The sequence below is a fragment of the Dasypus novemcinctus genome, chromosome 22 (assembly GCF_030445035.2).
Source record: "Dasypus novemcinctus isolate mDasNov1 chromosome 22, mDasNov1.1.hap2, whole genome shotgun sequence".
NCBI lineage: Eukaryota > Metazoa > Chordata > Mammalia > Cingulata > Dasypodidae > Dasypus > Dasypus novemcinctus.
The window spans coordinates 29285022-29573379 of record NC_080694.1 but is presented as its reverse complement, the minus strand read 5'-3'; the positions used below and the strand labels follow the sequence as shown (position 1 = coordinate 29573379).

General features: G+C 40.1%; 1 long non-coding RNA gene across 1 annotated transcript; it reads left to right on the top strand.

Moving 5' to 3' along the window:
- Positions 1–140189: 140189 nt before the first annotated feature.
- On the top strand, positions 140190–144503 carry LOC139437379 (uncharacterized). Its single transcript, XR_011647136.1, has 2 exons — positions 140190–140458; positions 143942–144503. It is a non-coding gene; the product is annotated as an uncharacterized lncRNA (long non-coding RNA).
- The last annotated feature ends 143855 nt before the right edge of the window (positions 144504–288358 follow it).

Genomic DNA, 288358 nt, shown 5'->3' with positions numbered 1-288358 from the left:
CTCCCACCCTGCAGGCCCCTGAACCAACCTCCTGGTGATGTCTTTTTTTTGTGAGTGATTTAAGGCTGCTACAGATTGGCAGCCAGCCTTGGGGGTGGGGCTCTAGCCGGAAGCACTATTATTCATGTCAGAAATAAAAAATTTCCCCATCTCACACAAAACTCCCATCTGTCTCCCCAAATCAGTATGCGAAGGCCTCCTGCAGCTCCACCCACCCCAGCAGGGAACGTCCCACACACAGCCCCCACCACTGTGTAAGAGAAACTCAATTTTATCTTATACATGAATTTTCTCTATTGCCTTCCCACCAAATCAATGTCCAGACACCTCCTGCCCTGCAAAATCCTGAAACTACCTGGTCCCGAAGAATTTCCAATGCTGCCCAGTTGCTTCTATGCAGGAGAGACACTCAGGTGCACTCACTCAACCACCATCTTGCCCCGTCCCTCTCCCCCTGCCTTTGAATTCAGCCCCCTGCCCTCCAGCAAGTGTGAGGGAGGAACAATTCTTATCCAACAGTGACCCCTAGTGGTGGTAGTTTTGCCTCTGACTTTCCACCACAGAGCCGCTTTCTTTTTCCTATAGCTTCTTCTGCCTCTTTTCTTCCCATCAGACATACATGAGAGAAATGTCCAGGACACAAGAGCAGAGGTTCTCATCTCACAAAATGATTTTAAGAGCCAAAGATGGGTTCCACATATTAGTAAAAGGGGTAAACTTTCAAGAAGAGAGAACGAAAATAAACTTTTATGCACCTAAGCACAAGGCTCAAAATACATGAGGCAAACACTGGGAAAATTAAGTGGAGAAAATAGATGCTTATACAAGTATAGTGGGGGGATTTAATACAAAATTATTATGACTAGACAGAACATCTTAACAGAGAATCAATAAAGAAACAAAGAGTCTGAATAATACACTAGAGGATCTCAACCTAATTAACATATACAGAACAATACACCTAAATACAGTGGGATATACTTTCTTCTCAAGTGCACATGGACCATTACCCAATATACACCGCATACTAAGCCACAGAATAATACTCAAAGAATTAAAAAAGATTGAAATTATACAAAGTAATTTCTCTGATTATAATGGTATGAAGCTTGAAATTAGCAGCGGCCAGAAAACTAGGTCAGACACAAATATATGGAAATTAAACAACACACTCTACAACAAACACTGGGTCAAGGAGGAAATTACAAAAGAAATCAGGAAATACCTTGAAATGAATGAAAAGGACAACAATACATATCAAAACTTATTGGATTCAGCCAAAGCTGTATTGAGAGGGAAATTTATAGACATAAATATATAAATGAAAAAAAAAAAAAAGAAGAGCAAAAATCAAAGACCTAACTACACACCTGTAGGAATTAGATAAAGAAAAACAAACTAACCCCAAATGAAGTAGAAAGAACTAAATAAAGATTAGAGTAGAATTAAATGAAATAGAAAATAAGAAATCACTAGAAAAAATTAAGAAAACTAAAACCTGGCTCTTTGAGAAGATCATTAAAATTGAAAAACTCTTAGCTATACCAACAAAGAAAAAAGGAGATCAGATGTAAATACACAAAATAATAAATGAAGAAGGGGATATCACCATTAACCCCATAGAAATAGAGTAACAGAAGAGGATACTTTGAGAAATTATATGCCAACAAGAAGGATAATTTAAAGGAAATGAAATATTTCTTAGAAACACACAAGCATCTTACAATTGACAAAAGAATTTGATGAACTCAACAGACCAATCACAAGTAAATATGGAATCAGAACCTCCCAAATAAGAAGAGTGCAGGATCAGACAGCTTCACAGGTGAATTCTACCAAACATTCCACAGAGAACTAACACCAATCCTGCTTAAACTCTTCCCAAAAAAAACAGAAGTAGAAGGACCATTGCCTAGCTCATTCTATGTTGCCAACATTACCCTAAAAACAAAGCCAAACAAAGACACCACAAGAAAGGAAAAATACAGACTAATTTCTGCAATGTCCTTAGATGCTAAAATCCTCAAAAAAATACTTGCTAATCATATTCAAAAACACATCAAATTAATTATATACCATAACCAAGTGAGATTCATCCCAGGTATATAAGGATTATCCAACAAAAGAAAATCAATCAATGTAATACACCACATAAACAGATTGAAATAAAAAATCACATGATCATATCTACAGATGCAGAAAAGCATTCACCAAAATACATCACCCTTTTCCTGATAAAAATCCTGCAAATGAGATAGTAATAGGAGGAAAATTTTTGAACTAGAGTATATATGAAAAAGCCACAGCTAACAACATGTACAATGGTGAAATCCTAAAACCTTTCCCACTAAGATTAAGAACAAGACAAGCATCTCCACTGCCACTGCTTCTATTTAACATTGTGTTAGAAGTACTTATTCAAGCACTTAGGCAAGAAAAAGATATAAAATGCATCCAAATTGAAAGGAAGAAGTCAAAATTTCACTATTTGCAGATATTATGATCCAATGTATGAAAGGCCCTGAGAAATCTACAACAAAACTTGTAGAACTTATAAATTATTTCAGTAGTGTCACAGGTTATAATATTAATGCACTAAAGACAGTAGCATTTCTGTACACTAGTAATGAGCAATCTGTGAAGGAAATCATGACAAAAATCCAATGTACAAGATCAAATAAAAGAATCCAATACCTAGGAATAAACTTATTGAAAATGTAAAGGATTTCTACACAGAAAACTACACAGCCCTGTTAAAGTAAATCAAAGAAGACTTTTTTAAAAAATGAAGAATATTCCATTTTCATGGATGGGAAGACCAAACTTCATTAAGATATCCATCCTACTGAAAATGATCTACATATTTAAAACAATCTCAATAGAAATCAACACATTCTTTTTATTGAATTGGAAAAACTAAATATGAAATTTAAATGCAAGGGCAAGTGTCCCCAAATAGCAAAAGATATATTGAAAAAGAAAAATGAAATTGGAGGAATCACACTTTTTGACTTTAAAGCATTCTATAAAGCTACAGTGGTCAAAAATTCATGGTATTGACACAAGGATAAACATACCAACAAATTGAGCCAAATTGAGAGTTCTGATATAGAATCAGATATTCAAAAAGGCCACCAAACACATTCAACTGGGAGAGAATGGCATCTCCAACAAATTGTGCTTGGAAAACTGGAATCCATATCCAAAAGAATTTGAAAGAAACACCATCCCACACCATATACAAAAATCAACTCAGGATTGATCAACGATCTAAATGTAAGAGCAAACAGCATAAAGACCTTGAAAGATAATCTAGTGGAGCATTTACAGGACCTTGTAATAGGGAATATTTTTTTCATCTTTTTATTGTTTTTAATGTTACATTAAAAAAAATGAGGCCTCCATATACCCCCCACCCCCCTCACCCCACTCCTCCCACATCAACAACTTCTTTCATCATTGTGGGATATTCATTGCATTTGGTGAATATAATTTGGAGCACTGCTTCACCACATGGATAGTGGTTTACATTGTAGTTTACACTCTCCCCCAGTCCACCTAGTGAGCCATGGCAGGACATACATTGCACAGTGTCTTTCCTTGCAGTACCACCGAGGACAACTCCAAGTCCTGAAAATGCCCCCACATCATATCCTTCTTCCCTCTCCCTAACCTCAGCAGGTACTGTGGCCACTTTCTCCACATCAATGCTACAAAATCTTCCATTACTAATCACAATAGTTCCATAGTTGAATATATCAGTAAGTTTACTCTAATCCATACACTAATCCTCCAGCCTGTGGACCCTGGGATGTTTATGTCCACTCCACCTCTATATTGCAGGAGCTTAGGTTCCACATGGATGAAGGATGCAATTTTCCTGCTTGCAGGTGTAGGCACTCTTGGCTCTGTGGTGTGGTGGTTGACCTTCTTCAACTCTCTGTTAGGTGGCCAGGGTAAGTCCAATAAACCAGACAGTATAAGTTGCAAATCTGCTGAGGCTTAGGGCCTGACTATCACTTGGACAGTCCAGAGATTCAGGTCTCCTGAATATACACCAACCCCAGCGCTAACCACAGGTCCAGTAAAAGTGACAGAAGAGGCATGTGTAGAAAGGTCATATGTGAATCCAACTCCATCACACTCAGGAACACAAACTCCAGAGTAGGGCCCACTGACATGGCACTGAACTCCAGAGCCATCTGCCATGACCATAGAACCTGTGGGTCTCTATAGCCCTCAGGAGAACCAGTACCTGAGGTTGTATCTACTTTGGCTGTCTCTGGGACCTTGCTGAGGTGTGTGTAAGCACAACCTCTCTGATGACCTCCTGACTCTCTTTTAGAGACTCATAGCCATATAAACAAATTTGTTCTTTTCATTTCCTTTTATTCAAGATCATAAAGCAGTTTTTAACGCCTAATATTACATGTAGGCTGAGGTACTCTGCTCTTCTGAGTTGACCCTTTTATTCAAAGTCTTTTTCTAGTTACATCACCAGCTGGTGATTGGTAGTAATTCCTCAGCACCAGGGAGGTTCATCCCTGGGAGTTGTGTCCCATGATGGGGGGAAGTTAATGCATTTACATTCTGAGTTTGGCTTGAACTTCACATCCAAATCCCAAGCAGTGAAAGAAAAAAATAGATAAATGGGAAGTCCTCAATATTAAAACTTTTACACCTCAAAGGTGTGATGGAAGAAAATATTTGGTAATTATATATCTGATAGGAGCCTAACATACAGCATATATAAAGAAAACATATCTAAAAACAAAAGACAAACAACCCTTTTAAAAATGGGGAAAAGAGAAAGACAAAGTAGATACAACTCCAGGTATTGGTGCTCCTGAGAGGTATGGAGACACACAGATTCTACGGTCATGGCAGATGGCTCTGGAGTGGGCCTTACTATGGAAATTGTGCTCCTGAGTGTGATGGAATTGGACTCAGATGTGACCTTTCTACACATGCCTCTTTTGTCACTTTTATTGAACTTGTAGTTTGTCACTGGGGTTGGTGTATCCTAAGAAGACTTGAAGCTATGGACTGGCCATGTGGCAGCTGGGCTCTAAGCCTCAGCAGATTTGAACTCCTATTCTCTGGTTTGCTGAACTTGCACAGGCCAGCTAACAGGAAAGTGAAAATGGCTAACCACCACACCAGGGAACTGAGATTGCCTACAACTTTAAGTAAGAGAATCATATCCACCAACCATGTTGGATATAAGTCCCCTCTCAATATAGAGGTGGAATGGACATCACCAACCCAGGGTCTACAGGATGGAGGAATAAATTATGGAATAGTGTGAACTTATTAGTATTCTTCTGTAAAATTATTTTGAATGTAAGGGAAGCAGCTGTAACATTGATCTGGAGAAAGTGGCTATGGTAGTTGCTGAGGGAAGGGAGAAGGAAGAGTTGAGATGTGGGACATTTTTGCTACTTGGAGTGGTCCTAAATGATATTGCAGGGACAGATGCTGGACATTATATATCCTGCCATAACCCACTGAATGTACTGGGGAGAGTGTAAACTACAATATAAATAACAATCCATGCAGTCTGGCAATGCTCCAAAATGTAGTCACCAAATGCAAATAATATGCCACAATGATAAACAAGGTTTATGATGTGGGAGGAGTGGGAGGGTGGTGTGTCGGAAATGGAAGAACCTTTTACATTTTTTTAATACAACTTTATTTTGTGATCTATGTATCTTTAAGAAACATACAATTTAATAAGTAAAAAGAAAGAATACGGAACTAGCTCATGGAATAACATGGATGAACCTTGAGGTCCTTATGTTGAGTGAAGCAAGTCAGACATTGAAGGACAAATATTACATGACTTTTGATACAAATTAAGCAAATCAAGCAGACTCAGAGAGCTATTGTCTGTAAGAGATATTTAGAGGAAATACAAAGGGAGAAGTTTGTGAGCCAATGCCCATATGGACCAAATCTATGATAAGGTGAAAGTGTGTCATTGGGTAGTGAAGGACTATGACAAAACATTGGTGATACTATTGGGTTAGGCATTGCTGGTTTGACAGGGGTGGGGTAGTGAGGGTACGTTGGACGGCTCATCGAACTGGGGGAGGGTTGGGCAATGGACCATGTGAACACTAGGAATTGTCAGGTATGTGGTTGAATGTAAAAAGTTGAGAACACTCCTATGGCAATATGACAAGGGAGGGTTACTGGTTTATGGTGTTGGATGGGGAGCATTCAGGACAGGGTGCACCTGGGGCAGACTTCTAGGGAGAGTGTGCGTGATCATTTTGTCATAATGTTTTGTGTCGGTGTGTGGAAACCCACATAATGAGTGGGAAGCTGTTGAACTCCCATCCTGGGGAGAACCTATATCTTCTCAAACAATGGGACAGGAGTCATTTGAGGGCATAGGTGATTCCTAAGAGGGGAGGACAAACCAGAATGTCAGGACTTCAGTGTTGCAAGTAACTATGAATCTTATCCAAGTAGTGAAGCCAGATGATCAATATTGACCCCAAGGGGAGGCAGAGGTAGCACATAGAGTATATGAAAGAGGGTTATTTATTGGGCAATGGAAGTGTTCTACATGATCTTACAATGATGGACACTGGTCATGTTAAATGTCATCAAAATTTATAAATGACCACACCATGGAGCCTAGAGTGTCTACAACTGAAAGCAGGAGGAGTGCATCCAGTCTCCATCTGGAATTTAAGCCCCCACTTGACATAGATGTGCAATGGACACAACCAATCCAATGTCCACAGAGAAAATGTGGAATGGGTGTGGGAAGGGTAGCCATGGTGGCTGCTGGGTTTGGGGAATGGGAGGAAGAGATGAGATGTGGAGGCGTTTTCGGGACGAGGAGATGTCCTGGGTGGTGCTTCATGGACAATTACGGGACATTGTAGATCCCCCCAGGGCCCACTGGATGGAACGTGGGAGAGTGTGGGCTATGATGTAGACCACTGCCTAGGGGTGCATTGATACTCAGAGATGTACTTGCCAGGTGCAATGGATGATTCACGATGATGGGAGAGAGTGTTGCTGTGGGGGGAGTGGGGGGTGGGGGTGGTGGGGTTGAATGGGACTTCATATTTTTTGAATGTAATTTTTAAAAATAAATAATCTATTAAATAATTTATAAATTAATGTGCTGTAAAATGTAAACCATAATATAAACCATTGACCGTGGTTAGTAGCTATGATTTACTGCTTGTATAACAGTTGAAACAAATGTACCATCCACATGTAAAACGGTATTAACATGGGAAGGGGAAAAGGGGGGAGGGTGTTGGGTATATCGGGTCCCCTATATGCTGTGTGTGACTTTTCTGTGACCTAAAACTTCTTTGAAAACAAAATTTTATACTTTAGTTTAATGGAATAAACAAAATGGAGTAAATGGAAGGAAATGTCAGTATACACACAGTACAATATATATTAAACTGATGAAAGAAAAAAGTTTTTAAAAAAATAATAGTTTTCATTATTTTGTAATATCCCAAATTTTAAATTTTATTTTAATTTTTTTTGTATTTTATTTTTAATATTTAACCTATCATTATTATTTGATTTTCCTAATAATTGTATTTGGCTATTTTATTGGCTTCATTTTTGAAGAAGCTTTAGATCACAGAAGAGTTACAATGGAGAAGGGGAGAATCATTAGTGTGGAGTGTCAGTAATGAGGGATACATGGGAGGAATTTCTCCTGGAAATACACGTAAGGTATATAAATGTTTTCACATATTCATGTGGCATTGCCACAGTGAGTGGAGAGACACACAATAACTGAGAGAATATTGAATTCTAATCCTGGAGAGCTCTGCTACATTCTCTAATGGAACAGCAGCAATCCCCCAAGTACAGGGGCAATGACTAGTGAAGAAAAATGGCCCATTGATGGAACCTTGATATTGATGACTATGCTTATGAGCCTTTGCTCTTGAAATTGAAACTTAGCCTTGTGTTTAGGGTGCCTAAAATTACCTTCTGAGATCCTCCTTGTTGCTCAAATGTAGCCTCTTTCTAAGACAAATTCAGCATACAAATGCATTGTCTTCCCCCCAGAGTAGGACATGACTCCTAGGGATGAGCCTTCTGTACACTGAGGGATTACCATCACCAATCAAATAGCAGGGTAACTGGAAAAAGATGTAAAAGAAAAGGGGGGGAATGTAAAAACAAATGAGTTCAGAAGGCTGAGAGACTTCAAAGTGAATTGGGAGGTCATTTCAGAGGTAGCACTTATGCACATCTCAGCAGGATCTCATAGACTGCCAAAATAGATACTACCCCAAATAGTGAGTCTCCTGAGAGCTCTGGAGACACCTAGGTCCTATGGTCATGATAGATAGGTCAGGAATTTGGTGCCTTCCCAGTGGGCCTACCTTGGGGTTTGTGCTCCCCATTGTGACAGAGTTGGGACTCAGTTATGACTTCCCTACACATAGCTCATCTGTCCCTTCTATTTGAACTTGTACTTGGTGATGGTGTTAGTAGGTGTACACCCAAGAAACTTAAGTCTTTGGACTGCCCATGTGCCAGCTGTGCCCTGAGCCTCAGTGGAGTTGCAACACCTACTCTCCAGTTCATTGGACCCACCCAGGGCAATTAACAAAGAGGTGAGGATGGGCAACCACTATACCAAGGAAATAAGAAAGCCTACAACTGCCAGCAAGAGCATCCCATCCATATATGGGATCAAACTCCCCTCTCAATTAGAGGTGGATTGGGCATCACCATCCCAGAATCCTTAAGAATGGGAAAGAACTATGGACTAGAGTGGACTTACTGGTATTCTTCTATAGCCTTATTGTCTATACTTATTGTTACTTATTGTAATTCTAGCAATGGAAGAAATTAAAACATTGGTGTGGAGGCAGTGACCGCTGGAGGATCTGAGGGCAAGGAAAGGGAAAAACAGTTGTAACATGGGGGCATTTTGGGGACTTGGAGTTGTTCTGAATGGCTTTGCAATGACAGATAAAGGCCATTATATGTCTTCCCATAACCTACAAAATTATGTGGGAGAGAGTGTCAACTACAATGTAAACTATAATCAATGCTCAGTAGCAATATCCTGAAATGTGTTTATCAATTGCAATGAATGTATGTCCCTAATGAAAGATGTTGTTTATGTGGGAGAATGTGGGAGCTACGAGGAGCAGGGCATATGGAAATTCCTACACTTTTTATGTAACATTTATGTAATCTAAGTACCTATAAAATAATTTTTAAAAAATATTTTTAAAAAAAGAAACCAGTCTAATAGGATAAGACAAAACAGCAGAGATATTAGAATGATCACTGTTTGCCCAGGCCTTAGGCAGAGGGAGGTACATTGAGTAGGTGAAGCTCAGAAATTTTCAGAACAGTGAAATTATTCTCTATTATACTGGGATTGCAGGCATATGACATTATGCATTTTTCAAAACCCATTGAACTTGACAACATCCAAGTTCAAAAATAATCTAACTGTATTGTAAATGCATCAAATGCCCTATCTGAGGGGTATGGGAGGAAAAGATGCTGGATTAGTAATATTGGATATGAACAGTGTCTGTAATATGAAATCAATGGGCACTGTACACAGGTATTCTACTCTATTTGATATTGTGTCCCATCAGGGTATGGGTTAACAAATTTTACTTTTATATATGTACACTGGAATTAAGCAATGAAGTAAATGAATGGAATATGGGAAATATGCTTCCCAACATGGTGTGGAAGGATTCAGATAAGCAAGGGGAGGATGTTAGATTGTTCTGTTAATGATTTAGAGACAGACACATCAGTGTGAATTCGTGTGGAGGTAAATATAGTTACACAGGGTTGCTTGTAGAAATATTTGCAGATATGTATATATACATAGGATTGTGTACACACATGTGTGTTTTTGTATATCCATGGAGATGTCCCAGTAGCAAGGCACATATATCGTCCAGACTTTAGATATTAAAAGCATTTTTGCAATAAGAATTTTTTTGGAGAAATAGCTGCCTGCAGGACTAGGTCAAGAAATATACAAAAAGAGTCTGGAGTATCTCTTAGTACCAAAAAGTTAGTATGTGTTAAAATAAAACTGGTAATGTTGGGGATAATTTCAAATAGACACAAGACATAGCCAAAAGGGTTCCAAAGGTCAAAACTGGAATAAACTGAAAAACAAAATAAAGTAGTACTGTATCACAACCCAAAGTAAGAAATAAATGTCATGAGGCAATCCTAATATAAATAATTGATTTTTAAAAGATACATATTTATTGTGAAGATGAATTCCATAATATATGGAGATATTTTTCTCTCAAGGCAGTGGCACAAACATCACACTCCTGAATGTGGGCTTCATGTATTAATTTCATTCCAAAAGCCATATATGGAAATGCAGAGAATTGATGAGTATTGGGGAAGCTAGGGAAGCTCCAAACACTGTTGATCAAGGTCAACATCAAGAGTGATAAGTCATGTTGATAGGATGCACCCTAGATATGATGCAATGAAAATAACACATTATCCTGGTATCTTCCTCCAAAATCCCATTAACCCTGTCTAAACATGAGAAGAATATCAGGCAAATTCAGAGTGAGGGGCACTTTACAAAATACCCAAACTACACTCCTCAAAAGTATACAAGTCATAAAACATGAGGAGAAAATCTGAGACGTTGTCACTACCTGAATGGCTTAAGAATTTTTGAAAATAAATATAATTTGCTATTCTGGCTTGGAGGTGTTAAGATATTGGAAAAGTATGTGAGAAGTTCTTGAAAATCCTCTCTACTATCCTTGCACCTTTTCTGTAAATCTAACACAGTTTTAAAATATTAATTTTATTAATAAATAAATTATTAGTGAATTGCAAAATTCTAGAAACTTTGAACTCCAAGGTTCAATCCATGACAATTACATTTACATACCTTGGATAAGAATATAGCATTGCTGCCTCACATTATTCTTCCATTAAATCAGAATAGTGAAAAACAATTTCATGGAATAATTGAATTAAATGAAATAATGAATACAAAATGCCTGACATTGTGCTTAGGATAAAAATGAATATTTTTCTTTGTAGTCCAAGCCCACACAGATTCACTTCCCACTACAATTGTGCATTTTCCATCCCTCATCCTCTCTGTAGGGTTTTGGCAACAGCGGTCGTCATGTTGACTGAGAGTAAGCTTTCATCATGGCAAGTAATTTCACGACCATCACCTTCTATAAACCTGACCTGACTCTCAATAATTTAAAACATAAATATCCATCTTCTGCACAAAACACCAGGCTCTCTATACTATGGCTACTGCAAAACTGGTAAGGCTGCTTATCCCCTTTTCACATCCTACCTCTTGATTGTTCATCAGATAGCAAGAACTAATTTTAAAACCTCACCACACCATATGGTTACCTTGATTGGATTGTTTCCCTGTTGTTTCTTCTTGGTGTGCTTCTACACCTTTCTCCTCTTAAAGTTACCCCAATCTCTACTTTCATTGTCAGTGCAGTCATCTCCCTTGTGAAGCCTTCACTTGTCTCCACATAATGAGCATAAATTTTAGATCCACTTCACCAGGATGTCAGTGCCATCTCAGGGTATTTCATGTAGTCACTACTATTTTTGCTTGCACATAATCTCTATAAGATGTGGAAGAATATTTTACTTATCTCTTTATTCACAAAATATTATTTAGTAACTTCCATGATGTGTTTGATGACTAAATGGTTGTTGAATGACTAAAATTAAAAATGAATGAGGGATGTGCAGAAAGGTCACATCTGAGTAAAATTCCATCATACTCAGGAATACAAACTCCAAAGTAGGGTCCACTGACATGGCACTGAACTCCAGAGCCAGCTGCCATGACCATAGAACCCGTGGGTCTCTGCAGCCTTCAGGAGAACTAGTACCCGGGCTTCTATCTACTTTGGCTGTCTCTGGGACACTGCTGAGGCATGCATAAGCACGACCCTTCTGATGACCCCCTGACTCTTTTTTGGAAACTCATAGCCATATAAACTCATTTCTCCTTTCCATTTCCCCCTTTTATTCAAGGTCAAAAAACAGTTTTTAACAACTGTTATTACGTTATTATGTGATGGTTGAGATATTCTGCTGGTCTGACTTGACCCTTTTATTCAAAGTCTTCTTCTAGTTACATCATCAGCTGGTGCTTGGTAGTAATCCCTCAGCACCAGAGAAGCTCATCCCTGGGAGTCATGTCCCATGCTGGGGGAAAGTAATGCATTTTCATGCTGAGTTTGGCTTAGAGAGTGGCCACATTTGACCAACATGGAGGATCTCAGGAGGTAACTCTTAGGCAAACTGCAGCTCTAGGCCTAGTTCATATTTTAGGCACACAGGCTCATAAGCATAGTCATCAGTATAAAGGGCTCATTGTTGGACCATCCTTATTAGTCTTTGTCATTGCATTTGGGGATTGATGCTGTTCCATTGGGGAATGTGATAGAGCTCCCTAGTTTAGGAACTCAACATTCCCTTATTTGAAGTTTTTAGTTGTAACCACTATGAAAATATCCAAACATTTTTATGTACCCTATATACATGCCTGGAGAACTCCCTCCCAACCATGTGGCTCCCATCAATAACATCCCACACAGTGTTCCTCCCCTGCCAGAGTTGAACCTCTCTGTTCACACTGAGACTATTTTAATATTTACTCTTTGAAATCTAAATGTGATTTTGAAAATAATTGATTCTTCCTTCCAATGTACAATATATAGTCAAAATAACCTGCTGGATGTTGATTAAATTTAGAATATTAAAATTTTGTTCAACACTCACAAAAAAAAAACTTCTTAAAAAATGAAGCCTAATATATTGTCAAGTTCCACAAATAATAAAGTGGAAGATAGTGATGGATTTAAAGGTTAGATATAGAATACATAGTAATTTAGAAAAACTAAATAAAGTAAAAATAAATTGGGGTATCAAAAATGAAAATGCTTCATTTTTGATGTTTTGTCTTTCATTAATGCAATAGGTGTTGCCCCGTATGTACAGTGGCAAGGCAATTTCATTTCTTCCTCAGTGTCTACATACTTTCTTTTTTTCTAATTATTTGTTTTGTCTTCACAAAATGTTTAGATCACAGTAATTCACATATATAATACAGGGTATTCCCACATATCCAATATCAAACATTTTGTCCCTTCCCTAGCAATGATATTTTCACATGTTCATATTGTGTTTGCTGCACTTGATGTACAGATATTGAAACATAGATTGCAACCAAGTTTCCATTTTGTCTTACATTATGATCTATATTTTAGACTATACAATTTTCTAAATTTTTAGGTATCTTATGTTTTACATTATAGTTTACATTTTAACCTATATACTTTTATACAATTTTGGTGTAATTTAACATGTCCTATATCCATCATTGCATGATCTTGTGGAACACTTCCATTACCCTACAGTTACCCTGATTCCATCTATTCAACACCCCTCTCCCCCTCCCCATAGCACCCACAGTGACAATCAGTCTTCATTACTTGAAGGACCATATTCAGAGATACTTGCAACAGTGTTGATGGCTTGACATACTCGACTGTCCTAACCCATTGAGAGCCACCAGTATTCTTGAGAGACACATTTCCCTGTTTGAGAACATCAGTCCTCAGGATGTGGGTATAACTTCACACTAATTGTATGGATCTACACCAAGTGATATAACCCACTATGACAAAATGAGCATTCACACACTACCTGGAAGCCTGACCTGTGTAAGATGTCCTCCCTTAAGCATCTTAAACATGTAAACTCATTTATAAATTCTAGAAGCTTTGTTGTAGATTTCTCAGGGTTTTCTATGTATAGGGTCATATCATCTGCAAATAGTGGAATTTTGACTTCTTCTTTTCAAATTTGAATGCCTTTTATGTCTGGTTCTTGCTTCAATGCTAAGGCAAGTACTTCTAACACAATATTAAATAGAAGGGGTAATAATGGGCATCGTTGTCTTGTTCCTGATCTTAGAGGGAAAGATTTTCAGATTTCAAAATTGTAAATGATGTTAACTGGGGGTTTTCCATATATATCTTTTATCATGTTCAGATAGTTTCCATCTACTCCAATCTTTTGCAGAGTTTTTATTAAGAAATAGTGCTGTATTTTGTCAAATGCTTTTTCTGCATCTGCAGATATGATCCTGGGATTTTTTTCCTTCAATCTGTTTATGTGGTGTTTACATTAGTGTATTTTCTTATGTTGAACCATCCTTGCATACAAGGAATGAATTCCTCCTGGTCATGGTGTATAATTCATTTAATGTGCTGCTGAATATGATTAGTAAGTATTTTGTTGAGGATTTCCACATCTATGTTCATTAGAGAGATTGGTCTGTAATTTTCCTTTCCTGTGGCGTCTTTGTTCAGCTTTGATATTAGGGCAATATTGGCATAATAGTATAAGTTAAGCAATGTTCTTCTGTTTCAATTTTTTGGAAGAGTTTCAGCAAGATTGGCATTAGTTCTTTATGGAAAGTTTGGTAAAATTCACCTCTTAAGCCATCTGGCCCAGAACTCTTATTAGTTGGGAGGCTTTTAATGACTGATTTTATATCTTACTTGTGGTTGATTTATTGAGATTGTCAGTTTCCTCTTTCATTAATATAGGTTGCTTATGTGTTTCCAGGAATTTGTCCATTTTCTCTGAATTTTCATTTTTGTTGGAATATAGTTTTCCAAAGTATCTTCTTATGATAGTCTTTTTTTCTGTGGGGTCAGTGGTGATATCCCCTTTCTCATTTCTTATTTTCTGTATTTGCATCTTTTTTTTTCTTGTTAGTCTAGCTAAGGGTTTGTCAATTTTATAGATCTTGTCAAAAAACTGGCTCTTGGTTTTGTTCATTTTTTCAAGTGCTTTCTTATTTTTTCATTTAGTTCTGCTCTGATCTTTGTTATTTCTTTCCTTTTCCTTTGCGTTTAGTTTGTCATTGTTTTTTTTTTTTACTAAATCCTCCAACTGTGAAGTTAGTTTTTCCATTTTAGCTCTTCTTTTATCACGTGTGAATTTATGGCTATAAATTGCCCTCTCAGTACCACTTTTGCTGCATCCCATAAGTTTTGATATGTGCATTATCATTTTTATTTGTTTCAAGGTAGTCATTGATTTCTTTTGAGAGTTCCTCCTTGACCCACTGTTTTTCTAAGAGTGTGTTATTTAACTTTCATATCTTGTTGCCAAATCCAGGTCTCTGAACTTTGCAGATTTCCAGCTTCATTCCACTGTAGTCAGAGAAATTATTTTGTATGATTTCAAACTTTCTGAATTCACTGAGACTTTCTCAGCAACCTATCCTGTTGTCTATCTTGGAGAATGATCCATGTGCACTTGAGAAGAATGTTTATCCTGCTTTATTTGGATGTAATGTTCTGTATATGTCTATTAGGTCCAGTTCCTCTAATATATTGTTCAAAGTCTTCTTTATTGATTTTCTTTTGAGATGTTCTGTCCAAAGGTGATAGTGGTGTATTAAAGTCACCCACTATAACTGTAGAGGCATCAATTCCTTCCCTTAGATTCTCCAGTGTTTGTCTTACATATTTGTAGGCACCCTTGTTAGGAGTGAAATGTTTTTTGTTTGGTTTTGTTTTTGTTGTTAAAGATGTATTTATTTATTTCTCTCCCCTCCCCCCCACACTAGTTGTCTGTTCTCTGTCTTTTTGCTGCATCTTCTTTGTCTGCTTCTGTTGTCAGTGGCATTGGAATCTGTGTTTCTTTTTGTTGCATCATCTTGCTGTGTCAGCTCTCTGTGTGTGCAGTGCCATTCCTGAGTAGGCCGCACTTTCTTTCACACTGAGCAGCTCTCCTTACAGGGTGCACTCCTTACGCTTGGGGCTCCCCTACACGGGGACACCCCTGCATGGCACAACAATCTGTGTGCGCATCAGCACTGTGCATGGGCCAGCTCCACATGGGTCAAGGAGGCCCCAAGCAGGTCCAGGGTTTGAACCGTGGACCTCCCATGTGGTAGACAGATGCCCTAATCACTGAGTCAAGTCTGCTTCCCAGGAGCATAAATGTTTATACCTGTTCTTTCCTTTTTGAATGATTATCCCTTTCACTAATATGTAGTGTCCATATTTGTCTCTCACAATTATTTTGCATTTAAAGTCTATTTTGTCTGATATTAACATAGTTACTCCTGCCCATTTTTGGTTATTATTTGCCTGTAAGATGTTTTCCAGCTATTCATTTTCAACCTCCTTGAATCCCTAGGTCTAAGATGTTTTTCATGTAGACAACATATAGATGGATCATACTTTCTTATCCAATCTTCCAATCTGAGTCCCTTGACAGGTGAGTTTAATCCATTGACATTTAGTGTTATCACTTTCAAGGAATTATTTATATTAGCCATATTTTCTTTGGATTTGTGTTTGTTATATTTTGTTTGGTTTTTTACTTTTTTTTGTCTTTTTATTGTTCTTACACTCTCCTCCAACTCTGTCTCTCCTGTTTTTTATCTTTCCCCCTATAGAACTTCCTTTAGTATTTCTTGAAGGGCAGTATTCTTGTTGGTATAATCTATTAATTTCTGTTTGTCTGTGAATATTTGAACTCTCTATCATATTGAATGTCAGTTTAGGTGGACAGAGTATTCTATTTTTGAAATTATTTCTTTTAGTACTTTGACTATATCATACCACTGCCTTCTTGCCTCCTTGGTTTGAGATGAGAAATCAGCACTTAGTTTTATGAAGCCTCCTTTGTATGTGATGTTTCTCTTTTCTCCTGCTGCTTTTAGTATTTTCTCTTTGTCTTGAGCATTGGATAATTTGACAAGTATATGTCTTTGGGTAGGCCTGTTGGGATTTATGCTATTTAGGGTGCATTGTGCTTCCTGGATGTGGACATTCATCTCCATCAATAGGTTTGGGAGGTTTTCACCCATTATTTCCTCCAACACCCCTTCTGTTCCCTTTCCCTTCTCTTCTTATTCTGGGATGCCTATAATGCATATGTTTTCACATTATGCTTTGTCATTCAGGTCCCAAAGTCCCTGTTGAATTTTTTCTCTCTTTTTATCTATCAATTCTACTGTCTGTTTGATTTAGGATGTACTATCTTCCATAGTGGAAGACAGTACATCACTAGTTCTTTCCTCTCCCTCTTCAAATCTGCTGTTATTTGCTGAGAGTGTATTTTTGATTTCTTGGATTGTGCTGTTACTCCCCATCATATCCATTGTCTTTTTTTTGCATGATTGCAATTTCTTCTGTATGCTCTCTAAGTGTTTTCTTCATAGTCTTATCTCTTCCTTCACCTCATTAAATTGGCCCCTATTAAATGTTTTGAGAGCTTTAATTACTTGTTTGATGTTCTGCTCTTCTTCCTACTTTTTAGTTTGTTCATTGGATTGGGTCATGTTTTCCTGATTATTGGTTTGGTTTGTAGTTTTTTGTTGCTGTCTGGTCATCATTTTATCTTGGTGGGTTGATTAGCTTCTTTGTCTAGTGTCAGGGTTTAATTAGTTGCTGCTTTTCATGTGTGTTAAGTCTTCTCTTTGCCATTTTGTTCTTCTTATTCTATTTCTGTCCTGTTGGCTAAGTTCACTTGAAGGAAAATATTAGGGTAAGTGAAAGCAAAAAGAGTAAGAAAAGAAAAAAGTATAATAGTAGTATTGTTAGTAAATATTAGCAGAAGAACCATGTGAGATCTAGAAGAATGGGTATTAGACTCATGTAAGCTGTGTAGAGTTATAACAGTAAGAAAAATGGAGTATCTATAATGAGACAGTAACCTGAATATGGTGAGGAATATAGTATTAATTAAAAGACCAGTGTGGTCAGGAAAGTGGGAAGAGAAAGGAAAGGACAATAATATAGAGAGTGAATAAAAGACAGAAAACAGTACAAAGGTATTAGAAATAAAAATTGGGGGCTAAATTAAGAGCAGTGGAATGTAAGAGAAACACTAAATGATGGAGGATAGAAAGATTTAGAGGAAAGGGGTAAGTATTGGTAGCCAAAATCAGTACACACAGAAAAGAGGAAATAGAGGATGAGGAAACACAGCAAATGTGAATCACTCCCTGCCACACCTAATATAAAAAATATAAAAAAGAAGAGAAAGGGAAAAAAGGGGGAAAAGTAGGGGTGGAAATTCAAGCAAGAAAAGGGGGATGAAGAAGAAGAGGAGGAGGAGGAGAAGGAGGAGGGGGAGGAGGAAAGGGCTGTGGGGTTATAAAGAGGAAGGAAAAACAAAAAAATAAGCCAATAAAAAAGACCAACATTTCAAGCAAGGAATCCTCTTTGCATTTAAATAAAATGCTTAGGAGTCTGACCTTCCCCCTTTCTCCCTTTTTCCCTTCTCTCTCTCCCAGGGCAGCAGGAAAGCTGTGTGAGGTGTCCAGTAGGAGAATCAAGTGGGTCCTTGGTGAACCAAATCACCAGAGAAAACAATGTCTCTTAATTGCCAAAGAGAGCGTGCCCACACATCACCAGGAACACCAAATATGCTAATGGAAGTTTTCAAAACACATCTTACAGTCCATCTCCCTTAGTTGTACTACAGGAGGGCTAGTTGAATTTTTTTTTAAAGATTTATTTATTTATTTCTCTCCCCTTCCCCCCCCCTCCCCCAGTTTTCTGTGTCTATTTGCTGTGTCTTCTTTGTTCGCTTCTGTTGTTGTCAGGGGCACGGGAATCTGTGTTTCTTTTTGTTGCATCATCTTGTTGTGTCAGCTCTCCGTGTGTGCGGCATCAATCCTGGGCAGACTGCACTTTCTTTCATGCTGGGTGGCTCTCCTTACAGGGCGCACTCCTTGCACATGGGGCTCCCCTATGTGGGGGACCCTCCTGCTTAGCAGGGTACTCTTTGCGTGCATCAGCACTGCGCATGGGCCAGCTCCACACAGGTCAAGGAGGCCCGGGGGTTTGAACCGTAGACCTCCTATGTGGTAGGCAGACACTATAACAACTGGGCCAAGTCTGCTGCCTAGTTGATTTTCTGACTCCACCTTCTCCCAGACCAAGTTTCCGATCCCAGCACTTTTAGGTAAATTGTGCTTTCTCGGCAGATTTGCCTTTCCTTTCTTCCCCAGTTTTCCCCAAGCCAGCTGGAATGCTCCTCAGCTCAAAAAAAAAAAAAGAGGGGGGTGTCAGGACCTGAAAATTGAACCCCCATCTCATTTGGCCCCTCTGCACCTCCCACCAAAACCCTCCAACTCACAGAGTCACTCCAAAATGAACGGCTAGTGTATTCCCTTACCGCAGGGAGCACTGGATTTGGCAGAGCGCTGGATTTGGGAGTGGGAAGTCTGGGATATTGTCCGCTTGGGGCCTGTGGGTTTGTGGAAAGTGGGCTGCGGTGGCTTAGGGGTCATGGACCTGGGGACCATTCTTCTGGGGAACACAGGGCTTGGGAATGTTGCCACACTACTAACAGTTCAGGGAATGCCCTAGGGGGAAGAGTCCCATCTCTCCACAACTTCTGACCTCAGTGTTAGAAACCCACAATTCTACCCTTAGCAAGCACGACTTCTGTTCCAGTCTCTCCAAATCAATGTCCAAACACTTCCTGCCTTGCAAGTCCCCGAAACAGCCCACTGCAGCAAGATTCCAACTGTACTCAGCCGGCCTTTTGCAGGACCAATTATGAAGTGCATTCACTCAGGTGCCATGTTGCCCCACCCATCAGCTATCATCTTTTAATATCTCCATTTGTTCATCCCAGCTTGTCCTTAAAGGGAAAGTACGTCTGCCTCATTATCTAAAAAAGATGAAGAAATGCACTTGCTAGCTGTTCTTTAATCCTCCCCTGCTTAGCCATGTATATCACTTTGGCTGCTTATATCCTCCCGACAGTGAACTCAGACACGTGGTCTTGCTGGATTTTGGCAGGATTAGTTCTCGAACCTAATGCCAGGTTGCCTAAGTTTGTTTTTGCCTTACGTTTTCCCTCTGGGTGGGTTACAAAAGGAAGCATTTCTACCAACTACAAGGCACAAGGTAGAAAGTACAGTTAAGAGAATGCAGCACATATGCAGAGTATGTTGGAAAACCCAGTAACGCCCAAGCTCACTGACTCCAGGAACTCAGACTGGGTGAAAGCAGCCTCAATTGAGTCTCTACAGACCCTTCACACACCTTCGATCCTGTGCAAGACACCTGGTCATTCTGAGAAAGGTGTGAAGATAAGTCAGCCTGGTTGTTGTCCACAGCCACCCTGCTAAGGCCAGCAAGGCAATCCTTAGTATTGTCTTAAAGTTCTTAAGAACTCCAGGGGTGCCATGCTAAAAGAACTTGTCTCACAGCTGCTGGAAAATCTGGAAAATCCAAGACACTTTACAGGATGGGGAGGACAGAAAACCTCCCAGTATGGGCTCAGGGCTCCTGCTCACACACCACCACTGGCCAGAACAAGCCCACCACAACTGAGCTTCCTCCCACTGCGGCCTTCAAGCTTGTCCACTTCTGGCATGGTCACAGGGTGCCCTGGTCCACTGTGCCTGTCCAATTCTGGCATGGTCACAGGGTGCCCTGGTCCACTGTGGCCTTCACCTCTGTGGAAAGCATCACCTCCAGTATGGCTCCTACACTCCTAGGTTAACAAGAAGCCCAAACCATGGCCAGTGATAAAGTTTTCAGTGTTTGGTACTGTGAAAACTGGATAGCTCTTTGGGTTAAAAATAAACTTGTATTTTCCCACTTCATTGCAGACAAAAGAAAATTCTGGATGGATTTCAAAAGGTAAGTGAAAAAACAGCTCTAAGGGCCTTTTAATCATCAAAGCAATGGGGAGAAATCAAAAAGAAAATATCAAACACTTTGACTATATGCCTTAGTCAACAAAAGGGGTACTGATGCAAAGTACCAGAAATCTGTTGGCATTGACAAAGGGGGTTTATTTTGGGTAGAAGCTTACAGTCACAAGGCCATAAAGTGTAAGTTATTTCCCTCACCAAAGTCTGTTGCCACATGTTGGAGCAAGATGGCTGCTGGTCTCTGTGAGGATTCAGCCTTCTTCTTCAGACTCCATGGTCCCAGCTTCTTCTGGTCTCAGCTGTAGGCTGGCATAAGGCTTGTCTCTCTGTCTGGGGCTTGTTTCTTTATGGGCTTGGTGGCTCTGGTGTTGCCACAAGGTCAACAGTAGACCATCAGGTTCTCTCTCTTTCCAGGCCTCTGCCATGTCTATAGAGCCATCTCTGTTCCTCTGTGTTCTTCTCCTGTGTGTATACTTCCCTGGGATCCAGCATCAAAACTCCAACTACTTCCTTTGCCATGTCTTTTTCTTAGTGAGTCCCTGCCCACCAAGGGGGTGAAGACTCAATGCCCTACTGACATGGGCCATTTCAAACCCTGATCATAATTTAACAAAGTAAAAGTGAAACCTCTGAAGTTAATACAATCTATTATGCCCATAGGAAGAGACCAGTTTACAAACATAATCCAATATCTATGTTTGGAATTCATAAACAGTATCAAATGGCTATACTATATAAAAATTAAAGATATTTGAATTAAATCAAATAAAATCCAACATTTTAAGAAATGTAATACATCGTGGAGAGATCACATTATCTTTAACATACATAACGTGGGATGTTGATTGGCCGAGAGTCACCTCTTGTTGGCAGTGTTATGTCCTCTTGAAGGAAACTTTGTAGGTAAACCCCCAGATCAGAAGGCCCTTCGGGAACCCAAGGAAGCCCAAGCACCCCACCCACTCTTCTGGGATGATACAAGGTCAATTCTCTAAAGGAGGAACTTGGTCTCCTGTCAGGGAGAGTTCTGGAATCCAGACCCTCCCCTCTGAGGTTCAGAGTTACTGCCCAGCCCACTTGAGGCCATCTGGAAAGAAAAAAAGATAACATGGTCCCCATCACTCACATCACCTCCATATGCCTAGTTAATTAAGGACTTAGAAGGAAGCTGGGCTCCTGGTCATTCTGTGGCTTAAGTCCTTCCTGGCCAGCCCACCAGTGGAACACATGTGTGTCTGGAGAAGAGCCACAGGGTCCAACACATAGACCAGGCCTCCAGACACGTGGTGGAGAGGTGGGAGGCACCTTCCTCTCTCACACCTGAAAGCCTGGTGCCAAAGGGGACAGGGCAGCAGGGCAGCCAACAGGGGGCAGCGCTAACTGCAGGGGAACAAGGAAACAGAAGATCCTCCTGGAAAAGGCTGGGCTTGTTCTTCCTCTGACCCTTCTGAGCTGAGTTAACCCCTAGGGTTCTTATTCTGAGAGAAAGATCCTAAAGGGGAAGGATGGACTCAAGAACAGAACATGCAATTCCCCTACACTGAATGTAAGAGCTAATGGCACTTTATTTTGTTCCCTAAGCTGGAGAAAACCAGCATAATAGAGTATGATATGCAACATTATTGAAAAATGCCCATTTCTTTTCCTAATGAGTTCTAAAACTCTCTTTAAAGTAAGAATGATGAGTAAGCAGCAATGCCTGTCCCCCAAGTCCTGGATTAGTTACCAGGAGCCTATCATAGTTCAGAATAACTTCCCTTAGCAATGCTGGTGGATGCTATCACAATCTTAGACAGCTCTTCTTTGTGGGGATTTCGCATATTCAGAACTTTTGCAGAACAAAATGAAATTTTCTATCACAGAAAAATAAAGAAAAAAATATTCATCACCAGCCAGCCTCAGTTAGTAACATGACTATCCATTTCCAAAAACTAATCAAACTGAAAAATCTGCTTTTCCTTGATTCGTTTCACCAATTTTTCTTCTTTCCTCTTTTTTTCTTTCACTACTTTATGGATTGAAGCAGAATGTCATTAACAAAACCGACCCAGATTTACATCCTACCACAAAACGGAGCTTCTGGGTTTATTGGTATTTCATTATTACCATTTCTCAAGGGATTTCTTGTTTCACACTGGATGTTGCTTTTAAAACACAAAGCAAAAAGAACCCCACTTACTTTTCTCTCTTGATGTCCATTTGGCCGTTTGTGTTTTGAGTATTATTGAAATTCAGTGTTTCCTGATACTTGTTTGGCCTTTGCTGTCTATCATCAGTTTTCCCTCAGAAAATAGCTGAGGTGTGAACAAAGTGCAGGGTGACACAGAAGGAGGGTTGCTGAGGTTGTTGGTGCTGGGGGTAGGAAACAGACATGACAGTGGAGGAGACCTTGCTACTGCAGGTAGATAGAGCTGCTGGCTGAAAGGGCACTTGGTAGGAGAAGCAAGGGCTTTCCAACAGTGGGAAGTGGAGCCAGAGACACAACCTCAGAGCGTTGTTCAGGATCAGCTGAGTGGTAGATGGCACCAATAGCCAATTCTCCTCCACTCCTGGTCACCCACAGGAGTAACCATCCCTGCTCCTCTGCTAGGTGCTTGCATGTGACCAAGAAGCCATGTGTGACTCTTCAGGCAGAAGCATGTAAGTACCTATGGCCAGGAGCTCCAAAGACTTCACACTGAAAGGACAACAGCCTGACTGGTGAACCACCCTCCACCTGGGTTCCTGAGACTGGACTGAGCAGAGCCTCCCTGCCACACACACACACACACACACACACACACACACACACACACACACACACACCTTGGCATGGGAAGTCTATCTTTACTTTTAGCCGCTGTCTCAGTTTGCCAGGGCTAGTCTGACAATGCCCCAGAGCTGCTTATTTAAGCCCCCAGGTTGACGGTTCTATCATGTGCCTCTCTGACAGTGATCAGATCAGGAAGGAAAGGCTTGGCGCTGTGGACCCAGTCCTTAGCAAAAGGGCACTGACCATCACTAGCCAAAGCCAATTAGTCTATGTGGTGCAGCAGTGCTCCAAAATGTATTCACCAAATACAATGAATGTGCCACACTAATGAAAGAGGTTGTTGATGTGGGAGGAGTGGGGTGAGGCGGTTGGGGGTATATGGGAACCTCTTATATTATTTGAATGTAACATTTTTTGTGATCTATGTATCTTCAAAAAATACAACTAAAAAATTGATAGGGGTGGGTGGTGGGGAGTGGGGTATATGGGAATCTCTTATGTTTTTTAATGTAACATTTTGTGTGATCTATTAACTTTGAAAAAAGATAATTAAAAAATAAAAAAATAAAAACAAAACAGTAATTAGAGCTCCACCGACCCAGGGCTTACTGTGAGCCACTGTATGCGCACTAAGCACATTCATTCTCTTAAGTGGTCCATGAGGTCAGTTCTGTTTGATCTGTCCTAGAATGGCAAAGTGAGACAGAGAGGCTGTGACTTGTGATGGCTCCACAGCTAGTCACCATAGAGCTGATACTTCCACCCAGGACTCCTCAGCCTGGGCTGCTAACCAACACACTGACTACTGTTAACTATGCTCCAAGGAAATTGATTTAGGAAGAATTTGATCAGCTTTAGTACAGAGTTTGATCAGCTGTAGTACAGAATTCGCCCTCTTTATGACCAATGATCCCAAGGTCAGAGAAACTGCTCCTGGAGCCCTGGAGCTGATCAGACACCAGTGCCCATAATCCCAATACCATGGTGTGAACATTGGTTCAAATAGACTTTGAAATGCCTTTTGCTGTTCTTGTTGCTTTTAAGGCTCTTTTCTTTAGATTTTAATTAATATTTATTTCAGTTGCATAATTTCCTTTTGGCATGCACAAAGCCCCAGGACTTGAATTTGCCTGTAACCTCAGCTAACCAAAACTGCCCTGAAATGCTTTAAACACATAAAATCCCATTTGAATGCATGCGTTCTAAAGACAGTTACCAGACATTGTATGTCCTCCCATGACCCACTGGGTGGACTGTGGGAGAGTGTGGGCTATAATGTGGACCATTGACCATGAGGTGCAGCGGTGCTCAGAGATGTATTCACCAAATGCAATGAATGTCTCATGATGATGGAGGAGATTGTTGCTATGGGGGGAGGAGAGGGGTGAGGGGAGTGGGGGGTATATGGGGACCTCATATTTTTTGTATGTAATATTAAAAAAATAAAGACAAAAAAATAAATAAATAAAGACATTTCCCATTTTCCAGGAGGCAATAAGGCATTCGAGCAGCAGTCAGCGACTTTCTTTCTGGAGGGCCAGGGGGGAACTCTTCTGGCCCTGTGGGCTCTGTCGTTATCACTCAACCCCAACATCTTGCACAGGAACGTTAGAGAAATGAATGGGTGTGGGTGTGTTCTAATAAAACTTTATCAAAACAGGCAGGCAGCCAGATTTGGCCTGCAGGCCTTAGTTTGCCGACCCTATCATATAGAAAAGTGTGCTTATGGTTCATTCCTGATGTCCCACCAAGAGATAGAGCCCTGGTCACTTCTTACCTAGGGGCCCCTCTCTGGCCCTTGTTCAGTTAGCCCTGGAAGGTGGGGCCATTTATCAGACCGCCAAATTCTGGAAGGAGACACTGAGTCTTCAGGCTCACTCTGCCCTTCTCCCTCTTGGGCCTGGCCCGCAGGGGGCAGGGGCTCTGCTCTGTATTTCTACCACATTTAAGCTTCAGAATCCACAAGCCCCACTGTGCAGTATTCAGCGGTACCTTCCATCAGTGACATCCCATCGAGGAGCAGTCTACAGTCCACCTTATGGAAAGGGACTCCTCAAAGGTACAAACAAAACGGTGTAGTGTGAACTGTCTGTTATTCTGAAAATCCAGAAGAAATTTATATTCTCTAGATAAAGAAGATTTGAACAACTTCCTACACCAAGAGTCTTGGCTTTTTGACTATTATCTCATGATGGCCATCAACTCACTGGCAGTATCATAGGTACCGTAGACTCAAAATGTAAACCCCACTTTGTAGTGAAACTATTTACAGTTGTTCAAAAGCTATTGCTCACAGGAAGAAAACAGATGAGGTGTGTGTTTACAGAAGGTCAGGAACCCTTCCGTTCCACCCCCCTCCTGTTTTAATGGCCAGCAGAGACAGGTACCTTGTCAGACAGCCCCAGAAGTCCCCTTCCTCCATCCAGTTCTTCCACACGCTAGAAGCCAGGCAGATGGGTACCTCAGATTCAAGAGACATCCAGGGGGGCAGGCTGAGGGCCATGGTTGCTTCAACCGGAAACTATGCTTCTGTGTGTGAAGTGAAGCTCATGAGACTCAAGGGGCCTCCCATCAGTACTCGAGCGAGAGTTGACCTGAACTGGGGACTCACCTGGGCACCACTGATTGTGGGTGGCTAGAAGAAGAGGAAGGAGGCATTTTGTGGGATTATTTTATACACCATTAACTTCCTTTCCAATGGAATCTGTGTTCCACGTTATGGGTTGAGCTGTGTACCTCAAAAAGATACCTTGAAGTCCTAATCCTGGGTACCTGGGAACACGAACTTTTTGCAAAAGCGTTATTGCAAGCAGAATCATTTAAAATAAATGAGGCTGACTGCAGTGGGTGGACCCTTAGTCCAGGATGGCTGGTGTCTTTAGAGGGGGGGTGGACACAGACAAAAGTGGGGGGCGGGAGCACCATGGGAAATAGACAGAGCAGGCCATAGGGTGACTGAGGAGGCACTGAAAACCCAAGGCTTGCTGGCCAAGGGACAGGCGCCCCAGCGGTCAGGACTGACACACCAGCACGGCCCACGCACTTGCGGCTTCAGCCTGCTGGGCTGAGAGAGCCGTTTCTGGTGTTTTTAGCCACCCAGTTCATGGCACTTGTGACAGCAGCCTGTGAAAAGTGAGGTGTCCCTCTTCTGGCAGTCCCATCCCTCCAGGAGGCCTGAGGGATAGCCCAGGTGCCCAGCTGTCTGCCAGGCTGAGGGTCCCCAATCAAGGCTTTTATCTAATCAGATGCCCTGAGGAACACCCTGGGGTCGGACAGAAACAATGTTGAAAAAAAAGGAATGGGTGACCTGGACAACTCTGAACACCCTTCTCTTCCTTCCTTCTGCCCTCTCTTGGGGGCTTCGGCTGCTTAGACCCCCGAGGTCTTCCCACCACTCACACCTTCCCAGAGGGGCCAGGCCAGACGGTGCAGACCTATTCCTGGTTCTCCTTGTGGGTGGGAAGGCGGCCCGAGGGTTCCAGTGGCCCAGGACCGTCCATCAGCCTGGTTGCTTATACACGGCCGCAGGAACCACCACACATACTGCTCAGGGGGCCGCATCCTGCACACTGGACAGCCTCGGGGCTCCCTTTCTAGACTGTCCGCGCACCCCCGGATTGCTGCAAGGCCCCTCCAGCCCGGGGGAGGGGTGCCTCTGTGTCTCGCAGTACTAAAAGCTCTGCTCTTTCGGGTCCAGGCGCCCATCTCACCGACCCTGCCGAGCAGCCCCTGCCCCTTCCACCCCCGGGCGCCCCATCGAGTCTTCCTCCCTGGTGAGCACTCCCTCCTTGCTCGCCCCCCACTTGACCTTCCCGGTAGCCCTTTCCCACTATGATGTCCTGCTCCCACCCCCACAGAAGCATCCCCCACCCAGCCGGGGTCCCGCCCCCACGCCCTTGCTTGGCCCCCAGATCCCTTCCACGCGGTGCCGCTGGGTGTCCAGTCACCGCTCCGGGTGGCACAGCCCTGCCCCAGCCCCTCCCTGGCAGGGGAACCCTGGCCCCAGCACCGTCTCACCCCCACCGCGCGGTGCCGCCCCTCCCGCCTCACCCGGGTCTGGCGGGAGAAGTAGCTGCGCTCCTTGGGGTCCAGGCGCCGCGGCGGGACATAGCTGAAGGCGGACTGCGCGGAGATGGGCGGCGGCCCTGGCGTGCCCAGCAGCGTGGCGGCGGTGATCTCCTCCTCATCCGCCAGGCCGCCCGCTTCCAGGTTCTCCGCCCAGGCCATGTCGGTCGCATCCGGCCGGGGGCCCCGCCCGAGTCCGCCTCCCTGGCTGCTAGGCGCCCGCGTTCAGCAGTTGCCAGGGAACAGCGGCCTCGCGTCACAAAGCTGGGCGGCGGGCGCAGGGCTGGGGCGCAGGGCCAGGGGCGCAAGGTGGAGGGCGCATCTGGGCTGGAGATGGGACCGTGCCCTCCCGTCTCCTTGCGGGTCCCTGGAGGGCCCACTTGGGACACATGGAGCCGCATCTGCTGGACTGGGGGCCTCCGCCGGCTTGCCCTTGCCCTTGCCCTTGCGCTCCCGGAGGGTTCCAAGCGGGCTGTCCGGAAGAAGAGCAGGCCATGGCAGCGCGGCATCTGAAACCCTCCAGGAGCCGCGGAACAGTAGTGGAAGACTCAGGTGGAATTCACTGCCATGGTATATTAACTCAGTGTGTCCGCAGCAGCATCGTGTCAACGTGCAACGAGTCGGTTTTCAGCGCCTCGGTCACCACGAGCGGGCACCGCTCACGGTACTGGCAGGTGCTGTTGTGCAGCGGCACAAATCGAATCCATTCAAGTGGTATCTGGCAAAACTGAGCTGTTCCGCAGCGCTCTGCTGTTTCTTGAGTCAAATGCTGGTTCAAGAGGTGTGTTCCTTCTGTCGAAAATTCGCTTAACTCTCAAGCCTGGGATGTGTGTGTATTAGTAAAAAGGAAAAGGAGAACTAAACAGGCCTTGGGAATACTTTAACCAGGGCAGCTCTAGGAAGACTGGCTTGAAACATAAATGATAATGAGGGGCAAGACTTGTGGAATCTGGGGAACAGTGGGTCATTCCAGGCAGAGGGAAGAGCATCTGTGGTGGCCCTGAGGCCGAGCCCATTGATGTGCGGGTGGCAGAAAGGGAGGACAAGGGCGGTGCAGCTTTCAGAAGGGGAAGGCAGTAGGGAGTGCAGGTGGATAGGCAGGCAGGGGAGGGGGCGGTCTCAGGCCCGGACCAACGAGCACCCCTCTCAGGAGGCTTCTTGCCTGTATGTCCTTGATTCAGGCAGAGGTTTCAGAGATTTTTCAGTACCATGTCCTTGATGCTAATTAACAAAAGCAATAACCACACACTTACAGTGGCACCCCTAGAAGTAGAGCACCCTAGAAATATGGCACCCCTAGAAGTACAGCACACCTAGCAGTAGGGAACCCTAGAATTATGGCACCCCTAGAAGTATGACCCAGCAAGCCAGTCTGTGCTCCTCCTACACCACCTTACACATGGACACAACCATTCTAAGGTCCACAGGATGGAGGAATAGAGTATGGATTGGAGTGGACTTACTGAAATTTCTATTCATGAACTATTGTGATTAGTAATTGAAGAAAATGTGGCATTGGTGTGGAGAAAGTGGCCATGTTGGCTGCTGGGGGTGGGAGTGGGAGGAAGAAATGTAAATGTGGGGGCATTTTCGGGATTTGGAGTTGTCCTGGGTGTTGCTGCAGGGACAGTTACTGGATATTGTATGTCCTCCCATGGTGCACTGGGTGGACTGTGGGAGAGTGTGGGCTATGGTGTGGACGATTGACCATGAGGTGCAGCGGTACTCAGAGTTGTATTCACCAAATGCAATGAATGTCTCATGATGATGGAAGAGATTGTTGTTATGGGGGTTGGAGTGGGGTGAGGGGGGTGGGGGGTATAGGGTGTAACAGGGAGGGACAAGAGAGCTCACAGAAGGCAGAAGTGACACTGGGCTTGGTCTGGGTAGCAAAGAGGGACTGTGGAAGGGTTTCCGAGGCATAGTATGATCCAGAATAGTGCTCAGGCCCAAAGCCATGAAATGCTCTAAGAACTGTAAGTGAGACCACTTAACAGGTTTCCCAGAGATGTGAGAATCCTTTTGGCCTGGCCCCCAGGTGAGCGGGAATTCACTTGGGTATATGAACACATCCGAATCGATTGCAGCTCTCTCCTGGTCAATCTTTCATTTGCTTCTATTTGTCTCATTCCTTCTCTGCAAAGAAGCATAAAATTTAAAAGATAACTTAGAGCTCTAGAACTCATAGAGTTTCACTAACCTATGCTAAAGATAAAAAAAAAAACCTTAAAAAGTAAAGATAAAGAGATCTAAAAAGTTACATGTGATGGTTAATCACCATCCAGTTGGTGCCGAGTCATTGGATGATGCAAGCCCTGGCCTGCCAGTGTGAGGGCATTCTGTAGGTGGCTTTAGACCATTAGGCAGTTGCAGCTATGGCTGATGACATCCACAAACAAGGGCGACTGCCTCCAGCAAGGAGGGGAGTCCCATCACCCCAGCACCTGGAGGTCTTAAAGCAACACCAAGGCCCTCAGCAGTGGCAAATCCTTTCTCTCCTTCTCCAGCTTCTCCCAAGGAAGTCATCCCCTGTACGGTCTCCAATGCATGGCCTGCCCTAGGAAATCTGAACTTGCCTATCCCCAGGGTCACTGAGCCAATTCTACTAACAAATCCCTCCCTATTTACGTATGGACCCATATCCTGTTGGCTGTTTCTTCAGAGAATCCTAATACTGGTAGAAATGCAGACGTTACTAGCTAATATGTCCTGTGATTACTTTGTGGTGGGCCTTTTTCTAAATGTTTTTATGTGTATTAACTCATTTCATCCTTATTTTCTGATTAGCCATTTGGAAATGAGGCCCAAGGTCATACAATTTGCAAGAGAGGTTGAAATCAACCCCACGTGCCTGACTCCTGAAAACAGATTCTCAGTCCTCTGCTGTATTGCTGCTCAGACCAGGTTCAAGTCTCATCTTCACCCGTGGTTCTGTATCCAAGGCAGGCATTGACCATCTGTGAGATTTGGAGAGGAAACACTGCCTAAGTCCAAGGCCCCTGGAAATCATACAAGCCTGTGTTCAAGTGCTTAGCATAGAGCTCAGCACAGAGCGGTGAAAAGTAAATGGAAGCTCCTTTCCCTGTCCAAGACCCCGGAACTAGCCAGAGGTAGAAACCCAGTCTCCAAACTGTGCGGCCCTTTCCACATCTGCCTGCCTTGTCTCACTCTCCCCTCAAGCTTTAACCTGACTGTAATTGGAGAGTGAAGCATCTGTACTTCACTAAATACAATGTAATTCACACATGATTTACATTTTAGATTTTCCCCCAATGAAACCTGCCCCCGTACAACCCTACCTAAATTTACTTTACTTCATTGTATATTTAAAAAGAGAATACTCCTGAATATATATATACTTAAAGATTTTATTTTAATTTACCCCTCTCCCCGGTTGTTTGCACTTGCTGTCTGCTCATCTTCTTTTTAGGAGGCACTGGGAACCGAACCTGGGGCCTCCAATGTGGGAGGGAGGCACCTAATTACTCAAACCACCTCTGCTCCATTTCATATGTCTCATTGTGTTTCTTCACTGTGTCTCTTACTGCATCATCTTGTTGCATCAGCTAACTGAGTCATCTTGTTGCATCAGCTCACCAAGTCAGCTAGTCCTGTCAGCTTGCTATTTGGCTCATCATGTTTACGAGGCACTGGGAACTGAACCTGGGATCTACCACAGTGTGGGTATGAGTCCAGCTGCTTAAGACACATCCACTTCCCTATATTTTATTAAAGGATTATTTCTGTATAATTCTACAATTATAAATGTTATAGTAATCCAAAGTGCTGTCATCTGTTTTCCCATTGCTCCTCCTCACCATACATTATATCTGCTAACAAAGTACATCAGGAAATGGGAAAAAACACATTTCTTATATTTATAGGAGGAGGAAATGAAGGTCTCTAAAAAGCATACTCTTTTCATTTAGCAGATAACTGTTACAAGATGGCAGATTTAAAAATAGTCATTCATTGTATTCATTTATTCTACTTGATCGATTCTGTTTGACATATAAAATCAAGTATCTATGATACTAATATTAAATTGAACTTTAATTTTAAATCAATCACTGACACTTGGTATTCACAGTATAGGGAAAATAAAGGCTCCTTCCATGTCTCTGTAAGATCTAGACAGATCCTTTTCAGATCACCAAATAGTCCATAATTCTGCAAAATGGCTAATTCACAAATAAGGCTCTTTTTATGCTGAGACCCATAAAAACACAACTTCTTTCATGATCTGAGTTCTGAAGTCACTATTCCTTCTTGTCAGCACTGAACCCCGGGGTTTTGAGAAATCAATTTTCTTGATAAAGATTTGACAAATTCAAGCCTTGATTTTAGCATCTCAGCCTCATGAAAATGGATCTGTTATGGGAAGAATAAAAAAAAAAAAGGAACTGTCTAGTATAATCCTTCACAATTGAAATTACCGTGTTGAACTTGTTTGTCTCTAACAACCTGCCCACAAATACTTGCACACACATAAGAATGGAAGCTCCTCGAGGGCAAAGTCACAGCTATCTTACTTGTGTACTCCCAGAGCCCAGAACAATGCTTAGTACATAATAAGAGCTCAATAAATATTAGTTGCTTAAATAAGAGGGATATTTAAAGGATCAAAGATGATTCCTGTCCTCGAAGACACAATCAATACTAGAAGTATGCAACAAGCCAATGCAGAGTGTGTTAAAAAAATCAACATTCCAGCCCTCAGAGGAGGTCAGGGTTTTAGGTTGTGGGGAAAGAAGGGACCTGAGTGGGGTGTTGCTGAATGGACAGAATTTAGTCATGAGGAGATGCAGTCTGGAGGGACAGGGGGCACCTGGTCAAAGGAGCAAGGGGAGAGAGAATGGAGTGGGTTAGGTGGGAGGGAAGAGACCACCAGCTTGAAGAGAGGTAACAAGGTGCAGCCTCAGGGGATCCCAAAAGTCAGAGCAGAGGAGGTTCTATTGTATCCTGTGAGTAGGAAAGAAACAAGGTTTCTGATCACAGGCTGGCATGCTGAGGGTTTTCAGAAGATTAGTCTGGGGTGTGCAAGATGAACTGGACAAGAGTAAGCCAGAGAGGAAACCAGGGAATAGACTAGCACCAATACCTTAGAGAACTTGGGAAATTCATCTACATTCTAGTCACTCATCATCATAATGCCTTATTAAGTAACTTACAAAGGAAACAATAAGGTCTTAGACATTAGGTAGTGATGAAGATACTGGTTTTAGTGAGTCATCCTGTCCATTCTTACACTTACATCAGAGGGAAATTAAAACACATATTCCAATAATTTAATAACTCTAAAAGCAGAGTTGAGCATATCTTATGAAGAATATAGGCATATTCTGCTTTTGGAAAACTGAAGATCAGAAAATTCTGTATTTCAAGGGAAGCAGACTTGGCCCAGTGGTTAGTGCATCTGTCTACCACATGGGAAGTCCACGGTTCAAACCCCGGGCCTCCTTGACCCGTGTGGAGCTGGCCCATGCACAGTGCTGATGCACGCAAGGAGTGCTGTGCCATGCAGGGGTGTTCCCCGCATAGGGGAGCCCCACACGCAAGGAGTGCGCCCCATAAGGAGAGCAACCCAGCATAAAAGAAAGTGCAGCCTGCCCAGGAATGGTGCTGCACACACGGAGAGCTGACACAACAGGATGATGCAACCAAAAGAGACACAGATTCCCATGCCACTGACAACAACAGAAGCAGACAAAGAAGATTCAGCAAATAGACACAGAGAACAGACAACCGGGGTGGGGGTTGGGAGGGGAGAGAAATAAATAAAATAGATAAATCTTTAAAAAAAAAAGAAAAATCTGTATTTCAAAACATAAACCAAAGATTTATAAAAAATATCAAATAAACTGAAAAGCCTAATTAACAAAGTGGGTACTTCAATTAGAGATATAAGATTCTCAGCCCACTGTCCTAGCAGACTACTTAGGACCCTGGAAAAAGCAAGTATGAATGAGGGATTACTTTGGGGGGTGGAGGGAATGGACCCATACCTGGACAACTTGATAACCAAGTAAATGGAGTTGCCGTTGTTTAATAGCCTCTTTTCCTAGTAAATTTTTGCTGTTAAAACAAACTCTTTTGGGGCCATTAATGCATAGTGCTACTCTGAAGAAAAAATCAAAGAGAAATAAACTTAGTTTTTATAACAATCCAAAACATTATTTTTTTGGCCAAAATTTACTCAAAATGTGGCTTTTCCTAATGGCCAATACTCTCACATCAATCATGAATGTGTTACTCTTTAGTCTACTCAAAAAGTACTTGGCTTAATTGATGCTGTTTATAAAATATTACAAGGAATTTCCAGAAAACATATCCTGAAATGTAGTTTTAATTTCTGGAATCATCTATTTTTCTCACCTTTTTAAGAAAATGATCCTTTCCTATTCACCTCAACAGGCCTTTTAATATAAAAACTAGAACAATTTCTTTATCTTTTGTGTACATCTTCATCAACTGTAAAAGGTAATACAAATCCTTCTTTATCTAATTTAATTTCAATATCTAGTGAGAGAAGGAAAAAATTCTTCATGTGATACCCTCACAAACACTATCTTCCTTTCCTTCTTTGTTCTGTTTTGATTTCTTCCAAACTGTATTTACCAATAGGACAGAAGGCTGCAAAGTAATGACCACAACCAAATGAGGATGTTCACTCACTCAGCTTCAAGAACAAGCCTGTCAGCCTGAAATTAAGGAGGCTTCCTGGGCTAAAGCAAGGAGTAGGTCCTCAAATTAACAGGGGAAGAGTAGGAACCACACACTTTCTCCTTCTCCTTACAAATGGTGGCACACTTTCAATTCAGACAGTGAAGAAAATGTTCTAAGTTCAGCAAAATTAGACAACTAAGCAGCTCAACACATCCCTCTCTTCCATGTCTCCTGACAGCTAATGCAGCCCATGACCGTGGCACCCCACAACTGCAACATGTGACCAAGGGGAGTGGCTGGAGTTCCCTTCCCAGCCCTCTGGTATATGCCATTCCTTCTGTAGAAAGGGCCATGAGAGCAGGAGAGGTGAAACATGTGACCATTTGAAGCCTATCAGAGATGGTTCTCTTTGAGATGATTTTTAATTGATGAAAGGAAGGAGTTTGACTCAAAGTCAGCATAGTTCAGCAGCTATTTCTGGGAGGATTTGTGTGCTTATATCTGTGATAATGTGGTAGCCACCAGCTATGGGAGGCTTTGGAGCACTTGAAATGTGATATATGATTAGGGAAATGAAGTATAAACTTTACTTATGTTTAATGTAAATTTAAGTAGCCTTCTGCACTAGTGGCTACTATACTGGACAGTGCAGGCCTAGACTATAAGAGCAGCTAAAAAGACATGAGCACTTACTGTGTTATTCCCTCATTTATTCCTTCTTACCATAAGTGTTTGAGGTCAATATTCTTCTTACTCACATTTTACAGATGAGGAAGCAAACAGAAAAAGGTTAAAAAGGGTAAGTACACTGTGCAAAGACATTCTGCTACTCTGTGGCAAGCTGGATTCAAATACAGTCTATATACTATATTCTACCATCTACACTCTAGAGCCTCATGTGGGGCAGGGAAGATTCCATTTTGCATTCTGTGGCTACTAAGCTCCACCTGTCTCCCAAAGAGATAACAACCACTAAGGTTCTGTAAATAAATCCCCTGTTACTTACCTACTGTATACCAATAGGTTATTAACATTTTGGAAGCAAAGTAGGATCTTGCTCCTAAAAGGTTGATCAATTCAATTACCAGAGATTTATGAAAGTGAAAATTCACAGGGGTCTCCAGGGAATGGTATGGAGTAAAAAATGATTTCATTTGATATTTAGGAAGGAGTTTGGGATCCTAAAAGTCATATATTCAAACATGAGAGAAAAATAAGATACAAAACCAGAGAATAAAGTGAAGGTAGTGAGTTACCTATGTATAAAAGTTTGATACAAAATTCCTTTAATGAATGATATTTTTCTAGGACTTAGGACTGATATCTTTCTTCACACAGCAATGAAAAATATTCTTGTTATAGTTAAAGTCTAATAGCTCAACATATTCTTAAAATGTGTTTTAAAAGTAGTCACTGAAAAAAGAACAATAAACATCATGACAATGCTGTCAAATTCAAGAAACATCTCTGAAACTCTCAGAATTGCTTTAAGGAGGACACTCAGTTAAAATTTTTAATCCAAGAAGAAATGATAAAACTGACATCTCAATTCAATAAATAAAGGATTGCAATGGAACAACTAGTGCTGGAAAATTAGTTATCTGTCTAGTAAAGAAGAGTTAAACTCCTACCAAACATCAGACTATGAGCATATCTCCTTTTACTGAGTTTTGCTTTATTGCACTTTGCAGATATTCTGTTTGTTTGTTTTTTTAAATAAACTGAGGGTTTGTGGCAATCCTGGGCCAAGCAAGTCTATCAGTTCCAATTTTCCAACAATGTGTGCTTTCTTCATCTCTGTCACATTTTAATTGAGGTATATACATTTAAAAATAAAAATAATGCTTTTGCATATTTAAAAGGCTATAGTACATGTGCACTGGGAAACCAAAACATGCATGTAACTCACTTTATTATGGTGGCCTGAAACTTGACCAGCCAAATGTCTGAGGTATACCTATATAATAAATCACAGGTGGATTAAAGATCCAATGGGGAAAAATTAGTAAATATTTGCACTAACACATATTTGGTGAAATAATCTTATGCATGATGGAAAAGTCAGGAACCATTAAAAGACAGGTAGATTTGGTCACACAAAACTTAAAAACACAAAGCAATAGAAAGATGAATAAGGGAGCAGGAAGGCAATACCTAGGAAATACAAATGGTGAATAAACATTTGAAAAAATGCTCAACTTCATTACTGCTCACTCAAATGCAATTTAAATACATGACCAGACACCCTTTTCCACTGAACTGAGTGGCAAAAGCTAACAGGACTAAAAAAACACAGCCACCTTCACTCACTGCTGGGGAGGTGTGACATCTACCAGTCAGAGTCACTACTGACATTACACCAGTGGTCCCACTCTTAACATTCTAGTCTGCAGCTTAAAGGAACATGGGCTGCAGTAGAATGACACACAAGGGTGTTTACTACAGCACTGCTGATAGAGACCAAAGTTGGAAAGAACCTGAAAGATCATAAGCTGGGAAACTGTTGAGTAAGTCCCATAAAATACTGCACCACTTTGAGGAAGAACGTATTTGTTCCACACACATTGGCCTTGAGGAAGGTCTATGTATACTGTACATAATGGTAAATTATATGATATACTGGACATAAAGAGAAAAGAAAATTGGTTTATATATTTGTGTATGTTGGGCATAGAAAGCACAGTTACAAATTTGTTATTTCAGGGAAGGGAGGTGTTTGGGGTTAACTAATTTTAGTGTATGTATGCCTTGGCATTGTTAAAAATGTTATAAAAGAAAAGAGTAATGACTTTCCACTTCTTTACCTTTTACCAGAATATGATCCTGAGTCAAGTTTGAAGGACAAAGCAGAAGGTGATGAAGTATGTTGGGACTATTTCCAATCACACAAAAAAGATGTGCTGTGAAGTTGATGAGAGTGAATCTTTATAGCACAGATACCACCTAAAATAAAGTCTACCAGAGAAGAGTGAAATTTCTGACTTGGTTAAATAATACACTCAGAAATAATTAGGATTTGTAGAGTTCAGAGATTCAGACTTTTTAATCAAATGGCTATTGTGCGTCCTAAGCCCTTTAAAACCCTTGAAATGAATCAAGGAATATTAAGATTTGTATGCCTTCAACACTTGAAACCATTTAGAAATCTAACACAGCAGGAATTGGTCCTATAGGACAAGACAGAAATGGGGTCAATTTATCAAAGAAAAGGCCAGCTGTTGCACCTAGCTCCAAGTAAATGAAAGTTTTCCCTTTTAATAAAGTTATGGAGACAGGTCAAAAGAGAAAAGACTTAGTTTTCAGAAGGGGCACAAGAAACCTGTTTGCCCTCCTTGAAATAATGCCATACACCCTTTGTTTTTACCTTATAGAAAGGATATTCTATGACTGAGAATAAGTAAAGTTGTGTCAGTTGTGCTAGACTCAGTCTGTCCAGATATGATTCTTCACCTGAAATGAAAACATCCCAATCAGTTATGCTTGAATTTTGGTACATGTAATGAAAAAAATCATGAACATACAGCACTAATTCATTCATTCCAGAAGTGTGATGTATTTTTAAGTGACACTAGAAAGTGAAGTTGTTAGAATTATGCTCTCATGCTTGTTTAACCAATGACATCTCATTTTGACTTCTATGAACCCAAGCTCCTACCTTCTGCCCCTTTGCATGATCCAGGCAGCTACAGCAGCAGACCCCTGCTAATGGGAGCATGTCAATGATCCCCTACAGGAGCATGAATGGCCCATTGAGGTGCTGATCTCGTCCACCTATGGGAAGCACATCCACCAGCCCATCAAGCCACTGAACCACCACCATGGCTGTGCCAACCATGTGAGGGCTGACTTCTACAGGAAGAATGACATCCCCAGCATCAATTCTCCTGGCTTTGGGCACTTTTCTCCAGTCTGAGGCTCACCCCAGGCTCCAAAGGCCCAGGGTCTCCTTTTACAGGGGTTGGGGAACCTAGGGCCTTATATCCTGGTTCTGCTGAAATCTAGAAACTGCAGAGATGCCCCCATCTGGCCTTATGGTGGGGACAATGAAAGACAAGCAGCTTCCGTAAGGGCCCTTGGTCAAGAGCCTGGGAGACACCTTTAGGATATAGGCACAACCAGCAGGTGGACTTTTACATGAGACTATTTCAGATTAAGTGATGCTGGTGACTCATTGACTGCAGGCACCTTCACAACATTAAAAATATCCCCCCACCTTAAGTGACTGGGATTTTTGTTCATGGATTCTCTGCATTTGTATTTGGGGAAGGGTGTGCAGTTATTTTCCTAATAGGCACAGAAGCCACTACTACCTGATATTATCTCTAGTGTACCTAAAACAATGCTTGCATTTTACTTTCTTCAAGAGGAAATATCAGGAAAGTTACATTTTAGCACAATTGAACTCTAGATATACTGCAATGCACTTTCTCCCCAATGATCTGAACTGCAAAAAATGGAATTTTGTTCACTCGAGGACAAAATCCCTAGGAGGATGGATGGCCCTGGTGTCCAGCATTTTCTGTTGTCACCCTGTAAGTGAGAAGCAGCTGAGGTCATGAGGAAAGCATGGGGCTTGGCATTCACCAGGGTTGGGTAAAATTCTGGCTCCTCCTTTTTCTAGCTCTGAGGTCTAGTGTAAGTCATGTCATCTCTTTGAGCCTACATTCCCCCATCTTTACAGTGGGGGATGCTAACCTCGTCTGTCTGAGTCTGTCTGGTTGACTGTGACACATACCATAGGCAGCAGGAATTCAGTGTCTCAGGGTTTGGAGGCTAGACATCAAATCAAGGGATTAGCAGCCACATGGTCGTGCAGGGGGGCATCCTACTGGTGGCTCAACCTCTGCTCATCACATGGCCATCTGAATCCTGTGGTCTCCACTTCTGCACAGGGGTCCATCTGCCTAGATCCTCTCCTTGTGAGGTCTCCAGTCCGGTAGGATGAAGGCCCTCCTGGCTCAATTTGGTTTTATCTTAAAAGGATCTTAGAGATTCTTCCAAATAGCTCCCACCCACAGCACCAGGGACCAGGATTTGAATGTGTCTTGGGGAATATGAGTCAGCCCCCATCACTAAGTCTGTGAGGGGCTTGGTGTGCTCCCGGAGTTGGTCATGAAACAGGTGGCCCTGTGGTACACCACCCTGCTCAACAATCGTGGTGATGATCACCAACTTTGGGTGGTTTTTAAGGCAGTCACTTTTTTTTTTTTTTTTATTAATTTTTTTATTTTTTATTGACTTTGTAATAATATTACATTAAAAATATATATGTGAGGTCCCATTCAACCCCACCCCCCCACCCCCCCTCTCCCCCCCCCCAACAACACTCGTTCCCATCATCATGACACATCCATTGGATTTGGTAAGTACATCTTTGGGCACCTCTGCACCTCATATACATTGGTTCACATCATGGCCCATACTCTCCTCTATTCCATCATGTAGGCCCTGTGAGGATTTACAATGTCCGGTGATTACCTCTGAAGCACCATCCAGGGCAGCTCCATGTCTAAGGCAGTCACTTTTAACCTCATTTGGAAATGTTTACTTTGGATAGAATATGAAAAATTGTTTGAGTGTTAAGATACTATCTATATTTTTAATGAAGTGATCCCTTGGAAAAGATAATCCCTCATCTTTTGTGATTAAATTCTCCAGTTTAGTAGTTGAAAGGTAGGTGATTCAGTTGATTTCAACCCTGATTCCTCAATCATTGGTTTTATTGTTTTGAAGACCAGGTCATTCTCAAAGGACACATGACATTGAATTACTGGTAATTTCAAGGCTGAGTGACTTCTAAATATGTCTTTATTAATTTGAAGCCAGCTTTTTTCACAATATTTGCCTTTTATTTTTTTCAAACAATTAATATTTTATTCAGAATGCCTTTGGGTCCATGATATCATATTAGTAATGCCATAAAAGAAAATATATAAAGTTTGGGTTATAGACATTTTTATAAATAACTCTTTCTTCAGTCTAGATTACCAAGAAAAACAATGCATCTGTGGGAGATGCCTTCATCTGAAAGTGACAGCAATAAATTAATTTCAAACTTAAGTTATTTTCATTTAGTTTAAATTAGACCTTTAACATTTTAGAGCTTACTTTTAATAAGCAGGGTTTGAAATGGGCAAGATTACAAAAGCTCTCATGTTTGTTAGACAGGTAGGGAAATTAAATGTATTTCTGTAGATGAGACATTTTCAACTTAAATGTGTTAAGTATGCCGATTAGCGCCATATCAAGCAGAAACATATTCTTAGATTAAAATAATTTGTTTTACTTAATCAGATATCCACCATTAGTCAAAAATGAATTTTCTATTGTTAGACATATCTAGAGCAAGGGGAAGTGGAGTGGTTGCTGGCTTTAAGAATTGCACATTGAGTTTGGAAAAAGAATAATATAGAGGATTCAAGACAAAGCCTAGTCATTTCTAAACAGATGCTTTGAAATACTGGAATTTTAAAGGGTGTGGACTTAAAGTGTTTTTGTGTTTTCTAAAGATTTTATTATTTATTTATTTATTCATTTATTTATTTAATTTATCTCTATATTTCTCACCCTCTCATTGTTTGTACTCACTGCCTGCTCTCTATGTCTAGTGTTTTTTTTGTTTTTGTTTTTTTTTAGGAGGCATCTGGAACAGAACCCAGGATCTCTCATATGGGTGGGAGGTGTTCATCCACTTGAGATACATCTGCTCCCTGCTTGTAGCATCTTTTGTAGTGTTTCCTCATTGTGTTGTCTCATTGTGTCATTTTGTTGTGTCAACTTGCTGCACCAACACTTTGCATCAGCTCTCTGTCTTGTTAGTTTTCTTTAAGAGACACTGGGAACTGAAGCCAGGACTTCCCAAGTGGTGCCCAACTGCTTGAGCCAATTCTGCTTCCCCTAAAGTGCTTTTAATGAAAGAATACTTCCTACAACGCTTAAGCGTTTAGAAGAACTTTGAGTATGGGCATTTTTACTCACCTATGGATGTCACTGTTCATTGGCTTGACAGAAGTGAACTCCAAGGCTTCTGATTTGCATTTTTAGTTCATAGAGTTCTTCAGTTGCCTGAAGCTTTGCATAGGTTTTACTCTGTCTTGGAATTCAGGGAAGAGGCAATTTTCCATTCCATTCTTGCCTCAGCCATTGGACAACTGTGAAAAATTGGAGATGTCCCTTATCGTCTCTGCAATTCAGTTTTGTTTTTGTAAAATACAGGGGCTGGTCTAGTGCCTGGACTCTCAGCCACAGGGTCTCAAGATTGACCTTGAATCAGAGTCTCCTGGACAACTGTTAACTAAAACAGCCTGCCCTATCCCTGGAGTTTCTGATTCAGCAGGTCTGGATCTGGGTCTGAGAACTTGCCTTTCTAACAAATTCCCAGGTGATGCTGTGGCTGCTGGTAGGTGGGTTGGGGGAACCCCAATCAGCCAGGCCCTTGTATGCATAGAGTTTCATCAGGTAGACTCTGATCATAATGCTGATTGCTTTTAAGGCCTATTGGTTAGAAAGACTGCTGATAAAGCCTCAGGAAAGAAAAATCTTCCCTTTGTGTTCTTTTTGCCATAAACCCCAAATTGAGATAATCTCATGGGGGTAGAGGGGAGGGACCATATTTGAGAGGATTTAGCAATCACTAGCTGTGGACATTTCCATGGGCTAGCAAAGGGGACGGCTGTGCTACCTCAGGAAGGTCTCTATGACATGGGCTATGGGTGGGAGGCTCTTTGTCTCTTCAGAGATAACTTAAACTGTCTGACTTGTGGGTGTGAAATGGTAAGAGGCTGCAGTCCTGCCCTTGGTGACAATGGCAACATCTCCAGTCCCAGGAAACAGTTTAACAATGCAAGGTCTATAAACTTTAAGTATTAAGGGGAAATGTAAACCAAATATGCTAAAAGCTTATCTAGAATGTATGAAGTCCATGCTAAAACCTAACCTAGGATGTGGAAGATATAATGCTAATTCAAGCCTATTGAGAACTGAAACAAAGGGACCATTTAATGTTTCCTCCATATAAAAGGGATTCAAAAATCTTGTTCAGGGCTCAGGATTGAAACAGAAAGCTCCTGAGTCCGACCACCATCAATAAACCATTTTTCCTTCTCAAAATCATTCCTGAGTCCTGGCCTCTCTATACACAAATAATTGAACCTCTCTCAAATTCTACAACAATATCATACTATTTTCTGTCTTTTAACCATTTATTTCACCCTTTGTAATAATCTTCATTTCAACACTATTCTCCAAGACTCTCTTTTTTTCCCTTTCAGGATGCAGTAGTCCCTTTTGTATCTCTTGTAAGTCTTTTGGTAACATTCTATTAGTGTTCGTTTTTTTTTCCTGTGAAAACTTTGGACTCACCCTCATTTTTGAAGTTCAGTTTTACCAGATACAAAATTCTTGGCTGATGGATTTTTCTTTTTAAGCACATTGAGTACTTCATACCACTTTCTTCTCTTCTTCATGGTTTCAGATGTGAGGTCAGCACTTAATCTTACTGAGGTTCTATTGCATGTGATGCTTTTCTTTTGCTGCTTTCAGAATTCCTTTTATCTCTTATGTTTGTCATTCTGAATAGCAGGTGTCTCAGAGTAGGTCTATTTGGATTTACTCTACTTCTGGTGCATTGTCCTTCTTGGATTTTGATATTTATATCTTTCATAAGGGTTGGGAAGTTTCCATTTGCTATTCCCTCAAATATTCTTTCTACCCCTTTTCCATTCTCTTCTTCTGGGAAACCAATAGTGTAAATTTGTGTACTTTGCATTGTTTTTTGATTTCTTGAACACTTGTTTCACTTTTTCCACTGTCTTCTCTTTTACTCTCCTGTCTTTTCCAGTTCAGGTGTTCTGTTTTTGAAATCACTAATTCTGTCATTGAACATTGAAAATCTGCATTTATTGCCTCTAATGTATTTTTAAATTCATTGAACTATATCACTCATACATAAACATACATAAACAGTAAGTGTATAAGAGTTGTAAACTTACAAAACATATATAACATCAAACAAACATATATAATATCTCACCCTACCACCAATAACTTATATTATTTTTAAAACTTTTTAACTAATAGAGAGTATTGTCAAAATATTACTACTAAACAATTTTCCCCTAACCAATCCAATTATTATCTTTACATCATTCATATATGAGCATACATAAACAATTAAGTGTATAGTATAAGTTGTGAACTTACCAAGCAAACCTGCATAACATCATACAGGGGTCCCATACATCAACCCTCCACCAACACCTTGCACTGTCATGAGACATTTGTTACAAATTATGAAAGAATATTGTCAAAATCTTACTATTAATCATAGTCCTTATGTTACATTTGTTGTGTTTTCCCCCAACCCACCACATTATTTTTTAAATATTTTCTATGACAGAAGTTGTAACCTTATAAAAAATCATGCATATGTGCAGAATTCCCAAACAACACCCTCCATCAACACACCACAATGTGGTGTGTGTCATTTGCTATAGATGAAATAATAACAACTGATTGTTACCATGTCCATAGTGTACATTTGGTTCACTTTTTCTGTACTGCCTCAGTACCAACACAGTACATCTTTCACACAGATGCAAGAATATTATATTATTACTACTAACCACAGTCCATCAGTCACTGCAGCTGTGTTTTCCCATCCTTCTCCATGTTCCCAACACCCAGCAGTAGTGATCTACATTTGTTTTACCTAAGAAAGGACACTCTTGCATCTGTATCATCAATCACAATTCTCACCCACCTCTTAGTTTACTATGCTACTCAGTTCCTAGATTATTTCCTAGCATTCTGTCAATTGGCATTTTCAGAACTAGACTACCATTTTCAGCCACATCTCCATTTATAAACTAGCTGTTACTCACTGTGTGTTACCATCCACTCTATATATTTCCATACCTTTACAGTAAAGCTAATTAAAAATTCTACATACATTAAACATCAGTAGTCCACTCAGTCCTTCTCTTATCTCTTCTAAGAATCCACCACCCACCACCAGGTATTGAAGATATTTTCCTAAAATGTCTTCTATAAGTTTTATGGTGCTTGCTTTTATTTTCAGTTTGTGATATATTTTGAGTTAATTTTTGGATAAGGTGTGAGATAGGAGTCCTCTATCCTATTGTCGGCTATGGATGTCCAGTATTTCCAGTGCCATTTGTTGAGTGGATTGTTCTGTTCAAGCTGTGTGACTTTGACAGGCTAGTAAAAAATCACTTGAACATATATATGAGTCTGTTTCTGAACCATAAATTTGATTCCATTGGTCTATTGTGTCTGTCTTTAGGCTACAACCATGCTATTTTTACCACTATATGTAGGTATTATGATTTAAAGTCTGGAGATGAGGGCTTGCTTTTCCTTTTTATGATGTTTCTGGCTATTCAGGACTCCTTACCATCCCAAATAAATTTAATGATTGTGTTTTCAATTTTTTCTTTAATGCTGGTGGAATTTTTATTAGGATTGCATTAAGTCTATATATCAACTTGAGTAGAATTGACATCTTGATGATATTTAGTCTTCCAATCCATGAGCATGGAATGTTCTCCCAGTTATTTAGGCCATTTTTTAATTGTTTTAACACTGAGTTGCAGTTTTCTGAATACAAGTGCTTTGCAACATTGGTTAGGTTTATTCCTGACTATTGAGTTTTATCTGTTATATTGTATTTTTACCACTCTTTTGACAGTATTAGTTACTTTTATTGATATAATCTTCATTTCTATACTTTCTTCCAAGCCCCTCTCTCCTCTCTTTTCTTTTCAGGCTCTAGCACACCCTTTAGTATTTCCGAAAAATCTGGTCTCTTGCTTAGAAATTCTCTCAGTTTCTGTTCATCTGTGAATATTCTAATCTCACCCTCATTTTTGAATGACAGACTTGCTGGATATAAGATTCTTGGCAGGAAGTTTTTCTCTTGTAGTATCTTAAATATATCGGACCACTGTCTTCTTGCCTCCATGATTTCTGGTGAGAAATCAGCATATACTCTTATTGGATATCCCTTATATGTTATGTATTTCTTTTCTCTTGTTGCTCTCAGAATTCTCTGTCTTAGGCCCTTGACATTTTGATGAATATGTGTCTCGCAGTTGGTCTATTTGGATATTTTTTGGATGGAAGTACATTGTGCTTCTTGGACAGGGATCTGTCCTTCAATAAGGTTGGGGAATTATCTACCATTTTTTCTTCAAATATTTCTTCTGCCCCTTTTCCCTTCATTTCTCCTTCTGGGACACCCATGACTTTTATGTTTGCATGCTTTTCCTGTCATTTCTTTCCCCAAGACCTTGTTCAATTTTTTTCCATTCTTTTCTTCATCTGTTCTTTTATATGTTCACTTTCAGAGGCCATTTCTTCAAGTTCACCAATCCTTTCTTCTGCCTCCTCAAATCTGCTCTTATATGATTCCAATGTTTTTAAAATTTCATTGATTGCACCTTTCATTCCCGTAAGATCTGCTATTTTTCTATGTATGTTTTCAAATTCTTCTTCGTGCTCATCCAGTGTCTTCTTTTTTTATTTTTTATTTTTTGTCTTTATTTTTATATTTTAATATTACATTAAAAAATATGAGGTCCCCATATACCCCCCACTCCCTCCCTCCCCCTCCCCCCATAGCAACAACCTCCTCCATCATCATGAGACATTCATTGCATTTGTTGAACACATCTCTGAGCACCACTGCACCTCATGGTCAATGGTCCACATTATAGCCCACACTCTCACATGTTCAATCCAGTGGGCCATGGGAAGACATACAATGTCCAGTAACTGTCCCTGCAGCATCACCCAGGACAACTCCAAGTCCCAAAAACACCTCCAGTGTCTTAATATCCTTAATCTCTTTGGCCATCTCATTGAATTTATTAAGAAGATCTCTTTGAACATCTATAATTAGTTGTCTCAACTCCTTTATGTCATCTGTAGGCTTATCTTTTTCCTTTAACTGGGCCATAGCTTCCTATTTCTTGGTGTGGATTGTACTATTTTTGTTGGTGTCTTGGCATCTGGCTTACTAGAGAATTTATTCTGGGTGCAGTTTTTCTCTTTAGTTTAGGGCTTCCTATCATTTCTCCCTTGCTGGTTGAGCAGTAGGAGCCAAGCATGTAGTTGGTGCTGTAAGCTATGGAGGCTCAAGCTGCCCTCATTGTGCCAGGGGCCAATGAAGCTTCTTCCAACTTTCTCCTTTGCCAGGGGTAGGGACAGAGTCACAGCTATGTAAAATAACCCAAGTGCAGGCCTAGACTGTAGTTGCCCAGAGAGACTGATGAAGCTTCATAACTTTTTCTCCCCTGCCTGGGACAGGGATGGAGCTGCAGGTGTGGGCAGCAATCTATGCAGTGCAGGTCAAAGATGACTACAGTTGCCCTGGTAGACTTCTGATTTTTCAGTCTTTTACAGCCAAAGTTACCTGCAGTTACCTGTATAGGCTGGTGCAGGCCTCCTCAGGCTTCTCCCTGCCAGAGGCAGGGCTGAAAGCCTAGGTGGGCTGCAGGCTGATCTGCATGAAAGAAACTGGTTCCTGCCAACACTGAGAATTTCAGTCAGCCTGGCTTCCCCTCAGGCTGTAGGTGAAGTCAGAATGATGGCTACTGGCCTCTTTTTGACTTGGGCTGGTTCACACCCCAGCTGTTCCCAGGGTTATATCTTAGCCAGCTGAGTCTACCAATCAGCAGCGCAAATTGGCAGCCAACTGTCTCCTCCTTCCCCATTTCTGGGAAATGGAGCTTCCAATTCCAGCCACAGAATAGCCTCTGGGGTGGCTCCTGCAGCCAGAGTAGGATAGTCACCAGCCTCCATTGCTTGGCTGGTAATTTCCGAGAGAGGCTGATGCAGGTCTCTGCAGCTTCCTCCCTGCTGAATAAGGCACTGGGGCCTAGGCTTGAGCTGTAATACGATCTGGGTGGGAAGAAGCCGGTCCCCACCAGCACTGGGATCCTCAGTCTACCCCGCTTCCCCTCATGCCAGGCGCAGAGTTAAGTTGGTGGCTCCCCACCTCTTTCTGACTTGGACAGTCTCAAACTTTAGCTGTTCTCAGGATTATATCATAGCACACTGAATTTACTCATCAGTAGCTGAAATTCGTGCCCAACTGACTCTTCCTCCCCCATTTTGGGGAAGTGGAGCTTTCAGTTCCAGCCATGGAACAGCTCCCAAGGTGGCTTGTGCCTTCAGTGGATGATAAGCACTGACCTCCGTGGCATGGAGTACTCTACTTATGAGTCTTCTCTGAAGATTCATCTTCAGATGAATCGTCTACTCCTTCAAGGACATTGCAGGATGCTCTTCTGGCTTCCTGGAGCACCCAAAGAGGTGCTTCAGCTAGCTCCAGAGAGCTCTTTGTGTTTACTAACTGCCCCGTAGCAGGAGCTGATTCTAAGAGCTCCTTACTCTGCCGCCATCTTGCTGGTTCCTCTAATATATATTTTATATATATATATATAAATATTTTAAAGATACATAGATTACACAAAATGTTACATAAAAAATATGGGAGGTTCCCATATGGCCCACCCCCACATCCCCCACTTTTCCGTCATCAACAACTTCTTTCATTAGTGTGGTGCATTCATTGTATTTGCTGAATACATTTTGGAACACTGCTACACAGCATGAATTATAGTTTATGGTGTGGATTACACTACCCCAGTCCACCTAGTGGGTTATGTCCCTGCAATATCATGCAGGATAACTCCATGTCCCCAAAAAGCCCCATATCACACCTCTTACTCCCTCCCCCTGCCCTCAGTAGCTTCCATGCCCACAATCTCCACATCAGTGACATAATTTTCTTCCATTGCTAGAGTCACAGTAGTTCTATAGTAGAATACCAGCAAGCCCACTAAAATCTGTAATATATTCCTCCATCCTGTGTAACTTGGGATGGAGATGTACACTCCACCTCTAGAATCAAGTGGGGACTTAGATTCCACATGACTGATGGATGCAATTCTCCTGCTTGCAGTTGTAGACATTCTTGGTTGCCTGGTGTGGTGGTTGACCATTATACTTCCCCATCAGCTGATCTGGGTAAGTCCAAGGAAACACAGAGTAGGTGTTCCAACTCTGTCGAGGTTCAGGGCCCAGATGACACATGGACCATCCAGAGATTCCAGTCTTCTGAGCATACACAAACTGCAGCATCAGTCACAGGTTCAGTAACAATGACAGAAGAGGCATGCGTAGAGAGGTCACATCTGAGTCCAACTCCATCACAGTCAGGAGCACAAATTCCAAAGTAAGGCCCACTGCAAGGCAATGAATTCCACAGTCATCTGTCATGACTATAGGACCTGTGTGTCTCTGTAGCCCTCAGGAGCACCAGTATCTGGGGTTGTATCTACTTTGGCTGTCTTTCAGATCCTACTGAGATGTGCATTAGTGCGACCCCTCTGCTGACATTCCAACTCATTTTGAAACCTCTTAGCCATATATATTAATTTGTCTTTACCACTTCCCCCTTTGATTTAAGGTCTTTTTCTAGTTGCATCACCAGCAGGTGATTGGTAGCAATCCATCAGCACTAGGTAGGCTTATCCCCGTGTGTCATGTCCCACGCTGGGGAGAAGGCAGTGCATTTACGTGCTGAGTTTGACTTAGAGAGTGGCCACATTTGAGCAACATGGAGGCTCTGAGGAGGTAACTCTTAGGCACCCTGCAGCTCATGGCCTAGTTTAAATATCAAGCACAGAAGCTCATAAGCATAGTCATCAGTACAAAGGGCCCATCATTGGGCCATTCTTCTTCATGGGTCTTTTCCCTTGCACCTGGGGGATTATGCTCTTCCACTGGGGGATGCAACAGAGCTCCCCAGGATGGGAACTCAGCACTCCCTCAGTTGTCATGTGTAACTCTATTCACTATGACAATATCCAATGAACATCTGAACATATCTATATATCCTATAGGCATACCGTGGAGAACTCCCTCCCACCCATATATTCCCTTTCAATGACACCCCTCACCAGTACTCTTCCCCTGTCATAGTGGATCCTCTCTGTAATCCAAAACTTCTTCACAAATTAAGTCTAATATATTGCCAAATCCAATTAGAAGGATAATGAAACAGTATTGGCATGCTTATAGATTAGACATAGATTTTATAATAATTTAGAAAAACTAAAATAAGGAAATAAATTGGGGTATTAAAAAATGAAAAATATCATAAAACTTTGTTCCTGATGTTCTGTGTTTCATCATTGTAATAGGTGTTGCCCTGCAAGTACAGTGGCAAGGCAATCTCTTCCATTCCTTCTGCAGTATCTACATCATTTTAAAAAAATTTAATTTTAACTTCTAAAGTTTTAGATCACAATAAAATCACATATACAATTAGGGGACCCCCATATACCCAATATCAAACCCTTTTCCCCCTTCCTCAGCAATGATCTTTTTACATGTGCATGTTGCATTTCCTACAGCTGATGTACAGGTTTTAAAATATAACTATTAACCATGATTCCGTTATGGCTAACATTATGGCTTATATTTTAGACTGTATACTTTTTGGTTACTGTATAGTTTACATTATGTTTTACATTTTTGACTATTCACTTTTATATATTTTTGGTGAAATTTAACAGGGCTTACATCCATTTTTGTAAGATTTTGTGGAACACTTCCATTGCCCTCCAGTAAACCCCACTTCCATCTATTCTATTCCTCTCTCCCACTCCCCTCAGGGCCCACAGCGACAACCAAGCTTCACTGCTTGGAGAACAAGATTCATAGATACTTACAACAATGCTGAGGGCTTGACACTCTAGTCTATCCTCCCCCTTTGGGAACCACCCATGCTCTTGAGAGACACCTTCTCCTCTGTTTGAGAACATCAGGCCTCCCCAGGATGGGCGTACAATACCTTCCCACTCATTGTAAGTATCTCCACCCACTAATAAAACACAATATGACAAGATGAACCCTCACACAATCCCTAGATGTCTGTCCCAGGTACATCCTGTGCCAAATGTTCCCCATCAAACACCTTAAACAAGTATCCTTTCCTTAATATATTTTCTAAAGAGTTTTCTCAACATGTAGTTTTAATCACATACCTGACAATCTCCCATGTTCTCCCCCTCCCCCAACCCTTGTCCTCAACTACATGGGCCAGCTGACCCACCCTCCCAATCCTAACCCCCCAAGCCTTCAAAACCCCACCCAATAGTATACCTATGCCCTCATCTTATCCCTTCACTCCACAAAAACTTACCTACATTTTATCATAGATTTCTCTCATGTAGACATCAGCTCACACACACACACACACACACACACACACACACATTTCCTATAAGCATATCGTCCAGTCTCTAGCTCTCTGAAACAGTCTGATTTGCTTAATTCATGTCAGAGAAGATATGTAGTATTTGTCCTTCAATGTTTGGGTTACTTACTCAACGTAAGGTCCTCAAGGTTCATCCATGTTATCCCATGTGTTAGTACTGTATTCTTTCTTACAGATGAGTAGTATTCTGTTGTATGTATATACTACATTTTGTTTATCCATTCATCTTTTGATGGGCATTTGGGTTGATTCCAACTTTTGGCAAAAGTGAATAATGCTGCTATGAACATCGGCGTGCATGTATCAGTTTATGTCCTGGTTTTCAGTTCTTCTGGGGATATACCCAGCAGTAAAATTGCTGGTCATATGGCAAATCTATAGCTAGTTTTTGAGGAACTGCCAAACTGTCATCCAGAAAGGCTGGATTCTTCTACATTTCCAACAACGGTGGATAAGGGTTCCCATTCATCTGCATCCTCTCCAACACTTGCACTTCTCTATTTCTTTAATAGCCTCAAGTCTAATTGGTAAGATGGTATCTCATTGTAGCTTTGCTATGTATTTCCCTAATAGGTAGTGATGTTGAGCATCTTTTCATGTGTCTTTTATCCATTTGTATTACTTCTTTGGAGAAACATCTGCTCAAATCTCTTGCCCACATTTTGAATGGGTTGTTTGTCTTTTTATTTTTGAGAAATAGGATTTTTATATATGTTGGATATTAGGATCCTATCAGATATATGGTTACTAAATATTTTCTTCCATTGGGTAAGCTGTCTTTTTACTTTCTTGATAATCTCCTTTGAGGTGAAAAATGCTTTAATTTTGAGGAGGTCCCATTTATCTATTTTTTCTTTTGCTTTTGTGTTTTGGGTGTGAAGTTCATGTAGCAATTTCCTATTACAAGTTCCTGTAGATGCTTCCCTACATTGTCTTCCAAGGTCTTTATGGTCTTGGCTCTTATATTTAGATCTCTCATTTATTTGAGTTGATTTTTGTATAAGGCATGAGTTGGTAATCCTCTCGTTCCTTTGCATATGGATATCCAGTTCTCCAAGGACCATTTGTTTAAGAGGCCATTCTTCCCAGTTTAGTGGGCTTTGTACTTTCTTGAATATCAGATGACTGTATATATGAGGATGTGTGTCTGAACTCTCAATTCAGTTTCATTGGTCAGTGTGTCTATCCTTCTGCCAATACGATGTTGTTTTGACCACTGTAGCTTTATTGTATGATTTAACATCAGGTAATATGGTTCCTCACATTTCATTTTTCGTTTTCAAATGTCTTTGACTGTTTGGGGCCACTTTCCCCTCTAAATAAATTTCATAGTTAGACATTCCAGTTCATTAAAAAGTGCTGTGTTGATTTTTATTGGGTTTGCATTAACTGTGTAGATGAGTTTGGATAGGATAGTCATCTTAATGATGTTTATTCTTCCTATTCATGAACAGGGAGTATTCTTCCATTTATTTAAGTGTTCTTTGATTTCCTTTAACAATGTTGTGTAGTTTTCTCTAATGTAAGTCCTTTACATGTTTAAATTTATTCCTAGGTATTTGATTTTTTAATTGGTATTGCAAGTGGTATTTTTTTCTTGATTTCCTCCTCAGATTGTTTAATATTGGTGTGGAGAAATCCTACTGATTTTTACACATTTGATATTATACCCTGTGACTTTACTGAACACATTTATAAGTTCTAGAAGCTTTGTTTTAGATTTCTCATGGCTTTCTATGTAGAGAATCATGTCATCTGCAAAGAGTGAAATTTTACCTCTTCCTTTCCAATTTGGATACCTTTTATATCTGTTTCTTGCCTCATGCCCGACAAGGTACTTCTAACACAATTTTAAATGGGAGAGGTGATAATTGGTATTCTTGTCTTGTTCCTAATCTTAGAGGGAAAGATTTTACAATTTCAGCATGTATATGATGTTAGATGTGTGTTTTTCATATATATCCTTTATCCTGTTCAGAAAGTTTCCTTCTATTCTTATCTTTTGCAGTATTTTTATTGGGAAAGGGTGGGTATTTTGTCAAATGCTTTTTTCTACATCTATAGACATGATCATGTGATTTTTATTTGACCTGATTATATGGTGTATTACTCTGATTAATTTTCTTACGTTTAGATTTCATTGCATACTAGGGATGAAATCCACTTTGTCATGGTGGATAATTCATTTGATGTGTTGCTGAATACAATTATCAAGTATTTTGTTAAGGATTTTAGTGTATAGGTTCATTTGAGAGTTTGGTCTGTTAATTTCCTTTCTTGTGGTGTCTTTGTTTGCCTTTGGTATTATGGTAATGTTGACATCCTAGAATGAGTTACACAATGTTTCTTTTATTTCAAATTTTGTAAGAGTTTAAGCAGAATTGGAGGTAGTTCCTTCCAGATGTTTGGTGGAAGTCACCTGCGAGGCTGTCTGACCCAGGGCTCTCCATATTTGGGTTGATTTAATGACAGGTTTTTTCTCTTTACTTGTGATTGGTTTGTTGAGATCATCAGTTTCTTCCTTTGTGAATGTCAACTGCTTATGTGTTCTTGTTGGTATATAGTTTTTCAAAATATTCTCCTATGAATCTTTTTATTTCTGTAGGTTCAGTGGTAATATCCCCTTTCTCATTTCTTATTTTGTCTATTCACATCTTTGGTCTTTTTTCTGTGTTAAAAAAAAAAAACACAGGAAAAAGCTAAGGGTTTGTCCATTTTTATTGTTTTTTTCAAAGAACTCACTCTTTGTTTTGTTTATTTTTTCTAGTGCTTTCTTATTTTCTTTTTCATTTAGTTCTGCTCTGATCTTTGTTATTTCTTTCTTTCTTCTTCCTTTGGGGTTATTTATTCTTTCAACAATTCCTCTAAGTGTGCAGTTCTTTGTTTGATTTTAGCTATTTTTTCTCTTACAATATATGAATTTATGGTTAAGAATTTCCCTCTCAGTACAGCTTTTGCTGCATCCCATAAGTTTTAATATGTTGTGTTATCATTTTCACTTATTTCAAAGTAGTTGCTGATTTCTTTTGAGATTTCCTCCTGGGCCCACTGTTTGTCTAAGAGTGTGTTGCTTGACTTCCATATCCTTGTGCCTAATCTGGTTCTCCAGCCCTTGCAGACTTTCAGTTTCACCCCACTGTGGTCAGAGAAATTATTTTGTATGATTCCAATCTTTCTGAATTCATTGAGACTTTCTCTGTGGCCTAGCCTGTGGTCTATCTGGGAGAATGATCCATATGCACTTGAGAAGAATGTATTTATGCTGTATTTTGTTGTAGTGCTCTGCATATGTCTATTAGGTTCAGATCCTCTAATAAATGATTCAAATCTTTGTTTCTTTATTGATTCTCTGTCAAGATGTTCTGTCTAGTGATGATAATGGTATATTAAAGTCTCCCACAATGATTGTGGAGTCATCTATTCTTCCATTTAGTTTATCCAGTGTTTGCCTCATGTATTTTGAGGCACTCTGATTAGGTGCATAAATATTTATGATTGTTCTTTCTTGATAGATTACCACTTTTACTAATATGTAGTGCCCATTTTTGTCTCTCACAATAGTTTTGTTTTTAAAGTCTGTTTTGTCTGATATTAGTATAGTTACTTTTGCCTTTTTTGGTTATTAGTTGCCTGTAATATTCTTTTTCAGCTATTCACTTTCAACCTTCTTGAATCCCTGGGTCTATGGTGAATTTCATATAGACAGTATATAGATGGGTCATATTTCCTTATCCATTCTGCCAATCTGTGTCTCTTGACAGGTGAGTTTAATCCATTAACATTCAGTGTTATTACTCACAAGAAATTACTTACATTAGCCATATTTTCTTTGAAGTTGTGTGTGTCATATGTTGTTTTTATTTCTTTTTTGTCTTTTATGTTCGTCTTAAACTGTCCTCCAACTCCGACTTCAGTTTTTTTCTTTCAAGCTACAGAATTCCCCTTCGTATTTCTTGAAGAGCACATTCATTATTGGCATACTCTGTTAGTTTCTGTTTATCTGTGAATATTTTGAGCTCTCCATCAATTTTGAATGCCAGTTCTACTCAATAGAGTATTCTTGGCTGGAAACTTTTTTCTTTTAGTATCTTGACTATGTCATACTACTGTCTTCTTGCATCCATGGTTTCAGATGAGAAATCAGCACTTAATCTTAGTGAGGCTCCCTTGTGTTCGATGGTTCTCTTTTCTCTTGCTGCTTTCAATATTTTCTCTTTGTCTTGAGCATCAGATAATTTCGCAGATATGTTTTGTATTAGGTCTTTGGGATTTATACTGTTTGGGTTGTGCTGTGATTCCTGGGCATGTACCATCCATCTCCCTCAGTAAGTTTGGGAATTTTTCAGCCATTATTTCCTCCAAAAAACCTTCTGTCCCCTTTCCCTTATCTTCTCCTTCTGGGATATTTGTGCATTTTGTGTTGTCATTCAGATCCCTAAGTCTCTATTGGATTTCTTCTAAATTCTTATCTAATAATTCTACTCTTTCTTTGATTTCAGATTTAATGTTTTCCACCTCAATGATTCTTTCCTCTGCCTATTCAATTCTGGTGTTATTTGCTTAGAGTGTTTTTATTTATTTATTTATTTTTTATTTCTTGGATTGTGCCATTCATTACCAACAATTCTGTTATGTTTTTCCATATGTTTACAATTTCTTTAGTAGGCTCTGCAAGTGTTTTCTTAATATCCTTAATCTCTTCTTTCACTTCATTATAATGAGCCATGATATTAGTTTGGACATCTTTGTTTAGTTGTTCAAAGTTCTGCTTCTCTTTCTGGTTTTAAGTTTTTTTCATTGGTGTGAGCCATGTCTTCCTGATTATTGGTATGTTTTGTAATTTTTTGTGGCTCTCTGCTCATCATTTTATCTTGATGGGTTTCTTCAGTTGGTTATGTCCTCCATGTAGTCTCAGGTTTTATTTAGTTGCTGTTTTTGTGGGTGTATTAAGTTTTCTATTTTACACTTTGTTCTTCTTATTCTATTTCCTTGTTGTTGTCTAAGTTCCCTTGAATGAAAAAGTTTACATCCAGGGGAAGCAAAAGAAGTTAAAAAAAAGATTTAATAGTAATATTGATAGTAAATGTTAGCAGAAGAATCATATAAGACCTAAGAGATTGAATATTAAACTAATGTAACTGTGTAGAAATACAGGAATAAAAAAATGGTGCACCTACAAGGAAATGGGAAACTGAATATCAAAAAGAATATAGTGTGAATTAACAGGTCAGTGTGATGAAGAGAGAGGGAAACAGAAAAGAAAGGATAAAAATAGAAAGGTAATAAAGGATAGAAAACAGAACGGTTAGAATTAAAAAGTCAGGAAAATTGGAGACTAAACAAAGGTAATTGGAATGTAAGGACAACAACAGAAGGTGGAAGTTAGAAAGATGCAGGAGGGAAATGAGACAGCATTGATTGCCAAAATAAGTACACACAGAAATGAGAAAATCAAGAAAGTGGAATCACACCAATCAAGAAACAAGCTGGCAGCATCGAAATGACTCTCAGTCTCTTTGAAAGAGAGCACCCACACCTTGCTGGGAACCCTAAATATGCTCTTGGAAGCTTATTAAGCACTTCCTACTGTCCCCCTCCCTTAGAGGAGTTGCACAGGACTAGTTAATTGCCTGGTTCCACCTTCTCCCAGACCAATTTTCCCTATCCCAGGGAGGCTAGGTAAATCAGACGGCCTCAGCAGATTTACCTCTCCCATCTTCCTGGTTTCTCCAGAGGCCAGCTGGTATGCTTCTGAAAGCTAAAAAAAGGGGGGTCCAGACCATAGAACCCACACTCAGGGGATCCCTCTCCACCTTTCACCAGAACCCTCCCACTCTCAGAATTTGTCTCTTTTAGATGACTGACTGGCAAGGGTCAGGGAATGCTTTGGCTCCTGCCCTGAGGGAGGGGCTCAGCTGTCCAATAGCTCCTGCCTGAAGCATCAGAAACTCATGGTTTGACCTTGCACAATCACGCTTTTTGTTATGCTCTCTGCAGATGGATGCCCTTAAGCCTCCTGCTTTTTGGGTTTCCAAAACAGCTCAGTCAGGAAGGATTTTGCTGAACTCAGTTGTTTTACTTAGGAGAGATGATGTAGGTGTACTTAATCTGTCACCATCTTGCCTCTCTCCATTTTTTTTTCTTGATTGAATTTTTTATACAAAGTCTTTGTTAATTTCAGAAGAAAAGAAGTTAATATAGGAAGGAAGAGAAGTTGGGAAGAGTGCTGGTGAAGGAAGGGATGGGTCTGTGTGAAAGGACCTTTGTGCAGGAATGCCAAACCCAGCAGTTAGACAGGGTGAAGGACATGTCACTGCTATTTGATAGGATTTGTTATCTTGTTGGTGAATGAATTGCAGTTGCTTAAAGAATTTTATCATATCACAGTTTACATAATGATTTCAAGTACTTTTCACAAGTGAATCAATTTTCTCAGTTTATTCAACTATTTTAAAAGCAGAAACCTGGGAATGATATCTACCCTTTCCCCCCACATACCAACTAACTCTGTAGGGCACAGCTTTCTACTGGGATTCCCTCATTTTTGTCTGGAGCCAGAACCCTCAGCCCAGAAGAGAAGTGGCTCTTCTCATTCAAGACCCCCAGCACTTGCCCTCTGAATTTGAGTCATTTTCTGGTTGCATAGCAAACAGGAAATCTGCTTCTCCTCCCTTGGGTCTGACCAAGGCCACCAGACATTGAGCAGTGGGGCCAGGGCTGATGAGACCACAGTAAGCAGTAGCCATGTTTAAGGGTAAAGAACACATGTTGAGGTCTGGACCTCAGAAATTCAGGGTCACCCCATTCCTCTCTGCACCCCACCTTGGTCTGCAGGCAACATCTTCAGACGATCACACATAGCTTCAGAGAGAGTGAACCCACCCCATTCCCCACAGACAAAACACCAAAGGTCAGCCTGAATAGGGGTCCTGAATGTGAAAGAGAGCCCAGTGCTGACCCTGGTTCTTCCTTGCCTCTTCACGTTTATGGGTCTTGGTCTGTCCCTTTCCTTCACATGGCCTCAGTGTCCCCATCCCTAAATGAGTGCCTAGGACTCATATGTCAGTTGTAGAATTGGAATAGAGCCTGAGGGAGCTTTTGTTGTTTCACTATCTTTTACCTTATTTATCCATGAGTAAGCCAGCATAAGCAAACTATGTCTAGAATTAAATTCATGATCATCTTTGGGAATGGTTATTATGAAAAGGAAACTAATATTTTAATCACAGATATTTTTTTGTTTAAAAATTATTTCAAAGCTGTTTTGACTCTTGACCCCTAACTGAAATCCTAAAATGACTGGGCATAAATAAGACATTAACAGAGTAAGGGATTTATTGTTCTTTTATTATTCTCCCAATTACTATGAACAATTAAAAGAATCAGGGAGTTATTGTTAAGTAAAAACAATTCAGGAGAGTGACTGTGGCTCATGTATTGAGTGCCTGTCTCTGACATGGGAGATCCTGGGTTTGGTTCCTGGTGCCTTCTGAAAAACACAACAAAAAAGAAACACCAAGGAAACAAATGAAAAAAAAAACCTCAGGGGATAAGTGATGATTTCGCACTTAAAATGTCCCAGGTTCAATCTCTGGCCCTGGGACCTCAAAAAAACTCACCACATCACAAAAATTCAAAGCCCCTTACTGGGCAGATCCAGTCACAGAAATTCTTGTATTGTTTTATTTTTCCATAAATAATATAACACCAGTTTGTTATTTCATTTATATACCAAACTCTCCTAACTGGCTCTCTTGTTCATAGAAATCCTTTAAATAATATACATTCCAAGAACTAAAAGCATCTGTAAGTAGTTAAGATTTCTACTTTGAAATCATCATCAGGACTAACAGGGATGCCTAGGCCCGCCATGACCCTGGACCACCACGTGGCATTAATCTGCATCTTCTGCCCACAGGATCAGAGCTGTGAAAGGGGGGCTGTGTATCTGTGGGTCTCGGGCCCAGGAGGAACAGGACTCAGAGAAGGTGACCACTCAGGGATGGCTCTTGGGGAAAGACAGAGAATGAGCAGGATTCTGCTGACCAAAAACAGCATTTGTCCTGAGCTTATGGAGGAATGGGAGGGTTAGGGACTATATAAAAGGGACAGGGAGGGGGAAAGGAGTTGTCTTAAATTGTCATGTTTCCATGCAAAAAAAAAATCATGTACAATTGTGTTAAAGCACCTGTAAACAGAGTGATAGAGAGGGTATATTGTGTAATTTTAAGTTAATATGCACAGACAAATATAAATAGGTAAAAATTAATATTGGTGTGAATGTGTCTGTAGGTAAATATAGCCACAGTTAGTTTGGCCTCACTGGCCCCAGGGCCTATAGTCAGTCTTATTTAGGCAACTGCCTGAGTAGGAAACAGGGTTGTGGTCTGTAGACCAGGACAGAAAGTGGTCATAAGAGACCCAGGTGGGACTTTGCCTTGATTTAGGAGTCCCCATGGGAGTTTACTTTAAGAAAGTCAGTTGACATTAAAAAAAGGATCAGGAAGCCATTATAAATGGCATTACTTGGCCTAGAATTGTCTCTTAATAAAGAAACATCTATCTACTGTTATGGATTAGTGATATTAACCAGACTCAGACTTTGAATAAAGTTCCAATTGAGAGCTTCATTAGCTGTGCAGTGACTGTCTCATCCTATGTGGAGGAGACAGCAGCCCTGAGTTAAGGGAAGAGGTGTTTTTATAGCCTTTGAGGATGGGGGGGGAGAGTTACTAGCAAGCAAGCAGGCACAGAAGCAGAACACTGTGGTTAGCTGAAGATAGTGTATCTATTTTTTTTCTTTTTTAAAAGCCCTTTCTTGTGATCAGTCCCATGTTATTTTTTGGCCCTTTTCTTGGGGACAGCCCTAAGTTATTTACTGACACTCTCCTTGGAGACAGCCTAAGTTATTTATTTATCTGAAGGCACATGCAATTCCCATTTCCTAATGTAGTTCTATTCCTATTTTCCCAATATGGCCTTACCCTTACACTACCAAGAAATGAAAGACCTTCCAAATGGTGTGTTTAACTTTATGATGATTGTCATCCTGTGCAGCAGCCCTTGGGGATGCATCCCTAGGAGGAGGCTTCCCTAGGAATCCCTCCACATTGAAAGCCCTCAGCACAGGGTCAGGGACAAATCATTTGTGGGAGGGGCTTAGCAGTGTTGGGAATGCTGATGAGTCATTTCAGATATAGTAGCTTTAAAACTCTCATGACTGGCTTGCCTAGCTGTCACTTTTGCAGAAAATCCTCTTGAGAAAATACCTGTGAAGAAATAAATTTATTTTGAGATCTTTGAGGCACAGCTAAACTCAAATAATTACACTTGCAATTGTCTTAAAATTAGCCCAATAAACATTTTTTAGCCATTTAGCATTAACTGGCTTTGCATACCCAAGGAAACTAGCTCAACATAGGCTCTCAATTTGTAGGTAAGCAGGGATGTTTATATGGTCCCAAGCTGCCTTGGCACTCCTTGCCCTGCTTGCCCTTCAGCGAACTCCTTCCCACCTGTGGCCTTTGGAAGCTTTTCTGTAGGGGTCCATCCTACAAAACAGTCAACACCATGTCCCATGAATAGATTGTCACTGCCATCTGGTGGTTATGTCTTCTGGGTCAACGACAAAATCCTCCATTTAAATTCCCCACAGTTGCACATCCTGTTAATGTGCTTCCTGTGTTCCCTGAGCATGTGAATTGTAGAATTTCCTTTCCGACCCAAAAAGGGGCTTAACCAGGTGTTCCACTGCTTTTTCTTTAGCTGCCCCAAGGGTAGAGAGGGAAGCTGTGGAAGGGGAGCAGATACCTGGATCCTGGCCCCAGATTTGGACAGGAGTATGTCCCAAGTGGGAAACATGTCATGGGGAGACAAGAAGGAGGAACAGGTGCCAGAGAGCATCCTCCCTTCACCCAGACTCTTCTCTCCATATTTTATCCCAGCTCCAGCTGTCACACCCAGGCTACGATTGTAGCACCGGGGACATCTTGATCACACATATGTGATGTTACACTGGGGCACCACTTCACATCACCCTCCTCCCCCCAGGTGCTTGGCTCCCTCCATGGAGTCCCCACACTCTCAGAGCCCTCCCTCTCTTATGCCCATCAACTCTCTGCTGTGTCCTTTTAGGAAATGTCCACAGAGATCTAGAAAGTTCATCTGGGTAGAAGCTAAATGTCTGCCTCCATGCCAGTGATTCTCTAAGAGGGCTAGGAAAAGTGAGGAATGGGATTTGCCCCAGACTGGGGGTTTCCCAGAGGCCCTCTAATTTTCAACCTGCGACCTGGGTGGGGGGGGGGGAGTAGTTGAAAGAAGCCTGTGGCTGTATCCCATACTCCATTTACACTGATGCTTCTAGCTTTCAGAATGTCTGCATTTGAAAGAAGTGATTGAAATCTGCTATGGGTTTGGGAGCAAACGTAAGGGATTGTATCTTTTTTTTCTATCTGGTTGCACCATCCTCTTTTTGGTGCTTCATTTTGCATGTGGGGTCAGGGGCTGCACGTCACTGCACAGGTCTGGGATGCCTTTATTTTTTAACAGGAGGTTCCAGGAATTGAACCTGAGTCCTACATATGGTAAATGGGAGCTCAATTGCTTGAGCCACAGCTGCTTCCTTAGAGGTGCATCTTAAACGATCAACCAAGCCTGAAGCCATCTATAGGAAATTATTCTCAGATAACTAAAAGAACTTCATTAATGCCACATTTGGCAACCTGCACTAAATTCCTGTGACAGGTGACATCCTTCCATCTAAGCTCAGAAGCTTCCTGTGGAATAACAGTGTGAGGACTGGTCTCTAAAGGTAAGTTAATTCTGAAGCTGAAATTCAACAAGTGTTTTAGGCAAAGTCCCCATAGTGGTGACCCATTTGGGGATGAGACCTTTATCCTGGGATTGCCCTTCATATATCTCTGCTTTGGGATCTGGTTTTGGCTGTGAAAATCCTGGGGAGGCCTGTGGAAGGAGGTTGGTAGGGGAAGACCATAGGATGGCCAGCCAGTGGCCACTATATGGAGCTGATGCCACCCTTGACCTGAGAACACAGAGACTGCTGATCCCCAGATCTTGGGGAAGGGCAAATGGGAACCATCTGTGATCTTATGTATGCAATTGTCAGGGATTCTGTTTATTCCAGGCAAGGTGTTAAGACATTAATAACAATACTACGGGAAGTAATACCAATAGAAGTGACTACTAGTCACTGCTCTCGGATAAGAATTGTTTCAATATTCACAGTTCCTCAAGGGGCAGGGGACTGGGCTTTTTATACAGGAGGAGGCAGGGACACTTCTGTAAAGGGGTGTGTGGACCCATGTAGAGTGGGTGCCTGGGTTTGATCTGTGACTGATGTGTGACCCTCCCTCCTGCTGATAGCTCACTGGCCCAAGACTTGCTGGCAGTAGGAGCCTTGGTTGATTCAGGCTGCCTGGTAACATGGGCAGAGGCATTTCCTCACAAAAAATGTTCCATGACTGTGTCAAAGGGGCCTCCCCAAGGCTGGAGATATACTCAGGGTATCTTCTATCACAAGGCTCAAAGAAAAGTTCTGTCCATAGCATCATCTCCATCTTTCTTTGTAAAAACGTGGCCTTATGAATTGTTGGTGGGAATCTGCCTTGTCTATCAGCCAGCTCTGCAGAGAACTGTCTCTCTCCTTTTGTATGTAAATAGAGGAGGGCCTCAGAGTCTTTAGTGTTAGGAGTCAATTACCTCTGTCTCTTTTCTTTCTGGGATGAGAGGGGCCACTCACACCCCCAGTTACACTTACCAGGCTGCCCTTTCTCCTCATTCCTCTATTTTTCACCCTGTTCATGATCATTTTTATTGTTATTTTTTTGAGTTCTTGTGACCAAGAAAACAGCTGCTTAAAGATTTGTGTACAAGATTGTATGTGGAAATATTTTCCATTCTCTTGAGTAAATATTTACAAGTGGGACTAAAGGAATATTTGTTAAGTGTATGATTTACTTTAGAAGAAACTGATATTATATTCCAAAGTGGCAGTTTTGTTTTGTTTGGTATTCATATGAGTAAAACATATGAGTTCCTGTTGTTCTGCATTCATGCCACTATTTGATATTCTCATTTTTTTCAAACTAGTGGTAGTGTTGTCCAACGAGGTTCTAATTTGCATTTCCCTCATGGCTAATATGTAGAACTTTTTTTCATATATTTTTTCGTACCTATGTATTTTTTTAAAAGGTACTATTAGGATCACTTAGCTATTTCTAAAATTAGAATGTTTGTATTCTTATGGTTGAGGTTTTTTCTAATGGTCAGAGAAGAAGCTTCCTTCCTTCATTTTTCTCCCCATTGAAAGTAACTGTGACATTCAGAACATAGCCTGCTGCAAACACACAATGAGACATTTAATCATGAGCTGTACTAGGTTAGACATGCTTATGATTAACCAGGAAAATAGATTCATGTGTTATGTTTCATTTTTAATTCTCCATCAATGATAGAAACAGGAGAATATATATGGTTGAGTTTTGAGTATTCTTTGTATATATCTCTAAGGAAGAAATACAAATGGCCAAAAAGCACATGAAAAGATCCACAGTTCTGTGGTAACCGCTCTGGTCAAGGGCAGTCTGGGGCACCTCCCTGAAAAAAAACCCTCTTCCGAGTCCCGAGCTTATACTGACTTGCTTAGGCTAAGAGGCGCCTTGTGTTTCCACAATGGACACAGCTGGGGATGGTTGAAACAAAAGGCTGAGTGAGTATTGTGCAGTGTCAACACACAGAGGAAACATGGGAAGCACAGAAAGTAGGACCCCATTAAGTTATATGCAGAAAAACTTTCCCTGAGTTTTCCACGAAGATGTGGCATAAAGTTCTAACCAGGAAATGTTAGAATGCTTTGTGAACTACAATGGCTGGCTTTTGGCATGGGCTGGCCCCAGGAGGGCACCTTTGACCCCGGATCATCTGTAAAGTCCATGAAATCTTAACGAGAAAACCAGAGTGCCCTGGCCAGTTCCCCTACATTGATGCCTGGCAGGACACTGCAAGTCAAAGTCCGCCCTAGTTAAGGGTGAGTAAGGAAGCCAGGATTTGCCTGATACAAAAGCCCACAGGTGCTGTCTCAGGAACCAGGCCAAACAGGTGCCTTGCAAAGGGTCCAGAGAAAGTAAGCCCCAAATCTAGTGACAACCCACCCATTCTAGAGGGGCCACCAACTTATGAGATTGTTCCTACAGTGCCAGTGCCGAGGAGTGGGGATGAGCCAATTTTCCCAAGCAATGCAACCTCCCTGCCCCGACTGCCATCTCCACTGCCGTCCTCCCTGAGCAGTATGACCTCGCTACCCTGACAGCTGGCTCCACTGCCATCCTTCCTGAACAGAGTGACCTCACTGCCCCCACACCCACCGTCCTCCCTGAGCAGCGCTACCTCGCAGCCGTTCCTGCAGCCGATTCCGCAGCCATTCCCACAGCCATTCCCACAGCTGATTCTGCAGCTGCTTTCTCCAAGCAACACAGCCCAGCTGTTCCTACAGCCACTCCCACAGTCCTTTCCACAGCCGGTTCAGTTCCACGGCCACTTTCTCCAAGAAACAGGAGCCAGCTGCTCCTGCAGCTGTTTCCACAGCCGGTTTCCCAGCTGCTTTCTCCAAGCAACACAGCACAGCTGCTGCAGCAGCCGCTCCCACAGCAGGTTCTGCTGGCAATTTCTCCAAGCAACATGGCCCAGCCACTCCTGCAGCCACTCCCACAGCCGCTTTCTCCAAAAAGTGCAGCATCTGCACCTCTGCAATGGCTGTCTCCACCAATCTTGACCACTGGCAGCATAGTGCTGGCCATCACTCAGGAGGAGTCCCTGAAAGATAGCAACTCAGACCACGAGGAGCCCCAGGGACAGGTGGAGCAGGGAGAAGGGCCACCCTGCAGCTACCTCTCTCTGAAGCCTGGGTTTCAATTTATTATGATGCTCATGACCATATACAAGGAGGACACTTCACTACTACTGATCTCTTTATCTGGAAAAGTCACACCCCACATACCTGGAGAAGCCTCAGGTCATGATGGACCTCTTCCAGTCTATCATTCAAACCTGCAAACCCACCTGGGCTGACTGACTGTAAGCAGCTCCTTATGACCTTACTCAACTTCAAGGAGAGAATATGAGTCACAAAAGGAGCTTTCACCTGGCTTAAAGAGCACCCATCTGGTGGAAGCCTGGACAGGGATCAATATGCCCACACTCAGTTCCCAGACAATGGCATCCCAATGACATGACCAGGCCCAACTGTTTAGAAACTTTCCATAGGGCCTTAGTTGAAGGTTTCAGAGCTGGGAGACAAAAGGTAGTAAACATGGCAAAGACCACCCAAGTCCTACAGACTCTCGAGGGAAGTTGGCTCAATTCTGACAGGATTGACTCCTGACATTTATTTCAAACTTTGGGGTGTGATACGATACTACTTTTGTTGTTGATTTTCAATTTCTTCTACTTTTTAGCCATGGTAGCTCTTTACAGTGCATCCTATTGCTCTTTACTATAACCCTATCATTGACGGGTTTATTTTACATCTATTTACTTTTTGGTACTACAAAATATTCCAGATCCTTCTTGCATATTTCTTTCCTAGAAAGAGCAATTTCTCTAAGAAGGCATTTATTGGAGAATGGTTTTAAAACCTAAAGTCTGGGCATTATCTCTGCTCATTGTTACTGCAGCCTTGAGGGCCTCTCTGCAGAGAGTGTAAGGAAATATATGAGTATATACTAAGATGTGTACATGCACATATCTAGAACAACAAGAAACCTCCCCTTTAAGAAATTCTAAAGAGAATTCTGCAGGAAGAAAGGAAAAAACAGGACAGGCAGAGTTCGAGGGGAGTGTAAGAGCAACAAAAAAGACAAAAAGACAAGGGAAAAAAAAGCACACAAAATATGACAAACACAACTCCAATCAAAATATGGCTAACACAAATAATTCCTTGAAAGTGATAACACTGAATGTCAACGAACTTAACTCACCTATCAAAAGATTCAGACTGGGACATTGGATAAGGAAATATGACCCATCTATATGCTGTCTACAAGAGACACATCTTAGACCCAGAGACTCATGGAGGTTGAAAGTGAATGGTTGGAAAATAATCTTACAAGCAAACAATAATCAAAAAATTGCAGGAGTAGCTATATTAATATTAGACAAAATAGACTTTAAATGCAAACAATGTTGAGAGACATAGAAGGATACTACATTTTAGTAAGAGGGAAAATCTGTCAAGAAGATCAAACAATCATAAATATTTATGCTCCTAACAAGGGGGCCTCTAAATACGTGAGGCAAATGCTGGAAAAACTAAGTGAAAGAATAGATGCATCTACAATTATAGTGGGGGATTTTAATACACCACTATCAACTCTGGACAGAACATCTCAAAAGAGAATCACTAAAGAAACAAAACATTTGAACAGTATATTAGAGGAGCTGGATCTAATAGACATATATAGATCATTACACCCAAACACAGCAGGATATACATTTTTCTCAAGTGCACATGGATCATTCTCCAGGATAGACCATATGCTAGGCCACAAAGAAAGGCTTAATGAATTCAGAAAGATCGAAATCATACAAAATAATATCTCTGACCACAGTGGAGTGAAGCTGGAAATTTGCAAGGGTCAGAGGCCCAGATTTCAGACCATGATTTGGAAATTAAACAGCACACTCTTAGAAAAACAGTGGGTCAAAGAGGAAATCTCAAAAGAAATCAAAGACTACCTTGAAACAAATGATAATGATAACACAACATACAAAAATTTATGGGATGCAGCAAAAGCAGTACTGAGAGGGAAATTGATAGCCATAAATTCATATATCAAAAAGAAGAAAGAGCAAAAATTTAAGAACTAACTGCACATTTGGAGGAATTAGAAAAACAACAACAAAATCTAATAGGAAGAAGAAGGAAGGAAATTACCAAGATAAGAGCAGAACTAAACAAAATAAAAAATAAGAAAGTACTTGAAAAGATCAACAAGACCAAGAGCTGTTTTTTTGAGAAGATCAATAAAATTGACAAACCTTTAGCGAGACTAAAAGTAAAAAAAGAAAAAAGATGCAAATACACAAAATAATAAATGAGAAAGGCGATATTACCACTGACCCCACAGAAATAGACTATCATAAGAGGATACTTTGGAAAAACTATATTCCAACAAAAATGAGAATTCAGAGGAAATGGACAAATTCCTAGAAACACATAAGCAGCCCATATTGACAAAAGAAGAAATTGATGATCTCAACAAACCAATCACTAGTAAAGAGATAGAATCAGTCATTAAAAACCTCCCAACTAAGAAGAGCCCAGGGCAAGACGGCTTCACAGGTGAATTCTACAAAACATTCCAGAAAGAACAAACACCAATCCTGCTGAAACTATTCCAAAAAATTGAAACAGAAGGAACATTGCTGAACTCCTTCTATGATGCCAACATTACCCTAGTACCAAAGCCAAACAAATACACCACAAGAAAAGAAAATGACAGACCAATTTCTCTAATGAACCTAGACGCAAAAATACTTAACAAAATACTTGCTCATTGTATTCAACAACACATTAAACGAATTATACACCATGACCAAGTGAGATTCATTCCAGGTATGCAAGGATGGTTCAACATAAGAAAATCAATCAATGTAATACACCATATAAATAGATTGAAGGAAAAAAATCACATGATTATAACTATAGATGCAGAAAAACCATTTGACAAAATACAGCACACTTTCTTGATAAAAATCCTCCAAAAGATCGGAATACAAGGAAATTTTTTGAACATGATAAAGAGTATATATGAAAAACCCACAGCCAACATCGTTTACAATGGAGAAATCCTAAATTCCTTCTCTCTAAAGTCAGGAACAAGACAAGGATGCCCATTGTCTCCCCTTCTATTTAACAGTGTCTTAGAAGTACTTGCTGAAACACTGAGGCAAGAACCAGATATAAAAGGTATTCAAATTGGAAAGGAAGAAGTCAAAATTTCATTATTTGAAGATGACATGATCCTATACATAGAAAACCCTGAGAGATCTACAACAAAGCTTCCAGGACTCATAAATGAGATTAGTAAAATCACAGGTTATAAGTTCAATGTGCAAAAATCAGTAGCATTTTTGTACACCAATAATGAGCAAGATCAGGAGGAAATCAGGAAACAAATACCATTTACAATAGTAAGTAAAAAAATAAAATATTTAGGAATAAATTTAACTAAAGATGTAAAAAGCTTATACACTGAGAACTATACAAGACTGTTCAAGGAAATCAAAGAAGACCTAAATAAATGGAAGAATATTCCCTGTTCATGGATAGGAAGACTAAATATTACAAAGATGTCTATTCTACCAAAACTGATCTACACATTCAATGCAATCCCAATAAAAACCAACACAGCCTTCTTTAAGGAACTAGAAAAACTAACTATGAAATTTATTTAGAAAGGAAAGAGGCCCAAATAGCCAAGGACATATTGAAAATGAAAAACAAAATTGGAGGAATCACACTCCCTGACTTCAAAACATACTACAAAGCAACAGTAGTGAAAACAGCATGGTATTGGCATAAGGAGAGACACACAGACCAATGGAATCGAATTGAAAGTTATGATATAGAACCTCATATATATAGCCATATAATATGTGATAAAGCCACCAAACCCTCTCAACTGGGAGAGAATGGCCTATTCAACAAATGGTGTCTGGAAAACTGGATCTCCAGATGTAGAATGATGAAAGAGGATTACCATCTCACACCTTATACAAAGATCAACTCAAGATGGGTCAAAGACCTAAATATAAGAGACAAGACCATAAAGACCTTGGAAAGCAGTGTAGGGAAACATCTACAGGACCTTGTGATAGAAAATGGCTTCATGAATATCACACCAAAAGTACGAGCAGCAAAAGAACTAATAGATAAATGAGACTTCCTCAAAATTAAAGCCTTCTGCACCTCAAAGGAGTTTGTCAAGAAAGTAAAAAGGGAATCCACACAATGGGAGAAAATATTTGGTAACCACATATCTGATAAGAGACTTATAACTTACATATATAAAGAACTCATATATCTTGAAAATAAAAAGATAAACAACCTGTTAAGAAATGGGAAAAAGATTTAAACAGAACTTTTCCATAGAAGAAATACAAATGGCTAAAAAGCACATGAAAAAATGCTCCAAATCTCTAGCTATCAGGGAAATGCAAATCAAAATTACAATGAGATACCATCTTATTCCCATAAGTTTGGCAGCTATGAAAAAAACAGAAGACTACAAATGCTGGAGAGGATGTGAAGAATGGGGAACACTCATCCACTGCTGGTGGGAATGCAGAAGGATCCAGCCATTCTGGATGACAGTTTGGTGGTTTCTCAAAAAACTAACCATAGATTTGCCATATGACCCTGCAAAACCACTCCTGGGTATATACCCAGCAGAACTGAAAACAAGGACACAAACCAATATATGCACACCAATGTTCATAGCAGTATTGTTCACTATCGCCAAAAGTTGGAATCAACCCAAATGCCCATCAACAGACGAGTGGATCAATAAAATGTGGTATATACATACAATGGAATACGACGCAGCTGTAAGAACAAATACACTACAAACACACGTGATAACATGGATGAATCTTGAGAATCTTATGTTGAGTGAAGCAACCCAGGCATTGAAGGACAAATACTACATGACCTCAATGATATGAAATAAGCAAGCTGCCTCAAAGAGCTAGAGACTGGAAGATAGGCTTGCAGGAAATCAGGGGGTGGAGGAAGGATGTGAGCCGACGTCTGCAGGTGTGAAATCTATGATGAGCTGATGGTAAGTATGAGCACAAAGAAGAGATAAAATGGGGGCAAGGGGTTGCCTTTGGGTGGGGCTTTGCAGATTTGACGGGGGCTAGGGATGGGTGGATGGGTAATATTGCCCAAAAATTGGGAAGACGGAGGGGCAACATATGAACATAGGAGAGAGTCAGGTGTTGGTTAAGAGTAAAATACTGAGAAAATCGTATCAAAATATAATCAGGAGTGTTACCTGTTTAGGATGCTCAGAGGGGATGGTCTGATGCGGGATGGATTCCTGGGGAATGTCTGAATGCTCATTTTGCCAGGGTGGGTTGCACCATTGGGTAGAGACCCAAGTAGTGAGAGTGGTGGTGGACCCACATCCTGGGGAGGACTAAGGCCATCAAATAGAGGGAACTGTATCTCTTGAGAGAAAGGGTGGCTCCCAGGGCATTAGGGCAGCTGAGCAAGTCAGGCCCTGAACACTGTTGCAAGGATCTCTGTACGTGGCTCTTGGGAAATGGAGATTGACTGTCACTTTGGGCCACAAGGGGAAGGGAAAATGGATGTTGAATGGATAGAACCAAGGTAAATGTAGGGATAAGAGAGGAGTTTCGCGAGAGTAGACAAGGATGGATATAAAACATGTAATATTACACCATAAACATATAGGGGATGACAGACTAATAATGTAAACCATAATGTAAAACATAGGATAACTAAAAATTTAGAAACCTGTGTATCCTAAAGTATGGACCACGATGTAAGCACAGATGTCACCTTGTTTGAAAGCTATTGTCTCAGAGTCTGTACATCAGTTTCAGTAAATATGATATGAATAAGTTATTAGAATATCACTGTGGAAGGGAAAAGGTTTTATGGTGGATGTGTGGGAGTACTGTATATAATGTATGTATGAATTACTGTGATCTAGGGCTCTTGTGAATAGAAGCTCAATAGTTAGGAGAAAAGAAAAGAAAAAGAGAGGACATAGACACTGAGGAAAAGACGGAAGTACTTGCCTTGCCTATTTGCATACAGGGCAACACTTATTGCAGTGACGGAAGGTAAAACATCCAAAACAAAGCTTTTGCATTTTTAAATTTTTTGATACCCCAATTTATTTTTACCTTAATTTTTCCAAGTTAATACGTATTCTATATCTAACCTTTAAACTCATCACTATATTCCATTTTACTATTAATGGAACCTGGCAATATATTGGGTTTCACTTTTCATGATGTTTTGGATCACAGAGAGGTTCATCAATGGCAGGGGAGGAATACTGGTGTGGGATGTTATTGACAGGGGACACATGGTTGGCAGGATGTTCTACAGGGCATATATCCAGGGTACATAAAAATGTTTGGATATTTTCATAGTGGATACAATTAAAAACAACTGAGGGAGTGCTGAGTTCCTAGCCAGGGGAGCTCTACCACAGCCCCTAAAGGAACAGTAACAATCCCCCAAGTGCAATAGCAAAGACCAAAAAATAAGTAAGGTCCAACAATGAGCCCTTGATACTAATGATTATGCTTGTGAGCCTGTGCACCTGAAATAAGAATAAGGCCTAGAGCTGCAGGGTGCCTAAGAGTTACCTCCTGAGAGCCTTCGTGTTGCTCAAATGTGGCCAGTCTTGAAGCCAAACTCAGCATGTAAATGTGTTGCCTCCCCCTCAGATTGGGACATGACTCCCAGGAATGAGCCTCCCTGGCATGGAGGGATTACTACCAAGTACCAGCTGATGATGTAACTAGAAAATGACCTTGAATAAAAGGTCAACTCGCACCAGCAAAATATCTCAATCTACATAGAATACCAGGAGTTAAAAATGCTGTGTGACCTGAATCAAAGGGGGAAATGGAAAGGACAAATTAGTCTATATGGCTGTGAGTCTCCAAAAAGATCCAGGAGATTATCAAAGGGGTTGCCCTTATGCATTCCTCAGCAGAGTTCCAGTAACAGATAAAGTAGATACAACCCCGGGTATTGGTTCTTTGGAGGGCTACAGAGATCCACAGGTCCTATGGTCATGGCACTTGGAGTTCAGTGCCATGTCAGTTGGCCCTACTTTGGAGTTTGTGTTTCTGTGTGATGGAGCTGGACTCAGATGTGATCTTTGTTCACAAGCCTCTCCTGTTGATATAGATGTGGAGTGGACACAACCATTCCAAGGTCCACAGGATGGACGAATAGAGTATGGATTAGAGTGGACTTACTGATATTCTATTCATGAAATATTGTGATTAGTAATCGAAGAAAATGTGGCATTGGTGTAGAGGAAGCGGCCATGGTGGCTGCTGGGGGTAGGGAATGGGAGGAAGAGATGAGATGTGGGGGCATTTTCAGGACTTGAGGTTGTCCTGGATGGTGCTGCATGGACAGTTACCAGACATTGTATGTCCCCCCATGGCCCAGTGGGTGGAATATGGGAGAGTGTGAGCTATGATGTGAACCATTGACTATGAGGTGCAGTGGTGCTCAGAGATGTATTCACCAAATGCAATGAATGTATCATGATGATGGAGGAGGTTGTTGTTATGGGGGGGAAGTGGGGTGAGGGGGTTGGGGGGTGTATGGGGACCTCATATTTTTTTAATGTAATATTAAAAAATAAAGACAAAAAAATAAATGATATTCACCTATTCCTAGAAAAATAAAAGGTGCCAAAAAACAGGCCCCCAAAATTAAAAATCTGAAAAGATTCATATCTTCTTCAGTGATTGAATCTATAGATGAAAACATTCTCATAAATTTTCATATTGACCAATGGCCTTATTGGGGAATTCCATTAAACTTTCAAGGAAAAAATAATACTTATTTACTCAAACTTTTCCAAGGAATAGGAAAAAAATGGGAAAATATCTCCATTTATGATTATGGCTTAACATTTTTATCAAAATCTTATAAGGCCATTAAAATAGGAAATTTACAGGTTTCTAGCTTTTTTAAACATAAGCTCACATATCATAAAAAAATAATCTGCAGTCTAATTCCAGCAATATTTTATAAAGAGGATTTATCATGGCAAAGCAAGGTAATTCAGTATATGTACCCCCTGAAAAGTAGAAACTGTCATCTCAGTGAATGAAGGAAAATACTTAATAAAATTCAACACCCACCAGTGATTTTAGAACAAACAACAAAAGCATATCTTATCAAATAAAAATTGAGAAGAACCATCTTCATCCTTTAAAAGATACTTCCTGAAAACTAACACAAATTTCACATCATATTGAAGTATTTCATGCCTGGGAGATCAATAACAAAACAAAACTTTTCAATATTAACACATCTAACAATGCACTGGAGATCCTTCCCAAAGCAATATTGGCAAGAAAAAGATTGGAAGGAATATTTATTTGAAAGGATAAAGTAAAATTGACATAATTTGGAAAGGAGTTTATTGCATAAGTTGAAGATCTGGAAGATTTTATAAACTCAGTTTAGTGGTCTGAATACAAGGGTAATATAAAAGCTTCTTATATATGCAACTCATAGGGCTTTATAAAATGAAACTTCCAAACATGACATTTAAAATATCTTGAAAGTATTAAATGCCTAAAAATAATATTTAGGAAAGTTTGGAAAGACTTCTGTATAATAAAGGTATCAAGAAAAATTTAAAGAAAACTAAATAAACAGAGGGATGAAACATGTTCATAATTGAAAGGACTCAATATTGTAAAGATATCATTATTCTCCAAATTGATTGACTGAGTCAATGCAATTGTTATCACAATCACAACTTTATGGGGCAATTACAACTCATTAAATCATTCCTATGAGATCATTTTCAAAAAGCTTTGCTAAGACAAACTTTAAAACAAAGAGTGAAATGGGAATGTATATTCTACCTGTTCCTTTTTTTAAGTCACTATAATGTTGTTTCATCATAAGGATAAAAAGGAAATAAAATGAACCAAATGACATATCTAGAAACAAATTGGTCACATGCAGATTCATCAATATCAGGAAAATTGTAATTCTAAATGTAAAAATAAAAACCTTAAAGAAACAAAAAGGAGAAGAATGTTTTCATTTTCAAAGGAGAAAATTTGTTTAATAAGACATGTATCAACATATATCATCAACCTTAAAGGAAAAGTTTAATGAACGTTAATTACATTAATACTGATATTTTCTGTTTGGCAATGAATGGTCAAGCCACAAGTGGAATAAATTATTTAACATAGATCTAGTCAATAGTGAATTACATCAAAATTATACAGGGACCATCTACAGAAACAAGCAGAAAATCCACTAGAAAAAGTATGATGTGTGGACAAGAAAAGAATGGAAGCTCAACAGTAAATAAATTACACTGTTATCAAATTGATGGACTGAATGTTTAAAAGAAAGCCAGAGGTCTAAGAGAAAGTTTAGGGAAGGAACAACAAGCACATTAAAGCACAGGGTTATTTAAAATCATCACAAGCTGGACAAATTTGGCTGAAATTGTCCAATGTTATTCTTTTGGGTCAAGTGAATAAGTGAGAAATACTGAACATGGGCTGATGACACTTTGCATTTCTCACCAGATGTAGAACACTGTGTGAAGTGTCCAGATCATCAGAATGCAAACAATGAGAGAACTCATTCCCTCCAAAAGACCCATTGGGGTTGACTCTGGTCTGCACAGCTCTTTGCTTCTCTTTCCTCACTACTGTTATTCTTGGGGTCTTTGTGAAGCACCAAGACACTCCCACCATCAAGGCCAATAAATGGATCCTCAGCTACATCCCGCTCATCTCCCTTACCCTGTGTTTCCTATGCTCCTTGCTCTTCATCATTTATCCCAACACAGCCATCTGCATCCTCTGACAAATCATATTTAGAATTGTTTTTGCAGTGGCTGTGCCCACTGTTTTGGCCAAAACAATCACTGTGGTTCTGGAATTCAAGGTCCCTGCTCTAGGGAGAAGGATGAGGCAGTGTTTGGAATCAGGGCCACCTAACTTTGCTATTTCCATTTGCTCCCTAATCCAGATGATACTCTCTGGAATCTGGTTCAGAACCTCTCCCCCATTCATTGATAAAGATGCACACACTGAGCCTGGTTATATTACCATTGAGTGTCTTAAGGGCTCAGCTACTGCCTTCTACTGTGTCCTGGGATACCTGGGCTGCTTGGCCCTCTGGAGCTTCAATGTAGCTTTCATGGCCAGGAACCTGCTTGACACCTTGCTGGTGTTCTGCAGGGTTTGGGTCAGTTTCCTCTCTGTCTACCACAGCACCAAGGGGAAGGTCATGGCAGCCATTGAAATCTTCTCCAGCTTGGCTTCCAGTGCTGGATTACTAGGCTACATCTTTGCTCCTAGGTGCTATATTATTTTATTAAGACCAGATAGGAACACTCACCATGGATTATGGTATAGAACATATTCTGTGGACAATAAGACTTCTTAAGTTGTAACTGAATATTGTCCTGCAATAAATAGAATGCCTGAAGAAAATCAACACCATGCTTGCATTTACCTTCACCAATTAAGAAGTGAATCACATTTTTTCTCTAATAATGTCAGGAGAATGACAGTCACATCATCCAACTTTTCAACATTAAATTACATTTTTTTGTCCTTTTTCATTACATTAAATCTAATATTGAATACTTATATTCTAGTTAGTTTTGTATGTTTGGAATACATTTGAATAGACTTCCACTTTGGTTTTCAGTTTTTTGTTTATAAAATTCCTTTTTTCCTAATTATCCTGGAATGCATGATAAAGGTTTCCCTCCTTTCTTCTGTCTGTGGTTATTTTAAAGATCCAAAAACATTTTGGGAATATTCCTTATTTTTCCTCATATTTGAATTGCTATATATTGAGGATAATAAATACCTACATATAAGTTCTGTTTCTGGACACACTCTGTAGCAGTTTGATATTGATTATGAATTCCAAAAATAGATGTTAGATTCTGTTTGTGAACTGGTCAGCTCCTCTGGGCATATTAGATTAAATTGATTCAGAGGTTTCACTTTTACTTGATTGAATAATAAGCAAAGCTTTGATCGGGCCACATCTGTAGCACACTGGGTGTCCATAACTTTGGTTTCTGAGATTCCAGCTTTTGGACTCAGAAACCAATAATTCCCCAACATCAGAATAGTTTGCAGTGCAAACAGTGCACAGATGAATACCCTGTTGCCCCTAGCCCTAGAGGTGCTCGCAGTCAAGACATGGAGACCAAGCTGATACGTAAACTTTAACTGACTTCTGTACCAAGACACACAGCATTTTTCCATTACTAGAGGCTGCAGAAACAATGGCAGGCACAGTCAAGTAGTTTATTGAGGAAATAGCATGGACCAGGTGTGAAAACCATGTGGTGTATGAATGGTGGAATGGACCATTGTATAGCTCTTGCCCAGTCATTTTAGGTATCATATTAAAACAATTTTTGTACCCCTCTTTCACCTGAATGCATTAAAAATGAATATACTTGCTTACTGGAAGTACTAAAGTGAAAGATGGGATCAGATTTTTAACCACTCTACTTCTGAATCACGTTTAACCTGGTATAATTTATAGTCACTAGTACTGAATTACTGGACCTGAATTTACCCTGACATTGAAATGACATTATGAAATGACATTTTACTCTTTAAGCCTTCAGAGGAAATGTTTCCTGTGCACAACACCTTGTGCACACTAGACATAAATATGTTAATTGAATAAATTTTGTGAATGTATAAAAGTCTGATACTATATGTGCATTTCATTTGTGTGTGTATGTTCATTCATTCAACATGTCTGCATTAATACACCTTAAGTATTTATTCCATGAACATACAAAATTGAATACCATAGAGCCAGAAACTGTCCTCATTAGTCTAACTGAAAAGTTCAATTGTTGGCATTGGCCTTTGAAGGACGATTCAGGATGCAATGAGAAAATAGAATGGGATGCCCTAATCTGGATATGGCAATAAGAAAAACCCTTCCATGGTAAGGAAATTAGAGAAGATACCTTGAGGAGGAGTAGGAATTGAGACTAGGCAGGGAAAGGGGACATAGATGTAGAAAATGATATTACAAGCATGGGGACAAGCTGAGCATAGACCCCAAGTTTGACAGGTGCATTGAAGAAGACAGAGGCTCTGGAATCCAATGAGGAGGGAGAAGTGAGAATAGATAGGCATGAGTCAGACTGTATGGTTTTTGTAGTTCATTTTAGGGGGAGTATGAACAATATTATGCTACTTTTCTGCTAAAAAAACTAGACAATGTAGATAAAATAGAAAACTTCCTAAGAATGTACAAACAACCTACACTGATGCTCAAAGAAATAGAAGACTCAACAAACCAATCACAAGTAAAGAGATTGAAACAGTCATTTAACAGTTCCCCAAAATGAAAAGCCCTTGACCAGACAGTTTCACAGGTGAGTACTACCAAGCATTCAAAGAAGATTTAATACCAATGTGACTCAAGTTCTTCCAAAAAATCGAACAGGAAGGAATGCTACAAAACTCATTCTATGAAACCAATATCACCCTAACACTAAAGCCAAATAAAGCTATTACAAAAAAATAAAGTTATAGGCCCATTTCTCTAATGAATATAGATGCAAAAATCCTCAATAAAATACTTGTTAATCAAACTGAACAACACATTAAAAGAATTATCCTTCTTTATCAAGTGGATTATATACAAGGCATGTAAGGCTGGTTCAACACAAGAAAATCAATCAGCGTAATACACCACATTAATAAGTCAAAGAAGAAAAATCACATGATCTTATCAATTGACACAGAAAAGGCATCTGACAAAATACAGTATCCTTTCTTGAGAAAAATACGCAAAGAAATAGGAATTGAAGGAAACTTCTCAACATGATAAAAGCCATATAAGAAAAACCCACAGCTAACATTGTATTCAATGGTGAAAGACTGAAAACTTTCGGATTGACATCAGGGAAAGGACAAGGATGCTCACTAACCACATTGTTCTTCAATGTAGTGGTAGAGTTTCTAGCTAAAGCAATTAGACAAGAAAAAGAAATTAAAGGCATGCAAATTGGAAAAGAAGAATTAAAATTTTCACTATTCGCAGATGATGATTATATATCTAGAAAGTCCTGAAAAATCTACAACAAAGCTGCTAGAGCTAATAAATTATTTCAGTAGAGTGTAAGTATTCAAGATCAATAAGAAAAATCAGTAGTGTTTCTTTACATGAAAAATGCACAATCTGAGGAGGAAGTCAAGAAAAACACTCCATGTACAATAGCAACAAAAAGAATCAAATATTTAGGAATAAACTTAACCTAGGATGCAAAACACTTGTATTCAGAAAACTATAATGCATTGCAAAAAGGAATTTAAAACACCTAAATAATTGGAATAACATTTCTTGCTCATGGATTGGAAGACTAAATATCATTAAGAAGTCAATTCTACCCAAATTGATATACAGATTCAATGCAATACAAATAAAAATTCCACCAGTATTTTTTTTAGCAAATGGAAAACACAATTATCAAGTCTATATGGAAGTGTAAGAGTCCCCAAAAGGCCAAAAACATTTTCAAAAGGAAAAGTGAAGTTGGAGGACTCTCACTTACAGACTTTAAATCATATAATTAGCTACAGTGGTAAAAACAACATGGTATTGTCATAAACATAGACACATAGACCAATGGAACCAAATTGATGGTTCATAAACAGACACTCACATCTATGGCCAAGTGATTTTTGACAATCCTGTCAAGCCCTCCCAGTTGGGGAAGAAAAGCTTATTCAAAAAATTTTGTTGGGAGAACTGGATATCCATAGCCAAAAGAAAGAAAGAAGACCCCTATCTCACATAGTATACAAAAATAAACTCAAAGTCGACCAAAGACCTGAATATAAGAGGAAGTACAATAAAGCCTCTAGAGGAATATGTAGGAAAACATCTTCAAGACCTGGTGGTAGGTGAAGGATTCATAAACCTTACACCAAAAGCACGAGCAAAAAAAGAAAACATGGATAAATGGGATCTCCTCAAACTTAAACATTTGTATGATTCAAAGGGCTTCATCAAGAAGGTGAAAAGGCATCAAGACAATGGGAGAAAATATTTGGAAACCAATTATCTGATAAGGGTTTGATTTCCATGCTATATAAAGAGATCATACAACACAACAATAAAAAAGCAAGCAATAAATTTAAAAATGGACCAAAGATTTAAATAGACATTTCTCCAAAGAGGAAATACAAATGGCCAAAAAGCACAGGAATAAATGTTTCATATCACTAGCTATTAGGGAAATGCAAATTTAAACAACAATAAGATATCATTTAACACCACATAGAACGGCCATTATTAAAAAAAATAAACAGACAACAATATGTGCTGGAGAGGATGTGGAGAAACAGGAACACTCCTTCACTGTTGGTGGGAGTGTAAAATGGTGCAGCCTTCATGGAATACAGTTTGGAGGTTCCTGAGGAAGCTAAATATAGAACTGTCACATGATCCAGCAATTCCTCTACAAGGAATATATCCAGATGAACTAAAAACTAGGCCATAAACAGACATCTGCACACCAACGTTCATAACGAAGTTGTTCACAATTGCCAAAGATGGAAACAACTCAAGTGTCCCTTCATGATTGAATGTATAAACAAATGTGGTCTATACAAAGGAATATTATGCTGCAGTAAGAAGAAATGAAATTGGGACATATGTGATAACATGGATGAGTCTTGAAGACATTATACTAAGTGAAGTAAGCCAGACACAAAAGGACAAATATTGCATGGTCTCATTAATATAAACTAAATACAAATAATAAACACATGGAATTGTATATGTTATTAGGAGATAAGAGGATTTTTGAGAATAAAGATGCTTAATGTATGTAGAAGTTTTTTTCTTTATTTTCTTTTAAATGTTACATTAAAAAAATAACAGGCCCCTTTATACCTCCCACCACCCTCACCCCACTCCTCCCACAACAACAACCTCTTGCATCATCATGGCACATTCACTGCACCTGGTGAATACATTTTGGAGCACTGCAATCCCGCATGTACAGTGGTCTACATAGTAATCTACACTCTTCTCCAGTCCACCCAGTGGGTCATGGCAGGAAACACAATGTCCGGCAGCTGTCCTGCATCATCACCCAGGACAACTCCAAATCCTGAAAATGCACCCACATCATATCTTTTCTTCCTTCTCCCTAACATCAGCAGCTACCGTGACCACTTTCTTCACATCACTACTACAATTTCTTCCCTTCCTAATCACAATAGTTCTCCAGCAGAACACCAGTAAGTCAACTCTAATCTATATCCTACTCCTCCATCCTGTAGACCCTGGGATGGTTCTGTCCAGTCCACCTCTACATCAAGAAGGGACTAACATTCCACATGGATGATGGATGCACTTCTCCTGCTTGCAGTTGTAGGCACTCTTGGCTCCCTGGTGTGGTGGTTGACCTTCTTCACCTCCCTGTTAGCTGGCCAGGATAAAAGCAATAAACCAGAGGGTAGGAGTTGCAAGCCTGCTGAGGCTCAGGGCCTGGCTGTCACATGGACAGTCCAGAGATTCAGGCCTCCTGAGTATACCCGAAACCCAAAGCCAACTACAGGTCTGGTAAAAGTAACAGAAGAGGCATGTGTAGAAAGATCACATCTGAGTCTAACTCCATCTCACTCAGGAATGCAAACTCAAAGCAGGGCCAACTGACATGGCACTGAACTGCAGAGCCATCTGCCATGAACATAGGGTCTCTGCAGCCCTCAGGAGAACCAGTACCTGGGTTTCTATCTACTTTGGCTGTCTCTGGGACCCTGCTGAGATGTGCATAAACGTTACTCCATTGATGACCTCCCAACTGTTTTTGGAGAATCATAGCCAGACAAACTCATTTGTCCTTTCCATTTCCCCCTTTTGTCCAAGAAAAAAAGCAGTTTTAAACACTTGATATTACATGTAGGCTGAGATATTCTGCTGGTCTGAGTTGGCCCTTTTATTCAAGGTCTTTTTCTAATTACATCATCAAATGGTGCTTGGTAGTAATGCCTTGGCACCAGGGAGGTTCATCCCCAGAAGTCATGTTCCATGCTGGGGGGAAGGTAATGCATTTACATGCTAAGTTTGGCTTAGTGACCACATTTGAGCAACATGGAGGTCCTCAGGAGGTAACTCTTCAGCACCTTGCAGCTCTACGCCTAGTTCATATTTCAGGCACACAAGCTCATAATCGTAGCCATCAGTATCAAGGGCTCATTGCTGGGCCGCCCATCTTTATTGGTTTTTGACATTGCACTTGGGGTATTGTTGCTGTTCATTTGGGAATGTGATAGAGCTCCCCTGGATTGGAACTCAGCACTCCCTCAGTTGTCATTTTTAACTGAAACCACTATGAAAATACCCAAACATTTTCATGTACCCTGTGTACACACCGTGGAGAACTCCCTCCCAATCACGTGCCCCCTTTCAATAACACACCACACCAGTATTCCTCCCCTGCATAGTTGAACCCTTCTGTACTCCAAAACTTCTTTAGAAAGGAAGCCTAATATATTGCCAGATTCCATAAATAGCAAATGGTGTATAATGATGGGTTTAAAGGTTAGATACAGAATATATACTAATTTAGAAAAATTTAAAAAAGGAAAAATAAATTGGAGTATCAAAAAATGAAAAACTGAAAGTTTTGTTTTAACATTTTGCCTTTCATCACTGCTGTAGGTGTTGCCCTGCATATACCGTGGCAAGGCAATTTCTTCCATTTCTTCCTCAGTGTCTACATAGTTTCATTTTTTTTCTTCTTCCAACTATTAAGTTTATCTTCACATAAGTTTTAGATCACAATAATTCACATATACAATATATGGTACTCCCACATATCCAACATCAAACCCTTTGTCCGTTCACAAACATTGATCTTTCTACATGTTCATATTCTATTTGCTGCAGTTCATGTACAGATATTAAAACAGTAGCTTTCAAACATGATTCCATTTGAGTTTCCATTATGGTTTATATTTTAGACTATACGATTTTCTAAATTTTTAGTTATCTTATGTTTTACATTATCATTTATATTTTAGCCTATAGACTTTAATACATTTTTGGTGTAATTTAACATGTCCTATATCCATCATTGCATGATCTTATGGAATACTTCCATTGACCCACAGTTACACTGATTCCATCTATTCAACACCTTTTTCCCCATCCTCTCAGGGCCCACTGTGACATTCAATCTTCATTACATGAAGGACCAAATTCAGAGATACTTGCAACAATGTTGAGAAGTTGACGTACTCGACTGCCCTAACCCACTGGGAGCCACCAATTCTCTCAAGAGGTAAAATTCCCTCTATTTGAGAACATCAGTTCTCCCCAGGATGTGGGTATACTTTCACCCTCATTGTATGGGTCTCCACCCAATAGTATAACCCATTATGACACTCTCCCTAGAAGCTTTCCATGTGTCAGAACCCCCCCCTTAAGCATCTTAAAACAGGTAACCTTCCATACTATATTTTCTAGAGTTTTCCTAATTTATAATTTCAACCACATCCCTGACAGTTTCCTATGTTCAAATGTTCTGCCCACCGTCCCCCCCAAAAATTGGGCCATCTGATCCATCCTTTCATCTCCAGCCCCCCTCATGCTCACAAAGCCCTGCCTCAAGGTATCCTTATGCCCCCATTTTATCCCTCCTCTGTACAAATACTTATATTCAGCTTATCAAAGCTTTCACCCATGCAGGTGTCAGCTTGCACCCTTTCTCTACTCCCCAACTTCCTTTAAGCATAACATCCAGTCACTCTGAAGCTGTTTCTATCTCTCTGAAACAGCTTGGTTTACTTATTTCTTATCAGAGATTTCATGTAGTGTTTGTCCTTCAATGCCTGCGTTACTTCATTGAATATAAAGTTCTCAAGATTCATCCATGTTATCAAATGTGTTTGTAGTGTATTTGTTCTTATAGCTGAGTAGTATTCCATTGTATGTATACACATTTTATTTATCCATTCATCTCTTGATGGCATTTGGATTGATTCCAACTTTTGCCAACAGTGGATAGAGCTGCTATGAACATTGGTGTGTGTATATCAGCTTGTGTCCTTGTTTTCAGATCTTCTGGGTATATACCCAGGAGTGGAATTGCTGGTTCATATGGTAAATCTGTACCTAGTTTTTTGAGAAACTACCAAACTGTCCTCCAGAATGGCTGGGTCCTTCTGCATTCCAACCAGCAGTGGATGAGAGTTCTCATTCCTCCACATTCTCTCCAGCACCTGTAGATCTCTGATTTTTTGATAGCTGCCAGAATATGGGAGTAATATGGTATCTCATTGTGTTTTGACTTGCATTTCCCTAGTAGCTAGTGATTTTGAGCATTTTTTCATGTGCCTTTTAGCTATTTGTAAAACTTCTTTTGAGAAGCATCTGTTCAAATCTTTTTCCCATTTTTTAAATGGGTTGCTTGTCTTTTTATTTCAAGATATAAGAATTCTTTATAAATGCAGGATATTTCTCCCATAAGATATATGGTTACCAAATATTTTCTCCCAATGTGTAGACTCTCTTTTCACTTTCTTGACAAAATCCTTTGAGGTGCAGAAGGCTTTAATTTTGAGGAAGCCCATTTATCTATTTGTTCTTTGGCTGCTCATGCTTTGGGTGTGAAGTTCATGAAGCCGTTTCCTATTACAAGGTCCTGTAGATGCATGCTTCCCTACATAGCTTTCCAAAGTCTTTATGGTCTTGGCTCTTATATTTAGGTCTTTCATCCATCTTGAGTTGATTTTTGTAAAAGGTGTGAATTGGTAATCCTCCTTCATTCTTTTAAATATGGATATCCAGTTCTCCAGGCACCATTTTTTGAAGAGGCCATTCTCTCACAGTTGAGAGGTTTGGTGGCCTTGTTGAATACCATAAGGCTGTTTATTTGAGGATCTATATCAGAACTCTCATTTCAAGTCCATTGGTCAGTATGTCTATCCTTCTGTCAATACGATGCCATTTTCACAACTCTAGATTTGTAGTACGTTTTGGAGTCAGGTAGTGTGATTCCTCCAATTTCACTTTTCTTTTTCAATATGTCTTTGGCTATTTGGGACCACTTTCGTTTCCAAATAAATATCATAGTAAGTTTATCTAGTTCATTAAAGAATGCTGCGTGGATTTTTATTGGGATTGCATTGAATCCATAGATCAGTTTTGGTAGGATAGACATTTTAATGATATTTAGTCTTCTTATCCATGGGCAGGGAATATTCTTCCGTTTATTTAGGTCTTCTTTGATTTCCTTGAGCAGTGTTTGTAGTTTTCTGTGTATAAGTCCTTTACATCTTTATTTAAATTTATTCCTAGGTATTTTATTTTTTTATTTACTATTGGAAATGGTATTTGATTTCTGATTTCATCCTCAGATTGATCATTATTGGTATACAGAAATGGTATTGATTATTGCATATTGATTTTGTAACCTGTGACTTTACTGAACTCATTTATGAGTTCTAGAAGATTTCTTGTAGACTTCCCAGGGTTTTCTATGAATAGGATCATATCATCTGCAAATAGTGAACTTTTCACTTCTTCCTTTCCAATTTGGATGGCTCTTATGTCTGGTTCTTCCCTCAGCGCTTGAGCAAGTAGTTCTAAGACAAATAGAAGGGCTGATAGTGGGCACCCTTCTTTTTTTCTTGATCTTAGAGAGAAAGATTTTAGATTTTCAACATTGTAAATGATGTTAGCTGTGGGTTTTTCATATATGCTCTTTATCATGTTGAGAAAATTTCCCTCTATTCTGATCTTTTGCATTGTTTTTATTAGGAAAGTGTGCTGTATTTTGTCAAATGCTTTTTCTGCATCTATAGATATGATCATGTGATTCTTTTTCCTTCAGTCTGTTTATATGGTGTATTACATTAATTGATTTTCCTATGTTGACCCATCCTTGCATACCTGGAATGAATCTCACTTGGGCATGGTGTATAATTTATTTAGTGTATTGTTGAATATGATTAGCAAGTATTTCTTTGAGGATTTTCATGTCTAAGTTCATTAGTGGGATTGGTCTGTAATTTTCCCTTCTTGTGGTGTCTTTGGCTTTGGTATTAGAGTAATGTTGGCATCATAGAATGAGTTAGGCAATGTTCCTTGTATTTTTATTTTTTGGAAGAGTTTAAGCATGATTGGTGTTAGTTTTTTCTGGAATGCTTGGTAGAATTCACCTGTGAAGCTGTCTGGCCCAGGGCTCTTCTTAGTTGAGAGGTTTTAATGACTGATTCTATCTCTTTACTTGTGATTGGTTTGTTGAGATCATCAGTTTCTTCTTTCATTAATGTAAGCTGCTTATGTGTTTCTAGGAATTTGTCCATTTCCTCTAAATTGTCCTTTTTCTTGGAATATAGTTTTTCAAAGTATCCTTTTATAATAGTCTTTATTTCTGTGGGGTCAATGTTGATATCTCCTTTCTCATTTCTTATTTTGCATATTTGCATCATCTTCCTTCTTTTTTTCTTTGTTAGTCTAGGTAACGGTTTGTCAATTTTATTGATCTCAAAAAACCAGCTCTTGGTTTTGCTCATTTTTTCAAGTGCTTTCTTTTTTTCTATTTCATTTAGTTCTGTGCTGATCTTTGTTATTTCTTTCTTTCTTCTTCCTTTGTATTTAGTTTGTTGTTTTTTTCACTAATTCCTCCAATTGTACAATTAGTTATTCAATTTTAGCTCTTTCTTCTTTTTTGATGTATGAATTTATGGCTATAAATTTCCCTATCGGTATTGCTTTTGCTGCATCCCATAAGTTTGGATATGTTGTGTTATAATTTTCATTAGTTTTAAGGTAGTTATTAATTTCTTTTGTCATTTCCTCCTTGACCCACTGTTTTTCTAAGAGTGCTGTTTAACTTCCAAATCTTGGTGCCAAATCTTGGTCTCTGTCCCTTGAAGATTTCCAGCTTCATTCTACTGTGGTCAGAGAAATTATTTTGTATGATTTCAGTCTTTCTGAATTCATTGAGACTTTTTCTGTGGCCTAGCATGTAATTGTACAAGTATATGTCTTGGGTAAGCCTGTTGGAATTTATGCTGTTTGGAGTGCATTGTGCTTCCTGGACATGTACATCCATCTCCCTCAGTAGATTTGGGAAGTTTTCAGCCATTATTTCCTCCAACACCCCTTCTGTCCCTTTTCCCTTCTCTTCTCCTTCTGGGATGCCTGTAATGTATATGTTTGTGTGTTTTCCATTGTCATTCAGATCCCTAAATCCATGCTGGAATTTTTCTTTCTTTTTATCGATCACTTCTACTATCTGTTTGATTTCAGATATACTGTCTTCCACACCACTAATTCTTTTCTGTGCCTCTTTGAGTCTGCTGTTATTTGCTGAGAGTGTATTTTTGATTTCTAGAATTGTGCTTTTCATCACCATCACATCTTTTATCTTTTTGTGTATGATTGCAATTTCTTCTGTATTCTCTCTAAGCGTTTTCTTCATATTCTTAATCTCTTCCTCCACCTCATCAAATTTGTCCCTAATATATGTTTTGAGAGCTTTAATTACTTGTTTGCTGTTCTTTTACTCTTCCTGATTTTAGTTTGTTCATTGGATTGGAGCATGTTTTCCTGATCATTATTTTGGTTTGTAATTTTTTGTTGCTGTCTTGTCATCATTTTATATTGATGGTTTTAATCAGTTGCTTATCTTCTTTGTCTAGTTTGGTGTTTAATTAGTTGTTTTTGCATGTGTGTTAATTCTTCTCTTTGTCACTTTGTTCTTCTTATTCTATTTCTTTGTTGTTGGCTAAGTTCACTTGAAGGAAAATATTAAGGTCAGGGAAAGCCAAAAGAGTAAGAGAAGAAAATGAACAATAGTAGCATTGATAATAAATATTAAGAGGAACCATGTGTGATCTAGGAGAATGGATATTTGACTCATGTAAGGTATGTATACTTATAACAGTATGAAAAGTAGTGTATGTATAATGAGACAGTAAACTAAATATGTGGAGGAATATAGTGTGAATTAAAAGGTCAGTGTGTTCAGGAGAGAGGGAAAGAGTAAAAAAAGGACAGTAATATACAGAGTAAATATAAGACAGAAAACAGAGCAAAGGTATTAGAAATAAATTCAGAAAAATAGGAGGGCAAACAAAGAGATGTGTAATGTAAGAGAAACAATAAATGATGGAGGATAGAAAGATGTAGAGGAAACGGGATCGTGTTGGTGACCAAAATCAATATACACACAAAAGTGGAATGGAGAATGAGGAAATACAGCAAATGTGAAGCACTCCCTGCAGCACCTAATATTTTAAAAAATTTAAAAAAGGAGATGAAAGAAAGAAAAGGAAAAAAGGGACAAAAAGGAGGGGGTAAGTAAGCAAGAAAAAGAAAAAGAGAAAAAAGAAAAAGAAAGAGAAAAAGGACCTTGAGGGATTAAGAGAAAGAAAACAAGAAGACAACCCAATAAAATGCCAGACAAAGTTTCAAGCAAGGTATCTCTTTGCAGTCAAATAAAATGCTTAGGGATTTGACATTCTCCCCTTTTCCCCTCCTTACTTCCCTGTCACCCAGGGCAGCAGGAAAGCTGCCTGAGAGGTCCAGTAGGAGATTCGAGTGGGTCCTTTTTGAACCAGCTCTGCACAGAAAACAGTGACTTTTGTTTTCCAGAGAGAGCACCCACAGCTCACCAGGACCCCCAAGTATGCTATTGGAAGCTTGGAAAGCACCTCCTACAGTCCCTCTCTTTTAGGTGTGCTATGAGAGGGCTAGTTGATTTTCCAACTCCACCTTCTCCCAGACCAAGTTTCATATCACAGGGTATTTAGGTGAATTGGGTTTTGTCAGCAGATTCACTACTCCTTTCTTCCCAGGCTCTCCCCAAGCCAGCTGGTATGCTCCTCGAAGCACAGATACACAGAAAAAGGAGGGAGGGAGAACCAGAAAATTGAACCTTCACTCGCTTGGCCCCTTTGCTGCACCTTCTACCGAATCCCTCCCACTCATGGAGTCAGTCCAAAACTGGAGGGCTTGGGCAATCCCGGACCTCCAGAAGTGCTGGACTTGGGAAACGGAAGCCCAGGACACTGCAGACTCAGAGTATGTAGGTGTGTGGAATGCAGGCTATGGAGCTTAGCGGACACAGACCTGGGGACCACGTATCTGGGGATCATGGTGCCCAGGGACACCACCACACAACTGACAGTTCTCAGGGAACATTGTGGCCACCAGCCATAAGTGGAAGGTTCCCGCCTCCCCACAGCTTTCAACCTCTGTGCTAGTAACCTGCAATTCTACCTTTAGCAAGCACTACTTCTGTCACTGTCTCTAAAAAACAGACGTCCATACACAACCTGCCTTGCAAGGTCCTGAAACAGCCTGCTCCGGCAAGACTCCATCACCACTTTGCTGCTTCTTTGCAGTTGCACTCACTCAGACACCACCTTGCCCTGCCTCCTCCTGTAGAAGTTTTAATTAACTGGACTTAAAAGTGTAGTGATTGATAGAGTTGATAATAACACATTATAGTGAGTAGTAACTGGATTATAAATGGGATTGTGGCTGAAAAAGTTAGTCTGGGGAAGTAAATATCAATAGAAAGAAAGCTAAAGAATAACTGAGAGGGAAGCAGACTTGGCCCAGTGGATAGGGCATCCATCTACCACATAGGAGGTCCGCAGTTCAAACCCCAGGCCTCCTTGACCCATGTGGAGCTGGCCCATGTGCAGAGCTGATGCACACAAGGAGTGCCCTGCCACACAGGGGTGTCCCCGCATAAGGGAGCTCCATGCGCAAGGAGTGAGCCCCATAAGGAGAGCCGTCCAGTGCAAAAGAAATTTCAGCCTCCCCAGGAATGGCAGGCAGCACACAGCAAGATGACGCAACAAAAAGAAACACAGATTCCTGCGCCACTAACAACAACAGAAGCGGACAAAGAAGAGCACACAGGAGATAGACACAGAGGACAGACAACTGGGGCAGGGTGGGGGGGAGAAATAAATAAATAAATCTTTAAAAAAAATAAAAGAATACCTGAAGGACTGAAATACACAGTAAACCCAGAGGCAGTTGAGAATTGTGGTTAAGTGTGCAAATACAAGCAAGTTCTTCTGTGAACTAGAGCAGATGTATATCACTATTGTATATACATGGAAAACCACAATTAGTGTGACCTATAGACTGTGGTTAACAGCAATAGTATAATATTCTTGCATAAATGTCAAGCTGTACTGTGTTGATAAAGGAGGTGTATGGAAAAAGTGTGCTAAATGTATGCTATGGGCAGAGGACTTGGCCCAGTGGTTAGGGCATCCATCTACCACATGGGAGTTCCGCAATTCAAACCCTGGGCCTCGTTGACCCATGTGCAGCTGGCCCATGTGCAGTCCTGAGGCACACAAGGAGTGCCCTGCCATGCAGGGGTGTCTCCTACGTAGGGGAGCCCCATGCACAAGGACAGCACCCCAGAAGGAGAGCTGCCCAGCGTGAAAGAAAGTGCAGCCTGCCCAGGAATAGTGCCACACACACAGAGAGCTGACACAATAAGATGACACAACAAAAAGAAACACAGATTCCTGTGCTGCTGACAATAACAGAAGCAGACAAAGAAGACACAGCAAATAGACACAGAGAACAGACAACTGGGGTCGGGCTGGGGAAGGGTAGAGAAATAAATAAATAAATAAATCTTGAAAAAAAAAGAAAGATATAGGTTGGCATGACTCTAAAAAAAAAGGATGCTAATGGACCATGATTGGTAGTAATAGTCTGGTCATATTGTCTCATAATCTGTAACAAATGTTCAACAAGGGTGTGGAATTGTATGGGAAATTTACACATCTGTATGATTGTTTTGCAAGTTCACAATATTTGTAATAAAAATATATTTAAAAAATAATATGGGTTGGGGAAAAAATACACCAAATGTAAGATAGGAACTATAGTTGGTAGTAATATTGTGATGATGTTCATGCACAGTTTGTAACAAATGTTTCACAATGCAAAGTGTTGGTGAAAGGGTGATGTATGAGACACCTGTGTGATGTTATGTATGTATATTTTGTAAGATCACAATCTTTAGTGTGCATGTTAATGTATGAATGATATACTTCCATAAAATATAAAAAGTTTTTTAAGAATAGAGTGTTCAGAGATGATGAAGAAAGAGTTGGCCTTGCTGATTCTGAAACTTCAAGATTCAGAGAGCCACTTACGCACACATTGTTGTGACTGGCAATGGAAGAAATTGAGCATTGATGTGGAGTAAGTGGCCACAGTAGTTGCTGAGGGCAGGGAGAGGGAAGAAAAGAGGTGATGTGGGGACAATTTTGGGACTTGGAGTTGTCCTAAATGATATTGCAAGGACAGATGCTGGACATTATATATCCTGCCATAACCTACTGAATGGACTGGGGGAGAGTGTAAACTAAAATGTAAACTATAATCCACGTGGTGCAGCATCGCTCCAAAATGTATTCACCAAATGCAACAAATGAACCACAATGATGAATGAGGTTGTTGATGTGGGAAGAGTGGGGTAGGGGGTTTATGGGAACCTCTTATTTTTTTAATGTAATTTGTGATCTATGTATCAATACAATTAAAAATGATGCAATTGGGGGTGGGGAGTGGGGTGTAAAGGAACTTCTTATATTTTTTCAGTGTAACATTTTGGAAAAAAATCTACTCATTCCCTATAAATGTGTATTATTTTCATAATTAATTATCTTTAAAGACATTTTCAACGATATGTTTTAAACTTTAAAAAAAGAAGTAATATTGGATATGAATGGACTCTGTAAAATAAAGCCAAAAGAAACTATGAAAGTACAGTTCTATAATTAACAATGTACCAACCCACCATGTATGGATTAACAATTCTAATACTTCTATGCATTTGCACTGGAATCAAGTTTCATAGAGAGTTGACAGATGAGGGAATATTTTTCACACTGTGAAATAGGTGATTATAGATAAGCAAGGGAGGAGACTAGAATGTTCTATATGTTAATAGTTTAGATTTATTAACTCATGTATCAGTAAATATAGAGTGTTGTATGTAGGCATATTTATAAACATGTATATACACACATATGTTTCCTCACACTCACTTCAGAGAGGCCTTAGAAGGCACAGTACCATGGAACTCAGAACATGGAATTTATCACCATTATCCAATAAGTGTCTTCTTGGAGAAATTGTTGACTCTAGGAGAGAAACTTGCAAGAAATGACTGGCACAATTTATAGTACCATAGAGTAAATATGTGCTAAAATAAAACTCTCAATGATGGGGTTATACTACAGATAAAGAGTACAGCTGACATTTTACCCCCATGGCCAAAACTGAAACAAATTAAACAAGAAAAGTAATATTGTATCACTACTAAAAGTATCATATAAATTTCATGAGTTCATCCTGATATTAATAAATAATTGATTAAAAAATAAGAAGAGACAAATATCTCTTGCAGGAAAAAAATCAATAATTTATGTAGATATTACTTTTTCAAGGCCATGGAGAAAAATCCCACTCTTGAAGTATGGGTTTCACTTAGTGACTTCTTCCCAAAGGTGATATAAGGAAGGTTAGAGATATGAGGAACTTTATGCTGGGGAACCACAAAACACTGCTGAAAGAAGTCAATATCAACAATGATAAGTCATGTTGATAGGATGCACCCTGGTTATGATGGTATGAAAATGATACTTTATTTCTGGTGCATTCTTCCAAAAACCCATAAGCTCAGTCTAATCATGAGAAGAACATCAGAAAATTCAAACTGAGGGAAACTTTACAATATATCTTACCTACACTCCTCGAAAGTATCCAGGTTATCAAAACCAAGAAGAGTCTGAGAAGCTGCCACAATCACAAAGTGACTAAGAAGTTATGACAAATAAATAAAAGGCGTTATTTTGGATGGCAGATGGTACAAACAGGGGAAAGGGGGTAAGAGGTTCTTGGAAACTATCTATAACATCCTTACAGGATTTCTGCAACTCTAAAACTGTTCTAAATATTAAGTTTATTAAGAAGTAAAATTTTTAGTGAAATGCAAATTCCTGGGATCATAAAACTCCAAGATTCAATACCGACACAATTATATGCATTGGAAAATTACTCCGATTTCACAGAGTAATTGGAATAACTAAATAAAATGATAAACATGAAATGACCGACATTATGCCAAGCATTAATAGTGAAAACTTTATGATTCAACCCCACATATGCTAACTCATCACACCTCCTTCCATGCATCCACTCTTCTATTTTCATCCCTCATCATCTTTCCAAAGTTTTACAACAGATAGAGTCATATTAACCCAGAGAAATCTTTCTACTTGGCAAGGGTTTTCATGAACATCACTCTCTCTAAACCATAGACAGACTCCAATAACCTCAAACATAAAGATCCAATTTGTGGACAGAATACAAGGCTCTCATTTACAAGGCTCATTTTCAACTTTTCATGAATGCCCATCATTGTTCATCAGATATTCAGAATTATTTCTAAAACTGCACCACATCCTATGGTTATACTGAACTCACATTTGTGTCCCTCTTATCTCTTTTTGTTGTGCTTCTACCTCCACATCCTCATGGAATTATTACAATTCCTCCTTCAAGGCTCAGTTCAATCATGAGGTCCCATATGATGCCTTCATTAACTCGCACAACACAGGATGAGTCCAAAGTTCTAGACCCTCTTCACTATGAATTCAGAGCCAGCTCAGGATATTGCGTGTACTAATTTCTATGTCTCTTAAATTGTTTAGATATAATCTTTTATAAAAGAAACAATGTGTCGCTCAATTCTTCATTCCCAAATTCATATTTAGTTCTTCATATTGTTTGATGACTAAATGTCATGTGTTGAACCGGATTCTTCCCAAAATTTTAGAAAAAGAAAAAGCAGTGAAAGAAAAATCTCTATCTATGAAATTATGTTCCACTGTGTGTCTTCTCCAGTGTATCTTCATGAGTGAGTGTTCATTTATATAGGACACCAAGGGGGCAGGGACTCAACCATGAGTACCGCCAGTGATATGATCAAATCAAAGCTCTAATCTTGATTTAATTAAGTAAATGTAAAAAAAATGAATTTAAATCAATCAAAGGGTATCATATACAGAGGAACAGACCAGTTTACAAACATAATTGAAATCTCTTCTTGGAATTCATAAATAGTATCAACCTGCCACAGAGACCTTTAGGGATTTCATTCCCATGAAACTCATGAATGAATTATTCTTTTGTCTCTCTTCTTGATAAGATACATACTTCTCTGGAGGGAAGAAAAAACCACAAAGCAAACTCGTGCCAGTTTTGAACCTCAGAAGACAGATAAGGAGAATCATGTCCATCTCTTATCCCACTGAACACCTTCCTTCCCTGTAGGAAGTCACCTTTCTGTAGATGTGAACTCTAATATTACAAGGTTTCCCAAAATGGTTTCTCTATCACTGATAGTAAAAAAGATTCTGGGTACACTAAAATATCTTGTCTCCAATCTGTCTCCTTTGGAGTCATGGGACTTCCCTCTCTCAACAAGATTTCCTTTTCTCTCACTTCTTCTCCATTCTCCCCAAAACTTAGCAATATATGTGCAAATCACTCAATCATTTATTTCTTAATCATTTGACAAATATTTATTCAACAATACTGTATGGTAAATAGTAAGGTATATTCTGGGAATGAATAGAAGAGTGAGATATTTTGCTTCTGCTCAAACAGCTCACAGACTTTAGAAGGCATGAGATAAGCAAATAAGTAAATGCAACATAATAAGATGGTACTGGAATCCTCCTGGAGTATATTTCCATATATCAGGATCAGCTTTTCCATTTCTGCTAAAAAGGCTCTTAGGACTTAGATGGGAATTACATCGAAGCTGTAGATAACTTTGGGTAGTACTGACATCTTAACAATATTAATTCTCCCTATTCATGAACACAGAATACCTTGCCATTTACTTAGTTCTTTTATTATTTCATTCAACTCTTTTTTTGAAGTTTTCATTGTGCATCCTTTTTAGTTAAAGTTATTCCTATGCATTTTCTTCTTTTAGATGGTATGGTGAGTGGATTTTTTTATTGTCCATTTAAGAATGTTCTTTCTGTTGTATAATATAAAACTTTTTTTTTCATGTAAACCTGATAGGTTTCATTTGGTTGAATTCATTTATGATCTCTAGGGTTTTCTTGGGGCAGCTTGTCATGATATAGATAAGGATCACCACATTTCTTAAAACAGATGATTTTACTTTTTCTTTCTAAATTGGGTAGACTTTATTTAGTTTAATGACCTAATTTCTTAACTTCCAGTACAATACTGAATAGCAATAGTGAAAGCAGTCATCCTTGTTTTGTTCCAGATCTCAAACAGATAACTTCCACTCTTTCAGGATTGAGGATAAGATTACATGTGTTTTCTTATATATTTTGTTTATTCTGTTTAGGGAGTTATTTATATTCTTATTTTTCTAAGTATTTTTATCATGAAAAGGTGTTGGAATTTATCATTCACATTTTCTGCATCAATTTAGATTTTCATGTGATTTCCTTTTCATTAGGTTAATGGGTATATTACATTGATTTTCTTAAGTTGAACATTCATTTTGAATCCCATTTTGTCTTAGTGGGTAATTCTTGTAATATTCTCTTGGATTTGACATGCTAGTATTTGTTAAGTGCTTTGCATCTATATTTATGAGAGAAATTGCTCCTTGCTTTACTTTCTTTGATATGCTTTATGTAGTTTTGGCATCAAAATAACTTTAGTCTCATAGAATGAGTTTGGAAGCTATATGTATCTTGACTTCAAGTTGGAAGGTTATGAAAAATATTGTCATTAATTCTTTGAATATTTCATAGATTTCATTTTGGAAGATGTCTGATCCTAGACTTCTAGTTTTGAGAAGTTTTTGATAACTAATTGAATTTCTTTACTCATTATGTTTTTGTTGAGATCTATTTCTTTTCAGTCAATTTAGATAAATTGCATGTTTTTAGGAATTGGTCCATTTCTTCTATTTTCTAGATTTTGGTAGACAATTATTCATAGATTTAATTCATAATCCCTTTAATGTCAGCAATATTTAGCAACATTCCTGATTACATTTTTTATTTTGGTAATTTACATCCTCTTTCTTGTTTCTTTTTCAATCTAAATAAACCTTTTCTATTTTATTGATCTTTTCCAAGAAACAATTTCATTGGTTCACACAATTTTTTTTTCTATACTCTAGTTCATTTCTCTTCATTGAAATCTATATTGTTTTTCTCCTTCTTCTAGATTTAGGTACAGTTTGCCCTTCTTTTTCTATTTCCCACAAATCTGTAGTTAGGCTTTTTAAAAAAAATTTTCTCTCCCCTTCCACCCTGCCCCCACCCCCAGTTGTCTGTTCTCTGTGTCTATTTGCAGCATGTTCTTTGTCCGCTTCTGTTGTTGTCAGCAGCATGGGAATCTGTGTTTCTTTTTTGTTGTGTCATCTTGCTGCGTGAGCTCTCCGTGTGTGCGGTGCCATTCCTGGGCGGGGTGAACTTTCTTTCACACTGGGTGGTTCTCTTTATGGGGTGCACTACTTGCGCATGGGGCTCCCCTATGCAGGGACACCCCTGCGTGGAATGGTACTCCTTGCATGCAATAGCACTGTGCGTGGCCAACTGGACACAGGTCAAGGAGGCCCTGATTTGAACCGCAGACCTCCCATGGGGACCTCCCATGTGGTAGACAGATGCCCTATCCACTGGGCCAAGTCTGCTTCCCTGTAGATAGGTTTTTGATGTGTTATTTTTTAAAATATGAGGATTCACACCTACAAATTTCCTTGAATATTTCAAATTCATCCCAAATCTGGACTAACAGAATGAATTAGTTTAGCCACAAAATATATAATAAAATGGACTGTGATGTGTAGTGGATTTCATTTGCCAGCTGCAGTTTTGAGAGACTGTCCACATTAAGGAATTTGAGATTCCATATTACTAAATATGTTCTATATGAAAATGAATTAGAAAATTATCCTAAGTGGGAACTCTGGTAAGAGATTCCTGTATAAAAGATGGATCCTTAGAATTATAGTTGCATTGTAAAGGTTAACAAAGTATAAATACATTAATCAAGTATGTGTATGAAGAGACACACTTCTCCTGACCATGGTGCTACAAGTGCCAAAGCTCTCTGAATGAGGATCCATCATGCAGTCTGAAATCACAGAAGCTTTGTGACCTTAAAGGCTCAAGGTGCACAACTTAACATTAAATTGTTTTAGCTTGCTAATTTCCAAATAATGTAAAACGTGAATCCTCTCTTTTCCACTGAGACCTCCAAGAATTCACACAAATATGTCCTCAAATTAAACAGCAGAATTTTAAAACTCAGTATATCAATGGATAAATTCTTACATTGCTAGAATCACAATAAGTCCATAGTAAGATACCAGTAAGTCTACTTTAGTCCAAATTTCATTCCCCAAACCAGAGGATTCTGGGATGGTGATGTCTACTCCACATCTAATAGAGAGGGGCTGTGATCCTTTAGAGCTGATGGATGGGACTATGTTGCTTGTAGTTTTAGGCTTTCTCTGTTACTTGGTATGTAGTTGTCCATCATCACCCCCTTGCCTGTTGTCGTGGGGGAAAGCAATGAACTGGAGAGTAAGTGTTGCAAATCTATTGAGGTTCAGGGCCCAGCTGGCACATGGGCAGCCCCCAAACTTAAGTCACTTGTACATAAATCTACAAACTCTAGTACTAATTACAAGTACAAATGAAAGGACAGAAAAGCCACATGTAGGTCATCTGAAGGTAGTGGTCACTGGAGGTTCTGAGGGTAGGAAACAGTAAAAAGTGTTATAAAACAGGGGCATTTTTTGGAATTGGGAATTGTCCTAAAAGACATTGCAATAACAGATGCAAACCATTATATATCTTGCCATAACCTATGTAATTATGTCGAAGAGAGAGTAAACTACAATGTAAACATTTGTCCATGCTTAGTGGCAATGCTCCACAGTTTGTTCATCAATTGCAATGAATGTACCTCACTAATGAAAGATGTTGTTCATGTGGGAAAATGTGGGAAGTGTGGGGAGTGGGGCATATTAGAATCCCCTATCTTTTTCATATGATATTTGTGTAATCTAAGTATCTTTTCAAAAATTAAAAATATATATACAGACCCTAAGAAAGCAAGTTATCATGACTAAAAGACAGAAAAAAAGACAGACAATAGGAATAGAAGCTTTTAAGTTTTTCAGATTTTGAAAATATTCAGAGAATATGAAACAACACTTTTTAGTGAATTTTAGAAGATTAAAAAGAATATTGCAATTATATTAAATGGTATATTTCAATAATTAAATAAATAGAACCTCTGAAGCTAAAATGTACAATGATGAAAATGTAAAATTTCCAAGTAGGAATGGGAGAAATTTATCTACCATGGGAATTAAAGACCCACTAATCCTGAAACAGAAATGGAATATAAACCAAATTTATATCTGTGGACCTACTACACTTGACATTTTATCCATGTCCCTCCATTTACTGCCAGTAAAACATTCCCTTTCATATTTTCTTTGCACAGTGAAACAGACCTACAGGTTGATTACAGTGATTTATTGTTCCACTGATGTTTTCCTTCTTGGATAATAAATAAATACAAAATATTTTCATTCAGGAAATGAAAAATATATATATATATATATATATATAACCACACTTAGGTTGATGTATCTCAGAGCTATTAATATGCAGGTGCTTCCAATTCTTCTGAGAGGGATGATCTGGAAATGAGGAGAAATGGGAAGTGTGACATTGGAGAAAGACATTAGAATGTGAAATCCAGGACTTTCTCATTCAATACTGTTACTCGAGAATTTGCTTCTCTTGCAAACTCAGTTCTTGGCAGTGGAGGGAGGAGTAATTGCTCCTATGTTTGAAATATACTCACTTAGGCATGGGCTACCTTATTACAATGCATTATAATAGGTAAGCGTTCTGTTACAGTTTTCTACTTTCTCTTGGTTTAAATGATGTTCCTTGGACCTGGGTGTGTTTATTCTCACTTCCCCACTCTGGACAGTAAATCTTCAATTGGCAGTATTCATCTTTTCTAAATTTCTCATGTTAGGGTCCCAAAGTATTTATTCTACTCATAAAACACTCAATTAAACAGAACACAGATCACTCAAAATGTATCTTGCCCTCCTTCTATGTAACATATATTTCATGGTTTTCAGACAGCAAATAAATCCCCCACTTATCCAGGAAAAAAAACAGTTTTTCCCTCTGTAACTTGGTGTTTATCTCTCACTGAAATTATGGAAGTGTCTTTCGATGAAATCTATATTTTAGGAACTCTCTGCAAGGTTTCCCTTTTTAAAAAAACCTAACTGTACTTAAGTTTCACTGATAAAAGACAATATGATGCTTTTTTCCCCTTATAGCCATTTATAGACTCTTAAGGAATAAACTTTGTTTTACATGAGAACAAATTTTACCCTCAGTATAGAGTGAATCATTGTTTTCACATATTTTAGGATCCTGGAGAAGAATAAAATTCTACTGACAAAACCAGGAATACTTTTTTATTTTAAAGGAAAAGAGAAGATGCAGGAATGGGGAAATAAGAAAAGATCTTTGTAATAACATAAGTTCGAGGAGAATATAATAGAGTTGAAAAGGTCTCCATCACTCACATATGATATTTGCTTAATAAAAATGTTACCTTATGAATCAGTGTACCATCTAAATATTTAGAAAGGAAACAGGAAGTTTCTTAGGGGATTTTGAAAGATACCAATCACCCTCTCTTCATAAATACAATCAAAGTGTAAGTAAGTTTGGCATCCACAACTGAGTCTTCTTAGGGTGTGACTTCAGTAGGGTAGGTGATTCTTAGCAGGCTTTTCTCCTACTTTCTGGCTTTTGTTCCTGTCCTCCAGATGGGGAAACTGCAGGTGGTGGTGCCTATTTAATCAATACTGAAGACATGAGCCTCCTTCTCCCTGACTGCAGAAAGGGGGCATATTTGTGTGGTCAATAATTCCAGTGGAGTCTTCTTGATTATACAGTGTTCCTGATTATAACAGAAGTATCACCTTTCTTAGCTGGACTGTTTTTCACTCTTTTCCATACTTCCAAATATTGAAAGACATAACTCTAGTTTCTTCAGTAACATGAGTGTTCATGACTACCACGTTTTTTCTCAAGATTCTTTTTCAAAATTTTCTTAATGTTTTTAATTTGAAAGAAGCTTTAGATTACATAAATGTTACATTAAAAATACAGGAGATTCCCATATGCTCTAGCCCCTCAAGATCCCACACTTTACCACATTAACAACTTGTTTCATTAGAGTTGTACATTTGTTAACATTGAAGGACACATATTGAAGCATTGCTAACCATGGACTACACTGTAGATTATAGTTTACCCTCAGTCTCAGACAATTTTATAGGCTGTGACAAAATGTATAATGGCCTTGTTTCCATCATTGGAAGGTCATGTAGGAGAATTCTTATGTCTCCAAAATGTCTCCATATTACTCCTTATTCTTCCCTTCCCTCCCCTCAGAACCTCTGGTGGCCAATGCCTTTATTTCAATGATAAAATTCTTTAATTACTATAATAACACATCTATAATAGAACAATAATATCTAGTTATTATAATTACAATGGACTAAAGTAAAAATTCTTAAAAGCTTTTATTTGGAAAGAGATTTCTGCTCAAAAATAAGCCTTTTATGTAAACTATTTTGTACCAGAACTGATTACAAAATAGCAGTCTTGCAGGGTAGCAATTGGGAACTGATACATCAAATTGTTGGGAGTGAGAAGACCACTGACAATATTTCCATGTGGTAAATGTACATAATTGCTCTTGTATAGCTTGGAAAAAATGATTCACAATATATTGTTTGCAGTAACATTTAAAGAAAGCACGTAGGAAAGGTATTGACAAACTGGTTTATGTGAAAAATGATTTTACTGAGAATCCTAATTCAAGTTAATGTGGAATAAGGTGGGGCTCTTACTTGCACTGGAGAGAATTCCAGAAAAAAGTGACAAGCTGAGGATTTTTAATTTTCAGATTAAGGTGTAATCAAAACATAGACATTTTATAAAACTGCATGAATGAAATATCTTTTCCTGAAAATTTCAGTTCTGATAAGTATATGACTCACATCAGAGACTGAACCTGTGTGTCAATAAATTACAAGTGAAAATGAATTCACAGCTTTGCCAAAGAATTTGAAGTGAATACAAATATGTAAGCAATTATTAACATCTTCAAATATGACCATTAGCTCAGAGAAATCATTACCTCCAAAATGCCACTCTGGTTTGCCATTTGTAGTGATGGCAAGGAAATCAGTTGATGAACGAAGCATTAACCTTAGTCTACCCAGAAGAAAACAGCAAGCTTACATAAAAGTCTGAAATTATGTCTTAATATCTGGGTTTAATATAAGAATAAGATATAGTAGGAAAGGCAGAAAAACACATATTTGCTTTTTATGACCCATAAATGAGGACTATTATTGTAGGGAGTGCTGAAAGAAATTTCCAGAAAATATCCTTCAATATGGAAATATTTTTTAAAAGGGCAAACTTACATCGCTGGAAGAATGATAGAAATTATTGAAACCATCATTGTTTGAAGAATCAGGGTTTGTGTTGTTGATTACAACCTCGCTTGAATTATGATTTTGAAGGTGCAGGAGAAAGTCACATATTGGAGATGGAATGTGGATTACTATAAAGCAGTCAGATGACATCTCCAGTTCAGGATGTGACCTCTTTCAGGAACTAATGAACAAGCCCTGGTAGGTGGTACAGAGCCTTTGCTAGGAGAGCTTATTTTTCACTAACACCATAAAACACAAGCAGTTTCTTTCATCTGGGAGTGACTGCAATACACTTTCATCCCTCCAGCACCTGCTATAATTTTATATATACAGAATAAACTGAATGAAATATTTTACTGCTGAAAATCCAGGCAGCAGTTTCTATCTTCAATCCTGAATCCAGGAATACAATGAGGGAACACATGATGTAAAATAATACAAAAGAAATAGGAATCCGTGATATACCAAAATGAAACAAATGTAAGTTGTTATTAGGCAAATGCAAGATTATCTCTCTATACACTTACAAAGTACCTAGATTAAGATCTCCTCTAATCCATATTTTATTCCTCCACCTTGTGTACCCTGGGATGGTGATGTCCACTCCACCTCTAAATTGAAAGTTGGCTTAGATCCCACATGGCTGATGGGTGGAATTCTCCTGCTTGCACTTGTAGACTCTCTCGGTTCCCTGGTATGGTGGTTGACCATCCTCACCTCCCTGTTAGCTGACACTGGCAAATCCAATGAATTTGAGAGCAGGTGTTGCAACTCTCCTGAAGCTCATTCAAGTCTCCTGACCATACAACAACCCCAGCACCAACAAAAGGTTGAGTAAAAGTGACAGAGAGGCACATGTAGAAAGATCACATCTGAGTCCAACTCCATCACACTTCAGGGTACAAATTCCAAAGTAGTATCTTCTGGCAAGGCACCGAACTCCAGAATCATCTGCCATGACCATAGGAATGAGGTGTCTCTGTAGTCCTCAGGAGAACCACTACCTGGGGTAGTACCTACTTAGGCTGTCTCTGAGATCCTGCTGAAAGATGCATAAGTCCAACTCATCTGAAGATCTGACTCATTTTGAAGTCTCTTAGCCATATGAACTAATTTGTCTTTCCCATTTCCCCTTTTTATTCAAGTTATTTTTCTAATTGTATCACCAGCTGGTGCTTGGTAGTAATTTCTCAGCATGAGGGATTCTCAACCCAGGGGATATGTCCCATGCTGGAGGGAAGGTAATGTTGAGTTGACTTAGGGAGTGGCCACATTTGAGCAACATGGAGGCTCTCAGGAGGTTACTCTTAGGCACCTTGCATCTCTAGACCTAGTTGAAATTTCAAGCACACAGGCTCATAAGCATTGTCATCAGTATCAAGGGCCCATCATTGGACCATCCTTCTTCACTGGTCTTTGTTCTTGCACTTGGGGGATAGTTGCTCCTCAACTGGGGAGTGCAACATAGTTTCCCAGAATAGGAACTCAGCACTTCCTCAGTTGTCATGTCAAACTCTACCTAATATGACAATTAATATCCAAAATATATTTATATACCCTGCATGAATGCCCTGGAGAACTGCCCCCTGCCCATGCATCCCCCATCAATGACATCCCACACCAGTGCTCCTGCCCTGCAATTGTTGAAACACTCTGTGATCCAAAACTTCTTCAAAACTATATGCTAATATATTTCTAAACTCAATTAACAGGAAAATGAAATATTAGTGATAGGTTTAAAGATAAAAAATAGAATATATTTATTCTATATTTAAGAAAAACTGAAAGTAAAAAATAAATCAGGGTATTAAAATGCAAAATATCATAAAATATATTTTACATTTTGCCTTCATCACTGTAATAGGTGTTGCTGTGTATGTACAGTAGAAAAGCGCTCTCTCCCATTCTTTTCTCAGGGTCTTCATCCTTTGTTTAAAAAAAATTATAATGTCTTCAAAAAAGTTTTAGATCACAATAAAGTCACATATACAATATAAGGGAATCTGATATGCCAATATCAAACACTTTTCTCTCTTCCCCCTGCAATTATCTTTTTAATGTGCGTATATTTGCTATAGCTGATGAACAGATATTGAAACATAGATACAAACCATGGTTTCACTATGGTTTACATTATGGTTTATATTTTAGATTGTACAATTTTATAAAAATTTGGTTGTACTATGGTTTACATTTAATTTTTTGGTGAAATTTAACAAGGCCTATATCCATCACTGCATAATCTTGTGGAACACTTCCACTGCCCCCAGTTGTCCCATCTTCCATCTATTCTATTCCTCTCTCCCCCATCCCTTGGGGCCCACAGTGACAACCAAGCTTCACTGCCTGAAAGACACGATTCACAGATACTTGCAACAGTGCTGAGGATTTGACACACTAGTCTGTCTGGAGACAGTGGCTGTGGGAGTTGCTGAGTGCTGGGAGAGGGAAGATGTGTGATATGGAGGCATTTTTAGGACTTGAAGTTGTCCTGAATGATATAGTACGGATAGATGAAGGACATTACATATCATGCCATAAGCCATTGAATGGACTGTGGGGAGTTGCAAACTACAATGCAAATGATAATCCACACAACCAGAAGTTGTTGGTGTGAGAGGAGTGGGGGTGGGGTGGGGAGTGGTATATATGGGAACCTCATATTTTTAATGTTACGTTTTGCGTTATCTATGTATCTTCAAAAAAGACAACAAAATATTTCATTTTTAAAAAAAGAATCTTCTAGTGTTTGATCTCTGTTAATCATGAGCACTTTTGTAAACTTGAGACAAAGTATCCTTTTATAGACAGAATGTTTCCCAGCTTTTTAAAGGCCTGCTTTATGTCCTTGTTTCTAAGAATGTAAATAAAGGGGTTCAACATGGGAGTAATCACTGTGTACATCACTGGGGCTATTGCATTTGCCTTTGAGTTTTTGGTAGCAGCAGAGCTAAGATACACTCCAATACCTACCATAAAACAAGGTCACTAGTGAGAGGTGAGATCCACAATTATAAAATGCTTTATATTTACCACGAGCTGTTGAGATTCTCAAAATTGAGGATATAATTTTATAGTAAGAGAAAAAGATCCCAGTGAGTGGTATAACCCCCAGAAGTCCACCTGCAAAATACATCACAAGGTCATTGAGGAAGGTGTCAGAACAAGCATGTCTGACTACCAGATTAAGTTCACAGAAAAAGTGTGGCATTTCCATCTCTGTACAAAAAGACAATTGTAAAACCATTAAGTTATGCAAAAGAGAGTCCAAAACACTCAATAAACAGGATACAAGCAGTAGGAGGCCACAGAGCCAGGGGTTCATGATGACTGTGTAGTGCAGGGGGTGACAGATGGCCACGAAGCGGCCATAGGCCATTGCAGTCAAGAAGGAGTTATCTAATTGTCCAAAAAGCATGAAAAAATACATCTGGGTGAGACGGTTTTCAAAAGTTATGATTTTGTTGCCTGTCTGAATGTTCAGCAGCATCTTTGGTTTCGTGGTGGAGGTGAAACAGATATCAGTAAAAGACAGGTTGGAGAGGAAGAAGTACATGGGTGTGTGGAGATGGGAGTCCAAGATGATCGCCAGGATGATGAGCAGGCTGCCAATGAATGTAACCAGGTACATGGACAGGAACATTCCAAAGAGGAGGGACTGCACCTCTGTATTTTCTGAGAGCCCCAGGAGGATGAATTCTAAAGCATATGTTTGGTTTTCTGTTTCCATGTGGATGATGAATTTCCTGAGGAGATATTCAATACAATGCAATTTAGCCTCAAGCCATAATCAGAAAAATATAATAAATGGTACTGTTTGTATTGTAATTACATTAAGTTAATATTTTTATGGATTTTATAGAGATCTAGTACCCTTTTCTGAAAATAGGGAAAACATATGTTCCTGCTTCTCCTTGATAGTTGTGATGGCTAGAAACCCTTGGTCATAATAGAATACACTTTGCCAAGGCAATAATTTCCATGATAAATTCTCTCAGACTTTATTTTAAGCAACAAACATTATGACCATGTTTTTGTACCCTGTAACAAAATAGAAAAGAAGAACAAAGTAGTAGGAACCATGTTATTTGGTTGTAACAGTTATTATAAAAACACAATAATTTAAAAAATCTTTTTGGTGAAATGGACAAATGACCCCACACAAATGTGTTCCACTGATGTTTCACAGAGGACAAGGGTAATTCAGTGTAGAAAGTATGATCTTTTCAAGAAGTGGTGTTGGAACAAAAGTGAAGCAGGCTAGTAAGATAGGGAATAGATGGATCTAGAACCTGACAGAGTCCACATGGACATCAAAACCCCCTAATGATGGCTGCTGGAGGAATCTCCCCCTGGGATTTGCTAACCAGAACAAAGCCTCCTTCCTGAGAATATGGAAAAGCCTGGATCTTCCCTAGGAACTTTATCACTGGGTCCTCACTAAGGAATTGATGGGCAGGGTAATCAATCCAAAGAGCAAACAGCTGAAACCCCCTCCCCTGCCATTAGCAAAGGGATGGATAACTAGCAGTTTAAAAGCAAACCATGAGGTTTGAGCTTGCTCTTGCCTAGCTTTTTGCCTATTGACCCGTCTTGCCTTCTGCATGTCACTTTCATCATTTTTCCTCTGCCATGTGGCCATGCAAGTTACCCTCGGGACTTATAATCTATAATGGGGAATTGTAGCTTGTAAATTAGCCCTCTTCATCCCTTTTCAGCCCCTTCCTCACTACCTGCTGGGGCATGCTCTGTTATTTTCTCCCATTTCTCTTCCCTTCCTACCTGAATTAATTACTGGCCAAACTCACCTGGCGTGTTCTTGAAATTCACTTCTGCAGCATAGCCAAGAACTTAGTTAGAATATGGTAACAATAGGATGCACTCATGCCAAATAAAAAAGGAACTTAGGCACTGATTGAATTCATTTCACAAAAATTAAATCAAAATGAATCATACCATTTTAAAGTAAAATGCATTGTGAAAGTGCTAGACTAAAATGTGAAGAAAATCTAAGGGCCCATAGGTTGGAAAAGAGGTTTTAGATATAGTAATGGAAGCATGATTCATGAGAGATTAAAATTTATAAGTCAGTTTTTATTCAAATGTAAAATATCTACTCTGTGAAAGACATTGATAAGGGGTTGTAAAAAAACATGCAGATTTGGAAAAATACTTACAAAACACATCTGATAAAATATTTGTATACAAATGTAGAAATTAATATTAACACCACAAAATAAGAAAGCATAAGCTGAATTTAAAAATCTGCAAAAGATATAAACAGAATCCTTACTTAGGAAGAAATTCAAAATACAAATACAAAATACAATATATAAAAAGAAATTCAACTTCACTGGCACCTAGGTATTATGACCAAATGCCAACTAGCAATGTCTCTGAAAAAGACCTTGGCCAAAAAGGGGAAATATTCAGTGCAGATGAAATTTTATGATTAAGAGATTTTAAAGTGAGTTTGGTGGTCATTCCAGAGGTTATGCTTATGCTCATCTCAGCAGACTCTCACTATATGTTACAGTAAACAGTGCCTCAAACAGTAGGGATCCTGATGGTTCTAGAGATATCTAGACACTGTAAATAGTGCAGGGAATCTCAGGAATTTGGCACCCTGTCAGTAGACCTTACTTTGGAATTTATGCTCCCCAGTGTAAAAGAGTTAGCCTCATTTGTAGATTCCCAACATGTGGCTCTTCTCTAAATGTTATTTACATAAAGCCATGTGTTGGCACTATCCTTGTTAAATACATGAGCCAGAGCATTATGTTTTTGGTCTGTTCATGTGCCAGTTGAACCCTTAATCTAAGCAGAGTTTCAACACTTACTCTCCAGTTCATTGGACCTATGTAGAACAACTAATAAGGAGATGGTAATGGACAACACCTATCCCAAGGAGCAAAGAATGGCTGCACCTCTAAGCAAGCTAGTTCCACCCATATATCCCAAGGGATCTAAGCCCCCTCTCAATTAGAAACAGTGGGCATCACCATCACAAAATCCTGAAGATTGGGGAATGAACAATGGACTAAAGTAGACATTATTTTTATATTATAGACTTACTATTCTAGCAATGGAAGAATGTTTATCATTGATATAAAGGCCATGGCCACCAGAGATTCTGAGAGGAGGGAGCAGGCAGAATAGGTGTAATATCAGGGCATTTTCAGGACATTGGGATTGTTCTGCATGACATTGCAATGACGGATACAGGCATTATATGTTTTATCATTACCTAAAATTGTGCAGGACAGGCTCTTAACTATAATATAAACTATAATTCATGGTTAGCAGCATTGTTTCTATATGCATTCATCAATTGTAGCAAATGTACTATACTAATAAAGTTGTTGTTACTATGGGAAAGAGTGGGAGGGTGAAGGGGTGGGGCATATGGGTCCCCTCTATATTTTATGTAACATTTATGTAATCTAAACCTGTTTTAAAATTTTAAAAATTTAAATAAATAAATGAATAATTAAACTCATTAAAACTCTTTTAAAAATTAAACATCATCTGTCAATAGGGACTTGGAAGACTATGAACACAATAATATATGACCACATGTTTATTAGAAGAGATAAAAACCTAAAAACTGAGAATACCAATTGCTGTTGAGTATATGGAGCAATACATCTCTTATTCACTGCTAGTGAGAACACAAAATGGTTCATCCAGAAGACAGTTTCTTTTAAAACTAAACATTGTCTTACCATACAATCCAGCAGTTTTGCTTTTAGGTATATATATATACACCATATCATATATATATATATATGATATGAAAATTAGAGTCCACACAAAAGTCCACACATGAACGTTTACAGCAGCTATATTTTTAAACTCCAAATCTGAAAGCAAACAAAATGTTGGTCAACCACCACACCAGGGAACAGAGAGAGTCCACAATTGCAAGCATAATTCCATCCATCAAACATGTGGGATCTAAGGCCCCTCTTGATTTAGAGGTGGAGTGGTCATCACCATCCCAAGATCCTCAAGATAGAGGAATAAAATAAGAATTAGAGTGGGCTTAGTGGTATCTACTATAGACTTATTGTGACTCTAGCAATGGAAGAAATTGTGTCACTGTCATGGAGACAGGGACCACTGGAGTTGTTGAGTGCAGGGAGAGGGAAGAAGAGGGTGTGATATGGTGGCTTTTTTGGGGACTTGGAGTTGTCCTGAACTATATCTCATGGACAGATGCAGGATATTATATATCCTACCATATCACACTGAATGAACTGGAAGAGAGTGTAAACTAACATGTAAACAATAATCCAAGCTTTGTAGCAATGATCCAAAATGTATTCATTAAATAAAAGGAATGTGCCACACTGATGAAAGGTTGTTAATGTGGGAGGATGGGGAATTTAGGGAGTGGGGTATATGGGAATGTCATTTTTTAAAATGTGTGGTCACCCCTCGGGCTGAAGTGTGGTTTGCTGGCCTGGCGGGGGAGCGGTCGCGGCAGGCCAAGCCGCTGCCCCCATAATAGGGTGGCTGGTCGGACTCACCACCACCCCTGAAGGAAGCTCGGCATGGGCGCAGAGTGCCCTCGGGTCTCCCCTTCTCGGCAGCCATGCTTCCACGGCAGCCCCTCCTCCCAGATGGCGCCACACGATGCCTGTAGGGCAGCACCCTTCTTCTTCTTTCTCCCTGTGCAGGCGCAGGGCGGAAAATTCCAGTCTGCCCTTTTCCCCTCCCCCGACAGCAGCAACAGCCAGGCATGGGCGGAAAAATCCAGTCTGCCCTTTTCCCCTCCCCCGACAGCAGCAACACCAGGCGTGGGCGGGAAACTCAAGTCTGCCCTCCACCCCAGCAACAGCAGCCACCAATCCCTAAACCCTGCCCCTTCCCCCAGCAACAGCGACAGCCAATCCCTAACCACCACCCCTCCCCCCTCCGGTACCACCCACTGACCTTTCGCCAGCAACCAATCAGAACAGGGCGTAGCTTCGACCAATCAGCCTTCCCCAGCCCCTATAAACTGTTGCCTCTCCCTCAATAAAGTGGACTTGCGTGTTTACCTTGTCTCCGCGGTAGTTCTTCTGCCGTGCACCCTCCAGTCCTGAGAGCCCCCGACAAGGGCCTGGCCTCCCTTGTCCCCAGTTTGTCGCCTGCTTCTCCAGGCGAACCCTTCGTCGCCTGCTTTTCCGGGTGACCCCTTCGTAACCGGCTTCGCCGGGCGACCCCGTCAGCCAAACCGCGCAACCCCTTGTGAGACCGATCCCTCATCTGCTGCCAGACCGACCCCTCGTCCCAAGTGGGACCGACCCCTCATCCCAAGCGGGACCAAACCCTCATCCAGAGCTGGACCGACCCCTCATCCAGAGCCAGACCCCACCTCTACCGACCGAGCAAACCATCGCAAAAATGTAAAATTTAGTGTGACCTATGTATCTTAAAAAAAGAAGACCATAATAATTTTTGCTAAAGAAATCTCATAGCGAATTTATAAAAACAAACAAGAAAAATCTTTACATCTCAGTGAACATACTCTAATAATGACTGAAGTAATAAATGCACAATTATGTCATTAAGGCAAATACAACAAATTTTACATGTCACAGGAATTGTATGCTTTTTAATATGTATCAATAAAGGTGATTTCTTTTTTAAAAAGAACTATTTTTAAAACCTCACCACACCATATAATTATTGACTCCATATTTGTGTCCATGTCATCTCTTCTTCATGTACTTCTAGCCTTTTCTCCTTCTGAAATTACTCTAAATCCTCCTTCAAGCCTTATTGCAATTAAAATCTCCCTTGTGATGCCTTTACTAACCTCCCCAGGATGAGTCGGTAATTTCTGATCCACTTCACCAGAATTCCAGAGCCACATATATTGAATGACTAAAAGAAAAAAAAATGAATAAACACAGGTAAACAGATAATTTCTACAAGTATAGAGAAAGAAGAATGAGTGAAACAAGGAAACAATGCTTCTGAGAGAGGAAGACCCAAGAGTAAGAGATCAGAGGAAGCAGATTGGGAAAAAAAATCTATTTTAGTTTATCTGCTATTTTCACTCAGGTTTTTTAATAAGACAGAACTTTGTGTTTTAAGTTTTCTCTGTGGTCATAATCTGCTGATTTCCTTAAAGCTTCTACCAATAAAAGGTGTCCATGGAGTCAAAAATATATTCCCCCAGTACCTGTGAAGTACCTGAAATTATCAAGTCAGGGTCTAAGTTCACCAATGCAGGTTCTTCCTTGACAGATGAATGAAGTTGGAAACTCTGTTCCCAAGAAGTGAAGTGATATGGAATGAGTCATAAGGTCTGTAGAAGACAAATTGTGTTTTCTTTGATACAGTGAAGGAGAAGCACATAGAGTATCTGAGCAATTAGGGATTCCATTCCCATGAACCACATTAATGAAGTATTCTTTTGTATCAATCTCCCTGAGATAATTATTTCTCTGGAGATAAGAAAGGAAAACACAATGCAAATTTGCACCAGTTTAGTCCCTTGTGACCGCTGTGGAGCTCCATGTTCATCTCTTATCCCTGTGGACACCTACCTCCCAGGAGGAGGTCACCCTTATTAAGGTGTGGGCTCTAGTCTTGTCAGGTTTCCCATACTGATTTCCCTCTTGTTGCTTCTGGAGTAAGATTCTGAATACAATAAACTATCTTATTTCCCAATTTTTCTCCTCTGGAGTTGGCTGTCATGAATGGAGACACCCACTCACAAGTGAATTTCCTCTTGTCTCACTGCTTCTCCTTTCTCCCCCATAATTAGCAATATCTGTTCAACCCACACAACCATCTGGTTTCCTAGTCATTCAACAATATTTATTCAGCAATACTGTATGGTAAATCCTAAAGTACATTCTGGGAATGAAGAGAAGACAAAGGTACTGTGTTTCCTAACAAACTGTTCACAGTTTTAAAAAGCCAAGAAATGAGCACTCACACACTCTCTAGAAGATTGCCCCTGGTGCACCTTGTGCCAGATGTCCACCATCCAATACCCTAAAACAGTAACCCTTCCTTATTATATCATCAACAGTGTTTTCTCAAGGATGGATATAAGACATTTAAAATTACACAAAAAATATACAGCGGCTGATAGGCTAAATATAAATCATAATGTAAAACATAAGATAACTAAAAATATAGAAAATTGTATAGTCTAAAAAATAAACCACAATGTAAACACAAATGTTACCTTATTTGAAAGCTATTGTCTCATATCTGTACATCAGTTTTAGTAAATATGGTATGAATATGTTAAAAGATTACTGCTGTGGAAGGGAAAAGATATTATGTTGGATATGTGAGATTACTGTATATTGTATATATGAATTACTGTGATCTAAAACTCTTGTGAAGATAAGCTTAATAATTAGAAAAAAGAAAAGGAAAAGATAGGATGTTGAATTTTTCCAAATTAATATGTACTGTATATCTAACCTTTAAACTCATCAATATATTTCATTTTACTATTAAGGGAACCTGGCAATATACTGGGCTTCACTTTTCAGGAAGTTTTGGATCACAGAGAGGTTCAACAATGGCAGGGGAGGAATACTGGTGTGGGATGTTATTGACAGGGGACACATGGTTGACAGGGAGTTCTACAGGGCATATATCCAAGGTACATAAAAATGTTTGGATATTTTCATAGTGGAAACAATTAAAAACAACTGAGGGAGTGCTGAGTTCCTAGCCAGGGAAGCTCTATCACAGTCCCTTAAGGAATAGCAACAATCCCCCAAGTGCAACAACAAAGACAAATAAGAATGAAGGTCCAACAATGAGCCCCTGATACTAATGTCTATGCTTGTGAGCCTGTGCACCTGAAATAAGAACAAGGGCTAGAGCAGCAATGTGCCTAAAAGTTACCTCCTGAGAGCCTCCGTGTTACGCAAATATGGCCAGTCTCGAAGCCAAACTCAGCATGTAAATTTGTTGCCTTCCCCCCAGCATGGGACATGAATCCCAGGGATAAGCCTCCCTGGTGCTGAGGGATTAATACCAAGTACCAGCTGATGATGTAACTAGAAAATGACCTTGAATAAAAGGTTCAACTCAGACCAGCAGAATATCTCTGTCTACATATAATAACAGGAGTTAAAAATGCTTTTTGACCTAAATCAAGGGGCAAATGGAAAGGGCAAATGAGTTTATATGGCTGAGTCCAAAAAAGTGCTGGGAGTTTATCAGAGGGGTTGCCCTTATGCACAACTCAGCAGAGTCTTAGAGACAGATAAAGTAGATAGAACCCCAGGTATTTGTTCTTCTGAGGGCTACAGAGACCCACAGGTTTTATGGTCATGGCAGATGGAGTTCAGTGCCATGTCAGTTGGCCCTTCTTTGGAGTTTGTGTTTCTGTGTGATGGAGCTGGACTCAGATGTGATCACTTTTCATAAGTCTTTCCTGTTACTTTACCAGAATTGTAGTTGGTGATGGGGATTAATATATACCCAGGGAATCTGAATCTCTGGACTGACCATATGATAGCCAGGCCCTGAGCCTCAACAGACTTCAGCTCCTACACTGGTTTATTGGACTTACCCCACTCAGAGAACATGGAGTTGAAGAAGGTCAACCACCACACCATGGAGTCAAGAGTGCCTACAACTGAAAGCAGGAGAATTGCATCCAGCATCCATGTGGAATCTAAGCCCCCTGTTGACATAGATGTGGAATGGCCACAACCAATCCAAGGTCCACAGGATGTAGGAATAGAATATGGATTAGAGTGGACTTACTGATATTCTACTCATGAACTATTGTGATTAGTAATCGAAGAAAATGTGGCATTGGTGTGGAGAAATTGGCCATGGTGGCTGCTGGGTGTGGGGAATGGGATGAAGAGATGAGCTGTGGAGGCGTTTTTGGGGACTTGGAGTTGTCCTGGGTGGTGCTGCAGGGACAATTAGTGGGCATTGTAGGTCCTCCCATGGCCCACTGGATGGAACATTGGAGTGTGTGGGCTATGATGTGGACCATTCCCCATGAGGTGCAGCGATGCTCAGACATGTATTCACCAAATGCAATGAACGTGTCATGATGATGGAGGAGAATGTTGCTATGGGGGGAATAGTGGGGTGAGGGGAGTAGCGGATATATGGGGACCTCGTATTTTTTGAATGTAATATTAAAAAAATGAATAAAGACCAAAAAAGTGAAAATAAAATAAAGATGCAGAATCAGGATTATAGTGAAAAAAAAAGTTTTCTCAACATTATAATTTCAACCACGCACACATCAATCCTGCGTGTTCACCTTTCCACACCGAACATACCCACAATTCCATGGACCATCTGACCCAGTGTGTTATACTCGTGAGTGTAGAGCAATACAATGAGCAAGAATTGTTGTACACCGATAATGGAGAGGACACTTAGATGTTCTCAAATAGAGGGCAGAGTATCTCTCAAGAGCAAGGCTTGCTCCTAATGGGAGAGGATAGGCCAGTTTGTCAAGCCCTCAGCATTGTTGCAAGTATCTATGAATCTTGTCCTTCAAGCAATGAAGCTTGGTTGCCAATGTGGGCCCCAAGGAGAGGGAGAGAGAGAGAAAATAGATGGAAGAGGGTGTAAATGGGGGTAAATGGAAGTGTTCTGTATGATCTTTCAATGATGGATACAGGCCATGATAAATTTCAACAAAAATTTATAAAAGTGTATGGTCTAAATTGTAAACCATATTGTGTACTACTGAGCATGGTTGGTAGCTATCCAATATTTGTACATCAGTTGTAGCAAATGTAACATCCACAAGTAAAAACATCATTGGTGAGGAAGAGGTATGATGTTGGGTATATGGGAGATACCTATATTCTGTGCATGATTTTACTGTGACCTTAAAATTTTTTGAAGATATAATGAAAAATAAAAAAGGCAAGACACTGAGGAAGAAATGAAAGAGATTGCCTTACCACTATATATACAAGACAACACCTATTAGAGTGATAAAAGGCAAAACCTTAAAAAAAATTTATAAAAATTTTCATTTTTGTTTTCGTTATATGAGGTCCTCATATACCCCCTCTATATGAGGTCTCCATATACCCCCCACACCCTCACCACACTCCTCCCCCCATAACAACAATCTCCTCCATCATCATGAGACATTCATTGCATTTGAAGAATACATCTCTGAGCACCACTGCACCTCATGGTCAGTGGTCCACACCATAGCGCACACTCCCACATTCCACCCAGTGGGCAATGGGAGGACATACAATGTCTGGTAACTGTCCCTGCAGCACCATCCAGGACAACTCCAAGCCCAAAAATCGCCCCCACATCTCATCTCCTCCCACTCCCTACCCCCAGAAGCCACCATGGCTACTTTCTCCACACCAATGCCATATTTTCTTCGATTACTAATCACAATAGTTCATGAATAGAATATCAGTAAGTCCACTCTAATCCATACTCTATTCCTCCATCCTGTGGACCTTAGAATGGTTGTGTCCACTCCACATATATATCAAGAGGGGTCTTAGATTCTACATAGATGCCGGATGCACTTCTCCTGCTTTCAGTTGTAGGGTCTCTTGGCTACCTGGTGTGGTGGTTGACCTTCTTGACCTTCATGTTATCTGAGTGGGGTAAGTCCAATAAACCAGAGTACAGGGGTTGCAAGTCTGTTTGGGCTCAGGGCCTGGCTTTCAGATCATCAGTCCAGAGATTCAGGTCCTCTGGGTATACACTAAACCCTAGCACCAACTACAGATCCAGTAAAAGCAACAGGAGAGGCTTGTGGACAAAGAACACATCTGAGTTCAGCTCCATCACACAGAAACACAAACTCCAAAGTAGGGCCATCTGACATGGCACTGAACTCCATCTGCCATTACCATAAAACCTGTGGGTCTCTGTAGCCCTCAGAAGAACCAATACCTGGGGTTGTATCTACTTTATCTGTCTCTGGGACTCTGCTGAGGTGTGCGTAAGGGCAACCCCTCTAATAAGCTCTCAGCTATTTTGGAGACTCAAAGCCATATAAACTCATTTGTCCTTTCCATTTTCCCCTTTTATTCAGGTCAAAAAACATTTTAACTCCTGGTATTCTATGTAGACTGAGATATTCTGCTGGTCTGAGTTGACCCTTTTATTCAAGGTCATTTTCTAGTTACATCATCAGCTGGTACTTGGTAGTAATCCCGCGGTGCCAGGAAGGCTCATCGCCAGGAGTCATTTCCCACACTGGGGGGAAGACAACACATTTACGTGCTGAGTTTGGCTTTGAGACTGGCCACATTGTAGCAACACGGAGGCTCTCAGGAGGTAACTCTTAGGCACCCTGCAGCTCTAGGCCTTGTTTTTATTTCAGGTGCACAGGCTTAAGAGCATAGTTATTAGTTTCAAGGGCTCATTGTTGGACCTTCCTTCTTTTCTGGTCTTTGCCATTGCACTTGGGGGATTGTTGCTGTTCGTTTCAGGATTGTGATAGAGCTCCCCTGGCTAGGAACTCAGAACTCCCTTAGTTGTTTTTAATTGTAACCACTATGAAAATATCCAAACATTTTTATGTACCCTGGATATATGCCCTAGAAAACTCCTTCCCAAACGTGCATCACCTGTCCATAACATCCCACACCAGTATTCCTACCCTGCCATTGTTGAGCTTCTCTGTGATCCAAAACTTCTTCAAAAATGAAGTCAAATATATTGCCAGGTCCATTAATAGTAAAAAGGAACATAGTGATGAGTGTAAAGGTTAGATATAGAATACATATTAATTTAGAAAAAATAACGTACAAATAAATTGGGGAATCAAAAAATTAAAAAATTCAAAGCTTTGTTTTTGATGCTCTGTCTTCCATTACTGCAATAAATGTTGCCCTGTATGCACATTGGCAAGGCAACTTCTTCCGTCTTTTCCTCACTGTCTATGTCCTTTTTTTTTTTTATTTCCTAATTATTAAGCTTACCTTCACAAAAGTTTTAGGGCACTGTAATTCACATATACAATATACAGTACTCTCACATATCCAACATTAAACTCTTTTCCCTTCCACAGCAATAATTTTTTTACATATTCATACTATATTTACTGAAACTGATGTACAGATATTGACACAATAGCTTTCAAACAAGGTAACATTTCCGTTTACATTGTGGTTTATATTTTAGACTATACAATTTTCTAAATTTTTAGTTATCTTATGTTTTACATTATGATTTACATTTTAGCCTATCAGCCCCTATACATTTTTGGTGTAAGTTAACATGTCTTATATCCATCCTTGCAAAACCTTGTGGAACACTTCTATTGCCCACACAGTTATATTGGTTCCATCTATTCAATACTTCTTTCCCACTCCCATCAGGGCCCACAGTGACAGCCAATCTTCACTGCTTGAAGGGCCATGTACAGAGATACTTGCAACAGTGTTGAGGGCTTGACATGGTCAACTGCCCTAATGCATTGGGTGCCACCATTTCTCTCAAGAGATACAATTTCCTCTAATTGAGAACATCAGTCCTCCCCAGGAAATGGGTATAACTTTGCTCTCATTATATGGGTCTCTATCCAATTATATAACCCGCTATGGCAAAATGAGCACTCACACACTCCCTAGAAGCCTGTTCTGCATCAGATTATTACCTTTGAGCATCTTAAATAGGTAACTTTCCTTATATTTTTGAAAAAGTTTTCTCAGCATTGTATTCTCAACCAAATACCTGAGAATCTCCTATGTTCCTATGTTCCCCCACCGTCCTCCTAATTTCTTGGGCAATATTACCCATCCTCCCATTGCTAGCCCCCTCAAGTCCACAAAGCCCTACCCAAATTTAGCCCTATGTCCCATTTTACCCCTTCTTTGTGCAAATACCTTCAGCTTATATAGATTTCTCCCATGTAGGTGTCAGCTTACATCTTTCCTTTACCCCCCAATATTCTTTAAACCTATCATCCAGTCTCTAGCTCTCTGAGGCAGCTTGGTTTACTTATTTCATATCATTGAGATCATGTAGTATTTGTCCTTCAATGCTTGGGTTGTTTCACTCAGTATAAGGGTCTCAAGATTCATCCATGTTATCACTTGTGTTTGTAGTGTATTCATTCTTAAAACTGAGTAGTATTCCATTGTATGGATATACCACATTTTATTTATTTATTTATCCATTCATCTGTTGGTGGGCATTTGGGTTGATTCCAACTTTTGGCAATAGTGAACAATGCTGCTATGAACATTGGTGTGCATATATCGGTTTGTGTCCTTGTTTTCAGTTCTACTGGGTATATACCCAGCAGTGGAATTGCTGGGTCATATGGCAAATCTATAGCTGGTTTTTTGAGAAACTGCCAAACTGTTCTCCAGAATGGTTGGATCCTTCTCCATTTCCACCTGCAATGGCTGAGTGTTCCCATTCCTCCACATCCTCTCCAGCACTTGTAGTCCTCTGTGTTTTTGGTAGCTGCCAGTCTCATGGGAGTAAGACGATATCTCATTGTAATTTTGATTTGCGTTTCCTTAACATCTAGTGATTTTGAGTATTTTTCATATGCTTTTTAGCCATTTGTATTTTTTATTTGGAGAAGTGTCTGTTTAAGTCTTGCCACTTTTTAAGATGTGTAGGTTGTCTTTTTATTTTTTGAGATATTCAAGTTCTTTATATTTGAAGGATATTAGTCTCCTATCATATACATGGTTACCAAATATTTTTTCCCATTGGGTAGGCTCTCTTTTCATTTTCTTGACAAAGTCTTTTGAGGTTCAAAAGGCTCTAATTTTGAAGAAGTCTCATTTATCTATTTGTTCTTTTGCTGCTCGTGTTTTGGGTGTGAAATTCATGAAGTCATTTCCTATTACAAGGTCCTGTAGATGTTTCCCTACATTGCTTTCTAAGGTCCTTATAGTCTTGGCTCTTATATTTAGGTCTTTGATTCACCTTGAGTTGGTTTTTGTATAAGGTGTGAGTTGGTAATTCCCTTTCAGTGTGTTTGGTGGCCTTCGGAATATCATGTGTCTGTATCTATGAGGATCTATATCAGAATTTTCAAATTGGTTCCATTGATCAGTGTACCTCTCCTTGTGCCAATACCATGCTGTTTTCACTAGTGTACTATGTTTTGAAGTCAGGTAGTGTGATTCCTCCAAATTCATTTTTCTTTTTCAATATATCTTTGGATATTCGTGGCCTCTTTCATTATCAAATAAATTTCATAGCTAGTTTTTCTAGTTCCTTAAAGAATGCTGTGTTGATTTTTATTGGGATTGTATTGAATGTGTAGATCAGTTTTGGTCGGATAGACATCATACGAATATTTAGCCTTCCTATCCATGATCGGGGAGTATTCTTCCTCTTGTTTAAGTTTTCTTTGGTTTCGTTGAATAGTGTTGTGTAGTTTTCTGTGTATAAATTTTTTACATCTTTAGTTAAATTTAATCCTAGGTATTTGATTTTTAAATTTACTATTGTAAATGGTATTTTTTTCTTGATTGCCTCCTCACATTTTTCATTATTGGTGTACAGACATGCTACTGATTTTTGCGCATTGATTTTATAACCTTCAACATTACTGAACTCATATATAAGTTTTAGAAGTTTCGTTGTAGACTTCTCAGGGTTTTCTATGTATAGGATCATATCATCTGCAAATAGTAAATTTTGACTTCTTCCTTTCCAATTTGAATGCCTTTTATGTCTGATTCTTGCTTCAATGCTCACCCAAGTACTTCTAACAAATATTAAATAGAAGAGGTGATAATGGGTTCCTTCCTTGTCCCTGATTTTAGAGGGAAAAATTTTCAGATTTCAAAATTGTAAATGATGTTAACTGGAGGTTTTCATATATATCTTTTATTAGGTTCAGACAGTTTCCCTCTACTCCAATTTTTGCAGTGTTTTTATTAAGAAATAGTGCTGTATTTTGTCAAATGCTGTTTCTGCATGTATAGATATGATCATGTGATTTTTTTCCTTCAATCTGTTTATGTGGTTTTTACATTAATGTATTTTCTTATGGTGAACAATCCTTGCACACCAGGAATGAATTCCACCTGGTCATGGAGTATAATTGATTTATGGTGCTGTTGAATATGATTAGTAAGTATTTTGTTGAGGATTTCCACATCTATGTTCATTAGAGAGATTGGTCTGTAATTTTCCTTTCCTGTGGTGTCTTTGTTTGGCTTTCATATTAGGGTAATTTTGGCATCATAGTATGAGTTATGCAATGTTCTTCTGTTTCAAATTTTTGGAAGAGTTTCAGCAAGATTCGTGTTAGTTCTTTATGGAAAGTTTGGTAGAATTCACCTGTGAAGCCATTTGGCCCAGGGCTCTTAGTTGGGAGGTTTTTAATGACTGATTCTATCTCTTTACTTGTGATTAGTTTGTTGAGATCATCAATTTCTTCTTTCATCAATATAGGCTGGTTATGTATTTCTAGAAATTTGTCCATTTCCTCTGAATTGTCATTTTTTGGAATATAGTTTTTCAAAGTATCCTCTTATGATAGTCTTTATTTCTGTGGGGCCAGTGGTGATATCTCCTTTGTTATTTCTTATTTTGTGTATTTGCATCTTCTCTATTTTTTTCTTTGTTAGTCTAGCTAAGGGTTTGTCAATTTTATTGATCTTCTCAAAGACCCATCTCTTGGTTTTGTTTATCTTTTCAAGTGTTTTCTTATTTTCTATTTCACTTAGTTCTGCTCTTATCTTTGTTATTTCTTTCTTTCTTCTTCTGGCAGGGTTACTTTGTTGTTTTTTTCCTAATTCCTCCAAATGTGCAGTTAGTTCCTCAATTTTTCCTCTTTCTTCTTTTTTTTTTTTTTTTTTTTTTTAAAGATTTATTTATTTATTTAATTTCCCCTCCTCCCCTGGTTGTCTGTTCTTGGTGTCTATTTGCTGCGTCTTGTTTCTTTGTCCGCTTCTGTTGTCGTCAGCGGAACGGGAAGTGTGGGCGGCGCCATTCCTGGGCAGGCTGCTCTTTCTTTTCACGCTGGGCGGCTTTCCTCACGGGCGCACTCCTTGCGCGTGGGGCTCCCCCACGCGGGGGACACCCTTGTGTGGCACGGCACTCCTTGCGCGCATCAGCGCTGCGCATGGCCAGCTCCACACGGGTCAAGGAGGCCCGGGGTTTGAACCGCGGACCTCCCACGTGGTAGACGTACGCCCTAACCACTGGGCCAAAGTCCGTTTCCTGTCTTTCTTCTTTTTTGATGTATGAATTTATGGTTATAAGTTTCACTCTCAGTACTGCTTTGCAGCAAGTTTTGGTATGTTGTGTTATCATTTTCATTAGTTTCAAGGCAGTTATTAATTTCTTTTGAGATTTCCTCTTTGACCCACTGTATTTCTAAGAGTGTGCTGTTTAATTTCCATATCTTGGTGTGAAATCTGGGCCTCTGGCCCTTGCAGATTTTCAGCTTGATAGTGGTGTATTAAAGTCCCCCACTATAATTGTAGAGACATCTATTCCTTCCCTTAGTTTCTCCAGTGTTTGCCTCAGATATTTGGAGGTACCCTTGTTAGGAGCATAAATGTTTATAACTGTTCTTTCTTTTTGAGTGATTATCCCTTTCACTACTATGTAGTGTCCATATTTGTCTCTCACAAATGTTTTGCATTTAAAGTCTATTTTGTCTGATATTAACATAGTTACTCCTGCCCTTTTTTGGTTATTATTTGCTTGTAAGATTCTTTTCCAGCCATTCATTTTCAACCTCCTTGAATGCCTGGGTCTAAGATGTTTTTCATGTAGCCAACATATAGATGGATCATACTTTCTTATCCAATTTTCCAGTCTGAGACTCTGGACAGGTGAGTTTAATTCATTGACATTCAGTGTTATCACTTTCAAGGAATTATTTATATTAGCAATTTTTTCTTTGGATTTGTGTTTGTTATATTATGTTCATTTTTTTAGTCTTTTTAGTTGTTCTTACACTCTCCTCCAACTCTGTCTCTCCTGTTTTTTTCTTTCCTCCTATAGAATTTCCTTTAGTATTTCTTGAAGGGCAGGATTCTTGTTGGCATACTCTATTAATTTCTGTTTATCTGTGAGTATTTGAACTCTCTATCATATTTGATTGTTAGTTTAGCTGGAAAGAGTATTCTTTTTCAGAAATTTTTTTTCCATTTAGTATCTTGACTATGTCGTAAGACTGCCTTCTTGCCTCCATGGTTTCAGATTAGAAATCAGCACTCAATCTTATGAATCCTCCTTTGTATGTGTGGTTTTTTTCTCTTGCTGCTTTTAGAATTTTCTCTTTGTCTTGAGCATTGGATAATTTGACAAGTATATGTCTTTGGGTAGGCCTGTTGGGCTTTATGCTATTTAGGGTGCATTGTGCTTCCTGGATGTGGATGTGCATCTCCCTCACTAGGCGTGGGAAGATTTTATCCATTATTTCCTCCAACACCCCTTCTGTTCCCTTTCCCTTCTCTTCTTTTTCTGGGATGCTTATAATGCATATGTTTTCACATTTTGCATTGTCATTCAGGTCCCAAAGTCCCTGGTGAATTTTTTCTCTCTTTTTATCTATCAATTCTACTAACTGTTTGATTTCAGATGTACTGTCTTCCACATCACTAGTTCCTCTCCCTCTTCAAATGTACTGTTATTTGCTGAGAGTGTATTTTTGATTTCTTGGATTATGCTGTTCCTTCCCATCATATCAGTTGTCTTTTTTTTTTTTGCATGATTGCAATTTCTTCTGCATGCTCTCCAAGTGTTTTCTTCATATTCTTATCTCTTACTTCACCTCATTAAATTGGCCCCTATTAAATGTTTTGAGAGGCTTAATTACTTGCTTGATGTTCTGCTCTTCTTCCTAATTTTAGTTTGTTCACTGGATTGGGTCATGTTTTCCTGATTATTGGTTTGGCTTATAGTTTCTTGTTGCTGTCTGGTCATCATTTTATCTTCCTGGCTTGATTAACTTCTTTGTCTAGTCTCAGGGATAACTAGTTGTTTTTGCGTGTGTGTTAAGTCTTCTCTTTGCCACTTTGTTCTTATTCTATTTCCTTGCTGTTGTCTAAGTTCCCTTGAAGTAAAATATTAGGGCAAGTGAAAGCAAAACAAGTAAGAAAAGAAAAAAGTAGAATAGTAGTATTGATAGTAAATGTTAGCAGAAGAACCATGTGAGATCTAGGACAATGGGTATTAGACTAATGTAAGCTGTGTAGAGTTAGAACAGTAAGAAAAATGGAGTATCTATAATGAGACAGTAAACTGAATATGGGGAGGAATATAGTATGAATTAAAAGACCAGTGTGGTCAGGAAAGTGGGAAAGAGAAAGGAAAAGACAATAATATGGAGAGCGTATGAAAGACAAAACCACACAATGGTATTAGAAATGAAAATTGAGGGCTAATTTAAGAGCAGTGGAATGTAAGAGAGACACTAAATGATGGAGGATAAAAAGATGTAGAGGAAAGGGGTTAGCATTGGTAGCCAAAATCAGTACACACAGAAAAGAGGAAATCGAGGATGAGGAAACACAGCAAATGTGAATCACTTCCTGGAACACCTAATATTAAAAAAAGAAGAGAAGGAAAAAATGGAGGGAAGGGGGGGAAACGGGGGTGGAAATGCAAGCAAGAAAAACAGGAAGACGAAGAAAAAGAAGAGGAGGAGGAGGAGGAGGAAAGGGCTGTGGGGGTATAAAGAGGAAGGAAAAAATAAGAAAATAAACCAATAAAAAAGACCAAAATTTCAAGCAAGGAATCCTTTCTGTATTAAAATAAAATGCTTAGGAGTCTGACCTTCCCCCTTTCTCCCTTTCTCACTTCCCTCTCTCCCAGGGCAGCAGGGAAGCTGTGTGAGGTGTCCAGTAGGAGATTCAAGTGGGTCCTTGGTGTACCAAATCACCAGAGAAAACAATGTGTCTTAATTTCCAAAGACAGAGTGCCCCCACCTCACCAGGAACCCCAAATATGCTAATGGAAGTTTTCAAAACACATCTTACAGCTATCTCCCTTAGGTGTGCTATAGGAGGGGCAGTTGATTTTCTGACTCCACCTTCTTCCAGACCAAGTTTCCTAACCCAGCATTTTTAGGTAAATAGGGCTTTCTCGGCAGATTTGCTCTCCTTTCTTCCCCAGCTTTCCCCAAGTCAGCTGGTATGCTCCTCCAAGTTCAAAAAAAAAAAGGGGGGTCAGGACCTGAAAATGAACCCGCACTCATTTTGCCCCTCTGCATCTCCCACCCAAACCCTCCAACTCACAGAGTCAGTCCAAAACTGAATGGCTAGTGTATTCTTTTACTGCAGGGAGCTCTGGATTTGGGAGTGGGAAGTCTGGGATATTGTAGACTTAGGGTATGTAGGTCTGTGGAACGTCCGCTGTGGTGGCTTAGGGGACATGGATCTGGAGACCATGCTTCTGGGGAACACAGGGCCTAGGAATGCCACCACACTACTGACAGTCCAGGGAATGCCTAAGGGGGAAGAGTCCCACCTCTCCACAATTTCCGACCTCGGTGCTAGAAACCTACAATTCTACCTTAGCAAGCATGATTTCTGTCTCTCCAAATCAATGTCCAAACACCTCCTGCCTTGCAAGTTCCCAAAACAGCCCACTGCAGCAAAATTCCAACCCTACTCAGCTGCTCTTCTGAGGGCGCAATTATGAAGTGCATTCACTCAGATGCCATCTTGCCCCACCCATCAGCTATCATCTTTTAATATATCCATTTGTTCACCCCAGCTTGTCCTTAAAGGGAAAGTACATCTGCCTCATTATCTAATAAAAGATGAAGAAATGCATATGCTAGCTGTTCTTTAATCCTCTCCTGGTTAGCCATGTATATCACTCTGGCTGCTTAGATACTCCCAACAGTGAACTCAGACACTTGTTCTTGCTGGATTTGGGAAGTATCAGGTCTCGAGGCCAGGTTACCTAAGTTTGTTTTTGCATTACTTTTTTCCTCTGGGTAGTAATGCTAGGAAGCATTTCTACCAACTGCAAGGCACAAGGCAGAAAGTACAGTGAAGAGAATGCAGCACATATGCAGAGTATGTTGGAAAACCCAGTAACCCCCATGCTCACTGACTCCAGGAACTCAGATTGGGTGAAAGCAGCTTCAATTGAGTCTCTACAGACCCTTCACACACCTTCCATCCTGTGCAAGACACCTGGTCATTCTGGGAGCGGTGTGAAGATAAGTCAGCCTGGTTGTTGTCCACAGCCACCTGTTAAGGCCAACAAGGCAATCCTTAGTATTGTCTTAAAGTTCTTGAGAATTCCAGGGGTGCCATACTAAAGGAACTTGTCCCACGGCTGCTTGGAAATCCTGGTGTGCCTGTGCTCCAAGTCACTTTACAGGACGGGGAGGACAGAAAACCTCCCAGCATGGGATCAGGGCTCCTGCTCCCACACCACGGCTAGCCAGAACCAGCCCACCATACCCGAGCTTCCTTCCACAGCTGCCTTCAAGCTTGTCCACTTCTGGGATGGTCACAGGGTGCCCTGGTCCACTGTGGCCTTCACTTCTGTGGAAAGCATCACCTCCAGTATGGCTCCTACACTCCTAGGTTAACAAGAAGCCCAAACAATGGCCAGTGATAAAGTTTTCAGTGTTTGGTACTGTGAAAGTTGGATAGCTCTTTAGGTTAAAAATAAACTTGTATCTTCTCACTTCATTGTAGAAAAAAGAAAATTCTGGATGGATTTTAAAAGGTGAAAAACAGCTCTGAGAGTCTTCTAATCATCAAAGCAATGGGGAGAAATCACAAAAAAATATCAACCACTTTGACTATATGTATTAGTCAACTAAAGGGGTACTGATGCAAAGTACCAGAAAGCTGTTGGTATTTACAAAGAGGGTTTATTTTGGGTAGAAACTTACAGTCATATGATCATAAAGTGTAAGTTACTTTCCTTACCAAAGTCTGTTGCCACATGTTGGAGCAAGATGGCTGCTGGTCTCTGTGAGGATTCAGGCTTCTTCTTCACACTCCATGGTCCCAGCTTCTTCTGGTCTCAGATGTAGACTGGCATAAGGCTTGTTTCTCTGTCTGGCACTTGTTACTTTATGGGCTTGGCTTCTCTGGTCTCTCCACAAGGTCAGCTGTAGACCCTCAGGTTATCTCTCTTCCCAGGCCTCTGCCATGTCTAAGGAGCCATCTCTATTTCTCTGTGTTCTTCTCCTGTGTGTTTACTTCCCCAAGTTCCAGCATCAAAACTCCAACTACTTCCTTTGCCATGTCTTTTTCTTGCTGAGTCCCTGCCCACCAAGGGGGTGAATACTCAATGTCCTACTGACATGGGCCATTCAAACCCCTGATCATAATTTAATACGTAAAAATGAAACCTATGAAGTTAATACAATCTATCATGCCCAGAGGAACAGATCAGTTTACAAACATAATCCAATATCTATGTTTGGAATTCATAAACAATATCAAATGGCTACACTATATAAAAATTAAAGATATTTGAATTAAATCAAATAAAATCCAACAGTTTAAAAAACGTAATGCACCATGGAGAGATCACATTATCTTTAACATACATAACGTAGGATGTTGATTGGCCGAGAGTCACCTCTAGCTAGCAGTGTTATGTCCTCTAGAAGGAAACTTTGTAGGTAAGCCCCTAGACCAGAAGGCCCTTCAGGAACCCAAGGAAGCCCAAGCACCCACCCACACTCCTGGGATGATGGAAGGTCAATTCTCCAAAGAAGGAACTTGGTCTCCTGTCAGGCAAAGTTCTGGAATCCAGAGGTTCAGAGTTACTGCCCAGCCCACTTGAGGCCAGCTGGCAAGAAAGAAAGATAACATGCTCTCCATCACTCACACCACTTCCATATGCCCAGTAAATTAAGGACTTAGAAGGGAGCTGGGTTCCTGGTCATTCTGTGGTTTAAGTCACTCCTGGCCAGCCCACCCGTGGAACACATATGTGGCTGGAGAACACATAGACCAGGCCTCCAGACACCTGGTGGAGAGGTGGGTGGCACCTTCCTCTCTCACACCTGAAAGCCTGGTGCCAAAGTGGATAGGGCAGTAGGTCAGCCAGCTGGGGGCAGCACTAACAGCAGGGGAACAGGGAAAGGGAAGATCCTCATGGAAGAGGCTGGGCTTGTGCTTTCCTCTGATCCTTCTAGGCTGAGTAAGTCCCTAGAGTTCTTATTCTGAGGGGAAGATCCTAAAGGGGAAGAAGGGACTCAAGAACAGAACATGCAATCACCGTAAACTAAATGTGAGAGCAAATGGCACTTTATTTTGTTCCCTAAGCTGGAGAAAATCAGCCTAATAGAGTATGATATGCAACATGACAGAAAAATGCCCATTTCTTCTCCTGATTAGTTCTAAAACTCTCTTTAATGTACGAATGATAAGAAAGCAGCAATGCCTGCCTCCCAAACCCTGGATTAGTTACCAGGAGCCTATCATAGCTCAGAATAACGTTCCTTAACAATGCTGGTGGATGTTATCAGAATCTTAGACAGCTCTTCTTTGTGGGGATTTCGTGTCTTCAGAACTTTTGCAGAACAAAATGAAATTTTTTTATCACAGGAAAATAAAGAAAATAATATTCATCACCAGTCAATCTCAGTTAATAACATGGTTATCCATTTCCAACAACTAATCAAACTGAAAAATCTGCTTTTCCTTGATTTGTGTCATCAATTTTTCTTCTTTCCTCTTTTTTTTTCTTTCACTACTTTATGGATTGAAGCAGAATGTCATTAATAAAACTGATCCAAATTTAGATGCTACCACAAAACGGAGCTTCTGGGTTTATTGGTATTTCATTATTTCCATTTCTCTAGGGAGTTCTTGTTTCACACAGGATGTGCTTTTAAAACACAAAGCAAGGCTATACTCAGGCAAGACGGCATCTGAGTGAGTGCACCTTATAACCTCTCCTGCAAAGAAGCAGCTGAATAGGGTTGGAATTTTGCTGGACTGGGCTGTTTCAGGCATTTGCAGGGCAGGAGGTGTCTGGATATCAAATTAGTGGCACGGTGAAAAAGAAGATTCGTGTATAATGTAGAATTTTGGGTCTCTTTCATGGAGATTGGAGCTGCTCATATGAAGCTTCCCCCTGGGGTGGGCAGTCCTGGAGACTTTGCTGAACCAGGGAATTCCCAAGACCTGAGTGGGCTATTTGGGGGCTTGCAGGGTGGGAGGTGTCTGGAAGTCGATTTGGTGAGACAGAGATGGAGGCATTCTTGCGAGACGTGGAATTTTTGGTTTCTGACACAGAGATCAGAGCTTCCAGCTAGAGCCCCTCCCACTAGAGCAGACAGCCCATCTACCGCATCCCCAAACTGCTTGTAGTACAGCGGTGCCCCCAGCAGGCTGTTTCAGGGACTTGCAGGATGGGAGGTGTCTGGAAGCCAATTAGACAAAGATGGAGATTTTTGCGAGATGTGGAATTTTGGATTTCTGAGATGGAGCTCAGAGCTTCTGGCTAGAGCCCCTTCTCTTAGGGCTGGCGGCCCATCTGCAGCAGTCCCTGAATTGTCTATAGTACAGTGGCATCCCCAGCAGGCTGTTTCAGGGTCTTGCAGGGCAGGAGGTGTCCTGAAGTGGACTTGGTGAGACAGTGACAGAAGAGACTCTTGTGAGAGGGGGAATTTTGGGTTTCTGACATAGAGGTCAGAGTTTGTGGGCGTGACCCCTCCCCATAGGGCTGGTGCCCAGCTGTGGGGATCCCTGAAGGCTGTGTTGCACTGTGGTGCTCCCAGGCTCCCTGTTAACTGGATTTGTGGTTCCCAGGTCTGTGCCCCCTAAACCCTGGTGGCTTAAACCCCAGAGACTCACACCTCTTGAGTCTGCAATATCACAGACTTCCTATCCCTGAATCCTCCATGCCCTGAGGGCCATCAAGGTCCTTGACTGTCCTAGCCCTTGGCATTTGTGGTTTGTTTTTTCCTTTTTTTTTTTTTAACTTTCTTGGTTGCTAATATTGCATTATCTCCTGGTCTTTTCTCCCATTGTATCCCCCAAGGTCCTTTTTTGTTTATTGGGTTTTTATTTCTTTCTTCTTTTCTTTTTCTTGCTTGTTTCCCTCTCTTTTCTTTGCCCACCCCCTTTTTTCCTTCTCTTTTTTTTCTTTTCTCTCTTTTTCTTCCTATTTTATATTATTTTATTTATACAATAGGTGCTGCAGGGAGCACCTCACATTTGCTGTGTTTCCTCATCCTCCATTTACTCAGTTCTGTGTGAATTGATTTTCGTCACCTATACTAACCTCTTTCCCCCACATCTTTCTATCCACCACCATCTACTGTTTTTCTTACATTCCACCTCCATTTCTTTGGTCCCCAAATTGTCTAACTTTTATTTTCTAATACCTTTGTTCTGTTTTCTGTCTTTTATCCACTCTTGATACTATTGTCTTTCTTTTCTCTTTCCTCTCTCATGAAAACACTGGCCTTTTAATTCATACTATATTCTCCCCATAATCAGTTGACTGTCTCATTACAGATACTTTAATTACTGCTATAACTCTACACAACTTACATGAATCTAATATCCATTCTCCCAGATCTCATATTGTTGCTCTGTTAACATTTATTACCAATACTACTTTAAACATTTTCTCTTCTTATACAATTTCCTTTCCCTGGCCCTAATATTTTCCTTCAAAGTGAACTCATCCAGCAATAAGAAATTAGAATAAGAAGAACAAAGTTACAAAGAGAAAATATGACACTTATACAAGAACATCAACTAATTAATCCCCTAGACTAGACAAAGAAACTAAGGATGATTAAACTCATGAAGATAAAACGATGGCCAGACAGCGAAAAAAAGCTACAAACCAAAAGAATAATCAGGTAAACATCCTGAATCCAATGAACAAACTAAAAAGCAGGAAGGGGCAGAATATTGGACAAGTAATTAAAGATACCTCAGAACATATATTAGAGACCAACTTAATGAAGTAAAGGAAGAGTTTAAAAATATGAAGAAAGCACTTGGAGAGGAAATTGCAGACATACACAAAAAGATAACAGATATGATGGGAATGAACACCACAGTTCAAGAAATCAAAAATACACACGCAGCAAATAGCAGATTAGAAGAGGCAGAGGAGAGAATTAGCAACGTGGAAGGCAGTACATCGGAAATCAAACAGATATTAGAATTCATCAATAAAAAGATAGAAAAAATCCAGCTAGGACTTAGCGACCTGAATGACAATGCAAAATGCACAAACATAGGTATTATAGACATCCCAGAAGGAGTAGAGAAGGGAGAGGGGTCAGAAGGGGTGTTGCAGGAAATAATGGCTGAAAATTTCCCAAATCTACTGAGAGAGACAGATGTACATATCCAGGAAGCACAATGCACCCCAAACATCATAAATCCCAACAGGCCCACCCCAGGACATATACTTGTCATATTATCCAATGCTCAAGACAAAGAGAAAATTCTAAAAGCATTAAGAGAAAAGAAAATGATCACATACAAGGAGGGTCCATAAGATTAAGTGCTGATTTCTCATCTGAAACCATGGAGGCAAGAAGGCAGTGGTATGCTATAGTCAACGTACTAAAAGCAAAAATTCCAACCCAGAATACTCTACCAAGCTAAACTAGCATTCAAAAATGATGGAGAGTTCAAAATATTCACAGATAAACAGAAATTGAAAGAGTATGCCAACAAGAAACCTCCCCTTCAAGAAATACTAAAGGGAGCTCTGCAAGAAGAAAGGAAAATACAGGAGAGACAGAGTTTGAGGAGAGTGTAAGAGCAACAAAAAAGACAAAAAGAGAAGGAAAAAGCAAACAAAATATGACAAACACAAGTCCAATCAAAATATGGCTAACATAAATAATTCCTTGAAAGTAATAACACTGAATGTCAATGGATTAAGCTCACCTATCAAAAGATTCAGACTGAGACATTGGATAAGGAAATATCACCCATCTATATGCTGTCTACAAGAAACACATCTTAGACCCAGGGATTCATGGAGGCTGAAAGTGAATAGTTGGAAAACAATCTTACAAGCAAACAATAACAAAAACAAAACAAAAAAAGCAGCAGTAGCTATATTTTTATCAGACAAAATGGACTTTAATTGCAAAACAATTGTGAGAGACAAAGAAGGATACTACATATTAGTGAAAGGGACAATCTCTCAAGAAGAATGAACAATCATAAATATTTATGCTCCTAACTAGGGCGCCTCCAAATACGTGAGGCGAACACTGGAAAAACTAAGGGAAAGAATAGATGCCTCTACGACTATAATGGGAGACTTTTTTTTTTTTTAATATTACATTCAAAATATTTGAGGTCCCATTCAACCCCACCGCCCCCACCCCCCACTCCCCCCACAGCAACACTCTCTCCCATCATCATGACACATCCATTGCACCTGGTAAGTACATCCCTGAGCATCACTGCACCCCATAGTCAATGGTCCACATCATAGGCACACTCTCCCACGTTCCATCCACTGGGCCCTGGGGGGATCTACAATGTCCTGTAATTGTCCATGAAGCACCACCCAGGACAACTCCATGTCCCAAAAACGCCTCCCCATCTCATCTCTTCCTCCCATTTCCCGCACCCAGCAGCCACCATGGCCACCCTTCTCACGCCCATGTCACATTTTCTCTGTGGACATTGGATTGGTTGTGTCCATTGCACATCTATGTCAAGTGGGGGCTTGGATTCCACATGGATACTGGATGCACTCCTCCAGATTTCAGTTGTAGACACTCTAGGCTCCATGGTGTGGTGGTTGACCTTCTTCAATTCCATGTTAGCTGAGTGGGGTAAGTCTAATAAATCAGAGTGTAGGAGTTGAAGTCTGTTGAGGCTCAGGGCCTGGCTATCATATTGTCAGTCCAGAGATTCAAATCCCCCAAATATATTTCAAACCCCAGCACCAACTACAATTCCAGTAAAGTAGCATGCGAGTCTTGTGAAAAGAGATCCCCTCTGAGTCCAGTTCCATCATGCAGAAACACCAACTCCAAAGAAGGGCCATCTGACATGGCAGTGAGCCCCATCTGTGTAATGGAAATAAAGACTATCATAAGAGGATACTTTGAAAAAGTATGTTCCAACAAAAATGACAATTCAGAGGAAATGGAGAAATTCATAGAAACACATAAGCAGCCTATACTGACAAAAGAAGAAATTACTGATCTCAACAAACCAATCACAAGTAAAGAGATAGAATCAGTCTTTAAAAACCTCCCAACTAGGAAGAGCCCAGGGCCAGATGGCTTCACAGGTGAATTCTACAAAACATTCCAGAAAGAACTAACACCAATCTTGCTAAAACTCTTCCAAAAAACTGAAACAGAAGGAACATTTTCAAACTCATTCTATGATGCCAACAATAAACAATACCCTAGTACCAAAGCCAAACAAAGACACCACAAAAGGAAAAATACAGATCAATTTCTCTAATGAACTTAGACGCAAAAATACCTAACAAATACTTGATAACCATATTCAACAACACATTAAACGAATTATACACCATGACCAATTGGGATTCATTCCAGGTATGCAAGGATGGTTCAACATAAGAAAATCAATGAAAGTAATACACCATCTAAACAGATTGAATGAAAAAAATGACGTGATTATATTTATAGATGCAGGAAAAGCATTTGACAAAATACAGCACCCTTTCATGATAAAAACACTGCAAAAGATTGGAATACAAGGAAATTTTTTGAACATGATAAAGAGTATATATGAAAAACCTACAACCAACATCGTTTACAATGGTGAAACCTAAAATTCTTCCTCTAAGATCAGGAACAAGACAAGGATGTCCACTATCACGTCTTCTATTAAACATTGTCTTAGAAGTACTTGCTCAAGGACTGAGGCAAGAACCAGATATAAAAGGCATTCAAATTGGAAACGAGGAAGTAAAAATTTCATTATTTGCAGATGACATGATCCTATACATAGAAAACCCTGAGAGGTCTCCAAGAATGCTTCTCGAACTCATGAGTTTAGTAAAGTCGCAGGTTATAATATCAATGTGCAAAAATCAGTAGCATTTCTGTACAACAATAATGAGCAAGCTCAGGAGGAAATCAAGAAACAAATACCATTTACAATAGTCAATAAAAAAATCAAATACCTAGGAATAAACTTAACTAAAGAGGTAAAGAACTTATACACACAGAACTACACAAGATTGTTCAAGGAAATCAAAAAAGACCTAAATAAATGGAAGAATATTCCCTGTTCATGGATAGGAAGACTAAATATTATTAAGATGTCTATCCTACCAAAACTGATCTACACATTCAATGCAATCGCAATAAAAATCAACACAGCATTCTTTAAGGAACTAGAAAAAAGTAATTGTGAAATTTATTTGGAAAGGAAAGAGACCCGGAATAGCCAAAGACATATTGAAAAAGAAAAATATAATTGGAGGAATCACACTACCTGACTTCAAAACATACTACAAAGCTACAGTAGTGAAAACAGCATGGTATTGGCATAAGGAGAGACACACAGACCAATGGAACCGAACTGAGAGTTCTGACATAGATTCTCATATACATAGCCATACAATATTTGATAAAGCCACCATACACTCTCAACAGGGAGAGAATGGCCTATTCAACAAATAGTGCCTGGAGAACTGGATATCCATATGTAAAAGAATGAAAGAGGATTACCATCTCACACCTTATACAAAGATCAACTCAAGATGGATCAAAGACCTAAATATAAGAGTCAAGTAATAGGAAATGGCTTCATGAACTTCACACCAAAAGCACACGCAGCAAAAGAACAAATAGATAAATGGGACTTCCTGAAAATTAAAGCCTTCTGGACCTCAAAGGAGTTTGTCAAGAAAGTAAAAAGGGAGCCTACACAATGGGAGAAAATATTTGGTAAACATATATCAGATAGGAGACTTATAACTTGCATATATAAAGAAATCCTATATCTTGAAAATAAAAAGATAAACAACCCATTGAAAAAATGGGGGAAAGGTTTAAACAGACACTTCTCCAAAGAAGAAATACAAATGGCTAAAAAGGACATGAAAAAATGCCCCAAATCTCTAGCTATCAGGGAAATGCAAATCAAAACTACAATGAGATACCATCTTACTCCCATAAAATTGGCAGCTATGAAAAAAACAGAAGAGTACAAATGCTGGAGAGGATGTGGAGGAATGGGAACAGTCATCCACTGCTGGTGGAAATGCATAAGGATCCAACCATTCTGGAGGACATTTTGGCTGTTGCTCAAAACTAACCATAGATTTGCCATATGACCCAGCAATTCCGCTGCTGGGTATATACGCAGCAGAACTGAAAACAAGGACACAAACTGATAGATGCACACCAATGTTCATAGCAGCATTGTTCACAATTGCCAAAAGTTGGAATCAACCCAAGTGCCCATCAACAGATGAATGGATCAAGAAAATGTGGTATATACATACAATGGAATACTACTTGGCTTTAAGAACAAATACACTACAAACACATGTGATAACATGGATGAATCTTGAGAACCTTAAATTGTGTGAAGCAACCCAGTAATTGAAGGACAAATACTACATGACATTAATGATATGAAATAAGTAAACACAAGGTGCCTTAGAGAGCTAGAGACTGGATGATAGGCTTACAGGAAATCGTGGTGTAGAGGAAGGATGTAAGCTGACATCTACATGGGTGAAATCTGTGATAAGCTGGAGGTAAATATGTGTACCCAGAAGGGATAAAATTGGGGCATAGGGTTACCTTTGTGTGGGGCTTTGTGGGCTTTAGGGGGGCTAGGGATAGGCAAATGGGTAATATTGCCAAGAAATTGGGGGGAGTTTGGGGCAACATATGAACATAGAAGATTGTCAGGTATTTGGTTGAGAGTATAATGCTGAGAAAACCTTTTCAAAAATATAATAAGGAAAGTTACCTGTTTAACTTCCGTAAAGGGGATAATCTGATGCAGGACAGACTCCTAGGGAATATGTGAATTCTCATTTTGCCAGAGAGGTTTATATCACTGGGTAGAGACCCATATAATGAGAGTGAAGGTATACCCACATCCTGGGGAGGACTGATGCCATCAAATAGAGGGAACTGTATCTCTCAAGAGAAATGGTGGCTCCCAGGGCATTAGGGCAGTTGAGCATGTCAAGCCCTCAACACTGTTGCAAGTATCTCTGAACATGGCTCTTCAAGAAATGAAGATGGACTGTCACTGTAGGCCCTAAGGGGAGGGGGAAATAGGTATTGAATAGATGGAACCAACATAACTGTGAGGGCAATAGAAGTGTTTCATAAGAGTACGCAAGGATGGATATAAGACATGTAAAATTACACCAAAAATACATAGGGGCTGATAGCCTAAAATGTAAATCATAATGTAAAACATAAGATAACTATAAATTTAGAAAATCGTATAGCCTAAAGTATACACCACAATGTAAACACAAATGTTACCTTGTTTGAAAGCTATTGTCTCAATGTCTGTACATCAGTTTCAGTAAATATGGTATGACTATGTTAAAAGATTATTGCTGTGGAAGGAAAAAGGTTTTCTGTTGGATATGTGGGAGTTCTGTATATTGTATACATGAATTACTGTGATCTAAAACTCTTGTGAAGATAAGCTTAATAATTAGAAAAAAGAAAAGAAAAAGATAGGATGTTGAATTTTTCCAAATTAGTATGTACTCTATATCTAACCTTTAAACTCATTGCTATATTCCATTTTACTATTAAGGGAACCTGGCAATATATTGGGCTTCACTTTTCAGGAAGTTTTGGATCACAGAGTAGTTCAACAATGGCAGCAGAGGAATACTGGTGTGGTATGTTATTGACAGGGGACATATGGTTGACAGGGAGTTCTACAGGGCATATATGTTTGGATATTTTCTTAGTGGAAACAATGAAAAATAACAACTGAGGGAGTGCTGAATTCCTAACAATGGAGCTCTATCACAGTCCCTAAGGGAACAGCAACAATCCCCCAAGTGCAACGGCAAAGACAAAAAAGGAATGAAGTTCCAACAATGAGCCTCTGATACTAATGACTATGCTTGTGAGTCTGTGCACCTGAAATAAGAGCAAGGCCTAAAGCAGTAGTGTGCCTAAGAGTTACCTCCTGAGAGCCTCTGTGTTGCTCAAATATGGCAAGTCTCGAAGCCAAACTCAGCATGTAAATGCATTGCCTTCCCCACCCCCCCACCCCCAGCATGGGACATGACTCCTGGGGATGAGCCTCCCTGGTGCTGAGGGATCACTACCGAGTACCAGCTGATGATGTAACTAGACAATGACCTTGAATAAATGGTTCAACTCGGACCAGCAGAATATCCCTGTCTACATATAATAACAGGAGTTAAAAATGCTTTTTGGCCTAAATCAAGGGGGAAATGGAAAGGACAAATGAGTTTATATGGCTATGAGTCTCTAAAAAAGAGCCTGGAGGTTATCAGAGATTTTGCCATTATGCACACCTGAGCAGAGTCTCAGAGACAGATACAGTAGATACAACCCCAGGTATTGGTTCTTCTGAGGGCTACAGAGACCCACAGGTCTTATGGTCATGGCAGATGGAGTTCAGTGCCATGTCAGTTGGCCCTTCTTTGGAGTTTGTGTTTCTGTGTGATAGAGCTGGACTCAGACGTGATCTCTTTTCACAAGCCTTTCCTGTTACTTTATCAGAATTGTAGTTGGTGCTGGGGTTTAAGATATTTCTAGGGCATCTAAATCTCTGGACTGACTACGTGATAGTCGGGCCCTGAGCCTCAACAGACTTCAGCTCCTACACTCTGGTTTATTGGACTTACCCCACTCAGATAACATGGAGATGAAGAAGGTCAATCACCACACCATGGAGCCTAGAGTACCTACAACTGAAAGCAGGAGGAATGCATCCAGCATCCATGTGGATTCTGAGCCCCCTGTTGACATAGATGTGGAATGGACGCAACCAATCTAAGGTCCACAGGATGGAGGGATAGAATATGGATTAGAGTGGATTTACTGATATTCTATTCATGAACTATTGTGGTTAGTATTCAAAGAAAATGTGGCATTGGTATGGAAAAAATGGACATGGTGGCTGCTGGGTGTGGGGAATGGGAGTAAGAGATGAGATGTGGAGGCATTCTCAGGACTTGGAGTTGTCCTGGGTGGTGCTGCAGGGACAATTACTGGACATTGTAGATCTTCCCATGGTCCACTGGATGGAACGTGGGAGAGTGTGGGCTATGATGTGGACCATTGACCATGAGGTGCAGCGATGCTCAGAGATGTATTCACCAAATGCAATGAATGTGTCATGATGATGGAGGAGAATGTTGCTATGGGGGGAGTAGTGGGGTTAGGGGGATGGGGGGTACATGCAGACCTCATATTTTTTTAATGTAATATTTTAAAAAATGAATTAAAAAAATAAAAACACAAAACAAAACAAACTCCATTTACCTTTCTCTCTTGATATCCATTTGGCCCTTTGTGTTTTGAGTATTGTTGAAATTCAGTGTTTCCTGATACTGGTTTGGCCCTTGTTGTGTACCATCAGTTTTCCCTCAGGAAATAGCTGAGGTGTGAACAAAGTGCAGGGTGACACAGAAGGAGGGTTGCTGATGTTGGTGGTGCTAGGGGTAGGAAATGGAAGTGACAGTAGAGGAGACCTTGGTACTGCAGATAGAGCTGCTGGCTGAGAAAGGGCACTTGGTAGGAGAAGCAAGGGCTTTCTAGCAGTGGGAAATGGAGCCAGAGACCCAACCCTGGAGGGCACTTCAGGATCAGCTGAGTGGTAGATGGCACCAATAGCCAATTCTCCTGCACTCCCGGCCACCCACAGGAATAACCGTCCCTGCTCCTCTGCTAGGTGCTTGCATGTGATCAAGGAGCCATGTGTGACTCTTCAGGCAGAAGCATGTAAGCACCCATGGCCAGGAGCTCCAAAGACTTCACACTGAAAGGACAACAGCCTGAGTGGTGGCCCTCCCTCCACCTGGGTTCCTGAGACTGGACTGAGCAGGGCCTCCCTGCCACACACACACACACACACACACACACACACACACACACACACACACACACCCCTTGGCATGGGAAGTCTATCTTTACTTTTAGCCACTGTCTCAGTTTGCCAGGGCTAGTCTGACAATGCCCCAGAACTGCTTATTTAAGCCCCCAGGTTGAAGGTTCTAGCATGTGCCTCTCTGACAGTGATCAGATCAGGAAGGAAAGGCTTGGCCCAGTGGACCCAGTCCTTAGCAAACGGGCACTGACCATCACTAGCCAAAGACAATTAGTCTATGGGGTGCAGCAGTGCTCCAAAATGTATTCACCAAATCGAATGAATGTGCCACACTAATGAAAGAGGTTGATGATGTGGGAGGAGTGGGGTGAGGGGGGTGGGGGTATATGGGAACCTCTTATATTTTTTTAATGTCACATTTTTTGTGATCTATGTATCTTTAAAAAATACAACTAAAAAATTGATGGGAGTGGGAAGTGGAGTATATGGGAACCTCTTATGTTTTTTAATGTAACTTTTTGTGTGATTTATTAACTTTAAAAAAAGATAATTAAAAAATTAAAAATTAAAAACAAAACAGTAATTAGAGCTCCACTGACCCAGGGCTTACTGTGAGCCACTGTATGCATGCTAATTACATTCATTCTCATAAGTGGTCCATGAGGTCGGTTCTGTTTGATCTGTCCTAGAATGGCAAAGTGAGACAGAGAGGCTGTGACTTGTGAAGGCTCCACAGCTAGTCACCATAGAGCTGATACTTCCACCCAGGACTCCTCAGCCTGGGATGCTAACCAACACACTGACTACTGTTAACTGTGCTCCAAGGAAATTGACTTAGGAAGTAATTTGATCAGCTTTGTTAGGGGCTGAACGTACCTGCAATGAATTTTGGGGCAGTTTGGTCCTTCAGTAAACCTGTAGTACATAATACACCCTCTTTATGACCAATGATCCCAAGGTCGGAGAAACTGCTCCTGGAGCCCTGGAGTTGATCAGATACCAGTGCCCATAATCCCAGTACCATGGTGTGAGCATTGGTACAAAAGGACTTTGAAATGCCTTTTGCTGTTCTTGTTGTTTTTAAGGTTCTTTTCTTTAGATTTTAATTAATATTTATTTCAGTTGCATCATTTCCTTTTGGCATACACAAAGCTCCAGGACTTGAATTTGCCTGTAACCCCAGCTAATCAAAACGGCCATGAAATGCTTTAAACACATATAATCCCATTTGAATGAATGTATTCTAAGGACAATTCCCATTTTCCAGGCGGCAGTAAGGCATTAGAGGAGGAGTCAGCGACTTTCTCTGTGAAGGGCCAGGTGGGAACTCTCCTGTCCCAGGGGCTCTGCCACTATCACTCAACCCCAACATCCTACACAGGGAGGCTAGAGAAATGAATGGGTGTGGCTATGTTCTAATAAAACTTTATCAAAACTGGCTGGGGGCCAGATTTGGCCCACGGGTTTAGTGTGCCGACAGTGTCATATAGAAAGGCGTGCTTATGGCTCATTCTTGATTTCCCTCCAAGGGGCAGAGCCCCAGTCACTTCCTACCTCCAGGCCCCTCTCCGGCCCTTGTTCAGTCAGCCCTGGAAGGTGGGACTGCTTATCAGACCGGCAAATTCAAAAAGGAGACACTGAGTCTTCTGGCTCACTCTGCCCTTCTCTGTCTTGGGCCTGGCCCGCAGGGCCAGGGGTTCTGCTCTGCTCTTCACCACATTCGAGATTCAGAAGGTACAAGCCCCACTGTGCAGTCCTCAGCGGTACTTTCCATCAGTGACACCCTATCAAGGAGCAATCTACAATCCACCTTAGGGTGCTATGGAAAGGGACTCCTCAAAGGTACAAACAAAATGGTGTAGCATGAACTCTCTTACTTATTCTGAAAATCCAGATGAATTTTATATTCTCTCGATAAAGAAGCATTGAACAACTTCAGACACCAAGAGTCCTGGCTTTTTCACTATTATCACATGATGGCCATCAACTCACTGGCAGTATCATAGGTACCATGGACTCAAAATGTAAACCCCACTTAATAAGTGAAACTATTTACAGTTGTTCAAAACCTATTGCTTACAGGAAGAAAATAAATGAAGTGTGTGTTGGCAGAAGGTCGGGAACCCTTCCGTTCCACCCCTCTCCTGTTTCAATGGCCAGCAGAGACAGGTACCTTGTCAGATGGTCCCAGAAGTCCCCTTCCTTCCTTCCTCCATCCAGTCCTTCCACATGCTAGAAGCCAGGCAGAGGGGTACCTCGGATTCAAGAGACATCCCGGGGGGCAGGCTGAGGGCCATGGTTGCTTCAACTGGAAACTATGCTTCTATGTGTGAAGTGAAGCTCATGAGACTCAAGAGGCCTCCCACTAGTACTCCAGCGAGAGTTGACCAGAACTGGGGACTCACCTGGGCACCACTGATATTGGGTGGCTAGGAGAAGAGGAAGGAGGCATTTTTTGGGATTATTTTACACACCATTAACTTCCTTTCCAAGGGAATCTGTGTTCCACATTATGGGTTGAGCTGTGTACCCCAAAAAGATACCTTGAAGTCCTAATCCCAGGTACCTGGGAACATGAACTTTTTGCAAAAGCATTATTGCAAGCAGAATCATTTAAACTGAATGAGGCCGACTGCAGTGGGTGGACCTTTAGTCCAGGATGGCTGGTGTCTTTAGAAGGGGGGTGTGGGCACAGATAGAAGGGGAGGGCGCAATGGGAAGAGAGACTGAGCAGGCCATAGGGTGAATGAGGAGGCACTGAAAACCCAAGGCTTGCTGGCCAAGGGACAGGTGCCCCAGAGGCCAGGACTGACACACCAGCACGGCCCATGCACTTGAAGCATCAGTCTGCAGGGCTGAGAGAGCGGTTCCTGGTGTTTTTAGCCACCTAGTTCGTGGCACTTGTGACAGCAGCCTGAGAAAAGTGAGGTGTCCCTCTTCTGGCAGTCCCATCCCTCCAGGAGGGCTGAGGGATAGCCCAGGTGCCCAGCTGTCCTCCAGGCTGAGAGTCTCCAACCAAGGCTTTTATCTAATCAGATGCCCTGAGGAACGCCCTGGGGAAAGACAGAAACAATGTTGAAAAGAAAGGAATGGGTGACCTGGACAACTCTGAACACCCTTCTCTTCCTTCCTTCCACCCTCTCTTGGGTGCTTCGGCTGCTTAGACCCCTGAGCTCTTCCCACCACGCACACCTTCCCAAAGGGGCCGGGCCAGACGGTGCAGACCTATTCCTGGTTGTTGGTGGGTGGGAAGGCGGCCCGAGGGTTCCCGTGGTGGCACAGGACCGTCCATTAGCCTGGCTGCTTATTCACAGCCCCGGGAACCACCGCACATACTGCTCAGGGGGATGCATCCTGAACGCTCCCTTTCTAGACTCTTCGAGCACCCCCGGATTGCCGCGGGGCCCCTCCAGCTCTGGGGGGAAGGGGTGCCTCTGTGTCTCTCAGTACTAGAAGCTCTGCTCTTTCGGGTCCAGGTGCCCCTCCCAGCGACCCCGCCAAGCAGCCCCTGCCCCCTCCACCCCCGGGCGCCCCATGGAGTCTTCCTGGTGAGCACTCCCTCCTTGCCCCCCACCCCCCCACCGTCACTTAACCTCCCCGGTAGCCCTTTCCCACTATGATGTCCTGCTCCCACCCCCACAGAAGCATCCCGCACCCTGCCCGGGCCCCGCACTCACGCCCTGCCTGGCCCCCAGACCCCTTCCACGCGGTGCCGCTGGGTGTCCAGTCCCCGCTCCGGGTGACACAGCCCCGCCCCAGCCCCTCCCTGGCAGGGGACCCCTGCCCCCAGCCCCGCCTCACCCCAGCCGCTCGATGCGGCCCCTCCCGTCTCACCCTGGCCTGGCGGGAGAAGTAGCTGCGCTCCTCGGGGTCCAGGCGCCGCGACGGGAAGTAGCTGAAGGCGGACAGCGCCGAGGTGGGCGGCGGCCGGGGCTTGCCCCGCAGCGTGGCGGCGGCGATCTCCTCGTCCCCCAGGCCGCCCCCATCCAGCTTCTCCGCCCAGGCCAGGTCGGTCCCACCCGGCCAGGGGCCCCGCCCGAGTTCGCCTGCCCGGCTTCCCGGCGCCCGCGTTCGGCAGTTGCCGGGAAACCGCATCCTCACGTCACAAAGCTGGGCGGGGAGCGCAGGGCTGGGGCGCAGGGCCGAGGGCGCAGGCGGGATGGGGATGGGACCGTGCCCTCCCGTCTCCTTGCGGGTCCCTGGAGCGCCCACTTGGGACGCGAGGAGCCGCGTCTGCTGGACTGGCGGCCTGCGCCGGCTTGCCCTTGCCCTTGCCCTTGAGCTCCGGGAGGGTCCCAAGCCGGCTGTCTGGAAGAAGTGCAGGCCACCCGCGCGCTGCCTCTGAAACCCTCCAGGAGCCGCGGAACAGTAGTGGAAGAAACAGGTGGAATTCATTGCCATCGTATATTAACTCTGTGTCCGCAGCAGCATCGTGTCAACGTGCAACGAATCAGTTTTCAGCGCCTCGGTCACCACGAGGGGTCACCGCTCACGGTACTGGCAGGTGCGCACGAATCGAATCCAGCCAAGTAATATCTGGGAAAACTGAGCTGTTCAGCAGCGCTCTGCTGTTTCTTGAGTCAAATGCTGGTTCAAGAGGTGCGTTCCTTTTGTCGAAAATTCACTTAATTCTAAAGCCTCGAATGTGTGTGTGTGTATCAGTAAAAAGGAAAAGGGGAACAAAACTGGCCTTGGGAATACTTTAACCAGGGCGGCTCTACGAAGACCGGCTTGAAACATAAATGATAATGAGGAGCCAGACTTGTGAAATCTGGGGAACAGTGGGTCATTCCAGGCAGAGGGAAGAGCATCTGTGGTGGCCCTGAGGCCGAGCCCATTGATGTGCAGGCGGCAGAAAGGGAGGAGAAGGGGTAGGCAGCAGGGAGTGCAAGTGGACAGGCAGGCAGGGGAGGGGTAGCTCTCAGGCCAGGACCAACGAGCACCGCTCTCAAGGGGCTTCTTGCCTGCAGGTCCTTGATTCAGGCAGAGGTTTTAGAGATTTTTCAGTACCATGTCCTTGATGCTAATTAACAAAAACAGTAACCACACATTCACAGTGGCACCCCTAGAAGTAGAGGACCCTAGAAGTATGGTACCCCTAGAAGTACAGCACACTAGCAGAAGGGAACCCTAGAATTATGGCACCCCTAGAAGTATGACCGAGCAAGCCAGTCTGTGCTTCTCCTACCCTTCCTTACATGTACCCTCACCAAAAGCTGTGTCAATAAAATTTGACTGGAAAAGAAAGCACCCTAGCACCTCTATGAGAAGCGATTATAGCACCTGCCATTGACTAAGCATTCCCTTCACTGTTTGCCAGGTGCTGCCCTAAGCAATTCCATGGCATGTTTCATTGACTCTCCTACAATATTTAGACTACACTTGTTGGAAATTTTGGGGATATCTCAGCCTCCAGAGGTGCTCAGTTCACCAATGAGCCAAAATCCCTTCTGGATTTGTGGCCGAAGCCCTTGTGGTATGGAGTATTTTTGGAGGGAACTGACTGCTCTTCTTCCCCAGGACTATCTCAACTACACTGATTTCTGCTCCTCCCTAGTCTTCCTTCCATCTGACAAGCATTCCCCAAGTTCCCTATGCACCAGCCTACGAAGGCTTGGAAGGCAGCAACTTTAGGACCACACACTCCACAGGCACCTCTCCCAGCAGCACCATCCCTCTGCTTCCAGGCCTGGCTCAGGCAAAGTGCTTCTTCACTGGGAGGAAGGTAAGCAGTGCAAGAGAAACTACTCCCCTTTTGCTCAGCTGGAATTGTCACTGTACCTTTCTGCAGATACTGCTCTGCCCAGCAATTACAGGATCCAGGGACCATCCAGAGTTTCAAGGGTGGCCAATAAATCTACTAAGTTTTGCTGCCCCCTACTGACCGGAGAATACCTCCATTGCTTAAGAGGTGATGCTCACAAGTACAGCTCTTTTTAATCATTTTCCTTTCTCTGCTTTAATTTTGAAGACTAATGGCAAGAAGATGCTGTGTTCAAAATTATCTTCAAATGCATGGCTCCAATACTTCCAACAGGGACACTGGGAAATGTTTTGCTAATCTCTAACCATTTATGTGAATGTCACCTCAAATTCTTCAGGGTCATCATCAGAGACCAGTGCTACGCAGTGAATACTAAAATGGTTTGAATCTTGGTTTCACTTGCTACTAGATGTCACCTGCTTTGTCTAACACCACTACAGAGTTGGTGGGCAGAGTATATGAGGAAGTCAGATGGCCCCAGCATTATCGCCCATTTGGCTTGTGTCTATAGAAACATTAGAATTAGATATACATGAGGATTCGGGTCGTAAGGACTGGACTTTGAAATCTAACAACTTGTCAAATCCCTGCTCTTGTAGTGGGATGGTTAGTGAACGCAGCAGTCATGTACTCAGTAGCTTAAATTTTTCATAACAAGCACATGCATTCTTGCAGGATGAAACATTTTAAGCAGTTGCAGAGGGAGCGCCAGCCCCGTGGATTGACTTTGCTTCATGCTTTGCACAGTGTGCTGCAGCCGGCGCCATGTCTCAGATGCTCCCCATCCATGGCAGCCTGCAACTCAGGAACCCACCCAAGGGCCTCCTCTCACTCCCTGGGCTGGCCAGAAGTCTCCTGCACTCCCGCAGAGGTTTGCACATGCTTCCAGAATGCTGGCTGCACATCACTGGAATGTGGACTCACTTATCTCTTTGTCCCACACAACTGCTAAGGCAAGCACAGGGGATCTTTTCTCCTTTACCCTAGAGCACTTAGCACAACACCTGCAAGTGGGAATCCCTTATATGATAGATATGTGAAGTGGGCAGGGGTAGGCCAGATGAGGCAAGGGCTCCATGGAGGAGGGAACTGAAAGAGCAATGCAGGAAAAGGCCATGATGGATGAGGACCTGAGTGGAGAGGGTGGAAGAATGTTCTAGGCTGCACGTTTTCTTCACATTATTCACAACCACATTACCAATGTGCATGGCAATGTAATCAGGTCTCCCCTCTTTAAACTCTAAACTCAGGGTTTACTTTCATACCAAGGGTGAGCTGAGAAACAAGGAGGATGGACTAGAGTTGTGGGTTGGTGGGGGAGGGCTGCAAGGTGGGGCAGAGAAGGACAAGAGAGCTCACAGAAGACAGAAGTGACACTGGGCTTGGTCTCGGTAGCAAAGAGGGACTGTGGAAGGGTTTCTGAGGCATAGAATGATCCAGAACAGGGCTCAGGCCCAAAGCCATGAACTGCATGAACTGTAAGTAAGTACTGCTAAGAACTGTAAATGAGACCAGACCACTTCACATGTTTCCAAGATGTGAGAGTCCTTTCAGCCTGGCCCCCAGGTGAGTGGCAATTCACTTGGGCATATGAACACATCCGAATCGATTGCATCTCTCTCCCGGTCAATCTTTAATTTGCTTCTATATGTCTCATTCCTTCTCTGCAAAGAAGCATAACATTTTAAAGGGAACTTAGAGCTCTAGAACTCATAGAGTTTCAATAACCTATGCTAAAGATAAAAAAAAAACCTTAAAAAGTAAAGATAAAGAGATCTAAAAAGTTACATGTGATGGTTAATCACCATCCAATTGGTGCCGAGTCATTGGATGATGCAAGCCCTGGCCTGCCACTGTGAGAACATTCTGTCGGTGACTTTAGATTATTAGACAGTTGGTTGCATCTAAGGCTGGTTACATCCACAAACAAGGGTGACTGCCTTCAGCAAGGAGGGGAGTCCCATCACCCCAGCAGCTGGAGGTCTTAAAGCAACACCAAGTCTCTCAGCAGTCACAACTCCTTTCTCTACTTCTCCAGCTTCTCCCGAGGAAGTCATCTCCTGTGCTGTTTCCAATGCATGGCCTGCCCTAGGAAATCTGAACTTGCCTATCCCTAGGGTCACTAAGCCAATTCTACTAACAAATCCCTTCCTATTTACATATGGCCCCATATCCTATTGGCTGTTTCTTCAGAGAACCCTAATACTGGTAGAAATGCAGACATTACTAGCTAATATGTCCTGTGATTACTTTGTGGTGGGCCTTTTGCTAAATGTTTTTATGTGTATTAACTCATTTCATCCTTATTTTCTGATTAGCCATTTGGAAATGAGGCCCGAGGTTATACAGTTTGCAAGAGAGGTTGAAATCAACCCCACGTTCCTGACTCCTGAACACAGATTCTCAGTCCTCTGCTGCATCGCTGCTCAGACCAGGTTCAAGTCTCATCTTCACCCGTGGTTCTGTACCCAAGGCACGCATTGACCATCTCTGAGCTTTGGAGAGGGAACACTGCCCAAGTCCAAGGCCCCTGGAAGTCATACAGGCCTGTGTTCAAGTGCTTAGCATGGAGCTCGGCACAGAGCAGGTGAAAAGTAAATGGCAGCTACTTCCCTGTTCAAGGTCCCAGAAATAGCCGGAGGTAGAAACCCAGTCTCGTAACTCTGCAGCCCTTTCCACACCTGCCTGCCTTGTCTCACTCTCCCCTTAAGCTTTAACCTGAGCGTAATGGGCATCTGTACTTCACTAAATACAATGTAATTCACTCATGATTTACATTTTAGAAGATTTCCCCCACAATCAAATCTGCCCCCTCACAACCCTCCCTAAATTTACTTTACTTCATTGTACATTTAAAATAAAAGCTCCTGAATACATATATATTTAAGATTTTATTTTAATTGACTCCCCCAGTTGTTTGCACTTGCTGTCTGCTCATCTTCTTTTTAGGAGGCACTGGGAACAGAACCTGGGGCCTCCCATGTGGGAGGGAGGCACCTAATTACTCAAACCACCTCTGCTTCATTTGATATGTCTCATTGTGTTTCTTCACTGTGTCTCTTAGTTACATCACTCACTGCATCATCTGGTTGCATCAGCTCACTGTGTCACCTTGTTGCATCTGCTCACCAAGTCAGCTCGTCCTGCAAGGTGCAGCCTGCAGGGGTCACAAAAGTCAGCAGAGGAGGTTCTACTGTATCCTGTGAGTAGGAAAGAGAAAAGATTTTTGATCACAGGCTGGCATGCTGAGAGTTTTCAGAAGATTAGTCTGGGGTGTGCAAGACGAACTGGACAAGAGTAAGCTAGAGAGGAAACCGGAGAGCAGACTAGCACCAATACCTTAGAGAACTTGGGAAACTCATCTACATTCTAGCCACTCATCATCATAATGCCTTATTAAGTAACTTACAAAGGAAACAATAAAGTCTTAGGCATTAGGGAGTGAAGAAGATATTGGTTTTAGTGAGTCATCTTGTCCATTCTTTCCCTTATACCAGGGGGAAATTAAAACAGATATTCCAATAATTTAATAACTCTAAAAACAGAGTTGAGCATAGCTTATGAAGAATATAGGCATGTTCTGCTTTTGGAAAACTGAAGGTAAGAAAATTCCATATTTCAAAAGAGAACCCAAAGATTTATAAAAAATATCCAGTACCCAGAAAAGCCTAATTAACAAAGTGGGTACTTAAATTAGAGATATGGGATTCTTAGTTCACTGGGCTAGCAGACTACTTAGGACCCTGGAAAAATCAAGTTTGAATTAGGGATTACTTTGGGGGTGGGGGAAATGGAACCATACCTGGACAACTTGATAATCAAGTAACTGGAAGTGCCATTGTTTAATAGCCTCTTTTCCTAGTAAATGTTTGCTGTTAAAATCTTTTGGGGCCATTAATGAGTAGTGCTACTCTGAAAAAAAATAGAAAAATAAACATATTTTTTATAACAATCCAAAACATTCTTAATATTTTTTGGCCAAAGTTTACTCAAGATTTGGCTTTTCCTAATGGCCAGTACTTTCACATCAATCACAAATCTGTTACACTTTAGTCTACTGAAAAAGTACTTGGCTTTATTAATGATGCTATTTATAAAATATTATAAGGAATTTAAAAAGAAAACATATCATGAAAAGTAGTTTTAATTTCTGAAATCATCTATTTTTCTCACCCTTTTAAGAAATGATCCTTGCCTATTCACTTCAACAGGCCATGTAACGTAAAAACCACAACAGTTTCTTTACCTTTTGTGTACATCTTCATCAACTGTAAAAGGTAATACAAATCCTTCTTTATCTAATTTAATTTCAATATCTGGTGAGAGAAGGAAAAAAGTCTTCATGTGATACCCTCACAAACACTATCTTCCTTTACTTCTTTGTTCTATTTTGATTTCTTCCAAACTATTTATCAATAGGACAGAAGGCTGCAAAGCAATGACCACAACCAAATGAGGATGTTCACTCACTCAGCTTCAAGAACAAGCCTATAACCTGAAATTAGGGAGGCTTCCTGGGCTAAAGCAAGGAGTAGGTCCTGAAATTAGCCAGGAGCAGTAGGAACCACCCACTCTCTCCTTCTTCTTACAAATGGTGGCACACTCTCAATTCAGACAGTGAAGAAAATCTTCTAAGTTCAGCAAAGTTAGACACCTAAGCAGCTCAACACATCCATCTCTTCCATGCCTCCTGGCAGCTAATGCAGCCCATGACCGCGGCACCCCATCACTGCAACATGTGGCCAAGGGGAGTGGCTGGAGTTCCCTTCCCAGCCCTCTGGTATATGCCATTCCTTCTGTAGAAAGGACCATGAGAGCAGCAGAGGTGGAACATGTGACATGAAGCCTATCAGAAATGGTCCTCTTTGAGATGACTTTTTAATTGATGAAAGGAAGGACTTGGACTTGAAGTCACCATAGTCCAGTAGCTATTTCCGGGATGATTCATGTGCTTACATCTGTGCTAAATTGGTAGCCACCAGCAATGGGAGGCCTTGGAGCACTTGAAATGTGATATATGACTAGGGAAATGAATTTTAAATATTACTTATGTTTAATTTAAATTTAAGTAGCCATCTGCACTAGTGGCTACTATAGTGAACAGCACAGGCCTAAACTATAAGAGCAGCTAAGCAGACATGAGCACTTCTTGTGTTATTCCCTCATTTATACCCTCTTGCCATATGTGTTTGAGGTCAATATTCTTCTTACTCACATTTTACAGATGAGGAAGTAAAGAGAAAAAGGTTAAGAAGGGTAAATACACTGTGCAAAGACATTCTGCTGATCTGTGGCAAGCTGGAATCAAATACAATCTATATACTATATTCTACCATCTACACTCTAGAGCCTCATGTGGGGCAAGGAAGATTCCTTTTTGCATTCTGTGGCTACTAAGCTCCACCTGTCTCCCAAAGAGATAACAACCACTAAGGTTCTGTAAACAAACCCCCTGGTACTTACCTTTTGTATACCAATACGGTGTTACGTTTTGGAAGCAAAGTAGGATCTTGCTCCTAAAAGGTCAACCAATCCAATCACTAAAGATTTATGAAAGTGAAAATCCACAGGGGTCTCCAGGGAATGGTATGGAATAAGAAATGATTTCACTTGATATTTAGGAAGAAGTTTGGGACCCTAAAAATTATATATACAAACATGAGAGAGATAAACAAGATACAAAACCAGAGAATAAAGTGAAGGTAGTGAGTTACCTATGTATAAAAGTTTGATACAAAATTCCTTTAATAAATGATGCTTTTCCAGGACTTAGGACTGATACCTTTCTTAACACAGCAATGAAAAATATCCTCGTTATAGTTCAAGTCTAATAGCTCAAAATATCTTTAAAATGTGTTTTAAAAGTAGTCACTGAAAAAAGAACAATAAACGTCACGACAATTCTGTCAAGTTCAAGAAACATCTCTGAAACTCTCAGAATTGCTTTAAGGACCTGAAGGACACTCAGTTAAATTTTTAATCCAAGAAGAAATGATAAAACTGACATCTCAATTCAATAAATAAAGGATTGCAATGGAACAAATAGTGATGGAAAATTGGTTATCTGTCTAGAAAAGAACAGTTAAAATCCTACCAAACATCAGACTATGGGCATATCTCCTTTTACTGACTTTTGCTTTATTGCACTTTGCAGATATTGTGTTTGTTTGTTTTTTTAAATAAACTGAGGGTTTGTGGCAATCCTGTGTCAAGCAAGTCTATCAGTGCCAGTTTTCCAACAACGTGTGCTCGCTTCATCAGTGTCACATTTTATTTTGCCCGTTTTCCAACAACATGTGCTCGCTTCATCTGTGTCACATTTTAATTGAGGTATATGTATTTAAAAATAAAAAATAATGTTATAGCATACTTAAAAGACTAGAGTATATGTGCACTGGGAAACCAAAACATGCATGTAACTCACTTTATTATGGTGGTCTGGAACTGAACCTGCCAAATCTCTGAGGTATACCTATATAATAAATCCCAGGAGGATTAAAGATCCAATGGGGAAAAATTAGTAAAATATTTGCACTAACACATATTTAGTGAAATAATCTTATGCATGATGGGAAAGTCAGGAACCATTAAATGACATGTAGATTTGGCCACACAAATCTTAAAAACACAAGGCAATAGAAAGATGAATTAGGGAGCAGGAAGGCAATTCCTAGAAAATACAAATGGTCAATAAACATTTGACAAAATGCTCAACTTCATTATTGCTCATTCAAATGCAATTTAAATACATGACAAGACACCCTTTTCCACTGAATTGCGTGGCAAAAGCTAACAGGACAAAAAAAAACTGTACAGTGGAGGTGGGGGTGACACAGCCACCTTCACTCTCTGCTGGGGAGGTGTGACATCTACCATTCAGAATCACTATCTACTGACATTACACTAGTAGTCCCACTCTTAGCATTCTAGTCTGCCGCTTGAAGGAGCATGGGCCCCAGTAGAATGACATGCAAGGATGTTTACTACAGCATTGTGGATAGAGACCAAAGATGGAAAGAACCTGAAAGATTATAACCTGGGGAACTGGTGAGTAAGTCCCATAAAATACTACACCACTTCGAAAAAGAACGTATTTGATCCACACATATTGGTCTTGAGGAAGGTCTATGTATACTGGACATAAAGGTAAATTATATGATACAATGGACATAACAAAGACAAAAGAAAATTGGTTTCCATATTTGTGTATGTTTGGCGTAGAAAGCACAGTTACAAATTTGTTATTTCAGGGAATCGAGGTGGTTGGGGTTAACTAATTTAAGTGTTTATCTTTATAGGCCTTGGCATTGTTAAACTTTTTTAAAAGAAAAGAGTAATGACTTTTCATATATTTAGCTTTTACCAGAATATGATCCTGAGTCAAGTTTGAAGGACAAAGCAGAAGGTGTTGAAGTCTGTTGAGACTATTTCCAATCACACAAAAAAGGTGTGCTGTGAAATTTATGAGAGGGAATCTTTATAGCTCAGATACCACCTAAACTAAAGTCTCCCAGAGAAGAGTGAAATTTCTGACTTGGTTTAAAAATGCACTCAGAAATAATTAGGATTTGTAGAGTTCAGAGATTCAGACTTTTTAATCAAATGGCTATTGTGCGTGTTAAACCCTTTAAAACCCTTGAAGTGAATCAAGGAATACTAAGATTCATACACCTTCAACACTTGAAACCATCTAGAAATCTCATACAGCAGGAACTGGTCCTATAGGACAAGACAGAAATGGGGTCAATTTACCAAAGAAAAGGCCAGCTATTTCACATAGCTCCAAGTAAATGAAAGTTTTCCCTTTTAATAAAGCTATGGAGATGAGTTAAAAGAGAAGCGACTTAGTTTTCAGAAGGGGCACAAGAAAACTGTTTGCCCTTAGTGAAATAATGCCATACACTTTTTGTTTTTACCTTATAGAAAGGATATTCTAGAACTGAGGATAAGTACAGTTGTGTCAGTTGTGCTAGACTCAGTCTGTCCAGACATGATTCTTCACCTGAAATTAAAAGCATTCCAATCAGTTATGTTTCAATTTTCCTACTTCTAATGAAAAAAATCATGAACATCCAGCACTAATTAATTCATTCCAGAAGTGTGATGGATTTTTAAGTGACACTAGAAAATGAACTTGTTAGAATTATGCCCTCATGCTTGCTTAACCAGTGACATCTTATTTTGACTTCTACAAACCCAAGCTCCTAACTTCTGCCCCTTGTTGGGAGTCAGGCAGTTACAGCAGCAGACCCCTGCTAATGGGAGCATCTCGATGATCCCCCACAGGAGCATGAATGGTCTATTGAGGTGCTGAAGTCTTCCACCTTTAGGAAGCACATCCACCAGCCCATCAAGCCACTGAACCACCACCATGGCCGCGCCAACCATGAGAGGGCTGACTTCTACAGGAAGAACAACATCCCCAGGATCAAGGCTCCTGGCTTTAGGTACTTTTCTCCAGCGTGAGGGTCAGCCCAGGCCCCAAAGGCCCAGGAGCTCCTTTCATGGGGGAGGAGGGACACCTGGGGCCTTAAATCCTCATTGTGCTGACATCTTGAAACTGCAGAGATTCCCCATTTGGCCTTATGGTGGGGACAATGAACAACAAGCAGCTTCCCTAAGGGGCCCTGGTTAAGAACCTGGCAGACACCTTTAGAATGTAGGCACATCCAGCAGGTGGATTTTTACATGAGACTATTTCAGATTAAGTGATGCTGGTGACTCATTCACTGCGGGCACCTTGACAACATTAAAAATATCCCCCCACCTTAAGTGACTGGGGTTTGTGTTCATGGGCTTTCTGCATTTGTGTTCTGGGAGGGGTGTGCAGTTATTTTCCTAATAGTCACAGAAGCCACTACTGCCTGATATTATCTCTAGTGTACCTAAAACAATGCTTGCAATTTACTTTCCTCAAGAGGAAGTATCAGGAAAGTTACATTTTAGCACAACTGAACTCTAGATATACAGCAGTGCAATTTCTCCCCAGTGGTCTGAACTGCAAATAATGGAATTTTGTTCACTCGAGGACAAAAATCCCTAGGAAGGATGGATGGCCCTGGTGTCCAGCATTTTCTGTTGTCACCCTGTAAGTGAGAAGCAGCTGAGGTCATGAGGAAAGCATGGGGCTTGGCATTCACCAGGGTTGGGTAGAATTCTGGCTCCTCCATTTTCTAGCTCTGAGGTCTAGTGTAAGTCTTGTCATCTCTCTGAGCCTACATTCCCCCATCTTTACAGTGGGGAATGCTAACCTTGTCTGTGTCTGAGTCTGAATTCAGTGTCTCAGGGTTTGGAGGCTAGACATCAGATCAAGGGATTAGCAACCACACAGTCCTGCAGGGGGGCATCCTGATGTTGGCTCAGCCTCTGCTCATCACATGGCCATCTGAATCCTGTGGTCTCCACTTCTGCATAGGGGTACATCTGTCTAGATCCCCTCCTTGTGAGGTCTCCAGTCCTGTAGGATGAAGGCCCTCCTGGCTCAAAATTTGGTTTCATCTTAAAATGATCTTTGAGATTCTTCCAAATAGCTCCCACCCACAGCACTAGGGACCAGGATTTGAATGTGTCTTGGGGGATATGAGTCAGCCCCCATTAGTAAGTCTGTGAGGGGCTTGGTGAGCTCACAGAGTTGGTCATAAAACAGGTGGCCCTCTGGTAAACCACCCTGCTCATCAGTCGTGCTGAAGATCATCAACTTTTGATGATTTTAAAGCAGACTGCTTTTTTTTTTTCAAATTCTACTCAGTTTATTCATTTTTTAAAAAGATAGTACATTAAAAAAAATATGAGGTCCACATTCTCCCCCACCGCCCCCACCCCACCACTCCTCCCACAGTAACACTCTCCCCCATCATCATGTCACATCCATTGCATCTGGCGAGTACATCTCCAGGCATCGCTGTACCCCATATCCCGTATTCCACACCATAGCCCACACTTTCCTATGTTCCATCGGGTGGGCCATGGGAGGACAAGCAACATCTGGCAATTGTCCCTGGGGCACCACCCAGGACAACTCCAAGTCCCGAGAATGCCTCCACATTTCTTCTCTTCCTTGCCTTCCCTGCACCCAGCAGCCACCATGGCCACTTTTTCCTCATCAATGCCACATTTTCTTGATTATTAACTACAATAGCTCATGAATAGAATATCATTAAGTCCACTCTGATCCTTACTATATACCTCCTTCCTTTGGACCTTGGCTTGGTTGTGTCCATTCCACATCTATGTCAAGAGGGGTTTTAGATTCCACATGGATATTGGATGCAATCCTCCTGCTTTCAGTTGTAGGCACTCTAGGCTCCATGTTGTGGTGGTTGACATTCTTCAACTCCATGTTAGCTGAGTGGAGTAAGTCCAATAAATCAGAGTGTAGGAGCTGTAGTCTGTTGAGGGCAGGGCCTGCCTATCATATTGTCAGTCCAGAAATTCAAACTCCCAAGATATATCTTAAGCCCCAGCACCAACTACAATTCCAGTAAAGTAGCATGAAAGGCTTGTGAAAAGAGATCCCATCTGAGTCCAGCTTCATCACGCAGAAACACCAGTTCCAAAGAAGGGCCAACTGACATGGCAGTGAACCCCATCTGCCATGACCATAGAACCTGTGGGTCTCTTTAGCCCTCAAAAGGACCAATATCTGGGGGTGTATCTACTTTATCTGTCTCTAAGACTCTTCTCAGGTGTGCATATGGGCAATCCTTCTGAAAACCTCCAGACTCTTTTTTAGAGACTCATAGCCATATAAACTCATCTGTCCTTTCCATTTCCCCCTTAATTTAGGTCAAACAGAATTTTTAACTCCTGTTATTATATGTAGATAGGGATATTCTGCTGGTCCGCATTGAACCTTTAATTCAAGGACATTTTCTAGTTGCATCATCAGCTGGTACTTGGAAGTGATCCCTCGGTGCCAGGGAGGCTCATCCCCGGGTGTCATGTCCCACGTTGTTGGGAAGGCATTGCATTTACATGCTGAGTTTGGCTTTGAGACTGGCCACATTTGAGTAACATGGAGGCTGTCAGGAGGGAAATCCTAGGCACAGTGCTGCTCTAGGCCTTGTTCTTATTTCAGGCATATAGGCTCACAAGCATAGCCATTATTATCAGGGGCTCACTGTTGGACCCTCATTCCTTCCTGATCCTTACCGTTGCACCTGGGGTACTACCGCTGCTCCCCTCCGGACAACAGCAGAGCCCCCACTGGCCAGTAACTCAGTAACCCCCAGCTGTTGTATTTAATTTTTTCTACTATGAGTATATCCAAACATTTCCATACCCTCTGGATGTATGCCCTGTATAACTCCCTGTCAATCATATATTGCCTGTCAATAACATCCCATACCAGTATTCCTCCACTGCCATTGTTGAACCATTCTGTGATCCAAACTTCCTGAAAAGTAAAGCCCAATATAATGTCAGGTTCCCGTGCTAGTAAAATGGAATATAGCAATGAGTTTAAAGGTTAGCTGTAGAATGCATATTGATTTGGAAAAATGCTACATCCTATCTTTTTCTTTTCTTTTTTCCTAATTATACAGCTTCTCTTCAGAGGAGCCCCAGATCACAGTAACTCATATATACAATGTATAGTACTCCCACACATCCACCATAAAACCTTTTCCCTTCCACAGTGATAATCTTTCAACTTATTCATATCATATTTATTTAAACTGATGTACAGAATCTGAGACAATAGCTTTCAAACAAGTTGACATCTGTGCTTACATTGTGGTCCATAGTTTAGGATATACAGTTTTCTAAATTTTTTAGTTATCCTTTGTTTTACATTATGGTTTACATTATTAGTCTGTCGTCCCCTATATGTTTTTGGTGTAATATTACATGTTTTATATTCATCCTTGTGTACTCTCACAAAACTCCTCTCTTGCCCCCACATTTACATGGTTCCAATCATTCAACATCCATTTTCCCCTCCCCTTGGGGCCCACAGCGACAGCCAATCTCCATTTCCCAAGGAGCCACGCCCAGATATACTTGCAACAGTGCTCAGGGCCTGACTTGCTCAACTGCCCTAATGCCCTGGGAGTCATCCTTTCTCTCGATTGATACAGTTCCCTCTATTTGATGGCATTAGTCCTCCCCAGGATGTGGGTCCACCCCCACTCTCACTAGTTGGGGGTCTACCCAATGGTACAACCCACCCTGGCAAAATGAGCATTCAGACATTCCCCAGGAGTCTGTCCCGCATCAGACCATTCCCTCTGAGCATCCTAAACAGGTAACCCTCCTAATTATATTTTGATACGGTTTTCTCTGCATTTTACTCTCAACCAACACCTGACACGCTCATATGTTCATATGTTGCCCTTCCCTCCCCAAATTTTTTGGGCAATATTACCCCTCTGCCCATCCCCAGGCCCCCTCAAACCCGCAAAGCCCCACCCAAAGGCAACCCCTTGCCCCCATTTTATCTCTTCTTTGTGCTCATACTTACCGCCAGATCATCATAGATTCCACCCCTGCAGACGTCAGCTTACATCCTTCCTCTATCCCCCGATTTCCTGTAAGCCTATCTTCCAGTCTCTAGCTCTCTGAGACAGCTTGCTTATTTCATATCATTGAGGTTATGTAGTATTTGTCCTTCAATGCCTGAGTTGCTTCACTCAAAATAAGGTTCTCAAGATTCATCCATTTTATCACGTGTGTTTGTAGTGTATTTGTTCTTAAAGCCGAGTAGTATTCCATTGTATATATATACCACATTTTATTGATCCACTCATCTGTTAATGGGCATTTGGGTTGATTCCAACTTTTGGCAATAGTGAACAATGCTGCTATGAACATTCGTGGGCATATATCGGTTTGTGTCCTTGTTTTCAGTTCTGCTGGGTATATACCCGCAGTGGTATTGCTGGGTCAAATGGCAAATCTATGGTTAATTTTTTGAGAAACCACCAAATTGTCTTCCAGAATGGTTGGATCCTTCTGCATTCCCACCAGCAGTGGATGAGGATTCCCATTTCTTCACATCCTCTCCAGCATTTGTATTCTTCTGTGTTTTTCATAGCTACCAATCTTAAGGGAGTAAGATGGTACCTCATTGTAGTTTTGATTTGCATTTTCCTGATAGCTAAAGATTTGGAGCATTTTTTCATGTCCTTTTTAGCCATTTGTATTTCTTCTTTGAAGAAGTGTCTGTTTAAACCTTTCCCCCATTTTTTCAATGGCTTGTTTATCTTTTTATTTTCAAGATATAGGAGTTCTTTTTATATGCAAGTTATTCGTCTCTTATCAGATATATGGTTGAAAAATATTTTCTCCCATTGTGTAGCTTCCCTTTTTACTTCCTTGACAAACTACTTTGAGGTGTAGAGGGCTTTCATTTTGAAGAAGTCCCATTTAACTATTTGTTCTTTTGCTGCTCATGCTTTTGGTGTGATGTTCATGAACCCATTTCCTATTACAAGGTCTTGTAGATGTTTCCCTACACTGCTTTCCAAGGTCTTTATGATTTTGGCTCTTATATTTAGGTCTTTGATCCATCTTGAGTTGATGTTTGTATAAGGTGTGAGATGGTAATCCTCTTTCATTCTTCTACATATGGATATCCAGTTCTCCAGGCACCATTTGTTGAATAGGCCATTCTCTCCCAGTTGAGAGTGTTTGGTGTCTTTATCGAATATTATATGGCTATATATGTGAGGTTCTATATCAGAACTTTCAATTCAATTCCATTGGTCTGTGTGTCTCTCCTTATGCCCATACCATGCTCTTTTCACTTCTGTAGCTTTGTAGTATGTTTTGAAGTCAGGTAGTGTGATTGCTCCAATTTTGATTTTTCTTTTTCAATATGTCTTTGGCTATTCGGGGCCTCTTTCCTTTACAAATAAATTTCATAGCTAATTTTTCTAGTTCCTTAAAGACGGCTGTGTGGATTTTTTTGGGGATTGCATTGAATGTGTAGATCAGCTTTGGTAGGATAGACATCTTAATAATATTTAGTCTTCCTATCCATGAGCAGGGAATATTCTTCCATTTATTTAGGTCTTTGATTTCCTTGAACAGTCTTGTATAGTTCTTGGTGTATAAGTTTTTTACCTCTTTAGTTAAATTTATTCCTAAGTATTTGATTTTTTTCTTTACTATTCTGAATGGTATTTGTTTCTTGATTTCCTCCTGATCTTGCTCATTATTGGTGTACAGAAATGCTACTGATTTTTCGCATTGGTCTAGTAACCTGCGACTTTACTAAACTCATTTATGAGTTCTAGCAGCTTTGTTGTAGACCTCTTGGGGTTTTCTATGTATAGGATCATGTCATCTGCAAATAACGAAATTTTGACTTCTTCCTTTGTAATTTGAATTCCTTTTATATCTGGTTCTTGCCTCAGTGCTCGATCAAGTACTTCTAAGACAATGTTTAATAGAAGGGGAGACAGTGGGCATCCTTGTCTTTTTCCTGACTTTAGAGGGAAGGATTTTAGGATTTCTCCATTGTAAACAATGTTGCCTGTAGGTTTTTTCATTTATACTCTTTATCATGTTCAAAAACTTTCCTTGTGTTCCAATCTTTTGGAGTGTTTTTATCAAGAAAGGGTGCTGTATTTTGTCAAACACTTTTTCTGTATCTATAGATAAAATCCTGTGATTTTTTTCCTTCAGTCTGTTTATATGGTGTATTACATTGATTGGTTTTCTTATGTTGAACCATCCTTGCATACCTGGAATGAATCCCACTTGGTCGTGGTGTATAATTCGTTTAATGTGTTGTTGAATATGATTAGCAAGTATTTTGTTAAGTATTTTTGCGTCTAAGTTCATTAGAGAAATTGGTCTGTAATTTTCCTTTCTTGTGGTGTCTTTGTTTGGCTTTTGTACTAGATAATGTTGGCAAGAAAGAAGGAGTTAGGTAATGTTACTTCTGTTTCGATTTTTTGGAAGAGCTTCACCAGGATTGGTGTTAATTTTTTTCTGGAATGCTTCATAGAATTCACCTGTGAAGCCATTCGGCCCTGGGCTCTTCTTAGCTGCGAGGTTTTTAATGACTGATTCTATCTCTTTACTTGTGATTGGTTTGTTGAGATCATCAATTTCTTCTTTCATCAATATAGGCTGCTTCTGTGTTTCTAGGAATTTGTCCATTTCCTCTCAATTGTCATTTTTGTTGGAATATAGCTTTTCAAAGTATCTTTTTATGATAGTCTTTATTTCTGTGTGGTCAGTGGTGATATCTCCTTTCTCGTTTCATATTTTGTGTATTTGCATCTTCTCTCTTTTTTCTTTGTTAGTCTCGCTAAAGGTTTGTCAATTTTATTCATCTTCACAAAAAAAAACAGCTCTTGGTCTTGTTTATCTTTTCAAGTGCTTTCTTATTTTCTATTTCATTTAGTTCTGCTCTTATCTTTGTTATTTCCTTCCTTCTTTTTCCTGTGGGATTACTTTGTTCTTTTTCTTCTAATTCCTCCAAATACGCAGTTAGTTCTTCAATTTTTGCTCTTTCTTCTTTTTTGATGTATGAATTTATGGCTATAAATTTCACTGTCAGTACGGCTTTTGCTGCATCCCATAAATTTTGGTATGTTGTGTTAAAAGTATCATTTGTTTCAAGGGAGTCATTGATTTATTTTGAGATTTCTCTTTGACCCACTGTTTTTCTAAGAGTGTTCTGTTTAATTTCATTATTTTGGTGTGAAATCTGGGCCTCTGGCCCTTGCAGATTTCTAGCTTCACTCCACTGTGGTCAAAGATTTTATTTTGTATTATTTCAATATTTCTGAATTCATTAGTCCTTTCTTTGTGGCCTAGCATAGGTCTATCTTGTAGAATGATCCATGTGCACTTGAGAAAAATGTATATCCTGCTGTGTTTGGGTGTAATGATCTGTATATGTCTATTAGACAAGCTCCTCTAATAAATTGTTCAAATATTTCATTTCTTTAGTGATTCTGTTTTGAGATGTTCTGTCCAGAGTTGATAGTGGTGTATTAAAATCCCCCACTATAATTGTAGATGTGTCTATTCTTTCACTTAGTTTTTCTGGTGTTTGCCTCACGTATTTAGAGGAGCCCTTGTTAGGAGCATAAATATTCATGATTGTTCATTCTTCTTGACAGATTGTCCCTTTCACTGATATGTAGTATCCTTCTTTGTCTCTCACAATTGTTTTGCATTTAAAATCTACTTTGCCTGATATTAATATAGCTACTCCTGCCTTTTTTTTGATTATTGTTTGCTTGAAAAATTGTTTTCCAACCATTCATTTCCAGCCTCCATGAATCGCTGGCTCTAAGATGTGTCTCTTGTAGACAACATATAGATGGGTCATATTTCCTTATCCAATGTCCCAGTCTGAATCTTCTCATAGGTGATTTTAATCCATTGACATTCAGTGTTATTACTTTCAAGGTATTATTTATGTTAGCCATATTTTGATTGGACTTCTGTTTGTCATATTTTGTTTTTTTTCTTCTTCTCTTTTTGTCTTTTTTGTTGCTCTTACACTCTCCTCCAACTCTGCCTGTCCTGTTTTGTCCTTTCTTCCTGCAGAACTCCCTTTAGAATTTCTTGAAGGGGAAGTTTCTTGTTGGCATACTCTTTCAATTTCTTTTTATCTGTGAATATTTTGAACTCTCCATCATTTTTGAATGCTAGTTTAGCTGGATAGAGTATTCTTGGTTGGAAATTTTTTCTTTTTGTAATTGACTATATCATATCACTGCCTTGTTGCCTCCATGGTTTCAGATGAGAAATCAGCACTTAATTTTATGGAGCTTCCCTTGTATGTGATGGTTTTCTTTTCTCTTGCTGCTTTTAGAATTTTCTCTTTGTCTTGAGCGTTGGAGAATTTGACAAGTATATGTCTTGGGGTGGGCCTGTTGGGGTTTATGATGTTTGGGGTTCACTGTGCTTCTTGGATATGTACATCTGTCTCTTTCAGTAGATTTGGGAAGTTTTTGGTCATTATTTCCTGCAACACTCCTTCTGACTCGTTTCTCTTCTCTTCTCCTTCTGGGATGCCTATAATATGTATGTTTGAGCATTTTGCATTGTCATTCAGGTCTCTAAGTCCTAGCTGGATATTTTCTATCTTTTTATCGATCAATTTTCTATCTCTTTGATTTCCGGTGTACTGTCTTTCACATCACTAATTCTCTGCTCTGCCTCTTCTAATCTGCTGCTATTTGCTGCAGGTGTATTTTTGATTTCTTGAACGGTGGAGTTCATTCCCATCATATCTGTTATCTTTTTGCATATGTCTGCAATTTCCCCTCCAAATGTTGACTTCATATTGTTAACCTCTTCCTTTACTTCATTAAATTTGTCTGTGATATATGTTCTGAGATCTTTAATTACTTGTGCGAAATTCTGCTCCCCTTCCTGATTTTTAGTTTGTTGATTGGATTCAGCCATGTTTTCCTGATTATTGGTTTGTTTTGTAGTTTTTTGTTGCTGTCTGGTCATCATTTTATCTTGATGGGTTAATGAGTTTCTTAGCTTCTTTGTCTAGTGTTGGGGATTAGTTAGCTGTTGTTTTTGTGTAAGTGTTATATCTTCTCTTTGTCACTTTGTTCTTCTTATTCTAATTTCTTGTTGCTGGGTGAGTTCACTTTGAAGTAAAGTATATATAGGGCCAGGGAAAGGCAATTGTGTAAGAAAGGAAAATGCTTAAAGTAGTATTGGTAAGAAATGTTAACAGAGCAACAATATGAATTCTGGGAGAATGGATATTAGATTCATGTATGTTGTGTAGAGTTATAGCAGTAGGTAGAGTACCTATAATGAGGTAGTTGACTGAATATGGGAGGACTATGGTATGAATTAAAAAGCTAGTGTTTTCATGAGAGAGGGAAAGAGAAAAGAAAGGCAATAGTTTCAAGAGTGGATAAAAGACAGAAAACAAAACAAAGGTATTAGAAATTAACAGCTAGACAATTTTGGGGATCAAAGAAAGGGAGGTGGAATATAGGAGAGACAATAGATGATGGAGGATATCAATATGTGGGGGAAAGGAGATAGTGTAGGTAGCCAAAAGCAATTCATACAGAAATGAGGCAGTGGAGGATGAGTAAACCCAGCAAATGTGAGGTGTTCCCTACAGCACCTATTGTATAAGTAAGATAAAATACAAAGAAAATGAGTGACAAGAGAGAAAGAAGAAAAAAAAGACCTTGGTGGATACAATGGGAGAAAAGATTAGGAGATAATGCATTGTTAGCAATCACTACAATAAAAAATAAAAAAAAATTAAAACAAAACAAAACAAAAAAACAGAAAAGAAAAAACACAAATGTTGAGGGCTAGGACATTCAGTGACATCAGATGTACCACAGGGCGTGGTGGATTCAAGGATGGAAAGTCTGTGATATTGCAGACTCAAGAGGTGTGATTCTTAGGGTGTAGGCCACCAGGGTTTAGGGGACACAGACCTGGCAACCTCAAATCTGGTTAACAGGGAGCCTGGGAGCACCGCAGTGCAACACAGGCTTCAGGGATCCCCACAGCTCAGTGCCAGACCTATGGGGGAGATCACATCCACAAACTTTGACCTATGCTTCAGAACCCCACAATTCACCCTCTCACTAGTGTCTCCTCTGTGGCTGTATCACTAATTTGACTTCAGGACAGCTCCCGTCCTGCAATCACCTGAAACAGCCACCTGTGGGTCCCTCTACACTGCAGCCAATTTAATGACGCTGGAGATCAGCAGCCAGGCCCAGCTTGCGTGGCTCCAGCCGGAAGCGCAGATATCAGTGTCTGAACCCGAAATTCCCATGCCTTGCAAAAGATTCCCCTAATCGGCTTCAAGATGTCTCCCACCCTGCAGGCCCCTGAACCAACCTCCTGGTGATGTCTCTTTTTTGTGAGCGATTTAAGGCTGCTGCAGATTGGCAGCCAGCCTTGGCAGTGGGGCTCTAGCCGGAAGCACTATTATTCATGTCAGAAATAAAAAATTTCCCCAACTCACACAAAACTCCCGTCTGTCTCCCCAAATCGGTCTGCGAAGGCCTCTTGCAGCTCCGCCCACCCCAGGAGGGTCCCACACGCAGCCCCCACCACCGTGTAAGAGAGCCTCAATTTTATCTTATACATGAATTTTCTCTATTGCCTTCCCACCAAATCAATGTCCAGACACCTCCTGCCCTGCAAAATCTTGAAACAGCCTGGTCCCAAAGAATTTCCAATGCTGCCCAGTTGCCTCTATGCAGGAGAGACACTCAGGTGCACTCACTCAACAACCATCTTGCCCCGTCCCTCTCCCCCTGCCTTTGAATTCAGCCCCCTGCCCTCCAGCAAGTGTGAGGGAGGAACAATTCTTATCCAACAGTGGCCCCTAGTGCTGGTAGTTTTGCCTCTGACTTTCCGACACAGAGCCGCTTTCTTTTTCCTGTAGCTTCTTCTGCCTCTTTTCTTCCCATCAGACATACATGAGAGAACTGTCCAGGACACAAGAGCAGAGGTTCTCTTCTCACAAAATGATTTTAAGAGCCAAAGATGGGTTCCATATATTAGTAAAAGGGGTAAACTTTCAGGAAGAAAGAACAAAAATAAACATTTATGCACCTAAGCACGAGGCTCAAAATACATGAGGCAAACACTGGGAAAATTAAGTGGAGAAATAGATGCTTATACAAGTATAGTGGGGTAATTTAATACAAAATTATTATGACTAGACAGAACATCTCAACAAAGAATCAATAAAGAAACAAAGACTCTGAATAATACATTAGAGGATCTGGACCTAACTGACATATACAGAACAATACACCCAAATACTGTGGGATATACTTTCTTCTCAAGTGCACATGGACCATTTCAAATATACACCACATACTAAGCCACAGAATAACACTCAAAGAATTAAAAAAAGATTGAAATTATACAAAGTAATTTCTGATTATAATGGTATGAAGCTTGAAATTAGCAGGGGCCATAAAACTAGGTCAGACAGAAATATATGGAAATTAAACAACACTCTCTACAACAAACACTAGGTCAACTAGAAAATTACAAAAGAAATCAGGAAATGCCTTGAAAAGAATGAAAATGACAACAATACATATCAAAACTTATTGGATTCAGCCAAAGCTGTACTGAGAGGGAAATTTATAGACATAAATATATAAATGAAAAAAAAAAAAAAGAAGAGCAAAAATCAAAGACCTAACCACACCTGTAGGAATTAGAAAAAGAAAAACAAACTAACCCCAAATGAAGTAGAAAGAACTAAATAAAGATTAGAGTAGAATTAAATGAAATAGAAAATAAGAAATCACTAGAAAAAATTAAGAAAACTAAAACATGGCTCTTTGAGAAGATCATTAAGATTGAAAAACTCTTAGCTCTATCAACAAAGAAAAAAGGAGATAAGATGTAAATACACAAAATAATAAATGAAGAAGGGAATATCACCATTAACCCCACAGAAATAGAGTATCAGAAAAGGATACTTTGAGAAATTATATGCCAACAAGAAGGATAATTTAAAGGAAATGAACTAAATCTTAGAAACACACAAACAGCTTACATTGACAAAAGAATTTGATGAACTCAACAGACCAATCATAAGTAAATATGGAATCAGAACCTCCCAAATAAGAAGAGTGCAGGATCAGACAGCTTCACAGGTGAATTCTACCAAACATTCCACAGAGAACTAACACCAATCCTGCTTAAACTCTTTCAAAAAAAAAAAACAAAAGTAGAAGGACCATTGCCTAGCTCATTCTATGATGCCAACATTACCAAAAAACAAAGCCAAACAAAGACACCACAAGAAAGGAAAATTACAGACTAATTTCTGCAATGTCCTTAGATGCTAAAATCCTCAAAAAAATACTTGCTAATCATATTCAAAAGCACATCAAATGAATTATATACCACAACCAAGTGAGTTTCATCCCAGGTATATAAGGATTATCCAACAAAAGAAAATCAATCAATGTAATACACCATATAAACAGATTGAAATAAAAAATCACATGATCATATCTACAGATGCAGAAAAGCATTCACCAAAATACATCACCCTTTTCCTGATAAAAATCCTGCAAAAGAGATAGTAATAGGAGGAAATTTTTTGAACTAGAGTATATATGAAAAAGCCACAGCTAACAACATGTACAATGGTGAAATCCTAAAACCTTTCCCACTAAGATCAAGAACAAGACAAGGATCTCCACTGCCACTGCTTCTATTTAACATTGTGTTAGAATTACTTACTCAAGCACTTAGGCAAGAAAAAGATATAAAATGCATCCAAATTGAAAGGAAGAAGTCAAAATTTCACTATTTGCAGATATCATGATCCAGTGTATGAAAGGCCCTGAGAAATCTACACCAAAACTTGTAGAACTTATAAATTATTTCAGTAATGTCACAGGTTATAATATTAATGCACTAAAGTCAGTAGCATTTCTGTACACTAGTAATGAGCAATCTGTGAAGGAAATCATGACAAAAATCCAATGTACAAGAGCAAATAAATGAATCCAATACCTAGGAATAAACTTATCGAAAATGTAAAGGATTTCTACACAGAAAACTACACAGCCCTGTTAAAGTAAATCAAAGAAGACTTTTTTAAAAATGAAGAATATTCCATTTTCATGGATGGGAAGACTAAACTTCATTAAGATGTCCATCCTACTGAAAATGATCTACACATTTAAAACAATCTCAATAGAAATCAACACATCCTTTTTATTGAATTGGAAAAACTAAATATGAAATTTAAATGGAAGGGCAAGTGTCCCCAAATAGCAAAAGATATATTGAAAAAGGAAAATGAAATTGGGGGAATCACACTTTTTGACTTTAAAACATCCTATAAAGCTACAGTGATCAAAACTTCATGGTATTGACACAAGGATAAACATACCAACAAATTGAGCCAAATTGAGAGTTCTGATATAGAATCAGATATTCAAAAAGGCTACCAAACACATTCAACTGGGAGAAAATGACATCTCCAACAAATTGTGCTTGGAAAACTGGAATCCATATCCAAAAGAATTTGAAAGAAACACCATCCCACACCATATACAAAAATCAACTCAGGATTGATCAACGATTTAAATGTAAGAGCAAACAGCATAAAGACCTTGAAAGATAATCTAGTGGAGCATTTACAGGACCTTGTAATAGGGGATTTTTTTCATCTCTTTATTGTTTTTAATGTTACATTAAAAAAATATGAGGCCTCCATATACTCCCCACCCCCCTCACCCCACTCCTCCCACATCAACAACTTCTTTCATCATTGTGGGATATTCATTGCATTTGGTGAATATAATTTGGAGCACTGCTTCACCACATGGATAATGGTTTACATTGTAGTTTACACTCTTCCCCAGTCCACCTAGTGAGCCATGGCAGGACATACATTGCACAGTGTCTTTCCTTGCAGTACCACCGAGGACAACTCCAAGTCCTGAAAATGCCCCCACATCATATCTCTTCTTCCCTCTCCCTAACCTCAGCAGGTACTGTGGCCACTTTCTCCACATCAATGCTACAAATTCTTCCATTACTAATCACAATAGTTCCATAGTAGAATATCAGTAAGTTTACTCTAATCCATACTCTAATCCTCCAGCCTGTGGACCCTAGGATGTTTATGTCCACTCCACCTCTATATTGCAGAAGCTTAGGTTCCACATGGATGAAGGATGCAATTTTCCTGCTTGCAGGTGTAGGCACTCTTGGCTCTGTGGTGTGGTGGTTGACCTTCTTCACCTCTCTGTTAGGTGGCCAGGGTAAGTCCAATAAACAAGACAGTATAAGTTGCAAGTCTGCTGAGGCTTAGGACCTAACTATCACATGGACAGTCCAGAGATTCAGGTCTCCTGAATATACACCAACTCCAGCGCTAACCACAGGTCCAGTAAAAGTGACAGAAGAGGCATGTGTAGAAAGGTCATATGTGAATCCAACTCCATCACACTCAGGAACACAAACTCCAAAGTAGGGCTCACTGACATGGCACTGAACTCCGGAGCCATCTGCCATGACCATAGAACCTATGGGTCTCTATAGCCCTCAGGAGAACCAGGACCTGAAGTTGTATCTACTTTGGCTGTCTCTGGGACCTTGCTGAGGTGTGTGTAAGCACAACCTCTCTGATGATCTCCTGACTCTCTTTTAGAGTCTCTTTTAGAGACTCATAGCCATATAAACTCATTTGTTCTTTTCATTTCCCCCTTTTATTCAAGATCATAAAGCAGTTTTTAATGCCTAATATTACATATAGGCTGAGGTATTCTGCTCTTCTGAGTTGACACTTTTATTCAAAGTCTTTTTCTAGTTACATCACCAGCTGGTGATTGGTAGTAATTCCTCAGCACCAGGGAGGGGCATCCCTGGGAGTTGTGTCCCTTGATGGGGGGAAGGTAATGCATTTACATTCTGAGTTTGGCTTGAACTTCACATCCAAATCCCAAGCAGTGAAAGAAAAAATAGATAAATGGGAACTCCTCAAAATTAAAACTTTTACACCTCAAAGGTGTGATGGAAGAAAATATTTGGTAATTATATATCTGATAGGTGCCTAACATACAGCATATATAAGGAAAACATATCTAAAAACAAAAGACAAACAACCCTTTTAAAAATGGGGAAAAGAGAAAGACAACGTAGATACAACTCCAGGTACTGGTGCTCCTGAGAGGTATGGAGACACACAGATTCTACGGTCATGGCCGATGCCTCTGGAGTGGGCCTTACTATGGAAATTGTGCTCCTGAGTGTGATGGAGTTGGACTCAGATGTGACCTTTCTACACATGCCTCTTTTGTCACTTTTACTGAATTTGTAGTTTTTCACTGGGGTTGGTGTATCCTAAGAAGACTTGAAGCCATGGACTGGCCATGTGGCAGCTAGGCTCTAAGCCTCAGCAGATTTGAACCTCCTATTCTCTGGTTTGTTGAACTTGCACCGGCCAGCTAAAAGGAAAGTGAAAATGGCTAACCACCACACCAGGGAACTGAGATTGCCTACAACTTTAAGTAAGAGAATCACATGCACCAACCATGTTGGATATAAGTCCCCTCTCAGTATAGAGGTGGAATGGACATCACCAACCCAGGGTCTACAGGATGGAGGAATAAATTATGGAATAGTGTGAGCCTAATGGTATTCTACTGTAGAATTATTTTGAATAGTAAGGGAAGCAGCTGTAGCATTGATCTGGGGAAAGTGGCTATGGTAGTTGCTGAGGGAAGGGAGAAGGAAGAGTTGAGATGTGGGACATTTTTGCTACTTGGGGTTGTCCTAAATGATATTGCAGGGACAGATGCTGGACATTATATATCCTGCCATAACCCACTGAATGTACTGGGCAGAGTGTAAACTACAATGTAAACTATAATCCATGTGGTCTGGCAGCGCTCCAAAATATAGTCACCAAATGCAAATAATATGCCACAATGATAAACAAGGTTTTTGATGTGGGAGGAGCGGGAGGGTGGTGTGTGGGAAATGGAAGAACCTTTTACATTTTTTTAATACAACTTTATTTTGTGATCTATGTTTCTTTAAGAAACATACAATTTAATAAGTAAAAAGAAAGAATACGGAACTAGCTCATGGAATAACATGGATGAACCTTGAGGTCCTTATGTTGAGTGAAGCAAGTCAGACATTGAAGGACAAATATTACATGACTTTGGATATAAATTAAGCAAATCAAGCAGACTCAGAGAGCTACTGTCTGTAAGAGATATTTAGAGGAAATACAAAGGGAGAAGTTTTTGAGCCAATGCCCATATGGACCAAATCTATGATAAGGTGAAAGTGTGTCATTGGGTAGTGAAGGACTAAGACAAAACATTGGTGATACTATTGGGATAGGCATTGCTGGTTTGACAGGGGTGGGGTTGTGAGGGTAGGTTGGACGGCTCATGGAATTGGGGGAGGGTTGGGCAATGGACCATGTGAACGCTGGGAATTGTCAGGTATGTGGCTGGATGTAAAAAGTTGAGAACACTCCTATGGCAATATGACAAGGGAGGGTTACTGCCTTATGGTGTTGGATGGGGAGCATTCAGGACAGGGTGCACCTGGGGCAGGCTTCTAGGGAGAGTGTGAGAGATCATTTTGTCATAATGTTTTGGGTCGGTGTGTGGAAACCCACATAATGAGTGGGAAGCTGTTGAACTCCCATCCTGGGGAGAACCTATATCTTCTCAAACAATGGGACAGGAGTCATTTGAGGGCATAGGTGATTCCTAAGAGGGGAGGACAAACCAGAATGTCAAGACTTCAGTGTTGCAAGTAACTATGAATCTTATCCAAGTAGTGAAGCCAGATGATCAATATTGGCCCCAAGGGGAGGCAGAGGGAGCACATAGAGTACATGAAAGAGGGGTATTTATTGGGCAATGGAAGTGTTCTACATGATCTTACAATGATGGACACTGGTCATGTGAAATGTCATCAAAATTTATAAATGTATGTGCTGTAAAATGTAAACCACAATATAAACCATTGACCGTGGTTAGTAGCTATGATTTACTGCTTGTATAACAGTTGAAACAAATGTACCAACCACATGTAAAACGGTATTAACATGGGAAGGGGAAAATGGGGGAGGATGTTGGGTATATGGGAGTCCCCTATATGCTGTTTGTGACTTTTCTGTGACCTAAAACTTCTTTGAAAACAAAATTTTATAGTTTTGTTTAATGGAATAAACAAAATGGAGTAAATGGAAGGAAATGTCAGTATACACAAAGTACAATATCTATTAAACTGATGAAAGAAAAAAGTTTTTAAAAAAATAATAGTTTTCATTATTTTGTAATATCCCAAATTTTAAATTTTATTTTAAATTTTTTTGTATTTTATTTTTAATATTTAACCTATCATTATTATTTGATTTTCCTAATAATTGTATTTGGCTATTTTATTGGCTTCATTTTTGAAGAAGCTTTGGATCACAGAAGAGTTACATTTGGAGAAGAGGAGAATCATTAGTGTGGAGTGTCAGTAATGAGGGATACATGGGAGGAATTTCACCTGGAAATACACATAAGGTATATAAATGTTTTCAAATATTCATGTGGCATTGCCACAGTGGGTGGAGAGACACACAATAACTGAGAGAATATTGAATTCTAATCCTGGAGAGCTCTGCTACATTCTCTAATGGAACAGCAGCAATCCCCCAAGTACAGGGGCAATGACTAGTGAAGAAAAATGGCCCATTGATGGACCCTTGATATTGATGACTATGTTTATGATCCTTTGCTCTTGAAATTGAAACTTAGCCTTGTGTTTAGGGTGCCTAAAAGTTACCTTTTGAGATCCTCCTTGTTGCTCAAATGTAGCCTCTTTCTAAGACAAATTCAGCATACAAATGCGTTGTCTTCCCCCCAGAATAGGACATGACTCCTAGGGATGAGCCTTCTGTACACTGAGGGATTACCATCACCAATCAAATAGCAGGGTAACTGGAAAAAGATGTAAAAGAAAAGGGGGGAAATGCAAAGACAAACGAGTTCATAAGGCTGAGAGACTTCAAAGTGAATTGGGAGGTCATTTCAGAGGTAGCACTTATGCACATCTCAGCAGGATCTCATAGACTGCCAAAATAGATACTACCCCAAATATTGAGTCTCCTGAGAGCTCTGGAGACACCTAGGTCCTATGGTCATGGTAGATAGGTCAGGAATTTGGTGCCTTCCCAGTGGGCCTACCTTGGGGTTTGTGCTCCCCATTGTGACAAGCTGGGACTCAGTTATGACTTCCCTACACATAGCTCATCTGTCCCTTCTATTTGAACTTATACTTGGTGATGGTGTTAGTAGGTGTACACCCAAGAAACTTAAATCTTTGGACTGCCCATGTGCCAGCCGTGCCCTGAGCCTCAGTGGAGTTGCAACACCTACTCTCCAGTTCATTGGACCCACCCAGGGCAATTAACAAAGAGGTGAGGATGGGCAACCACTATACCAAGGAAATAAGAAAGCCTACAACTGCCAGCAAGAGCATCCCATCCATATATGGGATCAAACTCCCCTCTCAATTAGAGGTGGATTGGGCATCACCATCCCAGAATCCTTAAGAATGGGAAAGAACTATGGACTAGAGTGGACTTACTGGTATTCTTCTATAGCCTTATTGTCTATACTTATTGTTACTTATTGTAATTCTAGCAATGGAAGAAATTATAACATTGGTGTGGAGGCAGTGACCGCTGGAGGATCTGAGGGCAAGGAGAGGGAAAAACAGTTGTAACATGGGGGCATTTTGGGGACTTGGAGTTGTTCTGAATGGCTTTGCAATGACAGATAAAGGCCATTATGTGTCTTCCCATAACCTACAAAATTATGTGGGAGAGAGTGTCAACTACAATGTGCGGTCACCCCTTGGGCTGAAGTGTGGTTTGCTGGCCTGGCGGGGGAGCAGCCGCGGCAGGCCAAGCCACTGCCCCCATAATAGGGTGGCTGGTCAGACTCACCGCCACCCCTGAAGGGAGCTCGGCATGGGCGCAGAGTGCCCTCGGGTCTCCCCTTCTCGGCAGCCATGCTTCCGCGGCCGCCCCTCCTCCCGGATGGCGCCACCCGATGCCTGTGGGGCAGCACCCTTCTTCTTCTTTCTCCCTGCGCAGGTGCAGGGCGGAAAATTCCAGTCTGCCCTTTTCCCCTCCCCCGACAGCAGCAACAGCCAGGCGTGGGCGGGAAACTCAAGTCTGCCCTCCACCCCAGCAACAGCAGCCACCAATCCCTAAACCCTGCCCCTTCCCCCAGCAACAGCGACAGCCAATCCCTAACCACCACCCCTCCCCCATCCAGTACCGCCCACTGACCTTTCACCGGCAACCAATAAGAACAGGGCGTGGCTTCGACCAATCAGCCTTCCCCAGCCCCTATAAAACTGTTGCCTCTCCCTCAATAAAGTTGGACTTGCGTGTTTACCTTGTGTCCGCGGTAGTTCTTCTGCCGTGCACCCTCCAGTCTTGAGAGCCCCCGACAAGGGCCTGGCTTCACTTGTCCCCAGTTCGTCGCCCGCTTCTCCGGGCGACCCCTTCGTCGCCGGCTTCGCCGGGCGACCCCGTCAGCCAAACCGCGCAACCCCTTGTGAGACCGATCCCTCGTCTGCTGCCGGACCGACCCCTCGTCCCAAGTGGGACCGACCCCTCTTCCCAAGTGGGACCGACCCCTCGTCCAGAGCTGGACCGACCCCTCGTCCGCAGCCAGACCCCACCTCTACTGACCGAGCAAGCCGCCGCAACAATGTAAACTGTAATCAATGCTCAGTAGCAATATCCTGAAATGTGTTTATCAATTGCAATGAATGTATGTCCCTAATGAAAGATGTTGTTTATGTGGGAGAATGTGGGAGCTACGAGGAGCAGGGCATATGGAAATTCCTACACTTTTTATTTAACATTTATGTAATCTAAGTACCTATAAAATAATTTTTAAAAAATATTTTTTATAAAAGAAACCAGTTTAAGTAGGATAAGACAAAACAGCAGAGATATTAGAATGATCACTGTTTGCCCAGGCCTTAGGCAGAGGGAGGTACATTGAATAGGTGAAGCTCAGAAATGTTCAGAACAGTGAAATTATTCTCTATTATACTGGGATTGCAGGCACTTGACATTATGCATTTTTCAAAACCCATTGAACTTGACAACGTCCAAGTTCAAAAATAATCTAACTGTATTGTAAATGCATCAAATGCCCTATCTGAGGGGTATGGGAGGAAAAGATGCTGAATTAGTAATATTGGATATGAACAGTGTCTGTAATATGAAATCAATGGGCACTATACACAGGTATGCTACCCTATTTGATATTGTGTCCCATCAGGGTATGGGTTAACAAATTTTACTTGTATACATGTACACTGGAATTAAGCAATAAAGTAAATGAATGGAATATGGGAAATATGCTTCCCAACATGGTGTGGAAGGATTCAGATAAGCAAGGGGAGGATGCTAGATTGTTCTGTTAATGATTTAGAGACAGACACATCGGTGTGAATTCGTGTGGAGGTAAATATAGCTACACAGGGTTGCATGTAGAAACATTTGCAGATATATATATATATATATATATATATATATGTATATATATATATATATGTACATAGGATTGTGTACACACGTGTGTTTTTGTAATATCCATGGAGATGGCCCAGTAGCAAGGCACATATATTGTCCAGACTTTAGATATTAAAAGCATTTTTGCAATAAGAATTTTCTTGGAGAAATAGCTGCCTGCAGGACTAGGTCAAGAAATATACAAAAAGAGTCTGGAGTATCTCTTAGTACCAAAAAGTTAGTATGTGTTAAAATAAAACTGGTAATGTTGGGGATAATTTCAAATAGACACAGGACATAGCCAAAAGGGTTCCAAAGGTCAAAACTGGAATAAACTGAAAAACAAAATAAAGTAGTACTGTATCACAACCCAAAGTAAGAAATAAATGTCATGAGGCAATCCTAATATAAATAAGTGATTTTTAAAAGATACATATTTATTGTGAAGATGAATTTCATAATATATGGAGATATTTTTCTCTCAAGGCAGTGGCACAAACATCACACTCCTGAATGTGGGCTTCACGTATTGATTTCATTCCAAAAGCCATATATGGAAATGCAGAGAATTGATGAGTATTGGGGGAGCTGGGGGAAGCTCCAAACACTGTTGATCAAGGTCAACATCAACAGTGATAAATCATGTTCATAGGATGCACCCTAGATATGATGCAATGAAAATAACACATTATCCTGGTATCTTCCTCCAAAATCCAATTAACCCTGTCTAAACATGAGAAGAATATCAGGCAAATTCAGAGTGAGGGGCACTTTACAAAATACCCGACCTACACTCCTCAAAAGTATACAAGTCATAAAACATGAGGAGAAAATCTGAGATGTTGTCACTGCCTGAATGGCTTAAGAATTTTTGAAAATAAATATAATTTGCTATTCTGGCTTGGAGGTGTTAAGATATTGGAAAAGCATGTGAGAAGTTTTTGAAAATCCTCTCTACTATCCTTGCAACTTTTCTGTAAATCTAACACAGTTTTAAAATATTAATTTTATTAATAAATAAATTATTAGTGAAGTGCAAAATTCTAGAAACTTTGAACTCCAAGGTTCAATCCATGACAATTACATTTACATACCTTGGATAAGAATATAGCATTGCTGCCTCACATTATTCTTCCATTAAATCAGAATAGTGAAAAACAATTTCATGGAATAATTGAATTAAATGAAATAATGAATACAAAATGCCTGACATTGTGCTTAGGATAAAAATGAATATTTGTCTTTGTAGTCCAAGCCCACACAGATTCACTTCCCACTACAATTGTGCTATTTCCATTCCTCATCCTCTCTGTAGGGTTTTGGCAACAGCGATCGTCATGTTGACTGAGAGTAAGCTTTCATCATGGCAAGTAATTTCACGACCATCACCTTCTATAAACCTGCCGTGACTCTCAATAATTTAAAACATAAATACCCATCTTGTGGACAAAACACCAGGCTCTCTATACTATGGCTACTGCAAAACTGGTCAGGATGCTCATCCCCTTTTCACATCCTACCCCTTCATTGTTCATCAGATAGCAAGAACTAATTTTAAAACCTCACCACACCATATGGTTATATTGATTGGATTGTTTCCCTCATGTTTCTTCTTGGTGTGCTTCTACATCTTTCTCCTCTTGAAGTTACCCCAATCTGTACTTTCAGTGTCAGTGCAGTCATCTCCCTTATGAAGCTCTCACTTGTCTCCACAGAATGAGCATAAACTTTTAGATCCACTTCACCAGGATGTCAGTGCCATCTCAGGGTATTTCATGTAGTCACTACTATTTTTGCTTGCACATAATCTCTATAAGATGTGGAAGAATATTTTACTCATCTCTTTATTCACAAATTATTATTTAGTAACTTCCATGATGTGTTTGATGACTAAATGGTTGTTGAGTGACTAAAATAAAAAAATGAATGAGGGATGTGCAGAAAGGTCACATCTGAGTAAAATTCCATCATACTCAGGAATACAAACTCCAAAGTAGGGCCCACTGATATGGCACTGAACTCCAGAGCCAGCTGCCATGACCATAGAACCTGTGGGTCTCTGCAGCCTTCAGGAGAACTAGTACCCGGGCTTCTATCTACTTTGGCTGTCTCTGGGACCCTGTTGAGGCATGCATAAGCACGACCCTTCTGATGACCCCCTGACTCCTTTTTGGAAACTCATAGCCATATAAACTCATTTCTCCTCTCCATTTCCCCTTTTTATTCAAGGTCAAAAAACAGTTTTTAACAACTGTTATTATATTATTACGTGAAGGTTGAGATATTCTGCTGGTCTGAGTTGACCCTTTTATTCAAAGTCTTCTTCTAGTTACATCATCAGCTGGTGCTTGGTAGTAATCCCTCAGCACCAGGGAAGCTCATCCCTGGGAGTCATGTCCCATGCTGTGGGAAAGTAATGCATTTTCATGCTGAGTTTGGCTTAGAGAGTGGCCACATTTGACCAACGTGGAGGATCTCAGGAGGTAACTCTTAGGCAAACTGCACCTCTAGGCCTAGTTCATATTTTAGGCACACAGGCTCATAAGCATAGTCATCAGTATAAAGGGCTCATTGTTGGACCATCCTTATTAGTCTTTGTCATTGCATTTGGGGATTGATGCTGTTCCATTGGGGAATGTGATAGAGCTCCCTAGTTTAGGAACTCAACATTCCCTTATTTGAAGTTTTTAATTGTAACCACTATGAAAATATCCAAACATTTTTATGTACCCTATATACATGCCTGGAGAACTCCCTCCCAACCATGTGGCTCCCATCAATAAAATCCCACACAGTGTTCCTCCCCTGCCAGAGTTGAAACTCTCTGTTCACACTGAGACTATTTTAATACTTACTCTTTGAAATCTAAATGTGATTTTGAAAATAATTGATTCTTCCTTCCAATGTACAATATATAGTCAAAATAACCTGCTGGATGTTGATTAAATTTAGAATATTAAAATTTTGTTCAACACACACACAAAAAAACTTCTTAAAAAATGAAGCCTAATATATTGTCAAGTTCCACAAATAATAAAGTGGAAGATAGTGATGGATTTAAAGGTTAGATATAGAATACATAGTAATTTAGAAAAACTAAATAAAGTAAAAATAAATTGGGGTATCAAAAAATGAAAATGCTTCATTTTTGATGTTTTGTCTTTCATTAATGCAATAGGTGTTGCCCCGTATGTACAGTGGCAAGGCAATTTCATTTCTTCCTCAGTGTCTACATCCTTTCTTTTTTTCTAATTATTTGTTTCGTCTTCACAAAATGTTTAGATCACAGTAATTCACATATATAATATAGGGTATTCCCACATATCCAATATCAAACATTTTGTTCCTTCCCTAGCAATGATAGTTTTACATGTTCATATTGTGTTTGCTGCACTTGATGTACAGATATTGAAACATAAATTTCAACCAAGGTTCCATGTTAGCTTACATTAGGATCTATATTTTAGACTATACAATTTTCTAAATTTTTAGTTATCTTATGTTTTACGTTATAGTTTACATTTTAACCTATAGACTTTTATACAATTTTGGTGTAATTTAACATGTCCTATATCCATCATTGCATGATCTTGTGGAACACTTCCATTACCCTACAGTTACCCTGATTCCATCTATTCAATACCCCTCTCCCCCTCCCCAGAGCACCCACTGTGACAATCAGTCTTCATTACTTGAAGGACCATATTCAGAGATACTTGCAACAGTGTTGATGGTTTGACATACTCGACTGTCCTAACACATTTAGAGCCACCAGTATTCTTGAGAGACACATTTCCCTCTTTGAGATCATCAGTCCTCAGGATGTGGGTATAACTTCACACTAATTGTATGGATCTCCACCGAGTGATATAACCCACTATGACAAAATGAGCATTCACACACTCCCTGGAAGCCTGACCTGTGTAAGATGTCCCTGCTTAAGCATCTTAAACAGGTAAACTTTCTTATTATATTTTCTAAAAAGTTTTCTCAACATTACAGTTTCAACCACATACCTGACAATCTACTATGTCCAAATATTTCCACACCCTCCCCCAATTTCTAGGGCCATCTGACCCTTCCTCCCATCCCTCACCCCCTCAAGCCATCAAAGCTCCACCCAAGGCATCCCTATGCCCCCATTTTATCCCTTCCCTCTACAAATACTTACATACAGCTTATCATAGATTTCACCCATGTAGGTGTTAGCTCTCTTCCAAACTTTCTTTAAGCCTATCAACCAGTCTGTAGCTCTCTGAGACAACTTATCATGTAATATTCGTGCTTCAATGCCTGGGTTGCTTCACTCAACGTAAGGTTCTCAAGATTCATCCATGTTATCACATGTGTTTGTACTGTATTCCATCTTATAGCTGAGTAGTAGTCCATTGTATGTATATGCCACATTTTATTTATCCACTCATCTATTGATGGGCATTTGCATTGATTCCAACTTTTGGCAATAGTAAATAATGCTGCTATGAACATTGGTGTGCATATATCAGTTTGTATCCTTGTTTTCAGTTCTACTGGGTAAATACCCACCAGTGGAATTGCTGGGCCATATGGCAAATCCATAGCTAGTTTTTTTGACAAACCACCAAACTGTTCTCCAGAATGGCTGTATACTTCTGCATTTCCACCAGCATGAGTGAGTGTTCCCAGTCCTCCACATCCTCTCCAGTACTTGTAGTCTTCTGTGTTTTTGATAGCTGCCAGTCTCATGGGAGTAAGATGGTATCTCATTGTACTTTTGATTTGCATTTCCCTAATATCTAGTGATTTTGAGCATTTTTCATGTGCTTTTTAGCCATTTGTATTTCTTATTTGGAGAAGTTTTTTGTGGTCACCCCTCGGACTGAAGTGTGGTTTGCTGGCCTGGTGAGGGGAGCGGCCGCGGTAGACCTAATTCCGCTGCCCCCATAATAGGGTGGTTGGTCGGGCCCACCGCCACCCCTGAAGGAAGCTCAGCATGGGCGCAGAGTGCCCTCGGGTCTCCCCTTCTCGGCAGCCATGCTTCCGCAGCCACCCCTCCTCCCAGATGGCGCCACCCGATGCCTTGTGGGGCGGCACCCTTCTTCCTTCTCCCTGAGCAGGCGCAAGGCAGAAAATTCCAGTCTGCCCTTTTCCCCTCCCCCGACAGCAGCAACAGCCAGGTGTGGGTGGAAAAATCCAGTCTGCCCTTTTCCCTCCCCCCACAGCAGCAACAGCCAGGCGTGGGCGGGAAACTCCAGTCTGCCCTCCACCCCAGCAACAGCAGCCAACAATCCCTACACCCTGCCCCTTCCCCCAGCAACAGCGACAGTGAATCCCTAACCACCACCCCTCCCCCATCTGGTGCCGCCCACTGAACTTTCGCCAGCAACCAATCAGAACAGGGCATGGCTTCGACCAATCAGGCTTCCGAAGCCCCTATAAAACTGTTGCCTCTCCCTCAGTAAAGTGGCCTTGCGTGTTTACCTTGTCTCTGCGGTAGTTCTTCTGCCGTGCGCCCTCCAGTCCTGAGAGCCCCCGACAAGGGCCTGGCCTCCCTTGTCCCCAGTTCGTCACCTGCTTCTCCGGGTGACCCTTCATCGCCTGCTTCTCCAGGCGACCCCATCAGCCGAACCGCGCAACCCCTTGTGAGACTGATCTCTCGTCTACTGCCGGACCGACCCCTCGTCCCAGGTGGGACCAACCCCTCGTCCCAAGGGGGACTGACCCCTCGTCCAGAGCTGGACCGACCCCTCGTCCGCAGCCAGATACCACCTCTTCCGACCGAGCAAGCTGCCGCAGTTTCTATTTAAGTCTTGCCACTTTTTAAAATGGGTGGGTTGTCTTTTTATTGTTGAGATATAGGAATTCTTTATATTTGAAGGATATTTGTCTCCTATCAGATATATGGTTACCAAATATTTTTACCCATTGGGTAGGCTCTCTTTTCATTTTCTTGACAAAGCCCTTTGAGGTGCAAAAGGCTTTAATTTTGAAGAAGTCTCATGTATCTATTTGTTCTTCTACTCGTGCTTTTGGTGTGAAGTACATGAAGCCATTTCCTATTACAAGGTCCTGTAGGTGTTTCCCTACATTGCGTTCTAAGGTCCTTATGGTCTTGGCTCTTATATTCAGGTCTTTGATCCATCTTGAGTTGATTTTTTAATAAGGTGTGAGTTGGCAATCCTCTTTCAGCGAGTTTGATGGTCCTATGAATATCATATGAATGTATCTATGAGGAGCTATATCAGAATTTTCAAATTGGTTCCATTGGTCAGTGTGTCTCTCCTTGTGTCAGTACCATGTTGTTTTCACTACTGTACTATGTTTTGAAGTAAGGTAGTGTAATTCCTCCAATTTTGTTTTTTCTTTTTCAATATGTCTTTGGCTATTCGGGGCTTCTTTCCTTTCCAAATAAATTTCTTAGCGAGTTTTTCTAGTTCATTAAAGAATGTTGTGTTGATTTTCATTGGGATTGCATTGAATGTGTAGATCAGTTTTGGTAGGATAGACATCTTAATAATATTTAGCCTTCTTATCCATGAACAGGGAGTATTCTTCCATTTATTTAAGTCTTCTTTGATTTCCTTGAACAGTGTTGTGTAGTTTTCTGTGTATAAATTTTTTACATCTTTAGTTAAATTTATTTCTAGGTATTTGATTTTTTAATTTACTATTGTAAATGGTATTTTTTCTTGATTTCCTCCTCAGGTTTTTCATTAGTGTTGTACAGACATGCTACTGATTTTTGCGCATTGATCTCATAACCTGTGACATTACTGAACTCATTTATAAATTCCAGAAGCTTTGTTGTAGATTTCTCAGGGTTCTCTATGTATAGGGTCTTATCATCAGCAAATAGTGGAATTTTCACTTCTTCCTTTCCAATTTGAATGCCTTTTATGTCTGGTTCTTGCCTCAATGCTCAGGCAAGTACTTCTAACACAATATTAAATAGAAGGGGTAATAATGGGCATCCTTGTCTTGTTCCTGATCTTAAAGGGAAAGATTTTCAGATTTCAAAATTGTAAATGATGTTAACTGTGGTTTTCCATACATATCTTTTATCATGTTCAGAAAGTTTCCCTCTACCCCAATCTTTTGCAGAGTTTTTATTAAGAAATAGTGCTGTATTTTGTCAAATGCTTTTTCTGCATCTATAGATATGATCATGTGATTTTTTTACTTCAATCTGTTTATGTGGTGTTTACATTAATGTATTTTCTTATGTTGAACCATCCTTGCACATGAGGAATGAATTCCTCCTGGTCATCATGTATAATTCGTTTAATGTGCTGCTGAATATGATTAGTAAGTATTTTGTTGAGGATTTCCACATCTACGTTCATTAGAGAGATTGGTCTGTAATTTTCCTTTCCTGTGGTGTCTTTGTTCAGCTTTGATATTAGGGCAATATGGGCATCATAGTGTAAGTTAGGCAATGTTCTTCTGTTTCAATTTTTTGGAAGAGTTTCAGCAAGATTGGTGTTAGTTCTTTATGGAAAGTTTGGTAGAATTCACTTCTGAAGCCATCTCTCCCAGAACTCTTCTTAGTTGGGAGGCTTTTGATGACTGAATCTATATCTTTATCTGTGGTTGATTTGTTGAGATTGTCAGTTTCCTCTTTCAATAATGTAGGTTGCTTATGTGTTTCCAGGAATTTGTCCATTTTCTCTGAATTTTCATTTTTGTTGGAATATAGTTTTTCAAAGTATCCTCTTATGATAGTCTTTTTTCTGTGGGGTCAGTGGTGATATCCCCTTTCTCATTTTTTTTTCTGTATTTGCATCTTTTTTTTTTTCTTGTTAGTCTAGCTAAGGGTTTGTCAATTTTATAGATCTTGTCAAAGAACTGGCTCTTGGTTTTGTTTATTTTTTCAAATGCTTTCTTATTTTTTCATTTAGTTCTGCTCTGATCTTTGTTATTTCTTTCCTTTTCCTTTGGGTTTAGTTTGTCATTGGTTTTTTACTAAATCCTCCAAGTGTGAAGTTAGTGCTTCAATTTTAACTTTTCTTTTATCACGTGTGAATTTATGGCTATAAATTGCCCTCTCAGTACCACTTTTGCTGCATCCCATAAGTTTTGATATGTGCATTATAATTTTCATTTGTTTCATGGTAGTTACTGATTTCTTTTGAGAGTTCCTCCATGACCCACTGTTTTTCTAAGAGTGTGTTATTTAACTTTCATATCTTGTTGCCAAATCCGGGTCTCTGACATTTGCAGATTTCCAGCTTCATTCCACTGTAGTCAGAGAAATTATTTTGTATGATATCGAACTTTCTTTTTTTTTTTTTAAATTTTTTTATTTTTTGTTGACTTTGTAATAATATTACATTAAAAAAATATATGTGAGGTCCCATTCAACCCCACCCCCCACCCCCCCTCTCCCCCCCCCCCCCAACAACACTCGTTCCCATCATCATGACACATCCATTGGATTTGGTAAGTACATCTTTGGGCACCTCTGCACCTCATATACATTGGTTCACATCATGGCCCATACTCTCCTCTATTCCATCAAGTGGGCCCTGTGAGGATTTACAATGTCCGGTGATTACCTCTGAAGCACCATCCAGGGCAGCTCCATGTCCCGAAGACGCCTCGACCTCTCATCTCTTCCTGCCTTTCCCCATACCCTTTGTCCATTATGTCCACTTTTCCCAATCCAATGCCACCTCTTCTATGTGGACATTGGATTGGTTGTGTCCATTGAACCTCTATGTCAAGAGGAGGGTCAGATTCCACCTGGATGCTGGATGCAATCCTCCCATTTTCAGTTGTAATCACTCTAGGCTCCATGGTGTGGTGGTTGTCCTTCTTCAACTCCATCTTAGCTGAGTGTGGTAAGTCCAATAAATCAGATTGTAGGTGCTGGAGTCTGTTGAGGCTCAGGATCTGGCTATCACATTGTCAGTCCAGAGATTCAAATCCCCTAAATATATCTTAAACCCCAACATTAACTGCACCTCCAGCACATTAGCATGAAAGTCTTATGAAGGGAGATCCCATCTGAGTCCAGATTCATCACACATAAACACCATTTCCAAAGAGGGGCCATCTGCCCTGGTAGTTAACCCCATCGGCCATGACCATAACTCCCATGGGTCTCTTTAGCCCTCAAAGGAACCAATATCTGGGGGTTGTATCTGCTTTATCTGTCTCTCTGACTCTGCTCAGTTGTGCATGAGGGCAAACCTTCTGCCAGCCTCCAGACTCTTTTTTAGAAACTCGTAGCCATATAAACTCATTTCTCCTTTCCATTTCCCCCTTATTTTAGGTCAAACAGTATTTTAAAGTCATGGTATTTTATGTAGACATGGATATTCTGCTGATCCGCATTGAACCTTCCGTATAAGGTCATTTTCCAGTTGCATCATCAGTTGGTAGTTGATAGTGGTCCCTCGTTGCCAGGGAGGCTCATCCCCGGGTGTCATGTCCCACGCTGGGGGGAAGGCATTGCATTTACATGCTGAGTTTGGCTTCAAGACTGGCCACATTTGAGTAACATGAAGGCTGACAGAAGGAAATTCCCAGGCACAAAGTTGCTCTAGGCCTTGTTCTTATTTTGGGTTTATCAGCTCACAAGCATAGTCATTAGCATCTGGGGCTCACTGTTGAACCCTCACTCCCTCCCGGTCCCCACCACTGTACCTGGGAGACTGTCGCTGCTCCCCTAGGGACCACGACAGAGCACCACTGGCCAGGAACCCAGTACCCCCCCTACTGTGGTTTTTAATTGTTGCCACTATGAGTATATCCAAACATTACCATGCACCCTGGACATATGTTCTGTACAGCTCCCTGTCAGTCATATATCACCTGTCATTGGTATCCCATACCAGTATCCCTCCATTGCCATTGTTGAAACACTCTGTGATCCAGAACTCCCCGAAATTTGAAGCCCAATATAATGTCATGGTCCCTTACTAGGGAATGGCATATAGTGATGAGTTTAAAGGATAGATAAAGAACTTGGATAAAGTTAGATAAAGAACTTAGATAAAGAATGTTGACTTGAAATGATTTCGAACTTTCTGAATTCATTGAGACTTTCTCAGCACTATCCTGTTGTCTATCTTGGAGAATGATCCATGTGCACTTGAGAAGAATGTGTATCCTGCTTTATTTGGGTGTAATGTTCTGTATATGTCTATTAGGTCCAGTTCCTCTAATATATTGTTCAACGTCTTTTCTTCTTTATTGATTTTCTTTTGAGATGTTCTGTCCAAAGGTGATAGTGGTGTTTTAAAGTTCCCCACTATAACTGTAGAGGCATCAATTCCTTCCCTTAGTTTCTCCAGTGTTTGTCTTACATATATGTAGGCACCCTTGTTAGGAGTGTAATGTTTTTTGTTTGTTTTTGTTTTTGTTTTTGTTTTTAAAGATGTATTTATTTATTTCTCTCCCCTTCCCCCCACAGCAGTTGTCTGTTCTCTGTCTTTTTGCTGCATCTTCTTTGTCCACTTCTGTTGTCAGTGGCACTGGAATGTGTGTTTCTTTTTGTTGCATCATCTTGCTGTGTCAGCTCTCTGTGTGTGCAGTGCCAATCCTGAGTAGGCTGCACTTTCTTTCACACTGAGCAGCTCTCCTTACAGGGTTCACTCCTTATCCTTGGGGCTCCCCTACACAGGGACACCCCTGAGTGGCACAACAATCCTTGTGCGCATCAGCACTGTGCATGGGCCAGCTCCACATGGGTCAAGGAGGCCCCAAGCAGGCCCAGGGTTTGAACCGTGGACCTCCCATGTGGTAGACAGATGCCCTAATCACTGGGCCAAGTGTGCTTCCCAGGAGCATAAATGTTTATACCTGTTCTTTCCTTTTTGAATGATTATCCCTTTAATATGTAGTGTCCATATTTGTCTCTCACAATTATTTTGCATTTAAAGTCTATTTTGTCTGATATTAACATAGTTACGCCTGCATTTTTGGTTATTATTTGCCTGTAAGATGTTTTCCAGACATTCACTTTCAACCTCCTTGAATCCCTAGGTCTAAGATGATTTTCATGTAGACAACATATAGATGGATCATACTTTTTTATCCAATCTTCCAGTCTGAGTCCCTTGACAGGTGAGTTTAACCCATTGACATTCAGTGTTATCACTTTCAAGGAATTATTTATATTAGCCATATTTTCTTTGGATTTGTGTTTGTTATATTTTGTTTGGTTTTTAACTTTTTTTGTCTTTTTATTGTTCTTACACTCTCCTCCAACTCTGTCTCTCCTGTTCTTTCCTCCTATAGACCTTCCTTTAGTATTTCTTGAAGGGCAGGATTCTTGTTGGTATAATCTATTAATTTCTGTTTTTCTGTGAATATTTGAACTCTCTATGGTATTGAATGTCAGTTTAGGTGGACAGAGTATTATTTTTTGGAAATTCTTTTCTTTTAGCACTTTGACTATATCATGCCACTGCCTTCTTGCCTCCTTGGTTTGAGATGAGAAATCAGCACTTAATTTTATGAAGCCTCCTTTGTATGTGATGTTTCTCTTTTCTCCTGCTGCTTTTAGTATTTTCTCTTTGTCTTGAGCATTGGATAATTTGAGAAGTATATGTCTTTGGGTAGGCCTGTTGGGATTTATGCTATTTAGGGTGCATTTTGCTTCCTGGGTGTGGACATTCATCTCCCTCAATAGGTTTGGGAGGTTTTCAACCATTATTTCCTCCAAAATCCCTTCTGTTCCCTTTCCCTTTTCTTCTTATTCTGGGATGCCTATAATGCATATGTTTTCACATTTTGCATTGTCATTCAGGTCCCAAAGTCCCTGTTGAATTTTTTCTCTCTTTTTATCTATCAAATCTACTGTCTGTTTGATTTAGGATGTACTGTCTTCCATAATGGAACATCACTATTCTTTTCTCTCCCTCTTCAAATCTGCTGTTACTTGCTGAGAGTATTTTTGATTTCTTGGATTGTGCTGTTACTCCCCATCATATCCATTGTATTTTTTTTGCATGATTGCAATTTCTTCTGTATGCTCTCCAAGTGTTTTCTTCATAGTCTTATCTCTTCCTTCACCTCAATAAATTGGCCCCTATTAAATGTTTTTTTTTGATTTTGTAATAATATTACATTAAAAATATATATATATGAGGTCCCTTTGAACCCTACCACCCCCACCCCCCCTCTCCCCCCCCCCCCCAGCAACACTCCTTCCCATCATCATGACATATCCATTGCATTTGGCAAGTACATCTTTGGGCACCTCTGCACCTCATGGTCAATGGTCCACATCATGGCCCATACTCTACCCCATTCCATCCAGTGGGCCCTGTGAGGATTTACAATGTCCGGTGATTGCCCCTGAAGCACCATGCAGAGCAGCTCCATGTCCCAAAGACGCCTCCACCTCTCATCTCTTCCTCCCTTTCCCCATACCCATCAGCCATCATGTCCACTTTTCTCAATCCAATGCCACCTTTTCTATGTGGACATTGGATTGGTTGTGTCCATTGCACCTCTATGTCAAGAGGAGGCTCAGATTCCACATGGATGCTGGATGCAATCCTCCCACTTTCAGTTGTAATCACTCTAGGCTCCATGGTGTGGTGGTTGTCCTTCTTCAACTCCATCTTAGCTGAGTGTTTGATGTTCTGCTCGTCTTCCTACTTTTTAGTTTGTTCATTTCTTTGGGTCATGTTTTCCTGATAATTGGTTTGGTTTGTAGTTTTTTGCTGCTGTCTGGTCATCATTTTATCTTGTTAGGTTGATTAGCTTCTTTGTCTAGTGTCAGGGTTTAATTAGTTGGTGCTTTTCATGTGTGTTAAGTCTTCTCTTTGGCATTTTGTTCTTCTTATTCTATTTCTGTCCTGTTGGCTAAGTTAACTAAAGGAAAATATTAGGGTAAGTGAAAGCAAAAAGAGTAAGAAAAGAAAAAAGTATAATAGTAGTATTGTTAGTAAATATTAGCAGAACCATGTGAAATCTAGAAGAATGGGTATTAGACTCATATAAGCTGTGTAGAGTTATAACAGTAAGAAAAATGGAGTATCTATAATGAGACAGTAACCTGAATATGGTGAGGAATATAGTATGAATTAAAAGACCAGTGTGGTCAGGAAAGTGGGAAGAGAAAGGAAAGGACAATAATATAGAGAGTGAATAAAAGACAGAAAACAATACAAAGGTATTAGAAATAAAAATTGGGGGCTAAATTAAGAGCAGTGGAACATAAGAGAAGCACTAAATGATGGAGGATAGAAAGATGTAGAGGAAAGGGGTTTGTAATGGTAGCCAAAATCAGTACACACAGAAAAGTGGAAATAGAGGATGAGGAAACACAGCAAATGTGAATCACTCCCTGCCACACCTAATATAAAAAATATAAAAAAGAAGAGAAAGCGAAAAAATGGGGGAAAGTGGGGGTGGAAATTCAAGCAAGAAAAGGGGGATGAAGAGGAAGAGGATGAGGAGGAGGAGAAGGAGGAGGGGGAGGAGGAAAGGGCTGTGGGGTTATAAAGAGGAAGGAAAAACAAAAAAATAAACCAATAAAAAAGACCAACATTTCAAGCAAGGAATCCTCCTTGCATTTAAATAAAATGCTTAGGAGTCTGACCTTCCCCCTTTCTCCCTTCTCTCTCTCCCTGGGCAGCAGGAAAGCTGTGTGAGGTGTCCAGTAGGAGAATCAAGTGGGTCCTTGGTGAACCAAATCACCAGAGAAAACAATGTCTCTTAATTTCCAAAGAGAGCATGCCCACACATCACCAGAAACACCAAATATGCTAACGGAAGTTTTCAAAACACATCTTACAGTCCATCTCCCTTAGGTGTACTACAGGAGGGCTAGTTGATTTTTTTTTTAAGATTTATTTATTTATTTATTTCTCTCCCCTTCCCCCCCACCCCAGTTTTCTGTGTCTATTTGCTGTGTCTTCTTTGTCCTGCTTCTGTTGTTGTCAGTGGCACGGGAATCTGTGTTTCTTTTTGTTGCATCAACTTGTTGTGTCAGCTCTCCGTGTGTGCGGCACCAATCCTGGGCAGACTGCACTTTCTTTCGTGCTGGGTGGCTCTCCTTACAGGGCGCACTCTTTGCACACGGGGCTCCCCTACATGGGGAACCCTCCTGCGTAGCATGGTACTCTTCGCGTGCATCAGAACTGCGCATGGGCCAGCTCCACACAGGTCAAGGAGGCCCGGGCGTTTGAACCGCAGACCTCCCATGTGGTAGGCAGACACTATAACAACTGGGCCAAGTCTGCTGCCTAGTTGATTTTCTGACTCCACCTTCTCCCAGACCAAGTTTCTGATCCCAGCACTTTTAGGTAAATTGGGCTTTCTCAGCAGATTTGCCTTTCCTTTCTTCCCCAGTTTTCCCCAAGCCAGCTGGAATGCTCCTCAGCTCAAAAAAAAGGGGGGGAGTGGCAGGACCTGAAAATTGAACCCCCATCTCATTTGGCCCCTTTGCACCTCCCACCAAAAGCCTCCAACTCAGAGTCACTCCAAAACTGAATGGCTAGTGTATTCCCTTACCGCAGGGAGCACTGGATTTGGGAGAATGCTGGATTTGGGAGTGGGAAGTCTGGGATATTGTCGGCTTGGGGTCTGTGGGTCTGTGGAATGTGGGCTGTGGTGGCTTAGGGGTCATGGACCTGGGGAGCATTCTTCTGGGGAACACAGGGCTTGGGAATGTCGCCACACTACTAACAGTCCAGGAATGCCCTAGGGGGAATAGTCCCACCTCTCCACAACTTCTGACCTCAGTGTTAGAAACCCACAGTTCTACCCTTAGCACGCACGACTTCTGTTCCAGTCTCTCCAAATCAATGTCCAAACACTTCCTGCCTTGCAAGTCCCCAAAACAGCCCACTGCAGCAAGATTCCAACTCTACTCAGCCAGCCTTTTGAAGGAACAATTATGAAGTGCATTCACTCAGGTGCCATCTTGTCCCACCCATCAGCTATCATCTTTTAATATCTCCATTTGTTCATCCCAGCTTGTCCTTAAAGAGAAAGTACGTCTGCCTCATTATCTAAAAAAGATGAAGAAATGCACTTGCTAGCTGTTCTTTAATCCTCCCCTGGTTAGCCATGTATATCACTTTGGCTGCTTATATCCTCCCGACAGTGAACTCCAACACTTGGTCTTGCTGGATTTGGGCAGGATCAGGTCTCGAATCTAATGCCAGGTTGCCTAAGTTTGTTTTTTTTCCTTACTTTTTATCTCTGGGTGGGTAACAAAAGGAAGCATTTCTAGCAACTACAAGGCACAAGGTAGAAAGTACAGTTAAGAGAATGCAGCACATATGCAGAGTATGCTGGAAAACCCAGTAACCCCCAAGCTCACTGACTCCAGGAACTCAGACTGGGTGAAAGCAGCTTCAATTGAGTCTCTACAGACCCTTCACACACCTTCCATCCTGTGCAAGACACCTGGTCATTCTGGGGGAGGTGTGAAGATAAGTCAGCCTGGTTGTTGTCCACAGCCACCCTGCTAAGGCCAGCAAGGCAATCCTTAGTATTGTCTTAAAGTTCTTAAGAACTCCAGGGGTGCCATGCTAAAAGAACTTGGCTCATGGCTGCTGGAAATCCTGGTGTGCCTGTGCTCCAAATCACTTTACAGGATGGGAAGGACAGAAAACCTCCCAGTATGGGCTCAGGGCTCCTGCTCACACACCACCACTGGCCAGTACAAGCCCCCCACACCTGAGCTTCCTCCCACTGCAGCCTTCAAGCTTGTCTGCTTCTGGTGAGGACACAGGTTGCCCTGGTCCACTGTGGCCTTTACTTCTGTGGAAAGCATCACCTCCAGTATGGCTTCTACACTCCTAGGTTAACAAGAAGCCCAAACCATGGCCAGTGATAAAGTTTTCAGTGTTTGGTACTGTGAAAACTGGATAGCTCTTTGGGTTAAAAATAAACTTGTTTTTCCCACTTCATTGCAGACAAAAGAAAATTCTGGATGGATTTTAAAAGGTAAGTGAAAAAACAGCTCTAAGGGCCTTTTTATCATCAAAGCAATGGGGAGAAATCAAAAAGAAAATATCAAATATTTTGACTATATGCATTAGTCAACAAAAGTGGTACTGATGCAAAGTACAAGAAATCTGTTGCATTGACAAAGGGGGTTTACTTTGGGTAGAAGCTTACAGTCGCAAGACCATAAAGTGTAAGTTATTTTCCTCACCAAAGTCTGTTACCACATGTTGGAGCAAGATGGTTGCTGGTCTCTGTGAGGATTCAGCCTTCTTCTTCAGACTCCATGGTCCCAGCTTCTTCTGGTCTCAGCTGTAGGCTGGCATAAGGCTTATCTCTCTGTCTGGGGCTTGTTTCTTTATGGGCTTGGCTGCTCTGGTGTTGCCACAAGGTCAACTGTAGACCATCAGGTTCTCTTTCTTCCCAGGCCTCTGCCATGTCTATGGAGCCATCTCTGTTCCTCTGTGTTCTTCTCCTGTGTGTTTACTTCCCTGGGATCCAGCATCAAAACTCCAACTACATCCTTTGCCATGTCTTTTTCTAGGTGAGTCCCTGCCCACCAAGGGGGTGAAGACTCAATGTCCTACTGACATGGGCCATTTCAACCCCTGATCATAATTTAATAAAGTAAACGTGAAGCCTCTGAAGTTAATACAATCTATTATGCCCATAGGAAGAGAGCAGTTTACAAACATAATCCTATATCTATGTTTGGAATTCATAAACAGTATCAAATGGCTACACTATATAAAAATTAAAGATATTTGAATTAACCAAATAAAATCCAATATTTTAAGAAATGTAATACACCATGGAGAGATCACATTCTCTTTAACATACATAACGTAGGATGTTGATTGGCCGAGAGTCACCTCTAGCTGGCAGTGTTATGTCCTCTTGAAGGAAACTTTGTAGGTAAACCCCCAGACCAGAAGACCCTTCAGGAACCCAAGGAAGTCCAAGCATCCCACCCACTCTTCTGGCATGATACAAGGTCAATTCGGAACTTGGTCTCCTGTCAGGGAAAGTTCTGGAATCCAGACCCTCCCCTCTGAGCTTCAGAGTTACTGCCCAGCCCACTTGAGGCCAGCTGGAAAGAAAAAAAGATAACATGGTCCCCATCACTCACATCACCTCCATATGCCCAGTAAATTAAGGACTTTGAAGGAAGCTGGGCTCCTGGTCATTCTGTGGCTTAAGTCCTTCCTGGCCAGCCCACCAGTGGAACACATGTGTGGCTGGAGAAGAGCCACAGGGTCCAACACATAGACCAGGCCTCCAGACACCTGGTGGAGAGGTGGGAGGCACCTTCCACTCTCACACCTGAAAGCCAGGTGCCAAAGGGGACAGGGCAGCATGTCAGCCAGCAGGGGGCAGCGCTAACAGCAGGGGAACAAGGAAACAGAAGATCCTCATGGAAAAGGCTGGGCTTGTGCTTCCTCTGATCCTTCTGAGCTGAGTTAACCCCAAGGTTCTTATTCTGAGAGAAAGATCCTACAGGGGAAGGATGGACTCAAGAACAGAACATGCAGTCATCCTACACTGAATGTAAGAGCTAATGGCACTTTATTTTGTTCCCTAAGCTAGAGATAACCAGAATAATTGAGTATGCTATGCAACATTATTGAAAAATGCCCATTTCTTTTCCTAATCAGTTCTAAATCTCTCTTTAAAGTAAGAAAGATGAGTAAACAGCAATGCCTGTCCCCCAAGCCCTGGATTAGTTACCAGGAGCCTATCATAGTTCAGAATAACTTTCCTTAGCAATGCTGGTGGATGTTATCAGAATCTTAGACAGCTCTTCCTCATGGGGATTTCGCATATTCAGAACTTTTGCAGAACAATATGAAATTTTCTATCACAGAAAAATAAAGAAAAAAATATTCATCACCAGCCAGCCTCAGTTAGTAACATGACTATCCATTTCCAACAACTAATCAAACTGAAAAATCTGCTTTTCCTTGATTCGTTTCACCAATTTTTCTTCTTTCCTCTTTTTTTCTTTCACTACTTTATGGATTGAAGCAGAATATCATTAATAAAACCGACCCAGATTTACATGCTACCACAAAACGGAGCTTCTGGGTTTATTAGTATTTCATTATTACCATTTCTCAAGGGATTTCTTGTTTCACACAGGATGTTGCTTTTAAAACAGAAAGCAAAAGGAACCCCACTTACTTTTCTCTCTTGGTTCCATTTGGCCCTTTGTGTTTTGAGTATTGTTGAAATTGAGTGTTTCCTGATACTGGTTTGGCCCTTGCTGTCTACCATCAGTTTTCCCACAGAAAATAGCTGAGGTGTGAACAAAGTGCAGGGTGACACAGAAGGAGGGTTGCTGAGGTCGTTGGTGCTGGTGGTAGGAAACAGACGTAACAGCGGAGGAGACTTTGCTACTGCAGGTAGATAGAGCTGCTGGCTGAAAGGGCACTTGGTAGGAGAAGCAAGGGCTTTCTAACAGTGGGAAGTGGAGCCAGAGACATAACCCTAGTGTGTTCTTCAGGATCAGCTGAGTGGTAGATGGCACCAATAGCCAATTCTCCTGCACTCCCGGGCACCCACAGGAATAACCGTCCCTGCTCCTCTGCTAGGTGCTTGCATGTGACCAAGGAGCCATGCGCAACTCTTCAGGCAGAAGCATGTAAGCACCCATGGCCAGCAGCTCCAGAGACTTCACACTGAAAGGACAACAGCCTGAGTGGTGGCCCTCCCTCCACCTGGGTTCCTGAGACTGGACTGAGCAGAGCCTCCCTGCCACATACACACACACACACACACACACACACACACACACACACACACCCCTTGGCATGGGAAGTCTATCTTTACTTTTAGCCACTGTCTCATTTTGCCAGGGCTATTCTGACAATGCCCCAGAACTGCTTATTTAAGCCCCCAGGTTGAAGGTTCTATCATGTGCCTCTCTGACAGTGATCAGATCAGGAAGGAAAGGCTTGGCCCTGTGGACCCAGTCCTTAGCCAAAGGGCACTGACCATCACTATCCAAAGCCAATTAGTCTATGGGGTGCAGCAGTGCTCCAAAATGTGTTCACCAAATACAATGAATGTGCCACACTAATGAAAGAGGTTGTTGATGTGGGAGGAGTGGAGTGAGGCGGTTGGGGGTATATGGGAACCTCTTATATTTTTTGAATGTTACATTTTTTTGTGATCTATGTATCCAAAAAATACAACTAAAAAATTGATAGGGGTGGGGGTGGGGAGTGGGGTATATGGGAACCTCTTATGTTTTATAATGTAACGATTTGTGTGATCTATTTACTTTGAAAAAAGATAATTAAAAAATAAAAAAATAAAAACAAACCAGTAATTAGAACTCCACCGACAGGCTTACTGTGAGCCACTGTATATGCACTAAGCACATTCATTCTCTTAAGTGGTCCATGAGGTCGGTTCTGTTTCATCTGTCCTAGAATGGCAAAGTGAGACAGAGAGGCTGTGACTTGTGAAGGCTCCACAGCTAGTCACCATAGAGCTGATACTTCCACCCAGGACTCCTCAGCCTGGGCTGCTAACCAACACACTGACTACTGTTAACTGTGCTCCAAGGAAATTGATTTAGGAATTAATTTGATCAGCTTCAGTAAAGAGTTTGATCAGCTGTAGTACAGAATTCACCCTCTTTATGACCAATGATCCCAAGGTCAGAGAAACCGCTCCTGGAGCCCTGGAGCTGATCAGACACCAGTGCCCATAATCCCAATACCATGGTGTGAACAATGGTTCAAATAGACTTTGAAATGCCTTTTGCTGTTCTTGTTGCTTTTAAGGCTCTTTTCTTTAGATTTTGATTAATATTTATATTGGTTGCATCATTTCCTTTTGGCATGCACAAAGCCCCAGGACTTGAATTTGCCTGTAACCTCAGCTAACCAAAACTGCCCTGAAATGCTTTAAACACATAAAATCCCATTTGAATGCATGCGTTCTAAAGACAGTTACCAGACTTTGTATGTCCTCCCATGGCCCACTGGGTGGACTGTGGGAGAGTGTGGGCTATAATGGGGACCATTGACCATGAGGTACAGCGGTGCTCAGAGATGTATTCACCAAATGCAATGAATGTCTCATGATGATGGAGGAGATTGTTGCTATGGGGGGAGGAGAGGGGTGAGGGGAGTGGGGGGTATATGGGGACCTATATTTTTTGAATGTAATATTAAAAAAATAAAGACAAAAAATAAATAAATAAAGACATTTCCCATTTTCCAGGAGGCAATAAGGCATTCGAGCAGCAGTCAGCGACTTTCTTTCTGGAGGGCCAGGGGGGAACTCTTCTGGCCCTTTGGGCTCTGTCGTTATCACTCAACCCCAACATCCTGCACAGGAACGTTAGAGAAATGAATGGGTGTGAGTGTGTTCTAATAAAACTTTATCAAAACAGGCAGGCGGCCAGATTTGGCCTGCAGGCCTTAGTTTGCTGACCCTGTCATATAGAAAAGTGTGCTTATGGCTCATTCCTGATGTCCCACCAAGAGATAGAGCCCTGGTCACTTCTTACCTCGGGGCCCCTCTCTGGCCCTTGTTCAGTTAGCCCTGGAAGGCGGGGCCATTTATCAGACCGCCAAATTCTGGAAGGAGACACTGAGTCTTCAGGCTCACTCTGCCCTTCTCCCTCTTGGGCCTGGCCCGCAGGGGGCAGGGGCTCTGCTCTGCATTTCTACCACATTTAAGCTTCAGAATCCACAAGCCCCACTGTGCAGTCCTCAGCAGTACCTTCCATCAGTGACACCCCATCGAGGAGCAGTCTACAGTCCACCTTATGGAAAGGGACTCCTCAAAGGTACAAACAAAACGGTGTAGTGTGAACTGTCTTTGTTATGCTGAAAATCCAGATGAAATTTATATTCTCTAGATAAAGAAGATTTGAACAACTTCATACACCAAGAGTCTTGGCTTTTTGACTATTATCTCATGATGGCCATCAACTCACTGGCAGTATCATAGGTACCGTAGACTCAAAATGTAAACCCCACTTAGTAGTGAAACTATTTACAGTTGTTCAAAAGCTATTGCTCACAGGAAGAAAACAGATGAGGTGTGTGTTTACAGAAGGTCAGGAACCCTTCCGTTCCACCCCCCTCCTGTTTTAATGGCCAGCAGAGACAGGTACCTTGTCAGACGGCCCCAGAAGTCCCCTTCCTCCATCCAGTTCTTCCACACGCTAGAAGCCAGGCAGAGGGGTACCTCAGATTCAAGAGACATCCCGGGGGGCAGGCTGAGGGCCATGGTTGCTTCAACTGGAAACTACACTTCTGTGTGTGAAGTGAAGCTCATGAGACTCAAGGGGCCTCCCATCAGTACTCGAGAGAGAGTTGACCTGAACTGGGGACTCACCTGGGCACCACTGATTGTGGGTAGCTAGGAGAAGAGGAAGGAGGCATTTTGTGCGATTATTTTATACACCATTAACTTCCTTTCCAATGAAATCTGTGTTCCACGTTATGGGGTGAGCTGTTTACCCCAAAAAGATACCTTGAAGTCCTAATCCTGGGTACCTGGGAACATGAACTTTTTGCAAAAGCGTTATTGCAAGCAGAATCATTTAAATTGAATGAGGCTGACTGCAGTGGGTGGACCCTTAGTCCAGGATGGCTGGTGTCTTTTGAGGGGGGGTGGACACAGAAAAAAGTGGGGGGCGGGAGCACCATGGGAAAAGAGACAGAGCAGGCCATAGGGTGACTGAGGAGGCAATGAAAACCCAAGGATTGCTGGCCAAGGGACAGGCGCCCCAGCGGCCAGGACTGACACACCAGCACGGCCCACGCACTTGCGGCTTCAGCCTGCCGGGCTGAGAGAGCCGTTTCTGGTGTTTTTAGCCACCCAGTTCATGGCACTTGTGACAGCAGCCTGAGAAAAGTGAGCTGTCCCTCTTCTGGCAGTCCCATCCCTCCAGGAGGCCTGAGGGATAGCCCAGGTGCCCAGCTGTCTGCCAGGCTGAGGGTCCCCAATCAAGGCTTTTATCTAATCAGATGCCCTGAGGAACACCCTGGGGATGGACAGAAACAATGTTGAAAAGAAAGGAATGGGTGACCTGGACAACTCTGAACACCCTTCTCTTCCTTCCTTCCGCCCTCTCTTGGGGGCTTAGGCTGCTTAGACCCCCGAGGTCTTCCCACAATGCACACCTTCCCAGAGGGGCCGGGCCAGACGGTGCAGACCTATTCCTGGTTCTCCTTGTCGGTGGAAAGGCGGCTCGAGGGTTCCAGTGGCCCAGGACCATCCATCAGCCTGGTTGCTTATTCATGGCCGCGGGAACCACCGCACATACTGCTCAGGGGGCCGCATCCTGCACACTGGATAGCCTCGGGGCTCCCTTTCTAGACTGTCCGCGCACCCCCGGATTGCTGCAAGGCGCATCCAGCCCGGGGGAGGGGTGCCTCTGTGTCTCGCAGTACTAAAAGCTCTGCTCTTTCGGGTCCAGGCGCCCATCTCACCGACCCTGCCGAGCAGCCCCTGCCCCCACCACCCCCAGGCACCCCATCGAGTCTTCCTCCCTGGTGAGCACTCCCTCCTTGCCCGCCCCCGACTTGACCTTCCCGGTAAGCCCTTTCCCACTATGATGTCCTGCTCCCACCCCCACAGAAGCATCCCCCACCCTGCCCGCGTCCCGCCCCCACGCCCTTGCTTGGCCCCCAGATCCCTTCCACGCGGTGCCGCTGGGTGTCCAGTCCCTGCTCCGGGTGGCACAGCCCTGCCCCAGCCCCTCCCTGGCAGGGGAACCCTGCCCCCAGCCCTGCCTCACCCCCGCCACGCGGTGTCGCCCCTCCCGCCTCACCGGGGCCTGGCCATAGAAGTAGCTGCGCTCCTTGGGGTCCAGGCGCCGCTGCGGGATGTAGCTGAAGGCGGACTGCGCGGAGATGGGTGGCGGCCCTGGCGTGCCCCGCAGCGTGGCGGCGGTGATCTCCTCCTCATCCGCCAGGCCGCCCGCGTCCAGCTTCTCCGCCCAGGCCATGTCGGTCGCACCCGGCCGGGGGCCCCGCCCGAGTCCGCCTCCCTGGCTGCCCGGCGCCCGCGTTCAGCAGCTGCCGGGGAACCGCGGTCTCGCGTCACAAAGCTGGGCGGCGGGCGCAGGGCTGGGGCGCAGGGCCAGGGGCGCAGGGCGGAGGGCGCAGCTGGGCTGGGGATGGGACCGTGCCCTCCCGTCTCCTTGCGGGTCCCTGGAGGGCCCACTTGGGACACAAGGAGTCGCGTCTGCTGGACTGGGGGCCTGCGCAGGCTTGCCCTTGCCCTTGCCCTTGCGCTCCCGGAGGGTTCCAAGCGGGCTGTCTGGTAGAAGTGCAGGCCACGCCACCGCGGCATCTGAAACTCTCCAGGAGCCACGGAACAGTAGTGGAAGACTCGGGTGGAATTCACTGCCATGGTATATTAACTCAGTGTGTCCGCAGCAGCATCGTGTCAACGTGCAACGAGTCGGTTTTCAGTGCCTCGGTCACCACGAGGGGCCACCGCTCACGGTACTGGCAGGTGCTGTTGTGCAGCGGCACAAATCGAATCCATTCAAGTGGTATCTGGCAAAACTGAGCTGTTCCGCAGCGCTCTGCTGTTTCTTGAGTCAAATGCTGGTTCAAGAGGTGTGTTCCTTCTGTCGAAAATTCGCTTAACTCTCAAGCCTGGGATGTGTGTGTATCAGTCAAAAGGAAAAGGAGAACTAAACAGGCCTTGGGAATACTTTAACCAGGGCAGCTCTAGGAAGACTGGCTTGAAACATAAATGATAATGAGGGGCAAGACTTGTGAAATCTGGGGAACAGTGGGTCATTCCAGGCAGAGGGAAGAGCATCTGTGGTGGCCCTGAGGCCGAGCCCATTGATGTGCAGGCGGCAGAAAGGGAGGACAAGGACGGTGCAGCTTTCAGAAGGGGTAGGCAGCAGGGAGTGCAGGTGGACAGGCAGTCAGGGGAGGGGGCGGTCTCAGGCCCGGACCAACGAGCACCCCTCTCAGGAGGCTTCTTGCCTGTATGTCCTTGATTCAGGCAGAGGTTTCAGAGATTTTTCAGTACCATGTCGTTGATGCTAATTAACAAAAGCAATAACCACACACTTACAGTGGCACCCCTAGAAGTAGAGCACCCTAGAAATATGGCACCCCTAGAAGTACAGCACACCTAGCAGTAGGGAACCCTAGAATTATGGCACCCCTAGAAGTATGACCCAGCAAGCCAGTCTGTGCTCCTCCTACACCACCTTACACATGGACACAACCATTCTAAGGTCCACAGGATGGAGGACTAGAGTATGGATTGGAGTGGACTTACTGATATTTCTATTCATGAACTATTGTGATTAGTAATTGAAGAAAATGTGGCATTGGTGTGGAGAAAGTGGCCATGTTGGCTGCTGGGGGTGGGAGTGGGAGGAAGAAATGTAAATGTGGGGGCATTTTCGGGATTTGGAGTTGTCCTGGGTGTTGCTGCAGGGACAGTTACTGGATATTGTATGTCCTCCCATGGCGCACTGGGTGGACTGTGGGAGAGTGTGGGCTATGGTGTGGACGATTGACCATGAGGTGCAGCGGTACTCAGAGTTGTATTCACCAAATGCAATGAATGTCTCATGATGATGGAAGAGATTGTTGTTATGGGGGTTGGAGTGGGGTGAGGGGGGTGGGGGCTATAGGGTGTGACAGGGAGGGACAAGAGAGCTCACAGAAGGCAGAAGTGACACTGGGCTTGGTCTGGGTAGCAAAGAGGGACTGTGGAAGGGTTTCCGAGGCATAGTATGATCCAGAATGGTGCTCAGGCCCAAAGCCATGAAATGCTCTAAGAACTGTAAGTGAGACCACTTCACAGGTTTCCCAGAGATGTGAGAATCCTTTTGGCCTGGCCCCCAGGTGAGCGGGAATTCACTTGGGTATATGAACACATCCGAATCGATTGCAGCTCTCTCCTGGTCAATCTTTCATTTGCTTCTATTTGTCTCATTCCTTCTCTGCAAAGAAGCATAAAATTTAAAAGTGAACTTAGAGCTCTAGAACTCATAGAGTTTCAATAACCTATGCTAAAGCTTAAAAAGCCTTAAAAAGTAAAGATAAAGAGATCTAAAATGTTACAGCATGATGGGGTCATGCGATGGTATATCACCATCCAGTTGGTGCCTAGTCATTGGATGATGCAAGCCCTGGCCTGCCAGTGTGAGGGCATTCTGTAGGTAGCTTTAGACCATTAGGCAGTTGCAGCTATGGCTGATGACATCCACAAACAAGGGCGACTGCCTTCAGCAAGGAGGGGAGTCCCATCACCCCAGCAGCTGGAGGTCTTAAAGCAACACCAAGGCCCTCAGCAGTGGCAAATCCTTTCTCGCCTTCTCCAGCTTCTCCCAAGGAAGTCATCCCCTGTGCTGTCACCAATGCACGGCCTGCCCTAGGAAATCTGAACTTGCCTATCCCCAGGGTCACTGAGCCAATTCTACTAACAAATACCTCCCTATTTATGTATGGACCCATATCCTGTTGGCTGTTTCTTCAGAGAATCCTAATACTGGTAGAAATGCAGACGTTACTAGCTAATATGTCCTGTGATTACTTTGTGGTGGGCCTTTTGCTAAATGTTTTTATCTGTATTAACTCATTTCATCCTTATTTTCTGATTAGCCATTTGGAAATGAGGCCCAAGGTCATACAATTTGTAAGAGAGGTTGAAATCAACCCCACGTGCCTGACTCCTGAAAACAGATTCTCAGTCCTCTGCTGTATCGCTGCTCAGACCAGGTTCAAGTCTCATCTTCACCCGTGGTTCTGTATCCAAGGCAGGCATTGACCATCTGTGAGCTTTGGAGAGGAAACACTGCCCAAGTCCAAGACCCCTGGAAACCATACAAGCCTGTGTTCAAGTGCTTAGCATAGAGCTCAGCACAGAGCGGGTGAAAAGTAAATGGAAGCTCCTTTCCCTGTCCAAGGCCCTGGAGCTAGCCAGAGGTAGAAACCCAGTCTCCAAACTGTGTGGCCCTTTCCACATCTGCCTGCCTTGTCTCACTCTCCCCTCAAGCTTTAACCTGACCGTAATTGGAGAGTGAAGCATCTGTACTTCACTAAATACAATGTCATTCACACATGATTTACATTTTAGATTTTCCCTCAATCAAACCTGCCCCCTTACAACCCTACCTAAATTTACTTTACTTCATTGTATATTTAAAAAGAGAATACTCCTGAATATATATGTACTTAAAGATTTTATTTTAATTTACCCCTCTCCCTGGTTGTTTGCACTTGCTGTCTGCTCATCTTCTTTTTAGGAGGCACTGGGAACCGAACCTGGGGTCTCCAATGTGGGAGGGAGGCACCTAATTACTCAAACCACCTCTGCTCCATTTCATATGTCTCATTGTGTTTCTTCACTGTGTCTCTTACTGCATCATCTTGTTGCATCAACTAACTGAGTCATCTTGTTGCATCAGCTCACCAAGTCAACTAGTCCTGTCAGCTTGCTATTTGGCTCATCATCTTTACGAGGCACTGGGAACTGAACCTGGGATCTACCACAGTGTGGGTACGAGTCCAGCTGCTTAAGACACATCCACTTCCCTGTATTTTATTAAAGGATTATTTCTGTATAATTCTACATTTTTAAATGTCATAGTAATCCAAAGTGCTGTCATCTGTTTTCCCATTGCTCCTCCACACCATACATTATATCTGCTAACAAAGTACATCAGGAAATGGGAAAAAAAAACATTTCTTATATTTGTAGGAGGAGGAAATGAAGGTCTCTAAAAAGCATACTCTTTTCATTGAGCAGATAACTGTTACAAGATGGCAGATTTAAAAATAGTCATTCATTGTATTCATTTATTGTACTTGATCGATTCTGTTTGACATATAAAATCAAGTATCTATGATACTAATATTAAATTGAACTTTAATTTTAAATCAATCACTGACACTTGGTATTCACGGTATAGGGAAAATAAAGGCTCCTTCCATGTCTCTGTAAGATCTAGACAGATCCTTTTCAGATCACCAAATAGTCCATAATTCTGCAAAATGGCTAATTCACAAATAAGGCTCTTTTTATGCTGAGACCCATAAAAACACAACTTCTTTCATGATCTGAGTTCTGAAGTCACTATTCCTTCTTGTCAGCACTGAACCCCGGGGTTTTGTGAAAACAATTTTCTTGATAAAGATTTGACAAATTCAAGCCTTGATTTTAGCATCTCAGCCTCATGAAAATGGATCTGTTATGGGAAGAATAAAAAAAAAAAGGAACTGGCTAGTATAATCCTTCACAATTGAAATTACCATGTTGAACTTGTTTGTCTCTAACAACCTGCCCACAAATACTTGCACACACATAAGAATGGAAGCTCCTCGAGGGCAAAGTCACAGCTATCTTACTTGTGTACTCCCAGAGCCCAGAACAATGCTTAGTACATAATAAGAGCTCAATAAATATTAGTTGCTTAAATAAGAGGGATATTTAAAGGATCAAAGATGATTCCTGTCCTCGAAGACACAATCAATACTAGAAGTCTGCAACAAGCCAATGCAGAGTGTGTGAAGAAAATCAACATTCCAGCCCTCAGAGGAGGTCAGGGTTTTAGGTTGTGGGGAAAGAAGAGACCTGAGTGGGGTGTTGCTGAATGGACAGAATTTAGTCATGAGGAGATGCTGTCTGGAGGGAGAGGGGGCACCTGGTCAAAGGAGCAAGGGGAGAGAGAATGGAGTGGGTTAGGTGGGAGGGAAGAGACCGCCAGCTTGAAGACAGGTAACAAGGTGCAGCCTCAGGGGATCCCAAAAGTCAGAGCAGAGGAGGTTCTACTGTATCCCATGAATAGGAAAGAAACAAGGTTTATGATCACAGGCTGGCATGCTGAGGGTTTTCAGAAGATTAGTCTGAGGTGTGCAAGATGAACTGGACAAGAGTAAGCCAGAGAGGAAACCAGGGAGCAGACTAGCACCAATACCTTAGAGAACTTGGGAAATTCATCTACATTCTAGTCACTCATCATCATAATGCCTTATTAAGTAACTTACAAAGGAAACAATAAGGTCTTAGACATTAGGTAGTGATGAAGATACTGGTTTTAGTGAGTCATCCTGTCCATTCTTACACTTACATCAGGGGGAAATTAAAACAGATATTCCAATAATTTAATAACTCTAAAAGCAGAGTTGAGCATATCTTATGAAGAATATAGGCATATTCTGCTTTTGGAAAACTGAAGATCAGAAAATTCTGTATTTCAAGGGAAGCAGACTTGGCCCAGTGGTTAGTGCATCTGTCTACCACATGGGAAGTCCACGGTTCAAACCCCGGGCCTCCTTGACCCGTGTGGAGCTGGCCCATGCACAGTGCTGATGCACACAAGGAGTGCTGTGCCATGCAGGGGTGTTCCCCGCATAGCGGAGCCCCACACGCAAGGAGTGCGCCCCATAAGGAGAGCAACCCAGCATAAAAGAAAGTGCAGCGTTCCCAGGAATGGTGCTGCACACACGGAGAGCTGACACAACAGGATGACGCAACCAAAAGAGACACAGATTCCCATGCCACTGACAACAACAGAAGCAGACAAAGAAGATGCAGCAAATAGACACGGAGAACAGACAACCGGGGTGGGGGTTGGGAGGGGAGAGAAATAAATAAAATAGATAAATCTTAAAAAAAAAAAAAGAAAAATCTGTATTTCAAAACATAAGCCAAAGATTTATAAAAAATATCAAGTACACTGAAAAGCCTAATTAACAAAGTGGGTACTACAATTAGAGATATAAGATTCTCAGCCCACTGTCCTAGCAGACTACTTAGGACCCTGGAAAAAGCAAGTATGAATGAGGGATTACTTTGGGGGGTGGAGGGAATGGACCCATACCTGGACAACTTGATAACCAAGTAAATGGAGTTGCCGTTGTTTAATAGCCTCTTTTCCTAGTAAATTTTTGCTGTTAAAACAAACTCTTTTGGGGCCATTAATGCATAGTGCTACTCTGAAGAAAAAATCAAAGAGAAATAAACTTAGTTTTTTTTTTATTTTTTATTTTATTTTTATTTTTTTATTGACTTTCTAATAATATTACATTAAAAATATATATGTGAGGTCCCATTCAACCCCACCCCCCCACCCCACCTCTCCCCGCCCCCAGCAACACTCGTTCCCATCATCATGACACATCCAATGGATTTGGTAAGTACATCTTTGGGCACCTCTGCACCTCATAGTCAATGGTCCACATCATGGCCCATACTCTCCTCCATTCCATCCAGTGGGCCCTGTGAGGATATACAATGTCCAGTGATTGCCTCTGAAGCACCATCCAGGGCAGCTCCATGTCCCAAAGACGACTCCACCTCTCATCTCTTCCTGCCTTACCCCATACCCATCAGCCACCATGTCCACTTTTCCCAATCCAATGCTACCTCTTCTATGTGGACATTGGATTGGTTGTGTCCATTGCACCTCTATTAAACTTAGTTTTTATAACAATCCAAAACATTATTTTTTTGGCCAAAATTTACTCAAAATGTGGCTTTTCCTAATGGCCAATACTCTCACATCAATCATGAATGTGTTACTCTTTAGCCTACTGAAAAAGTACTTGGCTTAATTAATGATGCTGTTTATAAAATATTACAAGGAATTTCCAGAAAACATATCCTGAAATGTAGTTTTAATTTCTGGAATCATCTATTTTTCTCACCTTTTTAAGAAAATGATCCTTTCCTATTCACCTCAACAGGCCTTTTACTATAAAAATTAGAACAATTTCTTTATCTTTTGTGTACATCTTCATCAACTGTAAAAGGTAATACAAATCCTTCTTTATCTAATTTAATTTCAATATCTAGTGAGAGAAGGAAAAAATTCTTCATGTGATACCCTCACAAACACTATCTTCCTTTCCTTCTTTGTTCTGTTTTGATTTCTTCCAAACTGTATTTACCAATAGGACAGAAGGCTGCAAAGTAATGACCACAAGCAAATGAGGATGTTCACTCACGCAGCTTCAAGAACAAGCCTGTCAGCCTGAAATTAAGGAGGCTTCCTGGGCTAAAGCAAGGAGTAGGTCCTCAAATTAACAGGGGAAGAGTAGGAACCACACACTTTCTCCTTCTCCTTACAAATGGTGGCACACTTTCAATTCAGACAGTGAAGAAAATGTTCTAAGTTCAGTAAAATTAGACAACTAAGCAGCTCAACACATCCCTCTCTTCCATGTCTCCTGACAGCTAATGCAGCCTATGGCCGTGGCACCCCACAACTGCAACATGTGGCCAAGGGGAGTGGCTGGTGTTCCCTTCCAAGCCCTCTGGTATATGCCATTCCTTCTGTAGAAAGGGCCATGAGAGCAGGAGAGGTGGAACATGTGACCATTTGAAGCCTATCAGAGATGGTTCTCTTTGAGGTGATTTTTAATTGATGAAAGGAAGGACTTCGATTCAAAGTCAGCATAGTTCAGCAGCTATTTCTGGGAGGATTTGTGTGCTTATATCTGTGATAATGTGGTAGCCACCAGCTATGGGAGGCTTTGGAGCACTTGAAATGTGATATATGATTAGGGAAATGAATTATAAACTTTACTTATGTTTAATGTAAATTTAAGTAGCCATCTGCACTAGTGGCTACTATACTGGACAGTGCAGGCCTAGACTATAAGAGCAGCTCAACAGACATGAGCACTTACTGTGTTATTCCCTCATTTATTCCTTCTTACCATAAGTGTTTGAGGTCAATATTCTTCTTACTCACATTCTACAGATGAGGAAGCAAACAGAAAAAGGTTAAAAAGGGTAAGTACACTGTGCAAAGACATTCTGCTGCTCTGTGGCAAGCTGGATTCAAATACAGTCTATATACTATATTCTACCATCTACACTCTAGAGCCTCATGTGGGGCAGGGAAGATTCCATTTTGCATTCTGTGGCTACTAAGCTCCACCTGTCTCCCAAAGACATAAAAACCACTAAGGTTCTGTAAATAAATCCCCTGTTACTTACCTACTGTATACCAATACGTTATTAACATTTTGGAAGCAAAGTAGGATCTTGCTCCTAAAAGGTCGATCAATTCAATTACCAGAGATTTATGAAAGTGAAAATCCACAAGGGTCTCCAGGGAATGGTATGGAGTAAAAAATGATTTCACTTGATATTTAGGAAGGAGTTTGGGATCCTAAAAATCATATATTCAAACATGAGAGAAAAATAAGATACAAAACCAGAGAATAAAGTCAAGGTAGTGAGTTACCTATGTATAAAAGTTTGATACAAAATTCCTTTAATGAATGATATTTTTCTAGGACTTAGGACTGATATCTTTCTTAACACAGCAATGAAAAATATTCTTGTTATAGTTAAAGTCTAATAGCTCAACATATTCTTAAAATGTGTTTTAAAAGTAGTCACTGAAAAAAGAACAATAAACATCATGACAATGCTGTCAAATTCAAGAAACATCTCTGAAAGTCTCAGAATTGCTTTAAGGAGGACACTCAGTTAAAATTTTTAATCCAAGAAGAAATGATAAAACTGACATCTCAATTCAATAAATAAAGGATTGCAATGGAACAACTAGTGCTGGAAAATTAGTTATCTGTCTAGTAAAGAAGAGTTAAACTCCTACCAAACATCAGACTATGAGCATATCTCCTTTTACTGAGTTTTGCTTTATTGCACTTTGCAGATATTGTGTTTGTTTGTTTTTTTAAATAAACTGAGGGTTTGTGGCAATCCTGGGTCAAGCAAGTCTATCAGTTCCAGTTTTCCAACAATGTGTGCTTTCTTCATCTGTGTCACATTTTAATTGAGGTATATACATTTAAAAATAAAAATAATGCTTTTGCATATTTAAAAGGCTATAGTACACGTGCACTGGGAAACCAAAACATGCATGTAACTCACTTTATTATGGTGGCCTGAAACTCAACCAGCCAAATGTCTGAGGTATACCTATATAATAAATCACAGGTGGATTAAAGATCCAATGGGGAAAAATTAGTAAATATTTGCACTAACACATATTTGGTGAAATACTCTTATGCATGATGGAAAAGTCAGGAACCATTAAAAGACAGGTAGATTTGGTCACACAAAACTTAAAAACACAAAGCAATAGAAAGATGAATAAGGGAGCAGGAAGGCAATACCTAGGAAATACAAATGGCCAATAAACATTTGACAAAATGCTCAACTTCATTACTGCTCACTCAAATGCAATTTAAATACATGACAAGACACCCTTTTCCACTGAACTGAGTGGCAAAAGCTAACAGGACTAAAAAAACACAGCCACCTTCACTCACTGCTGGGGAGGTGTGACATCTACCATTCAGAGTCACTACTGACATTACACCAGTGGTCCCACTCTTAACATTCTAGTCTGCAGCTTAAAGGAACATGGGCTGCAGTAGAATGACACACAAGGGTGTTTACTACAGCACTGCTGATAGAGACCAAAGTTGGAAAGAACCTGAAAGATCATAAGCTGGGAAACTGGTGAGTAAGTCCCATAAAATACTGCACCACTTTGAGGAAGAACGTATTTGTTCCACACACATTGGCCTTGAGGAAGGTCTATGTATACTGTAAATAATGGTAAATTATATGATATACTGGACATAAAGAGAAAAGAAAATTGGTTTATATATTTGTGTATGTTGGGCATAGAAAGCACAGTTACAAATTTGTTATTTCAGGGAAGGGAGGTGTTTGGGATTAACTAATTTTAGTGTTTATATGCCTTGGTATTGTTAAAAATGTTATAAAAGAAAAGAGTAATGACTTTCCACTTCTTTACCTTTTACCAGAATATGATCCTGAGTCAAGTTTGAAGGACAAAGCAGAAGGTAATGAAGTCTGTTGGGACTATTTCCAATCACACAAAAAAGATGTGCTGTGAAGTTTATGAGAGTGAGTCTTTATAGCACAGATACCACCTAAAATAAAGTCTACCAGAGAAGAGTGAAATTTCTGACTTGGTTAAAAAATACACTCAGAAATAATTAGGATTTGTAGAGTTCAGAGATTCAGACTTTTTAATCAAATGGCTATTGTGCGTGCTAAGCCCTTTAAAACCCTTGAAATGAATCAAGGAATATTAAGATTTGTATGCCTTCAACACTTGAAACCATCTAGAAATCTAACACAGCAGGAATTGGTCCTATAGGACAAGACAGAAATGGGGTCAATTTATCAAAGAAAAGGCCAGCTGTTGCACCTAGCTCCAAGTAAATGAAAGTTTTCCCTTTTAATAAAGTTATGGAGACAGGTCAAAAGAGAAAAGACTTAGTTTTCAGAAGGGGAACAAGAAACCTGTTTGCCCTCCTTGAAATAATGTCATACACCTTTTGTTTTTACCTTATAGAAAGGATATTCTATGACTGAGAATAAGTAAAGTTGTGTCAGTTGTGCTAGACTCAGTCTGTCCAGATATGATTCTTCACCTGAAATGAAAACATCCCAATCAGTTATGCTTGAATTTTGGTACATGTAATGAAAAAAATCATGAACATATAGCAGTAATTCATTCATTCCAGAAGTGTGATGTATTTTTAAGTGACACTAGAAAGTGAAGGTGTTAGAATTATGCTCTCATGCTTGTTTAACCAATGACATCTCATTTTGACTTCTATGAGCCCAAGCTCCTACCTTCTGCCCCTTTGCATGATTCAGGCAGCTACAGCAGCAGACCCCTGCTAATGGGAGCATCTCAATGATCCCCTACAGGAGCATGAATGGCCCATTGAGGTGCTGATGTCTTCCACCTATGGGAAGCACATCCACCAGCCCATCAAGCCACTGAACCACCACCATGGCTGTGGCAACCACGTGAGGGCTGACTTCTACAGGAAGAACGACATCCCCAGCATCAATTCTCCTGGCTTTGGGCACTTTTCTCCAGTCTGAGGCTCACCCCAGGCTCCAAAGGCTCAGGGTCTCCTTTTACAGGGGGTGGGGAACCTAGGGCCTTATATCCTGGTTCTGCTGACATCTAGAAACTGCAGAGATGCCCCCATCTGGCCTTATGGTGGGGACAATGAAAGACAAGCAGCTTCCGTAAGGGCCCTTGGTCAAGAGCCTGGGAGACACCTTTAGGATATAGGCACATCCATCAGGTGGACTTTTACATGAGACTATTTCAGATTAAGTGATGCTGGTGAATCATTGACTGCAGGCACCTTCACAACATTAAAAATACCCCCCCACCTTAAGTGACTGGGATTTTGTTCATGGATTCTCTGCATTTGTATTTGGGGAGGGGTGTGCAGTTATTTTCCTAATAGTCACAGAAGCCACTACTATCTGATATTATCTCTAGTGTACCTACAACAATGCTTGCATTTTACTTTCTTCAAGAGGAAATATCAGGAAAGTTACATTTTAGCACAATTGAACTCTAGATATACTGCAATGCACTTTCTCCCCAATGATCTGAACTGCAAATAATGGAATTTTGTTCACTCGAGGACAAAATCCCTAGGAGGATGGATGGCCCTGGTGTCCAGCATTTTCTGTTGTCACCCTGTAAGTGAAAAGCAGCTGAGGTCATGAGGAAAGCATGGGGCTTGGCATTCACCAGGGTTGGGTAAAATTCTGGCTCCTCCTTTTTCTAGCTCTGAGGTCTAGTGTAAGTCATGTCATCTCTTTGAGCCTACATTCCCCCATCTTTACAGTGGGGGATGCTAACCTCCTCTGTCTGAGTCTGGCTGGTTGACTGTGACACATACCATAGGCAGCAGGAATTCAGTGTCTCAGGGTTTGGAGGCTAGAAATCAAATCAAGGGATTAGCAGTCACATGGTCGTGCAGGGGGGCATCCTACTGGTGGCTCAACCTCTGCTCATCACATGTCCATCTGAATCCTGTGGTCTCCACTTCTGCACAGGGGTCCATCTGCCTAGATCCTCTCCTTGTGAGGTCTCCAGTCCTGTAGGATGAAGGCCCTCCTGGCTCAATTTGGTTTTATCTTAAAAGGATCTTAGAGATTCTTCCAAATAGCTCCCACCCGCAGCACCAGGGACCAGTATTTGAATGTGTCTTGGGGAATATGAGTCAGCCCCCATCACTAAGTCTGTGAGGGGCTTGGTGTGCTCCCAGAGTTGGTCATGAAACAGGTGGCCCTGTGGTACACCACCCTGCTCAACAATCGTGGTGATGATCACCAACTTTGGGTGGTTTTTAAGGCAGTCACTTTTAACCTCATTTGGAAATGTTTACTTTGGATAGAATATGAAAAATTGTTTGAGTGTTAAGATACTATCTATATTTTTAATGAAGTGATCCCTTGGAAAAGATAATCCATCATCTTTTGTGATTAAATTCTCCAGTTTAGTAGTTGAAAGGTAGGTGATTCAGTTGATTTCAACCCTGATTCCTCAATCATTGGTTTTATTGTTTTGAAGACCAGGTCATTCTCAAAGGACACATGACATTGAATTACTGGTAATTTCAAGGCTGAGTGACTTCTAAATATGTCTTTATTAATTCGAAGCCAGCTTTTTTCACAATATTTGCCTTTTATTTTTTTCAAACAATTAACAATATTTTATTCAGAATGCCTTTGGGTCCATGATATCATATTAGTAATGCCATAAAAGAAAATATATAAAGTTTGGGTTATAGACATTTTTATAAATAACACTTTCTTCAGTCTAGATTACCAAGAAAAACAATGCATCTGAGGGAGATGCCTTCATCTGAAAGTGACAGCAATAAATTAATTTCAAACTTAAGTTATTTTCATTTAGTTTAAATTAGACCTTTAACCTTTTAGTGCTTACTTTTAATAAGCAGGGTTTGAAATGGGCAAGATTTCAAAAGCTCTCATGTTTGTTAGACAGCTAGGGAAATTAAATGTATTTCTGTAGATGAGACATTTTCAACTTAAATGTGTTAAGTATGCCCATTAGAGCCATATCAAGCAGAAACATATTCTTAGATTAAAATAATTTGTTTTACTTAATCAGATATCCACCATTAGTCAAAAATGAATTTTCTATTGTTAGACATATCTAGAGCAAGGGGAAGTGGAGTGGTTGCTGGCTTTAAAAATTGCACATTGTGTTTGGAAAAAGAATAATATAGAGGATTCAAGACAAAGCCTACTCATTTCTAAACAGATGCTTTGAAATACTGGAATTTTAAAGGGTGTGGACTTAAAGTGTTTTTGTGTTTTCTAAAGATTTTATTATTTATTTATTTATTCATTTATTTATTTAATTTATCTCTATATTTCTCACCCTCTCATTGTTTGTACTCACTGCCTGCTCTCTGTCTAGTGTTTTTTTTGTTTTTGTTTGTTTTTAGGAGGCATCTGGAACAGAACCCAGGATCTCTCATATGGGTGGGAGGTGTTCAGCCACTTGAGATACATCTGCTCCCTGCTTGTAGCATCTTTTGTAGTGTTTCCTCATTGTGTTGTCTCATTGTGTCATTTTGTTGTGTCAACTTGCTGCACCAACACTTTGCATCAGCTCTCTGTCTTGTTAGTTTTCTTTAAGAGACACTGGGAACTGAAGCCAGGACTTCCCAAGTGGTGCCCAACTGCTTGAGCCAATTCTGCTTCCCCTAAAGTGCTTTTAATGAAAGAATACTACCTACAAAGCTTAAGCGTTTAGAAGAACTTTGAGTATGGGCACTTTTACTCACCTATGGATGTCACTGTTCATTGGCTTGACAGAAGTGAACTCCAAGGCTTCTGATTTGCATTTTTAGTTCATAGAGTTGTTCAGTTGCCTGAAGCTTTGCATAGGTTTTACTCTGTCTTGGAATTCAGGGAAGAGGCAATTTTCCATTCCATTCTTGCCTCAGCCATTGGACAACTGTGAAAATTTGGAGATGTCCCTTATCCTCTCTGCAATTCAGTTTTGTTTTTGTAAAATACAGGGGCTGGTCTAGTGCCCGGACTCTCAGCCACAGGGTCTCAAGATTGACCTTGAATCAGAGTCTCCTGGACAACTGTTAACTAAAACAGCCTGCCCTATCCCTGGAGTTTCTGATTCAGCAGGTCTGGATCTGGGTCTGAGAACTTGCCTTTCTAACAAATTCCCAGGTGATGCTGTGGCTGCTGGTAGGTGGGTTGGGGGAACCCCACTCAGCCAGGCCCTTGTATGCATAGAGTTTCATCAGGTAGACTCTGATCATAATGCTGATTGCTTTTAAGGCCTATTGGTTAGAAAGACTGCTGATAAAGCCTCAGGAAAGAAAAATCTTCCCTTTGTGTTCTTTTTGCCATAAACCCCAAATTGAGATAATCTCATGGGGGTAGAGGGGAGGGACCATATTTGAGAGGATTTAGCAATCACTAGCTGTGGACATTTCCATGGGCTAGCAAAGGGGACGGCTGTGCTACCTCAGGAAGGTCTCTATGACATGGGCTATGGGTGGGAGGCTCTTTGTCTCTTCAGAGATAACTTAAACTGTCTGACTTGTGGGTGTGAAATGGTAAGAGGCTGCAGTCCTGCCCTTGGTGACAATGGCAACATCACCAGTCCCAGGAAACAGTTTCATGCAAGGTCTATAAACTTTAAGTATTAAGGGGAAATGTAAACCAAATATGCTAAAAGCTTATCTAGAATGTATGAAGTCCATGCTAAAACCTAACCTAGGATGTGGAAGATATATATGCTAATTCAAGCCTATTGAGAACTGAAACAAAGGGACCATTTAATGTTTCCTCCATATAAAAGGGATTCAAAAATCTTGTTCAGGGCTCAGGATTGAAACAGAAAGCTCCTGAGTCTGACCACCATCAATAAACCATTTTTCCTTCTCAAAATCATTCCTGAGTCCTGACCTCTCTATACACAAATAATTGAACCTCTCTCAAATTCTACAACAATATCATACTATTTTCTGTCTTTTAACCATTTATTTCACCCTTTGTAATAATCTTCATTTCAACACTATTCTCCAAGTCTCTCTCTTTTTTTCCCTTTCAGGATGCAGTAGTCCCTTTTGTATCTCTTGTAAGTCTTTTGGTAACATTCTATTAGTGTTCGTTTTTTTTCCTGTGAAAACTTTGGACTCACCCTCATTTTTGAAGTTCAGTTTTACCAGATACAAAATTCTTGGCTGATGGATTTTTCTTTTTAAGTACGTTAAGTACTTCATACCACTTTCTTCTCTTCTTCATGGTTTCAGATGTGAGGTCAGCACTTAATCTTACTGAGGTTCTATTGCATGTGATGCTTTTCTTTTGCTGCTTTCAGAATTCTTTTTATCTCTTATGTTTGTCATTCTGAATAGCAGGTGTCTCAGAGTAGGTCTATTTGGATTTACTCTACTTCTGGTGCATTGTCCTTCTTGGATTTTGATATTTATATCTTTCATAAGGGTTGGGAAGTTTCCATTTGCTATTCCCTCAAATATTCTTTCTACCCCTTTTCCATTCTCTTCTTCTGGGAAACCAATAGTGTAAATTTGTGTACTTTGCATTGTTTTTTGATTTCTTGAACACTTGTTTCACTTTTTCCACTGTCATCTCTTTTACTCTCCTGTCTTTTCCAGTTCAGGTGTTCTGTTTTTGAAATCACTAATTCTGTCATTGAACATTGAAAATCTGCATTTATTGCCTCTAATGTATTTTTAAATTCATTGAACTATATCACTCATACATAAACATACATAAACAGTAAGTGTATAAGAGTTGTAAACTTACAAAACATATATAACATCAAACAAACATATATAATATCTCACCCTACCACCAATAACTTATATTATTTTTAAAACATTTTAACTAATAGAGAGTATTGTCAAAATATTACTACTAAACAATTTTCCCCTAACCAATCCAATTATTATCTTTACATCATTCACATATGAGCATACATAAACAATTAAGTGTATAGTTTAAGTTGTGAACTTATAAGCCAACCTGCATAACATCATACAGGGGTCCCATACATCAACCCTCCACCAACACCTTGCACTGTCATGAGACATTTGTTACAAATTATGAAAGAATATTGTCAAAATCTTACTATTAATCATAGTCCTTATGTTACATTTGTTGTGTTTTCCCCAACCCACCTCATTATTTTTTAAATATTTTCTATGACAGAAGTTGTAACCTTATAAAAAATCATGCATATGTGCAGAATTCCCAAACAACACCCTCCATCAACACACCACAATGTGGTGTGTGTCATTTGCTACAGATGAAATAATATCAACTGATTGTTACCATGTCCGTAGTGTACATTTGGCTCACTTTTTCTGTACTGCCTCAGTACCAACACAGTACATCTTTCACACAGATGCAAGAATATTATATTATTACTACTAACCACAGTCCATAGGTCACTCCAGCTGTGTTTTTCCCAACCTTCTCCATATTCCCAACACCCAGCAGTAGTGATCCACATTTGTTTTACCTAACAAAGGACACTCTTGTATCTGTATCATCAATCACATTTCTCACCCACCTCTTAGTTTACTATGCTACTCAGTTCCTAGATTATTTCCTAGCATTCTGTCAATTGGCATTTTCAGAACTAGACTACCATTTTCAGCCACATCTCCATTTATAAACTAGCTGTTACTCACTGTGTGTTACCATCCACTCTATATATTTCCATACCTTTACAGTAAAGCTAATTAAAAATTCTACATACATTAAACATCAGTAGTCCACTCAGTCCTTCTCTTATCTCTTCTAAGAATCCACCACCCACCACCAGGTATTGAAGATATTTTCCTAAAATGTCTTCTATAAGTTTTATGGTGCTTGCTTCTATTTTCAGTTTGTGATATATTTTGAGTTAATTTTTGGATAAGGTGTGAGATAGGAGTCCTCTTTCCTATTGCCAGCTATGGATGTCCAATATTTTCAGTGCCATTTGTTGAGTGGATTGTTCTGTCCAAGCTGTGTGACTTTGACAGGCTAGTAAAAAATCACTTGAACATATACGTGAGTCTGTTTCTGAACCATAAATTTGATTCCATTGGTCTATTGTGTCTGTCTTTAGGCTAGAACCATGCTATTTTTACCGCTATATGTAGGTATTATGATTTAAAGTCTGGAGATGAGGGCTTGCTTTCCCTTTTTATGATGTTTCTGGCTATTCAGGACTCCTTACCATCCCAAATAAATTTAATGATTGTGTTTTCAATTTTTTCTTTAATGCTGGTGGAATTTGTATTAGGATTGCATTAAGTCTATATATCAACTTGAGTAGAATTGACATCTTGATGATATTTAGTCTTCCAATCCATGAGCATGGAATGTTCTCCCAGTTATTTAGGCCATTTTTGAATTGTTTTAACACTGAGTTGCAGTTTTCTGAATACAAGTGCTTTGCAACATTGGTTAGGTTTATTCCTGACTATTGAGTTTTATCTGTTATATTGTATTTTCACCACTCTTTTGACAGTATTACTTACTTTTATTGATATAATCTTCATTTCTATACTTTCTTCAAGGCCCCTCTCTCCTGTCTTTTCTTTTCAGGCTCTAGCACACCCTTTAGTATTTCCGAAAAATCTGGTCTCTTGCTTAGAAATTCTCTCAGTTTCTGTTCATCTGTGTCATTTTTGAATGACAGACTTGCTGGATATAAGATTCTTGGCAGGAAGTTTTTCTCTTGTAGTATCTTAAATATATCAGACCACTGTCTTCTTGCCTCCATGATTTCTGGTGAGAAATCAGCATATACTCTTATTGGATATCCCTTGTATGTTATGTATTTCTTTTCTCTTGTTGCTCTCAGAATTCTCTGTCTTAGGCCCTTGACATTTTGATGAATATGTGTCTCGGAGTTGGTCTATTTGGATATTTTTTGGATGGAAGTACATTGTGCTTCTTGGACAGGGATCTGTCCTTCAATAAGGTTGGGAAATTATCTACCATTGTTTCTTGAAATATTTCTTCTGCCCCTTTTCCCTTCATTTCTCCTTCTGGGACACCCATGACTTTTATGTTTGCATGCTTTTGCTGTCATTTCTTTCCCCAAGACCTTGTTCAATTTTTTCCCATTCTTTTCTTCATCTGTTCTTTTATATGTTCACTTTCAGAGGCCATTTCTTCAAGTTCACCAATCCTTTCTTCTGCCTCCTCAAATCTGCTCTTATATGAGTCCAATGTTTTTAAAATTTCATTGATTGCACCTTTCATTCCCGTAAGATCTGCTATTTTTCTTTGTATGTTTTCAAATTCTTCTTCGTGCTCATCCAGTGTCTTCTTTTTTTATTTTTTATTTTTTGTCTTTATTTTTATATTTTAATATTACATTAAAAAATATGAGGTCCCCATATACCCTCCACTCCCTCCCTCCCCCTCCCCCCATAGCAACAACCTCCTCCATCATCATGAGACATTCATTGCATTTGTTGAACACATCTCTGAGCACCACTGCACCTCATGGTCAATGGTCCACATTATAGCCCACACTCTCACACGTTCAATCCACTGGGCCATGGGAAGACATACAATGTCCAGTAACTGTCCCTGCAGCATCACCCAGGACAACTCCAAGTCCCAAAAACACCTCCAGTGTCTTCTTAATATCCTTAATCTCTTTGGCCATCTCATTGAATTTATTAAGAAGATCTCTTTGAACATCTATAATTAGTTGTCTCAACTCCTTTATGTCATCTGTAGGCTTATCTTGTTCCTTTAACTGGGTCATAGATTCCTATTTCTTGGTGTGGATTGTACTATTTTTGTTGGTGTCTTGGCATCTGGCTTACTAGAGAATTTATTCTGGGTGCAGTTTTTCTCTTTAGTTTAGGGCTTCCTATCATTTCTCCCTTGCTGGTTGAGCAGTAGGAGCCAAGCATGTAGTTGGTGCTGTAAGCTATGGAGGCTCAAGCTGCCCTCATTGTGCCAGGGGCCAATGAAGCTTCTTCCAACTTTCTCCTTTGCCAGGGGTAGGGACAGAGTCACAGCTATGTAGAATAACCCAAGTGCAGGCCTAGACTGCAGTTGCCCAGAGAGACTGATGAAGCTTCATAACTTTTTCTCCCCTGCCTGGGACAGGGATGGAGCTGCAGGTGTGGGCAGCAATCTATGCAGTGCAGGTCAAAGATGACTACAGTTGCCCTGGTAGACTTCTGATTTTTCAGTCTTTTACAGCCAAAGTTACCTGCAGTTACCTGTATAGGCTGGTGCAGGGCTCCTCAGGCTTCTCCCTGCCAGAGGCAGGGCTGAAAGCCTAGGTGGGCTGCAGGCTGATCTGCATGAAAGAAACTGGTTCCTGCCAACACTGAGAATTTCAGTCAGCCTGGCTTCCCCTCAGGCTGTAGGTGAAGTCAGAATGATGGCTACTGGCCTCTTTTTGACTTGGGCTGGTTCACACCCCAGCTGTTCCCAGGGTTATATCTTAGCCAGCTGAGTCTACCAATCAGCAGCCCAAATTGGCAGCCAACTGTCTCCACCTTCCCCATTTCTGGGAAATGGAGGTTCCAATTCCAGCCACAGAATAGCCTCTGGGGTGGCTCCTGCAGCCAGAGTAAGATAGTCACCAGCCTCCATGGCTTGGCTGGTAATTTCCCAGAGAGGCTGATGCAGGTCTCTGCAGCTTCCTCCCTGCTGAATAAGGCACTGGGGCCTAGGCTTGAGCGGTAATACGATCTGGGTGGGAAGAAGCCGGTACCCACCAGCACTGGGATCCTCAGTCTACCCCGCTTCCCCTCATGCCAGGCGCAGAGTTAAGTTGGTGGCTCCCCACCTCTTTCTGACTTGGACAGTCTCAAATTTTAGCTGTTCTCAGGATTATATCATAGCACACTGAATTTACTCATCAGTAGCTAAAATTCATGCCCAACTGACTCTTCCTCCCCCAATTTGGGGAAGTGGACCTTTCAGTTCCAGCCATGGAACAGCTCCCAAGGTGGCTTGTGCCTTCAGTGGATGATAAGCACCGACCTCCGTGGTATGGAGTACTCTACTTATGAGTCTTCTCTGAAGATTCATCTTCAGATGAATCGTCTACTCCTTCAAGGACATTGCAGGATGCTCTTCTGGCTTCCTGGAGCACCCAAAGAGGTGCTTCAGCTAGCTCCAGAGAGCTCTTTGTGTTTACTAACTGCCCCGTAGCAGGAGCTGATTCTAGGAGCTCCTTACCCTGCCGCCATCTTGCTGGTTCCTCTAATATATATTTCATATATATATAAATATTTTAAAGATACATAGATTACTCAAAATGTTACATTTAAAAATATGGGAGGTTCCCATATGGCCCACCCCCACATCCCCCACTTTTCCTTCATCAACAACTTCTTTCATTAGTGTGGTGCATTCATTGTATTTGCTGAATACATTTTGGAACACTGCTACACAGCATGAATTATAGTTTATGGTGTGGATTACACTACCCCAGTCCACCTAGTGGGTTATGTCCCTGCAATATCATTCAGGATAAATCCATGTCCCCAAAAAGCCCCATATCACACCTCTTACTCCCTCCCCCTGCCCTCAGTAGCTTCCATGCCCACAATCTCCACATCAGTGACATAATTTTCTTCCATTGCTAGAGTCACAGTAGTTCTATAGTAGAATACCAGCAAGCCCACTAAAATCTGTAATATATTCCTCCATCCTGTGTAACTTGGGATGGAGATGTACACTCCACCTCTAGAATCAAGTGGGGACTTAGATTCCACATGACTGATGGATGCAATTCTCCTGCTTGCAGTTGTAGACATTCTTGGTTGCTTGGTGTGGTGGTTGACCATTATACTTCCCCATCAGCTGATCTGGGTAAGTCCAAGGAAACACAGAGTAGGTGTTCCAACTCTGTCGAGGTTCAGGGCCCAGATGACACATGGACCATCCAGAGATTCCAGTCTTCTGAGCATACACAAACTGCAGCATCAGTCACAGGTTCAGTAAAAATGACTGAAGAGGCATGTGTAGAGAGGTCACATCTGAGTCCAACTCCATCACAGTCAGGAGCACAAATTCCAAGGTAAGGCCCACTGCAAGGCAATGAATTCCACAGTCATCTGTCATGACTATAGGACCTGTGTGTCTCTGTAGCCCTCAGGAGCACCAGTATCTGGGATTGTAACTAATGTGGCTGTCTTTCAGATCCTACTGAGATGTGCATTAGTGCGACCCCTCTGATGACCTTCCAACTCATTTTGAAATCTCTTAGCCATATAAATTAATTTGTCTTTACCACTTCTCCCTTTGATTTAAGGTCTTTTTCTAGTTGCATCACCAGCAGGTGATTGGTAGCAATCCATCAGCACTAGGTAGGCTCATGCCCGGGTGTCATGTCCCATGCTGGGGAGAAGGCAGTGCATTTACATGCTGAGTTTGGCTTAGAGAGTGGCCACATTTGAGCAACATGGAGGCTCTGAGGAGGTAACTCTTAGGCACCCTGCAGCTCATGGCCTAGTTTAAATATCAAGCACAGAAGCTCATAAGCATAGTCATCAGTACAAAGGGCCCATCATTGGGCCATTCTTCTTCATGGGTCTTTTCCCTTGCACCTGGGGGATTATGCTCTCCCACTGGGGGATGCAACAGAGCTCCCCAGGATGGGAACACAGCACTCCCTCAGTTGTCATGTGTAACTCTATTCACTATGACAATATCCAATGAACATCTGAACATATCTATATATCCTATATGCATACCCTGGAGAACTCCCTCCCACCCATATATTCCCTTTCAATGACACCCCTCACCAGTACTCTTCCCCTGTCATAGTGGATCCTCTCTGTAATCCAAAACTTCTTCACAAATTAAGTCTAATATATTGCCAAATCCAATTAGAAGGATAATGAAACAGTATTGACATGCTTATAGATTAGACATAGAATTTATAATAATTTAGAAAAACTAAAATAAAGAAATAAATTGGGGTATTAAAAAATGAAAAATATCATAAAACTTTGTTCCTGATGTTCTGTGTTTCATCATTGTAATAGGTGTTGCCCTGCAAGTACAGTGGCAAGGCAATCTCTTCCATTCCTTCTGCAGTATCTACATCATTTTAAAAAATTTTAATTTTAACTTCTAAAGTTTTAGATCACAATAAAATCACATATACAATTAGGGGACCCCCATATACCCAATATCAAACCCTTTTCCCCCTTCCTCAGCAATGATCTTTTTACATGTGCATGTTGCATTTGCTACAGCTGATGTACAGATTTTAAAATATAACTATTAACCATGATTCCGTTATGGCTAACATTATGGCTTATATTTTAGACTGTATACTTTTTGGTTACTGTATAGTTTACATTATGTTTTACATTTTTGACTATTCACTTTTATATATTTTTGGTGAAATTAACAGGGCTTACATCCATTTTTGTAAGATCTTGTGGAACACTTCCATTGCCCTCCAGTAAACCCCACTTCCATCTATTCTATTCCTCTCTCCCACTCTCCTCAGGGCCCACAGCGACAACCAAGCTTCACTGCTTGGAGAACAAGATTCATAGATACTTACAACAATGCTGAGGGCTTGACACTCTAGTCTATTCTCCCCCTTTGGGAACCACCCATGCTCTTGAGAGACACCCTCTCCTATGTTTCAGAATATCAGGCCTCCCCGGGATGGGCATACAATACCTTCCCACTCATTGTAAGTATCTCCACCCACTAATAAAACACAATACGACAAGATGAACCCTCACACACTCCCTAGACGTCTGTCCCAGGTACATCCTGTGCCAAATGTTCCCCATCAAACACCTTAAACAAGTATCCTTTCCTTAATATATTTTCTAAAGTGTTTTCTCAACATGTAGTTTTAATCACATACCTGACAATCTCCCATGGTCTCCCCCTCCCCCAACCCTTGTCCTCAACTACATGGGCCAGCTGACCCACCCTCCCAATCCTAATCCCCCAAGCCTTCAAAACCCCACACAATAGTATACCTATGCCCTCATCTTATCCCTTCACTCCACAAAAACTTACCCACATTTTATCATAGATTTCTCTCATGTAGACATCAGCTCACACACACACACACACACACACACACACACACACACACACACACACACATTTCCTATAGGCATATCGTCCAGTCTCTATCTCTCTGAAACAGTCTGATTTGCTTAATTCATGTCAGAGAAGATATGTAGTATTTGTCCTTCAATGTTTGGGTTACTTACTCAACGTAAGGTCCTCAAGGTTCATCCATGTTATCCCATGTGTTAGTACTGTATTCTTTCTTACAGATGAGTAGTATTCTGTTGTATGTATATACTACATTTTGTTTATCCATTCATCTTTTGATGGGCATTTGGGTTGATTCCAACTTTTGGCAAAAGTGAATAATGCTGCTATGAACATTGGTGTGCATGTATCAGTTTATGTCCTGGTTTTCAGTTCTTCTGGGGATATACCCAGCAGTAAAATTGCTGGTCATATGGCAAATCTATAGCTAGTTTTTGAGGAACTGCCAAACTGTCATCCAGAAAGGCTGGATTCTTCTACTTTTCCACCAACGGTGGATAAGGGTTCCCATTCATCTGCATCTTCTTCAACACTTGCACTTCTCTATTTCTTTAATAGCCTGAAGTCTAATTGGTAAGATGGTATCTCATTGTAGCTTTGCTATGTATTTCCCTAATAGGTAGTGATGTTGAGCATCTTTTCATGTGTCTTTTATCCATTTGTATTTCTTCTTTGGAGAAACATATGCTCAAATCTCTTGCCCACATTTTGAATGGGTTGTTTGTCTTTTTATTTTTGAGAAATAGGATTTTTTATATATGTTGGATATTAGGATCCTATCAGATATATGGTTACTAAATATTTTCTTCCATTGGGTAAGCTGTCTTTTTACTTTCTTGATAATCTCCTTTGAGGTGCAAAATGCTTTAATTTTGAGGAGGTCCCATTTATCTATTTTTTCTTTTGCTTTTGTGTTTTGGGAGTGAAGTTCATGTAGCAATTTCCTATTACAAGTTCCTGTAGATGCTTCCCTACATTGTCTTCCAAGGTTTTTATGGTCTTGGCTCTTATATTTAGATCTCTCATTTATTTGAGTTGATTTTTGTATAAGGCATGAGTTGGTAATCCTCTCGTTCCTTTGCATATGGATATCCAGTTCTCCAAGGACCATTTGTTTAAGAGGCCATTCTTCCCAGTTTAGTGGGCTTTGTACTTTCTTGAATATCAGATGACTGTATATATGAGGATGTGTGTCTGAACTCTCAATTCAGTTTCTTTGGTCAGTGTGTCTATCCTTCTGCCAATACGATGTTGTTTTGACCACTGTAGCTTTATTGTATGATTTAACATCAGGTAATATGGTTCCTCACATTTCATTTTTCTTTTTCAAATGTCTTTGACTGTTTGGGGCCACTTTCCCCTCCAAATAAATTTCATAGTTAGACATTCCAGTTCATTAAAAAATGCTGTGTTGATTTTTATTGGGTTTGCATTAACTGTGTAGATGAGTTTGGATAGGATAGTCATCTTAATGATGTTTATTCTTCCTCTTCATTAACAGGGAGTATTCTTCCATTTATTTAAGTGTTCTTGATTTCCTTTAACAATGTTTTGTAGTTTTCTCTAATATAAGTCCTTTACATGTTTAAATTTATTCCTAGGTATTTGATTTTTTAATTGGTATTGCAAATGGTATTTTTTTCTTGATTTCCTCCTCAGATTGCTTAATATTGGTGTGGAGAAATCCTACTGATTTTTACACATTTGATATTATACCCTGTGACTTTACTGAACATATTTATAAGTTCTAGAAGCTTTGTTTTAGATTTCTCATGGCTTTCTATGTAGAGAATCATGTCATCTGCAAAGAGTGAAATTTTACCTCTTCCTTTCCAATTTGGATGCCTTTTATATCTGTTTCTTGCCTCATGCCCGACAAGGTACTTCTAACACAATTTTAAATGGGAGAGGTGATAATTGGTATTCTTGTCTTGTTCCTAATCTTAGAGGGAAAGATTTTACAATTTCAGCATGTATATGATGTTAGATGTGTGTTTTTCATATATATCCTTTATCCTGTTCAGAAAGTTTCCTTCTTTTCTTATATTTGCAGGATTTTTATTGGGAAAGGGTGGGTATTTTGTCAAATGCTTTTTTCTACATCTAAGGACATGATCATGTGATTTTTATTTGACCTGATTATATGGTGTATTACTCTGATTAATTTTCTTATGTTTAGATTTCACTGCATACTAGGGATGAAATCCACTTTGTCATGGTGGATAATTCATTTGATGTGTTGCTGAATACAATTAGCAAGTATTTTGTTAAGGATTTTAGTATATAGGTTCATTTGAGAGTTTGGTCTGTTAATTTCCTTTCTTGTGGTGTCTTTGTTTGCCTTTGGTATTATGGTAATGTTGACATCCTAGAATGAGTTACACAATGTTTCTTTTATTTCAATTTTTTGTAAGAGTTTAAGCAGAATTGGAGGTAGTTCCTTCCAGATGTTTGGTGGAAGTCACCTGCGAGGCTGTCTGACCCAGGGCTCTCCATATTTGGGTGGATTTAATGACAGGTTTTTTCTCTTTACTTGTGATTGGTTTGTTGAGATCATCAGTTTCTTCCTTTGTGAATGTCAACTGCTTATGTGTTCTTGTTGGTATATAGTTTTTCAAAATATTCTCCTATGATTCTTTTTATTTCTGTAGGTTCAGTGGTAAAATCCCCTTTCTCATTTCTTATTTTGTCTATTCACATCTTTGGTCTTTTTTCTGTGTTAAAAAAAAACACAGGAAAAAGCTAAGGGTTTGTCAATTTTATTGTTTTTTTCAAAGAACTCACTCTTTGTTTTGTTTATTTTTTCTAGTGCTTTCTTATTTTCTTTTTCCTTTAGTTCTGCTCTGATCTTTGTTTTTTCTTTCTTTCTTCTTCCTTTGGGGTTATTTGTCTTTCAACAATTCCTCTAAATGTGCAGTTATTTGTTTGATTTTAGCTATTTTTTCTCTTATGATATATGAATTTATGGCTAAGAATTTCCCTCTCAGTACAGCTTTTGCTGCATACCATAAGTTTTAATATGTTGTGTTATCATTTTCACTTATTTCAAAGTAGTTGCTGATTTCTTTTGAGATTTCCTCCTGGGCCCACTGTTTGTCTAAGAGTGTGTTGCTTGACTTCCATATCCTTGTGCCTAATCTGGTTCTCCAGCCCTTGCAGACTTTCAGTTTCATCCCACTGTGGTCAGAGAAATTATTTTGTATGATTCCAATCTTTCTGAATTCATTGAGACTTTCTCTGTGGCCTAGCCTGTGGTCTATCTGGGAGAATGATCCATATGCACTTGAGAAGAATGTATTTATGCTGTATTTTGTTGTAGTGTTCTGCATATGTCTATTAGGTTCAGATCCTCTAATAAATTATTCAAATCTTTGTTTCTTTATTGATTCTCTGTCAAGATGTTCTGTCTAGTGATGATAATTGTATATTAAAGTCTCCCACAATGATTGTGGAGTCATCTATTCCTCCATTTAGTTTATCCATGTATTTTGAGGCACTCTGTATTTTGAGGCACTCATGTATTTTGAGGCACTCTGATTAGGTGCATAAATATTTATGATTGTTCTTTCTTGATAGATTACCACTTTTACTAATATGTAGTGCCCATTTTTGTCTCTCACAATAGTTTTGTTTTTAAAGTCTGTTTTGTCTGATATTAGTATAGTTACTTTTGCCTTTTTTGGTTATTAGTTGCTTGTAATATTATTTTTCAGCTATTCACTTTCAACCTTCTTGAATCACTGGGTCTATGGTGAATTTCATATAGACAGCATATAGATGGGTCACATTTCCTTATCCATTCTGCCAATCTGTGTCTCTTGACAGGTGAGTTTAATCCATTAACATTCAGTGTTATTACTCACAAGAAATTACTTACATTAGCCATATTTTCTTTGAAGTTGTGTGTGTCATATGTTGTTTTTATTTCTTTTTTGTCTTTTATGTTCGTCTTAAACTGTCTTCCAACTCCGACTTCAGTTTTTTTCTTTCAAGCTACAGAATTCCCCTTCGTATTTCTTGAAGAGCACATTCATTATTGGCATACTCTGTTAGTTTCTGTTTATCTGTGAATATTTTGAGCTCTCCATCAATTTTGAATGCCAGTTCTACTCAATAGAGTATTCTTGGCTGGAAACTTTTTCTTTTAATATCTTGACTATGTCATACTACTGTCTTCTTGCATCCATGGTTTCAGATGAGAAATCAGCACTTAATCTTATTGAGCCTCCCTTGTGTTCGATGGTTCTCTTTTCTCTTGCTGCTTTCAATATTTTCTCTTTGTCTTGAGCATCAGATAATTTGGCAGATATGTTTTGTATTAGGTCTTTGGGATTTATACTGTTTGGGTTGTGCTGTGATTCCTGGGCATGTACCATCCATCTCCCTCAGTAAGTTTGGGAATTTTTCAGCCATTATTTCCTCCAAAAAACCTTCTGTCCCCTTTCCCTTATCTTCTCCTTCTGGGATATTTGTGCATTTTGTGTTGTCATTCAGATCCCTAAGTCTCTATTGGATTTCTTCTAAATTCTTATCTAATAATTCTACTCTTTCTTTGATTTCAGATTTAATGTTTTCCACCTCAATGATTCATTCCTCTGCCTATTCAATTCTGGTGTTATTTGCTTAGAGTGTTTTTTTTTTATTTATTTATTTTTTATTTCTTGGATTGTGCCATTCATTACCAACAATTCTGTTATCTTTTTCCATATGTTTACAATTTCTTTAGTAGGCTCTGCAAGTGTTTTCTTAATATCCTTAATCTCTTCTTTCACTTCATTATAATGAGCCATGATATTAGTTTGGACATCTTTGTTTAGTTGTTCAAAGTTCTGCTTCTCTTCCTGGTTTTAAGTTTTTTTCATTGGTGTGAGCCATGTCTTCCTGATTATTGGTATGTTTTGTAATTTTTTGTGGCTCTCTGCTCGTCATTCTATCTTGATGGGTTTCTTCAGTTGGTTATGTCCTCCATGTAGTCTCAGGTTTTATTTAGTTGCTGTTTTTGTGGGTGTATTAAGTTTTCTATTTTACACTTTGTTCTTCTTATTCTATTTCCTTGTTGTTGTCTAAGTTCCCTTGAATGAAAAAGTTTACATCCAGGGGAAGCAAAAGAAGTTAAAAAAAAGTTTTAATAGTAATATTGATAGTAAATGTTAGCAGAAGAATCATATAAGACCTAAGAGATTGAATATTAAACTAATGTAACTGTGTAGAAATACAGGAATAAAAAAGTGGTGCACCTACAAGGAAATGGGAAACTGAATATCAAAAAGTATATAGTGTGAATTAACAGGTCAGTGTGATGAAGAGAGAGGGAAACAGAAAAGAAAGGTTAAAAATAGAAAGGTAATAAAGGATAGAAAACAGAACGGTTAGAATTAAAAAGTCAGGAAAATTGTGGAGGTAAACAAAGGTAATTGGAATGTAAGGACAACAACAGAAGGTGGAAGTTAGAAAGATGCAGGAGGGAAATGAGACAGCATTGATTGCCAAAATAAGTACACACAGAAATGAGAAAATCAAGAAAGTGGAATCACACCAATCAAGAAACAAGCTGGCAGCATCGAAATGACTCTCAGTCTCTTTGAAAGAGAGCACCCACACCTTGCTGGGAACCCTAAATATGCTCTTGGAAGCTTATTAAGCACTTCCTACTGTCCCCCTCCCTTAGAGGAGTTGCACAGGACTAGTTAATTGCCTGGCTCCACCTTCTCCCAGACCAATTTTCCCTATCCCAGGGAGGCTAGGTAAATCAGACGGCCTCAGCAGATTTACCTCTCCCATCTTCCTGGTTTCTCCAGAGGCCAGCTGGTATGCTTCTGAAAGCTAAAAAAAGGGGGGTCCAGACCATAGAACCCACACTCAGGGGATCCCTCTCCACCTTTCACCAGAACCCTCCCACTCTCAGAATTTGTCTCTTTTAGATGACTGACTGGCAAGGGTCAGGGAGTGCTGTGGCTCCTGCCCTGAGGGAGGGGCTCAGCTGTCCAATAGCTCCTGCCTGAAGCATCAGAAACTCATGGTTTGACCATGCACAATCACGCTTTTTGTTATGCTCTCTGCAGATGGATGCCCTTAAGCCTCCTGCTTTTTGGGTTCCCAAAACAGCTCAGTCAGGAAGGATTTTGCTGAACTCAGTTGTTTTACTTAGGAGAGATGATGTAGGTGTACTTAATCTGTCACCATCTTGCCTCTCTCCATTTTTTTTTCTTGATTGAATTTTTTATACAAAGTCTTTGTTAATTTCAGAAGAAAAGAATTTAATATAGGAAGGAAGAGAAGTTGGGAAGAGTGCTGGTGAAGGAACGGATGGGTCTGTGTGAAAGGACCTTTGTGAAGGAATGCCAAACCCAGCAGTTAGACAGGGTGAAGGACATGTCACTGCTATTTGATAGGATTTGTTATCTTGTTGGTGAATGAATTGCAGTTGCTTAAAGAATTTTATCATATCACAGTTTACATAATGATTTCAAGTACTTTTCACAAGTGAATCAATTTTCTCAGTTTATTCAACTATTTTAAAAGCAGAAACATGGGAATGATATCTACCCTTTCCCCCCACATACCAACTAACTCTGTAGGGCACAGCTTTCTACTGGGATTCCCTCATTTTTGTCTGGAGCCAGAACCCTCAGCCCAGAAGAGAAGTGGCTCTTCTCATTCAAGACCCCCAGCACTTGCCCTCTGAATTTGAGTCATTTTCTGGTTGCATAGCAAACAGGAAATCTGCTTCTCCTCCCTTGGGTCTGACCAAGGCCACCAGACATTGAGCAGTGGGGCCAGGGCTGATGAGACCACAGTAAGCAGTAGCCATGTTTAAGGGTAAAGAAAACATGTTGAGGTCTGGACCTCAGAAATTCAGGGTCACCCCATTCCTCTCTGCAACCCACCTTGGTCTGCAGGCAACATCTTCAGACTATCACACATAGCTTCAGAGAGAGGGAACCAGCCCCATTCCCACAGACAAAACACCAAAGGTCAGCCCGAATAGGGGTCCTGAATGTGAAAGAGAGCCCAGTGATGACCCTGGTTCTCCCTTGCCTCTTCACGTTTATGGGTCTTGGTCTGTCCCTTTCCTTCACATGGCTTCAGTGTCCCCATCCCTAAATGAGGGCCTAGGACTCATATGTCAGTTGTAGAATTGGAATAGAGCCTGAGGGAGCTTTTGTTGATTCACTATCTTTTACCTTATTTATCCTTGAGTAAGCCAGCATAAGCAAACTATGTCTAGAATTAAATTCATGATCATCTTTGGGAATGGTTATTATGAAAAGGAAACTAATATTTTAATCACAGATATTTTTTTGTTTAAAAATTATTTCAAAGCTGTTTTAACTCTTGACCCCTAACTGAAATCCTAAAATGACTGGGCATAAATAAGACATTAACAGAGTAAGGGATTTATTGTTCTTTTATTATTCTCCCAATTACTATGAACAATTAAAAGAATCAGGGAGTTATTGTTAAGTAAAAACAGTTCAGGAGAGTGACTGTGGCTCATGTATTGAGTGCCTGTCTCTGACATGGGAGATCCTGGTGCCTTCTGAAAATCACAACAAAAAAGAAACACCAAGGAAACAAATGAAAAAAAAAACCTCAGGGGATAAGTGATGATTTCTCACTTAAAATTTCCCAGGTTCAATCTCTGGCCCTGGGACCTCAAAAAAACCCACCACATCACATCACATCTGCCACCTGGCAGATCCAGTCACAGAAATTCCTCTATTGTTTTATTTTTCCATAAATAATATAACACCAGTTTGTTATTTCATTTATATACCAAACTCTCCTAACTGGCTCTCCTGTTCATAGAAATCCTTTAAATAAAATACATTCCAAGAACTAAAAGCAGCTGTAAGTAGTTAAGATTTCTACTTTGAAATCATCATCAGGACTAACAGGGACGCCTAGGCCCGCCATGACCCTGGACCACCACGAGGCATTAATCTGCATCTTCTGCCCACAGGATCAGAGCTGTGAAAGGGGGGCTGTGTATCTGTGGGTCTTGGGCCCAGGAGGAACAGGACTATTAGAAGGTGACCACTCAGGTGATGGCTGGTGGGGAAAGACAGAGAATGAGCAGGATTCTGCTGACCAAAAACAGCATTTGTCCTGAGCTTATGGAGGAATGGGAGGGTTAGGGGCTATATAAAAAGGACAGGGAGGGGGAAAGGAGTTGTCTTAAATTGTCATGTTTCCATGCAAAAAAAAATCATGTACAATTGTGTTAAAGCACCTGTAAACAGAGTGATAGAGAGGGTATATTGTGTACTTTTAAGTTAATATGCATAGACAAATATAAATAGGTAAAAATTAATATTGGTGTGAATGTGTCTGTAGGTAAATATAGCCACAGTTAGTTTGGCCTCACTGGCCCCAGGGCCTATAGTCAGTCTTATTTAGGCAACTGCCTGAGTAGGAAACAGGGTTGTGGTCTGTAGACCAGGACAGAAAGTGGTCATAAGAGACCCAGGTGGGACTTTTCCTTGATTTAGGAGTCCCCATGGGAGTTTACTTTAAGAAAGTCAGTTGACATTAAAAAAAGGATCAGGAAGCCATTATAAATGGCATTACTTGGCCTAGAATTGTCTCTTAATAAGCAAACATCTATCTACTGTTATGGATTAGTGATATTAACCAGACTCAGACTTTGAATAAAGTTCCAATTGAGAGCTTCATTAGCTGTGCAGTGACTGTCTCATCCTATGCGGAGGAGACAGCAGCCCTGAGTTAAGGGAAGAGGTGTTTTTATAGCCTTTGAGGATGGGGGGGAGAGTTACTAGCAAGCAAGCAGGCACAGAAGCAGAACACTGTGGTTAGCTGAAGATAGTGTATCTATTTTTTTCTTTTTTCAAAGCCCTTTCTTGTGATCAGTCCCATGTTATTTTTTGGCCCTTTTCTTGGGGACAGCCCTAAGTTATTTACTGACACTCTCCTTGGAGACAGCCTAAGTTATTTATTTATCTGAAGGCACATGCAATTCCCATTTCCTAATGTAGTTCTATTCCTATTTTCCCAATATGGCCTTACCCTTACACTACCAAGAAATGAAAGACCTTCCAAATGGTGTGTTTAACTTTATGATGATTGTCATCCTGTGCAGCAGCCCTTGGGGATGCCTCCCTAGGAGGAGGCTTCCCTAGGAATCCCTCCACATTGAAAGCCCTCAGCACAGGGTCAGGGACAAATCATTTGTGGGAGGGGCTTAGCAGTGTTGGGAATGCTGATGAGTCATTTCAGATATAGTAGCTTTAAAACTCTCATGACTGGCTTGCCTAGCTGTCACTTTTGCAGAAAATCCTCTTGAGAAAATACCTGTGAAGAAATAAATTTATTTTGAGATCTTTGAGGCACAGCTAAACTCAAATAATTACACTTGCAATTGTCTTAAAATTAGCCTAATAAACATTTTTTAGCCATTTAGCATTAACTGGCTTTGCATACCCCAGGAAACTAGCTCAACATAGGCTCTCAATTTGTAGGTAAGCAGGGATGTTTATATGGTCCCAAGCTGCCTTGGCACTCCTTGCCCTGCTTCCCCTTCAGCGGACTCCTTCCCACCTGTGGCCTTTGGAAGCTTTTCTGTAGGGGTCCATCCTACAAAACAGTCAACACCATGTCCTATGAATAGGTTGTCACTGCCATTTGGTGGTTATGTCTTCTGGGTCAACGACAAAATCCTCCATTTAAATTCCCCACAGTTGCACATCCTGTTAATGTGCTTCCTGTGTTCCCTGAGCATGTGAATTGTGGAATTTCCTTTCCGACCCAAAAAGGGGCTTCACCTGGTGTTCCAATGGTTTTTCTTTAACTGCCCCAAGGGTAGAGAGGGAAGCTGTGGAAGGGGAGCAGATACCTGGGTCCTGGCCCCAGATTTGGACAGGAGTATGTCCCAAGTGGGAAACATGTCATGGGGAGTCAAGAAGGAGGAACAGGTGCCAGAGAGCATCCTCCCTTCACCCAGACTCTTCTCTCCATATTTTATCCCAGCTCCAGCTGTCACGCCCAGGCTCCGATTGTAGCACCGGGGACATCTTGATCACACATATGTGATGTTACACTGGGGCACCACTTCACATCACCCTCCTTCCCCCAGGTGCTTGGCTCCCTCCATGGAGTCCCCACCCTCTCAGAGCCCTCCCTCTCTTATGCCCATCAACTCTCTGCTGTGTCCTTTTAGGAAATGTCCACAGAGATCTAGAAAGTTCATCTGGGTAGAAGCTAAATATCTGCCTCCATGCCAGTGATTCTCTAATAGGGGTAGGAAAAGTGAGGAATGGGATTTGCCCTAGACTGGGGGTTTCCCAGAGGCCCTCTAATTTTCAACCTGCGACCTGGGTGGGGGGGCAGTAGTTGAAAGAAGCCTGTGGCTGTATCCCACACTCCATTTACACTGATGATTCTAGCTTTCAGAATGTCTGCATTTGAAAGAAGTGATTGAAATCTGCTATGGGTTTGGGAGCAAAGGTAAGGGATTGTATCTTTTTTTTCTATCTGGTTGCACCATCCTCTTTTTGGTGCTTCATTTTGCATGTGGGGTCAGGGGCTGCACCTCACTGCACAGGTCTGGGATGCCTTCATTTTTTAACAGGAGGTTCCAGGAATTGAACCTGAGTCCTACATATGGTAAATGGGAGCTCAATTGCTTGAGCCAGAGCTGCTTTCTTAGAGTTGCATCTTAAACAATCAACCAAGCCTGAAGCCATCTATAGGAAATTATTCTCAGATAACTAAAAGAACTTCATTAATGCCACATTTGGCAACCTGCACTAAATTCCTGTGACAGGTGACATCCTTCCATCTAAGCTCAGAAGCTTCCTGTGGAATAACAGTGTGAGGACTGTTCTCTAAAGGTAAGTTCATTCTTAAGCTGAAATTCAATAAGTGTTTTAGGCAAAGTCCCCATAGTGGTGACCCATTTGGGGATGAGACCTTTATCCTGGGATTGCCCTTCATATATCTCTGCTTTGGGATCTGGTTTTGGCTGTGAAAATCCTGGGGAGGCCTGTGGAAGGATGTTGGTAGGGGAAGACCATAGGATGGCCAGCCAGTGGCCACTGTATGGAGCTGATGCCACCCTTGACCTGAGAACACAGAGACCGCTGATCCCCAGATCTTGGGGAAGGGCGAATGGGAACCATCTGTGATCTTATGTATGCAATTGTCAGGGATTCTGTTTATTCCAGGCAAGGTGTTAAGACATCAATAACAATACTACAGGAAGTAATACCAATAGAAGTGACTACTAATCACTGCTCTCGGATAAGAATTGTTTCAATATTCACAGTTCCTCAAGGGGCAGGGGACTGGGCTTTTTATACAGGAGGAGGAGGCAGGGACACTTCTGTAAAGGGGTGTGTGGACCCATGTAGAGTGGGTGCCTGGGTTTGATCTGTGACTGATGTGTGACCCTCCCTCCTGCTGATAGCTCACTGGCCCAAGACTTGCTGGCAGTAGGAGCCTTGGTTGATCCAGGCTGCCTGGTAACATGGGCAGAGGGATTTCCTCACAAAAAATGTTCCATGACTGTGTCAAAGGGGCCTCCCCAAGGCTGGAGATATACTCAGGGTATCTTCTATCACAAGGCTCAAAGGAAAGTTCTGTCCATAGCATCATCTCCATCTTTTTATGTAAAAACGTGGCCTTATGAATTGTTGGTGGGAATCTGCCTTGTCTATCAGCCAGCTCTGCAGAGAACTGTCTCTCTCCTTTTGTAGGTAAATAGAGGAGGGCCTCAGAGTCTTTAGTGTTAGGACTCAATTACCTCTGTCTCTTTTTTTTCTGGGATGAGAGCGGCCACTCACACCCCCAGTTACACTTATCAGGCTGCCCTTTCTCCTCATTCCCCTCTTTTTCCACCTCTTGATGATCATTTTTATTGTTATTTTTTTGAGGTTTTGTGACCAAGAAAACAGCTGCTTAAAGATTTGTGTACAAGATTGTATGTGGAAATATTTTCCATTCTCTTGAGTAAATATGTACAAGTGGAGCTAAAGGACTATTTGTTAAGTGTATGATTTACTTTAGAAGAAACTGATATTATATTCCAAAGTGGCAGTTTTGTTTTGTTTGGTATTCATATGAGTAAAACATATGAGTTCCTGTTGTTCTGCATTCATGCCACTATTTGATATTCTCATTTTTTTCAAACTAGTGGTAGTGTTGTCCTATGAGGTTCTAATTTGCATTTCCCTCATGGCTAATATGTAGAACTTTTTTTCATATATTTTTTCCTACCTATGTATTTTTTTAAAAGGTACTATTAGGATCACTTAGCTATTTCTAAAATTAGAATGTTTGTATTCTTATGGTTGAGATTTTTTCTAATGGTCACAGAAGAAGCTTCCTTCCTTCATTTTTCTCCCCATTGTAAGTAACTGTGACATTCAGAACATAGCCTGCTGCAAACACACAATGAGACATTTAATCATGAGCTGTACTGGGTTAGACATGCTTATGATTAACCAGGAAAATAGATTCATGTGTTATGTTTCATTTTTAATTCTCCATCAGTGATAGAAACAGGAGAATATATATGGTTGAGTTTTGAGTATTCTTTGTATATATCTCTAAGGAAGAAATACAAATGGCCAAAAAGCACATGAAAAGATCCACAGTTCTGTGGTAACTGCTTTGGTCAAGGGCAGTCTGGGGCACCTCCCTGAAAAAAAACCCTCTTCCGAGTCCCGAGCTTATACTGACCTGCTTAGGCTAAGAGGCGCCTTGTGTTCCCACAATGGACACAGCTGGGGATGGTTGAAACAAAAGGCTGAGTGAGTGTTGTGCAGTGTCAACACACAGAGGAAACATGGGAAGCACAGAAAGTAGGACCCCATTAAGTTATAGGCAGAAAAACTTTCCCTGAGTTTTCCACGAAGATGTGGCATAAAGTTCTAACCAGGAAATGTTAGAATGCTTTGTGAACTACAATGGCTGGCTTTTGGCATGGGCTGGCCCCAGGAGGGCACCTTTGACCCCGGTCATCTGTAAAGTCCATGAGATGTTAACGAGAAAACCAGAGTGCCCTGGCCAGTTCCCCTATATTGATGCCTGGCAGGACACTGCAAGTCAAAGTCCGCCCTAGTTAAGGAAATGTACGAGTAAGGAAGCCAGGATTTGCCTGATACAAAAGCCCACAGGTGCTGTCTCAGGAACCAGGCCAAACAGGTGCCTTGCAAGGGGTCCAGAGAAAGTAAGCCCCAAATCTAGTGACAACCCACCCATTCTAGAGGGGCCACCAACTTATGAGATTGTTCCTACAGTGCCAGTGCCCAGGAGTGGGGATGAGCCAATTTTCCCAAGCAATGCAACCTCGCTGCCCCGACTGCCATCTCTACTGCAGTCCTCCCTGAGCAATATGACCTCGCTACCCTGACAGCTGTCTCCACTGCCATCCTTCCTGAACAGCGTGACCTCACTGCCCCCACACCCACCGTCCTCCCTGAGCAGCGCTACCTCGCAGCCTTTCCTGCAGCCGCTTCCACAGCCATTCCCACAGCCGATTCTGCAGCTGCTTTCTCCAAGCAACACAGCCCAGCTGTTCCTACAGCCACTCCCACAGTCCTTTCCACAGCCGGTTCAGTTCCACGGCCACTTTCTCCAAGAAACAGGAGCCAGCTGCTCCTGCAGCTGCTTCCACAGCCGGTTTCGCAGCTGCTTTCTCCAAGCAACACAGCGCAGCTGCTGCAGCAGCCGCTCCCACAGCAGGTTCTGCTGGCAATTTCTCCAAGCAACATGGCCCAGCCACTCCCGCAGCCACTCCCACAGCCGCTTTCTCCAAACAGTGCAGCCTCTGCACCTCTGCAAAGGCTGTTTCCACCAATCTTGACCACTGGCAGCATAGTGCTGTCCATCACTCAGGAGGAGTCCCTGAAAGATAGCAACTCAGACCACGAGGAGCCCCAGGGACAGGTGGAGCAGGGAGAAGGGCCACCCTGCAGCTACATCTCTCTGAAGCCTGGGCTCCAATTTATTATGATGCTGATGACCATATACAAGGAGGACACTTCACTACTACTGATCTCTTTATCTGGAAAAGTCACACCCCACATACCTGGAGAAGCCTCAGGTCATGATGGACCTCTTCCAGTCCATCATTCAAACCTGCAAACCCACCTGGGCTGACTGCCTTATGACCTTCCTCAACTTCAAGGAGAGAATGTGAGTCACAAAAGGAGCTTTCACCTGGCTTAAAGAGCACCCATCTGGTGGAAGCCTGGACAGGGATCAATATGCCCACACTCAGTTCCCAGACAAGGACCCCCAATGGGATCCCAATGACATGACCAGGCCCAACTGTTTAGAAACTTTCCATAGGGCCTTAGTTGAAGGTTTCAGAGCTGGGAGACAAAAGGTAGTAAACATGGCAAAGACCACCCAAGTCCTACAGACTCTCGAGGGAAGTTGGCTCAATTCTGACAGGATTGACTCCTGACATTTATTTCAAACTTTGGGGTGTGATACGATACTACTTTTGTTGTTGATTTTCAATTTCTTCTACTTTTTAGCCATGGTAGCTCTTTGCAGTGCATCCTATTGCTCTTTACTATAACCCTATCATTGACGGGTTTATTTTACATCTATTTACTTTTTGGCACTACAAAATATTCCAGATCTTTCTTGCATATTTCTTTCCTAGAAAGAGCAATTTCTCTAAGAAGGCATTTATTGGAGAATGGTTTTAAAACCTAAAGTCTGGGCATTATCTCTGCTCATTGTTACAGCAGCCTTGAGGGCCTCTCTGCAGAGAGTGTAAGGAAATATATGTGTATATACTAAGATGTGTACATGCACATATCTAGAACAACAAGAAACCTCTCCTTTAAGAAATTCTAAAGAGAATTCTGCAGGAAGAAAGGAAAAAACAGGACAGGCAGAGTTCGAGGAGAGTGTAAGAGCAACAAAAAAGACAAAAAGACAAGGGAGAAAAAAGGACACAAAATATGACAAACACAACTCCAATCAAAATATGGCTAACACAAATAATTCCTTGAAAGTGATAACACTGAATGTCAACGAACTTAACTCACCTATCAAAAGATTCAGACTGGGATATTGGATAAGGAAATATGAACCATCTATATGCTGTCTACAAGAGACACATCTTAGATCCAGAGACTCATGGAGGTTGAAAGTGAATGGTTGGAAAATAATCTTACAAGCAAACAATAATCAAAAAATTGCAGGAGTAGCTATATTAATATTAGACAAAATAGACTTTAAATGCAAAACAATGTTGAGTGACAAAGAAGGATACTACATTTTAGTAAAAGGGAAAATCTGTCAAGAAGATCAAACAATCATAAATATTTATGCTCCTAACAAGGGGGCCTCTAAATACGTGAGGCAAATGCTGGAAAAAATAAGTGAAAGAATAGATGCATCTACAATTATAGTGGGGGATTTTAATACACCACTATCAACTCTGGACAGAACATCTCAAAAGAGAATCACTAAAGAAACAAAACATTTAAACAGTATATTAGAGGAGCTGGATCTAATAGACATATATAGATCATTACACCCAAACACAGCAGGATATACATTTTTCTCAAGTGCACATGGATCATTCTCCAGGATAGACCATATGCTAGGCCACAAAGAAAGGCTTAATGAATTAAGAAAGATCAAAATCATACAAAATAATATCTCTGACCACAGTGGAGTGAAGCTGGAAATTTGCAAGGGTCAGAGGCCCAGATTTCAGACCATGATTTGGAAATTAAACAGCACACTCTTAGAAAAACAGTGGGTCAATGAGGAAATCTCAAAAGAAATCAAAGACTACCTTGAAACAAATGATAATGATAACACAACATACAAAAATTTATGGGATGCAGCAAAAGCAGTACTGAGAGGGAAATTGATAGCCATAAATTCATATATCAAAAAGAAGAAAGAGCAAAAATTTAAGAACTAACTGCACATTTGGAGGAATTAGAAAAACAACAACAAAGTAATCTAATAGGAAGAAGAAGGAAGGAAATAACAAAGAAAAGAGCAGAACTAAACAAAATAAAAAATAAGAAAGTACTTGAAAAGATCAACAAGACCAAGAGCTGTTTTTTTGAAAAGATCAATAAAATTGACAAACCTTTAGCGAGACTAAAAGTAAAAAAAGAAAAAAGATGCAAATACACAAAATAAGAAATGAGAAAGGCGATATTACCACTGACCCCACAGAAATAAAGACTATCATAAGAGGATACTTTGAAAAAACTATATTCCAACAAAAATGAGAATTCAGAGGAAATGGACAAATTCCTAGAAACACATAAGCAGCCCATATTGACAAAAGAAGAAATTGATGATCTCAACAAACCAATCACTAGTAAAGAGATAGAATCAGTCATTAAAAACCTCCCAACTAAGAAGAGCCCAGGGCAAGACGGCTTCACAGGTGAATTCTACAAAACATTCCAGAAAGAACAAACACCAATCCTGCTGAAACTATTCCAAAAAATTGAAACAGAAGGAACATTGCTGAACTCCTTCTATGATGCCAACATTGCCCTAGTACCAAAGCCAAACAAATACACCACAAGAAAAGAAAATGACAGACCAATTTCTCTAATGAACCTAGACGCAAAAATACTTAACAAAATACTTGCTCATTGTATTCAACAACACATTAAACGAATTATACACCATGAACAAGTGAGATTCATTCCAGGTATGCAAGGATGGTTCAACATAAGAAAATCAATCAATGTAATACACCATATAAATAGATTGAAGGAAAAAAATCACATGATTATAACTATAGATGCAGAAAAACCATTTGACAAAATACAGCACACTTTCTTGATAAAAATCCTCCAAAAGATCGGAATACAAGGAAATATTTTTAACATGATAAAGAGTATATATGAAAAACACACAGCCAACATTGTTTACAATGGAGAAATCCTAAATTCCTTCTCTCTAAAGTCAGGAACAAGACCAGGATGCCCATTGTCTCCCCTTCTATTTAACATTGTCTTAGAAGTACTTGCTGAAACACTGAGGCAAGAACCAGATATAAAAGGTATTCAAATTGGAAAGGAAGAAGTCAAAATTTCATTATTTGAAGATGACATGATCCTATACATAGAAAACCCTGAGAGATCTACAACAAAGCTTCCAGGACTCATAAATGAGTTTAGTAAAATCGCAGGTTATAAGTCCAATGTGCAAAAATCAGTAGCATTTTTGTACACCAATAATGAGCAAGATCAGGAGGAAATCAGGAAACAAATACCATTTACAATAGTAAGTAAAAAAATAAAATATTTAGGAATAAATTTAACTAAAGATGTAAAAACTTATACACTGAGAACTATACAAGACTGTTCAAGGAAATCAAAGAAGACCTAAATAAATGGAAGAATATTCCCTGTTCATGGATAGGAAGACTAAATATTACTAAGATGTCTATTCTACCAAAACTGATCTACACATTCAATGCAATCCCAATAAAAACCAACACAGCCTTCTTTAAGGAACTAGAAAAACTAACTATGAAATTTATTTAGAAAGGAAAGAGGCCCAAATAGCCAAGGACATATTGAAAATGAAAAACGAAATTGGAGGAATCACACCACCTGACTTCAAAACATACTACAAAGCAACAGTATTTAAAACAGCATGGTATTGGCATAAGGAGAGACACACAGACCAATGGAATCGATTTGAAAGTTATGATATAGAACCTCATATATATAGCCATATAATATGTGATAAAGCCACCAAACCCTCTCAACTGGGAGAGAATGGCCTATTCAACAAATGGTGTCTGGAGAACTGGATCTCCAGATGTAGAAGAATGAAAGAGGATTACCATCTCACATCTTATACAAAGATCAACTCAAGATGGATCAAAGACCTAAATATAAGAGCCAAGACCATAAAGACCTTGGAAAGCAGTGTAGGGAAACATCTACAGGACCTTGTAATAGAAAATGGCTTCATGAATATCACACCAAAAGTACGAGCAGCAAAAGAACTAATAGATAAATGGGACTTCCTCAAAATTAAAGCCTTCTGCACCTCAAAGGAGTTTGTCAAGAAAGTAAAAAGGGAACCCACACAATGGGAGAAAATATTTGGTAACCATATATCTGATAAGAGACTTATAACTTGCATATATAAAGAACTCATATATCTTGAAAATAAAAAGATAAACAACCCGTTAAGAAATGGGAAAAAGATTTAAACAGAACTTTTCCATAGAAGAAATACAAATGGCTAAAAAGCACATGAAAAAATGCTCCAAATCTCTAGCTATCAGGGAAATGCAAATCAAAATTACAATGAGATACCATCTTATTCCCATAAGATTGGCAGCTATGAAAAAAACAGAAGACTACAAATGGTGGAGAGGATGTGAAGAAAGGGGAACACTCATCCACTGCTGGTGGGAATGCAGAAGGATCCAGCCATTCTGGATGACAGTTTGGTGGTTTCTCAAAAAACTAACCATAGATTTGCCATATGACCCAGCAAAACCACTCCAGGGTATATACCCAGCAGAACTGAAAACAAGGACACAAACCAATATATGCACACCAATGTTCATAGCAGTATTGTTCACTATCGCCAAAAGTTGGAATCAACCCAAATGCCCATCAACAGACGAGTGGATCAATAAAATGAGGTATATACATACAATGGAATACTACGCAGCTGTAAGAACAAATACACTACAAACACACGTGATAACATGGATGAATCTTGAGAACCTTATGTTGAGTGAAGCAACACAGGCATTGAAGGACAAATACTACATGACCTCAATGATATGAAATAAGCAAGCTGCCTCAGAGAGCTAGAGACTGGAAGATAGGCTTACAGGAAATCGGGGGGTGGAGGAAGGATGTGAGCCGACTTCTGCAGGTGTGAAATCTATGATGAGCTGATGGTAAGTATGAGCACAAAGAAGAGATAAAATGGGTGCAAGGGGTTGCCTTTTGGTGGGGCTTTGCAGATTTGAGGGGGGCTAGGGATGGGTGGATGGGTAATATTGTCCAATAATTGGGAGGAGGGAGGGGCAATATATGAACATAGGAGAGAGTCAGGTGTTGGTTAAGAGTAAAATACTGAGAAAATCGTATCAAAATATAATCAGGAGTGTTACCTGTTTAGGATGCTCGGAGGGGATGGTCTGATGCGGGATGGACTCCTGGGGAATGTCTGAATGCTCATTTTGCCAGGGTGGGTTGCACCATTGGGTAGAGACCCAAGTAGTGAGAGTGGGGGTGGACCCACATCCTGCGGAGGACTAATGCCATCAAATAGAGGGAACTGTATCTCTTGAGAGAAAGGGTGGCTCCCAGGGCATTAGGGCAGCTGAGCAAGTCAGGCCCTGAACACTGTTGCAAGTATCTCTGTATGTGGGTCCTTGGGAAATGGAGGTTGACTGTCACTTTGGGCCACAAGGGGAGGGGAAAATGGATGTTGAATGGATAGAACCAAGGTGAATGAAGGGATAAGAGAGGAGTTTCGCGAGAGCACACAAGGATGGATATAAAACTTGTAATATTACACCATAAACATATAGGGGACAACAGACTAATAATGTAAACCATAATGTAAAACATAGGATAACTAAAAATTTAGAAACCTGTGTATCCTAAAGTATGGACCATGATGTAAGCACAGATGTCACCTTGTTTGAAAGCTATTGTCTCAGAGTCTGTACATCAGTTTCAGTAAATATGATATGAATAAGTTATTAGAATATCACTGTGGAAGGGAAAAGGTTTTATGGTGGTTGTTTGGGAGTACTGTATATAATGTATATATGAATTACTGTGATCTAGGGCTCTTGTGAAGAGAAGCTCAATAGTTAGGAGAAAAGAAAAGAAAAAGAGAGGACATAGACACTGAGGAAAAGACGGAAATACTTGCCCTGCCTATTTGCATACAGGGCAGCACTTACTGCAGTGACGGAAGGTAAAACATCCAAAACAAAGCTTTTGCATTTTTAAATTTTTTGATATCCCAATTTATTTTTACCTTAATTTTTCCAAGTTAATATGTATTCTATATCTAACCTTTAAACTCATCAGTATATTCCATTTTACTATTAATGGAACCTGGCAATATATTGGGTTTCACTTTTCATGATGTTTTGGATCACAGAGAGGTTCATCAATGGCAGGGGAGGAATACTGGTGTGGGATGTTATTGACAGGGGACACATGGTTGGCAGGATGTTCTACAGGGTATATATCCAGGGTACATAAAAATGTTTGGATATTTTCATAGTGGATACAATTAAAAACAACTGAGGGAGTGCTGAGTTCCTAGCCAGGGGAGCTCTACCACAGCCCCTAAAGGAACAGTAACAATCCCCCAAGTGCAATAGCAAAGACCAAAAAATAAGTAAGGTCCAACAATGAGCCCTTGATACTAATGATTATGCTTGTGAGCCTGTGCACCTGAAATAAGAATAAGGCCTAGAGCTGCAGGGTGCCTAAGAGTTACCTCCTGAGAGCCTTCGTGTTGCTCAAATGTGGCCAGTCTTGAAGCCAAACTCAGCATGTAAATGTGTTGCCTCCCCCTCAGATTGGGACATGACTCCCAGGAATGAGCCTCCCTGGCATGGAGGGATTACTACCAAGTACCAGCTGATGATGTAACTAGAAAATGACCTTGAATAATAGGTCAACTTGCACCAGCAAAATATCTCAATCTACATAGAATAACAGGAGTTAAAAATGCTGTGTGACCTGAATCAAAGGGGGAAATGGAAAGGACAAATTAGTCTATATGGCTGTGAGTCTCCAAAAAGATCCAGGAGATTATCAAAGGGGTTGCCCTTATGCATTCCTCAGCAGAGTTCCAGTGACAGATAAAGTAGATACAACCCCGGGTATTGGTTCTTTGGAGGGCTACAGAGATCCACAGGTCCTATGGTCATGGCACTTGGAGTTCAGTGCCATGTCAGTTGGCCCTACTTTGGAGTTTGTGTTTCTGTGTGATGGAGCTGGACTCAGATGTGATCTTTGTTCACAAGCCTCTCCTGTTGATATAGATGTGGAGTGGACACAACCATTCCAAGGTCCACAGGATGGACGAATAGAGTATGGATTAGAGTGGACTTACTGATATTCTATTCATGAAATATTGTGTTTAGTAATCGAAGAAAATGTGGCATTGGTGTAGAGAAAGCGGCCATGGTGGCTGCTGGGGGTAGGGAATGGGAGGAAGAGATGAGATGTGGGGTCATTTTCAGGACTTGAGGTTGTCCTGGGTGGTGCTGCATGGACAGTTACCAGACATTGTATGTCCCCCCATGGCCCAGTGGGTGGAATATGGGAAAGTGTGAGCTATGATGTGGACCATTGACCATGAGGTGCAGTGGTGCTCAGAGATGTATTCACCAAATGCAATGAATGTATCATGATGATGGAGGAGGTTGTTGTTATGGGGGGGAAGTGGGGTGAGGGGGTTGGGGGATGTATGGGGACCTCATATTTTTTTAATGTAATATTAAAAAATAAAGACAAAAAAATAAATGATATTCACCTATTCCTAGAAAAATAAAAGTTGCCAAAAAATAGGCCCCCAAAATAAAAAATGTGAAAAGATTCATATCTTCTTCAGTGATTGAATCTATAGATTAAAACATTCTCATAAATTTTCATATTGACCAATGGCCTTATTGGGGAATTCCACTAAACTTTCAAGGAAAAAATAATACTTATTTACTCAAACTTTTCCAAGGAATAGGAAAAAAAATGGGAAAATATCTCCATTTATGATTACGGCTTAACATTTGTATCAAAATCTTATAAGTCCATTAAAATAGGAAATTTACAGGTTTCTAGCTTTTTTAAACATAAGCTCACATATCATAAAAAAATAATCTGCAGTCTAATTCCAGCAATATTTTATAAAGAGGATTTATCATGGCAAAGCAAGGTAATTCAGTATATGTACCCCCTGAAAAGTAGAAACTGTCATCTCAGTCAATGAAGGAAAATACTTAATAAAATTCAACACCCACCAGTGATTTTAGAACAAACAACAAAATCATAACTTATCAAATAAAAATTGAGAAGAACCATCTTCATCCTTTAAAAGATACTTCCTGAAAACTAACACAAATTTCACATCATATTGAAGTATTTCATGCCTGGGAGATCAATAACAAAACAAAAATTTTCAATATTAACACATCTAACAATGCACTGGAGATCCTTCCCAAAGCAATATTGGCAAGAAAAAGATTGGAAGGAATAATTATTTGAAAGGATAAAGTAAAACTGACATAATTTGGAAAGGAGTTTATTGCATAAGTTGAAGATCTGGAAGATTTTATAAACTCAGTTTAGTGGTCTGAATACAAGGGTAATATAAAAGCTTCTTATATATGCAACTCATAGGGCTTTATAAAATGAAACTTCCAAACATGATATTTAAAATATCTTGAAAGTATTAAATGCCTAAAAATAATATTTAGGAAAGTTTGGAAAGACTTCTGTATAATAAAGCTATCAAGAAAAATTTAAAGAAAACTAAATAAATGGAGGGATGAACCATGTTCATAATTGAAAGGACTGAATATTGTAAAGATATCATTATTCTCCAAGTTGATTGACTGAGTCAATGCAATTGTTATCACAATCACAACTTTACGGGGCAATTACAACTTATTAAATCATTCCTATGAGATCATTTTCAAAAAGCTTTGCTAAGACAAACTTTAAAACAAAGACTGAAATGGGAATGTATATTCTACCTTTCTTTTTTTAAGTCACTATAATGTTGTTCCATTATAAGGATAAAAAGGAAATAAAATGAACCAAATAACATATCTAGAAACAAATTGGTCACATGCAGATTCATCAATATCAGGAAAATTGTAATTCTAAATGTAAAAATAAAAACCTTAAAGAAACAAAAAGGAGAAGAATGTTTTCATTTTCAAAGGAGAAAATTTGTTTAATAAGACATGTATCATCATATATCATCAACCTTAAAGGAAAAGTTTAATGAATGCTAATTACATTAATACTGATATTTTCTGTTTGGCAATGAATGGTCAAGCCACAAGTGGAATAAATTATTTAACATAGATCTAGTCAATAGTGAATTACATCAAATTTATACAGGGACCATCTACAGAAACAAGCAGAAAATCCACTAGAAAAAGTATGATGTGTGGACAAGAAAAGAATGGAAGCTCAACAGTAAATAAATTACACTGTTATCAAATTGATGGACTGAATGTTTAAAAGAAAGCCAGAGGTCTAAGAGAAAGTTTAGGGAAGGAACAACAAGCACATTAAAGCACAGGGTTATTTAAAATCATCACAACCTGGACAAATTTGGCTGAAATTGTCCAATGTTATTCTTTTGGGTCAAGTGAATAAGTGAGAATTACTGAACATGGGCTGATGACACTTTGCATTTCTCACCAGATGTAGAACACTGTGTGAAGTGTCCAGATCATCAGAATGCAAACAATGAGAGAACTCATTCCCTCCAAAAGACCCATTGGGGTTGACTCTGGTCTGCACAGCTCTTTGCTTCTCTTTCCTCACTACTGTTATTCTTGGGGTCTTTGTGAAGCACCAAGACACTCCCACCGTCAAGGCCAATAAATGGATCCTCAGCTACATCCCGCTCATCTCCCTTACCCTGTGTTTCCTATGCTCCTTGCTCTTCATCATTTATCCCAACACAGCCATCTGCATCCTCTGACAAATCACATTTAGAATTGTTTTTGCAGTGGCTGTGCCCACTGTTTTGGCCAAAACAATCACTGTGGTTCTGGAATTCAAGGTCCCTGCTCTAGGGAGAAGGATGAGGCAGTGTTTGGAATCAGGGCCACCTAACTTTGCTATTTCCATTTGCTCCCTAATCCAGATGATACTCTCTGGAATCTGGTTCAGAACCTCTCCCCCATTCATTGATAAAGATGCACACACTGAGCCTGGTTATATTACCATTGAGTGTCTTAAGGGCTCAGCTACTGCCTTCTACTGTGTGCTGGGATACCTGGGCTGCTTGGCCCTCTGGAGCTTCAATGTAGCTTTCATGGCCAGGAACCTGCCTGACACCTTTGTTGGTGTTCTGCAGGGTTTGGGTCAGTTTCCTCTCTATCTACCACAGCACCAAGGGGAAGGTCATGGCAGCCATTGAAATCTTCTCCAGCTTGGCTTCCAGTGCTGGATTACTAGGCTACATCTTTGCTCCTAGGTGCTATATTATTTTATTAAGACCAGATAGGAACACTCACCATGGATTATGGTATAGAACATATTCTGTGGACAATAAGACTTCTTAAGTTGTAACTGAATATTGTCCTGCAATAAATAGAATGCCTGAAGAAAATCAACACCATGCTTGCATTTACCTTCACCAATTAAGAAGTGAATCACATTTTTTCTCTAATAATGTCAGGAGAATGACAGTCACATCATCCAACTTTTCAACATTGAATTACATTTTTTTGTCCTTTTTCATTACATTAAATCTAATATTGAATACTCATATTCTAGTTAGTTTTGTATGTTTGGAATATATTTGAATAGACTTCCACTTTGGTTTTCAGTTTTTTCTTTACAAATTTCCTTTTTTCCCAATTATCCTGGAATGCATGATAAAGGCTTCCCTCCTTTCTTCTGTCTGTGGTTATTTTAAAGATCCAGCAACATTTTGGGAATATTCCTTATTTTTCCACATATTTGAATTGCTATATATTGAGGATAATAAATACCTACATATAAGTTCTGTTTCTGGACACACTCTGTAGCAGTTTGATATTGATTATGAATTCCAAAAATAGATGTTAGATTTTGTTTGTGAACTGGTCAGCTCCTCTGGGCATATTAGATTAAATTGATTCAGAGGTTTCACTTTTACTTGATTGAATAATAAGCAAAGCTTTGATCGGGCCACATCTGTAGCACACTGGGTGTCCATAACTTTGGTTTCTGAGATTCCAGCTTTTGGACTCAGAAACCAATAATTCCCCAACATCAGAATAGTTTGCAGTGCAAACAGTGCACAGATGAATACCCTGTTGCCCCTAGCCCTAGAGGTGCTCGCAGTCAAGACATGGAGACCAAGCTGATACGTAAACTTTAACTGACTTCTGTACCAAGAAACACAGCATTTTTCCATTACTAGAGGCTGCAGAAACAATGGCAGGCACAGACAAGTAGTTTATTGAGGAAATAGCATGGACCAGGTGTGAAAACCATGTGGTGTATGAATGGTGGAATGGACCATTGTATAGCTCTTGCCCAGTCATTTTAGGTATCATATTAAAACAATTTTTGTACCCCTCTTTCACCTGAATGCATTAAAAATGAATAGACTTGCTTACTGGAAGTACTAAAGTGGAAGATGGGATCAGATTTTTAATCACTCTACTTCTGAATCACATTTAACCTGGTATAATTTATAGTCACTAGTACTGAATTACTGGACCTGAATTTACCCTGACATTGAAATGACATTATGAAATGACATTTTACTCTTTAAGCCTTCAGAGGAAATGTTTCCTGTGCACAACACCTTGTGCACACTAGACATCAATATGTTAATTGAATAAATTTTGTGAATGTATAAAAGTGTGATACTATGTGTCCATTTCATTTGTGTGTGTATGTTCATTCATTCAACATGTCTGCATTAATACACTTTAAGTATTTATTCCATGAAGATACAAAACTGAATACCATAGAGCCAGAAACTGTCCTCATTAGTCTAACTGAAAAGTTCAATAGTTGGCATTGGCCTTTGAAGGGCGATTCAGGATGCAATGAGAAAATAGAATGGGATGCCCTAATCTGGATATGGCAATAAGAAAAACCCTTCCATGGTAAGGAAATTAGAGAAGATACCTTGAGGAGGAGTAGGAATTGAGACTAGGCAGGGAAAGGGGACATAGATGTAGAAAATGATATTACAAGCATGGGGACAAGCTGAGCATAGACCCCAAGTTTGACAGGTGCATTGAAGAAGACAGAGGCTCTGGAATCCAATGAGGAGGGAGAAGTGAGAATAGATAGGCATGAGTCAGACTGTATGGTTTTTGTAGTTCATTTTAGGGGGAGTATGAAAAATTTTATGCTACTTTTATGCTAAAAAAACTAGACAATGTAGATAAAATAGAAAACTTCCTAAGAATGTACAAACAACCTACACTGATGCTCAAAGAAATAGAAGACTCAACAAACCAATCACAAGTAAAGAGATTGAAACAGTCATTTAACAGTTCCCCAAAATGAAAAGCCCTTGACCAGACAGTTTCACAGGTGAGTACTACCAAGCATTCAAAGAAGATTTAATACCAATGTGACTCAAGTTCTTCCAAAAAATCGAACAAGAAGGAATGCTACAAAACTCATTCTATGAAACCAATATCACCCTAACACTAAAGCCAAATAAAGCTATTACAAAAAAATAAAGTTATAGGCCCATTTCTCTAATGAATATAGATGCAAAAATCCTCAATAAAATACTTGTTAATCAAATTGAACAACACATTAAAAGAATTATCCTTCTTTATCAAGTGGATTATATACAAGGCATGTAAGGCTGGTTCAACACAAGAAAATCAATCAGCGTAATACACCACATTAATAAGTCAAAGAAGAAAAATCACATGATCTTATCAATTGACACAGAAAAGGCATCTGACAAAATACAGTATCCTTTCTTGAGAAAAATACGCAAAGAAATAGGAATTGAAGGAAACTTCTCAACATGATAAAAGCCATATAAGAAAAACCCACAGCTAACATTGTATTCAATGGTGAAAGACTGAAAACTTTCTGATTGACATCAGGGAAAGGACAAGGATGCTCACTAACCACATTGTTCTTCAATGTAGTGGTAGAGTTTCTAGCTAAAGCAATTAGACAAGAAAAAGAAATAAAAGGCATGCAAATTGGAAAAGAAGAATTAAAATTTTCACTATTCGCAGGTGATGATTATATATCTAGAAAGTCCTGAAAAATCTACAACAAAGCTGCTAGAGCTAATAAATTATTTCAGTAGAGTGTCAGTATTCAAGATCAATAAGCAAAAATCAGTAGTGTTTCTTTACATGAAAAATGCACGATCTGAGGCGGAAGTCAAGAAAAACACTCCATGTACAATACCAACAAAAAGAATCAAATATTTAGGAATAAACTTAACCTAGGATGCAAAACACTTGTATTCAGAAAACTATAATGCATTGCAAAAAGGAATTTAAAACACCTAAATAATTGGAATAACATTTCTTGCTCATGGATTGGAAGACTAAATATCATTAAGAAGTCAATTCTACCCAAATTGATATACAGATTCAATGCAATACAAATAAAAATTCCACCAGTATTTTTTTTTAGCAAATGGAAAACACAATTATCAAGTCTATATGGAAGTGTAAGAGTCCCCAAAAGGCCAAAAACATTTTCAAAAGGAAAAGTGAAGTTGGAGGACTCTCACTTACAGACTTTAAATGATATAATTAGCTACAGTGGTAAAAACAACATGGTATTGTCATAAACATAGACACATAGACCAATGGAACCAAATTGATGGTTCATAAACAGACATTCACATCTATGGCCAAGTGATTTTTGACAATCCTGTCAAGCCCTCCCAGTTGGGGAAGAAAAGCTTATTCAAAAAATTTTGTTGGGAGAACTGGATATCCATAGCCAAAAGAAAGAAAGAAGACCCCTATTTCACATATTATACAAAAATAAACTCAAAGTCGACCAAAGACCTGAATATAAAAGGAAGTACAATAAAGCCTCTAGAGGAATATGTAGGAAAACATCTTCAAGACCTGGCGGTAGGTGAAGGATTCATAAACCTTACACCAAAAGCACGAGCAAAAAAAGAAAACATGGATAAATGGGACCTCCTCAAACTTAAACATTTCTATGATTCAAAGGGCTTCATCAAGAAGGTGAAAAGGCATCAAGACAATGGGAGAAAATATTTGGAAACCAATTATTTGATAAGGGTTTGATTTCCATGCTATATAAAGAGATCATACAACACAACAATAAAAAAGCAAGCAATAAATTTAAAAATGGACCAAAGATTTAAATAGACATTTCTCCAAAGAGGAAATACAAATGGCCAAAAAGCACATGAATAAATGTTTCATATCACTAGCTATTAGGGAAATGCAAATTAAAACAACAATAAGATATCATTTAACACCACATAGAACGGCCATTATTAAAAAAAAATAAACAGACAACAATATTTGCTGGAGAGGATGTGGAGAAACAGGAACACTCCTTCACTGTTGGTGGGAGTGTAAAATGGTGCAGCCTTCATGGAATACAGTTTGGAGGTTCCTGAGGAAGCTAAATATAGAACTGTCACATGATCCAGCAATTCCTCTACAAGCAATATATCCAGATGAACTAAAAACTAGGCCATAAACAGACATCTGCACACCAATGTTCATAACGAAGTTGTTCACAATTGCCAAAGATGGAAACAACTCAAGTGTCCCTTCATGATTGAATGCATAAACAAATGTGGTCTATACAAAGGAATATTATGCTGCAGTAAGAAGAAATGAAATTGGGACATATGTGATAACATGGATGAGTCTTGAAGACATTATACTAAGTGAAGTAAGCCAGACACAAAAGGACAAATATTGCATGGTCTCATTAATATAAACTAAATACAAATAATAAACACATGGAATTGTATATGTTATTAGGAGATAAGAGGATTTTTGAGAATAAAGATCCTTAATGTATGTAGAAGTTTTTTTTTCTTTATTTTCTTTTAAATGTTACATTAAAAAAATAACAGGCCCCTTTATACCTCCCACCACCCTCACCCCACTCCTCCCACAACAACAACCTCTTGCATCATCATGGCACATTCACTGCACCTGGTGAATACATTTTGGAGCACTGCAGTCCCGCATGTACAGTGGTCTACATAGTAATCTACACTCTTCTCCAGTCCACCCAGTGGGTCATGGCAGGAAACACAATGTCCGGCAGCTGTACTGCATCATCACCCAGGACAACTCCAAATCCTGAAAATGCACCCACTTCATATCTTTTCTTCCTTCTCCCTAACATCAGCAGCTACCGTGACCACTTTCTTCACATCACTACTACAATTTCTTCCCTTACTAATCACAATAGTTCCCCAGCAGAACACCAGTAAGTCAACTCTAATCTATATCCTACTGCTCCATCCTGTAGACCCTGGGATAGTTCTGTCCAGTCCACCTCTACATCAAGAAGGGACTAACATTCCACATGGATGATGGATGCACTTCTCCTGCTTGCAGTTGTAGGCACTCTTGACTCCCTGGTGTGGTGGTTGACCTTCTTCACCTCCCTGTTAGCTGGCCAGGATAAAAGCAATAAACCAGAGGGTAGGAGTTGCAAGCCTGCTGAGGCTCAGGGCCTGGCTGTCACATGGACAGTCCAGAGATTCAGGCCTCCTGAGTATACCCGAAACCCAAAGCCAACTACAGGTCTGGTAAAAGTAACAGAAGAGGCATGTGTAGAAAGATCACATCTGAGTCTAACTCCATCTCACTCAGGAATGCAAACTCAAAGCAGGGCCAACTGACATGGCACTGAACTGCAGAGCCATCTGCCATGAACATAGGGTCTCTGCAGCCCTCAGGAGAACCAGAACCTGGGTTTCTATCTACTTTAGCTGTCTCTGGGACCCTGCTGAGATGTGCATAAACGTTACTCCATTGATGACCTCCCAACTGTTTTTGGAGAATCATAGCCATACAAACTCATTTGTCCTTTCCATTTCCCCCTTTTGTCCAAGACAAAAAGCAGTTTTAAACACTTGATATTACATGTAGGCTGAGATATTCTGCTGGTCTGAGTTGGCCCTTTTATTCAAGGTCTTTTTCTAATTACATCATCAAATGGTGCTTGGTAGTAATGCCTTGGCACCAGGGAGGTTCATCCCCAGAAGTCATGTTCCATGCTGGGGGGAACGTAATGCATTTACATGCTAAGTTTGGCTTAGTGACCACATTTGAGCAACATGGAGGTCCTCAGGAGGTAACTCTTCAGCACCTTGCAACTCTACGCCTAGTTCATATTTCAGGCACACAAGCTCATAATCGTAGCCATCAGTATCAAGGGCTCATTGCTGGGCCGCCCATCTTTATTGGTTTTTGACATTGCACTTGGGGTATTGTTGCTGTTCATTTGGGAATGTGATAGAGCTCCCCTGGATTGGAACTCAGCACTCCCTCAGTTGTCATTTTTAACTGAAACCACTATGAAAATACCCAAACATTTTCATGTACCCTGTGTACACACCGTGGAGAACTCCCTCCCAATCACGTGCCCCCTTTCAATAACACACCACACTAGTATTCCTCCCCTGCCATAGTTGAACCCTTCTGTACTCCAAAACTTCTTTAGAAAGGAAGCCTAATATATTGCCAGATTCCATAAATAGCAAAATGGTGTATAATGATGGGTTTAAAGGTTAGATACAGAATATATACTAATTTAGAAAAATTTAAAAAAGGAAAAATAAATTGGAGTATCAAAAAATGAAAAACTGAAAGTTTTGTTTTAACATTTTGCCTTTCATCGCTGCTGTAGGTGTTGCCCTGCATATACCGTGGCAAGGCAATTTCTTCCATTACTTCCTCAGTGTCTACATACTTTCTTTATTTTTCTTCTTCCAACTATTAAGTTTATCTTCACATAAGTTTTAGATCACAATAATTCACATATACAATATATGGTACTCCCACATATCCAACATCAAACCCTTTGTCTGTTCACAAACATTGATCTTTCTACATGTTCATATTCTATTTGCTGCAGTTCATGTACAGATATTGAAACAATAGCTTTCAAACATGATTCCATTTGAGTTTCCATTATGGTTTATATTTTAGACTATACAATTTTCTAAATTTTTAGTTATCTTATGTTTTACATTATCATTTATATTTTAGCCTATAGACTTTAATACATTTTTGATGTAATTTAACATGTCCTATATCCATCATTGCATGATCTTATGGAATACTTCCATTGACCCACAGTTACACTGATTCCATCTATTCAACACCTTTTTCCCCATCCTCTCAGGGCCCACTGTGACATTCAATCTTCATTACATGAAGGACCATATTCAGAGATACTTGCAACAATGTTGAGAGCTTGACGTACTCGACTGCCCTAACCCACTGGGAGCCACCAATTCTCTCAAGAGGTAAAATTCCCTCTATTTGAGAACATCAGTTCTCCCCAGGATGTGGGTATACTTTCACCCTCATTGTATGGGTCTCCACCCAATAGTATAACCCATTATGACACTCTCCCTAGAAGCTTTCCATGTGTCAGAACCCCCCCTTAAGCATCTTAAAACAGGTAACCTTCCATACTATATTTTCTAGAGTTTTCTCTAATTTATAATTTCAACCACATACCTGACAGTTTCCTATGTTCAAATGTTCTGCCCACCGTCCCCCCAAAAATTGGGCCATCTGATCCATCCTTTCATCTCCAGCCCCCCTCATGCTCACAAAGCCCTGCCTCGAGGTATCCTTATGCCCCCATTTTATCCCTCCTCTGTACAAATACTTATATTCAGCTTATCATAGCTTTCACACATGCAGGTGTCAGCTTGCACCCTTTCCCTACTCCCCAACTTCCTTTAAGCATATCATCCAGTCACTCTGAAGCTGTTTCTATCTTTCTGAAACAGCTTGGTTTACTTATTTCTTATCAGAGAGGTCATGGCGTATTTGCCCTTCAATGCCTGGGTTACTTCACTCAATATAAAGTTCTCAAGATTCATCCATGTTATCAAATGTGTTTGTAGTGTATTTGTTCTTATAGCTGAGTAGTATTGCATTGTATGTATACACATTTTATTTATCCATTCATCTCTTGATGGCATTTGGATTGATTCCAACTTTTGCCAACAGTGGATAGTGCTGCTATGAACATTGGTGTGTGTATATCAGCTTGTGTCCTTGTTTTCAGATCTTCTGGGTATATACCCAGCAGTGGAATTGCTGGTTCATATGGTAAATCTGCACCTAGTTTTTTGAGAAACTACCAAACTGTCCTCCAGAATGGCTGGGTCCTTCTGCATTCCAACCAGCAGTGGATGAGAGTTCTCATTCCTCCACATTTTCTCCAGCACCTGTAGATCTCTGATTTTTTGATAGCTGCCAGAATTATGGGAGTAATATGGTATCTCATTGTGTTTTGACTTGCATTTCCCTAGTAGCTAGTGATTTTGAGCATTTTTTCATGTGCCTTTTAGCTATTTGTAAAACTTCTTTTGAGAAGCATCTGTTCAAATCTTTTTCCCATTTTTTAAATGGGTTGCTTGTCTTTTTATTTTCAAGATATAGGAATTCTTTATAAATGCAGGATATTTCTCCCATAAGATATATGGTTACCAAATATTTTCTCCCAATGTGTAGACTCTCTTTTCACTTTCTTGACAAAATCCTTTGAGGTGCAGAAGGCTTTAATTTTGAGGAAGCCCATTTATCTATTTGTTCTTTGGCTGCTCATGCTTTGGGTGTGAAGTTCATGAAGCCGTTTCCTATTACAAGGTCCTGTAGATGCTTCCCTACATTGCTTTCCAAAGTCTTTATGGTCTTGGCTCTTATATTTAGGTCTTTCATCCATCTTGAGTTGATTTTTGTAAAAGGTGTGAATTGGTAATCCTCCTTCATTCTTTTAAATATGGATATCCAGTTCTCCAGGCACCATTTTTTGAAGAGGCCATTCTCTCACAGTTGAGAGGTTTGGTGGCCTTGTTGAATACCATATGGCTGTTTATTTGAGGATCTATATCAGAACTCTCATTTCAAGTCTATTGGTCAGTATGTCTATCCTTTTGTCAATACGATGCCATTTTCACAACTGTAGCTTTGTAGTACGTTTTGGAGTCAAGTAGTGTGATTCCTCCAATTTAATTTTTCTTTTTCAGTATGTCTTTGGCTATTTGGGACCACTTTCCTTTCCAAATAAATATCATAGTAAGTTTATCTAGTTCATTAAAGAATGCTGAGTGGATTTTTATTGGGATTGCATTGAATCCATAGATCAGTTTTGGTAGGATAGACATTTTAATGATATTTAGTCTTCCTATCCATGGGCAGGGAATATTTTTCCATTTATTTAGGTCTTCTTTGATTTCCTTGAGCAATGTTTGTAGTTTTCTGTGTATAAGTCCTTTACATCTTTATTTAAATTTATTCCTAGGTATTTTATTTTTTTATTTACTATTGGAAATGGTATTTGATTCCTGATTTCATCCTCAGATTGATCATTATTGGTATACAGAAATGGTATTGATTATTGCATATTGATTTTGTAACCTGTGACTTTACTGAACTCATTTATGAGTTCTAGAAGATTTCTTGTAGACTTCCCAGGGTTTTCTATGAATAGGATCATATCATCTGCAAATAGTGAACTTTTCACTTCTTCCTTTCCAATTTGGATGGCTCTTATGTCTGGTTCTTCCCTCAGCGCTTGAGCAAGTAGTTCTAAGACAAATAAAAGGGCTGATAGTGGGCATCCTTCTTTTTTTCTTGATCTTAGAGAGAAAGATTTTAGATTTTCAACATTGTAAATGATGTTAGCTGTGGGTTTTTCATATATGCTCTTTATCATGTTGAGAAAATTTCCCTCTATTCTGATCTTTAGCATTCTTTTTATTAGGAAAGTGTGCTGTATTTTGTCAAATGCTTTTTCTGCATCTATAGATATGATCATGTGATTCTTTTTCCTTCAGTCTGTTTATATGGTGTATTACATTAATTGATTTTCCTATGTTGACCCATCCTTGCATACCTGGAATGAATCTCACTTGGGCATGGTGTATAATTTATTTAGTGTATTGTTGAATATGATTAGCAAGTATTTCTTTGAGGATTTTCATGTCTAAGTTTATTAGAGGGATTGGTCTGTAAATTTGCCTTCTTGTGGTGTCTTTGGCTTTGGTATTAGAGTAATGTTGGCATCATAGAATGAGTTAGGCAATGTTCCTTGTATTTTTATTTTTTGGAAGAGTTTAAGCATGATTGGTGTTAGTTTTTTCTGGAATGCTTGGTAGAATTCACCTGTGAAGCTGTCTGGCCCAGGGCTCTTCTTAGTTGAGAGGTTTTAATGACTGATTCTATCTCTTTACTTGTGATTGGTTTGTTGAGATCATCAGTTTCTTCTTTCATCAATGTAAGCTGCTTATGTGTTTCTAGGAATTTGTCCATTTCCTCTAAATTGTCCTTTTTCTTGGAATATAGTTTTTCAAAGTATCCTTTTATAATAGTCTTTATTTCTGTGGGGTCAATGTTGATATCTCCTTTCTCATTTCTTATTTTGCATATTTGCATCATCTTCCTTCTTTTTTTCTTTGTTAGTCTAGGTAACGGTTTGTCAATTTTATTGATCTCAAAAAACCAGCTCTTGGTTTTGCTCATTTTTTCAAGTGCTTTCTTTTTTTCTATTTCATTTAGTTCTGTGCTGATCTTTGTTATTTCTTTCTTTCTTCTTCCTTTGTATTTAGTTTGTTGTTTTTTTCACTAATTCCTCCAATTGTACAATTAGTTATTCAATTTTAGCTCTTTCTTCTTTTTTGATGTATGAATTTATGGCTATAAATTTCCCTATCGGTATTGCTTTTGCTGCATCCCATAAGTTTGGATATGTTGTGTTATAATTTTCATTAGTTTTAAGGTAGTTATTAATTTCTTTTGTCATTTCCTCCTTGACCCACTGTTTTTCTAAGAGTGCTGTTTAACTTCCAAATCTTGGTGCCAAATCTTGGTCTCTGTCCCTTGAAGATTTCCAGCTTCATTCTACTGTGGTCAGAGAAATTATTTTGTATGATTTCAGTCTTTCTGAATTCATTGAGACTTTTTCTGTGGCCTAGCATGTAATTGTACAAGTATATGTCTTGGGTAGGCCTGTTGGAATTTATGCTGTTTGGAGTGCATTGTGCTTCCTGGACATGTACATCCATCTCCCTCAGTAGATTTGGGAAGTTTTCAGCCATTATTTCCTCCAACACCCCTTCTGTCCCTTTTCCCTTCTCTTCTCCTTCTGGGATGCCTGTAATGTATATGTTTGTGTGTTTTCCATTGTCATTCAGATCCCTAAATCCATGCTGGAATTTTTCTTTCTTTTTATCGATCACTTCTACTATCTGTTTGATTTCAGATATACTGTCTTCTACACCACTAATTCTTTTCTGTGCCTCTTTGAGTCTGCTGTTATTTGCTGAGAGTGTATTTTTGATTTCTACAATTGTGCTGTTCATCACCATCACATCTTTTATCTTTTTGTGTATGATTGCAATTTCTTCTGTATTCTCTCTAAGTGTTTTCTTCATATTCTTAATCTCTTCCTCCACCTCATCAAATTTGTCCCTAATATATGTTTTGAGAGCTTTAATTACTTGTTTGCTGTTCTGTTACTCTTCCTGATTTTAGTTTGTTCATTGGATTGGAGCATGTTTTCCTGCTTATTATTTTGGTTTGTAATTTTTTGTTGCTGTCTTGTCATCATTTTATATAGATGGTTTTAATCAGTTGCTTATCTTCTTTGTCTAGTTTGGTGTTTAATTAGTTGTTTTTGCATGTGTGTTAATTCTTCTCTTTGTCACTTTGTTCTTCTTATTCTATTTCCTTGTTGTTGGCTAAGTTCACTTGAAGGAAAATATTAAGGTCAGGGAAAGCCAAAAGAGTAAGAGAAGAAAAATGAACAATAGTAGCATTGATAATAAATATTAAGAGGAACCATGTGTGATCTAGGAGAATGGATATTTGGCTCATGTAAGGTATGTATACTTATAACAGTATGAAAAGTAGTGTATGTATAATGAGACAGTAAACTAAATATGGGGAGGAATATAGTGTGAATTAAAAGGCCAGTGTGTTCAGGAGAGAGGGAAAGAGTAAAAAAAGGACAGTAATATAAAGAGTAAATATAAGACAGAAAACAGAGCAAAGGTATTAGAAATAAATTCAGAAAAATAGGGGGGCAAACAAAGAGATGTGTAATGTAAGAGAAACAATAAATGATGGAGGATAGAAAGATGTAGAGGAAAGGGGATAGTGTTGGTGACCAAAATCAATATACACACAAAAGTGGAATGGAGAATGAGGAAATACAGCAAATGTGAAGTACTCCCTGCAGCACCTACTATTTTAAAAAATTTAAAAAAGGAGATGAAAGAAAGAAAAGGAAAAAAGGGACAAAAAGGAGGGGGTAAGTAATCAAGAAAAAGAAAAAGAGAAAAAAGAAAAAGAAAGAGAAAAAGGACCTTGGGGGATTAAGAGAAAGAAAACAAGAAGACAACCCAATAAAATGCCAGACAAAGTTTCAAGCAAGGTATCTCTTTGCAGTTAAATAAAATGCTTAGGGATTTGACATTCTCCCCTTTTCCCCTCCTTACTTCCCTGTCACCCAGGGCAGCAGGAAAGCTGCCTGAGAGGTCCAGTAGGAGATTCAAGTGGGTCCTTGTTGAACCAGCTCTGCACAGAAAACAGTGACTTTTGTTTTCCAGCGAGAGAGCACCCACAGCTCACCAGGAACCCCAAGTATGCTATTGGAAGCTTGGAAAGCACCTCCTACAGTCCCTCTCCTTTAGGTGTGCTATGAGAGGGCTAGTTGATTTTCTGACTCCACCTTCTCCCAGACCAAGTTTCATATCACAGGGTATTTAGGTGAATTGGGTTTTGTCAGCAGATTCACTACTCCTTTCTTCCCAGGCTCTCCCCAAGCCAGCTGGTATGCTCCTCGAAGCACAGATACACAGAAAAAGGAGGGAGGGAGAACCAGAAAATTGAACCTTCACTCGCTTGGCCCCTTTGCTGCACCTTCTACCGAATCCCTCCCACTCATGGAGTCAGTCCAAAACTGGAGGGCTTGGGCAATCCCGGACCTCCAGAAGTGCTGGACTTGGGAAACGGAAGCCCAGGACACTGCAGACTCAGAGTATGTAGGTGTGTGGAATGCAGGCTATGGAGCTTAGGGGACACAGACCTGGGGACCACGTATCTGGGGATCATGGTGCCCAGGGACACCACCACACAACTGACAGTTCTCAGGGAACATTGTGGCCACCAGCCATAAGTGGAAGGGTCCCGCCTCCCCACAGCTTTCAACCTCTGTGCTTGTAACCTGCAATTCTTCCTTCAGCAAGCACTACTTCTGTCACTGTCTCTAAAAAACAGACGTCCATACACCACCTGCCTTGCAAGGTCCTGAAACAGCCTGCTCCGGCAAGACTACAACACCACTTTGCTGCTTCTTTGCAGTTGCACTCACTCAGACACCACCTTGCCCTGCCTCCTCCTGTAGAAGTTTTAATTAACTGGACTTAAAAGTGTAGTGATGGATAGAGTTGATAATAACACATTATAGTGAGTAGTAACTGGATTATAAATGGGATTGTGGCTGAAAAAGTTAGTCTGGGGAAGTAAATGTCAATAGAAAGAAAGCTAAAGAATAACTGAGAGGGAAGCAGACTTGGTCCAGTGGATAGGGCATCCATCTACCATATAGGAGGTCCGCAGTTCAAACCCCAGGCCTCCTTGACCCATGTGGAGCTGGCCCATGTGCAGTGCTGATGCACACAAGGAGTGCCCTGCCACGCAGGGGTGTCCCCGCATAAGGGAGCTCCATGCGCAAGGAGTGAGCCCCATAAGGAGAGCCGTCCAGTGCAAAAGAAATTTCAGCCTGCCCAGGAATGGCAGGCAGCACACAGCAAGATGACGCAACAAAAAGAAACACAGATTCCCGTGCCACTAACAACAGAAGCGGACAAAGAAGAGCACACAGGAGATAGACACAGAGAACAGACAACTGGGGCAGGGTGTGGGGGAGAAATAAATAAATAAATCTTTAAAAAAAATAAAAGAATACCTGAAGGACTGAAATACACAGTAAACCCAGAGGCAGTTGAGAATTGTGGTTAAGGGTGCAAATACAAGCAAGTTCTTCTGTGAACTAGAGCAGATGTATATCACTATTGTATATACATGGAAAACTACAATTAGTGTGACCTATAGACTGTGGTTAACAGCAATACTATAATATTCTTGCATAAATGTCAAGCTGTACTGTGTTGATAAAGGAGGTGTATGGAAAAAGTGTGCTAAATATATGCTATGGGCAGAGGACGTGGCCCAGTGGTTAGGGCATCCATCTACCACATGGGAGGTCCGCAGTTCAAACCCTGGGCCTCGTTGACCCATGTGCAGCTGGCCCATGTGCGGTCCTGATGCACACAAGGAGTGCCCTGCTATGCAGGGGTGTCTCCTACATAGGGGAGCCCCATGCACAAGGAGAGCACCCCAGAAGGAGAGCTGCCCAGCGTGAAAGAAAGTGCAGCCTGCCCAGGAATAGTGCCACACACACAGAGAGCTGACACAATAAGATGACACAACAAAATGAAACACAGATTCCTGTGCTGCTGACAATAACAGAAGTGGACAAAGAAGACACAGCAAATAGACACAGAGAACAGACAACTGGGGTCGGGCTGGGGAAGGGTAGAGAAATAAATAAAAAAAATAAATCTTAAAAAAAAAGAAAGAAAAAGGTTTGCATGACTCTAAAAAAAAGGATGCTAAAGGACCATGATTGGTAGTAATAGTCTGGTCATATTGTCTCATAATCTGTAACAAATGTTCAACAAGTGTGAGGAATTGTATGGGAAATTTACACATCTGTATGATTGTTTTGCAAGTTCACAATATTTGTAATAAAAATATATTTAAAAAATAATATGGGTTGGGGAAAAAATACACCAAATGTAAGATAGGAACTATAGTTGGTAGTAATATTGTGATGATGTTCATGCACAGTTTGTAACAAATGTTTCACAATGAAAAGAGTTGGTGAAAGGGTGATGTATGAGACACCTGTGTGATGTTATGTATGTATATTTTGTAAGATCACAATCTTTAGTGTGCATGTTAATGTATGAATGATATACTTCCATAAAATATAAAAAGTTTTTTAAGAATAGAGTGTTCAGAGATGATGAAGAAAGAGTTGGCCTTGCTGATTCTGAAACTTCAAGATTCAGAGAGCCACTTACGCACACATTGTTGTGACTGGCAATGGAAGAAATTGAGCATTGATGTGGAGTAAGTGGCCACAGTAGTTGCTGAGGGCAGGGAGAGGGAAGAAAAGAGGTGATGTGGGGACAATTTTGGGACTTGGAGTTGTCCTAAATGATATTGCAAGGACAGATGCTGGACATTATATATCCTGCCATAACCTACTGAATGGACTGGGGGAGAGTGTAAACTAAAATGTAAACTATAATCCACGTGGTGCAGCATCGCTCCAAAATGTATTCACCAAATGCAACAAATGAACCACAATGATGAATGAGGTTGTTGATGTGGGAAGAGTGGGGTAGGGGGTTTATGGGAACCTCTTTTTTTTTTTATGTAATTTGTGATCTATGTATCAATACAATTAAAAATGATGTAATTGGGGGTGGGGAGTGGGGTGTAAAGGAACTTCTTATATTTTTTCAGTGTAACATTTTGGAAAAAATCTACTCATTCCCTATTAATGTGTATTATTTTCATAATTAATTATCTTTAAAGACATTTTCAATGATATGTTTTAAACTTTAAAAAAAGAAGTAATATTGGATATGAATGGACTCTGTAAAATAAAGCCAAAAGAAACTATGAAAGTACAGTTCTATAATTAACAATGTACCAACCCACCATGTATGGATTAACAATTCTAATACTTCTATGCATTTGCACTGGAATCAAGTTTCATAGATAGTTGACAGATGAGGGAATATTTTGCACACTGTGAAATAGGTGATTATAGATAAGCAAGGGAGGAGACTAGAATGTTCTATATGTTAATAGTTTAGATTTATTAACTCATGTATCAGTAAATATAGAGTGTTGTATGTAGGCATATTTATAAACATGTATATACACACATATGTTTCCTCACACTCTCTTCAGAGAGGCCTTAGAAGGCACAGTACCATGGAACTCAGAACATGGAATTTATCACCATTATCCAATAAGTCTCTTCTTGGAGAAATTGTTGACTCTAGGAGAGAAACATGCAAGAAATGACTGGCACAATTTATAGTACCATAGAGTAAATATGTGCTAAAATAAAACTCTCAATGATGGGGTTATACTACAGATAAAGAGTACAGCTGACATTTTACCCCCATGGCCAAAAGTGGAACAAATTAAACAAGAAAAGTAATATTGTATCACTACTAAAAGTATCATATAAATTTCATGAGTTCATCCTGATATTAATAAATAATTGATTAAATAAATAAGAAGAGACAAATCACTCTTGCAGGAAAAAAATCAATAATTTATGTAGATATTACTTTTTCAAGGCCATGGAGAAAAATCCCACTCTTGAAGTATGGGTTTCACTTAGTGATTTCTTCCCAAAGGTGATATAAAGAAGGTTAGAGATATGAGGAACTTTATGCTGGGGAACCACAAAACACTGCTGAAAGAAGTCAATATCAACAATGATAAGTCATGTTGATAGGATGCACCCTGGTTATGATGGTATGAAAATGATACTTTATTTCTGGTGCATTCTTCCAAAAACCCATAAGCTCAGTCTAATCATGAGAAGAACATCAGAAAATTCAAACTGAGGGAAACTTTACAATATATCTTACGTACACTCCTCAAAAGTATCCAGGTTATCAAAACCAAGAAGAGTCTGAGAAGCTGCCACAATCACAAAGTGACTAAGAAGTTATGACAAATAAATAAAAGGTGTTATTTTGGATGGCAGATGGTACAAACAGGGGAAAGGGGGTAAGAGGTTCTTGGAAACTATCTGTAACATCCTTACAGGATTTCTGCAACTCTAAAACTGTTCTAAATATTAAGTTTATTAAGAAGTAAAATTTTTAGTGAAATGCAAATTCCTGGGATCATAAAACTCCAAGATTCAATACCGACACAATTATATGCATTGGAAAATTACTCTGATTTCACAGAGTAATTGGAATAACTAAATAAAATGATAAACATGAAATGACTGACATTATGCCAAGCATTAATAGTGAAAACTTTATGATTCAACCCCACATATGCTAACTCATCACACCTCCTTCTATGCATCCACTCTTCTATTTTCATCCCTCATCATCTTTCCAAAGTTTTTACAACAGATAGATTCATATTAACCCAGAGAAATCTTTCTACTTGGCAAGGGTTTTCATGAACATCACTCTCTCTAAACCATACACAGACTCCAATAACCTCAAACATAAAGATCCAATTTGTGGACAGAACACAAGACTCTCTTTTACAAGGCTCATTTTCAACTTTTCATGAATGCCCATCATTGTTCATCAGATATTCAGAATTATTTCTAAAACTGCACCACATCCTATGGTTATACTGAACTCACATTTGTGTCCTTCTTATCTCTTTTTGTTGTGCTTCTACCTCCACATCCTCATGGAATTATTCCAGTTCCTCCTTCAAGGTTCAGTTCAATCATGAGGTCCCATATGATGCCTTCATTAACTCGCACAACACAGGATGAGTCCAAAGTTCTAGACCCTCTTCACTAGGAATTCAGAGCCAGCTCAGGATATTGCATGTACTAATTTCTATGTCTCTTAAATTGTTTAGATATAATCTTTTATAAAAGAAACAATGTGTCGCTCAATTCTTCATTCCCAAATTCATATTTAGTTCTTCATATTGTTTGATGACTAAATGTCATGTGTTGAACCGGATTCTTCCCAAAATTTTAGAAAAAGAAAAAGCAGTGAAAGAAAAATCTCTATCTATGAAATTATGTTCCACTGTGTGTCTTCTCCAGTGTATCTTCATGAGTGAGTGTTCATTTATATAGGACACCAAGGGGGCAGGGACTCAACCATGAGTACCGCCAGTGATATGATCAAATCAAAGCTCTAATCTTGATTTAATTAAGTAAATGTAAAAAAATGAATTTAAATCAATCAAAGGGTATCATATACAGAGGAACAGACCAGTTTACAAACATAATTGAAATCTCTTCTTGGAATTCATAAATAGTATCAACCTGCCACAGAGACCTTTAGGGATTTCATTCCCAAGAAACTCATGAATGAATTATTCTTTTGTCTCTCTTCTTGATAAGATACATACTTCTCTGGAGGGAAGAAAGAAAACCACAAAGCAAACTCGTGCCAGTTTTGAACCTCAGAAGACAGATAAGGAGAATCATGTCCATCTCTTATCCCACTGAACACCTTCCTTCCCTGTAGGAAGTCACCTTTCTTTAGATGTGAACTCTAATATTACAAGGTTTCTCAAAATGGTTTCTCTATCACTGATAGTAAAAAAGGTTCTGGGTACACTAAAATATCTTGTTTCCAATCTGTCTCCTTTGGAGTCATGGGACTTCCCTCTCTCAACAAGATTTCCTTTTCTCTCACTTCTTCTCCATTCTCCCCAAAACTTAGCAATATATGTGCAAATCACTCAATCATTTATTTCTTAATCATTTGACAAATATTTATTCAACAATACTGTATGGTAAATAGTAAGGTATATTCTGGGAATGAATAGAAGAGTGAGATATTTTGCTTCTGCTCAAAAAGCTCACAGACTTTAGAAGGCATGAGATAAGCAAATAAGTAAATGCAACATAATAAGATGGTACTGGAATCCTCCTGGAGTATATTTCCATATATCAGGATCAGCTTTTCCATTTCTGCTAAAAAGGCTCTTAGGACTTAGATGGGAATTACATCGAAGCTGTAGATAACTTTGGGTAGTACTGACATCTTAACAATATTAATTCTCCATATTCATGAACACAGAATACCTTGCCATTTACTTAGTTCTTTTATTATTTCATTCAACTCTTTTTTTGAAGTTTTCATTGTGCATCCTTTTTGGTTAAAGTTATTCCTATGCATTTTCTTCTTTTAGATGGTATGGTGAGTGGATTTTTTTATTGTCCATTTAAGAATGTTCTTTCTGTTGTATAATATAAAACTTTTTTTTTCATGTAAACCTGATAGGTTTCATTTGGTTGAATTCATTTATGATCTCTAGGGTTTTCTTGGGGCAGCTTGTCATGATATAGATAAGGATCACCACATTTCTTAAAACAGATGATTTTACATTTTCTTTCTAAATTGGGTAGACTTTATTTAGTTTTATGGCCTAATTTCTTAACTTCCAGTACAATACTGAATAGCAATATTGAAAGCAGTCATCCTTGTTTTGTTCCAGATCTCAAAGAGATAACTTCCACTTTTTCAAGATTGAGGATAAGATTACCTGTGTTTTCTTATATATTTTGTTTATTCTGTTTAGGGAGTTATTTATATTCTTATTTTTCTAAGTATTTTTATCATGAAAAGGTGCTGGAATTTATCATTCACATTTTATGCATCAATTTAGATTTTCATGTGATTTCCTTTTCATTAGGTAAATGGGTATATTACATTGATTTTCTTAAGTTGAACATTCAATTTGAATCCCATTTTGTCTTAGTGGGTAATTCTTGTAATATTCTCTTGGATTTGACATGCTAGTATTTGTTAAGTGCTTTGCATCTATATTTATGAGAGAAATTGCTCCTTGCTTTACTTTCTTTGATATGCTTTATGTAGTTTTGGCATCAAAATAACTTTAGTCTCATAGAATGAGTTTGGAAGCTCTATGTATCTTGACTTCAAGTTGGAAGGTTATGAAAAATATTGTCATTAATTCTTCTTTGAATATTTCATAGATTTCATTTTGGAAGATGTCTGATCCTAGACTTCTAGTTTTGAGAAGTTTTTGATAACTAATTGAATTTCTTTACTCATTATGTTTTTGTTGAGATCTATTTCTTTTCAGTCAATTTAGATAAATTGCATGTTTTTAGGGATTGGTCCATTTCTTCTATTTTCTAGATTTCGGTAGACAATTATTCATAGATTTAATTCATAATCCCTTTAATGTCAGCAATATTTAGCAACATCCCTGATTACATTTTTTATTTTGGTAATTTACATCCTCTTTCTTGTTTCTTTTTCAATCTAAATAAACCTTTTCTATTTTATTGATCTTTTCCAAGAAACAATTTCATTGGTTCACACAATTGTTTTTTCTATACTCTAGTTCATTTCTCTTCACTGAAATCTATATTGTTTTTCTCCTTCTTCTAGATTTAGGTACAGTTTGCCCTTCTTTTTCTATTTCCCACAAATCTGTAGTTAGGCTTTTTAAAAAAAATTTTCTCTCCCCTTCCTCCCTGCCCCCACCCCCCAGTTGTCTGTTCTCTGTGTCTATTTGCAGCATGTTCTTTGTCCACTTCTGTTGTTGTCAGCAGCATGGGAATCTGTGTTTCTTTTTTGTTGTGTCATCTTGCTGCGTGAGCTCTCCGTGTGTGCGGTGCCACTCCTGGGCGAGCTGAACTTTCTTTCACACTGGGTGGCTCTCTTTATGGGGTGCACTCCTTGCGCATGGTGCTCCCCTATGCAGGGACACCCCTGCGTGGAATGGTACTCCTTGCATGCAATAGCACTGTGCGTGGCCAACTGGACACAGGTCAAGGAGGCCCTGATTTGAACCGCAGACCTCCCATGGGGACCTCCCATGTGGTAGACAGATGCCCTATCCACTGGGCCAAGTCTGCTTCCCTGTAGATAGGTTTTTGATGTGTTATTTTTTAAAATATGAGGATTCACACCTACAAATTTCCCTGAATATTTCAAATTCATCCCAAATCTGGCCTAACAGAATGAATTAGTTTAGCCACAAAATAAATAATAAAATGGACTGTGATGTGTAGTGGATTTCAAATGCCAGCTGCAGTTTTGAGAGACTGTCCACATTAAGGAATTTGAGAATCCATATTACTAAATATGTTCTATATGAAAATGAATTAGAAAATTATCCTAATTGGGAACTCTGGTAAGAGATTCCTGTATAAAAGATGGATTCTTAGAATTATAGTTGCATTGTAAAGGTTAACAAAGTATAAATACATTATTCAAGTATGTGTATGAAGAGACACACTTCTCCTGACCATGGTGCTACAAGTGCCAAAGCTCTCTGAATGAGGATCCAGCATGCAGTCTGAAATCACAGAAGCTTTGTGACATTAAAGGCTCAAGGTGCAAAACTTAACATTAAATTGTTTTAGCTTGCTAATTTCCAAATAATGTAATACGTGAATCCTCTCTTTTCCACTGAGACCTCCAAGAATTCACACAAATATGTCCTCAAATTAAACAGCAGAATTATAAAACTCAGTATATCAATGGATAAATTCTTACATTGCCAGAATCACAATAAGTCCATAGTAAGATACCAGTAAGTCTACTTTAGTCCAAATTTCATTCCCCAAAAAAGAGGATTCTGGGATGGTAATGTCTACTCCACATGTAATAGAGAGGGGCTGTGATCCTTTAGAGCTGATGGATGGGACTATGTTGCTTGCAGTTTTAGGCTTTCTTTGTTACTTGGTATGTAGTTGTCCATCATCACCCCCTTGCCTGTTGTCTTGGGTGAAAGCAATGAACTGGAGAGTAAGTGTTGCAAATCTATTGAGGCTCAGGGCCCAGCTGGCACATGGGCAGCCCCCAAACTTCAGTCACTTGTACATAAACCTACAAACTCTAGTACTAATTACAAGTACAAATGAAAGGACAGAAAAGCCACATGTAGGGAATCTGAAGGTAGTGGTCACTGGAGGTTCTGAGGGTAGGAAACAGTAAAAAGTGTTATAAGACAGGGGCATTTTTTGGAATTGGGAATTGTCCTAAAAGACATTGCAATAACAGATGCAAACCATTATATATCTTGCCATAACCTATGGAATTATGTCGAAGAGAGTGTAAACTACAATGTAAACATTTGTCCATGCTTAGTGGCAATGCTCCACAGTTTGTTCATCAATTGCAATGAATGTACCTCACTAATGAAAGATGTTGTTCATGTGGGAAAATGTGGGAAGTGTGGGGAGTGGGGCATATTAGAATCCCCTATCTTTTTCATATGATATTTGTGTAATCTAAGTATCTTTTCAAAAATTAAAAATATCTATACAGACCCTAAGAAAGCAAGTTATCATGACTAAAAGACAGAAAAAAAGACAGACAATAGGAATAAAAGCTTTTAAGTTTTTCAGATTTTGAAAATATTCAGAGAATATGAAACAACACTTTTTAATGAGTTTTAGAAGATTAAAAAGAATATTGCAATTATATTAAATGGTATATTTCAATAATTAAATAAATAGAACCTCTGAAACTAAAATGTACAATGATGAAAATGTAAAATTTCCAAGTAGGAATGGGAGAAATTTATCTACCATGGGAATCAAAGACACACTAATCCTGAAACAGAAATGGAAAATAAACCAAATTGATATCTGTGGACCTACTACACTTGACATTTTATCCATGTCCCTCCATTTACTGCCAGTAAAACATTCCCTTTCATATTTTCTTTGCACAGTGAAACAGATCTACAGGTTGATTTCAGTGATTTATTGTTCCACTGATGTTTTCCTTCTTGGATAATAAATAAATACAAAATATTTTCATTCAGGAAATGAAATATATATATATATATATATAACCACACTTAGGATGATGTATCTCAGAGCTATTACTATGCTGGTGCTTCCAATTCTTCTGAGAGGGATGATCTGGAAATGAGGAGAAATGGGAAGTGTGACATTGGAGAAAGACTTTAGAATGTGAAATCCAGGACCTTCTCATTCAATACTGTTACTCTAGAATTTGCTTCTCTTGCAAACTCTGTTCTTGGCAGTGGAGGGAGGAGTAATTGCTCCTATGTTTGAAATATACTCACTTAGGCATGGGCTACCTTATTACAATGCATTATAATAGGTAAGCATTCTGTTACAGTTTTCTACTTTCTCTTGGTTTAAATGATGTTCCTTGGACCTGGGTGTGTTTATTCTCACTTCCCCACTCTGGACAGTAAATCTTCAATTGGCAGTATTCATCTTTTCTAAATTTCTCATGTTAGGGTCCCAAAGTATTTATTCTACTCATAAAACATTCAATTAAACAGAACACAGATCACTCAAAATGTATCTTGCCCTCCTTCTATGTAACATATATTTCATGGTTTTCAGACAGCAAATATCCCACTTATCCAGGAAAAAAAGTTTTTCCCTCTGTAACTTGGTGTTTATCTCTCACTGAAATTATGGAAGTGTCTTTCGATGAAATCTATATTTTAGGAACTCTCTGCAAGGTTTCCCTTTTTAAAAAAACCTAACTGTACTTAAGTTTCACTGATAAAAGACAATATGATGCTTTTTCCCCTTATAGACATTTATAGACTCTTAAGGAATAAACTTTGTTTTACATGAGAACAAATTTTACCCTCAGTTTAGAGTGAATCATTGTTTTCACATATTTTAGGATCCTGGAGAAGAATAAAATTCTACTGACAAAACCAGGAATACTTTTTTATTTTAAAGGAAAAGAGAAGATGCAGGAATGGGGAAATAAGAAAAGATCTTTGTAATAACATAAGTTCGAGGAGAATATAATAGAGTTGAAAAGGTCTCCATCACTCACATATGATATTTGCTTAATAAAAATGTTACCTTATGAATCAGTGTACCAGCTAAATATTTAGAAAGGAAACAGGAAGTTTCTTAGGGGATTTTGAAAGATACCAATCACCCTCTCTTCATAAATACAATCAAAGTGTAAGTAAGTTTGGCATCCACAACTGAGTCTTCTTAGGGTGTGACTTCAGTAGGGTAGGTTATTCTTAGCAGTCTTTTCTCCCTCTTTCTGGTTTGTATTCCTGTCCTCCAGATGGAGAAACTGCAGGTGGTGGTGCCTATTTAATCAATACTGAAGACATGAGCCTCCTTCTCCCTGACTGCAGAAAGGGGGCATATTTGTGTGGTCAATAATTCCAGTGGAGTCTTCTTGATTATACAGTGTTCCTGATTATAACAGAAGTATCACCTTTCTTAGCTGGACTGTTTTTCACTCTTTTCCATACTTCCAAATATTGAAAGACATAACTCTAGTTTCTTAAGTAACATGAATGTTCATGACTACCACGTTTTTTCTCAAGATTCTTTTTCAAAATTTTCTTAATGTTTTTATTTTTAAAGAAGCTTTAGATTACATAAATGTTACATTAAAAATACAGGAGATTCCCATATGCTCCAGCCCCTCAAGATCCCACACTTTACCACATTAACAACTTGTTTCATTAGAGTTGTACATTTGTTAACATTGAAGGACACATATTGAAGCATTTCTACTAACCATGGACTACACTGTAGATTATAGTTTACCCTCAGTCTCAGACAATTTTATAGGTTTGACAAAATGTATAATGGCCTTGTTTCCATCATTGAAAGATCATGTAGGAGAATTCTTATGTCTCCAAAATGTCTCCATATTACTCCTTATTCTTCCCTTCCCTCCCCTCAGAACCTCTGGTGGCCAATGACTTTATTTCAATGATAAAATTCTTTAATTACTATAATAACACATCTATAATAGAATAATAATATCTAGTTATTATAATGTACAATGGACTAAAGTAAAAATTCTTAAAAGCTTTTATTTGGAAAGAGATTTCTGCTCAAAAATAAGCCTTTCATGTAAACTATTTTGTACCAGAACTGATTACAAAATAGCAGTCTTGCAGGGTAGCAATTGGGAACTGATACATCAAATTGTTGGGAGTGAGAAGACCACTGACACTATTTCCATGTGGTAAATGTACATAATTGCTCTTGTATAGATTGGAAAAAATGATTCACAATATATTGTTTGCAGTAACATTTAAAGAATGCACCTAGGAAAGGTATTGACAAACTGGTTTATGTGAAAAATGATTTTACTGAAAATCCTAATTCAAGTTAATGTGGAATAAGGTGGGGCTCTTACTTGCACTGGAGAGAATTCCAGAAAAAAGTGACAAGCTGAGGATTTTTAATTTTCAGGTTAAGGTGTAATCAAAACATAGACATTTTATAAAACTGCATGAATGAAATATCTTTTCCTGAAAATTTCAGTTCTGATAAGTGTATGACTCACAGCAGAGACTGCACCTGTGTGTCAATAAATTACAAGTGAAAATGAATTCACAGCTTTGCCAAAGAATTTGAAGTGAATACAAATATGTAAGCAATTATTTACATCTTCAAATATGACCATTAACTCAGAGAAATCATTACTTCCAAAATGCCGCTCTGGTTTGCCATTTGTAGTGATGGCAAGGAAATCAGTTGATGAATGATGCATTCACCTTAGTCTACCCAGAAGAAAACAGCAAGCTTACATAAAAGTCTGAAATTATGTCCTAATATCTGGGTTTAATATAAGAATAAGATATAGTAGGAAAGGCAGAAAAACACATATTTGCTTTTTATGACCCATAAATGAGGACTATTATTGTAGGGAGTGCTGAAAGAAATTTCCAGAAAATATCCTTCAATATGGAAATATTTTTTAAAGGGCAAACTTACATTGCTGGAAGAATGATAGAAATTATTGAAACCATCATTGTTTGAAAAATCAGGGAATGTGTTGTTGATTACAAGCTCGCTTGAATTATGATTTTGAAGGTGCAGGAGAAAGGCACATATTGGAGATAGAATGTGGATTACTATAAAGCAGTCAGATGACATCTCCAGTTCAGGATGTGACCTCTTTCAGGAACTAATGAACAAGCCCTGGTAGGTGGTACAGAGCCTTTGCTAGGAGAGCTTATTTTTCACTAACACCATAAAACACAAGCAGTTTCTTTCATCTGGGAGTGACTGCAATACACTTTCATCCCTCCAGCACCTGCTATAATTTTATATATACAGAATAAACTGAATGAAATATTTTACTGCTGAGAATCCAGGCAGCAGTTTCTATCTTCAATCCTGAGTCCAGGAATACAATGAGGGAACACATGATGTAAAATAATACAAAAGAAATAGGAATCCGTGATATACCAAAATGAAACAAATGTAAGTTGTTATTAGGCAAATGCAAGATTATCTCTCTATACACTTACAAAGTACCTAGATTAAGATCTCCTCTAATCCATATTTTATTCCTCCACCTTGTGTACCCTGGGATGGTGATGTCCACTCCACCTCTAAATTGAAAGTTGGCTTAGATCCCACATGGCTGATGGGTGGAATTCTCCTGCTTGCACTTGTAGACTCTCTCGGTTCCCTGGTATGGTGGTTGACCATCCTCACCTCCCTGTTAGCTGACACTGGCAAATCCAATGAATTTGAGAGCAGGTGTTGCAACTCTCCTGAAGCTCATTCAAGTCTCCTGAACATACAACAACCCCAGCACCAACAAAAGGTTGAGTAAAAGTGACAGAGAGGCACATGTAGAAAGATCACATCTGAGTCCAACTCCATCACACTTCAGGGTACAAATTCCAAAGTAGTATCTTCTGGCAAGGCACCGAACTCCAGAATCATCTGCCATGACCATAGGAATGAGGTGTCTCTGTAGTCCTCAGGAGAACCACTACCTGGGGTAGTACCTACTTAGGCTGTCTCTGAGATCCTGCTGAAAGATGCATAAGTCCAACTCATCTGAAGACCTGACTCATTTTGAAGTCTCTTAGCCATATGAACTAATTTGTCTTTCCCATTTCCCCTTTTTATTCAAGTTATTTTTCTAATTGTATCACCAGCTGGTGCTTGGTAGTAATTTCTCAGCATGAGGGATTCTCAACCCAGGGGATATGTCCCATGCTGGAGGGAAGGTAATGTTGAGTTGACTTAGGGAGTGGCCACATTTGAGCAACATGGAGGCTCTCAGGAGGTTACTCTTAGGCACCTTGCATCTCTAGACCTAGTTGAAATTTCAAGCACACAGGCTCATAAGCATTGTCATCAGTATCAACGGCCCATCATTGGACCATCCTTCTTCACTGGTCTTTGTTCTTGCACTTGGGGGATAGTTGCTCCTCAACTGGGGAGTGCAACATAGTTTCCCAGAATAGGAACTCAGCACTTCCTCAGTTGTCATGTCAAACTCTACCTAATATGACAATTAATATCCAAAATATATTTATATACCCTGCATGAATGCCCTGGAGAACTGTCCCCTGCCCATGCATCCCCCATCAATGACATCCCACACCAGTGCTCCTGCCCTGCAATTGTTGAAACACTCTGTGATCCAAAACTTCTTCAAAACTATATGCTAATATATTTCTAAACTCAATTAACAGGAAAATGAAATATTAGTGATAGGTTTAAAGATAAAAAATAGAATATTTTTATTCTATATTTAAGAAAAACTAAAAGTAAAAAATAAATCAGGGTATTAAAATGCAAAATATCATAAAATATATTTTACATTTTGCCTTCATCACTGTAATAGGTGTTGCTGTGTATGTACAGTAGAAAAGCGCTCTCTCCCATTCTTTTCTCAGGGTCTTCATCCTTTGTTTAAAAAAAATTATAATGTCTTCAAAAAAGTTTTAGATCACAATAAAGTCACATATACAATATAAGGGAATCTGATATGCCAATATCAAACACTTTTCTCTCTTCCCCCTGCAATTATCTTTTTAATGTGCGTATATTTGCTATAGCTGATGAACAGATATTGAAACATAGATACAAACCATGGTTTCACTATGGTTTACATTATGGTTTATATTTTAGATTGTACAATTTTATAAAAATTTGGTTGTACTATGGTTTACATTTAATTTTTTGGTGAAATTTAACAAGGCCTATATCCATCACTGCATAATCTTGTGGAACACTTCAACTGCCCCTAGTTGTCCCATCTTCCATCTATTCTATTCCTCTCTCCCCCATCCCTTGGGGCCCACAGTGACAACCAAGCTTCACTGCCTGAAAGACACGATTCACAGATACTTGCAACAATGCTGAGGATTTGACACACTAGTCTGTCTGGAGACAGTGGCTGTGGGAGTTGCTGAGTGCTGGGAGAGGGAAGATGTGTGATATGGAGGCATTTTTAGGACTTGAAGTTGTCCTGAATGATATAGTACGGATAGATGAAGGACATTACATATCATGCCATAAGCCATTGAATGGACTGTGGGGAGTTGCAAACTACAATGCAAATGATAATCCACACAACCAGAAGTTGTTGGTGTGAGAGGAGTGGGGGTGGGGTGGGGAGTGGTATATATGGGAACCTCATATTTTTAATGTTACGTTTTGCGTTATCTATGTATCTTCAAAAAAGACAACAAAATATTTCATTTTTAAAAAAAGAATCTTCTAGTGTTTGATCTCTGTTAATCATGAGCACTTTTGTAAACTTGAGACAAAGTATCCTTTTATAGACAGAATGTTTTCCAGCTTTTAAAAGGCCTGCTTTATGTCCTTGTTTCTAAGAATGTAAATAAAGGGGTTCAACATGGGAGTAATCACTGTGTACATCACTGAGGCTATTGCATTTGCCTTTGAGTTTTTGGTAGCAGCAGAGCTAAGATACACTCCAATACCTACCATAAAACAAGGTCACTACTGAGAGGTGAGATCCACAATTATAAAATGCTTTATATTTACCACGAGCTGTTGAGATTCTCAAAATTGAGGATATAATTTTATAGTAAGAGAAAAAGATCCCAGTGAGTGGTATAACCCCCAGAAGTCCACCTGCAAAATACACCACAAGGTCATTGAGGAAGGTGTCAGAACAAGCATGTCTGACTACCAGATTAAGTTCACAGAAAAAGTGTGGCATTTCCATCTCTGTACAAAAAGACAATTGTAAAACCATTAAGTTATGCAAAAGAGAGTCCAAAACACTCAATAACCAGGATACCAGCAGTAGGAGGCCACAGAGCCCGGGGTTCATGATGACTGTGTAGTGCAGGGGGCGACAGGAGTTATCTAATTGCCCAAAAATCATGAAAAAATACATCTGGGTGAGACGGTTTTCAAAAGTTATGATTTTGTTGCCTGTCTGAATGTTCAGCAGCATCTTTGGTTTCGTGGTGGAGGTGAAACAGATATCAGTAAAAGACAGGTTGGAGAGGAAGAAGTACATGGGTGTGTGGAGATGGGAGTCCAAGATGATGGCCAGGATGATGAGCAGGCTGCCAATGAATGTAGCCAGGTACATGGACAGGAACATTCCAAAGAGGAGGGACTGCACCTCTGTATTTTCTGAGAGCCCCAGGAGGATGAATTCTAAAGCATATGTTTGGTTTTCTGTTTCCATGTGGATGATGAATTTCCTGAGGAGATATTCAATACAATGCAATTTAGCCTCAAGCCATAATCAGAAAAATATAATAAATGGTACTGTTTGTATTGTAATTACATTAAGTTAATATTTTTATGGATTTTATAGAGATCTAGTACCCTTTTCTGAAAATAGGGAAAACATATGTTCCTGCTTCTCCTTGATAGTTGTGATGGCTAGAAACCCTTGGTCATAATAGAATACACTTTGCCAAGGCAATAATTTCCATGATAAATTCTCTCAGACTTTATTTTAAGCAACAAACATTATGACCATGTTTTTGTACCCTGTGACAAAATAGAAAAGAAGAACAAAGTAGTAGGAACCATGTTATTTGGTTGTAACAGTTATTATAAAAACACAATAATTTAAAAAATCTTTTTGGTGAAATGGACAAATGACCCCACACAAATGTGTTCCACTGATGTTTCACAGAGGACAAGGGTAATTCAGTGTAGAAAGTATGATCTTTTCAAGAAGTGGTGTTGGAACAAAAGTGAAGCAGGCTAGTAAGATAGGGAATAGATGCATCTAGAACCTGACAGAGTCCACATGGACATCAAAACCCCCTAATGATGGCTGCTGGAGGAATCTCACCCTGGGATTTGCTACCCAGAACAAAGCCTCCTTCCTGAGAATATGGAAAAGCCTGGATCTTCCCTAGGAACTTTATCACTGGGTCCTCACTAAGGAATTGATGGGCAGGATAATCAATCCAAAGAGCAAACAGCTGAAACCCCTCCCCTGCCATTAGCAAAGGGGTGGATAACTAGCAGTTCAAAAGCAAACCATGAGGATTGAGCTTGCTCTTGCCTAGCTTTTTGCCTATTGACCCGTCTTGCCTTCTGCATGTCACTTTCATCATTTTTCCTCTGCCATGTGGCCATGCAAGTTACCCTCGGGACTTATAATCTATAATGGGGAATTGTAGCTTGTAAATTAGCCCTCTTCATCCCTTTTCAGCCCCTTCCTCACTACCTGCTGGGGCCCTGCTCTGTTATTTTCTCCCATTTCTCTTCCTTTCCTACCTGAATTAATTACTGGCCTAACTCACCTGGCGTGTTCTTGAAATTCACTTCTGCAGCATAGCCAAGAACTTAGTTAGAATATGGTAACAATAGGATGCACTCATGCCAAATAAAAAAGGAACTTAGGCACTGATTGAATTCATTTCACAAAAATTAAATCAAAATGAATCATACCATTTTAAAGTAAAATGCATTGTGAAAGTGCTAGACTAAAATGTGAAGAAAATCTAAGGGCCCATAGTTTGGAAAAGAGTTTTTAGATATAGTAATGGAAGCATGATTCATGAGAGATTAAAATTTATAAGTCAGTTTTTATTCAAATGTAAAATATCTACTCTGTGAAAGACATTGATAAGCGGTTGTAAGAAAACATGCAGATTTGGAAAAATACTTACAAAACACATCTGATAAAAGATTTGTATACAAATGTAGAAATTAATATTAACACCACAAAATAAGAAAGCATAAGCTGAATTTAAAAATCTGCAAAAGATATAAACAGAATCCTAACTTAGGAAGAAATTCAAAATACAAATACAAAATACAATATATAAAAAGAAATTCAACTTCACTGGCACCTAGGTATTATGACCAAATGCCAACTAGCAATGTCTCTGAAAAAGACCTTGGCCAAAAAGGGGAAATATTCAGTGCAGATGAAATTTTATGATTAAGAGATTTTAAAGTGAGTTTGGACGTCATTACAGAGGTTATGCTTATGCTCATCTCAGCAGAATCTCACTATCTGTTACAGTAAACAGTGCCTCAAACAGTAGGGATCCTGATGGTTCTAGAGATATCTAGACACTGTAAATAGTGCAGGGAATCTCAGGAATTTGGCACCCTGTCAGTAGACCTTACTTTGGAATTTATGCTCCCCAGTGTAAAAGAGTTAGCCTCATTTGTAGATTCCCAACATGTGGCTCTTCTCTAAATGCTATTTACACAAAGCCATGTGTTGGCACTATCCTTGTTAAATACATGAGCCAGAGCATTATGTTTTTGGTCTGTTCATGTGCCCGTTGAACCCTTAATCTAAGCAGAGTTTCAACACTTACTCTCCAGTTCATTGGACCTATGGAGAACAACTAAGAATGAGATGGTAATGGACAACACCAATCCCAAGGAGCAAAGAATGTCTGCACCTCTAAGCAAGCTAGTTCCACCCATATATCCCAAGGGATCTAAGCCCCCTCTCAATTAGAAACAGTGGGCATCACCATCACAAAATCCTGAAGATTGGGGAATGAACAATGGACTAAAGTAGACATTATTTTTATATTATAGACTTACTATTCTAGCAATGGAAGAATGTTTATCATTGATATAAAGGCCATGACCACCAGAGATTCTGAGAGGAGGGAGCAGGCAGAATAGGTGTAATATCAGGGCATTTTCAGGACATTGGGATTGTTCTGCATGACATTGCAATGATGGATACAGGCCATTATATGTTTTATCATTACCTAAAATTGTGCAGGACAGGCTCTTAACTATAATATAAACTATAATTCATGGTTACCAGCATTGTTTCTATATGCATTCATCAATTGTAGCAAATGTACTATACTAATGAAAGTTGTTGTTACTATGGGAAAGAGTGGGAGGGTGAAGGGGTGGGGCATATGGGTCCCCTCTATATTTTATGTAACATTTATGTAATCTAAACCTGTTTTAAAATTTTTAAAATTTAAATAAATAAATGAATAAATAAACTCATTAAAACTCTTTTAAAAATTAAACATCATCTGTCATTAGGGACTTGGAAGACTATGAACACAATAATATATGACCACATGTTTATTAGAAGAGATAAAAACCTAAAAACTGAGAATACCAATTGCTGTTGAGTATATGGAGCAATACATCTCTCATTCACTGCTAGTGAGAACATAAAATGGTTCATCCAGAAGACAGTTTCTTTTAAAACTAAACATTGTCTTACCATACAATCCAGCAGTTTTGCTTTTAGGTATATATATATACACACCATATCATATATATATATATGATATGAAAATTAGAGTCCACACAAAAGTCCACACATGAACGTTTACAGCGGCTATATTTTTAAACTCCAAATCTGAAAGCAAACAAAATGTTGGTCAACCACCACACCAGGGAACAGAGAGAGTCCACAACTGCAAGCAGAATTCCATCCATCAAACATGTGGGATCTAAGGCCCCTCTTGATTTAGAGGTGGAGTGGTCATCACCATGCCAAGATCCTCAAGATAGAGGAATAAAATAAGAATTAGAGTGGGCTTAGTGGTATTCTACTATAGACTTATTGTGACTCTAGGAATGGAAGAAATTGTGTCACTGTCATGGAGACAGTGACCACTGGAGTTGTTGAGTGCAGGGAGAGGGAAGAAGAGGGTGTGATATGGTGGCTTTTTTGGGGACTTGGAGTTGTCCTGAAATATATCTCATGGACAGATGCAGGATATTATATATCCTACCATATCACACTGAATGGACTGGAAGAGAGTGTAAACTAACATGTAAACAATAATCCAAGCTTTGTAGCAATGACCAAAATGTATTCATTAAATAAAAGGAATGTGCCACACTGATGAAAGGTTGTTAATGTGGGAGGATGGGGAATTTAGGGAGTGGGGTATATGGGAATGTCATGTTTTAAAATGTAAAATTTAGTGTGATCTATGTATCTTAAAAAAAGAAGACCATAATAATTTTTGCTAAAGAAATCTCATAGCGAATTTATAAAAACAAACAAGAAAAATCTTTACATCTCAGTGAACATACTCTAATAATGACTGAAGTAATAAATGCACAATTATGTCATTAAGGCAAATACAACAAATTTTACATGTCACAGGAATTGTATGCTTTTTAATATGTATCAATAAAGTTGATTTCTTTTTTAAAAAGAACTATTTTTAAAACCTCACCACACCATATAATTATTGACTCCATATTTGTGTCCATGTCATCTCTTCTTCATGTACTTCTAGCCTTTTCTCCTTCTGAAATTACTCTAAATCCTCCTTCAAGCCTTATTGCAATTAAAATCTCCCTTGTGATGCCTTTACTAACCTCCCCAGGATGAGTCGGTAATTTCTGATCCACTTCACCAGAATTCCAGAGCCACATATATTGAATTACTAAAAGAAAAAAAATGAATAAACACAGGTAAACAGATAATTTCTACAAGTATAGAGAAAGACGAATGAGTGAAACAAGGAAACAATGCTTCTGAGAGAGGGAAGACCCAAGAGTAAGAGATCAGAGGAAGCAGATTGGGAAAAAAAATCTATTTTAGTTTATCTGCTATTTTCACTCAGGCTTTTTAATAAGACAGAACTTTGTGTTTTAAGTTTTCTCTGTGGTCATAATCTGCTGATTTCCTTAAAGCTTCTACCAATAAAAGGTGTCCATGGAGTCAAAAATATATTCCCCAGTACCTGTGAAGATTCTGTAAGTCGCTCTGAAATTATGAAGTCAAGGTCTAAGTTAACCAATGCAGGTTCTTCCTTGACAGATGAATGAAGTTGGAAACTCTGTTCCCAAGAAGTGAAGTGAGATGGAATGAGTCATAAGGTCTGTAGAAGACAAATTGTGTTTTCTTTGATACAGTGAAAGAGAAGCACATAGAGTATCTGAGCAATTAGGGATTCCATTCCCATGAACCACATTAATGAAGTATTCTTTTGTATCAATCTCCCTGAGATAATTATTTCTCTGGAGATAAGAAAGGAAAACACAATGCAAATTTGCACCAGTTTAGTCCCTTGTGACAGCTTTGGAGCTCCATGTTCATCTCTTATCCCTGTGGACACCTACCTCCCAGGAGGAGGTCACCCTTATTAAGGTGTGGGCTCTAGTCTTGTAAGGTTTCCCATACTGATTTCCCTCTTGTTGCTTCTGGAGTAAGATTCTGAATACACTAAACTATCTTATTTCCCAATTTTTCTCCTCTGGAGTTAGCTGTCATGAATGGAGACACCCACTCACAAGTGAATTTCCTCTTGTCTCACTGCTTCTCCTTTCTCCCCCATAATTAGCAATATCTGTTCAACCCACACAACCATCTGGTTTCCTAGTCATTCAACAATATTTATTCACCAATACTGTATGGTAAATCCTAAAGTACATTCTGGGAATGAAGAGAAGACAAAGGTACTGTGTTTCCTAACAAACTGTTCACAGTTTTAAAAAGGCAAGAAATGAGCACTCACACAATCCTTAGAAGCCTGCCCCTGGTGCACCTTGTGCCAGATGTCCACCATCCAATACCCTAAAACAGTAACCCTTCCTTATTATATCATCAACAGTGTTTTCTCAAGGATGGATATAAGACATTTAAAATTACACAAAAAATATATAGGGGCTGATAGGCTAAATATAAATCATAATGTAAAACATAAGATAACTAAAAATATAGAAAATTGTATAGTCTAAAAAATAAACCACAATGTAAACACAAATGTTACCTTATTTGAAAGCTATTGTCTCATATCTGTACATCAGTTTTAATAAATATGGTATGAATATGTTAAAAGATTACTGCTGTGGAAGGGAAAAGATATTATGTTGGATATGTGGGATTACTGTATATTGTATATATGAATTACTGTGATCTAAAACTCTTGTGAAGATAAGCTTAATAATTAGAAAAAAGAAAAGGAAAAGATAGGATGTTAAATTTTTCCAAATTAATATGTACTGTATATCTAACCTTTAAACTCATCGCTATATTCCATTTTACTATTAAGGGAACCTGGCAATATATTGGGCTTCACTTTTCAGGAAGTTTTGGATCACAGAGAGGTTCAACAATGGCAGGGAGGAATACTGGTGTGGGATGTTATTGACAGGGGACACATGGTTGACAGGGAGTTCTACAGGGCATATATCCAAGGTACATAAAAATGTTTGGATATTTTCATAGTGGAAACAATTAAAAACAACTGAGGGAGTGCTGAGTTCCTAGCCAGGGAAGCTCTATCACAGTCCCTAAAGGAATAGCAACAATCCCCCAAGTGCAACAACAAAGACAAATAAGAATGAAGGTCCAACAATGAGCCCCTGATACTAATGACTATGCTTGTGAGCCTGTGCACCTGAAATAAGAACAAGGGCTAGAGCAGCAATGTGCCTAAAAGTTACCTCCTGAGAGCCTCCGTGTTATGCAAATATCGCCAGTCTTGAAGCCAAACTCAGCATGTAAATTTGTTGCCTTCCCCCCAGCATGGGACATGAATCCCAGGGATAAGCCTCCCTGGTGCCGAGGGATTAATACCAAGTACCAGCTGATGATGTAACTAGAAAATGACCTTGAATAAAAGGTTCAACTCGGACCAGCAGAATATCTCTGTCTACATATAATAACAGGAGTTAAAAATGCTTTTTGACCTAAATCAAGGGGCAAATGGAAAGGGCAAATGAGTTTATATGGCTATGAGTCCAAAAAAGAGCTGGGAGTTTATCAGAGGGGTTGCCCTTATGCACAACTCAGCGGAGTCTTAGAGACAGATAAAGTAGATAGAACCCCAGGTATTTTTTCTTCTGAGGGCTACAGAGACCCACAGGTTTTATGGTCATGGCAGATGGGGTTCAGTTCCATGTCAGTTGGCCCTTCTTTGGAGTTTGTGTTTCTGTGTGATGGAGCTGGACTCAGATGTGATCACTTTTCACAAGTCTTTCCTGCTACTTTACCAGAATTGTAGTTGGTGATGGGGATTAATATATACCCAGGGGATCTGAATATCTGGACTGACCATATGATAGCCAGGCCCTGAGCCTCAACAGATTTCAGCTCCTACACTGGTTTATTGGACTTACCCCACTCAGAGAACATGGAGTTGAAGAAGTTCAACCACCACACCATGGAGTCAAGAGTGCCTACAACTGAAAGCAGGAGAATTGCATCCAGCATCCATGTGGAATCTAACCCCCTGTTGACATAGATGTGGAAAGGACACAACCAATCCAAGGTCCACAGGATGTAGGAATAGAATATGGATTAGAGTGGACTTACTGATATTCTACTCATGAACTATTTGTGATTAGTAATTGAAGAAAATGTGGCATTGGTGTGGAGAAATTGGCCATGGTAGCTGCTGGGTGTGGGGAATGGGATGAAGAGATGAGCTGTGGAGGCGTTTTTGGGGACTTGGAGTTGTCCTGGGTGGTGCTGCAGGGACAATTAGTGGACATTTTAGGTCCTCCCATGGCCCACTGGATGTAACATGGGAGAGTGTGGGCTATGATGTGGACCATTCACCATGAGGTGCAGCGATGCTCAGACATGTATTCACCAAATGCAATGAACGTGTCATGATGATGGAGGAGAATGTTGCTATGGGGGGAGTAGTGGGGTGAGGGGAGTAGGGGATATATGGGGACCTCGTATTTTTTGAATGTAATATTAAAAAAAATGAATAAAGACCAAAAAAGTGAAAATAAAATAAAGATGCAGAATCAGGATTATAGTGGAAAAAAAAGTGTTTTCTCAACATTATAATTTCAACCACGCATACATCAATCCTGCGTGTTCACCTTTCCACACCGAACATACCCACAATTCCATGGACCATCTGACCCAGTGTTATATTCGTGAGTGTGGAGCAATACAATGAGCAAGAATTGTTGTACACCGATAATGGAGAGGACACTTAGATGTTCTCAAATAGAGGGGAGAGTATCTCTCAAGAGCAAGGCTTGCTCCTAATGGGAGAGGATAGACCAGTTTGTCAAGCCCTCAGCATTGTTGCAAGTATCTATGAATCTTGTCCTTCAAGCAATGAAGCCTGGTTGCCAATGTGGGCCCCAAGGAGAGGGAGAGAGAGAGAAAATAGATGGAAGAGGGGGTAAATGGGGGTAAATGGAAGTGTTCTGTATGATCTTTCAATGATGGATACAGGCCATGATAAATTTCAACAAAAATTTATAAAAGCGTATGGTCTAAATTGTAAACCATATTGTGTACTACTGAGCATGGTTGGTAGCTATCCAATATTTGTACATCAGTTGTAGCAAATGTAACATCCACAAGTAAAAACATCATTGGTGAGGAAGAGGGATGATGTTGGGTATATGGGAGATACCTATATTCTGTGCATGATTTTACTGTCACCTTAAACTTTTTTGAAGATATAATGAAAAATAAAAGAGGCAAGACACTGAGGAAGAAATGAAAGAGATTGCCTTGCCACTATATATACAAGACAACACCTATTAGAGTGATAAAAGGCAAAACCTTAAAAAAAATTTATTAAAATTTTCATTTTTGTTTTCTTTATATGAGGTCCGCATATACCCCCTCTATATGAGGTCTCCATATACCCCCCACACCCTCACCACACTCCTCCCCCCATAAAAACAATTTCCTCCATCATCATGAGACATTCATTGCATTTGATGAATACATCTCTGAGCACCACTGCACCTCATGGTCAGTGGTCCACACCATAGCGCACACTCCCATATTCCACCCAGTGGGCAATGGGAGGACATACAATGTCTGGTAACTGTCCCTGCAGCACCATCCAGGACAACTCCAAGCCCAAAAATCGCCCCCACATCTCATCTCCTCCCTCTCCCTACCCCCAGAAGCCACCATGGCCACTTTCTCCACACCAATGCCATATTTTCTTCGATTACTAATCACAATAGTTCATGAATAGAATATCAGTAAGTCCACTCTAATCCATTCTCTATTCCTCCATCCTGTGGACCTTAGAATGGTTGTGTCCACTCCACATATATATCAAGAGGGGGCTTAGATTCCACATAGATGCCGGATGCACTTCTCCTGCTTTCAGTTGTAGGGTCTCTTGGCTTCCTGGTGTGGTGGTTGACCTTCTTGACCTTCATGTTATCTGAGTGGGGTAAGTCCAATAAACCAGAGTACAGGGGTTGCAAGTCTGTTGGGGCTCAGGGCCTGGCTATCAGATCATCAGTCCAGAGATTCAGGTCCTCTGGGTATACACTAAACCCTAGCACTAACTACAGATCCAGTAAAAGCAACAGGAGAGGCTTGTGGACAAAGAACACATCTGAGTTCAGCTCCATCACACAGAAACACAAACTCCAAAGTAGGGCCATCTGACATGGCACTGAACTCCATCTGCCATTACCATAAAACCTGTGGGTCTCTGTAGCCCTCAGAAGAACCAATACCTGGGGTTGTATCTACTTTATTTGTCTCTGGGACTCTGCTGAGGTGTGCGTAAGGGCAACCCCTCTAATAAGCTCTCAGCTATTTTGGAGACTCAAAGCCATATAAACTCATTTGTCCTTTCCATTTTCCCCTTTTATTCAGGTCAAAAAACATTTTAACTCCTGGTGTTCTATGTAGACTGAGATATTCTGCTGGTCTGAGTTGACCCTTTTATTCAAGGTCATTTTCTAGTTACATCATCAGCTGGTACTTGGTAGTAATCCCTCGGTGCCAGGAAGGCTCATCCCCAGGAGTCATTTCCCACACTGGGGGGAAGACAACACATTTACGTGCTGAGTTTGGCTTTGAGACTGGCCACATTGTAGCAACACGGAGGCTCTCAGGAGGTAACTCTTAGGCACCCTGCAGCTCTAGGCCTTGTTTTTATTTCAGGTGCACAGGCTTAAGAGCATAGTTATTAGTTTCAAGGGCTCATTGTTGGACCTTCCTTCTTTTTTGGTCTTTGCCATTGCACTTGGGGGATTGTTCCTGTTCGTTTCAGGATTGTGATAGAGCTCCCCTGGCTAGGAACTCAGCACTCCCTTAGTTGTTTTTAATTGTAACCACTATGAAAATATCCAAACATTTTTATGTACCCTGGATATATGCCCTAGAAAACTCCCTCCCAAACGTGCATCACCTGTCCATAACATCCCACACCAGTATTCCTACCCTGCCATTGTTGAGCTTCTCTGTGATCCAAAACTTCTTCAAAAATGAAGTCAAATATATTGCCAGGTTCATTAATAGTAAAAAGGAACATAGTGATGAGTGTAAAGGTTAGATATAGAATACATATTAATTTAGAAAAAATAATGTACAAATAAATTGGGGAATCAAAAAATTAAAAAATTCAAAGCTTTGTTTTTGATGCTCTGTCTTCCATTACTGCAATAAATGTTGCCCTGTATGCACATTGGCAAGGCAACTTCTTCCGTCTTTTCCTCACTGTCTATGTCCTTTTTTTTCTTTTATTTCCTAATTATTAAGCTTACCTTCACAAAAGTTTTAGGGCACTGTAATTCACATATACAATATACAGTACTCTCACATATCCAACATTAAACTCTTTTCCCTTCCACAGCAATAATTTTTTACATATTCATACTATATTTACTGAAACTGATGTACAGATATTGACACAGTAGCTTTCAAACAAGGTATCATTTCTGTTTACATTGTGGTTTATATTTTAGACTATACAATTTTCTAAATTTTTAGTTATCTTATGTTTTACATTATGATTTACATTTTAGCCTATCAGCCCCTATACATTTTTGGTGTAATTTAACATGTCTTATATCCATCCTTGCAAAATCTTGTGGAACACTTCTATTGCCCACACAGTTATATTCGTTCCATCTATTCAATACTTCTTTCCCCCTCCCATCAGGGCCCACAGTGACAGCCAATCTTCACTGCTTGAAGGGCCATGTACAGAGATACTTGCAACAGTGTTGAGGGCTTGACATGGTCAACTGCCCTAATGCATTGGGTGCCAACATTTCTCTCAAGAGATACAATTTCCTCTAATTGAGAACATCAGTCCTCCCCAGGAAATGGGTATAACTTTGCTCTCATTATATGGGTCTCTATCCAATTATATAACCCGCTATGGCAAAATGAGCACTCACACACTCCCTAGAAGCCTGTTCTGCATCAGATTATTACCTTTGAGCATCTTAAATAGGTAACTTTCCTTATATTTTTGAAAAAGTTTTCTCAGCATTGTATTCTCAACCAAATACCTGAGAATCTCCTATGTTCCTATGTTCCCCCACCGTCCTCCTAATTTCTTGGGCAATATTACCTATCCTCCCATTGCTAGCCCCCCTCAAGTCCACAAAGCCCTACCCAAATTTAGCCCTATGTCCCATTTTACCCCTTCTTTGTGCAAATACCTTCAGCTTATATAGATTTCTCCCATGTAGGTGTCAGCTTACATCTTTCCTCTACCCCCCGATATTCTTTAAACCTATCATCCAGTCTCTAGCTCTCTGAGGAAGCTTGGTTTACTTATTTCATATCATTGAGATCATGTAGTATTTGTCCTTCAATGCTTGGGTTGTTTCACTCAGTATAAGGGTCTCAAGATTCATCCACGTTATCACTTGTGTTTGTAGTGTATTCATTCTTAAAGCTGAGTAGTATTCCATTGTATGGATATACCACATTTTATTTATTTATTTATCCATTCATCTGTTGGTGGGCATTTGGGTTGATTCCAACTTTTGGCAATAGTGAACAATGCTGCTATGAACATTGGTGTGCATATATCGGTTTGTGTCCTTGTTTTCAGTTCTACTGGGTATATACCCAGCAGTGGAATTGCTGGGTCATATGGCAAATCTATAGCTAGTTTTTTGAGAAACTGCCAAACTGTCCTCCAGAATGGTTGGATCCTTCTGCATTTCCACCAGCAATGGCTGAGTGTTCCCATTCCTCCACATCCTCTCCAGCACTTGTAGTCCTCTGTGTTTTTGATAGCTGCCAGTCTCATGTGACTAAGACGATATCTCATTGTAATTTTGATTTGCGTTTCCCTAACATCTAGTGATTTTGAGTATTTTTCATATGCTTTTTAGCCATTTGTATTTTTTATTTGGAGAAGTGTCTGTTTAAGTCTTGCCACTTTTTAAGATGTGTAGGTTGTCTTTTTATTTTTTGAGATATAGAAGTTCTTTATATTTGAAGGATATTACTCTCCTATCATATACATGGTTACCAAGTATGTTTTTTTTGAGGTTCAAAAGGCTCTAATTTTGAAGAAGTCTCATTCATCTATTTGTTCTTTTGCTGCTCGTGTTTTGGGTGTGAAATTCATGAAGTCATTTCCTATTACAAGGTCCTGTAGATGTTTCCCTACATTGTTTCTAAGGTCCTTATAGTCTTGGCTCTTATATTTAGGTCTTTGATTCACCTTGGGTTGGTTTTTGTATAAGGTGTGAGTTGGTAATTCCGTTTCAGTGTGTTTGGTGGCCTTCGGAATATCATGTGTCTGTATCTATGAGGATCTATATCAGAATTTTCAAATTGGTTCCATTGATCAGTGTACCTCTCCTTGTGCCAATACCATGCTGTTTTCACTAGTGTACTATGTTTTGAAGTCAGGTAGTGTGATTCCTCCAATTTCATTTTTCTTTTTCAATATATCTTTGGATATTCGTGGCCTCTTTCATTTCCAAATAAATTTCATAGCTAGTATTTCTAGTTCCTTAAAGAATGCTGTGTTGATTTTTATTGGGATTGTATTGAATGTGTAGATCAGTTTTGGTAGGATAGACATCATACGAATATTTAGCCTTCCTATCCATGAACAGGGAGTATTCTTCCTCTTGTTTAAGTTTTCTTTGGTTTCGTTGAATAGTGTTGTGTAGTTTTCTGTGTATAAATTTTTTACATCTTTAGTTAAATTTAATCCTAGGTATTTGATTTTTAAATTTACTATTGTAAATGGTATTTTTTTCTTGATTGCCTCCTCACATTTTTCATTATTGGTGTACAGACATGCTACTGATTTTTGCACATTGATTTTATAACCTTCATCATTACTGAACTCATATATATATGTTTTAGAAGTTTCGTTGTAGACTTCTCAGGGTTTTCTATGTATAGGATCATATCATCTGCAAATAGTAAATTTTGACTTCTTCCTTTCCAATTTGAATGCCTTTTATGTCTGATTCTTGCTTCAATGCTCACCCAAGTACTTCTAACAAATATTAAATAGAAGAGGTGATAATGGGTTCCTTCCTTGTCCCTGATTTTAGAGGGAAAGATTTTCAGATTTCAAAATTGTAAATGATGTTAACTGGAGGTTTTCATATATATCTATTATTATGTTCAGAAAGTTTCCCTCTACTCCAATTTTTGCAGTGTTTTTATTAAGAAATAGTGCTGTATTTTGTCAAATGCTGTTTCTGCATCTATAGATATGATCATGTGATTTTTTTCCTTCAATCTGTTTATGTGGTTTTTACATTAATGTATTTTCTTATGGTGAACAATCCTTGCACACCAGGAATGAATTCCACCTGGTCATGGAGTATAATTGATTTATGGTGCTGTTGAATATGATTAGTAAGTATTTTGTTGAGGATTTCCACATCTATGTTCATTAGAGAGATTGGTCTGTAATTTTCCTTTCCTGTGGTGTCTTTGTTTGGCTTTCATATTAGGGTAATTTTGGCATCATAGTATGAGTTATGCAATGTTCTTCTGTTTCAAATTTTTGGAAGATTTTCAGCAAGATTCGTGTCAGTTCTTTATGGAAAGTTTGGTAGAATTCACCTGTGAAGCCATTTGGCCCAGGGCTCTTAGTTGGGAGGTTTTTAATGACTGATTCTATCTCTTTACTTGTGATTAGTTTGTTGAGATCATCAATTTCTTCTTTCATCAATATAGGCTGGTTATGTATTTCTAGAAATTTGTCCATTTCCTCTGAATTGTCATTTTTGTTGGAATATAGTTTTTCAAAGTATCCTCTTATGATAGTCTTTATTTCTGTGGGGCCAGTGGTGATATCTCCTTTGTTATTTCTTATTTTGTGTATTTGCATCTTCTCTATTTTTTTCTTTGTTAGTCTAGCTAAGGGTTTGTCAATTTTATTGATCTTCTCAAAGACCCATCTCTTGGTTTTGTTTATCTTTTCAAGTGCTTTCTTATTTTCTATTTCACTTAGTTCTGCTCTTATCTTTGTTCTTTCTTTCTTTCTTCTTCTGGCAGGGTTACTTTGTTGTTTTTTTCCTAATTCCCCCAAATGTGCAGTTATTTCCTCAATTTTTCCTCTTTCTTCTTTTTTGATGTATGAATTTATGGTTATAAGTTTCACTATCAGTACTGCTTTGCTGCATCCCATAAGTTTTGGTATGTTGTGTTATCATTTTCATTAGTTTCAAGGCAGTTATTAATTTCTTTTGAGATTTCCTCTTTGACCCACTGTATTTCTAAGAGTGTGCTGTTTAATTTCCATATCTTGGTGTGAAATCTGGGCCTCTGGCCCTTGCAGATTTTCAGCTTGATAGTGGTGTATTAAAGTCCCCCACTATAATTGTAGAGACATCTATTCCTTCCCTTAGTTTCTCCAGTGTTTGCCTCAGATATTTGGAGGTACCCTTGTTAGGAGCATAAATGTTTATAACTGTTCTTTCTTTTTGAATGATTATCCCTTTCACTACTATGTAGTGTCCATATTTGTCTCTCACAAATGTTTTGCATTTAAAGTCTGTTTTGTCTGATATTAACATAGTTACTCCTGCCCTTTTTTGGTTATTATTTGCTTGTAAGATTCTTTTCCAGCCATTCATTTTCAACCTCCTTGAATGCCTGGGTCTAAGATGTTTTTCATGTAGACAACATATAGATGGATCATACTTTCTTATCCAATTTTCCAGTCTGAGACTCTGGACAGGTGAGTTTAATTCATTGACATTCAGTGTTATCACTTTCAAGGAATTATTTATATTAGCAATTTTTTCTTTGGATTTGTGTTTGTTATATTTTGTTCATTTTTTTAGTCTTTTTAGTTGTTCTTACACTCTCCTCCAACTCTGTCTCTCCTGTTTTTTTCTTTCCTCCTATAGAATTTCCTTTAGTATTTCTTGAAGGGCAGGATTCTTGTTGGCATACTCTATTAATTTCTGTTTATCTGTGAGTATTTGAACTCTCTATCATATTTGATTGTTAGTTTAGCTGGAAAGAGTATTCTTTTTCGGAAATTATTTTTCATTTAGTATCTTGACTATGTCGTAAGACTGCCTTCTTGCCTCCATGGTTTCAGATGAGAAATCAGCACTCAATCTTATGAAGCCTCCTTTGTATGTGTGGTTTTTTTCTCTTGCTGCTTTTAGAATTTTCTCTTTGTCTTGAGCATTGGATAATTTGACAAGTATATGTCTTTGGGTAGGCCTGTTGGGATTTATGCTATTTAGGGTGCATTGTGCTTCCTGGATGTGGATGTTCATCTCCCTCACTAGGTGTGGGAAGTTTTTATCCATTATTTCCTCCAACACCCCTTCTGTTCCCTTTCCCTTCTCTTATTTTTCTGGGATGCTTATAATGCATATGTTTTCACATTTTGCATTGTCATTCAAGTCCCAAAGTCTCTGTTGAATTTTTTCTCTCTTTTTGTCTATCAATTCTACTAACTGTTTGATTTCAGATGTACTGTCTTCCACATCACTAGTCCCTCTCCCTCTTCAAATGTACTGTTATTTGCTGAGAGTGTATTTTTGATTTCTTGGATTACGCTGTTCCTTCCCATCATATCCGTTGTCTTTTATTTTTTTTGCATGATTGCAATTTCTCCTGCATGCTCTCCAAGTGTTTTCTTCATATTCTTATCTCTTACTTGACCTCATTAAATTGGCCCCTATTAAATGTTTTCAGAGGTTTAATTACTTGCTTGATGTTCTGCTTTTCTTCCTAATGTTAGTTTGTTCACTGGATTGGGTCATGTTTTCCTGATTATTGGTTTGGCTTATAGTTTCTTGTTGCTGTCTGGTCATCATTTTATCTTCCTGGCTTGATTAACTTCTTTGTCTAGTCTCAGGGATAACTAGTTGTTTTTGCGTGTGTGTTAAGTCTTCTCTTTGCCACTTTGTTCTTATTCTATTTCCTTGCTGTTGGCTAAGTTCACTTGAAGTAAAATATTAGGGCAAGTGAAAACAAAACAAGTAAGAAAAGAAAAAAGTAGAATAGTAGTATTGATAGTAAATGTTAGCAGAAGAACCATGTGAGATCTAGGACAATGGGTATTAGACTCATGTAAGCTGTGTAGAGTTAGAACAGGAAGAAAAATGGAGTATCTATAATGAGACAGTAAACTGAATATGGGGAGGAATATAGTATGAATTAAAAGACCAGTGTGGTCAGGAAAGTGGGAAAGAGAAAGGAAAAGACAATAATATGGAGAGCGAATAAAAGACAAAACCACACAAAGGTATTAGAAATGAAAATTGAGGGCTAAATTAAGAGCAGTGGAAGGTAAGAGAGACACTAAATGATGGAGGATAAAAAGATGTAGAGGAAAGGGGTTAGCATTGGTAGCCAAAATCAGTACACACAGAAAAGAGGAAATCGAGGATGAGGAAACACAGCAAATGTGAATCACTTCCTGGAACACCTAATATTAAAAAAAGATGAGAAGGAAAAAAGGGAGGGAAGGGGGGGAAACGGGGGTGGAAATGCAAGCAAGAAAAACAGGAAGATGAAGAAAAAGAAGAAGAGGAGGAGGAGGAGGAGGAGGAGGAAAGGGCTGTGGGGGTATAAAGAGGAAGGAAAAAATAAGAAAATAAACCAATAAAAAAGACCAAAATTTCAAGCAAGGAATCCTTTCTGTATTAAAATAAAATGCTTAGGAGTCTGACCTTCCCCCTTTCTCCCTTTCTCACTTCCCTCTCTCCCAGGGCAGCAGGGAAGCTGTGTGAGGTGTCCAGTAGGAGATTCAAGTGGGTCCTTGGTGTACCAAATCACCAGAGAAAACAATGTGTCTTAATTTCCAGAGTGCCCCCACCTCACCAGGAACCCCAAATATGCTAATGGAAGTTTTCAAAACACATCTTACAGCTATCTCCCTTAGGTGTGCTACAGGAGGGGCAGTTGATTTTCTGACTCCACCTTCTTCCAGACCAAGTTTCCTAACCCAGCATTTTTAGGTAAATATGGCTTTCTCAGCAGATTTGACTCTCCTTTCTTTCCCAGCTTTCCCCAAGCCAGCTGGTATGCTCCTCCAAGTTCAAAAAAAAAAGGGGGGTCAGGACCTGAAAATGAACCCGCACTCATTTTGCCCCTCTGCACCTCCCACCCAAACCCTCCAACTCACAGAGTCAGTCCAAAACTGAATGGCTAGTGTATTCTTTTACTGCAGGGAGCTCTGGATTTGGGAGTGGGAAGTCTGGGATATTGTAGACTTAGGGTATGTAGGTCTGTGGAACGTCCGCTGTGGTGGCTTAGGGGACATGGATCTGGAGACTATGTTTCTGGGGAACACAGGGCCTAGGAATGCCACCACACTACTGACAGTCCAGGGAATGCCTAAGGGGGAAGAGTCCCACCTCTCCACAACTTCCGACCTCGGTGCTAGAAACCTACAATTCTACCTTAGCAAGCATGATTTCTGTCTCTCCAAATCAATGTCCAAATACCTCCTGCCTTGCAAGTTCCCAAAACAGCCCACTGCAGCAAGATTCCAACCCTACTCAGCTGCTCTTCTGAGGGCGCAATTATGAAGTGCATTCACTCACATGCCATCTTGCCCCACCCATCAGCTATCATCTTTTAATATCTCCATTTGTTCACCTCAGCTTGTCCTTAAAGGAAAGTACATCTGCCTCATTATCTAATAAAAGATGAAGAAATGCATATGCTAGCTGTTCTTTAATCCTCTCCTGGTTAGCCATGTATATCACTCTGGCTGCTTAGATACTCCCAACAGTGAACTCAGACACTTGTTCTTGCTGGATTTGGGAAGTATCAGGTCTCAATGCCAGGTTACCTAAGTTTGTTTTTGCATTACCTTTTTCCTATGGGTAGTAATGCTAGGAAGCATTTCTACCAACTGCAAGGCACAAGGCAGAAAGTACAGTGAAGAGAATGCAGCACATATGCAGAGTATGTTGGAAAACCCAGTAACCCCCATGCTCACTGACTCCAGGAACTCAGATTGGGTGAAAGCAGCTTCAATTGAGTCTCTACAGACCCTTCACACACCTTCCATCCTGTGCAAGACACCTGGTCATTCTGGGAGCGGTGTGAAGATAAGTCAGCCTGGTTGTTGTCCACAGCCACCTGTTAAGGCCAACAAGGCAATCCTTAGTATTGTCTTAAAGTTCTTGAGAATTCCAGGGGTGCCATAATAAAGGAACTTGTCCCACGGCTGCTGGAAATCCTGGTGTGCCTGTGCTCCAAGTCACTTTACAGGACGGGGAGGACAGAAAACCTCCCAGCATGGGATCAGGGCTCCTGCTCCCACACCACGGCTAGCCAGAACCAGCCCACCATACCTGAGCTTCCTCCCACAGCTCCTTCCATCTTGTCCACTTCTGGGATGGTCACAGGGTGCCCTGGTCCACTGTGGCCTTCACTTCTGTGGAAAGCATCACCTCCAGTATGGCTCCTACACTCCTAGGTTAACAAGAAGCCCAAACAATGGCCAGTGATAAAGTTTTCAGTGTTTGGTACTGTGAAAGTTGGATAGCTCTTTAGGTTAAAAATAAACTTGTATCTTCCCACATCATTGTAGACAAAAGAAAATTCTGGATGGATTTTAAAAGGTGAAAAACAGCTCTAAGGGTCTTCTAATCATCAAAGCAATGGGGAGTAATCACAAAAAAAATCAACCACTTTGACTATAGGTATTAGTCAACTAAAGGGGTACTGATGCAAAGTATCAGAAAGCTGTTGGTATTTACAAAGAGGCTTTATTTTGGGTAGAAGCTTACAGTCACATGATCATAAAGTGTAAGTTACTTCCCTTACCAAAGTCTGTTGCCACATGTTGGAGCAAGATGGCTGCTGGTCTCTGTGAGGATTCAGGCTTCTTCTTCAC